This window comes from Hypanus sabinus, chromosome 5, assembly GCF_030144855.1.
Source record: "Hypanus sabinus isolate sHypSab1 chromosome 5, sHypSab1.hap1, whole genome shotgun sequence".
Taxonomy (NCBI): Eukaryota; Metazoa; Chordata; class Chondrichthyes; order Myliobatiformes; family Dasyatidae; genus Hypanus; species Hypanus sabinus.
In genome coordinates this window covers 102,077,664-102,323,609 of record NC_082710.1, presented here as the reverse complement: position 1 = coordinate 102,323,609, position 245,946 = coordinate 102,077,664, and the positions used below count along the sequence as shown (strand labels likewise).

Here is a 245,946-nt window from a genome sequence, read left to right as displayed (position 1 = left end):
AGTTGTGGGGAGCAGAGGTGGTGGTTCTACCTCCCTGAAATGAGTTTTGCAGGGTGGGATGACTGATACAGACTTCATTGTTGGAGGAGAAGCTCCATTCAGTGCAGGTTGGCACTTCCATTGTATCCTAGATAATGGACTACCTGGCTGGTGGAAAACAGTTTGTGCGGCTTCCGAGCTGTGTGTCAGACATGGCTATAAGCAGCACTGGGGTCCCACAGGGATCTGTATTGGCTCCCGTCCTCTTTACCCTGTATACCTCAGACTTTAGATACAACACTGAGTAATGCATCTGCCAAAATTCCCTGATGACTCAGCCATAGTTGGGAGTATAAAGGGAGGACGCGAGGATGAATACAGGGCCCTGGTGGAGGACTTTGTCAAATGGTGTGAGCTGAATCACCTGCAGCTCAACATCGGTAAGACAAAGGAGATGGTGATGGACTTTAGGAACACTAAGCCTACACTGCTCCCTGTTACTATTGATGGTGAGGACGTGGACATGATGAGGACCTACAAGTACCTGGGGGTACACCTGGATGACTGATTTGAGTGGAGCACCAATAGAAAGGCTATACACAAGAAGGCAGAATCGCTTCTACTTCCTGAGGAGACTGGGGTCCTTTGGAGTATTCGGGCTTCTCCTTCACATGTTCTACCAGTCTGTTGTTGCCAGTGCAATCTTCTATGTGGTGGTGTACTGGGGCAATGGCATCAACATGGGTGATGCCAACAGCACCAATAAACTGATTAGAAATGCTGGCTCTGTTATAGGAACCAAATTGGAGACACTGGAGGCTGTGGTAGAACAAAGGACCCTATGGAAAACCCTGGCAATTCTGGACAATGTTTCTCACCCTCTGCATGCCAGCTTGGCTGAATGTTGGAGCACTTTCAGTAATAGACGAAGACAACTGCATTGATCCAAAGAGCGCTATATGAGGTAATTCTTACCCTCAGTCATTAGGCTCTATAATGAGTCAACTTATAGCCAGGGAAGTGATAACACCCTCCTATTAGACAGGTAAAGCCTCTGTTTACCAGAGCTCTCTTTAAGCTCTGTTTACTACATCCTGTTTTCACGGATACCCTGTGCAATGTGTACATCTTACTGTATAATATTACGGTAATTCTCATACTACTATCTTATCAGTGTGAACTTGGAAATCTTGGAAATCTTGCAATCTTTGACTTATAAATCTTGTACGACTTATTTCTAAGGAAACATTTTTTAATTCTTTCTTTCTTCTCTTCCAATATTTGTATAATTGTGCACTTGTAACACTACTGTGATACTGTAATTTCTTTGTGATCAATAAAGAATCTATCTATCCATCTATCTATTTACTACCATACTATTGCTCTCAACTATTCAACAGTTATATCATTATGAAATTAAAAGAAGGAAAAGTAACATCAACCATTATGAAATACTTTGAGAGGTTGGTCATGGAGCACATTAAAGCCTTACTCCTGGCCACATTGGACCTTTTCCAGTTGGTTTATCTCCACTGTCTTGACCCATCTGGAAAATTTGGCCTCATATGCCAGGCTGCTGTTTATGGACTTCAGTTAGGCATTTAACACCATTATATCCCAGAAGCTGGTGGGAACTGTCCTCGCTGGGCCTCAGCACCTCCCTCTGCAACTGGATACTATACCTACTGACAGAAAGGCCACAGTCAATCCATGTGGGCAGCAATGTCTCTGGTCCCATTATATTGAGCACTGGTGCTCCCCAGGGCTGTGTACTCAGCCTGCTGCTGTTCACAATACTGATGCATGAACGTTTCGAATCGTGACATCAAGTTTGCAGATGACGCAACAGTGCTTGGCCTCATCAACAACGATGATGAGTCAGAGTACAGTGAGGAAGTGGTGCGACTGAGGGACAGGTGTGAAAAGAACAATCTAAGTCTGAATGTGGAGAAGACCAAAGACATCATTGTGGATCAGGAAGGTTCAGATGTACCATCTCCCTCTGCAAATACAAGGCTCCTCTGTAGCGAGAGATTAAGTGCCCCAAGTTCCTGGAAGTTCACATTATGGACAACTTAATATCACCTCCCTGAACAAGAAAGAAAATCAGCAATCATTTTAAATTGTGTTTATGTACCTGACTCAATCATTTTCTTATTCCATATACTGACCACCATCCGGGTGCAAAAGTTGCCCCTCGGGTTCCTGTAAAATATGTTCTCTCTCACCTTAAACTTATGCCCTCTATTTCTTGATTCACTAAACAGGGAAATAGATTGTGTGCATTCACGCTATCAGTGCTCCTCATGATGTTATACACTTATATGTGATCACCCGTGCTCCAATGAAAAGCATGCCATCCTCTCTAAATAACTCTGTCCTTCAAGACCTGCATATACCTTCATTACATCTACAACATAACATTCCAACTTCTATAATTTGTTGCTGGCCAGTAGTGTAGTGGCATCAGCACCGGTCTTTGAGGCAAGTGGTCCTGGGTTCGAATCCCGCCAGCTCCTAGCATGCTTTCCATCCGTGCTGGGTTAAGTGTTGAGCTAGCAAGTCGGTCACTTAATAAGCAGACAAAATGCTAAATAAATGGCAAAGTTGCCACCCGATGCATCTTTGGCATTGAGAACAAGGCACTGAGAAAATAACATTCTATACTTATTCCTGACAAACGAACACCATGATACCAAAAGTATTCTTCACTACAATGCCTATCTGCCGTGGACTTGTACTCCAAGGTTTGTCTGTTCTACAAATGGGCCATACAATCATCTACATTGATTGTAAATGTCCTATCCAAAATCCAATGCCTTGCATTTTTCCACATTAACCCCCCACTTGCTCAGCGGCTGAGGATCAAAACCGGGTTGAATATCACCGGCATATGTTGTGAAATTTGTTGTCTTGCTATGCAATACATTGAAATAGAGGAAAAAACACGAATTACAGTAAGTATTTATATGCTAAATATATGAACAAATAAGTAGTGCAAAACAGAAAAGTAGTGAGGCGTTCATGGGTTCAATGCCCATTCAGAAATCGAATGGCAGAGGATTTCTGTAAAATCTGATAACCATCTTTACTGTCAATGACTGTTACTGAGCTGGATAGCTTTTACTCATTTGTCAACTGTCTAATGATTTTCAACATTTTTGTATAGCTTTATTAGTGAGGGATATTTAAAATCATTTAAATTAGATTCAAGTAAAAATATTAACACTAATGAAAGAAACTAGATTTAATTAGAAACTCATTAAATCGTGAACAATTAATTAAAAAAAATATAAAACTTAGAGAAGACCAAGGTAGGACCTGATAATGGTACACTAAATAATGAGATGCATATACAGTATAAAGCAGACTGTAAAAAGAATATCCAATTAGCTAGACAAATCACTCCACCAACTAATGGCCATGCACCATGATCTACAGATTAGAGCAAGAGCTATCAGTCTGTCAATCCTTTTTGCATCTGACCTGGGTGAGGTGATGGGACACAATGGTAGCTTAGCAGTTAGTGTGACATTATTACAACATGGCACATCAGAATTTGGAGTTCATTTCTGGTGCCCTCTGTAAGAAAGTTTGTAGGTTCTTCTCCTAAGCACATGGGTTTCATTCCACAGTCCAAAGATGTACCCATTAGTAGGTTAATTGGTCATTGCAAATTGCCCTGTTATTAGGCTAGGGTGGGATGCTGGGCAGTGAAGCTTGTTGAGCTGAAAGGCCCTGTTCCCCATTATATCTCTGAAAGCAAAATTGGTAATGATATTGAAGTTCAGAGGGCATAACCTTAAGGTGTGGAGTAAGAGATTTAGAGGTGATCAGAAGAAGAATTTTTCATCTAAAGAGTGTTTGAAGTCTGGAATGCACACCCCAAGAACATGAATGTTCATTGTGAATATTGATCAGTGGCTAATCTGTCAAAGGACATCCAGAAATCGATAAATGGGTGCAGTTAATATTTCAAAGGAAGATTGTGGAAGAATCAAGTGAACAATGAATAGGTACTGCTATTTTATGTTCATGCTCAAGTTCATGTTTATTGTTATTCAGCCATATACATGTGCACTGCCAGAAGAAGCAATGTTCCTCCGGACCAAGGTGCACAACAGAGCACATGTAACTCACACACGAGCACATAATCAGAATAAGAATTAGAATCGGATTTAATATCAGCAGAATATGTAATGAAATTTGATAACTTTGTGCATAAGCAGTACAATGAAATACATGATAAGTAAGTATAGAGAAAAAATGAATTATATTAAATATATATACAACTATAAATAGTAAAGTTAAAATAAGTAGTGCAAGAAAAAGGAATTAAAAAGTAGCGCTGTAGTGTTCGTCGGTTCAATGTCCATCTAGAAATCAGATGTCAGAGGGGAAGAAGCTGTTCCTGAATTGCTGAGTGTGTGCCTTCAGGCTTCTGTACCTCTTTCCCAATGGTAACAATGAGAAGAGGGCATGTGGGAGTCCTTAATGATGGATGCTGCCTTCCTAAGGTGCTGATCATTGAAGATGTAAGGTAATATAACCACAAATAAATAAAAAAAAAGTATACTTCAGAAGTTACTAAGGTGCATTTGCAACATAAGGTAAAAAGTAAACAGTATAATGCTACTAGCACATCATATGTGATGAGACCTGGGTGATGGCAAGGAGATCAGTAGTCTAACGGTCTGGAGAAAAGTGCTGTTTTTCCATCCTGACAGCCTTTGTCCTACGGCTACAGTACCTCCTGCCTGATGGTAGATGGTCAAAGAGGGGCCCTTGGCAATGCTGAACAGTTTTGCACAGGCAACACAGCTGATAAAAATATTGGATGACCGGAAGAGAGGCCCTGATGAACATCTCAGCAGACCCCATAATCCATAGGATCTTGTGGTCAGATGTCTTGAAATTCCCAGTGATGCATCTGTTCAAGGTATTTTCAATAGTTCTCCTGTAAAAATTGCTTAAAATGAGAGGTGGGTGGGAGTCTTGCTCACCTCAAGTGGAGGCACTGTTGTGCTTTCTTGAATAAAGGGGCAGTGTTGAGGTACCAGGTGATGTGTACCCTCATCGCTGAAGCTTGGCGTTCCCAGCTCTCTCCATGGAGAAGCTGTTTCTGTGCAAATGGAGTGGTCAGCCTGCAACGTCCCAAAGTCCACAATCATCTCTTCTGTCTTGCATGTATTAGGACCCAAGCTGCTGTGCTCACGTCATTCTACAGACACTTTAAATCCTCTCGGTATGCTGTTTTTGATGAGGCCAATCACTGTGGTGTCATCAATGAATTTGTGACCCAGTTGAACAGGATCTGCAGTACAGCAGTACAATAGAAAAATAAATGCAGTGAATATTCAAAATCTGAACTAAAAACAGTGAATACTATATCAGATTATAGACCTGAACTGTTAACTATATTTTTTTGTTCACAGATCATGCCTGCTCAGGATTTCCACTATTTGTTTTTACATCATATTGGCATATTAATGACCGAGAAATCAGAAATAAAATAAATTCAGCATTTTTGTCTGAAGTATGAAGCTATCTTACATTTACCTGGTTTAAGTTTAATTTCATGAGGTTTGTTTAAGGTTTGATTCCTTAAGGTTGTCAAAGTTGGTGCAGGTAGGGTGGATAGGCTCCCACTACCTTTTAAATGCTCCCAATGGTATGCATCTGAAATAGCCTTTGACAGCCAAGTTCAGCTCCTGGCCTTCACACGTGGCTTAGTTACTAAGCCCCTCGGAACTGTTTCTGCTGACAGGAGAAGAGGCAAAGGTGGGTTACTGGCTCTTTACAACCAGTCACTTCGAGCAGATGGAGCTCAACAGCCATGGTTGGCAGCTCATCTAGGAGAAGGAAAGTACTGATCTCAAACCTCCGCTGACTTGCGGCTGTATGCACTCATGGGGAAAGCTTAGAGAGTAAACCCAGAGGAGAAATCCAGAGCTGGACTCCCTAAAGCAGTCCTATGTTGAGTTCAACACTGATTGGCAACTCCTGTGACATTGCTGGTGCCAAACTCTATCAGTCTCTGCCAGTCCTACATGAAAAGGGTGCTCCCCATCTCATTCTGCCCCATCTTGCATACTCACCTGTGCATCACGTAGACAACCACAACACAACATGCGTGGTCAACACCAACCAGTGGAGAGCCTTGCGTGTTTAACATTAACTTGGGGAACATTTGACAGCTTGAAGCAGAGCTATCATTGTCACGTCTTTAAACAGCGACATGGTAACGACAACAGCTTGTGCACATGCATGATTTACATATTTTTGATATATGTAGCTCAGGTAAAAACAAATATCGGGAAAAATGAGCAAAATACTGATCAAAATAGTTGGGTTGAACAAGTAAGGTGTAACAAAGTATTAATATCAATCAAAGTCAAGTCCCAGACCAGTTACAATAGGCTACAAAACAAAATCAGGCAGCATCACTGATGACAGTGCATCCGTTCCTGGGGAGCTGACTGCATTCAGAGTCAGAATCAGGTTTAATATGACTAGCATATGTCATGAAATTTGTTGTTTTCTGGCAACAGTACATTGCAAAACATAATAATAAGAACCATAAATTAATATGAGATGTACAGTACTGTGCAAAAGTATTAGGCACATATATATATATGTATAGCTTGGGTCCCACCACAATCTCTGTTTAAACCTTTCACTAGCTCAGTGAAGCAGCCAACATACTCAAAGACACCGACCAGTCTACACGTTCTCTCTCCTCCTCCCTTTCCTTGGGCAGAAGATACTAAAGCCTGAAGGCACATCCTATCAGGTTCAAGGACAGTTTCTGTTCTGCTGTTATAAGATTATTGAACAGTCCTCTGTTAAACTGGTCTCCTGACCTCAAACTTGACACGAGGAAATGTCCTTGCAATTTATTGTATGCCTGCACTGCATTTTCTCTTTAGCTTTGACTTGTATGCTGTTACTCTTCTCCCTGTTACAACATAAATGCACTATTGTAATTAAATGATCTGTATGGATAGCATGCAAAAACAAGTTTTTCAATATACCTTAGTATGTGTGACAATAATGTCAACTCTAATTCCAATTTTAAATCTGGAGGGTAAATGGTGGAGACACTAAAAATACTTTAGTGCTAATAAAACTAAAAATGCCTTAATACTTTAGTACTATAGTTTTCACTGTAGCGTAGGTATGCAAGGATATGCCACTAGTATTTTGAAAAAAAATTTAGATTTTTATTTTTCTTTGGTAACTGTGTTTCTGATTTCTGGTTAGTGTCTTTTCACTGATTTTGTGCAACTTGATCAGGGAGCTTTGGCACAGACTGGCTCTACAGTCTGTAGTCAATGAACGACACAGTGCTAAACTGAACTGAACTGTACTGACTTGAACAATCCTTGACTACTTCTGGGACTCTGTGGTTTAATTTTTAATATCCTGTGTGTAGTGTTCTCGCACAGGTGTAAAAGAACTCTGAACTAAACACCAAGCATAAACTAGTCAATGGGGCGGTCCCAGTAAGATTAACCATTTACTGTTCACTCTTCCACATTAACGTATGGTGAAAACTGTTGATAAAACAATACAAAATATATACAGTATTTGTTTCCTTCTTGACATCACATTTACATCATAAATACTTGCAAAAGTAAAACTGCAACAACTATATTACATTAAAATACAACGTACAATCAGGATCTACCTACGCCATCAACTGGCTTTAAATACACTTCAACACAAACTATCCACAATTCTTTAATTAACAAAAAACATAAACTTTATCAATCATCATTACTTTTAACAGAATCAGCGTTAACATTTTAAATTCAACATATTGATTATCTCATGAACTTACGGCGTTGCTTCACTGATGTTTCTAGTGCGTAGAAAGAAAACTTTTCTCGCGCTGATCCTGCACACACACAAGCCCCCTCCTTCACGTTTCTCCAAACCAGTATTTTCCCACAAGACGCGGCATAACCGGGTGTGAAGTCATCGCATGCCGCGATATATCACAGACAACAAATCTACTTTAAACAACCTTAACTTTAACTAGAAGATGATAACAAACAAATTACTAAAGCGAAAATATAATAAACTAAACAAATTCCTTAAAGGCAACACACTCCCCGCCTGACCTTTGTAAGGTCACAATGAACATAATACAAAACTTCAGTCTCTAAATCAGTCCTTAGAGAGAAGTAGAATGACTTCTGCAACTGGCCTTTGGTAAATTTTCACATCACCTTGGTCAGAAGTTTTCAAATCAAGCTTCCTGACATGTCCATCCCTACTAGGCAACATGGCAGTGATTCTGGCCATTGGCCAGCAGTTGCAGGCGATTTGCTTGTCCCTGAGCAGGACTAAATCTCCAACTTGAAGATTCCTTCGGGGTTCTGTCCACTTTTGTCTGTGTTGCAACAAAGGTAGATATTCATGTCTCCAACGAGACCAGAACCGATTTGCCAGAGCCTGAATCTGTCTCGATTGCTTGGTGTACAAATCCTTATCAGAGAAGTCCCCAGGTGGAGGGGGAGCTCCTGCCTTCTGCATAATGAGCATTGATGGCGAGAGTATGAAGGGGTTTTCCGGGTCAGAAGACACAGGTAGGAGTGGTTATAATGGCTGTGACCTCTGCCATTAGTGTGCACAGTACCTCGTGGGTCATTTGGGTGCGTTGCTGCAGAAACATTGAATCAAGAATTCTTCTGGCGATACCAATCATCTGCTCCCATGAGCCTCCCATGTGAGAGGCATGGGGTTTGTTGAACTCCCAGTTGCATCCCTGCTCACTGAGGTACCTTTGCACCGTTTTGTCCATCCCCAGCTCCTTGGACGCTCCAACAAAGTTCGCGCTGCAATCAGACCTTAACTGTTTTGCAGGGCCTCTTATCGCAAAGAAGCGCCTGAGAGAGTTAATGCAGCTGGATGTATCCAAAGATTCGATGACCTCAATGTGTACCGCTCTTGAACTCATGCAGCTAAACGTGATGGCCCACCGCTTGCTCTCTGCTTGTCCTCCTCTGGTGCGTCTCGTAGTGATAGTTCAGGGACCAAATACATCGAGCTCCACATATGTAAAAGGAGGGCAGGCTTTGAGGCGTTCTGGTGGGAGGTCCGCCATACGTTGAGCTTCCAGCTTCCCTCGCAGTTTCCTGCAGGTTGCACATTTATGGAGTACTGAATTGATCAGTGTTTTACCTCCCAAGATCCAGAGTCCCACTGCCCTTATTGCTCCTTCCGTCAGGTGACGGCCCTGATGCCTTACCTGTTCATGGTGATGGCGAGTGAGCAGTAAGGACACATGGCTGTCTTTGGGCAGGATTACTGGACTCTTTTCTGCAGCTGGAAGTTGGGAGTGTATTAACTGGCCTCCAATGCAAATGATATCGTTCTTCAGGATCGGGTTGAATTTCCTCAAAAGGCTGTCCTTTGGTATTGGATTATTAGCTTGGAGAGCTGAAAACTCCCCTGCAAAAGCTGCTCTTTGAGTTGCTTTGAAGGTGACGTCCTTTGCCTGGGCCAATTTGTCCGCAGTGCGAGTTAAGTTACATTTGTGCCATCCCCTACATTTACTATTTCGGGATGAGTGTTTGTGTGACCTGGTCATGTGAATGAGGAACGCAAGTCCTCTCAGTAAAGAATTCAAAGTGGAGAACCGCCGAAAGCGTTCATTAGTACGTATCGATTCTTCGAGGTAGGTGATCCCTGTTTGTATTTGCGGCCGAATTTCCGAGTCTCTTTCGTGTTCGATCAGCTCAAATGTCTTGCTCGTTTGAGCTTTTTCTGTTGGTGGCTGATAGAGAAAGGGGGGTCCAGTGAACCAGGATGTCTGAGCCAGGCGGGATGCAGGTAAGGATCTCGATGCGTGGTCTGCAGGGTTATCCTCCATACGTACATAACGCCATTGTTCAGGCTTTGATGACAGGCGGATGCGTTGAACTCTATTTTGAACGTACAAGTAGAAGCGTTTTGATTCGTTATAAATATAACCAAGCACTACTTTGCTATCTGTGTGGAACTTGATATCATCCAACTCTAGGTCTAGCTCGTCCTGGACAAGGTCTGCCATTTCCACGGCCAGGACGGCTGTGCACAGTTCAAGCCTTGGAATCGTCAGCTCGGACTGAGGAGTGAGCTTCACCTTACCAGTTACAAATCCCACTTCGACTTGGCCGTCCTTTCCGACTACTTTCAAGTAAGCCACAGCACCGATGGCCTTGGTTGACGCATCCGAAAACACACACAATTCTGTGTGCACTGCCTCAGTGGGTGAGGTCGCAGTACCTACGTCGGATATGAAGCTGATCTTGAAGTGAATCTCTCCAAGCCTCCCACTTGTTTCGCTTGTCTTCTGGTAGGGTGGTATCCTAGTCAGAGAGCTTAGAGGTAAGTTCTCTGAGAAGGACTCTTCCCTGGATCGTAACTGGCGCCAGTAGACCCAAGGGATCGAAAACACTGTTGACAGTGGAGAGAACTCCACGGCGGGTGAATGGCTTGATCACGGTCGGCACGGAGAATGTGAATGTGTCAGTCGTAATCTCCCAAAGGAGACCCAAACTCCTTTGTGTGAGTATGGTTTCTCCATCTAGATCTAGGTCTTTGATTGCTGGAGCAGTCATCGCGTGGAAAGGCCTCCATTACTGCCTGACAGTTTGATGCAAAGTTATGCAAGCGGAGGTTTGACTCAACAAGTGAGGCTTGTGTACGTTGGAGCAGATCGATTGCTTCGTCTTCTTTGTGTAGCGATATCAAGCCATCGTCGACATAGAAGTGTCTTTCTACAAATTTAACGGTGTCATCGTCGTGCTCCTGTGCACCCTCTCTGATGGCTCTTCACAGCCCATAGATTGCCACGGCAGGTGATGGACTGTTACTGAAAACATGGACTTTCATCAATGACTCAGTGACTTCCTTGTTAATGTCATTGTCCTCGTGCCATAAGAAACGGAGGAAATTGCGATGGTCCTCCTGTAATAAGAAGCAATGGAACATCTGCTGGATGTCCGCTAAGATTGCGACCTTCTCTTTCCAGAAGTGCAGCAGGACCCCGTGAAGGGTATTGTTAAGGTCGGGGCCTGTCATTAAGGGAGATACCAGCACACTGAGCACTGGAGTCAAAGACCACCCTGATCTGATTGGGTTTTTGTGGGTGGTAAACCCCAAACGTTGGGAGGTACCAGCACTCCTCGCCTTCTGTCAGTGGTGGTGCCACTTCAGCATGTCCATTAGCAAAGATCTTCTCCATAAATGCTATGTATTGTTGCTGCATCTCAGGTTTCCTTTTCAGGGTTTTTTGCAAGGATGTGAACCGCTTGACTGCCTGCTCTTTGTTGTTTGGCAAGCACTGGCGTGGTTCTCTGAAAGGTAGTGGGGCGACCCAATTTTTGGCTTTGTCTCTGAAGACCTAGGTGTCCATTATTTTTAAGAAAATGGAGTCTTGTGCTGATGGAGCAAGTTTATTATCATGCTCAGTTTGAGCGAAGACTGACTTACCCAGTGTCTTGTCGGTTACTTTACATTTGTTAAAGCCATGTCGTGCTTCCTTGATACACATGGAACTTGTGCAGGGTTGAAAAATTGAATGGCGGCCACTCTCTAGCACATTGGTCTTGAGTGTGTTAACTGTCGGTTTGTGTACATTGCCAAGGCACACCTCCCCATCACCACCTAGCCCAGTTCCAGGTGTTGTGCAAAGGGGATATCGTGTGGTCCATTGACCTGCTGCCTAACCTTGTGTGCCTGGAGAACATCTCTTCCTAATAGCAGGAGTATTTCTGTTTTTGGATCCAGTTCTGGGATGTGCTTGGCAATGTGGTGGAGATGTGGTTGGTGTAGCACCGCACTTAGCTTCGGGATCTTAGTGCGGTTATTCAAAATTTCATTGCACTCTAAGAGTGGAGGGAGACAGATGACGACTTTACCATCCAGGGACTCGAGCTGGAAGCCTTCTGCCTTCCTTCCATAAGTTTCCACGCTGCCTGAGCAAGTTCTAAGGTAGTATGGGAACTGATTACTCTCAATGTTGAACAAGTCAAAGAACTCTGGTCTGACGAGTGAGTAATTTCTCTGGTCGTCCAGAATTACATGGGCTTTGATGGCCTTGTCTTTGGCTCCCTTAGGGTATACCTTAGTGAGGCAGATCTTTGAACAAGAATGGCTCGACTGAGCTTGACTGCAAACTTCTGTGCAGCTCGACTTGACAACAGTTATCCTGGAATGATCCTCTCCCTCCCCACCGTCCTGTTGTGAGGGTGAAGGAGCTTTGTCGGTTTGCGGTAATGGGCCGGGATGCATGGCCCCATCATGATTAGTGCTATTACATTCCGGGCACTTCACGGAGGTAGTACACTCTCTAGCAAGGTGAGAGGTAGAGGAACAGCATTTAAAACATATTTTTTTTCTCCTTGAGAAGGGCCATTCTCTCTTCAAGGGATTTTTTCCTAAACGTTCTACATTTTTTGAGGGGGTGGGGTTTGTTGTGCAATGGACAATTCTTGCTAGGGTCATTGTTAGTTGTAAAGGCTTCAGTTTTACACACTGAGACAGGTTTATTAATGTTGAAATTATTTGAAGTGGATTTGACTGGCTTGGTGTGAATTGTACTGCTACCTGGATTCATGAAGCTAGGGTCGTTTTGCTTCTTTGCCTCCTTGCACACAAACCTAGTGAAATACTTAAAGGGAGGAAATCAACCATCGTTCTCTTCCTTGTACTCTGAGCCAACAGACTCCCACCTTTCCTGCAGCCCAAATGGAAGTTTGTCCACGATTGGTCTAATCCCGTATGAAGTATCTAGGTATGATAGACCAGTTAAATAGCCATCTTCTTTGGCGCCTTGAATCTCCATGAGTAAATCTCCGAGCTCTCTTAACTTAGTGTGGTCCTTGGCTGACACCTTAGGAAAATTTTCCTGACGATAAAATAGCGCCGTTTCAATAATTTCAGGGGCTGCATAGCACTCCCAAAATCTCTCCCATGCTTTGCGTAAGGCTAGCTTGGGGTTGTTAATGTACACTGAACGTATGCGTCTCACCTGTTCGCATGATTCTTTTCCCAGCCATTTTGTCGTAAGATCCAACTCTTGGGTTGCTCCGAGCTGGACTCCACGGATAGCGTTGGTGAATGAGGAGTACCATGCACGGTAATTTTCAGGTTTATCGTCGAACTGGTATAGTCCTGAAGTGACGAGATCTCGTCGTGCTAAATACTGTGCCATGGGTTCAACTGCAAGTGGCATGCTGGCTGGGGGAATATGTCGGCGGGTATATGACTGAGGGTGTACATTTGTTATGGAATTTGCTGTTCTGAATTCAGCCTTTACCTCTCCTCTCGCCAAATCTGGTAAGTTTGGTGTCGAGAAGTATTTCTCATCGGCCCTTTCATTCTTGAATTCAGCGTGGAGTTGCAAGGGTAAATTGTCTTCCTCGGATGGATGTGATGCAATTGGGCCTCCCTGAGACTACTCATGAGGTGGGATTTTATCATATAAGTATGGAGAGGAAGAACGAATCTTCAAGTCCATTTGAGATTGGACATAGTTGCTTGTACGTTCCAATCTGGTCCTTACTGAAGTAGATTTTACGTCATCCAGAACATGCATTTCTTCAGCACTTCCTATTATCTCTGCTTCCACCCTGGCAGCTTCTGCTTCTCAGTGTAGCGTCAGCACTTCTAACGCTGGCTCTATCCTTACCTTTTCCAACTGGTTTTTGGCTTCTCTGTCAGCCACTTCTTTTTCTCTGGTAGCCTTTTCCATTTGGTTTGCAGCTTCTCTGGCAGCCGCTTCCTTTTTCAATTTTGCTTCTTGTTCGGCGTACAACGCTCGCACCTTGGTGGCTCCTGCCTTAGCTCTTGCATGGGCAGCCTTACTTGTTGATGCCCTACTGCCCTTGTTGCTGGATGGAAACGACTTGATGCTGGATCGTGATGCCATTGTAGCATTTGAAACACCTGGTAATGCGGCCTTTTCACTTTTCACAGGTGTAAAGGAACTCTGAACTAAACACCAAGCACAAACTAGTCAATGGGGCGGTCCCAGTAAGATTAACCATTTACTGTTCACTCTTCCACATTAACGTATGGTGAAAACTGTTGATAAAACAATACAAAATATATACAGTATTTGTTTCCTTCTTGACATCACATTTACATCATAAATACTTGCAAAAGTAAAACTACAACAACTATATTACATTAAAGTGCAACATACAGTCAGAATCTACCTGCGCCATCCACTGGCTTTAAATACACTTCAACACAAACTATCCGCAACTCTTTAAATAACAAAAAACATAAACTTTATTAATCATCATTACTTTTAACAGAATCAGCATTAACATTTTAAATTCAACATATCGATTATCTCACAAATCTACTTTAAACAACCTTAACTTTAACTAGAAAATGATAACAAACAAATTACTAAAGCGAAAATATAATAAACTAAACAAATGCCCTGAAGGCAATGTTGAATGTTTGGTGCTTTCTAGGAACAGGTTCCATGGTGTTTCTTTTTTCCGTGTCTGTCTGTGGGAAGATAAATCTCAGGATTGTATGCTGCATACATACTTAGATAACTCCTTGAATCTCTGCTATTGCTGCATCAAAAATATTGCCTGAAAATAGCAGTCAGTTCATTAATTATGAATTAAATCATGTAAAATTTACAAAGCTTTTTATAAAATAGCTGCTGGAAATGTTATGGCAGTCTATTCCAGGAAAATGGAAATACTGGGTTAATATCAAAATGATTTGGTGTTGGATGTTTAAAAAGTTGGAAAATAATTGAAGCAATATTCGCTTTAGTAGCAATTAAATGTTTTAGTGGTCAAATTGCAATAAAGCCTTGTCATGTACTTTATATAAGAACTCTGACATCGGTCCTTGATCACCTCTAATCTCAGATCACAACCATTATTGTTAAATCTGCTAAGGAGTTGTATGCCCCTGAGTATAAGAATCTGGGTTCATTATTTGCCTCAAACAAGAATATAAATATTAGGCAGCTACCTTTCCTTTATTATAATAAGTTCTTAAACCTCGATGGTGTGTAATTCTTCAAGAATGACTCGTTTCCTCTGAGACAGCTTCAAATACAGTGCTCTCTACCAGGCATGGTGTAGCAGAGTGTTCAAGCAGGAGTCGGTGCTGCCCCCACCCACTCAGTTTTCACTCAGCAGAAATCAAGCTGTATTGTGGTAGACTGAAGATTTCTGCAGCATTCAGTAGCTCAGGTTCTGGAATTTATTTTTGCATGCCCGTATTTTACTGATACCTTATGTCTGCTTGCCGTCTTCTCTGTGAATGTGTGTTTTGTGCTGTGTGTGACTGTTGATACTATGCTGCGTATTTTAGCTCTGAAGTAACGGTGTCTTGTTTGGCTGTATTGATGGGTATTCATGTATGGTTGAATGACAATCTGGAATTGAATTCAATTGACCATTCTCCAGTTATTGACATATGTTACAGTATTACCACACCCTGTACCTAACAGAAATTAAAGATCTGTCACAGACAGCATGATAGGCAGCTTTGCTCCTGTTTTTCTGATTGCTCCAACATTGTGGATAGATTACACCAAGAAATAACATCCACTGCTTCTTTCTCCATAGCATTATTTCTATTATGGTAGAAACCTTGCAGGATGTCACAGTTACAACACTGGGACAATTCATGGTACCCAATCTCTGACCAGAGACCATCCTGAATACCACTCTGTCACTCTAGTTTTTGTGGTCATTTTCAGCCCTTTAGGGAGATCTGACTTCAGAGACCATTCATCAGCCCTCTCTCTACTGCAGGGATTCACAACTTTTTTTATGCCATGAATTCCTACCATTAACCAGAGGGTCTGTAGACCCCAGATTGGGAATGCCTGATTTACAGCATTATCAGTGTTGTGGAAAATGAGATCTTGAGCACTTACATTTTAGCAATAACCCATAATGATAGGAAAACAAAAGCAAGTATAAGTTCTGAAGATAGGCTGTTTACCTGAAGTGCTGACTTTAATTTTCGCTCCACAGATGGTGACTGAGTTTTTAAATGATTTTAGTACTCTAGCATTGTGCTTAGAACAAGAAAGCACAGAGTATGCCTTTGGCTCATGATATTGTGTCAAATTCATGAACTCAATGACTCCTGATGTTACGTACCCGTGACACGTGACAGTGGTGTACTTGTCACGTGACTGGTGTGAAGCTATACTGGACTTGAGTAATGGTCTTGTGATGGTGGAGTGATGTCATTTTCCCACCAGTAGAGGTCATGTGACAGGTTTTTTTTTACAGGGTATAAAAGGAGGACCCCTCCCTGTGAGGAGGGACAGTTCATGGCTGGATTTGCCATGTTGACTTCATGCCACTGCGTGATTTAATGTTATGATGCAGTTTAGTTGAAAGATGAAGTTTTATCTAATGCCTAAAGTTTAAAAGGTCATTGTCAGCAGTTTCTTTATAATACTGCTAGTTGAGAATCAGCGGAGAGTGAAGATTGGAGTTCGGGAGTTAAAGGATCGAGGAGAGTCGATTTCGATGGTGAAACGGGTTCGACCTTGTTTGATCCTCATTCGGAAGGAATTTGTCGACTGTTCTTGTGTTAATCCCTGTGAATAGCAGAAACGATTGGGAACAGTTTTGTAAAGTAAAGGTCAGTGACTTTAAGCTGTTTCATTTGTCCATCTCTGTAAATTCTTCATGGGAAAAGTTCGATTTGGAATCGAAACAAAATGACGTGAAAGAGAATTTAAATCGACTTAAAAAGTCTCTCCCTTAAATGGACTGTAAGCATTTTGAACTCTTGCAATACTACTTTGAAGAACTGTTTAAGCTGCCTTGCTTTAAGAACAGTTTAAGCTGCCGCACAACAGCTGATTTCCGGTTATGTTAGTGATTTGTTTATTTTTGGGGGGTTTGTTTTCAGTGTTTAATAAACGTGTTATTTGTTATAAAAACCCCTGCCTCACTCATATATTTATTGTTGCTTGAATCCGTAACACTAATTAATGATCATTAGGACATTGAGGAGTGTGGTAGAACAAAGGGATCTGAGAATTCAGGTCTATAATTCTTTGAGAGTGTTAGCACAGGTAGATAGGGTCATAAAGAAATCTTTTGGCACTTTGGCCTTCATTAATCAAAATTTTGAGTACACGAGATGGGATGTTATGATGAAGTAGTTGAAGATGTTGTTGAGGCCTAATCTGGATATTGTGTGCAGTTTTAGTCACCTGCAGGAAAGATGTGAATAAAGTTGAAAGACTACAGAGAACATTTACAAGGTTGTGCCAGACTTGAGTTACAGGGAAAGATTGAATAGGTCAGGACTTTGGCATGCAGAGTATTGAGGGGAGTTTTGATGGAGATATACAAAAATATAAGAGATATAAATAGGGAAAATGCGAGCAGCCTTTTTCCACTGAAGTTGGATGGAACTACAACTAGACGTCAAAGGTTAGTGGTGAAAGATGAAAAATCTAAGGATAAGGGGAAACTTATTCACTCAGAGGGTCGTGCGAGTACTGAGTGAGCTGCATGCACGAGTGGTGCATGCTATTAGAGCGTATTCTGGAGTTAGGGTATATAGCAAACATTAACTTCAACAGCAACCAGTCTTCATACCTGAATATGGATTGTAGATTGAATTTAAAGTAGTTTGGACTGGTACATGGATTGTAGGGATATGGAGTGCTATCGTTCAGGTGCAGATCGATGGGACTAGGCAGCTTAAATGTTCATCATGGACTAGATGGGCCAAAAGGCCAGCTTCTGTGCTGTACTCTATGACTCCTGGTCACTATCTAATCCCCCTTTCCTACACGTTGACAGTATTGCTCCATTTTCTGCATATCACGTGCTTATCTAAGTGCTTTCTTAAAGCTCCTATGCTGAAGGCCTTTGCCACCACCTCTGGCAATACATTCCAAGCTCCCACCGCACAGTATAACAATAACAGTTTCATGCATTTTCTTTGTAATCTTATATACCTTCCCTCTAGTACCGAGCATTTTAATCCTGGGGGAAAAGAGATACTGGTAATTTTATAAACTTCTATCAAATCTTCCATCAGCTCCAGCTTGTCTAACCTTATCCGTAATGCCACTGGCAGCAATGAAGATCCACCATCACTGTCTATCCTTGGCCTTCTTCTCTATTGTACCTCAGGTGTGGTTCAGGGCTCTCAGTTGCACACAGATGTAGAAGGATTCTTCAATGCTCTTTCTGTAGCAATTTTTATTTGACCAGTCAGGGCTGTTAGCAGTGTGCTGAAACCCCGCACCTGGATGACTGGTGGGCCTCTCCTAGTCTGGCCTTTATCCTTTGATCGATTTGGAATGGGTGACACTACCAAGAGCCAAAGCATAATGCCTTGACTCCAGCCAGCATGGCTCTCTGGGCCATTGAAGTACACAAGCCTCCAAGCTTGTGGTCCTTTTGGAGGTGTGGGACAGAGAAGGAATCCCAGGGCAGGTGTTGTTACAGGTGCAGACATATCCAGCACTGAGACACCGGGCAAGGTCATTTGATTTTAAACAATTGGTTTATTGATCATTACTGAATGTTTCTATGGTGCTTCCCACTCCATCCCCTCTCCACTCCCCTTTTCCCAACCATGATCCCTCTCTCCCTGCTCCCTTCCCACTCTCAGTCCACGATAGAGACCCATATCAGAACTAGGTTTATCATCACTCACATATATCATAAAATTTGTGGGTTTTTTGCAGCAGCAGTGCAGTGCAATACTTAAAATTACTGCAGTAATATGTAACATCTTAGGCATTGCAGGGAGTTTGTACATTCTCCACATGACCACATGGGTTTCCTCTGGGTGCTCTGGTTGTCTCTCACAGTCCAAAAACATACAAGTTGGTAGGTTAATTGATCATTGTGAATTGCCCCGTGGTTAGGCTAAGGTTAAACTGGTAGGTCACTGGGCAGCGTGGCTCGAAGGGTCAGAAGGACCTACTCTGTGCTGTATCTCAATAAAATAAAATTTTACTGGGAAGTTTCAGGCTTGTAACATCACTCACTGCTGACAATTTTGAAAGATCTTTCACAGTGTACTTTGCCTTCCTGTTAACACTCAGAATTTTTCATCTATTACTCTGTTAAAGCCTTGCTTATCCATTCAGTAGTAGCATCGAATAGCTAGCCTGAAATGGAGAAACCTCAATGGTTTGAACTTCCAAATTTTCCTGGAGGGTATTAAAATCAATGTCTATTCTCTGGGGTATGGAAGCAGTCTTGTTGCTAGTGAAGAGGCCATTAACTCTTACATTTCTGGCTTTGATTCAAATTCTAGCATCTGCCATTTTATTTGTTCTTTCATTTGGTGAAAATTCATCAGTTGAATGGACAGTGAAGGTTTATCAGAAGAGTCACAGCAATGTAAAACAAACAGAGAGTTCTCCTTATGGTATGTGACTTGTAGAACAAGTTTTACTTGATGATACCACCAGAAAACAAATTAGACTAAAATCAGGATGGGATTAACCTAGCGACTGGACCAAGCAGAAAATTTGCAAGAAGAGATTAACGAATAGCAGGTATCTTTAAATAAAGAGAACACTTTATTAAAGAGTTACAACACCGTGGTAAAGTCAGTATCTTCCCTATTCAGAAATAGAAATGCTGACTGTCAACAACTTGTTTGAACCCTAATACATATCATCATCATCAGCAGCATGTGCCATGTTGCATGACGTGGGTAATCATGATCTACCCATGACCATGCGTGTTCTTGGAAAAATTGTCTACAGCAGTGTTTTGCCATTGCCTTCTTCTAGGCAGTGCTGTTACAAGATGGGTGACACCAGTCATTATAAACACTCCTCAGAGAACATGTCTGCCTGGCACCAGTGATCTCATTGCCAGGGCTTGTGATATGCACCAGCTGCTCATATGACCATCCAGCACCTGCTCCCATGGCTTCACGTGACCCTGATCAGGGGGCTGAGCAGATGCCACACCTTGCCCAAGGGTGTCCTGCAGGCTAGTGGTGGGAAGAAGTGCCCTAAATTTCCTCTGGTAGAGGCGTATCTCCACCCCACCACCCAACTGAACAAAAATAAATGAAAATTTAAATAGGATGAACAGTCTTATCTCATTTCCTTTTTTAATGAAGCAGATATATAGCAAGCCTCCTACTTGCGCTAGCATAGTTATAGATACATAAATTAGATAAGATCTAATGTTGTTAGCAAATCCTTAAAGGCTTTAATATAAACTTCAGACAAGGAGGTAGATTGAAAGCCACAAAAAATCTAAAGAAAACCAAATGGCTTTTATCTCGAAGCCCTATACTCATAAATAAAATCTGAACTAAATAGTCCATGCAAGAGAAGCATTTTAGTTGCCCATTAAATTAATTCTATGTCTAAAATGTATGACCTGGGAATTCAAAGAACACCCTTTGTCATATATTTAAATTCAAGTAAAGAAGAGTTAACCTCAGCAAGTCAAAAGTGCAAGGTTATTGGGTTGATAATCTGTTCTTGGTCCTGAGTTCTGAAGGGTACAATGTTTGCAGTTTTTTTTTGCAATCTTCAACAACATTCTGCTTCTGCAGCTCTTCTCCTTTGTTTAATGCAGATATTTATGACACTGGGGTGCATTTTCAGTACATTTTCCAAACACCAATAATTACAACTTTTAAAATAATTATTTTTTTCTCTGGCGGCACACCAAGAGTGACTTCAAGTCACCATGGAAACAGCTTTAAAAGGAACTTGAATTATTAGTCAAAATACCACAAACTATTTTAAAGAGCGAACTTGCAGCATTATTTGTTGTGCTTTGAAATATAGCTTAGTCCCTTAATAAAACTAACCTATCAAGCAAAAGCTGGAAAATTATTTTTCAAGGCAAACTGCGTATGAGTCAGAGGAAAAGTAGGGCCTGTGAGGGACAGGTGAATGCTAGCTGAGGAATGGTATAAAAGAAGCTGGCAAGAGGTTTAAAATTCCTAGGTGATATGATGAAGCACAGACACAAAAATATATATTAAAAGGATAAGGGTGTAATGCAACTTTTGCAGCTGTAAGTATTTATTTCAAGGTTAATTAATATTTATGCAAAAAGGACTAATTCAGTCTTGTAGAAGAATCCCACTGTATATACAGCCTCCAGGGAAAATGAAAGAACTATACAATAGTACCAAGAAACTAGTTGGGAAATCCAACCAGGTCAACACCCAAGTGAAAGATAAAGATGGAAATGTCCTAACTAAAGGAGGTGAACAGCTCCAATGTTGGACACAGTACTTCACTGAGCTTCTGAACAAACCACCTCCTCTGGAATCTCCTTTAATTCCAGAAGCACCATCAGAATTGGATGTCAACTGTGCCATGCCATCAAAGAAGGACATTATATGGGCTTTGTCAAGGGCAGGTCATGCCTTACGAGCCTGATTGAATTTTTTGAGGATGTGACTAAACACATTGATGAAGGAAGGGCTGTAGATGTAGTGTATCTGGATTTCAACAAGGCATTTGATAAGGTACCCAATGCAAGGCTTATTGAGAAAGTAAGGATGCATGATATCCAAGGGGACAATGCTTTGTGGATCCAGAAATGGCATGCCCACAGAAGGCAAAGAGTGGTTGTAGACGGTTAATATTCTGCATGGTCACCAGTGGAATGCCTCAGGGATCTGTTCTGGGACCCTTACTCTTCATGATTTTTATAAATGACCTGGATAAGGAAGTGGAGGGATGGGTTGGTAAGTTTGCTGATGACACAAAGGTTGAAAGTGTTGTGGATAGTGTGAAGGGCTGTCAAAGGTTACAACAGGACATTGATAGGATGCAAAACTAGGCTGAGAAGTGGCAGATGGACTTCAACCCAGATGTGTGAAATGGTTCATTTTGGTAGGTCAAATATGATGGCAAAATATAGTATTAATGGTAAGACTCTTGGCAGTGTGGAGGATCACAGGGATCTTGGGGAGTCCATAGGATGCTCAAAGCAGCTGCACAGGTTGACTCTGTGGTTAAGAAGGCGTACGGTGCATTGGCCTTCATCAATCACGGAATTGAATTTAGGAGCCAAGAGGTAATGTTGCAGCTGTATAGAACCCTGGTCAGACCCCACTTGGAGTATTGTGCTCAGTTCTGGCTGCCTCACTACTGGAAGGATGTGGATGTCATAGAAAGGGTGCAGAGGAGATTTACAAGGATGTTGCCTGGATTTGGGAGCATGCCTTATGAGAACAGGTTGAGTTGAGCGACGGAGGATGAGAGGTGACCTGATAGATGTTTATAAGATGATGAGAGGTATTGATCGTGTGGATAGTCAGAGGCTTTTTCCCAGGGCTAAACCATTGCCACAAGAGGACACAGGTTTAAGGTGCCGGGTAGTAGGTACAGAGGAGATGTCAGAGGTAAGTTTTTTACTCAGAGAGTGGTGAGTGTGTGGAATGTGCCAGCAACAGTGGTGGAGGCGGATATGATTGGGTCTTTTAAGGGACTTTTAGATAGGTACATGGAGCTTAGAAAAATAGAAGGCTATGGGTAATCCTAGTAATTTCTAAGGTAGGGACATGTTTGGCACAACTTTGTGGGCCAAAGGGCCTGTATTGTGCTGTAGGTTTTCTATGTTTCTCAGGGGCTAAACTCAGGAAATGCAGCTGGTCCAGTTAGCGTACCACGAGAGCTATTGATGGCAGACCCTAAACTTTTGGTTGATAGACTATATACTTTGTTCTGCAACATATGAAACGAAGAAGATATGCAATATATGACACAAGAGTGGAAGGAAAGTCACATAATTAAACTTCCAAAGAAAGGTGACCTATGTCTGTGGTTGGAAAGGTGCTAAACAGAATTATTCAGCAACCCCTTCAATAAGCTGTTGACACAACATTAAGGGACCAGCAAGCTGGCTTTAAGAAAGATCAGGAAAGATCACTCCTGAACAGACTTTTTAGCTACCTTAAGGGTAATTATAGAACAGTCAATTGAATGGAATATTTCTCTTCACGTCAACTTGATTGACTATGAGAAAGCCTTCAATAGCTTAGAGAGAAACACCCTATGGAAACTTATTGAAATACTATGGAATACCAGCGAAGTTTATCAATATCATCCAGAACTCCTACAAAGACATGTCATGCAAAGTCATACATGCGGGAAAACAGTCAGAAAACATGAATGTCAACACAGGGATGAAGCAAAGATGTTTGATTTCACCTTTTCTGTTCCTGTTGGCAATAGACTGGATTATGAAAAATGCAATGGAATTCAGTGGACCATGTGACAGAAACTTGATGTCCTAGAGTTTGTAGATGACATCACCTTGCTGTCTAGCTCTAAGCAACAGATGCAAAAGAAATCAGCACTCCTGATCTCCAACTCCACCATGTTGGCTCTAAGACCAAATGTAGATAAAACAAAAGCGATGAAAATACACTTCACTAGCAATAGACCCAGTGGACCCATAGTGATAAGAGATACAACTCTGGAAGAAGTGACTTCATCTTGGAAGCATTGTGAGTATATATGGTAGAATGGATGAGGATGTTAAAGCCAGGATTAAAAAGGCATAGTAGCATTAAATGTCTTGAAGAAAGTGTGGACATCCAGAGTCATATCAAGGAAAATTAAAATCAGAACCTTCAACTCAAATGTTAAAACAATGCTCTTATCTGGCTCTGAAACCTAGAGAACAACAAATAAGACACTACAGGCTTCCGTTAACCAGTGCCTAAGAAGGATCCTAAAACATCAGATGGACTGATAAAGTAACCAACCAGATACTGTGGGGAAACAGCTACCAGGAATCTGTAGAGATACAAATGTACAAATGGAAATGGAGGTGGATTGGCCAAACCTTGAGGAAGCCAACCAACAACATCACCAGGCAGCTGTTAAAATGCAATCTGCAAGGAAAGAGATCAAAGGGATGTGCAAAGAGCACAGATTAGATGATAAGGACACTCCTGGTCTTCCCTTGAGAAACTGGCTCAGAACACAGGTCAATGGAGATGGGTGGTCATCAATGGCCTATGGTCCACTGGGAACTAAGGTCCTAAGAAGCAGAAGAGAAGAGTTATGTCCAGCAAACCAAAAGTGAAAGGTTATTGTGCCTATAATCTGTTCTTGTTCCCAAGTTCTGAAGGCCACGATGGTCACAGTTTACTTTGCAACCCTCAATAATCTGACTTCTGCAACCCTTCTCCCTTGTTTAATGTGGATATTTATGACACAGGGATGTACTTTCAATACATTTTCCAAACACCAATAATTACAACTTTTAAAATAATTATTTTTTTCCTTGGCAACGCACCAAGAATGACTTCAAGTCACCATGGAAACAGCTTTGAATTATTAGTCAAATCTCCCATAAACTGTTTTAAAGAGCTAACTTGTGGCTTTATCTGTTGTGTTTTGAAATATAGATTCATCCCTTAATGAAAATAGCCCATGAAGCAAAAGCTGAAAAATAATTTTCAAGACAAACCAGCTGTTGGTCAAAGGAAAAGCAGGGACTGTGAGGGACAGGCGAATACTAGCTGAAGTGTAAAAGAAGCTGACAAGAGGTCTAAAATTCCTAGGTGATATGAAGGAGCACAGACACAAGAATATATAGTACAGGCATTAAGAGAGAATTCAACTTGTGCAGTAGTGAGCATTTATTTCAATGTTGATTAAAATTTATGTAGGAATGACTAATTCAGTCTCACTAAAGAATTCCGCTATATATGCAGGCTCCATGGAATTATAGAATTTAAAGTTGAATTATCGTCACGACTTGACACACAAGTGTCATTCTGAAGAAAGCATGGCAGTGCCTCTACTTCCTTAGAAGTTTGTGAAGATTTAGAACTTTTACAAATTCTATAGATGTGTGGTGGAGATTATATTGATTGGTTTCACCAGAGCCTGATAAGGAAACAACAATGACCTTGCATGGAAAATGTTGCAAAATGTAACAGATACTGCCTAGACCAGGGGTCAGCAACCTTTACCACTGAAAGAGCCACTTGGACCCGTTTCCCACAGAAAAGAAAACACTGGGAGCCGCAAAACCCGTTTGACATTTAAAATGAAATAACACTGCATACAACGTTTTTTTTGCCTTTATGCTATGTATAAACAAACTATAATGTGTTGCATTTATGAAATTGATGAACTCCTGCAGAGAAAACGAAATTACATTTCTGCATGCAACAAAAACATTTTGAACTCCGAAAAAAAGACGTTGGGTTGAAAGTTACTTTTAAGTAAAATATTCAATGTCTATTTGAGTCCTTCTTGTATTTATGAAAAACGCCGAACTTAAATTTTCCGCCAGCAGCAAACCAAAAATAACGTCAGCCAGCTGTCATCCTGAAAAATGAAAGGACTATTTCACTGAACAATGAAAAAATATGAATATAAGTAAAATAATAGGCAATTAAAATATTTATCATACTTGGTTAATGGGATTTCTGCTCCTGGTCCTCAGCGCACAGCGTCTGCACATCAGGGCTGTATGATGTCACCTTCATCTTTACACAGGATCGCAAGCTGTCATCTGTGTGGTTTTCAATATCACTCCATTTGTGTTTCTGAGCAAGAACGGCCTTCTGACGGGCAACATCATCAAGGTCTGCTGTCAAGCGTCTAAACTTGGACACCCATATGTCTTTGTCGGCTATGTCGGCCAGTTCCATCTCAAGATCAGGTTGACTCACACCTGCCAATGCAGTCGTATTCAGTAGGGAAGGATCGATGCTTAAGGGAGTGACCGGGAAGGATAATGTGTTTTTTTCCTCTCTGAACTCACAGAAGCGTTTCCCAAACGATGTTTGCATTGCGATGATTGCAGAATGTAAATACTCCGAATTTATCATGTTGTGACCTTGTTTGAACTCTCTCAAATTGGGGAAGTGAGACAAAGTGCCTTTCTGTAAATCTCTGGCAAGCACTGTCAACTTGCGCTCGAATGCCAAGACATCCTCCAACATGTGCAGGGCTGTACGTCCTTTCCCCTGAAGAGCTGTGTTCAGCGTGTTCAGGTGCGCTGTCATGTCTACCATGAAGTGTAGCTTTTCCAGCCACTCTGGCTGTTCCAGCTCAGGAAAGGTGAGCCCTTTGCTGCCCAGGAAAGTTTTCACTTCTTCCAGACACGCGACAAAGCGTTTCAGCACCTTCCGTCTGGACAGCCAGCGATAAAAACACGTTGTAGCGGTGTCAGTAAACTGCAGTCAAAGATAGCTTTATTCGAACTAAACAGCCTTGCTTTTAAGCCTCCCTCAACCCAGCCCCCATGGACGCAGATGCTGCAAAAGACGCGTACTCACAAACCCCCGTAGGCTATCTCCCTTAGCCGGAATGCTGGCTGATTGTGAGCCATTTCGGATGTGGCAGGAAATGTGTCGCTACACTTAGGTTGTACAAGATCACCATAATTACATTTCAAAAGCTAACAAACTAACATAAAATACATTTTAATTAAATACTGACCAATTATTTCCCAAAGCCACAGGGAGCCGCAGCACAGAGGTGAAAGAGCCACAAATGGCTCGGGAGCCGCAGGTTGCCGACCCCCGGCCTAGACCACTACAGGTAAAGCCCTCCCTACTACTACACACATCTACATGGAGCTCTTTTGCTGTAATTCAGCATCCACCATCAAGGTCCCCACTACCCAGCCCATGTTCTCTTCTCGCTGTTGCCATCAGGAAGAGGTGAAGAGATACAGGAGCCTCAGGACTCACCCCACAAAGTTCAGGAACAGTTATTACCCCTCAATCATTGGCCTCTTCAACCAGAGGAGATAACTTCACTCGTTCCATCACTGAGTTGATCTCACAACCTATGCACTCACTTCCAAAGTCTCTTCATGTTCTTGATATTTATTGCTTATTTATTATTATTATTAATTAGTAATATTGTACTAATTAGTAGTACAATACTAAATTAGTAGTATTTGAACAGTTTGTTGACATTTGGACATTGGTTGCTCATCCTGTTGGGTGCAGTCTTTCATTGATTCTATTGTGTCTCGTGGATTTACTGTGTATGCCTGCAAGAAAATGAACCTCATGTGACATTGAAACCATTTGTCAATGGCCTATAGGTCTGCTTGTGTGGCAGCCCTCCTGATTGTCTGCAGCATTTAACCATATGCTTTCTTCAAGCATTGCTCTGAGCTTGCTGCTCACAGCAGATTGATTGGCATATGACAGCATTTTTTGATGACAAAATTACCTCAAAAGGCAAAACTTTATGAAGGCAGGAAAGTTACATCAAGTGGAAATGAGAGATACGAAGCAGGTTTGAATTTCATGGGGATGGGGGCAGGACTGCTCCTCTTAGACCTACTTTTCTTAACCCAACAATATTATAAACAACCTTTCCAAGAGCAGGAAGAGAAGGTTAATAGAAACATAATGAAAACATATAGATGATAGGATATTTGCTTGGATAAACTTAAGCAAATTAAACCCTTTTATTATAAGGTAGGTTGTTCCATTGGTATGTATTGAAAATAACTGAGATGAAAAGCAGAGCTCTATACAAAGTCTCAGTAATAACACAATAATAGCAGATCTTAGAATAACTTTAACTCATAATCCGCACCCTCTGCAACATCCACCATCATCAAAGAGATCCTACCTCTAAACACATCTTCACCACCCCCGCCCCATTCACTTTCCTCCAGAGTCGCTCCCTCTGTGATTTCCTTGTCCATTTGTCCTTCCCCACTAATCTCCCTGCCGGCATTTGTCCCTGCACGTGGCCTAACACCTGTCCATTTACCTCCTCCCTCACCTCCATTCAGAGTCCCAAACAGTCCTAACAGGTGAGGCAATACTTCACCTGCACATCTGCCAGGCTTATCTATTATATCCAGTGCTCCCAGTGCTGCCTGCTCTTCACTGGTGGAACCCATCGTAAATTGAGGGGCCGCCTCATCGAGTACCTTTGCTCCATTCAACAAAATCAGAACTTCCTGGTGGTCAGACATTTTTATTCTGTTTCCCATGCTCATTGCTGTTCCAACAGGTCAGTCCATGGCCTCCACTTGTGCCAAGATGAGGCCACCCTCAGGATGGAGGAGCAACACCCAATATTCCGTCTGGTTAGCCTCCAAACTGCTGCTACAAATATTGACTTCTCCTTCTGGTAAAATAAATTCACTCCCCTTTCCCTCTTCCTCTTTTCCTCACTGGCCTTTTACCACTTCTCACCTACCTTCTTCCTTCCCTTTCTGCTATTGTCCACTCTCAGAACCTACCAGATTCCTTCTTCTCCAACCCCATACCTTTTCTATTCACCTGGCTTCACCTATCACCTTCCAGCTAGTCATCAAGCCCATTGAATGTGTTGCTTTCTGATAAAGAAATGCCATCATTTCTATCTCTCAATTCTCCCATATGTCTGAAAATTATTTTCCTTCAAGCTTGAGCACCACAACTGGATCACTTATCAAAACAACTACAGTAAAATGTCTCGATACAGTTTTTCTTCATCAGTGTCAGTCTCTACTTGCTCTTTACTAATTGCACAGAATTGATTTAACATTTATACAGGTAAAAAAGTAATTTGTATTATTCAGTACAGTTCAAAGGCACTTTATAGAGGTAGATTGGAAGCAGGGCAGTAAAGATCTGTAGTTTGAAACAAAGCTTGTATTTTTAATATACTGAGTTGAGAAAATCTGCAGATGCTGGAAATCCAAATAACACACACAAAATGCTGGAGGAACTCAGCAGGCCAGGCAGCAAATCTATGGAAAAGAGTAAACAGCCAATGTTTCAGGCTGAGACCCTTCATCAGGACTCGGAAAAAAAGATGAGGAGTTAGAGCAAGAAGGTGAGGGGAGAGGAGGAAGAAGTACAAGGTGGTAGGCGGTAGGTGAAACTGGGAGAGGCGGAGGGATGAAGTAAAGAGATGGGAAGCTGATAGGTGAAAGAGGTAAAGGGCTAGAGAATGGGGTATCTGATAGGAGAGGATAGAGACCATAGAAGAGAGTGAAAAAGTACCAGAAATAGGTGAGAGAGTGAAACTGGAATAGGAATGGTGAAAGGGAGGCCATTGCTGGAAGTTTGAGAAATCAATGTTCATGCCATCAAGATGGGGAGGCTACCCAGAGGGAATATAAGGTGTTGCTCCTTCAACCTGAAAGAGGATGCCATGAACCGACATGTCGGAATGGGGATATGAAGTAGAACTGAAGTGGGTGGCCGCTAGGAGATCCCGCCTTTTCTGGCAGATGGAGCATAGGTGCTTGGCGAAGCTGCCTCCCAATCTATGTTGGGTCTCACTGATGTACAGGAGGCCACACCAGGAGTGCCGGACACAGTATATGACCCCAACAGACTCACAGGTGAAGTGTTGATACACTTGGAAGGACTGTTTGGGGCCCTGAATGGTAGTGAAGGAGTACATTTTTCTGGTGAATGAAGAATAGGTGCTCAGCAGAGCAGTCTCATCTATGTCAGGATGGAAAGACAGTAGTATAACACATATCAAATTTACCACTTGCTGGAGCCATGTGTCCTGTGCTGTGCCTTTATGATGATAACGAGTCACATTAGTGGGAGTGTGGTAAAAGCAAAGGGAATACATTACATATTCATGCTTATTTTGTGGCAGTTTGTAGCTTGGGACCAGCAGAACTCATATCTTTGCTGACCATGCTTAATTAAATGCTAATGTTTAATAAGGGATCGGAATAGGGAACTCTAACTCTTCAGAGCTGTGGACATACCAAGCAAGTATAACATCTCTGTGAGGGTTGCAGGCTGGTGGCAATTGTTTGGTTTTGACGTCGGAGCAAAGTTTTGCTGCTGCACCAGTGATCAGTGTCATCGCTTATTTATATAACCACCATGAGTATAAGTGACGTACGGCTGTGATAGAAAAAAATGCCACGATATTGTGCACTGACTTGAGAAACAAACATGTAGACTAACCTTGCCTCTTAGACATAAGCAGACTCTCTCTAAAGATTTCAAAGTGAAGGAAACATCGAGATGTTCTCTGTGGTCGTGCTGATAAATAAACGCTTGTGAATACAAAGTGAAACGTAATAGAAGTACAGACCATGAACTATCAAATCCTTTTTGGGCTAGAGTTACATAAAATAGAAATTGAAAGGAAGTTGGATTAGTGTATAGCTCTATTTTGTACAGAATTAACAAGTGAAACATTTAAGAGTACATTCTCCAGCTGTGATGTTATTGCTCATGATGGGTTTGTCATACTTTACACTGTATCCATATTTTCAATGGTCAGATCCACAGATTAGTGGCAAAATGGATAAATTTAAGGGGAATGCAGCCATTCAAATTTCACTCATCTTGTGTGGATCAAAATTTAATGTGTTTGTACATGAAGATTCATTTAAATATGGAAATATATTTCAAAATACATGAATAGCACCGTCTGATTTCCTGTCTGTTGTATTGATTCTGAATCTTCCTGCCCATCTGGAGGTGACAGATGCTCTTCTTGGCCTGCTAAACAGAAAAGGTAGAAGTGTTGAATATGAATTTTGTACTTGTGAAACAAAACAGTGGTGGATAGCCAATGGTTTTGTTTTATAGACAAAAAGAACACATGTAAGGTGTTTTTGCTTGCCAGAAAAATGTAACAGTACCAAAAGATATCATGAAATATGGCTTTGAATATTAATAATTATTCCAACAATAACTTCCCAGATAAATGCTTCATAATGCAGATTCAAACTATTTTTTCTCCAACAATAGTTACAAATTGATGTAGCATACAGGGGCTCCCTGAATTACGAATGACTAGACTTATGAAAATGTGACCATATGTAAAATGCTCCCTTACATTTGTAAAGTAATTTTCAAGCTAGTAATATCACTAATATTATTATTAGTAATAATAATACTTATTAATTATACCATCATACAACATATTATAATTGGGTACATCACATTAGTTTAATTAGGAGTACTGTTTAGTTGATTATTCAATGAAGTATAAGAATTATTGAAACTATGTGCAGTGCAATACCCTATGGGTTACTACAGAAAATGCATTTCCGACATACTGAGAAATTGGCTATTAGGAATGCAGCACTTATGTAACCCAGGGGCTGCATACATAAGCCCTAAATTTATTTCTAGTCAATCCACACAGTGATGCTAAAGACTAAAACACGTTATTGTTTTTCTTGTTTCTTTTGAGGAGTGGTGCCTTGGTTTATATTTCACCTCACCAGATAGTTTTTACTGTGTCTGCAATGTCAGCACATGAGAGATGTCAATCCGAGCAGAACACTGCTATAGAATTGTAAAATGTGGAAGGAGACTTACTTGCCTATGCTCTATTTTTATATTAATTTAATACTATTCTTTACACTTAATCTCTCTACAGAGCCGGTTTTCTTTACATCTTTAAGAGCACTATTCTATTAGGCCGTTACAAGAATGCCATGACTATTTTTCATCAGGCTGTTAGGCAATGAATGAATAACGATCCACACTCACCAGCACAGTAAACATGATAATGTTATTCCTATTGTCAACAGGCACACACTTTTCACATCAATGCAAATTAGAAAAAAACTGGCTTAGAAATCAGCAGCACACACAAAATGCTGGAGGGACACAGCAGGTCAGGCACTATCTATGGGCATGAATAAACAGTTGACCATTTAAGACCGAGACACTTCTTCAGTACTGGAAAGGAAGGGGGAAGATGCCAGAATAAAAAGGTGGGGTGAGGAGAAGGAGGAGAGCTAGAAGGTGATAGGAGAAGCTAGGCACGTAGGAAAGATAAAGGGCTAGAGAGGAATGAATCTGATAGAAGAAAGTGGACTACAGAAGAAAGAGAAGGAGGAGGGTCACATTTACTGGCAGATTATTAATGACTGATTAATAAATATCTGGAGATTGATCCTGGTGACTTACATCTATGCCCCCTCATGCCTTAAGTTTATATCCATATTAATTGCTTGACATTGGTAGCAACAATCAAGGAAATTTCAGAAATATGCAAATCTAGGAATGAAATATTGAAAAAATTAGAACTATTATATAGTTATACTGAAACCTTCCAGCATACTGCATCTGTAATAGAACACAATTAGACCAGAAAAATAAAACAGCAAGTAATTTTCAGTGCAAAGTGATTATGGCGCTTACAGATTTGGTAGATGATGGTGATTAGGACTGTGTCAGTTTGTACAAGGATCAAACAGACGGAGGGAAGCAGCTGTTCTTGAACATGGTGATGCGGGACTTCAAGCTTCTGTACTTCCTGTCTGATGGTAGCTGTGAGAAGATGATATGGCCTGGAAGGTGTGGACCTTTGATGATGGAAGTTGCCTTCTTGAAGCTTAGCTTCTTGTAGCTGTTACCAATGGTAGTGTTGTCACGTGGCCAAGTGGTTAAGGCATTTGTCTAGTTATCTGAAGGTTGCTAGTTCAAGCCTTGGCTGAGACTGTGTGTGTATCCTTGAGCAAGACACTTAACTATACATTGCTCTGCAACAACACTGGTGCCAACACCTAATGCCCTTCCCTTGGACAACATTGGTGGCATGGAGAGGGGAGACTTGCAGCTGGGCAAAAAAAAGGTTTTTTTTATTGTCAACAGGCATACACTTTTCCCATCAATGCAAATTAGAAAAGACTGGCTTAGAAATCAGCAGCACACACAAAATGCTGGAGGGACACAGCAGGTCAGGCACTATCTATGGGCCTGAATAAACAGTTGACCATTTAAGACCATAAAAAAAAACCTTGCCCAGACTTGCACCCTGGAAACCTTCCAAGGTGCAAACCCATGGTCTATCCTAATGGAGGCCTACACACACACCAATGGGATGTGCCCATGATGCATCAGTCTAAGTCCACTTCTCCCTGCAATTTCTTACATTCCTGTACACTTGAATTATTAGTGATCATTCTACAGTATGACAAAACCACTCAGAATACTTTTAACAGTTGAAGATATTTTTAACTTTTAAACATTTGAAGATGTTTATTAGAGTATTCAGTGACAAGCCAGACCTCCTTAACCCCCTAAGAAAATTTAGACACTGGTGTGCCTTCCTTGTGATTGTTTCTAACTGCAGGAATCTAATGTTGACTCCTCAGCACTGATCCCCTCATGTAACTAGTTCCCCTTCCGAAAATCAGAAAATCATCTCTTTAGTTTTACTGACACGTGCAGAGGGTTGTCGTTGTGACACCATTCAACCAGGTGTCCTTTCTTGCTCCTATGTGCTGTCTTAGCATCTCCTGTGTTTCATCATACAACAGTGGTGTCATCAGCAAGATTTTATTTGGCATTGGAGCTGTGCTTAGGCACACAGTCATGTGAGCAAGGTCTAAGCATGCAGCCTTGAAATCTAACATGTTGATGGTCAGCAAGGAGGAGATGTTGTTACTCGCCCTCACTGACTGAGATCTGCTGATGAGGGGTTCAAGTATCCAGATGCAGTCGGAGCAATGGAGACTCAGGTCTTGACGTTGTTGATGAGTTTGGATGAGATAATTGTGTTGAATGCTGAGCGGTAGTCAAAGAACATAGAACAGTACAACACAGTACAGGCCCTTCAGCCCATGATGTTGTATTGGGCCTGTAATCTACTTTAATATCAGCCCCTCCCCTCCCACATAGATCTTCATCCTTCTTTCTTCATTGCCCAATGTATAACAATAAGCCAGATGAATTCTTATCATCCAGACAGTTCAAGGAAGTGTGGAGAGCTGGAGAAGTCACATCTGCTGTTAACTGGTTATGTCAGAATGCACACTGAAATGGATCCAGCTCATCTCTAAGGCAGAAGTTGATTGGTGCCATAAACCCACCATTATATTCGGTGTAAGTGTAACTGGATGGTAATCATTGAGGTAGGTCACCATGCTCTTCTTGGGCACAGGTACAGTAGATGTCCTTTTGAAGCTGGGGTACAGAGCCGAGAGGTTGAATGCGTCCATAAAGTCCATCTGTTTGGTCTATAGGGATGATTAGTATCTAGCCAGGTATGCTGTCTGGTCCAGATGTTTTTCTTGGAGGATGCCTGGATGTGGGCCTGAGGCCCTCCATTGGTCATCACAGATGTTGTGTCCAGCTGTCTACGTGATACACAACCTTAGGGACTTCAGCTCTGGATTTTTTCTCAGGGTTTACTCCCGAAGCCTTCCCCATGAGTGCGTACAGCTGCAAGGCAGTGGAGGTTTGAGATCAGAGTTTTCCTTCTCCTAGATAAGCTGGCAATCCCATGTTGAGCCCCACCTGCCCGAAGTGACTGGTTTTAAGGCACCAGTAATCCAGCTTTTCCCTTTCTTCTATCAGTAGTAATGGTTCAGCTGGACTTAGTAGCTAAGTCACACGTGAAGCCCAGGAGCTGGATTTGGTTTTCAGAGGCTATTTGAGCATTTAATAGGTAGTGGGAGCTTATCCCCATTACCACACTTCGCTTTAACAACCTTAAGTAAGAATGTCTACTTAAGAGACTGAAATTAAAGTCAGTCTGGATGTTGCCTGGATTGGGGAGCACGCCTTATGAGAATAGGTTGAATTAATTTGGCCTTTTCTCCTTGGAGCAATGGAGGATGAGAGGTGACCTGACAAAGGTGTATAAGATGATGAGAAGCATTGATTGTGTGGATAGTCAGAGGCTTTTTCCCAAGGCTGAAATAGCTAACAAGAGAGGGCACAGTTTTAAGATGCTTGGAAGCAGGCACAGAGGAGATGTCAGGGGTAAGTTTTTTTACATGGAGAGTGGTGAGGGAATGGGCTGTCGGCAACAGTGGTGGAGGCGGATGCAATAGGGTCTTTTAAGAGACTTCTGGATAGGTACATGGAGCTTAGAAAAATAGAGGCCTATGGATAACACTAGGTAATTTATAAAGTAAGTACATGTTTGGCACAACATTGTGGGCCGAAGGGCCTGTATTGTGCTGTAGGGTTTCTATATTTAAAGTATCATCCAGAGATTAGTGGGTTTGTTTGGGTGTGTCAAACTCTCCCTTTCAAATTGTGTGTAAAATACATTGAGTTCATTCAGGAGTGATGGGTCTTTAACTCCTGTGCTACTTGATCTCACATTGCAGGAAATTATATTGTTTAAACCCTGTGACATAATCTGAAAATAAGCACAGACCATATAGTATTTGCCAGTTATTTCACTCAGACACTAACAGGAGCATGTCTGTCACCTAGGGAGCAAATACTTGAATATGACTGCAGAACACAGTGTTCAATTCCAGTAATCACCCAGGGAAGTTATTATCGGGATAAACAAGATTATTGCCATAATTTGGGTGAAGTAATGGCAATAGTCTAGGAAATTTCCTAGCTCTCAGTGACATGAAAAGGAAATTGTAATTTTATAGCATAGCATTAATTTTCAGCTGAACCAGACAGCTGATTCTGTGCATGCAGTTTGATCCATGCACTTCACGATGAATTGCTTAGAATAGTTTCAGCCACCATTTTGTAAACTGGAAGAAATATTATGAATATGAAATATGAAATATAAATATTTCATATTTCATAGAGTTTATGCTTTGTATTCATCCAGTAATTTGCACATATTCTTAAATTAATATTTTACCTGTTAATATTACTTACTAATATTTTAGCAGTTTCTGGATTTCCAGTTAAAGTTCATTTGCAAACTCACAAATTCAATATTTTTCATAAGTTAGTACAAACATTGCTTTGGATTGGAAATATTTTTTCTCTGGCAGTAAAAAATAAGCTTTCCATATATTTGAACATGGTGCATGTTTTTTCAATGCAGCATGTATGTGAAACCTTGGACACTATTTAGTGAAGCTACTGTAATGGAAATAGAATACATGATAAATTTGCATATACCTCAAATTCCGAAGTTAGAAAGTTTCCTCTATCACACTGTGTCTTTTGGAATATAGAACATAGAACATAGAAATCTAAAGCACATTACAGGTCCTTTGGCCCACAATGTTGTGCTGACCATGTAACTTAGCTTAGAAATTGCCTAGAATTTCCCTATTGCATAGCATAGCCCTCTATTTTTCTAAGCTCCATGTACCTATCTAAGAGTCTCTTAAAAGACCCTATTGCATTCGACTCTACCACTGTCATCGGCAGTGCGTTCCATGCACTCACTACTCTCTGTGTGGAAAAACTTACCTCTGACATCCACCTTGTACCGACTTCAAGCACCTTAAAACTATGCCTCCTCGGGTTAGCCATTTCAGCCCTGGGAAAATGCCTCTGGTTGTCCACACAATCACAAATGTGTAAAACACTAATGTTCTACATATTAGTTAAAGTTAAAGTCTGTCCCCCAGCCGGATAGGACTCCAGTCTATCATGAGGTTCCACATATTAGAATTAGTGTTTATGTCCGCATTTATTTATTATTCATCTGTCTAGCTATCTATTTATTTACTCATTCACTATTTAGTTATTTGCTCACTCGGAGTTTATTTATTTGTTTGTTTATCTGTCTGTTTATTTATTTACATATAGAGATACAGTGCTGAACAGGCCCTTCCAGCCCTTTGAGCCATGCCACCCAGCAACCCCTCAATTATCCCAGGCCCAATCACGGGACGACCTAGAATGACCAATTAACCCTCCAACTGGTACCTTTGGGACTCTGGGAGGAATCTGGAGGAGAGGCACATGGTCAGCGGGAGAACAACTCCTTACAGAGAGCGGCAGGAATTGTTTGGCTCTGAAAGCTAAGCACCAAAGGTATTTAAACTCCAAACTGCTTAGTGCAAAACTGACAGGATTGAATCTGCTGCCTGTTTATTGTATTTACCAGTGCTGGGTAGCCACATTACCATATGTGCTTTCAGCATCTGTAACTTCTGAAGGTACTCCTGGAAGAAGTAATTTATTATTCATTTATCTATCTTTTCTAAGCTTCAGACTGAAAGATATACGCAGAAGATCAGTATTTCATAGTAAAAATATATCACAAAATATGAACAATTTTCCCAAAACTTTCTTCATATAGGAACCCGCAGAGACAGGCAGTGAGCCCATTGTAAAGACCACTGCACAGATTGTTGGATCTGGCAAATAAGACCTAATATTTAAGAACTGTCAGTTCCGCTGTCCCCACTGTTTCTGTTCTCAGGATGAAACACACCGTACGACTATAACACATAGCAGCAGAATTAGGCAATTTGGCCAGCCAAGTCTGGTCTGCCATTCCATCATGGGTGATTTATTATTCCTCTCAACCCCATTCCCCTGCATGTAACCTTTGATGCCCTTACTAATCAAGAACTGATCAACCTCCACTTTAAATACACCCAATGATTTGGCCTCCACAGCTGTCTAAGACAGTGAATTCCCCAGATTCACCATCCTCTGGCTAAAAAAAAATCTTCTTATTTCTGTTTCAAATGGACGTTGTTCTGTTCTGAAGCTGTACCTAGACTCCCTCCCCAGTATAGGAAACAGCCTCTGCACATCCACTCTGTCTAGGTTTTTCAATATTCAATAGGTTTCACTGAGATTACCCCTCCAATCAGTACATGTCTAGATCATCAACCGCTCCTCATACATTAGCCCTTTCATTCCTGGGATCATTCTTCTGAACATCCTCTGGACTCTCTCCAGTGCTGGCACATCCCTTCTCAGATAAGGGGCCCAAGACTGTTCATAGCACACTAAGTATGATATGACCAATACCTTATTAAGCTTTAGCATTACATCCTTGCTTTTATATTCTAGTCCTCTCATTTGTCTTTCCATTCTTGCCATTTGAGACTATCTGAGATATCCTCCTTCTTCAAAGTTCTCAGTTTCTCTGTCTCTGTTGCATCTGTTCTGAGGATAAAGCTTTCCGTTCTAGAAACTCTGATCTGCCCTTTTACAAAGAACAGGGTTCTCCTTCCACCATCATTGATGCTGCCCTCACCTGCATCTCCTCCATTTCCTGCACATCACTCTCCTGCCCTCCTTTCCGCCGTCATAGCAGGGATAAGGTTTCTCTGGTCCTTAGTTACCAGCTCACGAACCTCTGCATCCAACACATCACTCTCTGCAACTTGCACATCTAAAACAGGATTCCACCACTTAGCTCCTCTTTCCCTCCCCCAGCTCTCTGGTTTCCATAGGGATCACTCTCTTCTTGATTCCCTTGTCCAGTAGTTCCTCCACAATGGTCTCCCTCATGGCACTTAACCCTTTTAGCAGTACAGCCACTACTCCTGCCCCTACACCTCTTCCGTCACCTCCATTCAGGGCACCAAACTTTCCAGGTGAGATGACAGACCTGCAAGTCGGTGGGAGTTGTCTACTGTATCTGGGGGTCCTGGTGTGGCCTGTTCTGCAATGGTGAGACCTGACATAGATCAGGCTGAGCACCTTTGCTCCATCCTCTGCAAAAGGCAGGATTTCCCAGTGGCCATTCATTTCAATTCTACTTCCCATTCCCATTCTGACATGTTGGTCCAAAGTCCCACCCCTACTGCTAAGATGAGGTCTCACTCAACTGGGAGGAGCAACACCTTATATTACGTCTGTGCAGCCTCCAACTGAATGGCATAAACATTGATTTCTCTAATTTCTGGTAATTCCTCTCCTTTTTCCTCCACTGTTTTACTATTCTCTATTTTGGTTCTCCTCTTACCCCTTCTCTTCTGCTCACCTGCCTATCACCTCTCTCAGTAAGTAAGTATGCCCCTCTTACTTCCTGTATTCCTATACAATTCTTCCCTAACCTTCCCTATTCGATTCCTTCCTCTCCAGCCCTTTACCTCTTCCACCTATCACTTCCCAGCAACTTACGTCATCCTCTTTCCCCCACCCACCCACCTTCCCGTTCACCTGGTTTCACCTATCACTTGCAGCATGTACTCCTTCTTCTTCTTAGTCTGGCTTCAGCTCCCTTCGGTGCCAGTCCTGCTGAAGGGTCTTGGCCCAAAACATTGACTTTATTGATGCTGCTTGACTTGCTGAGTTCCTCCAGCATTTCAAAGTTCTCAGGGTTCACTATTACCTATCAAAGTACAAAGTTTCAAAGTAAATTTATTATCAGAGTACATACATATCAGCATAAACAACCCCTGAGGTTGATTTTCTTCCAGGCATACTCAGTAAATCCATGATAGGATAGTAACCATAATACCTTCATAGAAGCACTAACTTGGGCATTCAACCAGTGTGCAAAAGACAATAAGCTGTACAAATACAAAAAGAAATAAATAATAATAAATAAATACATAAGCAATAAATATCAAGAACATGAGATGAAGAATCCAGAACATGAAATTAATTTTGCGTGTGTTACTCAAGAGTTCCAGCACCTGCAGAATCTCTCGTGTTTACCAAAGAATATCGAGTCCTTTTGGTGCAGGGACTAATACCATGCAAGTCAGGGGCAAGTCTAGTTGCCAATCTTCACAGCATCCAGTGGCACTAAGGTCAGGTCTGATTTTCCACTTTTGTGAAACTTTGCGTTCTAAAGCTTACATATATCTCCCGGTTTTATTTCATTTCTACTGGTTAAAATTTACTTTGCATAACTCTCGTTTTATTCCTGCTGCCACGTTTAATGTTATGTACTATATGTCATGTCTGAAGCAAGCTAATTATAATGGGCTAGAGGTAACTGAAAGTGATAGTAAGCAATGAATGAGGAATATTTACCTGACATATAGTATTTCTTCACTTCTATTTCAATTGAGGCATACAGTAAATGCTTATTGCAACAATATTCTCCAGCTTTACATACATATCAGCATTATTTTTCTGCTCGGTTTATACAGTGCCATAAAAGCTGAATTTGATGGAGAAAATTTAACCCAAAGTTGCATCAGAAACCAGTCAGGAGTTCAGAATCTAGATTTCTTTGTAAATGCGTAAATGTGTAATAGGAATTTATTTTCCTACTGGGCCAGCTTTCTGTTTGTATTATTTGTAGTTCCACTGGCATTGTCACAACCAAATTTTAGTCAAGTACTTCACTTCCGAAACACAAGAAACTATGCAGATGCTGGAAATCCAGAACAACACATGCATAATGCTGAAGGTAGGCTGCAGGTCAGGCAGCATCTATGGAAATAAATTAACAGTCAATGTTTCAGGCTGAGACCCTTCTTCAGGACTGGAAAGGGGAAAGGTGCCAGAATAGAAAGGTAGGGCAGGGGAAGGAGGATTAGCTAAAAAAATGGTAGGTGAAGCCAGGTGGGTGGGAAAGGTAAAAAGCTGGAAAAGAAGCATTCTGATAGGAGTGGTGTGGACCATGGGAGGAAGGGAAAAGAAGAGGCATCAGGGAAAAGTGATAGGCAAGTGAGGAAAAGACATGAGAGGCCAAAGTGGTGAATAGAAGAAGAGGGAAGGGGGAGGCAAAGAGGAGGCCATGGACTGACATGTCAGTGTGTGTGACATTAGGAATTAAAATGGTTGGCCACCAGGACATTCTGTTCTTGACAGACGGAGTGTAAGTGCTTGACAAAGCATTCCTCCAATTTACGTCAGCTTCACTAAAGTAGAGAAAGCGGCATTGGCAGCATAGGATACAGCTGAAGATCTCAACAGATTTGCAGGTGAAATGTTGTCTCACTTGGAAGGACTGTTTGGGGCCCTGAATGGAGGTGAGTGAGGCAGCAAATGGGCAGTTGTAGCATTTCAGTCACTCACAGGATATATGCCAGGAGGGAGATTAACGGGGTGAGGCAAATGGACAAGGGGATCACAGAGGGACTGATCCCTGCAGAAAGCAGAGAGCAGAGAGGAGGTAAAGATCTGTTTGGTGGTAGGATCCTGTTGAAGATGGCAGAAGTTGCAAAGAGTGATGTGTTGAATGTGGGGACTCATGGAGGCAACGGAAAGATGGCGTGAGTGCAGGTGTCTGGCAAACAGAGAAGAAGTAATGATCAATTGTGGAGGAAGGAACACACTGATTTTTGAAGAAAGAGGACATCTCTATTGTCCGGGAAAGGAAATCCTCATCCTGGGAATATAAGGAGTGGAGATGAAGGAACTGAGAAAAGGGAACAGCATTTTTATAGGAGACAGGGTGGAAAGAGGTTTGGGGGTTGGTACAGAGAGAGAGGGGGGAAGTGCGTTCAGAAAGGGTAAAGTTCGAGGAGGATTTAGGAGAGCTGAAGTAAAGTTGGTTGATGTCTCCTCGGCAATTAGAGATGTAAAGATCCAGGGCAGAGCATCTAAGAAGAGGAGGGGTGCTGAAGACTGGAAAAGGGCATGTTGGTGCGTGTTGGGGAATTCTTGCCAAAGAAGTGGGCTCAGAGTGAAGGCAAAGAAAGAAGAGCTTGCCATCATGGGGGGCTCAGATCGACCAAGGTGCGGGCGAAGGGGGACAAAGGTAAGGCCCTTGCTAAGGACACTCCACCTTAGAGAGGAGGTGGTCACAAAGAATGATGAAGGCATGGCATGGATTAGAGCTGGGTTCAGAGGTGGGAGGAGAGTTGGTCACATCAGAGGAAGGGGGAGGGATGGGATGTTCAGGAAAGGTAGAGGTGGAGGAAGATGGAGGCTCAGAGGACCCAAGTGGGGACAGTGAGTCTGAGAGACCTGGGGTTGGAGTGTGGTGGTGGGTGCTTGGGGACCCAATGGTAGCGAGGAAGGCTTTGCCTTGAAGGTGCTGCAGTCACGGTCCAGGCTGGAGCCATGGCCAGAGGCTGTGTATTTCACATTCTGGAAGCACCTGGGATTGTCGGAACCATAGCTGGATGAGGTGCAATCCGTCAGCTGGAGCTACCTGGATTTGTTGGAGTTGGAGTTGGTGATAATTGTATGCAAGGTCTGAGAGCATCCAGGGCCATCCAAACTGGAATTGGAGTTGGAAGGATCTGCAGCTTGGAGATGGGCAATCTTCTGATCCTTCCTGGATGCAAAGAAGGTGAAGAACTGGAGGTTGATCTGGCAGAGGATTGAATGTCAGAGAGGTCCATGGCAGATGAAGGAGAGAAAGGCCAAGCTGTGGCAGAGACTGAGACAGGGCCTGCAGGTATTTCTGCATAGCAGAAAAGGGAGTGTGTAGAATTTGGAGGGAGAAGTGGTGGGAGATGCAATCGATTTTACGTAGGTTTGGATTCTTTGTGGGTCCAAACTGGGAGGCCCAAAAACAGAGCTGGAATCCATGTGGAACAAAACAACAAGTTCCCAGGAAGGCCACGTGACTGTGGTTGTGAGTCTGGTTGAACACATGGTTGGAGAGTCAGAGGGCAGCTGAGATCACAGTGGGGAAGCAGTGAGAGAGGGTCTCACTGAATTCCTGTCGAGGAGAAGATTTAAACTTCTTCATTGGCATCTTCAGAAGAGACTTTGCAACGGAGAAACAAATCATAAACACAAGATATCCTGCAGATGCTGGAAATCTGGAGCAACACACACAAAATGCTGGAGCAACTCAGCAGTTCAGGCAGCATCTTTGGAAATGAATAAACAGTCGATGTTTCGGGTCGAGACCCTACTTCATTTCCCATTTGCCTGACTCTCAGCTGGAGCTGAAATAACTACAGGCCATTGGAACCTTTGCAGTTCATGTAATGGGCAACTTTGCCAAAGTTTGTTTTTGTTTAATGCACAGTCACGTAATCTGAAGGGAAACCCAGATTGTCTACTGCTTGACAGCTATTCCACTCAGACATGGTGAGGATCATGTCTGTCCGCTTGAGATCAAATACTTGAATAACTGCAGAACACAGCATTCAATACCAGTATTCACCCAGGGAAATTATTATGAAGTTCTACCATCTCATTACATCTAAACTTGAAAGCAATCTACTGTGAACACAAAACTGCCGTGGCAGCTAGCATGACAACTGTCTTGAATTCTCAAGCTTCAGGGTTTTTGGCAGCCACAGGAGGCTTGCCAGGAGTGAGTTATTCCTCTTGCACCAGTGCAATCACAGGGACAGAAAGGAATGTGTAATTAATACTGAGCCCCTATTGTGGTGTACAAGGTGTGTGTGACCTACAGGTAATCGATTCTCTTGGTAAGATGTCCATTCAGTTTTGAGGTGTTCTGGGTGATCTTTACTCTTTGTAAACCACTTGTGGCAAACAGCAGAGAGGATTAGCAATTTAAGCCCAGAAAAACAAACACCTTTCAGTGAAGAAGCTACAGTATTTGGTAATCATAATTTCTAATCAAATTGTGCATGCTTGAATTTCTAAGTTTAGAAGACAGTTCATATAATGGCAAATTTCCTGATGCATAAAGTGATTGAATGTAAGTTAAATTATCTCTTAGTATAAGATAGTAAGAATATAAGGGAATGGAATAGTCCTAGGCATGTGGCCCAGCATGTCTACTCATCCCATTCAAAAGATCATGGTTGATTTGATCTTGGCATCAAATTCACATTCCTTCCAAATTTGTCACGGCCTGCGACTTCCCTATATATGTAAAACAAAATCAATGCCGCAGCTCTCTGGGGTAGGGAAGTTCAAAAATTTATAACCCTCTGAAAGACAAGAAGGCCTTTATCCATCTTTTATTATTTTATTTATTTAAAGATGCAGTGGGGAACAGGCCCTTAGGGCTCAATGAGCCGTGCCACCTCTTTAACCCTAGCCTAATCATAAGACAACTTACAATAACCAATTAATATATGAACCAATACTTATCTGGACAGCAGGAGGAAACTGCAGCACCCAGAGAAAACTCACATGGTCACAGGGAAGAACATACAAATACCTTTCAGACAGCGTAAGGAATTGATCTCTGAACTTCAATGTTGTATTAGTGTTGTGCTCCCATGGCTCCCTAAATCTTAAATGGGCATCATCTTCCTTTAAAAATTTACCCACTAATTTACGACTCCTTTAAGAGCAGCAGCATCCTCACATCTACAATATCACACTCCGTAGCATCTTACACATTTCAATAAGTTTTCCGACAGTCCAATCAGCGGCAGGAGCGGGCCACAGTGATGAGCTTTCATGCAGGTTGGCGATGCTTGTTTGAAAGGAGAGCTTCACAGGTATTCAAACTTACTCTGACGGTCTATCAATGGCAGGAGCAGGGCAGAGCGATGAGGTTTCTAGCAGGAAGGCAATGCGTGTTCAAAAATACAGAAAGGACAGGTGGGACAGCCATTGTTGGGAGTAGGCCAGTGGTGAGAGTAGGATTGTCAGGCTTTGGCTGTAAGGAGGCTTTGGATCAAAAGAGGCGGTGGCACTGGGGAAACTTTTGTTAAGGTTCTCTTTTATTTCCCCTCTGTAGTAAATGGCTGTTATGCATTCTTCATGCCTGTTGCTGGAACCTTGGGAGACCCAGAGTCTCTCAGGGAACAACAGCTGCATGAAGTGCATCCGGCTGCAGCTCCTTGAAGACTGTATTAGCGATCTGGAGCAGCAACTGGATGACCTTCGGCTTGAACGGGAGAGTGAGGAGATTGTTGAACAGAGTTACAGGGAAGTAGTCATCCCTAAGTTGCAGAGGAGATTTACAAGGATGTTGCCTGGATTAGGGAGCATGCCTTATGAGAATAGGTTGAATGAACTCAGCCTTTTCTCCTTGGAGTGATGGAGGATGAGAAGTGACCTGATAGAGGTGTATAAGATGATGAGAAGCATTGATCGTGTGGATAGTCAGAGGCTTTTTCCCAGGGCTGAAATGGTTGCCACAAGAGGGCACAGGTTTAAGGTGCTGGGGAGTAGGTACAGTGAAGATATCAGGGGTAAGTTTTTTACTCAGAGTGGTGAGTGCATGGAATGGGCTGCTGGCAACAGTGGTAGAGGTAGATACGATAGGGCTTTTAGAGAGACTTTTGGATAGGTACATGGAGCTTAGAAAAATAGAGGGCTATGGGTAAGCCTAGTAATTTCCAAGGTAGAGACCTGTTCGGCACAACTTTGTGGGCCGAAGGGCCTGTATTGTGCTGTATGTTTTCTATGAGACGAGTAGCTGGGTGACTGTCAGGAGAAATGGAAAGGTGAATAGGCAGTTAGTACAGAGAACCCCTATGGCCATTCCCAGCAAAAATAAGTATACTGGTTTGGATACTGTTGTGGAGGATGACCTCCCCGGGGAATGCCAAGGAGACAGGGCAATGGCACTGAGCATAGGTCTGTGGTGCAGATGAGAAAGGAGAAGAGGGGAGTGGTAATGATAGGGGACTCAATAGTTAGGGGAACAGACAGGAGATTCTGTGAATCTGAATTGGACACCTGGATGTTCCCTTCCAGATGCCAGGGTCAGGGATGCCTCAGATCATGTCCACAGCATTTTGGAGAGGGAGTGAGAGCAGACAGATGTTTTGATACATATTAGTAACAATGACATAGGAAAGAAAAGCAAAGAGGTCCTGAAGAGAAGCAGGACCTCCCAGGTAGTAATTTCTGGATTGCTGCCTGTGCCACACAATGTCACAAGATGAGTTGGTAGGTAAATACGTGGCTGAGAGCTGGTGCAGGGGGGCAGGGCTTCAGGTTCTTGGATCATTGGGATCTCTTCTGGGGGATGTATGACCTGTACAAAAGTGATGGGTTTCATCTTAACCCAAGGGGAACCAATATTCTCATGGGCAAGCTTGATACATCTGTTGGGGAGGGTTTTAAACTAATTTGGCAGGGGAGTGAAAACTGGAGTAAAGGGACTCAGGATAGGACAGTGTAGAAACATAGAAACATAGAAAGTAGGTGCAGGAGTAGGCCATTCGGCCTTTCGAGCCTGCACCGCCATTCAGTATGATCATGGCTGATCATCCAACTCAGAACCCTGTACCTGCTTTCTCTCCATACCCCCTGATCCCTTTAGCCACAAGGGCCATATCTAACTTCCTCTTAAATATAACCAATGAACCGGCCTCAACTGTTTCCTGTGGCAGAGAATTCCACAGATTCACCACTCTCTGTGTGAAGTACAGTCAGAGTGACAGAAAGTGTGGGCAGATGATGACATAATTACAGCCAGCAGGGTTAGCAGCAGTGCATTAGGGATGCAGAATCAAAAAAAAGTAGCAAATAGAGTACCCAAAGTGTTATATCTCAAAGCATGGAGTGAAAAAAATAAGGTGGGTGATCTTGCTGTACTTTTATAGATTGTCAGGTATGATGTTGTGGCCACCACTGAATCATGGCTGAAGGATGGTTATAGTTGGGAGCTGATTGTCCAAGGCTACAAGTTGTATCAGAGGGATAGGATGGTTGGCAGTGGGCGATGTTGTGGTTGGTAAAGAATGGCATCAAATCAGTAGAAGAATGTGCCATAGGATAGGAAGATGTTAAATCCCTTTGGGTTGAGTTAAGAAACCGCAAAGTTAAAAGGACCCTGATGGCAGTTATGCACAGACCTCCCAACAGTCGCTGGGTAGTGGACCACAGCTTACAATGGGAAACAGAAAAGGCGAGTCAAAAGGGCAATGTTCTTATAGTCATGGGAGATTTCAACATATACATTGATTAGGAAAATCAGTTTGGAAATGGATCCCAAAAGAGTGAGTCTGTTGAATGCCTATGAGATGGCTTTTTGGAGCAGTTTGTGGTTGAGCCTGCTAGGGTTCAGCTGCACTGGATTGGGTGTTATACAATGGACCAGAGATGATTAGGGAGCTTAAGGTAAAAAGACCCTTTGGAGACAGTGATCACAATATGACTGAGTTCAATTTGAAATTTGATAGGGAGAAGGTAAAGCGTGATGTAGCAGTATTTCAGTGAAGTAAGGAAATTACAGTGGTTTGAGAGAGGAATTGGCCAAAGTAAATTGACAGGAGATGCTAGCAGGGATTTGGGGTGAGAGCACCATTTTAATCTCACGGATCTGGCAGGAGCAGAGTGTGATTGCCCTGAGCATTGATCTAGTGGGTTGCGTGTTTAAGCCTGTGTTAAACCATTATTCAGTAAAGTGATTACATTGTTATGGTTGCTGCAGGAATTGAACGGTGATGCGAATCCATGTGATTAATGGTAACGAATGCGTGTGTATTGAGTGGGGTAGACAGTCATAGCTCCAATGAATTGTTAATTAGGACTCTGAGTACCATTAAATCACTAAGAACAATTATGATCATGGAACGGAGGTTTGACAAGATGGCGGGTACAGACTTTGTTTTAGTTCAGACTACTGTTGATGTATTGGCAGTGGAACTGTCTGGAACTATTGGGGCCCCAGGAGAGGGGGGCTGTCCATACTTCCTGGGAGGAAGAAGTGTAGGCAAGGGTGCCAAATCAGAATTTGAGCTTCCCAAACCTGGGGATGAAGAGTTTGAAGACAAGTGTTCTGCTCAGCGAAGGAAAGGAGTGACCTGATTTGGAAATCTTAATGAGTCCTCTAGCGAGGGGTGAGCATTCTGAGTTGGTGTCGGCCCTTACCTCCTTGTCGAATGAATGGCAAAGTACACAGGTACAAAGTCCCAGTTATCATAGGCTCATCATGTTTTCAGCAATAACACACCCCACGATGGGGAAGAGGAGTATGAGACTTGGGCAGAGCAGACCCCTCAGATGCTGGATGAATGGCAATACTTTGATGACAGGAAAAGGCAGCGACTGGTACAGAGTCCAGCTGCTGACATAGTGGGATCCTTAAAAACACTTTGGCTACTTTGACTACTTCTGTGGGCTACATTCAAGGGCTGGAAAATATGTTTGGTGTGGCGGGAAGCCCAATGGAGCTTATGACAGGGCTTTGGAACATGTTTCAGGAGAAGGGGGAGAAACTTTCTGCCTACATTTTTTGGCTAGAGGGGCGTCTGAGTTGCTTACAGCATAGGGAAGCCATTCCAATGGCTGAGGTGAATCAGTTAAGGATGGACTGAGTGGTGAAAGGCGCACAGTCACTGGACCTGATTGCTCGGGGTCTCTGAATGTCTTGTAAGACGCCCCCTCCTCCCTTGTTTATTGAGCTGATTGGAGATGTAAGAGAGGGAGAGAATGTGACAGAGGCATGGGAGGCCTCCATCACCAGGGTACTGTAGTAGCCTCTGGTGCTAAAGTGATCCCTGACAGCCCACCCCCAGCAGTGGTAAAGGAGTTGATGGCCAAGTTTAGAACTGAGATGTCCTGGTTGTTATTGGCAGGTGTGGCAACCCTGCACAATAAAGCTGACATGGAGTGAGACCCACTGAGGGGACAGACTAAGCAGAGGGCTGCAAGAGAATGGGGTCCCACGAGAAGGGGAGTGACTGGTATTGTCTGATATAACCATGGTGAAGAGGGACGCTGCAGGTGGGGTGCAAAGGATGGGAGAACCCTCGGACAGTGACCTCCTGGGTACCCAAGTGGAGAAAGATGTCGGGAAACTTAACAAAAAAGTCATTGAAGCTGGAGTTTTGGAGGCAGATGTGGGAGTAGCTGAGGTCCTTGATACATTAGTGTTGGTTTGTCCGGACCCGGTCAAGAAGGGCAAAGCTACAATTCTTGTGGGGTCAAGTACTCCTATTGTGAAGAGGCTAGTGGGAGCCTGCAAGGAGAAAGTTGGAGAGAGCTTTCCGAAAATGTTGTCCATTCACCCTGTGTTCCGAGCTGCTTTTGAGGGAGTACACGGCCACACTGGGCTGGATGATGAGCATAAATGAGGGACTGTGTGGTACACCCAATCCAAACCAGTCATGTTATGTCCTGGGGAAGTAGTGAGAGTGACGGGAAACGCCAAATTTCCTGGAATGCCTGACGCCGAGGCCCTCCTGGTGGATGATCCGGAAGACCACGAAGATGAGTCATGCTTACCTGCTGGTATACTGGTGAGGCCCGAACTGCAGAAGCCTCATTTGTACAGGGGAACCGGATGACAGTGAGTGTCAGTAATAGTCCGGAGTGGAAGGTCACCCTCAGGCGGGGTGCGCCACTGGCACACCTCCTTCCAGTGATGGAAATGTGTAGTGTCCCTGTGAGACAACCCTGGGAGAAACTCTCTCAGAAAAAGTGAAAGTTGACTGCCAAGTTATTTGGCTTTGGGGGATCCCCGGTACCTGGTGTTTGGAAGAGGAACTTGATAAAGAAGGTGTTGAAGCTGGAAGATGGCTTTTTCACCAACAAGTCTGATGTGGGTTGTTCCAAGAGCACATGCCACATCTTCCAGGTGACAGAGAACACCCTGTTCAGAGAAAGGTCACAGCAACTGGTGCCTGCAGAGGTAGAGGACGTTCGGCAGCATCTGTGGAAACTGAAGGAAACTGCGATCATCACTGAATACAGAAGCCGCTATGCGTCTCCAATAATGGTGGCCAGGGAGAAGAATGGGAAGGTACGGATGTGTGTGTGGGCTATCAGACTCTGAACAGGTGTACAGTCCCCGACCAGTACACGGTCATGAGAATCGAAGCCTTGTTGGCCTGTCTGAGTGGTGCAAAATGGTTCAGCGTGCTGGACTTGAGGAATGGGTATCATCAGATGCCCATGAGTGAGGCTGACAAACAGAAGGCAGCATCCATATGTCCACTGGGGTTCTTCCAGTTCGAATGAATGCCCCTGGGCATATTGGTAGCCCCTGTGACTTTCCAGCGAATCATGGAGAAAACTGTGGCGGATATGAACTTGCTTGAGGTGCTGGTGTACCTGGATGATCTCATAGTGTTCATGTTCCACCTTGGAGGAACATGAACTGAGGCTACTGAAGGTGCCAGGCCACTTGAAAGCTGAAGGGTTAAAATTTCCCCTGGACAAGTGCCAATTCAGCAAGACGTCTGTCAACTATGTTGGGCACATCGTTTCACTGGATCTGTCTAAGAAAGAAGCAGTGGCCACATGGTCAAGGCCCCAGACTGTGAGCACCTTGCGTTGGTCCCTTGGATTCTACAGGTACTATCGCAGGTTCATGGAAGACTACTCTAAAGAGAGTCACCCTTTAAATCAATTTCTGTGTGGTTACCCTCCCTTGGGGAATAAAAGGAGGAGAATGAAAGGAGAGGATGGTTAAGATCATCTTAGCCCTTCAGAGCCTTTTGGAGTGAGATAGGATGCGAAATGTGAAGAGGCCTTTCAGTGTTGAAGGAGCTGCTGATGAAAGTGCTGGTGATGGCTTTTGCAGATCCCTGAATGCTACATGTATTGCATACAGATGCCAGCCGAGAAGGCTTAGGGGGTGTCCTGTATCAGGATCTGAGAAAAGCTAGCCCATGTACAAGTTGAATTCCCAGGCATTGAAATGGGAAATGGGCTGTGATGGACAAGCTAAGTGACTATCTATATGGGGCCAAATGCGAGGTGAGGCTGGACAATAACCTGTTAACTTATATCCTGACCTTGGTGAAATTAGTTACCACAGGTCATTGGTGGTTGGCAGTGTTGTCTGCCTATGATTTCAGGCTGAAGTACCGGCCGGCAATTGGAACATTGATGCTGATACTTTGTCCCGACAAGGGCTGGACAGGGATCGAGAGTGGGAGAGTGTTCCTGCCCCTGATGTCAAAGTAATGTGCCAGATTTCAATCATGGGGAAGGCACAGGAAAGGCAAGGGCAGAATCGAGCAGTAGATCATTTGAGAACTTCTGATGGTACCACTCCACAAGCCTACTGCAACCCGACAAAGCAGTTGTTGGAATTGAGTCCTGGGGAAGTGGCAGCCACTCAGTAAGATGAGCTGTGCATTGGTACTATTTGGCAAAAGGGAACATGGGCTAAACAGACAAGATGAAACACTCTGCAGTGTCTTTATGACTGGAGAAATGGCTCAGATTGGGGTTGAGGAACCGGATTCCATTCCGGATCAACTCGTCTTCAGACAGCCCTCGGCATTCCCAGCTGAGTCTGCCTGAGAAGTATCAGAGGATTGTGTTGAAGTCACTTCATGATGATTCCAGTCACTTGAAGGATGAGAAGTCTTATGGATTGGCCACAGATTGGTTCTACTGGCTCTGAATGAAACCGGAGATCAAAGAGTACTGCAAGTCCTGTATTCGATATGTATGTAGGAAGACACTGTCTGTGAAGGCTGCTCCATTATGCCATTTGAAGAGTGCAGGGCCACTGGATCTGGTGTGTATAGATTTCCTGTCAATCAAGCCTGATGCCAACAACATGGCAAATGACTTGGTTATTATGGATCACTACACCAGATATGCACGGACCTTCCCCACCGAGGGTCAGAGGGCACCCATTGTGGCCAAAGTGTTATGGGAGAAATATTTTGTTTATCATGGCCTCCCTGGGCGGATACGTAACAATTAGAGATGGGATTGTGAGAGTAAGTTCATGCATGAGTTACTGAGCTTGCTTGGCGTGAAGAAGTCGAGGAACTATGCCCCAGCCCAAGAGGTTCAATTGGACCTTGCTAGACATGCTCAGAACCTAGGAGATCAATAAAACGAACAAGTGGAGTTAACATATTAGACATCTGGTCCACTGCTACAACTTTACACAGAATAAGGCTACGAGATACTTGCTGTATTATCTGATGTTTGGGTGTGAAGCGAGATTGCCCCTTGACCTCTGTTTTGGGGCTGGTGAGGAAGATCTACCATAGGAGGCTTATCTGAAGTATGTGTTGATACGAGAAGGGAGCTGAAAAAGACATGAACTAGCTGAGATTCAGCTACCAAGCAAAGTATGATCCAAAGGTTAGTTTCTCCAAACTAATGCCTGGAGACTGAGTTCTCATAAAGAATTTGAGGCTTTCGGGGAAGCATAAGTTGGCTGACCACTGGGGAGCTACCTCCTATGTGGTGGGGGTCAGACGCCAAAGGTACCAGTATTCCGGGTGAAACCAGAGGATTGGAATGGGCCCATCAAGATTCTCTGTCAGAACCAACTGCTCCCTCTGGGGCAAGAGGGATGCATGTTGACCCAGAGCCTGGCCTGGACCCTACAGCTAGTCTGAGGACTTCTGTGGCGACATGGTGAAACTGAAGAACAAGCAGCAGAAAGGACTAGACCAGACATCACCACTGAATGTGATACGGACTGAGAGGATGAAGAAATGTGGGGTGGTATATGCTGCCCTTCATGAACTCCCCAATAATTGACGAAAAGAATCTCAATGCTTCTCATGCTGAGATGGTGAAATGGGGGGAACTAGCAATGAACAGGCAGGTTTGTGATTAGAAAATGAAGGTGTTTGGATTCTAAAGTAACTGGGCTTGAAGGTGAGCTTAGCAAAGTGACGAGGGAACCTGAGTTGTCAGGAGGCACGAGTAATGGACAGGGAGGGGCCTCTCCAGGTAAACAGGAAAGAGCCCAGAGAGTGTCTGAAGCTGAAGAAGTAGATGATAGGGTAAGGAAGTCTCAAAGAGTCAGGAAACGTCCAGACAGACTAGCATATGTTGCACCTGGGGAACAGAGTGTGGCACCTATCCCATTAGTGAGATATGTCACTGCCATTTACACCTGGGTTGGAGGTCCCAATATCGTGAAATTTCTGTGAAGGGGTGATAAATTATCTCAAAGCCATGAGGACATGACTAATTTTGGTAAGGGGGAAGAGAGTGTAATGCCTTGGTAAAGATTTCACTGCTAATGTAATGGTCTTTCTGTAGAAGCAGTGCTTGGGATATGGTTAGGGATAACGGGTGCTTTGGAATGTGAGCCGTCCAATCTGGGGAGCGGGTTTCTGTGTTGTGCGCCTGCCACCAGTGTGAGCTGGGGTCTTTGTTTGGCGGGAGACAAAGAGAGAAGACATTGGAGGGAACTGGTCACAGGATTCGACCCGATGGGAGATCGTGATTCAATGGAGCAAGGTGCAGTGGTCTACTGAGGATCAGTGAATATGACTTCTGGGAGTTCTGGGCTCCAACTTGCGCCTGTTTGACTGTTTAATTATAATGGGCTCTTCTTGTTTTTTTTTCTTTCTTTTCCTTACTAACTCTTAAGATTCATAAATATAATTCCTTTAATCATATACCATGTGCTGTCTGTTGATTCTTGGCACCACAGCATTCAGGCAAAGCAGGGTTTGGGGTGGGGCAGCTATCCCAACCTCATGTATTCCTTAGACTTATGCAGCCCAAGGAAACTGGCCTTTCAATTTTGAATGTTGAAAGGCCTAGACAGAGTAGACATGGAAAGGATGTTTCTCATAGTGGGGGAGTCAAGGACAAGAGGACACAGCCTCAGGATAGAGGGGCATCCATTTAAAAGAGAGATGCAAAGAAATTCCTTTAGCCAGATGGTGGTGAATTTGTGAAATTTATTACCACAGGCAGCTGTGGAGGCAAGGTCATTGGGTATATTTAAGGCAGAGCCTGTCTGGTTCTTGATTGGACATGACATCAAAGATCACAGGGAGAAGGCTTGGGAGTGGGGCTAAGGAGGGGATAAAAGGATTAGTCATGTTGAATGGTGGAGCAGACATGATGGGCCAAATGGCCTAATTTCTGCTCCTATGTCTTATGGTCTAAAGTTATTACTTGTTCGTCTCAACTCAGTAATCATCCCTTACAGCTTCATTTTCCTTCATAAATCAACCCTTCAAAGCCTCTTTATTTTGTTTCCAATTCAAATGTACTTAACTGAGACCTGTACAGAACTGTACAGAACTTGGATGTATACTTGAAAGAATGCTCCTGTGGTATTTTCCATCTGAAAAGAGCTGAAACTTGCCTAATATTATGAACAGCCATTGTGGCAAGAAGAATGGAATAAGAATGCATTACTGCAAGTCTAATTGGTTTAGGATGGTCAGACACACAAGATACTGGAGGAACTCAGCAAGTCAGGCAGCATCAATGGAAATGAATAAACAGTCAATGATTTAGACCAAGAGCCTCCTTCAGGACTGGAAAGGAAGGGAGAAGATGCCAGAATAAAAAGGTGGGGAAGTGGAAGTAGTATAGCTAGAAGGTGATAGGTGGGTAGGAAACAATAGGCTGGAGGAGAATGAATGTGATAGAGGGGAAAGTAGGACATAGGAGAAAAGGAAGGAGGAGGGGACCCAGGGTTGTTGTTTCACATTTACTGGTTGATTAATAAATATCTGGGGATTGATCCTGGTTACTTACATCCATGCCCACCCCAAATCTTAAGTTTATATCCATATTAATAGTTTGACATTAGCAGCAACAATCAAGGAAATTTCAGAAACATGCAAATCTGGGAAGGATGTACTGAAACATTAGAACTATTATATAGTGATGCTAAAGCCTTCTAGAATAATGCATCTGTATTAGAACACAATTAGACCAGAAAAGAACAGAAAGCCAATGTCACTGTAAAGTGATTAAGATACTCACAGAGTTGGTAAACTGTGGTGATCAGGACTGCAGAAGCATAGCTCGGCACAAAATGTTGACTGTTCATGCATTTCCACAGATGTTGACTGGCCTGCTGAGTTCCTCCAGCATTTTGTGTTCTGGTGTGACTCTAGATTTCCAGCACCTACAGAATTTCCTGTATCTATGGTTTACAATAGTAATAAGCTAAGAATAGTCCAGGTGATAAATTTGCCATGTGGCCACTGGGGGAAAAAAATTGATGAGTGGAAGCTAAAAGTATTTGTAGTAATTATTATGCGATCATTATGCCAAACAAAAGAGCTCGAGGTAATACAGATTCCTCTCTATGAGTGGATATTTGAGAAAAAAAGGACAAAACACTTGCAGAGATTAATCCAAACATACTGGTGTGACATTCAGTTGTTATTCATTTTGCTGGTCGGTAAAACAAAATTGTTATGGAAACAGCAAAGAAGAATCTTTCTACATCTGAGTGCGATAGAATTCCTGAGTCTCCATCCGAGACTTGTATGACTGATGGTAGTGAAAACCAAGCTACCGTCATGATGAAGGAAGCCCTGAATCTCACCAGAGATGGAGAACCTTTTTTGCTGCCCTAAACGCCAACAGTGTAATGGACAATAGAGGAGAGCAATACTGATATTTTAGGCCATATTGATATCTAGAAGGAGGATCTTTAATGTGGATAAGTCCCCTAGACCTGATGAATTCTGTCCTGGATTATGGATAAAGCGGAGAAGGAGATTGCTGGGGTCTTCACAGAGATCTTAGATATAGCTGAGGTCCCAGAGTACTCAAGAATAGCCAATATTGTATTTCTGCTTAAGAGGGGTAACAGAGACAAATCAGGAAATTTATGTCAGTGGTCAGAAGATTATTGAAACGATAGGAACTAATTACACTCTAGAAAAGTATAAACCTGCTGAAGACAGTCATCATGGCTTTGAGTAGGTGAGATTATGTCTCACAAAACTAATTGAGTTTTTTGAGTAGGGGACAAAGATTATTAATGAAGTTAGGGCAGTGAATGTTGTCTTCATGGACTTTAGTATAAAGCTTACAAGTCCTTTGAGGTACAGCTCAGTACATCATGGAAACCAACCTCCCCTCCATGGCTTCTGTCTACACTTCTTGCTGCCCTGGTAAATGAGACAATATTATCAAAGACACTATCCAGCCCAGACCTTCTCTTTTTCCCACCCTCCAAATGGGCAGAAGATACAAAGCCTGAAAGCACAAGGCGAATACCAGTAGACATTGATTTAAGGTGAGTAGAGAAAAGATTAGGGAGATGTCAGAGGCAGGTTTCTTTTACATGGAGTTCAGTAAATGCCTGGAACACACTGCTAGGGGTGGTGTTGGAGGTTGATTCAAGAGGGACAGTTAATGGGGATACAAGATGAATGGTGGGATGTGTAAGAAACATTGGTGTAAGAAAAATTGAGAGTTATCAACTGTGTAAAAGAGAAGGGTTAGATTGATCATGGAGTACATTTATATAAGTTGGCATAACATTGTGGTCCAAGAGCCCATATTGTGCTGTACCATTCTATGGTCTGACAGAGTGCATTGGGAAATTATACCCACGGCAGTCTAAGAATTATTTTCATGATCCCCATTTCCAATTTGATTATACCAATAAATGAACATTGAAGTTATCAATGATTAATGCCAATGATTAATTTACCCACCATTGAATTTGGTTTATACTTTTTCCTACAGTGTGCTGCTGTTTTGGGGTTTATACACTACTTCTATCATTTTCTTTATTCTTTTGCTGTTTGTTAGTATCACAGAATCATAGAATCATACAGCACACAACAAGGCTCTTTGATTCATTGTGTTCTCAACAACTATCACTCACACCTCTAGACTCATCCCATCATTCATCTTCTATCCCCATTAACTGTCCAGTACTCCAATTATTCTCCTATCATCCACCTACATCAGGGCCAATTAGTCTATAACTTCCATCCAATTTTACTCCTTTAAATCATGTGAGTCTAGATTGAAAGGGTTAGGGTGTCAGGGCCTGACGCAAGGGACAGGTTAAATGAACTCGCTGCTCCGTGACATTTGCTTGGCTCGGTGCTGAACCGAGGGTTTGTTCTTTCATGGCTGAGGATGGATTTTCTGTTGTGGACGCCTCTGAATACTACTTGCTTGCTTTTGTGATCTTCAGCTCTGAATACTATTTGTTTGCTGTTATTGTTTGCACAATCTCATTTTTCTCTCTGGTGTCTGATGAACTTTTTTAATGGATTCTTTGTGTTTCTCTGTTCTGTGGCTGCCTGTAAGGAGACAAATCTCAAGGTTGTATAATGTAAGCATACTTTGATAATAAATGTACTTTGAACTTTGATCACTCCAAATTATATTTTCATTATTAGTACAGCATTCCTCAACATTTCCCTTCCTGGCTGTCCTTCCTAAAAATTAAGTAATGATGAGCATGGAGTTCCTAGCTTCAATCTCATTGAACAGTATCTTCACAATCATTATCGTTTTACATCCATTTATTTGCATGCTGTTAGCTTACTAATTTTGATTATGTGCGCATTTAGGTGCTAAGAATTTTCATGTTTTATCACTTATCCTTACATTATCTATAGACCAAAAGATTATATGATATAGGTGCAGAATTAGGCCATTCCAGTGGTATGGAATGCTCTGCCACAGATTGTGGCAAGCCAAGTCCATGTGTATATTTAAGGCAGAAGTTATCGTTTCCTGACTGGTCAGGGCATCAAAGGATATGGTGAGAAGGCAGGTGTATGAGGTTGAATGGAATCCGGGATCAGCTGGTGATGGAATGGCAGAGCAGACTCAATGGGGTAAGTGACCTAACTCTGCTCCTATGTCTTATGGTCTTATCACAGGGTGGAGATATAACTCTACCAAAGAAGGCGTAAGGCACTCCTTTCCTCCACTAGCCTGCAGGTCAGCCTTGGGCAAGGTGCAACACCTGCTTTGCCCTCCCAATTAGGGACACGTGAAGCCGTGGGAGCAAGTGGTGGATGGTCGTATGAGCAGCAAGTGCATATCACAAGTCTTGGTTTTGTGACCACTGATTCTGGGCAGACAATTTCTGAAGAATATTGATAATGGCTGGGGTCACCTGTCTTGTAAAGACACTGCCCAGAAGAAGGGAATGGCAAACTGCTTCTGTAGAAAACTTTGCCAAGAGCAATCATGGTGCTAGAAAGGCAATGATCACCCACATCATACAACATGGCACATAATATTGATGATGATGAGAGGATGACTCTAAACACTAGTGCTGAGTGTAATGTTAATATAAGCAAAGGCTTGAAATCAATCTTTACTGTGCAATGGGAGATGGGGAATTTCAATCCAGGTTAATGAAATAAAGCGAGAGTTAAAAAGCATATCTCTATATTAGTAATCATGAAATTACTGGATAGCTATGAAAAGCAATTTGCTTCATTACTATCCTCAGGAAAGGAAATCAGCCATAGCTGTCCAGGCTGACTCTACAGCCACTGATGTAAATGAGTCACAACAGCATCTTCAGATTTAGGGCCATTAGCAATGGGGAATGAATTTTGCATTTCTAGTGATATCCATAAAAATTGTCCACCATTTGATGCATTACCAGATATCATGAACTTAATCACAATTTCTACTTTGATTATTTTTACAGCTCTCAGTTTGAGTGTTTTCTTTCAAACCAACTTAATTCCAATGTCCACTCTCTAACTTCTGCAGATATCTCACCTGATGTGCCACTGTGCATGTGGTTTAGGACATTCAATAATTCTATAGACAGCTGACTCCAGGATTGCTTAATTGGCCAAAGCTGTGACCCTCTCAAAGACGCACTCCTTCTGTTTGAGTGAGCCAATCTAATCCAATTTGTGTCAATTATTGATGATACAACTCCTCAAACAGAAGTAGAATTGGGATCTGGGATCACCTGTCTGCCCTGATAACACAGTTCACTCCTATAAGTGTTCCTTTCTGCATTGAAGCCCAGCCCCAATTTGCTGAGAGTTACTTTAATGAGGGTTATTTCAATTATTTCCCATTCATGTTCAAGCCTGCAGCAGACAAACTTGTCACACTATCAAAATGAATGCTTTTAACTGTGTTCTCAATCAATACAGAGGCCTTAAATGTACAGACCTTGTCATCCACCTGATGTTTGATTTACATCACGTGTCATTTTCCTGCTTGCACTTTAGTTATTTATTTATCTATCTATCTATTTATTTATTTATTATTATTATTTTCTTTTTCTATATTGCATTGAACTGCTGCCGCTAAGTTATCAAATTTCAGGACATATGCTGGTGATAATAAACCTGATTCTGATTTTCCTATCATCTCTTACAACATATGGCACCACGTGGACCATGGCAAATCCTTGTCCCATTGAACTTTATTTAATTTTTAGAGGTATAATTTTTATTCCTTAATTTAAGTCATAAACATTGAGTTGTATAGCATAGAAACAGGCCATTCTGCACACCCTCTCCATGCTGACCATCAAGTATATATTTATGACAATCCCATTTACCAGTATTTAGTTTGTGACCCACTTCTGGTTGTAACACAGGGGAAAAGCTATTGGGAAAAGTTCACTGTTACCTACCCTATCTATAACTTACATAATTTTTTACTGGGTGACTCTCAGCCTTCTCCAGTCCAAGAAAAGAAGCACAACTTATTCAGGTGCTTCTCATAATACACAATTGGCAAGGAAGCACTTTAGGTCAGATATTCAAAAGACAAGTTTTAAATATTTTCTTTGCACCTCCATAGTGTACGATTTTATCTTGGCCTAAATATTGCTGACTTAGGGAAAGGATCTGAGTCAGGATTTGCAGGCTCTTTTGATTGATTTGCTTTCTTGGTAACATTGCAAAAAATACTGGAAGTATTGCCAGACAAAAGAATACATCCAATGTCGGGAGAAGGCCTCAGTGGATTAAAAAATATGTTTATTTATTTACTGAGATACATCGCAGAATAGGCCCTTCTGGACCTTCCAGCCACGCTGCTCTGCAATCCCCTGATTTAATCCTAGACTAATCATGTGACAATTTACCTACCAATCTCTACATCCTTTGACTGTGGGAGGAAACCGGACCACCCAGAGGAAAACCACATGGTCACGGGGAGAATGTAGAATCTCCTTACAGGCTGCAGCAGGAAATGAACTTGAGTCACATGTACTATAAATTGCTGTGCTAACCACCATGCTACTGTGCTGCCTATAGGCTGCATTAACTTTCTAGCTAAGGAACAGACAATCACATCAGTGTGTTCTGTAAACGATTAGCATATAAATATGGCCAAAGTTGTTAGATCCAAGTCACTATCCATAAGACCTAAGAACAGTATTCAGACATTCAGGCCATTGATTCTGGCCCATCATTCTGTCATGGTGATGATATATTATCCTTCTCAATGTCATTCTCCCCATAATCAAGAAATTACCCCTCTCAATCACTAGACAATTTTCTTTCGAATAACAGAGCAAAAGGACTCTGCTTCTCACTGCTTTCTACTCTGTATTGTTATGACCAGCTCTTGGGATTCTCCCATGATGTCAAATTTTCCCACATAGTTCTCCAGTCTAAAATTCAGGTTATTACCACTGGTTATTCATTTCTTTACCATCTTCTAGGGCAAGTTGATGTCTGAATTGTAAGGAAAAGAATAGTTACTTTCCATCACAATCTATTTTATTAGCTGCAAAGTGCTCAGGGCTTCCTGAAGATGTGATAACAAAAATGGCAGAAATGAAGATTTCACAAATATGAGAAAACCTAGAAATGTTGGAAATCCAAGCAACACACGCATACAAAACGTTGGAGGAACACTCAACGTTTCAAGCCAAGACCCTTCATCAGGACTGGAAAGGAAGGGGAGAAATAGAAGTAAGAAGGGGGGAGGAGGGGAGGAAGAAGCACATTGTGGCAGGTGACGGATGAAACTGGAAGAGGGTGACGTAAGGAGCTTCGAAGCTGATAGGTGAAAGAGATAAAGGGCTGGAGGAGGGGGAATCTGATAGGAGAGGATAGAAGACCATGGATGAAAGTGAAGGGGGAAGAGCATCAGAGGGAGGTGATGGGCAGGTAATGAGATAAGTTGAGAGAGGGAAACAGGAATGGAGAATGGTAAACACGGGGGGGGGGTGTTGCTTTACCAAATGTTCAAGGAATTGATGTTCATGCCATCAAGTTGGAGGCTACTCAGACAGAATATAAGGTGTTGCTCCTCCAACCTGAGTGTGGCCTCATCACGGCAGTAGACAAGGCAATGGACTGACTGTCTGATTGGGAATGGGAATTGGAATTGAATGGGTGGCTACAGGGAAATCCCACTTTCTCTGGTAGGTGCTCAGTGAAGCATTCTCCCAATCTATATTGTGTCCCATTGATATACAGGAGGCCACACCAGGAGTACTGGATATAGTAGATGACCCCAACAGACTCACAGGTGAAGTGTCATCTCACCTGGAAGGATTGCTCAGGGCCCTGAATGGTAGTAAGGGAGGAGATGTAGGGAAATGTGAGGCAATTGCTCTGCTTAAGTACCAGGAGGGAGATCAGTGAGGGGGGACAAGTGGACAAGGGAGTGACGTAGGGAGTGTTCCCTGCTGAAAGTGAAAAGTGGGGGAGAGAGGGAAAGATGTGCTTGGTGATGGGATCCCATTGGAGATGGCAGAAGTTGTGGAGAATTATGTGCTGAATGCAGAGGCTAGTGGAGTGGTAGGTGAGGACAAAAGGAACCCTGCCCTTGGTTTTACAGCGGGAGGATGAGATGAGGACGGACAAGCACAAAATGGAAGAGATTCTGATGAGGGTGGTGTTGATGGTGGAGGAAGGAAAGGCCTTTTCTCTGAAAAAGGAGGACTCTTCATTCGTTCTGGTATGAAAAGTCTCATCCTGAGAGCAAATACAGTGGAGACAGAGGAATTGAGAGAAAAGGATGATATTTTTGCAACTGACCTGGTGGGAAGTGATACAGTCAGATAGCTGTAAGTATCAGTAGGTTAGTAAAAATTATCAGTAGATAGACTGCCTCCAGAGATGGAGACAGAGAGATTGATAAAAGTAGGGGACATGTTGCAAATGGAACAGGTAAATTTAAGGACAGGGTGGAAGTTGGGGCAAAACTGATGAAGTTGGCAAGCTCAGTATGGATGCTGGAAGCATCACCAATGCAGTCGTCAGTATAGTGTAGGAAGACTTAGTAAACAATATCGGAGTAGGCTGAGGCTTTATAAGGTACTGGTGAAACCTCAGTTGTAGGATTGTGAGCAGTTTTGGGCTTCATATCTAAGAAAGGATGTGCCGATATTGGGAGGGTTCAGAGTAGGTTCATGAGAATGATTCCAGGAATGAAATTGTTATTTTATGAGAAGTGTTTGACAGCTGTGTGCCTGTATTTGCTGGAACTTAGAAGAATGAGGGGGAGTGATCTCATTGAAACTTATGGAATGCTGAAACGCCAAGGTAGAGTTGATGTGGAAAGGATGTTTTCTATCACGGGGGAGTTCAGCGGGCACAGCCTCAGGACAGAGGGTCATCTACTTAGAATGGAGGTGAAGAGAAATTTATTTAACCAGTGGGTGGTAAATCTGTGGAATTTGTTCCCACAGGCAGCTGTGGAGGCCAGGTTATTGGAGGTAGTTAATAGGTTCTTGATTAGTCAGTGCATGAAGCGTTATGGAGAGAAGACAGGAGAATGGGCTTGAGAGAGAAAATGGATCAGCCATGGCGATATAGCAGAGCAGACTTGATGGGCCAAACTTCCTAATTCTACTCCAATCTCTTATGGTCACTAATTAAGTTATGATTGGAGTAGTGTTAACTTCTAGCCTGAAATTTTTAGGAAGATCATATAGAAGATTAATGAGGATGGCTTCAAGTTTGAAGGATAAACAGTAACAGTAAGAATGGACTGGAGAACCTGAAGGTTGTTCCTGGAACAAAAACATTTTAAGGACATTTGTTAGATGTTTAAAATCTTGAGTTTGAAAAGTGGTGGAAAGAGATGAACAGGGATTGGACAGCTTCTTGAGGGAAAAATAATTTACTTGAATATTTGGGCAGTGGGGTGGAGATGTGTCTCTACCAAAGGAAATGTAAGGCAGTTCTTCCCTCTGCCAGCCTGCAGGTCACCCTTGGGGAAGGTGTAACACCTGATTAGCCCCCATCCTCACCCCCCGATCAGGGTCACATGAAGCCATGGGAGCAGGAGGTGGATGGTCGTATGAGTAGCTGATGCTTATCACAAGTCCTGCTTAAGCAACCATTGACACCAGGGAGACAATTTCTGAAGAGTATTGATAATGGCTGGGGCCACCAGTCCTGTAAAGACACTGCCCAGAAGGTAATGGCAAACCACTTCTGTAGAAAAATTTGCCAAGAACAATCATGGTCATGGAAAGACCATGATGATGTATGTTTTACGACATGGCACAAAATGATGCTGAAGAATATTTGAATAATATTGTAAATATATCATTTGATTAAGCATTCTTGTTTATTTAAATAGTTCATCATGGGTTACATGCAAAAATATGTAAATAGCATATGTCATCATACCATCATGTCATAAGTGTGTGCCCAACTTAAAGTAAAAACAAAGTTAGGCTTACATTCCTGGCTCCCACTCACTCATCACTTTCTGTGTGAAAACCTTACCTCTGACATCCCCCTATTCAGTCCTCCAAACACCTTAAAGTCACGCCTCCTGGCATTGCCATTTCTGCCATTGGAAAAGGTCTCTGATGTCCATTTGATCTATGCCTCATCATTTGTACACCTTTGCTCCAGAGAGAAAAGCCCTAGCTTGCTCAGCCTATCCTTATAAGACATGCTCTCTAATCCAAGCAACAGCCTTGTAAATCTTCTCTGTACCCTCCCTAAAACTTCCACATCCTTTCATATGCTTCCTTTCACAAGGTAACCAGAACTGAGCATAATATACCAAATATGGTCTAACCAGTTTCATAGATCTGCATCATTAGCTCGCAAGCTCTTGAACTCGATCCCCTGACTAATGAAGGCCAACAGACTACCACTTGTAGCAACTCTTAAAGGACAACTCATTGAGTATATTTAAAGCAGAGGTTGACAGGTTCTTGATTAGTCGGGGTGTCAAAGGTCATAGGGAGAAGGCAGGAGAATGGGTTTGAGAGGGATAATAAATCAGTTATGATGGAATGGCAGAACAGACCTGATCGACTGAGTGGCCTAATTCTGATTTTATGTTTTTTGGTCTTTTAGATTTATAACCTTCCATCATCCCATGTGTTTCGTAAGCTTCAATTTTGATGTCAATCGTCTTTTAATACTTGACCAAAATGCCACATAAAACTCCTTAATTGCAACCTATGGCACTCTGTCAATGAACGAACATTTTTCTCTCCTTCTGGATCACCTATTCTTTTTCAGAGTACATTTAAACCTTCAGGTACTATGATTCTTGATCACTAGACAATTCCTTATTGACCCACACACCTAGGATCTTTAGAGTGCTCTTTCTAAATGACCTAGAGAAAACTGACAAAGTTCTCTGGCAAATACTTCAAATTTTTTTTTGCATTTTGCCTTTATAGCATTATTGTTACCATAACTTATTGTCTAGGACAAAGTTCGTGATAAACAGCAGCAAGTCTGAGGTGCGGACACTATCATGAAGATAGAAAAAAACATACAAAATTGAGTGTAAATAAGAAGTCAAGGCTAGAAACTGCTGAAGTTATCACCAATGACAAACCATGTCTGGGTTACATTGAAAACCTCATTTGTAACAAAGGCCAGGAAGCCTTCACTGTGAATACCAACAAGTTGAAAGTGTTTTTTCCAGACAAATAACATCATTGAAAATTGAGCACAAGGTCAATGATACTCAGAATGAAACTGCATGAATGGCTCATGCAACATTGATAAGCTTATTCCTTGATATCCCATCTGTGGTAAACCATGTATATCTGTCTGGACATGCCTGGACACGTCCCTCTGCTGACTGCTCCTGTGGCTCCTCCCACAGACCCCCGAATAAAGGCGATGGTGTCACTGCTCCTCCCACTGTCCAGGAGAGACATTCAGCATGGATGTGGATCCATTTTTTTTTGTTAATAAAAGCCTTTCAGTATTTTGGAGTAATTGATAGTGCATCACCATCAAAGCAAGTTACACAGGAGTCACAAAATCATTTCAACTCAGCACCATCAGTAATTATGGACTACTAATAAGTTTGGAATACCTTAACCAAAAATCATGAGATTTGGTGACTCCAGTATATAATTACAATGAAAGATCGGTCGCAACACTTTGTTTCTGGATCATAGTTATGGAGTTGTAAGGCACAGAACCAAGCCCTTTGGTCCCATGTCCACACTACTCTTGTACTATCTCATTTTCATTTTTCAATCTTTTTTATTGATTTTCAATTAAAGAAAATAAAAATTGGAAGAGGAGTTTAGCAAGTAGATAATATAAAAGACACATAAACAGCAATAGTAAAAACAGAAAGTATATTATGTCAAAATCAAATAGGTAAAATATTATGCTGTTATATATACAATGGTAAAAAAAAACTACAACTCCTCATAACAATCATAAAAAAATGGAAAATTTATTGATAAAGAAAAAAAAACCCACTAACTAAACAGAAACAAGAAAAAAAGAGAAAGAAAAAAAGGAAAGAAAAAGAAAGATTGGGCAGTCCAATTGAGGATAAAATTAGAAAAAAAAAGAGAGGAAAAAACATCTACTCCAACCTTATTTACGCTGATTGATTCTGCTTCTATTTGCTCGGACCACACCCACTTTATATTTCGCCATTCACTTCCAGTCACTCTGCTCTCCCTGTATCACCCTATAGCTGCGTACTGCTACACTGCTATAAGGTTCTGTTGCAGCTCTATGAACCCCTGGTTAGACCACACTTAAAATATTCTGCTCCATTCTAGTTGCTTGATTATAGGAAGGATGTGGAAGCTTTAGTGAGAGTACAGAGGAGGTTTACCAGGATGCTGGCTGGACTGGAGAGCATTTCTTATAGTTTGTGTGAGCTAGAGCTTTTCTCTTCAGAGTGAAGGATGACAATAGGGGATTTGATAGAGCTGTGCAAATGATGAGAAGCATAGATCAAATGAAAAGCCAAAGAATTTTCCCAGGGTGGAAATGGTTAATATGAGGTTCTAAGGTGATTGGAGGAAAGTATAGGAGGGATGTCAGAGGTAAGTTCCTTACACAGAGGGTGTTGGGTAAGTGGAATGCACTGCCAGAGATGATGGGAGAGGCAGACATATTAGAGGGATTTAAGAAACTCTTTAATAGGTACAGAGATTATAGAAAAGTGGAATGCTATAGGAGGGAAGGGTTAGATTGACCTCAGAGTATGTTAAAAGGTTGGCACAACAGTGTGGGCCCAAGAGCTGGTTCTACACTGTGAGATATTCTATGTTCTATTTCTTGGTTAGTCCTTCCCTCATTTTATTCATTCCTGCTCCTGCTTCAGTCTGAAAGCTGGACCATCATTCTTTCAGGTCTGCTTGAGATCTACCATGCTGACACCCTTTCAGGATTGTGAGCTGGCAGCAAAGATTATGTTTCAACTAATGAATGAGCATATCCAATCACGTTTTAATGTTCAATCTTGCATACAAAACAACTAAATCCATGAAAGTGGCCTTTGAAAATGAAAACCTGTTTCAGCTAGTTCTGAACACTAAGGTAAGTGTGAAATACGGGGCAAAAGCAGGAACAATGGCAGAGTGCCATGACTGAGTCCAAATCACCTGTAGTGCAGATAACAGGTCTGCAGGAATGCTGGCTGCTTTCACACGTGGCACAAGTAAGTCTGTTCAGAACTGACATCCCTTGATAGTCTGAAGCAAGGACATATTAAAAATATATTTAAAGCTTTGGAATTTCGAACATAAACAGTGGTGGTTCAGCAGTTTTTATTTTCCTGAGCAAAATGAAAACAAATGCAGCAAGACAGTTCTAACAAAGTGCTAAAGTAAATAAAAAGAAATGAAAAACACATTCTACGTAACATACACACTACCTTTATCATGACAACAATCAACATGTCCTGTCCATATCTTAATTATCAGCTTTACTTTTATTTTGAAGACGCTAATTTTAAAAAAAATGGATGGACATTTAAATATTATGTTTTGTTACTTTAAAGCATTAAATTAGTTTTGTAGACTGGGAGAAAAATGCACACAAAGGACATCAAATACTTTTTCTGATCTTTAATTCCTTTAACCGCTTTAGATGTTTTAATGCAGAAAGAGGGTATCAGAATAAAAATGATAAAACAAATTAAAAAAAACACATTTCCAGCTGTTACAATCTCAGCTTAATTTCAGTCCACACTCTTGTTATGTGTGCAGTATGAAAATAAATAAAACAACATATAGAAAACCAATACAGTAGAGGCAATTCTAAAAAATACAATTCAAACAACATTGGAGTCCCACCAACCTTGTACCTTATACACATTAAAATATGAATAAATATATCTCATCTGCATTAAGATGTATACTCATTTCAGCACACACTTGTTTTATTTCCAAACACATGTAGGCTAGACCCTGAAGCAAGTTCTCCTTGCTTACGCTATGTGAACAGAGATTAACACATTGACATTACTGTGTCACATTCACATATGGTCATTGTGCTGTCTTTACGACAGTTATTTAGTTTATAATATTTTCGCTTAGTAATTCATTCAATAGTATTTTCTAGTTAGAATTAGAAGTGTTTAAAGTATATTCATTGCATGTAAACTATATCAGCATGCGATGACGTCACATCCGGTTTCGCCGCGTCTTGTGGGAAAATACCGGTTTGAAATTAGCACGAGGGTGGGGGCTTACCACGAGGCTCACCTGAGCAGAAGTTGTTTTGCAGGCATGAGAAATCACAGTGAGAGCAACGCTGTAAGTTAATAGATAATCGATATATTGAACTAAGATGTTAATGCCGATCCTGTTAGAAGTAACGACGGTAGATAATGTTTATGCTTTCGTTAGTTAAAGAGTCGCGGATAGTTTGCATGGAAGTGTATTTAAAGTAGTCAATGGAGCAGGTAAACTCTCCCTGTATACTGCACCTTAGTGTAATGTAGTTATAGTCACCTTTGCAAGTATTTACACTTGAAATGTGATATTAAGGAAGGAACAAATACTGTATCAATCTTGTATTGTTTTATCAACAGTTTTCACCATATGTTAATGTGAAGAGTGAACAGTAAATGGTTAATCTTACTACGATCTGGTTCTCATTGGCTGTGGTTTATCTCGACGTTGAATTCAACGTTATCAGTTACACGCGAAGGAGAACGTTACAGTGAAAAAGCGGCATTATCAGGTGCTGCAATGTCAGCTCAATCCAGCATCAAGTCGACGCCGCCCAGCGACAAGGGCAGTAAACCGACATCAAGTTAGCCCACCCACGCGTTATCAGGTGTTCCAAGTGCTGCAATGTCAGCTCGATCCGGGATCAAGTCGATGGCACCCAGCGACAAGGGCAGTAGAATGACATCAAGTAAGTCCACACAGGCAAGAGCCAAGGCAGAAGCCGCCAAGGTGCGACTGCGTTATTCCAAACAAGAAGCAGTTTTAAAAATGAAACAGGCCACCAGAGAAACCGAAATCCAGAAAGAAAGGGCCGCCAGACAAAGAGAAGAGGCCACCAGACAAAGAGAAGAGGCTGCCAGAGAAGCCGAAGTCCAGAAAGAAAGGGCCGCCAGACAAAGAGAAGAGGCCGACAGACAAAGAGAAGAGGCTGCCAGAGAAGCCGAAATCCAGAAAGAAAAGGCCGCCAGAGAAGCCGAAACCCAGTTGGAAATGGCAAAAATATCGACAGAGTTGCAAGTGCTGCAGCTAGAAAGAGAAGGAGAAGCTGCCATGGCGGAAGCAGAGTACATAGAAGAAGCTGAAGGGTCGCGTGATCTGACCGAAGCAAGATCTACTTTAGAAAGGACCAGACTGGAACGCACAAGCGACTATGTACAATATCAAACAGACTGGCAGGCTCGTCTCCCCTCTCCATACCTATTCGATAACTTCCCCAGCTACGAGGAAGAAAATTTACCCTCGCGGCTCCGTGATGAAGTCAAGAATGAAAGAGCTGACAACCGATATTCTTTGACACCAAAGTTACTAAGTTCGATGCGAAGAGACGCGGAGGTCGAATCCAGGATGGCAAATTCCATGAGAAACTTGCGTTCTCAGTCATATAGACGCCAACGTACTTCTCCAGCCCGCATGCCGCTTACAGCCGATCCCACGCTGCAGTATTTAGCACGACGGGATCTCGTCACTTCGGGACTGTACCAGTTTGACGATAAACCCGAAAATTACCGTGCATGGCACTCCACATTCACCAACGTGATCGACGGGGTCCAGCTCAGTGCAACCCAAAGGTTGGACCTTATGGCGAAATGGCTGGGGAAAGAATCACACGACCAGGTGAGACGCATGCGTTCAGTGTACATCAACAAACCCGAGCTAGCCTTAAGCTAAGCGTGGGAGAGACTTTGGGAGAGATATGGGGCCCCCGACATTATTGAAGCGGCGCTATATCGACGTCTGGAAAACTTTCCTAAGGTGTCAGCCAAAGATCACTTTAAGTTAAGAGAATTCGGAGATTTACTCATGGAGATCCAAGGCGCCAAAGAAGATGGCTATTCAGCTGGTCTAGTATACCTAGATACTCCATCCGGGATTAGACCAATTGTGGACAAACTTCCATTTGGGTTGCAGGACAAGTGGCTGACTGTTGCCTCAGAGTACAAGGAAGACCACGGTGGTCGATTTCCTCCCTTTAAGCACCTCACTGAGTTTGTGCGCAAGGAGGTGAAGAGGCGAAATGACCCTAGCCTCGTGGGTCCAGGAAGCAGTTCGATTTACACCAAGCCAGGTAGATCCTCTTCGAATGTTTTCAACATTGATAAACCCGTGTCAGTGCTCAAGACCGAAGCCCTTACAACTAACAATGACCCTGGCAAGTATTGTCCATTGCATAACAAACCTCACCCCCTGAAAGCATGCAGAATGTTTAGGGAAAAACCCCTTGAAGAGAGGACGGCTCTTCTCAAGGAGAAAAGAATATGTTTTAGATGCTGTTCCTCAACCTCTCACCTCGCCAGAGAGTGTACGATCGCCGTGAAGTGTCCGGAATGTGATAGCCCAGATCACGTCGGGGCCATGCATCCCGACCTGTCACCGCGAACCGAGAGCGCTCCTTCACCCCCACAACAGGACGGCGGGGAGGGAGAGGCTCACTCTAGGTCAACAGCTGTCAGCACGAACTGTACAGAAGTTTGCGGTCAAGCTCAGTCAAGTCGTTCTTGTTCCAAGATCTGCCTCACTAAGGTGTACCCTAAAGGAGCCAAAGACAAGGCCATCAAAGCCTATGTGATTCTGGACGATCAGAGCAATCGTTCACTAGTCAGTCCAGAGTTCTTTAAATTGTTCAACATTGAGAGTGAGCGGTTCCCATACTACCTCAAAACTTGCTCAGGCAACATGGAAACCCAAGGAAGGAAGGCAGAAGGCATCCAGATCGAGTCCCTGGATGGTAAAGTTGTCATCTGTCTCCCTCCGCTCTTAGAGTGCAATGAAATCATGAATAACCGCGCTGAGATCCCGACACCAGGTGCGGTGCTACACCAGCCGCATCTCCACCACATCGCCAAACACATCCCAGAACTGGATCCGAAAGCGGAAATACTCCTGCTATTAGGAAGAGATGTTATCCAGGTACACAAGGTTAGGCAGCAGGTCAATGGACCACTCGACGCCCCCTTCGCGCAACGTCTGGATCTGGGCTGGGTGGTGATAGGAGAGGTGTGTCTTGGTGACGTACACAAACCGACGGTCGACACACTCAAGACCAATGTGCTAGAGAGTGGCCGCCATTCGATTTTTCAACCCTGCACAAGTTCCATGTATATCAAGGAAGCACAACAAGGCGTTAACAAGCGCGAGGCAAGCGACGAGTCGCTGGGCCAGTCAGTCTTCGCTCAAACGAAGTATGACAATAAACTTGCACAATCAGCTCAAGATACCATTTCTTTAAAAACCAAAGACACCAAGGTCTTCAGAGATGAAGCAAATAATGGGGTTGCCCCATTGCCTTTCAGAGAACCACGCCAGCGCTCACCAGATAACAAAGAGCAGGCAGTCAAACGGTTCACGTCCTTACGGAAAACCCAGAAAAGGAAACCTGAGATGCAGCAACACACCCGATTGGCCCACGAGGTACAGTGCACCCTAATGGCAGAGGTCACAGCCATTATAAACGCACAATCATTCCTACCTGTGTCTTCTGACCCAGAAAACCCCTTTATACTTTCGCCATCAATGCTCCTTACGCAGAAGGCAGGAGCACCTCCTCCACCAGGAGACTTCTCAGACAAGGATTTGTACACAAAGCAATGGAGACAAGTCCAGGCTCTGGCAAATCAGTTCTGGTCCCGCTGGAGACAGGAATATCTACCTTTGTTGCAACAGAGACGAAAGTGGACAGAACCCCGCAGGAATCTTCAAGTTGGAGACTTAGTCCTGCTCAGGGACAAGCAGATCACCCGCAACAGCTGGCCAACGGCCAGAATCACTGCTACATTCCCTAGCGAGGATGGACATGTCAGGAAGATCGAATTGAAGACTACCGACCAAGGCGATGTGAAAATTTACCAAAGGCCAGTTACAGAAGTTATTCTGCTTCTACCCAATGACTGATTAAGAGACTAAGTTTGTACTCTGCTCATTGTGACCTTACGAAGGTCAAGCGGGGAGTGTGCTGTCTTTACGACAGTTATTTAGTTTATAATATTTTCGCTTAGTAATTCATTCAATAGTATTTTCTAGTTAGAATTAGAAGTGTTTAAAGTATATTCATTGCATGTAAACTATATCGGCATGTGATGACGTCACATCCGGTTTCGCCGCGTCTTGTGGGAAAACACCGGTTTGAAATTAGTGCGAGGGTGGGGGCTTACCACGAGGCTCACCTGAGCAGAAGTTGTTTTGCAGGCATGAGAAATCACAGTGAGAGCAACGCTGTAAGTTAATAGATAATCGATATATTGAACTAAGATGTTAATGCCGATCCTGTTAGAAGTAACGACGGTAGATAATGTTTATGCTTTCGTTAGTTAAAGAGTCGCGGATAGTTTGCATGGAAGTGTATTTAAAGTAGTCAATGGAGCAGGTAAACTCTCCCTGTATACTGCACCTTAGTGTAATGTAGTTATAGTCACCTTTGCAAGTATTTACACTTGAAATGTGATATTAAGGAAGGAACAAATACTGTATCAATCTTGTATTGTTTTATCAACAGTTTTCACCATATGTTAATGTGAAGAGTGAACAGTAAATGGTTAATCTTACTGCGATCTGGTTCTCATTGGCTGTGGTTTATCTCGACGTTGAATTCGACGTTATCAGTTACACGCGAAGGAGAACGTTACAGTCATGAAACAACAAAGTAAGACAAAAATAAACTTTTACAAATTTTTTTACAATATATTGCCTTGTAGTTAAATTACTAGAAAGGTTAACCTACTAGGCCAACAAGAAACTTTGCACAACTACGCTATCCAGTGCCGACAAATTGCTCGCAAAAAATCTAAAGCATCCACTTGTAAAACATGTCAAATTACCGATATTCTAGATTTGCAAACAAGTACAAACAAATCTACATGGATATTATCAGATATTATCCACCTTTGTTCACCATACGATCAGCATTTGATGTCCATTCTAGAACCTTGCAACTGTTCCTTCTACTCCACACATGCATAATAATGTCACTGTTTTCTCATAAAGACACAGGCAGTTATTTTAGCATTACCAGGGTGAATAAATATGTGCACTTTAAAAATAAAAATGATATTCAGTGATCACCTGGTTGCATTAATTCAAAGAAGCTCTCGAGAATCCAAAAGTATGGATGTAGTTTTAGTATTCTTTAAGTGAGGCATGTGTATAATGTGGTAACATGATGATGTATGCAATTAATGTATTTTTACACAATGAATAATAACCATACCATAATGAATTATTTAAATGAACACCAATGCTTAATTAACCACATATACTATGCATATATATAGAAGATCATTCAAATATTATTGAAATAATAAATACTCAACCCCATACCTGAAATTGAATGCAATTAACCATAAATACATTAAATTAACAATGTGCTCTGTATCAATTAGAATGTATAAGGCTCAAGAGTGGGCAAAATGAAAAGCTTTTGATTACAGTTATGCCCTTGTGCTTTCTTTTTAATCTTGTCAAGGTTATTTTGACAGGCATGGATTTTCTATGTACTGTGATTATTTAAAGTGGACTCCTGATTAGTGCATACCATGGGGTTATTATTTTGAGTATGATTTGCCTTGCCGTGTTGCTTGGTTGAGCCACTGATGTTCTATTGGATTCTTTATGAACAAACTCTTGTTTCTGTCTTTGTACGGGAATCTGCCATTCCTCCACAACTTGGTTCAGTCATTGCCAGCGCTCGCCGTGACAGTGGTATTGTTAAAAACAGTACAGAGTGATCAGGTGATATACATGGTACGCATAATCATTCTGTTTTATGGATAATAAAACATGGTCCTTCAGAGAGCAGTAAATAAAATGCACCCCCCCCCCATTTTCACCTCAAGACTTAGAAACTGAATTGACGAGATGACAGTCACAAGGAGTTATTGTCAGATACAGAGCTGATATTGTCAAATAAAAACTATAATTGATATGATGAGCAAGGGATTCAGCATTCCTGGTGCAATAAATGGTAGATACGCTTCACTCCCGAGTGAACTCAATGCCTTTTATGCATGCTTTGAAAGGGGGACTAACACTACACCCACGTGAATCTCAGCAGCACCTATGACCCTGTGATCTCTTGTCTTCGAGGCTGATGTCCTAACTTCCAAGAAGGTGAATATACAAAATGTGACAGATAGGGCAGGAAGTTATTTTCACTAGTTGTGAGTTCTGGTGTCATGAACCTTGCAGGCCTCTGCAACTTGCCATCGAGTGGGGGACTTCTAGGCTTCTCAAGCACCTGTATTTACTCATTGTTGTATTAATTAGTCATTAAGCCCTTTTGCTTTCTGTTTAATCTTATCAAGTTAATTGTGACTGGCATGGGTTTTTTTACATTCTATGGTTATATAAAGGGGACTCTCAGTTAGCACTTGGAGCAAAGTCCTTGTGGAGAATGATTTGTGTCTTGGTGTTGCTCAGTCTTGCTTCTGATGCTCTGTTGGTATTCTTAAGTATAACCTCTTGTTTCCTTCTCTGCATGGGAGTCTGCCGTTCCTCCTCTCCTGGGATGAGTCATTGGCAGTACTCACTGTGACAGAGCCTGTCATTCCTTGGCAACTGGGTCCAGTCCTGTCAGTGAGCACCATGACATTTAGAGCAACAGGGTCATAGTCCCAGGAGAGAGCTTAGATATTTAGGGCAAGGATGAGCAGAAATTCCTTCACCCAGAGGATGGTACATCACAGAAGACAGTGAATACCTAATTGCTGCAGATATTAAAAAAGGGGTAGATAGAATTCCTGACACCCAAGGTATCAAGGAGGTGCAGAGAGATAGTATTGGAGCAGAGAATCAGCCAGGAATATATTAAAAGGAAGATCAGACTGAAAAGAGCTGAAGGATCTTACTCCTCTTATTTTCATATTCAAAGGATGAAAGTAAAAGATGCTGAAAATGCCCCGCTGATTGGGCAACATCTGTGGGGAAGGGTAATGAAGTTTAATGTTTCAGGATGACTCTCATCAGAACTGAGAAATATTAGAAAAAAGATATGCTGTGAATGACAGAGATGTGGAGGGACTGCTCTCTGCATATTGATACAGGATGATAGGTTTAGTGTCTTCAATGCTTGGAGTGTCAGTCACCTAATCGTGGAATAGACCCAGAAGCAAAGAGCTACTTCTGTCCCAGCATTATTACACACATGAATGGCCTCATATTATATAAAGATGAACTCTTAATATCTTAGTCTACCTCTTCATGACCCCTGAACTTTCTTCGTACTACCTTGATGACCATATATATGGAAACAGAAACTCTTCACAGTATTTCAAAACTTGTAACAATAATACAAGTAATAACAAAATAATCAAAACATCTTTCCAGAGAAACTGAATGAAACATGAGGTGGTGGTCCCAGCTAAAGGAAGTCTTATTGACCATGTATGATTGCTCTGGTGGTGATTTAAAATGAACGAATGAATAAAAATAAAGAGAGAAGACAAAAGGCAATGCAGAAAATCTTGAAAAAAATAGAGAATTCTTGAAAAGATCAGTGGCATTCACGAAGAGTAAAGAACAGAATAGCCTACAGTATAATAAGGAACTATTTTATGCTTTAGTAACACGTTGTTGAATGCACTATTAGGTGCATATTGAGCATGCTCTATTAGGCGTGTATTGATCTGTACATGAGAGTATTAAAGTTCAGATTCTGCCAGTAAAGAACCATGTAACTTAGCTCCTGTCTCCAGCATTTTTATTAATAGCATTATTATTTAGCCAGGCCACACACACAACAAATTGGCGACGAGGTTAATGAACCTACAGCATATTGGAATGCTGTGGTTTAATTGATAACGAGGAAGACCGCAAGGAATGAGCCAAGGAGCAGGAGGAGGCAGAGCGAGGCCACGAGTCTGAAAGGAAGCGGGAGCGCAGCCATGTTCAGGAACATCGGGAGACCAAGAGACACAGTCAGAGCCACAGCACGTTCAGGCGAGACCACAGCCAGTGCTGACTCCAGGGTCTGAGGGTCTGCCTGCCCCAGAAGGGGGATAAGAAGGAGCGACACACACATCTAGATGGAGTGCACTCATGACACTAGCAAAAAGGACATGTGAGTCAAAAAGAAAACAAGAGGAAAACGGGGCTAAATTAACATAACAAAGATAATGATGATTGGAACTATTACAGCATTGAAGACTGGGCAACTTACATTGAGAGAGTGGAGTTATATTGCGAGGCTAAAGGTGTTTATGATGAAAAGAAAGCCGGCATCTTACTCAGTATTATGGGAACAAAAACATACGGGTGGCTACGGAGCTTGTTAACCCCTGAAAAGTCAGCTGACAAACATTCAGGCAAATAGTAGACACTCCCCAACAGCATTTAAACCCCAAGCCTCTGGTCAATGCTGAAAGATTTCAATTTCACAAATGGAATCAGAGCAAAATGAAGGCATTTCTGAATATTGTGCTGAATTGCACAAATTATCAGAGTATTGTCAATTTGGAGCTGGCCTATCAAACGCATTGAGAGATAGGTTAGTGTGTGGCATGCACTGTGAAACCACACTGAAGAAGCTCCTGGGTGAAAAAGACCTTACATTAGAGAAGGTGCTGAACATTGTAATATCAATGGAAACAGCAGCACCGGATGGTTCAGAGATACAACAAAAATCTCTGGAATATGCTACAAATAAAATGTCACTGAGCAGAACTGAAGGAAAGAAATGTTACCATTGTGGGAACATGTCACATGACCCTGATGACTGTTGGTTTAAAGACAAAGTATGCAGAAAATGTGGCAAACAGAACCACAATGGCAGAGAGTGCAAAGCTAGTAAACAGCAGAAAAAGGACAAAATACGGAGAAACAAGAAATCCCAGAAAGGAAAACAAAACAATGTACACAAAATGGAGGAAAGCAGTTCTGATGAAAAATACTCAGACAAAAGTGAACTGTCTTGTCTGCAACTTCACAGCGTGCAAGAGACAGATGATCGAAAAGTAATAAGGCACTTGTGGTGAACTACATATACCTGTCTGGACACGCCCCCCCCCCTGCTGACTGCTCCTGTGGCTCCTCTCACAGACCCCGGTATAAAGGCAATTGAGGCCTGAGCCCGGCCTCTCAGTCTCCAGGATGTATTATGGTGGTCAATCACTGCTTGTTCTTTCTTCCAGTCAATAAAAGCCGACATCTCACCTTCACGTCTCAGAGAGTTATTGATGGTGCATCAATTTTATTGACTGGAAGTTTTAAAACATGGAAAGCATTTTACGTCCGGAAAGATTGGATTTGGACCCTCAAGACCCTGAAGCAGCTCTTGCCTTTGAACTCTGGCTTGCATGCTTCCAATCATACTTGGAGGAGGTTCGTGCTACTGAACCCGCTGTTATGCACCGAATTCTCCTCTCGAGGGTCACCCCGAAAGTTTACTCACTTATCAGAGGCCAGAGAACCACCCCTACACCGCCTTCGAGATGGGCGGCAGGCTCTATCACTTCCTGCGCGTCCCATTTGGTGTCACAAATAGTGTCTCTGTCTTCCAGAGGGAAATGGACCGGATGGTGGACCAGTACCAACTGAAGGCCACATTTCCCTATCTGGATAACATCACCATCTGTGGTCACGACTGGCCGGATCACAACGCCAACCTCCAACTATTTTTCCAAGTGGCCAAAGCACTGAACCTTACTTATAAAAGGGACAAATCTGTGTTCAGAACCACCTGACTCGTTATCCTTGGGTATGTCGTGGAAATCGGGGTCATTGGCCCTGATCCCAACCTTATGCGCCCCCTGCTAGAACTCCCTCTTCCCACTACTCTCAAAGCCCTCAGACGGTGCCTGGGTTTCTTTTCCTATTACGCCCAATGGATCCCCCATTACGCAGACAAGGCCCGCCCCCTGGTTAAGTCTACCACGTTTCCCCTCTCTGCCGAGGCCCGCGTGGCCTTCAGCTGCATTAAAGGGGACATTGCCAAAGCAACAATGCATGCGGTGGGCAAGACCATTCCCTTCCAAGTAGAGAGTGACGCCTCCGATTTTGCTCTTGCAGCTACCCTCAATCAGGAAGGCAGGCCAGTAGCATTCTTTTCTCGTACCCTTCAAGTCTCTGAAATTTGGCACTCCACGGTGGAGAAAGAAGCCCAGGCCATAGTGGAAGCTATTAGGCACTGGAGGCACTATCTCACTGGCAAAAGGTTCACCTTGCTGCCTGACCAGCGCTCAGTTGCGTTCATGTTCAGCAACCAACAGCGGGGCAAGATCAAAAATGATAAAATTTTGCGGTGGAGAATAGAACTCTCCAACTACAACTATGATATCCTGTACCAGCCTGGAAGGCTCAATGAGCCCCCTGATGCCCTATCCCGGGGAGCGTGAGCTAGCACACAGCTCGCCCTTTATGCACATCTTTGCCATCCAGGGGTCACCTGATTTTACCATTTCGTGAAAGCCCAGAACTTGCTGTACTCCCTTGAGGACATCAGGACGATGACCAGGGACTCTCAAGTCTGCGCTGAGTGCAAACTGCACTTCTACCGTCCTGAACAGGCGCAACTTATCAAGGCCACCCACCCCTTTGAGCGACCGAGTGTTGACTTTAAGGGCTCCCTTCCCTCCACCGACTGCAATGTCTACTTTCTCAATATTATCGACGAGTACTTGCGGTTCCCCTTTGCCATCCCCTGCCCCGACACCACTACCACGTCCGTCATAAAAGCCCTGCGCCAGCTCTTCACTCTGTTCGGATATCCCAGCTATATCCACAGTGATAGAGGGTCCTCCTTTATGAGTGACGAGCTGCGCCGGTACCTGCTGGCTAGGGGCATTGCTACTAGTCGGACCACGAGCTATAATCCCCGGGGAAATGGACAGGTGGAGAGGGAGAATGCCACAGTGTGGAAGGCCACACTTTTAGCCCTTAATTCAAAAGGGTTGCCGGTCTCTCGATGGCAGGAGGTCCTCCCTGAGGCACTCCACTCTATCCGCTCCCTGTTATGTACGTCCACCAATGCCACCCTTCACAAGCACCTACTCTCTTTTCCCAGGAAGTCTGCCACTGGGACCACCCTACCAGCTTGGCTGACGTCCCCAGGGCCAGTGCTGCTCCGGAAACATGTGAGGAGCAATAAATACTCCCTGCTGGTCGAGAGGGTTCACCTTCTACATGCGAACCCCCAGTATGCTTATGTGGTCTTACCTGAGGGGCGGGAGGACACGGTCTCCGTCCGCGACCTGGCGCCTGCAGGAGCAGCAGACCACTACCCCGAACACTCCACGGTAACTATGAACCCTGTACCCTGTACCCAACGTGACACCGCGCACACCGAACCCTACACAGACTCCTCACGACACTCCTATACCAGGCGTCTCATACGCGCATATACCAGGCGCTTTGCACACGCGTGAGGGATCACTGACACCTAGTGGGCTGACACCTCCAGTTAGGCCGAAACCAGCACAACCACCGTCTCCGGTGCAATCACCACCGGCACCTGTGCAATCACAGCCGGTGCTACGTAGATTGCAGCGACAGATTCGACCACCTGATAGACTTAACCTGTAAATATACTTGTAAGAAACTTCGCCCCAAGGGGACTCTCTTTTAAAACAAAGGGGGGGTGAATGTGGTGAACTACAAATACCTGTCTAGACACGCCCCCTGCTGACTGCTCCTGTGGCTCCTCCCACAGACCCCGGTATAAAGGTGATTGAGGCCTGAGCCCGGCCTCTCTGTCTCCAGGATGTAGTATGGTGGTCAACCACTGCTTGTTCTTTCTTCCAGTCAATAAAAGCCGATATCTCGCCTTCACGCCTCAGAGAGTTATTGATGGTGCATCAGCACAAATGGCAGGCGTGAGACTGAAAATGGAGTTGGACACAGGCTCAGCTTTAACAGTGATCTCTGTACACATCTACGAATGACTGTTTTCTCACATACCTCTGAAACAAACTAAATTACTGCTGAAGACTAACAGAGGACAGAAATTGTGTCCAAAGGTAAAATTAAAATGACAGTGACCTACAGAGACAAAACTCAGCAGCTGAACCTCTTTGTACTGAAAAAAGGAGGACCACCGTTGTTGGGACGTGAATGGCTCAGGAAAATCCACTGGATTGGCACACCATCAAGGCAGTAGATGTGTCAACAAAGGAGGGCAGTTCGGCAGGGAAGATGTCCACAGCTGTCCTCTCACACATTGTCGACTATTGCAACGATGAGAAGGAGCTAGATAGCGTCGACGATGAGTATGAATGCATGAAAATACAGAAGATGCAAGTGAGGCAGATATTGCCAATAAGCAGGATGATGAAGATACCTGGAAGTAAAAGAGCAGATGTACCAGGAAGAATTGACATCTTTCAAAAAACAGCTACAGCTGTTATAGGAAGGCATTTTGCAGGAGTATCAGAAAAGGATGAAGAAACTGTATCAACAATACAAGGAAGGAATACAAAATGCTGAGCTTTTTCTGTAACTGGAGACAGAACAAGTGGAAAGAAATTATATTAACGAGAAGAAAGCAGCAGTGAAGGAATTTGAAGATAAAAAGATTGAGTTAGAAGAAAAGAAAAAGATGATTGAAAATCAGAGACTAACAATGGAACTCACAGGAGATTCAATGAAGGTAAAGCCAATAATGACTAGGAAACTAAGGAGGAGACCTAATGGCCCTGTTCCAATAACAGACAAAAGACGAAAACCTGCACCTGTGCAGTTAAAATACTTGTTAACAGATGAACAGATAAGGGAAGATCTGTAAACTCTCAATAAGCTCAAACCTCTGAAAAGACCAGCATCTCCATCTTCTCCTGAGCATCTTCCCAGCACTCCTGCTGAATCACAGCACAAAGACATGAAGCACAAATAGAAGATGGAAAGTTATATTACGATAAGAGATGGTATGATAAAGGTCAGGCTCTCTATTTGGCATCTAAGGAGAATACAAGGATTGGTTGTGTAATTAGCTCAGTTGGATTGAATGAGATATGGGTAAGGAAGACAAGTGATAGCACAAAGATGTGTATATATCTAGGACAGCTGTACAGAGGAGTCTTCATTATACAAAGGCAATCTACTGCCTAGGACTCTTAGCAAGTTGGAGGTGCACATCTTCTTAATTCCTAGTGCTCGGAGGTCAACTTTTCATGACTTTTATATGGAAATCTGTATTAAAACAAACAAGTTTATTGACAGACGTTACCCAGAGAGGCAGAGAAGACACCTCCAGAGACTTGAGTTATAAATGGGTTTTAGACCAAAAGTAAAATAAAGGCTTGCTATAATTTGATATTATTATGTTACTTTGTTATAATTTGATATTATTAAGTTACTAATTAAACAAATGGTAGGTGTTTTTATGTTCAGGGTAAACATATGTTTGGCATAGTGCCCCAGTTGAAAAAAAACAATTGATACACTATTAAAATAAAAGTGGAGGAGTTTACCTTATAGCCTACAGTATAATAAGGGACTACTCTATGTTTTAGTAACACGTCGTTGAATTCTCTAGTAGGTGTATATTGAGCATGTGCTGTTAGGCGCGTATTGATCTGTACGTGTTTGTGTTAAAGTTCAGATTCTGCCAGTAAAGGACCATGAAACTTAGCTCCCATCTCCAGCATTTTTATTAATAGCATTGTTGTGTAGCCAGGCCACATACACAACATAACCTTTCACTAGGACTGTCCAATTCTGTTACATCAAGGTTACTGAGCATCCAATTGAAAATGACACTGGTGACTCTCAGTGACTTCTAGCTAGTGGTCAATGAAACAAGGAAAATAACTAAATACTTTGTTAGTCTCTTTTTTTTCTGATAAACAATAATCTCAAGCAGTAGCCTGGAACCCCTTTGGACTTGGAGGCAATTTGATGTGGTAGAACTGAGGGGGACAATGATTTATGCGCTGGGCTAAAATGAATAGGTTAGGGTGTTGGTACCCGAGGCGAGGGATGGACCAGTTCAGCTTGTTGCTCCACAAGGCTTACTCGGTGCTGCACTGAATGAAGGGTCTGTAGATAAGAGTTCAGAACACTATTTGCTTGTGTTTATTGTTTGCCAGATTAATTTGTTTTTCTCTGCACATTGGGTGTTTGAGGGTCTTTGTTTTTTATGGGTTCTTTTGGGTTTCTTTGTTTTGCGCTCCCCTATTAAGAGACGAATCTCAAGGTTATATAATGTATACATCTTTTGATACTAAATGTACTTTGAACTTTGAGGTTAGGCTGCATATTTGTTAAATTCATTGATGAATCTTGAGGACGATAAAGCTGAAATGCTGCTCCTCAAGTTTACATTAGGATGCAGTGGACTATGTAAGAAGCCAATGATAGTCCCACACTTTGAAGCCCATGTCGTGATGAAATCACTGAGGCTGGAGGTTAGAACATTGGAAGCCAAGATGCACAGAGCACTGAAAATACATTTCCCCCCCCCCAGTGATGCTTCTGTTCGAAAGGCCAAAGGATGAAAATCAGTAACAGTGACTCAGTTCAAAAGATAAAAAGATCATAAGATCAAAATCTCAAAGGAATCCTCTAAATCACAGTGGCTCCTCAGTTGATATGTAACAGGTTTCAAACATTTCATGGAAAATATACTTTGATGTAGATAGAATTAATCTGTAGATGTTTTAACATTGATCTAGCTTTTTTAAAAAAACTCTTTTCAGTTATGTATGTTCTTTGTCATTCCAAGGCTTTCCAGCATGCTTGAATGTTTTTGTATATCTGACTTGGCTGGCTGGCAGTTCTTTTCCTCTCTTGTGGGTGGGAATTGTTTTGGTCACTCCAGGTGATCCCATTCCAACTCACCTGCTGAGAGGACTGTAAAGGGAAAGTCCTTATTTCTTTTGGATGTCAACAGTAAGCCATAACCCTTGCTCTTCACCACAAGATCTGCTTCAATATCAGCAAGCTTTTAATCTTGAATTGCCATGATGTGATTGAACATCTTATTTACTTCACCAATTAATCCCATCTATTATGTTTTTCTATAATTAATTTTTAAATTTAATTATGCTCACAGTAATTCTATTGCCTGACTTTTTGATAACCAACAAGAAAGATTTAATTAATTCACTCAGTAACTTATTTTAATAGGTAATTATTACTGAAGGTGCTAATATAATTTGATATATGAGTCAATTCTGCAATCAACTCTAATTTTTATTCACTCCTGGGCCTGGTCTTAAACTGGTGGCAAACTCAATAAGGCAACAAAAGCCTATGTTGCTACGTTGGAAATGAAATGATATAAAAAGCAAATAAACAATTGCGAATCTGAAATAAAAAAAACAATGTTTTTTTTTAATTAAAGAAGACATTCTTTTGATGCAGATACGTTTCAGTTGTTATAGATGTTGGCCCTAGAGTTGTTTCACAGACAGCAGTCCATCCTGCAATGCTTGGAGAGAGAGGCCAAAGGCCATCAAGAAGATATTTTATGGTAAGAGTTATCTCTCCAAGATGATTAATCACATTATCAGTGCAGACAACAACAAACCCTTTTATTGAATTCAAAATAAAGTTAAAAATATTGTAATTACAATATTAAAACCAGTAAGTGAAGGATACACACAGCATCAGGCAACATCTATGGAAAATCAACAGTGCTAATATTTCAAGTTCACTTTCCACAGATGCTGCTTGACCCCTTGAATATTTCCAGCATTTTCTGTTTTTATTACAGATGCAGCTTTTCCTTTTTGACTTTCCTGTTGTATCTTGGAGGCACTTTAGACCATAAGACATAGGAGAATGATTATGCTATCTAGCCTATCGAATCTGCTCTGCCATTCTATCCTTAGGGCATCACTCATCCTTAGGGTATCAAAAAGCAGCCAGTCACGAAACTCAGAAAGCGGGTCCCACCACCACAAAGAACCAAAGTTTGAGTGTAACTCTAAGGCAGGGTCTTCAACAGAATCCCATCCACCCTGAAAGGGAAAAGGTGAGACAACAAAGGTAGAAATTGTTGCTTGCGTAGATGAACACAAAGGAGTCGCAGTTTAGCACCATCATGACATAGCCCCAGCTTATGGATTTCCAGATATACAGTAAATCTATGGATATTCTATGGGTCTTTCTACAGAATGAAATCACTCACTGAGCCTCCATAAAGCTTCTGGCATCCAGGGCCTAAAGGTTCATTTTTCCCCCAAGTTCATCCTAAATGCATTGCCATTGGTTTTTAGAATGTCACCAATAATTAGACTCTTTAGTCAGAATATAGCATTTTGTACATTTCATTAGGTCATCTATCATTCTCCTAAATAACAGAACAATGAAATGAAGATTTTTGGTTCAATGTAATACAGGGGAAATACTGAAAGTCTTATGAAGGGAGAGACTGAAGTTGTGAAGTTCAATGCAGAAACAAAATACATTGAAAAGAAGTGCTTGGATCCTCAAGCTCAAGTTTATTGTCATTTCAATCATATCCTGTACATATCAACTGCCAAGTGACACAGAGTTCTGGCTGTCAGGACACTGGAGCGGGGATCCAATCTCAGACCCAGTACTGTGCACAGTAACAAATCCTGAGGTACAAACAAAGTCAGCGTCAAAGTTCAGGCAGAGATCAAAACATCCAAAGAAATCTCAAAACCAGAATCGGGAAACAGGCAGAGTCAGTATTCAGACGAACAGAGTTCAGGTACAAATGCTGAAAAGGCTCAGGAAAATTCACTGGCATAATCCAGCAACAAAGAGGTGAAAACACAGGACTGAGATACACTGAGCAATAAACAGAGTGGCAGATGAAAGGTGGAGCACAATGAAACAGAAGTGGTAGCAAAACAGGTAATAATGAGAAACAGGTGAGAGGCGGAGTACTCAATAATACAGGGGCTGGAGTAGAACAGGAGTGGGGTCAGGACCATATGGGGCATGAAAACAGACAAGAGCACATGGCAATACAAAACTCCAAACTGACGGCTGGGGGAAAACATACAAAAAGACAAAGTTCAACTGGAGATATTGACACCTGCAGACTAAATTGCTCAACACAGTGCAAATAACTCAAACACAACACAGTAATATTACCACAAATAAATTAGCAATTAAAATGCATTTAAGACACAAGTTAAAAAGCAAACATTGTAACGCTACTGGCACTTCATGTGGTGAGTCCTGGGTGATGGTAGGGTGTTCAGCAGGCTCACAGTCCGGTGAATGAACCAATGTCACATCCTAACATTCTTACACTCTGTTGAGGATCCCATAATCATCTAAATTATTGTTCTTAAGACTTGTTAATGTGGTGAAGTGGCAGAATATTCCAAGAGTACAAGTATTAAGATCCTTAAAGGAAGAGTGCAAATAAAAGAAAATGTTAATACAATTCAAACGGTATCCTGTGTTTTATTTGTAGGGGCAGTGGATATAACGTGGAAGTACTGTCAAACTTGACCATGACGTTGTATGATATGTAATCATGGAAAAAGAAATCACCAGTTTGATAGAAAGAATTTTTTTTACATATTTGAGGTAGGTAAAGCAAAAACATAAAACACAAGTTACTCGAGAAAACCCAGCGAATGTTATAATATTTTGAGAGTTCATCTGATCTTGTTCAATTACAGGCTTGTTCCTAGCCTTCGCTAATTTTTGGTCTCGTATTCTTTGTAACTACTGATTTATCTAATATGAATCCAATTCAGCATCTGCAACGCATAGGAATTCCTTTCTGGCTTGAATTTGTTTAATCAGTGATGCCATCCAAAAAACTGGGATTTCCTGAGCTTGGACTTTGTCCCTATTGCTCTGAAAAGAAATGTTTCCCATGTATTGCCAATAAAAATGCAAACCCTATTAGTGATCCACAATCTTTCTTTGCGAAGAGAGATTATACATTTTCATGAATAAAAGTAGAATGTGTTGAAAACACTCAGTGGGCCATCAATATCCATGGAAAGAAAAACAAGGTTAATATATTATGCTGAAACCCCTTTAACAGAACCTCATTACAAACAATTTCAAACAATTCTCTACTTTTTAATGTTTGTCTTGTTTTTATTGCGTACTGAACAGGAACTATGTTATTAATACATTTTTGTTTCTGTTCTATTACAAACATATGATTGAAAAAATGTAACTAATTATCAATGTCTAAGTAAACCCAGTTTCATCTGTGGAGACCTCAGAAGTGATTTGGAATCCCAGCCTCACCACCCCAGCTGAAAGGCTGTTCATTATCATTCCTTATCTCTGGCTTTGTAATGCAGCATCATCATTTACCTGACTCATTTCCTTACAATTTTAAAAATGATGTAAACTGTAATGCCTATTTAAAATACATGGTTAGGGTGGAGTAAGACTTTGAAGGACCTTATAGGGAAACTGATTTTGAAAAGGATTTGGTGGGATGTGAGAAACCAGCTAATTTCTGATACCATGATATCAGCATGGGGCAAAAGGATTTATGTAAGCTAAAATTCACAAGGCTAATGACAGCATTTTTGCAAAGCTCAACAAAGGCCAAGATAGCACAGGACCATGGCAAAAGGAGAAAGTCATCTAAACTCTCAAGACTGTTTCATCAATCAGGTTAGTTCACAGTTCTTCTGTACCACATTCACTACCTTTGCCCCATAACCTTCAGTACAGTTAGATCACAAAAGACCGCTGCTTTTAGAACTGATATTTGCAAAGGACCTTCCAGCTTTCTGGGTCAAAGTTCCCAATTTTTACAACCACAAAATTAATGATGGATCATTATTTTTGAATAGCTTTGCTTTAATATTAGTATCATGCTCTCATAACACTAATTATGGAGTTGGGGTGCAGATTGGGTATCAGGCTTGGAGATATGTCTCTACCCAAGGAGATGCAAGGCACTGCTTCTCTCCGCTGGCCTGCAGGTCAACTTTGGAAAAGGTGTAGCACCTGTTTAGCCTTCCCCCACCTCTCCCTGATTAGGGTCACCAAGGGAGTAGGTGGTGGATGGTCGTATGAGCAGCCGGTGCATGTCACAATAATTCCTGGATATGTGACCACTGATGTCAAGCAGACAATCCCTGAAGAGTGGTGATAATGGCTGGGGGTGACCCATCTTTGTAAAGACACTGCCCAGAAGAAGGAAATGGCAATCACTTCTGCAGCAAAAATTGGCATAAACAATTGTGGTCATGGGACCATGATCGCCCACGTCATATGACATGGCATTTAATGATGATGACCATAGTCTCAGTTTCTGAGTTAATGCAGGAGTCAAGGTGAAATATGTTCTCCTTCTTTACCTAATTGAATCCATCTTATTGTCTTGATTGCTATCTCCATTCAATTGTGCATACTTAATACAAGCTATGGCTTATGCAATGTGTCTCATTGTAAGCCTCTCAGCTGCCCACAATTGCAAGCCACCTTTACTATCCCCCAGCTATTCTTTCTGTGGAACATTGTACAAAAATCAGTGCAATTTTCTGGATCAAACTCAAAAAAGTCTTTACATAAAAGAATCAATTTTCTTGCCTTTGTATATTCCAGTTCAGGGAAGCTAACTTTCTGTTACTTTATGGATTACATTTTCTAACCACACACTTGTTTTTAATCCTTTGTGTATTCAAACAGTCAAATCTCTGTTTCTCCTTTATTCCCAGATTCCCACCTGATTTGTCCCTTCTCTGAACAACAGAGTTACGCGATGGTACCAGTGTCCTCCCGTAACTTCTGAAACACCTTTGTACTATTTCTCATACTTCTAGGTTTGGTGCCACAGAATTGAGATGGATGATTTGTCAGCTTTGCTTCACTTACAGTGATGCATTGTGGTTGGCAGCCAAGTTAAGTACTGATAAAATTTAGAAGATAGATAGTTGGCAAATTCAACAGCCAATCCTAGCTGCTACCTAAACTCTCCTGAGCTTCTGTAAGTATTTTATCTTTTGTACTGCCAGGGCATTAAGAAATAGTGTTCTCTATCTTTTTGCCAAATTCCATTTTTTTCATCCGAAGCCTGACCTAATAAGATTAGAGCTTACAGAAGCATAGCTCAAAATGCATGCTGCACTGTACCTAGGATAAAGTAATGTTTGTTTTCCTCAAAATTGATTGTACAGTGGTGGAATTAAAGTACTGAATGTCTGAAACCTATAAATGGTCAAAAGAGGTGAAGTAAGTAAGAAACTTTTCTCTACTCCAGTAGTGTCTAGAAATATAGGTCATGGGTTTAAGTCAGTTGTGGGGATTTTTGAGGAACTGATTGTTGTGTAACTAATACTTCAGCAATATTTGAGTAATCTCGTATATAATTTGCTTGATTAAGCAGTCTTGTCTGTTTAAATAATTCCTTACGGGTTATATGTATAAATAAAACATGAATTGCATATGTCATTATGTTAACACATGACATGTGCACACCTTGCTTAAAGTTAGACCCGTATGTTCAGGCTCCTGTGCCTTCCTTTGAATGAGTTTAATTTTTTGAAGTTACAAATCATAACACTGATGAAGGGATGTTTTTCATGCAGAGGTTGAAATCCAGATTGCTTTGCCAGAGGGGGGAGTGAAGACAGAGATTCTTGGGAAATTTATGAAGTATCTTGATGTGCACTTCAACCACCACAGGTCAGAAAGTAGGAGGTCAGGTACCGGAATATGGAATTATTATAGATGAGTTACTGATGTTTGACTCTGATGAATACCTTGCTTCAGTGCTAAATGGTGCAATGATTCTCCAATTCAGCAAGTTAGGCAATATTTGCATTCAGATCAGTGACTGGCATAAACAGGTGTATAAAATGCACAGATCTCTCAATGAAGAGATGGAGAGGTGGGAAAGAGAAAAGAAGGCAGAAGATCTCATGCTGCAAAAAGCAGGAAAGATTCACCAACAAAAGGTGATAGTGCACCTAAAGGCTTGGACAGGGTACATTGTTACAACTTTGGAAGGGATGGCCTGAACCTGTAGGAGAAACCTGAGGACATGGTGAGAAACCAAATTATCCAAAAGAGAATATATAAACACTACACAAAGGACTTGAGACTAGAACCGAACCCACATTATTGTAGACTTGAGTCAGCAGCTTTGCCATGCAATTTACTTTATTGTTTAATAATGGTTACATCTGTCTGCAATTGCCCGATCACTATCAAAGCAGTGCTTGTTAATCATTGAAAACCACATGCTTTGTCTTGCCTTCATTGTTAATGGCCTTCCATTACCATACAGCTTGGTTCTCCTCTCATCATCATGATCCAATCTTTATGAACCCATCCCTAAATGACCTTTTAATTTCTTCTATTAATAGATTATTTCATTTTAATTAAAAAGGCTTGCTACAAACACAAAGTAGGGCAGGTGATAGCTGAAGAGCCAAAGTCTCTTAGAGTTATAGAATGCAAGAGCAAAGAAACTGGCCCATCTAGCCTGAGCTGAACCATTAATCTGCCTAGTCCCATTGACCTGCACCTGGACCAGAGCCCACCATACCCCTACCATCCATGTATCTATCCAAATTTCTCTTGAAATCAACCCCACATCCACCACTTGTGCTGGCAGCCTCTTCCACACTCCCACTACACTATGAGTGAAGATGTTGTCCCTCATATTTCCCTTAAATCCTTCACCTTTCAACCTTAACCTGTGACCTCTAGTTATAGTCCCACCCAACCTCAGTGGAAAAAGATGGCTTGCATTTACCACAAGAGTGGATAGCCAGTGCCTCTCCCCCAGGGCACCACGGCTCAGTACAAGAGGACATGGCTTTAAGGTAAGGGGAGGGAAGTTCAAGGGGGATATTAGAGGAAGGTTTTTCACTCAGAGAGTGGTTGGTGAATGCACTGCCTGAGTCAGTGGTGGAGGCAGATACACTAGTGAAGTTTAAGAGACTACTAGACAGGTATATGGAGGAATTTAAGGTGGGGGGTTATATGGGAGGCAGGGTTTGAGGGTCGGCACAACATTTTGGGCCAAAGGGCCTGTAATGTGCTGTACTGTTCTATGTTCTATATCTATACTATTCATAATTTTGTATACTCCTATCAAATCTCCTTTCAAACTTCCTCATTCTCAAAATAAAGTCCTAACCTATTCAACACACACAAAATGCTGGAGGAAATCAACAAGCCAGGCTGCATATATGGAACAGAATAGAGTTGATGATTTGGGACGAGACCCTTCAGCAGGACTGACCTCTTCAACCTTTCCCCATGACTCAGATCCTCAAGTCCCAACAATGTCCTTGTAAGTTTTCTCTGCACTCTTTCAATCTTATTTACATCTTTCCTGTAGGCAGATGACCAAAAATGCACAGAAAACTCCAGATTAGGCCTCACCAAAGTCTTCAACATAACGTCACAACTCCTGTACTCAACACTCTGATTTATAAAATCCAATGAGTGAAAAGCTTTCTTTATTACCCTATCTACTTGTTGTACAACTTTCTAGGAATTAAGCATCTGTATTTGCAGATCCCTCTGTTCTACCACACTCCTCAGTTCAACACCTCATACTTGTCTGCTTTATTTTCCAACTGCCATTTTTCGGCCTATTTTACCAGCTGGTACAGATCTGTGAGTCTTCTTCACTGTCCGCTATACAGCCAATGTTATTTGCAAGTTTGCTGATCTGGTTTACACATTATGGTACAGATCGTTGATATAGTTGAAAGGTACCAATGGACCAGCACCGATCCCTGTAGCACACCACTAGTCACCAGCCTCCAGTCAGGGAGGCGACCATCAACAACCATCAACAACACTCTAGCTTCTTCCACAAAGCTAATATCTCATCAAATTTACTACCTCATGTTGAATGCCAAGCGACTGAACCTTCTTGATCAACCTCCCACACGGAATCTTATCAAATGCCTTGTTAAAGTCCATGTAGACTGTCTTGCCTTCAATTTTCCTGGTAACTTCCTCAAAAAACATTATAAAATTAATTAGACACAACCTACCACTCACAAAACCATGTTGATTATCCCTAATCAGTCTCTGTTTATACAAATATTTATGTATCTAGTCCCTTAGAATACCTTTCAATAACTTTCCCATTACTGATGTCAGGCTTGTTGACCTATAACTTAGTCTTTCTTTAACAATGGAATGATATTAGCTATCATCCAATCCTCTGGCAACTCACCCATGGCTATGGATGTTTTAAATATCAGCCTTAAATGTTGATTGTTTGTTAATTTCTGTAGTTGCTGCCTGATCTGCTGAGTTCAAGCACTTTGCATGTGTTGCTTTGCACTCCCAGCATATGTAGAATTTCTTGGGTTTTAAATGTCTCTGCTCAAGGCACTGCAATTTTTGCACTAGCCTCCCACAGGTCAAAAGGAACATATTGTCAGGTCCTAGGGATTTATCCACCCTAACTTGCCTCAAGATAGCAAGCATTTCCTCCTCTGTAATCTGTACAGGGTTGATGACCATTGTAGCATTGTCTCACATAGTGTCTGTGTCCATCTCCTGAGCAAACACAGATAATCAAAACCCATTTAAGACTTTCCCCATCTCTTTCAGATCCGTGCATAGATTACCACACTGATCTTCCTGGAGACCAATTCTTTCCCTTGCTTTTCTTTTGCTCATAATATATCTGTAGAAACCCAGCAGCTTCTTTGTCACCCAGCAGCAACTTGCATGTTGCCTCTGCTACTGAAATAAAACACTGAGCTGTTTTCAGCACACCATGAATTCACCTTGAACAACATTTGTATTTCAGGACTGCCAATGTCTATAAAGTGAGTTCCTCTGGCATACAATCTGTGGCAAATTGCCTGATCAAAAAAGAGCACAGAAAATTGGTTGAATTGACCAAAGCTTTCTGAAGCTCTCTCCCATTTTTGTTAATCCAACATAAAGTGTGATTCTCATTAGGAAACCTGTGGTGGAGGCTGAAGATTATTTTGATACGGGTATTTGAGATGACAATATTGGCATTAGTAGCCAAAGTATGACTAAACATTTCCCAAGGTAAAATGCACATTAGCAACAACTGGTATTAGGGGACATCTGGTATTAGAACCGATGGCTGTCACTTGAAGTGAAGGTGCTCTTTCAGAGTAACGTGAAGCTGGACAGAATTATTATCAGGTTGCTTCTCCAGTACTTCTTAGGTTCTAACAAGTCTCACCAGAAATTACTGTCTAAGAAGGTGACAGTTCTATAATTCTCCATTTCCAGGGATGGGCTATTAGCATAAGGTGTACCTCTGTTAGCCATTTGGTAAGTCATTTTTGCAATCTGCTATTTCTTCCAATGTGAGTACTGTGTGTAATAACTTTGGAGTATATTCAAGGCTTTTTAACTGTCCTATGTGGACAGGTATCTCTCAAAGTCCAGCCCTATGTCCCCACTGTGAACTGTGGGTCCAACCAATTGATAATATCATGAAGAAGGCACACCAGTGTTTCTACTTCATTAGGAGTTTAAGAACATTTGCTAATATCTGCAAAGACATGCAAGTTTCTGTAGGTGTATAATGGAGAGCATTCTGACAGCTAAGGAGCTCCAATGCACAGGGTCACAAGAGACTGTGAAGGTATGCAGACTCATTCAGCTCCATCACAGGCTCAACCCATCACATCACTGAGGAAATCTTCAAAATACAGTGCCTGAAGATAATTGGATCCATCATTAAAGATCTCAACATCCAGAATATGCCCTCTTCTCATCTCCACTGCTGACTCTTCAGTAAGCACAGTGAATGTTCTCCCGACTTCTACTTCCTGAAGTTCGAAATCAGGTTTTTAGCCGTGCTGACATTGAGAGTGAGGTTGTTGTGATGGCAACAACCAAATGATTTATCTCACTCCTGTACCCGTCCTTGCTGTCACCTGAAATTTTACCAACATTGGGTTATCAGAACAATTATTGCAACTTTCATCAGTTCTGACAAAAGGTCATCAATGTGAAGTATTAACTCTGTTTCTCTCTAGAAATTATGCTTCTGTATTTGATTCTTTTGGGGTGGTTTCTCACCTTTTTACATTTTACATATTTAGTTGTTTCACTGCTACATGAAGACATACGATCAGTTATCTTTGTTTTGAATAGTTTTTTATAACTGCTGATGCTTTATTTAATGACCTTATATTTGTGGACTGGTGATCAAATTAATATTGTTCAAATCCCACTGCAGAAAAGACAAATTGCCCATATTATGCTTATTTCCTCCTTTCATATCTCAGATACATTAATCAACATTATAATACTGCACTCCTGAGTTGCATTATGGTGTAAATTAGAAATTGTTTTTTTTTGGAATTAATGATTGAATGATTTTCCTTTCTAATTAAATTTTACAAATGTGTCCAGTGGAAGTTGTGTCATTGAAGTAATAAAAGAAACCATTAAATATAGACATTGATTAATATTGGTATTTACAAGCTGGTCTTATAGCTAATTGATTTGATCCTCTAGAAAGCTAGTCTTACAATTTTTCTATTGGTTCATCTAACTACCTTCAATGACTTCTACATTCTGATTACAAACGCCTTTCGGATGTAATCTTGTCAGCTGTTGAGTACAAATAATCTTTGCAATTATTCCGAGCTTATCATCCACCATCTTGAACATAAACCTACTGTACCATCTTGCCATATCTGGAAGTACTGACTAGGACTAATTTTTCTATTCCATTAAGTACTTTACATAATGATCTCTCTGAATCCATTAATTTGAAATCAGATGAATAATATTTTGTCTTAGCTCCCAGAACTCTCGTGCATACTAAGTGGAAGCTGTCTGGGATACAATATTTTTACGTACCTCTCTGTTGTAAATCTTTTCATTGGATGGACCTCCACTAAAGAAGTTTTAAGTCTGAATGTGCACCGCAGAAAATACTATTGCAAATGGATATAACTATTTGGCCACATATCAATTAAATTTATTACGAGAGCACCATAGATGGAGGTGGTGGAGAGCATTAATACTTAATGTTTAGATTCAAACTGGTAGCAGAGGAGGATGCTGGTTGAAGCATGCATTTGTCAATGATCCATGAACACTAATTCACCTTTGCTCTTTTGCACTATTTGCTTATTAATTATTGTAATATACTTACTGCTTGTTATGCGGCTGGCGCTTTAGGCAGCAATGAAGGTCCTCCACTTCTGGCAGTATTCAGGGCTTCCTTCATTGTGTCAGTAGCATCCTCTTGGTTTTCACGACTGTCAGTCATACCATTGCACTCAGGTGTAGAAGGAATCTTCATTGCTGTTTCCGTAACAATTTTGCTTTACCAATCAGGGTTATTAGCCCTGAACTGAACCCCCAAGCCTGGAGGAAAGATTGTTCACTCTTATTCTGTTCTCTACCCTTTGGCCTGCTTGGCATGCGTGACCCTGCCAAGAGACAAAGCAGAAAGCCCTGACTTCAGCCAACATAGCTCTCTGGCATGCAAGCCAACAAAAAAAGAAAAGGTTGTGGTCCTATTGGAGGTATTGAAGCATAATACTTTTTAACTGTACTGCTGCCACAAAACAACACATTTCATTACATTATGTCAATTATAGGAGTATTTGATAGCTCTAGGTCTGTACACTAGAGTATAGAAGAATGAGGGGGGGATCTCATTGAACCTATTGAATGTTGAAAGGCCTAGATAAAGTGGAAGTACAGAGGATGTTTCCAAGAGTGTGAGAGTCAAGGGCCAGAGGGCACAGATTCAGAATAGAAGGATGTCCTGTTAAAATGGAGATGAGGAGGAATATCTTTAGCTAGAGGGTTGTGAATCTGTGGAGGCCAAATCTTTGGGTATATTTAAAGCAGAGTTTGATAGGTTCTTGATTATTAAGGGCATCAAAGGTTATGGGGGGAAGGACATGGGAATAGAGTTGAGAGGGATAATAAATCAAACACATTCAATAGCCCAAGTGGCCTAGTTCTGCTCCTACATATCATGGTTTTATGGTTTCATGAAATTAAACTTGATTCTGATTCTAATTCTAATTTGAATTCACCAGTAAAATCTATATCTAACACAGTGTCATCACATCCATCAACTGAAGCATGCAGTAGCTCGATGACATATCCTCTGAGACAAAGATTTAATATGAAGGAAAATGCAAGCTGTGTCACATGCTTATAGAAACTGTAGGATGTTTAATATTGGAGTGGTACCACCAGTGAAAAGTAGAACCATAGAACCATAGTACATTACAGCACAGAAACAGGCCTTTTGGCCCTTCTTGGCTTTGCCAAACCTAGTCCCACTGACCTGCACCTGGCCCATATTCCTCCATACACCTCTCATCCATGTACCTGTCCAAGTTTTTCTTAAATGTTAAAAGTGAGCCTGCATTTACAACTTCATCTGCAGCTCATTCCACACTCACACCACTCTGTGTGAAGAAGCCCCCCCCCCCCATGTTCCCTTTAAACTTTTCCCCCCTTCACCCTTAACCCATGTCCTCTGGTTTTTTTCTTCCCTAGCCTCAGTGGAAAAAGCCTGCTTGCATTCACTCTATCTATACCCAACATAATTTTATATAGCTCTATCGTCTCCCCTATTCTTCTACTTTCAAAAGTAGTTCAAATAGGCATTGCTAGGCAGAAATCTCCAATAGCATCAGCAAGCTTCCTGCTCTAAATCCTTTAGTTCAGCAGTCTAACATCTTCAGTTTGTTTTTGACTGACTGGCAAATGCCCTACTGTACCAGACTATGTTTCTTGCTAGGAAACAAGGCTCCACTTTCTTAGAAGTTTGTAAGTATCCAACATGTCACTAAAAATTCTGACAAACTTTTATAGGTGCACAGTGGAGTCTATCATAACTGCTGGCATCACAGCCTGGTATGGAAACACCAAAGCCCAGAAATGGAAAATGCTACAGGAAGTGGTGGATACAGCCCAGTCCATCACAGGCAAAGCCCTCCCCACCACTGAGTACACTTACATGGAGCATTGCCACAGGAAAGCAGCATCCATCAACAAAGACCCCCACCACCATCATCTCTTCTCATTACTACCATCAGGTAAGAAGTACAGAAGCCTTGGGTCGCACACACCCAGGTTCACGAACAGTTATTACCTTAGAACCAACAAGCCCCTGACCAGTGTGGATGACTTCATTCACCACTACTCTGAGCTGATTCTAAGATCTCCAGGCTCACTTTCAAGGATTCCTTACAACTTGTGTTCTTGGTATTATTTTACTTTACAGAGTTTGTCTTCTTTTTTCAATTTGGTGTTTGTCAATCTTTATCTCCTTATGTATTGTTTCTCGTAAAATGTTATTGTGTTTCTTTTTTTGGCTATAAGTGGCCACAACAGAATGAATCTGAAGTTAGCATATGGTAACTTCTACATAGATTGGTAATAAATTTGCTTTGAACTTTGAACTCCAGCTCAGCAAAAAAAAAACTGATGGCATTGAACCATGAATTATTTTATTACCCACAGTGTGTCTGCAAAAGCATTGAATGCCAGGGAAGAGCAGAATTGAATGGGAATATAAATTCATTCCAAACAATAAAGTATTCAAACCTCACAGTTGCATTTCTTTATCCCTTCTGAGTATTGAATTTGGAGCAAATAGATGAGCAACAATTTAACATGCAAAGGGGCATTGGGCAGTACAACCATTCAAGAATCATAATAATTTGGAGGGGAACTTTTTTCATTAAAAGCTAGTGGGTGGAAGTCAAATTAAATGCATACGGGAATGAACAATGCTTGTTCTTTAGACTCATCTGGATAAAGGGTTAGAAGACATAAGTAGTATTCTCTTTTGAGTTCCTTTGTGTTCATCCTGAAACTGTCATGGGCTAAAACTAGTCAAGGTCTCATAGCACACAACCCAGACTCTTTTCAAAAGGTTATTAAATTTAGCAAGTGACAGAATTGAAATAACGTGAATAAAAACACTACAAATAACATGACTTTAGACTTTACATGAAATGAAGTAAAATTAATTGCTGAATTTTCTCAGTGGATTCAAGATATCACTGGACAAGAACATTTTTCAAAAGTGTTGCTTCCTCAAAATTTGTTTTTCCTTATGAAGGACCATTTCAAGCAGAGTGCAAATATAATTTCAGACTACTTATATCATGTAGGAATTTGGAGAAGCAAGAAATGAGTTTTTATTGAATGTAATGCATTTAATTTCATAATGGTCTGATGCTTTGCAATAGCTGAATTAAGTGAAAAATGTTTTGTTGATGATTTTTATTTGTTCTCCATGTCAGAGACTTCTCACTGAAGTGTTCAACAATAATCAGCCAGCATGGAGAGATTCCAATTGCCCTGATACCATTTCTTCATGACTGCAATGTCCTGGTGTAACTTTTCAAAACTCATCACAACAGTGCCAAGCTTTGCAGGGAAGAAGTCGAAATTCTTTTACGTTGTATATCAACGATTTGGATTATGGAATAAATGGCTTTGTGGCTGAGTTTGATGATGATACAAAGATAGATGGAGGGGCTGGTAGTGCTGAGAGTCTGCAGAGAGACTTGAATAGATTGGGGGAATGGGCAAAGAAGTGGCAAATGAATTACAATGTCGGAAAGTGTACGGTCATGCACTTTGGTAGAATAAATAAATGGGCAGACTATTATTTAAATGGGAGAGAATTCAAAATTCTGAGATGCAATGGGACTTGGAAGTCCTCGTGCAGGATACCCTTAAGGTTAACCTCCAGGTTGAGTCGGTGGTGAAGAAGGCGAATGCAATGTTGGCATACATTTCTAGAGGAATAGAGTATAGGAGCAGAGATGTGATGTTGAGACTCTATAAGGCACTGGTAAGACCTGACTTGGGATACTGCGTGCAGTTTTGGGCTCCTTATTTAAGGATGTGCTGACATAGGAGAGGGTTCAGAGAAGATTCAGTAGAATGATTCAGAGAATGAGAGGGTTAATGTATGGGGAACGTTTGACTGCTCTCGGACTGTACTCCTTGGAGTTTAGAAGAATGAGGGAGGACCTCATCGAAACATATTGAATGTTGAATGGCATGGACAGAGTGGATGTGGCAAAATTGTTTCCCATGGTGGAGGAGTCTAGCATGAGAGGACATGACTTGAGGATTGCAGGGCGCCCATTCAGAACAGAGATACAGAAAAAAAATTTTAGCCAGAGGGTGGTGAGTCTGTGGAATTTGTTGCCACGGGTGGCAGTGGAGGCCAAGTCATTGGGTGTATTTAAGGCAGAGACTGATGAGTATCTGAGTAGTCAGGGCATCAAAGGTTATGGTGAGAAGGCGGGGGAATGGGACTAAAGGGGAGATTGGATCAGCTCATGAAACGGCCGAGCAGTCTTGATGGGCTGAATGGCCGACTTCTACTCCTTTGTCTTATGGTCTTATAGTCTAAATGGGAATGAAGAAAAGGATTCTTTAGTGATGTAACACTCTGGAAAAGGTTTCACTGCTAATATAATATTCTTTCTGTAGAAGCTGTGTTTGGGTTATGGTTTAGAGATAATGGCTGCTTTGGAATGGGAGCCATCCAATCAGGGGAGCGGGTTTTTATGTTGTATGCCTGACAGCAGTGTGAGCTGGGATCTTTGTTCGGTGGGAGATAACGGAAAAAGATGCTGGAGAGAACCGATCACAGGATTCAACTGGATGGCGGACCGTGATTCGATGGAGCAAGGTGCAGTGGTCTACTGAACAGTGGTGAATATGACCTCTGGAAGAGTTGAACTCCAACTTGTGCACATTTGACTGTTCAATTATTATCCTTTTTGGTTTTTTCCCTTTCTAATATTTACTAACCTTTTAGTTAAATTGACAATTGACAATATAACTCCTTTAATTGTATGCAGTGTGCTGTCTGTTATTTTGTGGCACTGAGTTGTAACAGGGTACCAAACAGCATCCACACAAATTCGGGTTTGGGATGGGAGAGCCATCCCAGTCTCACAGATTTGACGGGACCAGAGTGTGGATTCCCTAGAACTACACAGCCTAAGGAAAATGGGATTTCAGTGACATGTTGCACTTCATGTTTGTATGTTTGAAGTATGTTATCAACCAGCTGCATGTAATTTGGTGCCCTGTAGTTGCCAAGAAACTTTTCAACAACATCCTTGAATGCCTTCCATGTGATTTCCCTCAGTCGCACTGGAGGTTCTTATGGTTGCCTGTCATCGATGACCTACTTGGCTTGTGAAACAACAAAGTGCCTTCCTTAAAAGGTTATTCTTTGGTCCGGTTATTCTGACTTGAATTGTGAATTGAAACAACAGATAAAAGTAATTTTAAAAAAATGTGTGATTGAGAAATTTCACGGTAATTTTCGTGATCAGCAGCCAAAATCCATAAGATGCACCCAAAAGTATCCAGGAAGAAAAATTTTTGTTGCCCAGCATATTTAGATATTCAGAGACAAGAGGACAGAAGAGATATATGCTCAGTGGCCACCTTATTAGTACATCAATACGGCTGCTTATTAATGCAAATATCTAAGCAGACAATTATGTTGCAGCAACTCAATGCATAAATGCATGCAGACAGGGTGAAGAGCTTCAAGTTGTTTTTCTGAACAAACATCAGAATGGAGAATAAGTGTGATCTAAGTGACTTTGACAAAGGAAGATAGGGTGATTTGGGTATCTCAGAAACTGCTGGTCTCCTGGGATTTTCACACACAACAGTGTCTAGAGTTTACACAGAATGGTACAAAAAAATGCCTTGTTAATTGAAGAGGTCAGGGGAAAACAGCCAGACATATTCAAGCTGAGAGGAAGGCGACAGTAACTCAAAAAAACACACGTTAAAACAGTACTGAGCAGAAGAATATCTCTGAATGCACAGCATGTCAAATCCTACAGCAGCAGAAGTTCATGAACATACACTCAATGGCCACTTTATTAGGTACAGGAGATACTTAATAAAGTGGCCACTGAGTGTATGGTTAGTGCAGGAATGCTGCATTGAAGCAAAAAAAAATCAGTCACGATCTGATTGAGTTGGCAGTGCATGTGTGAGTGAATGAATGGATTTCTCCTGATTGTATTGCTTACGTGATCAGAAAATATTAGAACTATGCTTGGCAGTAGTATGGTCCAGCAGATGGGTTTGACAAATGCAGACCAGGATTACAAAAGTTGCTTCAATGCAAGTAATCAGCTTAGCCTTACAGCTGGTGGCTGCACAAGGAGATGTTTATTCATGGAACAGGGAAAATAAAAGGCAAACAGCATCCACTCCCCAGAGGAAACAGCCAATTGAGCATGCAAGGAGACAGTGCGCAAATCAAGCTGCAGGATGAACTCAAGGTGTCTGGCAGCGTCCATAGAATGAAATGAACAGTTGACGTGCCAAGTTGAGATCTGTTATTTAGAATGACCACATGAAATGTCTTTACCTAAAATATTGACTGCCTATTTCCCTCCACAGATGCTGCCTGACCTGTTGGGTTTTGTTAGTAGTTCGTCTTTTTCTCCCAACTCTAGTCTCCAGTTTGTTATGTCTCCAAGATATATTTATTACTACTCTTGAAGATGGGTATCACTGTCCTTTTATTACCCATCCCTAATTGAAAAGGAGGTGATGAAGTACTTTCAGAAACAGCATATGGTCCTTCCAATATAGGGAGTCTCCCTCAGAGAGTAAATTAAAGCCAAGTTTTACAATGGTGTCCAAGCAAGACTACACAAAACATTATTTATAAAATAAAATTTTGGATTAAATTGGCTCAAACTACAGTAGTCAAAATCTAATTCCTTCCACGCTTAACCAATTGGAATGTTCAAGAAGTTAAGTAATGATTAAATGTTGATCAAACTACCAAAATTTTGGAACATTGAACCTGTCTTCAAATCCTACTGCAATGGCTGGTGAATTTAATTTTAGGTAATGGAATAAATCTTAAATAATTAAATCAAGTCAATTTTAATAATGGTAACTGAATGAAATCACAGAATTGTTGTTAACAAATGCATATGATTCACTAACATCCAATAAGGTCTCAGGATAAGAACTCTGTTGTTTTTCTATGATTCTGGATTCATTCATCTAGTTTATTCTCAACCATTTCCTCGGTTCAGCGATGGAACAAAAATATCTCTAAAAAATATAATATATTAAAAAATTTTATATATATATATATAGATACATAATATATTTTTCATCTGTAAAAACAGTACAGTACCCACAAAGTGGATTTGGCTTCAAATCAAACAGCCAAATCATAGCCTTCGCTAACTTCCCATTATCTGGTATAAAAGTAAAAAGATCCAGTTTTTAATCCCCCATTAAACTTGAAATGTCACATCAGTCAGAGATAAATATGGACAGTCTGAAGTACCTCACAATCAAAACACATAATCTGTTGTATTCCTACACAATGGTCTCTTAAGGAATCAAAGCTCCCACCAAAAATATACTTCAGTCCATGAGAAACAACATTCTGCAGGACATTGGTAACTATTGCCTGTATTTAAGATGACCAGCTATACACCATATCAAATATTGATGATAATAGGTGCCAGAGGTGGTATGTCCCATCTGTAGATAGAGATTAACGGGCCGGAACTTTTCAAAGACAAAGTTGATGCTCTCAGAAGATCCAAACATGCAGGAAATGTTGCAAAGCTTCAGTCCTAGTCGGGAAAAATTTAATAACATTCCATTTTTTTTGCCCGATGAAGCAAAGGTGCGAACACTGCTGCACCAACCCTCTAAGAGAAGCTAGAAATGGAATTGGGATGGCACACAAGAAAAATAATTGATTCATTCTGGTTCAGTTTGATCAATGAGTCTCTATTAGTTTAATAAACTATTAAAGCAAAGTTTTAGTTGTGGCTCTTGTTCGTCAGCGGCCACGTTATGGATGATAGGTTCATAGAGTCACAGAGAAGTACAGCACAGAAACAGGCCCTTTGGCTCACTTAGACCACGCTGAAATTTTGTTCTGCTTTGTCCCATTGACCTTCACCTGGACCACAGCCCTCCATCCTCCTCCAATCCAAGTGCTTATTTAATCTTCATCTAAAAGCTGAAGTTAAACCCACATCCATCATTTCTGCTGGGCGCTCATTTCACGCTCTCACCATTCTCTGAGTGAAGAAAATCTTCCTTAAACATTTTGCCTTTCACCTTAAGCCCATTACCTCTAGCTTTAGTCTTACGACTTCAGAGAAGAAAGCCTGCTTGTGTTTACCCTATATTTACCCCTCGTAGGGGTATGTATGGTATCCAGGGAGGGGTACCTCTTCTGGTGAAAGGGTTTGTGGTGCCCCCTCAGGACAGCTCACTCACCTTTGGTCTGCACTGGACACTCAGCTCTCACCTGTGGCTCCAAACAGCTGTTTGCATGTGACAGCTGTCACACCCCCGGTACACAACTTCGCCAGGCAGCATAAGCCAAGTGAGGGAAGCAGGATGGCCTAAACGCTGGAGAGGTAGGGATATGCCTACCCTAGCATGAGAAATCAGTTCTGGTGAATGGGACAGTTGAGATACACTGGGCAGGAAGCTGGTTCAGCAGCCCTCTGTGGAGAGCAAAGGGCATGGTGAGGTATATCATACCATCCAAGGGGGTCTCCAGCTACAACGATCACCTGTACTGCTGGAATAGGGCTTCTGAGGTCGAGAGAGTGGAACTACCCCAGTGCAACGGTTTTTCCACTTCAAAAGCTTTCCCACACAGGTTCTTTTGTGCAGTTCATCATTACTCAAACTTATTAAGTACTGTGGCGGGGGTGGGGTGGGGGGAGAGGGAAGAGTCAAAGCGACCTGTGGAGGCAATCACTGGCAGTTGTAGTTCAAAACCTGTACGTAGGTGACCTGTGGGCTCAAATCACTCAACTCTGACCCCTGGACAGCACGGGAACTTACCACATCCCAGGTGACTGAGCAGCCCTATTCAGGATCAGCATTGCTCACCCTCAATTGAGGGAGTGGATTAGAAAAGGTGTCCCAAACATTGCTCGTCTCAAAATAATTGGTCAATGTGGTGTGGCTGGCAGTTATACCCCTACATCGGTCAAAAGCTCATGAGAACAAAAATTGTTTTTGGAACTTGGAATATCCAAACTCTGTTGGACAATGATGATAGTGTTAGGCCTGAATGAAGCACATTACAACATTGTCTTTGCCATGTTAAGCGAGACCAAACTCACAGATGAAGATTCTGTTTTTGAGCCTAAGGGTGGTTACACCTTCTTCAGGAAAGGCTAACTAGAAAACGAGGATGGAATACATGGAGTAGGATTAGCCATCGAGACTTCACTCCTGCCTCAGCTACCATAACTGCTGACCTTCGTCGATGAGCAACTAATCACACTTCACTTCCTGCTCAAACATTTGGCCAAATTGTGAAAGCAACTTCTCCAAGGGATAAGCTTATCCCGATAGATGTCTTCAATGCCAAGGTAGGCAATGACCCCCAACAACTGGAAAGGGGTACTAGGACACCACAGTGTTAGTAAACTCAACACCAATGGCTTACTGCTGTTTAATTACAGTGCCAAAAATGATTTGACTATCACTAACAGTCTCTTTAGACAAATAGAAAATGACATAGATGCACCCCAGACCCAAGTAACATAGCTTGATCGATTACATCATTTGTCGTAGATAGAACACTTGTGTTTCAAAATCACTAGAGCCATGCACAGAGCAGATTCAAAATCAAATCAAATTGACTTTATTTATTACATCCTCTATATACATAAAGAGTAAAAATCTTTATGTTATGTCTCTGTCTAAATGTGCAGTGTGTAATTTATAGTAATTTATAATAAATAGTATGTACAACAGGACAGTCAATACAAAACATTGAAAGGCCTAGACAGAGTAGATGTGGAAAGGATGTTTCCCATGGTGGGAGAGCTTAGAACAAGAGGGCACAGCCTCAGGATAGAAGGATACCCTTTCAAAAAAGAGATGAGGAGAAATTTCTTTAGCCAAAGGGTAGTGAATTTGTGGAATTTGTTGCCACATGCAGCTGTGGATTCCAGGTCGTTGGGTGTATTTCAGGTTGATATTGATAGGTTCTTGATTGGACATGGCATTAAAGGTTACGGGGAGAAGGCTGGGAAATGGGGTTGAGGAGGAAAAATAAAAGGATTAGCCGTGATTGAACAGCAGAGCAGACTCAATGGGCCAGATGGCCTAATTCTGCTCCTATGTCTTATGATCTTATGGAATACATATGTGATAAAGAGGTTGAACAGCATGGGGCCATGACACACTCTTGCTTCACTCCACCTGGGATATTAAACAGCTCTGAGGCTTCTCCATATGATAGGACAAGGCCATTCATATCATCATGAAAGAGGTGAGTAGGATTGACGAACTTACATGAATATCCCGACTCTGACAAGATTGTCCAAAGCACTTATCTGTTAGTCATGTCAAAGGCCTCGATTAAATCTATGAAGACAATGTACCTATCCAGGTTCTGCTTGAAACATTATTCTTGAACCTGATGAACACCAAACATCATATCGATGGTGCTTCTTCCAGAGCAGAACCCACAATGTGTCTCGGGCAGGTTGTTCTCTGATATGGCGGTGTTTAGGCAGCTGAGAATGACATGGATTAGGGTCTCTTCTCAATTGACAGTAGTGAGATGCCATGGTAGCTGCTGCAGTCAGGTTTGTTTCCTTTGCTTTTGAAAAAGAGAATCAATCAAAGCATTTTTGAATTCATTGTGCGCACCTTCATCTTCCCAGAATGTCATGGTAGGCCCTCAGTACAACTGGACCCACGAACTTGAAGATCTTGGTAGGGCTTCCAGAGGCTTTTCCAGAATTTAAACACACAATGGATTGTTTGATCTCAACCATTGTAGGAGGGAGTTTGAGGCATTCAGCAGCGGGTTTCAGATTGAGTGTTGCCTGGTCCACAGTAGAGGCCTGTTGAACAAATTGCCTAAGAGCTCTCTCCACCTGATGTTCATGTTCTTTCTCTCTCTGAGCAGGACGTGCCATCCGCTGCCAGAAGTGGTGTGGAGTGTGGCTTGTGTGGGTCCGTAGATTGCTTTGATGAGCAGCTTAAAGTTTTTGCTGTCAGCATAGCCCTGGAATTCCTCCTCCTTTCCACCCCACCATTCACTTTGCTTTCTGCATAGTGCAGTCTGTGCTCTGAAGATGACTGAAGCGATCGCTTTCCTTGATTGAAAATATCTTATTTTTGCTGTGCGAGAAATGCCTTCTGCTTCTCTTACCATATCCAAGTTATATTTTCATCAAACCAATCCTGATCAGCTCTCTTTTTTTGACTGACTTGGCTGATTTCATCCCTAGCGTCTTTTGTTGATCCCAATTCTGTGCTGTGCTTCCCTTCGTGGGACACCAGTCCTTCCTCATCAGGTGCGTTACCTGATGGAATTTCCAGTAAGATGGCGAGCCGCTCAGGAGCAGTGGCATCCGAGGGACCGACTGGAGGTGTTATTGACTTTTGTAAACACCTCCAGTTTACAAAAGACCCTGTTGGAAATTGTTGAGGTGGAATGCTGCACGCCCAGTTCATGGATTAATTGGCAGGTGGCAGGAGTATGCAGCAGGGAGAACTGTATGGCCTCGGTCATGGAGAGGACTGGACCTTAGGCCACAGAGTTTCCTGTCTGCGGTCGACCACGTGAGAGGCATTGGAGTCGGGTGCTCCACCCTGGGGAGTGCTGGAGGCAGTGTGGTACAGCATGCAAGCTGGGGTCCGTGCTACTCCCCAGTGTTCACCTGGCTGAGGGTAAGTCATATTTGTATTTCTATGTTATATTGACTGTCCTGCTGTACATAATACATAATATTTATTATAAATTACTAGAATTGCACTTTGCACACTTAGACAGAGATGTAACATGAAGATTTTTACTCCTCATGTATATAAAGGATGTAAGTAATAAAGTCAATTCAATTCACCAGTGCCTTATAAAGCCTTAGCATCACATCCTTGCTCCTGTATTCTAGACCTCTTGAAATGAATGCTGACATGGCATTTGTCTTCCTCACCACTGACTCCCCCTGCAAGTTAACCTTCAGGGTGTTTCTGCACAAGGACTCCCAAGTCCCTTTGCATCTCACATTTTTGGATCTTCTTCCTGTTTAAAAAAAGTAGCCCAAACATTTATTTCTACTACCAAAGGGCAAGACCATGTATTTTCCAACATTGTATTTCATTTGACATTTTCTTGCCGGTTCTCCTAAGTCCTTCTGCATCCTACCTGTTTCCTCAACACTACCTGCCCCTGCACTAATCTTTGTATCATCTGCAAACTTGGCAACAAAGCCATCTATTCCATCATCTAAATCATTTATATAGAGCATAAAAAGAAGTGGTCCCAACACCGATCCCTGCGGAATACCACTCGTCACTGGCAGCCAACCAGAAAAGGATCATTTTATTCCCACTTGAGGACACTCAACAACTTGATGGCTCATTGCTTGATCTGTGTTGCCTAAAGTCAGTTAAAGCTTAAGACAGTTGAAAGAGTCATCCTCAAAGCGTTCTATGGGGATAACAGCACTCTAATGACCCACAGAGAATCTGATTTGCATCTGGTCATTCACAGGTTTGCAGAAGCCTCATGTCCGTTTGTCCTCACCATCAGACTGGACAAAATAGAGGCCTTATTTCAGCTTGCTCCTGGATCCACTGCTGTGCTTGTCAGGGTCCGATCCGGAACTGCGTTCTGGGTTTTGATCCGGTCCGAGGGCCCCGGACTCCGGGTCCTGCAGTTGTCCCTCCCGTCACCCGTGATCTAGTTAGGACCCTCCTGGTTCAAGGAGACGTACCTGTAACTCATTGAGCTGCAGGTGTTTATAAGGGGTCTTGGGTCTGGGACCAGAGCGGTGGTTGTTTTGTTCTGCTTCCTGTTTCTCCGCCGGCTCTGAACTCGTCTCTGCATTCTGTGATCCTGCCCAGGCTCAGACCTATTCTTCATCATGCTTCTCTGCCCCGTTCCAGTACTGCCAGGTTGGCCCGCTCTCCCACCTTTCTCCCCATGCGCTGGTCCCGCTTCTCCGCTCGGTTTAGTTTTTTGCGCGGTTGCACTGTCTGCTGGCCGTTTCCGAATTTCCCGTTGTCATGGCTGTTGTGTTGGTCACCCTGGACCTATGCCCGTTCCTACCCCTTGCCCCTGTCGGGCACGTCTGGCTGACCTGCCTCCGCCCGGCGGAGGTTCTGCCCGTTCCTATCCCTAGCCTCTGTCGGGCGGATCCGGCCGACCCGCCGTGGCCCGGTGGGGGTTCTGCCTGTTCCTATCCCTTGCCTCTGTCGGGCAAATCCAGCCGATGGGCCGTGGTCTGGCAGGGGTTCTGCCTGCTTCTATCCCTTGCCTCCGTTGGGCAGATCCGGCCAACCTGCCGTGGTCCGGCGGGGGTTCTGCCCCCTCCTTCTCTTCCGCCCGAACTCTGGGATAGTGCCCACACCCGCCTAGGGGTCCGAGTCATGCCCAGGCCTCTGGTGTTTCTGCCTGGGAGGCGCCTCTACCCTGGATACATGTGGCCCGCTCAGGGAGGGCTCTCTGCTAGCCTATCGCCACCTAGACCTGTCTGTCTGTCTGCCTGCCTGAACCCAGGGACCTGTCTACCTGCCTGCCTGAACCCTGAACTCCGGGGACCTGTCTGCCTGCCTGAACCCCGGGGACTTGTCTGCCTGCCTGCCTGAACCCTGAGAGCCTGTCTACCTGAACCTGGACTTCGGGAGCCGCTTTGCTCCACCTGCCTGAACTCTATCTGCCTGAACCCCAGCTACACTTAAGTGCCATCGCATCCCCATCCTGTCCTCCCTCTAGTACTTCAGTGCCTGTGTCCTGCGTTTGGGTTCATCCAGCCCCTCTTGACAGTGCTGCCTTCCATCACCATCAAAGGCATATAATTGAGGGTAGTAAAGAAACTCAAATACCTCCGTAGAGTCATCTCCAGTGATGGTTCTCTGGGTAAAGAAATCAATGCCAAGATCTGACAGACTAGTCAGAGTCTGGGCCACATACGATCACCTGCGCTAAACCAGCACAATGTCCAGATGCCCACTAGGATCAACTTTTAGAAGTCTGTGTCCTCACTAGCTTCCTGTATGGTTATGAAACATGGACCATGTACAAAATGCAACTCAAACAATTGGAGTGCTTGTACCTGCTCATCCTGAGAGCCAGTGTGGGTATCCGCAGGCTCGATAGTGTTATAAACCTGGAAGTTCTCAGCAGGGCAAAGACTGCTAGCATTGAAGCCATGATCCTGAAAGCACTACTTTGTTGCACTGGACATGTTATATGTATGGAGGATTCCAGACTCCCTAAGCAGCTGCTCTGTGGCCAGTTATCCCGGGGAAGCAGAAACAGTGGTAGACCTTGTCAAAAATAAAAAGACTTTGTGAAAGCCGGCAATGCTTATAGTGGGCTTGTTCCATGGTATCTGGAATATGGGGCACAAGATAGAACTGGTTGGCATGCCTTGGTTAAACTTGCTCACAGCAGCTTAGGCATCAAATGATGAGGATGGAGACTATGATGACGTGGGAATCCCTTTGCCCTATCCCAAGCTTTACTATCCATCCTTCTTACATGGATGTGAAAATTAAGATGTACAACAACCCCAACATTGATAATCCCAGTTGTCATGGAATTATATGCAGAATTAAAAAGGCTGGAACCTAACTGACTTATTGGCAGCTTGACAAGTCGTGCTGTGAGAATAATGTGTGAACAAAGAAGTCTTTTTGCCATGGGAAAGCTTCTCAGTCTACTCTTATCTGTATGTGATAACAATGTATAATGTGGCTCCATGCAGTATTCAGGCTCACTTAACTGCAGATTTTCTCAAGCTCGGTGGACAGAGACTCTGTGTTGCCAACTGAGAATGTAAGCTTGCTAATAAATGGTATGTACTTTGAAATAAACTCTGTTTGACAGTTTTTCCCTGGGTCTGAACCTAAAGTCCTTTGGTAGAGAGGTAGATGGACAACGGGACTGGAAGATCAGGACTTGGGTATCAGGAGGCTGCAGAACTGATTGACGTTAGTTAGGGAGGAGTTATAGACAATAGACAATAGGTGCAGAAGTAGACCATTCGGCCCTTTGAGCCTGCACCGCCATTTTGAGATCGTGGCTGATCATCTACTATCCTGCCTTGTCCCCATATCCCTTGATTCCCCTACCCATAATATACCAATCTAGCTCCTTCTTGAAAGCATCCAGAGAATTGGCCTCCACTACCTTCCGAGGCAGTACATTCCAGACCCCCATAACTCTCTGGGAGAAGAAGTTTTTCCTTAACTCTGTCCTAAATGACCTACCCCTTATTCTCAAACCATGCCCTCTGGTACTGGACTCTCCCAGCATCTGGAACATACTTCTTGCCTCTATCTTGTCCAATCCCTTAATAATCTTATATGTTGCAATCAGATCCCCTCTCAATCTCCTTAATTCCAGTGTGTACAAGCTCAGTCTCTCTAACCTTTCTGCGTAAGACAGTCCAGACATCTCAGGAATTAACCTCGTGAATCTACGCTGCACTTCCTCTACAGCCAGGATGTCCTTCCTTAACCCTGGAGACCAAAACTGTACACAATACTCCAGGTGTGGTCTCACCAGGGCTCTGTACAAATGCAAGAGGATTTCCTTGCTCTTGTACTCAATTCCCTTTGTAATAAAGGCCAACATTCCATTAGCCTTCTTCACTGCCTGCTGCACTTGCTCATTCACCTTCAGTGACTGATGAACAAGGACTCCGAGATCTCTTTGTATTTCTCCCTTACCTAACTCTACACCGTTCAGATAATAATCTGCCTTCCTGTTCTTACTCGCAAAGTGAATAACCTCACACTTATTCACATTAAACGCCATCTGCCAAGTATCTGCCCACTCACCCAGCCTATCCATGTCACCCTGAATTCTCCTAACATCCTCATCACATGTCACACTGCCACCCAGCTTAGTATCATCAGCAAATTTGCTGATGTTATTTTCAATGCCTTCATCCAAATCGTTAACGTAAATGGTAAACAGCTGTGGTCCCAATACCAAGCCCTGTGGCACCCCACTAGTCACCACCTGCCATTCCGAGAAACACCCATTCACCACTACCCTTTGCTTTCTACCTGCCAAGCAGTTTTCTATCCTTGTCAATGCCTTCCCCCTGATGCCCTGAGCTTTGATTTTACCCACCAATCTTCTATGTGGGACCTTATCAAATGCCTTCTGAAAATCGAGGTACACTACATCCACTGGATCTCCCCCGTCTAACTTCACGATTACGTCCTCAAAAAACTCCAACAGATTAGTCAAGCATGATTTACCCTTGGTAAATCCATGCTGGCTTGGCCCAATCCTATCACTGCTATCTAGATATGCCACTATTTCATCCTTAATAGTGGACTCTAGCATCTTTCCCACCACAGATGTCAGGCTGACAGGTCAATAGTTCTCTGTTTTCTCCCTCCCTCCTTTCTTAAAAAGTGGGATAACATTAGCCATTCTCCAATCCTCAGGAACTGATCCTGAATCTAAGGAACATTGGAAAATGATTACCAATGCATCCGCAATTTCCAGGGCCACCTCCTTTAGCACTCTAAGGTGCAGACCATCTGGACCTGGGGATTTGTCAGCCTTCAGTCCCATCAGTCTTCTCATCACCGTTTCCTTCCGAATGTTAATCTGTTTCATTTCCTCTGTTACCCTATGTCCTTGGCCCATCCATACATCTGGGATATTGCTTGTGTCTTCCTTAGTGAAAACAGATCTAAAGTACTCATTAAATTCTTCTGCCATTCCTCTGTTTCCCATAATAATTTCACCCAATTCATTCTTCAAGGGCCCAACATTGTTCTTAACTATCCTCTTTCTCTTCACATACCTAAAAAAGCTTTTGCTATCTTCCTTTATATCCCTGGCTAGCTTGCGTTCGTACCTCATTTCTTCTCCCCGTATTGTCTTTTTAGTTAAGTTCTGTTGTTCCTTAAAAGCTTCCCAATCATCTGTCCTCCCACTCACCTTAGCTCTGTCATATTTCCTTTTTTTTAATGCTATGCAATCTCTGACTTCCTTTGTCAACCACTGTGGCCCCTTTCCCCCCTTTAAATCCTTCCTTCTCTGGGGGATGAACTGATTTTGCACCTTGTGCATTAATCCCAAGAATACCTGCCATTGCTGTTCCACTGTTTTTTCTGCTAGGCTATCCGTCCAGTCAACTTTGGCCAGCTCCTCCCTCATGGCTCCATAGTTTCCCCTGTTCATCTGCAACACTAACACCTCTGAGCTGCCCTTATCCTTCTCAAATGGCAGATAAAAGCTTATCATATTATGATCACTACCTCCTAATGGCTCCTTTACTGCGAAATCGCTTATCAAATCCCCTTCTTACATAACACTAAATCCAGAATAGTCTTGTCCCTGGTTGGCTTTCGTACAAGCTGTTCCAAGAATGCATCCTGTAGGCACTCTACAAACTCCCTATCCTGTGGTCCAGCACCAACCTGATTCTCCCAGTTCACCTGCATGTTGAAATCCCCCATAACTACTGCGACATTACCTTTGCCACATGCCAATGTTAACTCCCTATTCAACTTGCACCCAATATCCATGCTACTGTTTGGTGGCCCTATTGCCCTTACTGTTCCTCAGTTCTTTCCACACAGACTCTACTTCCCCTGACCCTATGTCCCCCCTTGCAAAGGACTGAATCTCATTCCTCACTAACAGGGCCACCCCACCTCCTCTGCCCACATTTCTGTCCCTACGATAGCACATATACCCTTGTACATTAATTTCCCAGGTCTGATCTCCCTGCAGCCATGTCTCCGTTATCCCAACAACATCATAGTTACCCATTCGCACCTGGGCTTCAAGCTCATCCGCCTTATTTCTGACACTTCGTGCATTCAGATATAGAATTTTTAACCCATTTCTCCTCTCTCTGTTTGAATCGCTGCCTATTGTGCTTAACCCAGCTCCCCGAACTCCCATCGGGCTATACGCCCCTTGAATTTTGTTGTCCTTCCTAAATTTACTTATTCTTTCAACACATTTAACTCCATGTTCCGTCAGACCATCCCTCTGTACATGTGTCCTCCTTATCACTTGTTCCACCCTACCTTCCTCAACTACACACTTAATATTCCGGAACCGTGTAGTCCCCACCTGTCCTTTATTCTTCCTCTCACTATCCCATTCTGGATCCCCGTCCCCTGCAAGTTTTGTTTAAACCCCCCCAAGAAGCACTAGCAAACTTCCCTGCAAGAATGTTAGTACCGCTCCAGTTCAGGTGTAAACCGTCCCTTCGGAACAGATCCCACCTTCCCTGAAACAAAGCCCAATTATCTACAAACCTGAAGCCCTCCCTCCTGCACCATCCTCTCAGCCACATATTAAACTTTATAATCCTTCTGTTCCTTGCCTCACTCGCACGTGGCACAGGTAGCAATCCTGAGATTGTTACCCTGGAGGTCCTGCTCTTCAGCTTCGTACCTAACTCCCTGAACTCCCTATGCAGGACCCCCTCACTCATCCTACCCACGTCATTGGTATCTACATGGACCACAACATCTGGATTCTTGCCCTCCCTCTCAAGAATAAACTACAACCGATCTGAGATGTCTTGGACCCCGGCACCAGGGAAGCATCATACCATCCGAGACACCCTATCTTCCCCACAAAATCTCCTATCCGCCCCCTTGACTATAGAATCCCATATCAATACCGCTCTCTTCTCTTCCCTCCTCCCCTTCCTAGTCAAGGGTCCAACCTCAGGGCCAGAGACAGGACCACTGCAGCTTGTTCCTGGTAGGTCATCCCCACCAACAGTATCCAAAACGGTATACTTATTTTTGATGGGAATGGCCACAGGGGTGCTCTTCTCTCTCTGTCTGCTCCCCCTGCCTCTCTTGAATGTCACCCATTTGCCTACCTCCTGTCTTTTTGATGTGACAGCCTCCCGATAACTCTTATCTATCTCTGCCTCTGCCTCCCGAATGATCCATAGTTCATCCAGCTCCCGCTCCAACTCCCTAACTCGGTCTGATAGGAGCTGCAGCTGGATGCACCTTTTGCAGGTGTGGTCATCAGGGACAACTGTGTTGACCCTGACCTCCCACATACTGCATACGGAGCACACCACTGCTCTAACTGTCTCCCCCATTACCTGATCCCAGATTAGTCAGAATAAATGAAAAGCAGGCTTCTTGCTGAAGTCATCTTGCGCCGAAGCCCGCTGAGCTAAAGCCCAGCTCTCTGCTCCTGCGCACTCCGCTGCCCGCACCAACGCTGCCCGCTGCTGAAAGTGGGTCGCTGTTTAAAGCCCACGCTCACTGCTGACATCACCTGCACTTGCGCAGCTTTACCTTCCTCCTCAGGTACTCTCCAGGTAGGTCCGAGGGTCTCGGCCTTCCTACAACGGCTGATCCTCCGATCTCCAGTCGTATGTCGATCACGAGCGCTCCTTACTTATTCTGCTTACTTACTCTGCTGCCCGCACCGCAATCTTTAATTGGTGAAATTAAAGATAAATATAAACTTACCTTATGGGGGTCCCATTTAGAAGCTGTATTGTGCGCATTATCTTGTATTTCTGCAAAAAGGAACTGTGCACAGAGAATGATTATATCACATTCATCCTAATGTCGAGATTGTGGGGCACATTTGGGGCTCTCTCCTAGCGGTGCCTGGTCAAGTTTCTGGAATGACATGAAACAACCCAGAAACAGTTATCATGTTGGACTCCAAAACAAAAATCTGCATTAAACCTTATGGAACCAGTTGAGTTTCTGGGAGCTACAAACAAAAAGGAGCAGGTAGCATCAATGGAGGGAATTATTATTTTGGAGAATTTCTAGGAGTGAGGTCTGAGTCCATTTTATAGCACTGCCAAATTTCTCTCTCTAATTGTTTTTGATTTCAACTGCTAGAATTCAAATGAAACAAATATTAGTAAATTTGTTTGAAAAAAATACTATAGGGTCTTTTAAGAGGCTCCTGGACAGGTACATGGAACAGAAAAATAGAGGGCTATGGGTAACCCTAGGTAATTTCTAAAGTAAGTACATGTTTGGCACAACATTGTGGACCAAATGGCCTATATCGTGCTGCAGGTGTTCTATGTTTCTATCACATAGACCTGGAGACTGCCCAACAGAAAAGGAAAGCAGCAGGAACAGCCATGCCTATGGAATCAGGACATCTCCCTTGTCCCCACTGTAAACTTCTACACCATTGAAGAATTGACCTCTACAGTCACAGTCACCTCCAAACACACCAGATGAGCTGCACAAGCACAATCGTCATTGTCAAAATTGATGGACAACCAATACATTCCTCATAATTTTGTTTACCGCTATCAAATTTCCCCTTATTCTCCTGCCCTCAAGGGAATAAAGTCCTAACCTATTAAACCTTTCCCTATAACTCAGGTCCTCAAGACCTGGCAACATCCTTGTAAACTTTCTGCATGATCTTTCAATCTTATTGATATTTTTCCTGTAGGTGGATGAGGTTCGTTAAGGTTGTCATAGCTGTGGAAGGTAGTGGGGATAAGCTCCCATGGGTGTGGGTCTCAAATAGCAGCTGACCACCAAGTCCAGCTCCTGGCATTCAGATGTAGCTTGATTTTAAAACCCAGAAGAACCATATCTACTGACAGGAGAAAGGACAAAGGTGAATTCTTGACACCTTAAAACCAGTCACTTCGGGCAGATGGGTCTCATGAACTATGGTTGGCAGCTCATCTAGGAGAAGGAAAACTCTCATCTCAAATCTCCACTGCCTTGTGGCTATACTGACACATGGGAAAGGCTTTGGGAGTAAACTCTGGGGAAAAAGCTGGAGCTGGAGTCCCTAAACCAGTCCTACGTTGAGTTTAACATTGTCAGCTCCGGTGACAAGCTGAGTGCCAAACTGTATCGGTCTCTAAATCAGGTTTAATATCACCGGCATATGTTGTGAAATTCGTTGTTATGCAGCAGCAGTACATTGTAATACATAATAATAAAAAAGCTGTAAATTATGGTAAATATATACTGTAAATGTGTATATATTATATATAAAATCTATATCATATATGTGTGTGTGTATACACACATATATATATATATATATAATATGTTTATTTTAAAGGTTAATTTAAATAAATAGTACAAAAAGAGAAAAAAAGTAGTGAGGTAGTGTTCATGGGTTCAATGCCCATTCAGAAATCTGATGGCAGAGGGGAAGAGGTTGTTCCTGAATCATTGAGCATGTGCCTTTAGGCTCCTGGACCTCCTCCCTGATGGTAGAAATGAGAAGAGGGCATGTCCTGGGTGATGGGGGTCTTTGATAATGGATGCCACCTTTGTGAGACATCACTCCTTGAAAATGACTTCCTGGCTGCCAGGGTGGCTGGTGCCCATGATGGAGATGACTGAGTTCACAACTCTCTGCAGATTCTTTGGATCCTGCATTCCGGTTGGTGATGTAACAATCTCCCTGGTACATCTGTTGAGATTTGTGAGTATCTTTGGTGACACACCAAATGTCAATCTCATAATGAAACATAGTGGCTGTCATGCCTTCTTCGTACTTGTATCAATATGCCGGGCCTAAGATAGATCCTCAAAGATGTTAACAATCAGGAACTTGAAATTGCTCTCCCTTTTCACTGCTCTACTGATCCCTAAATGAGGACTGGTGTGTGTTCCCTTGTCTTACCCTTTCTGATATCCACAACCGATTCCTTGGTCTTACTGACGGTGTTGTTTCTACTGCAATGTTGTTTCTATGGCACCACTCAACCAGCTGATCTATCTCACTCCTGTACACCTCCCTATCACCATCTGAGATTCTGCCAACAACTGTGTCATCAGTAAACTTATCGATGGCGTTTGAGCTCTGCCTAGCCTCAAGGTCATGGGTGTAAAGAGAATAGTGCAGTGGGCTGAGTAAGCACACATCCTTAATGTGCTCCAGTGCTGGTTATCAGCAAGGTGGAGATGTTACTTCTGATCCACAAACTGATATAGGTAGACAGAGCACAATTTTCTTTTAGACATAGATAGCCTGGTTACTGCTGTAGTAACTGTGGAGCAAATACAGATGTATTCCAGATGCAAGCCGATAAACATAGTCCAAATGAAGATTAATGCCAAATACCAATTGTGAATTAAATGGAAATTAAGATATTATTATTCAGCAACCCCTCCCAAACACGGCAATTCACTTTCCTGGAGAGACAAAGCCAAAAAGAGTTTGTGAATAAGAAAATCTACAATTACAAACAGGAGAAAATCTGCAGATGCTGGAAATCCAAGTGTAACCCAGCTTAATAAAACCCAAAAGATGTAATTTTAGAAAGGTCAGCCTATGGAAGGATGAAAACGAGGTTTAGTGAATTGTTAAAAAAGGGAACTTGGGGAGGAGGAATAAAGCTACGTGAGAACGAGGCGTGGCTGACACCAGTGTGGGAAAATGAGAGAAACTCAGCAACCTATTAGATACTAAAGATATAAACTGTTAGAAGTTGAATTATAGTGAGTATCTCTACCCTATTTACTTGAAAACCTTGGGGTGAAACTCCTGGAGGAGAGATGATGGCAATGAAAGATTTATTGAAGGTACGGCTGTAACAAGCAGCAGCTGTAACGAAAGAACATCGGCAGAGACAAGTGTCCAAGATCTCTACAGTGTAACCAGAAATTAGTTCTGTTAAATCATACCAAGGGAATTGGTGAGTTCAAACACCTTTACTGTTCCGAGTGTATAATTTGTGTGTGAAATATATTTCAGTAGTGTCGTAACAGAGAAATGTTTGGAAACGACAATGTGATATTGAGTTATTTTGAAATAGAAAATAGAATGTGTATAAAAACTTATGGATTGTAACCTTGTTGTAGACAGGTCAGGTATTTTTTGTGTAAGTATTGTGAATCGATTTTCCATGCATGATAAACTATTTCATCCAACAAACCAAGAAACAAGATGGTGAGCCAGCCAAGGTCGAAGAACCAGCGTGGGAATGAAATGTTTAATGACGAAGAAGATTTAATACATTTGGATGCATAAGTTTATTTTTCATTTGAAGGATAAGAATTTGATTTTCTGCAAGAACTGTTTATTTTTGCAAAGACTTTGATAAGTTGCTGAATGAGATTTACTTTGTTGAGAAGTTGTGATGTTGGAGAATTGTAATGAAAGGAGTTAAGCTGGATATATATAATATTTGAATTTGAATTTGAATTTGTATACATACTGACTGGAAATGAAACTGAAGTTTACCATAATACTTAAGAATAGGAATTCAATTAGTTTATTAACTAACTAGAGATAAATAAAAATGAAAGGTTAGTCTGTAAACATAGGTAACAACACTAGATCGTTTTAGTTAGAGAAATTAGAGTAATAAAGGTTATTCAAATGAATCTCACTGACTCTAACAAAGAATGTGGCTTTCGTTGACATCTGAGATTTGGAACCTAAGACAGAATGTTGGAAATCTGAACTGTTCTTACTCGTGTTGCTAGCGGAACTTAGCAGGCCAGCCAGCTATGGAAAAGAGTGAACATTTGACATTTTGGACTGAGACCCTTCATCAGTGCTGGAAAAAAAAAGATGAGAAGTCAGAGTAAGAAGGTGAGGAGAGGAGAGGCGGAAGTATAAGGTGGCAGGTGACAAGTGAAACCAGGAGAGAAGGAGTGGTGAAGTTGAGAGCTGGGAAGATGATTGGTGAAAGAGATGAAGGGCTGAAGAAGGGGGAATCTTGATAGGAGAGGACAGAGGCCATGGAAGAAAGGGAAGGGGGAGGAGAATCAGGGGAGTTGATGGTCATGTAAGGAGATAAGGCAGCAGAGGGAAATTGGAATGGGGAATAGTGAAGGAGAGTGAGTGGGGGTAATTACCAGAAGTTTGAGGAATCAATGTTCATGCCATTGAGGTGGAGGTTACCGAGAAGGCACATAAGGTGTTGCTCCTCCAAACTGAGTGTGGCCTCATCACGGCAGTAGATGACTGCCATGTTGGAATAAGAATGGGAAGAATTGAAATGGTGGCCACTGGGAGATCCAGCTTTTTCTGCTAGACAGAGTGTCTCAGTGAAGCAGTTTCCCAATCTATGTCGTGTCTCACCAATATAGAGGAGACCACACCAAGAGCACCGGATACAACAGATAACCCTAAAATAAGAGTTGGCTCACATGGATTGACTGTTCGGAGTCATGAATGGTAGTGAAGGAGGAAAGGTAGGTGTAGCACTAGTTCAGCTTGCAAGAATAAGTACAAGAGGGAGATCAGCTTGGTGCTGGGATCCCGTTTAAAATGGCAGAAGCTGATGAAATTATGTGCTGGATGTGGAATCTGGTGGGGTGGTAGGTGAGGGCAAGAGGAAACCTATCCCTGGAGGGGTGGTGGGACGATGGGGTGAGGGCAGAGATGCGGGTGAGGGCAGTGTTGATTGTGGAGAAAGGAAAGCCCCTTTCGTTCAAAAAGGAGGATATCTCATCAGTTCTGGAATGAAGAGCCTCATCCTGAGAGCAGATGTGGTGGAGACAGAGGAACTGAGAGAAAGGGATGGAATTTTTACAAGTGACATGCTGGGAAGAAGTATAGTCCAGCAATTGCAACTGCTCTTTATGTCACATGCCATCCTAATACATTACTATTCCTTTGACATCACTATTAAAGTCCTTCAGCTCCCCAGCCAGGTTAAAATAAAACATCAAATACTTAAGTCTAGACAGCATCTGAAAAGAGGGAAAGTGAGTTTTTCTGTTTTTTTCCCAATTTAGAGATGGTAACAGTCCCTTCCAGACAATGAGCTTGTGCTGCCCAATTACACCCTTGTGACCAATTACCCTACTAACTGGTACACCTTTGAAATGTAGGAGGAAACCAGAGCACCCAGAGGAAGCCCACATAGTCACGGGGAGAATGTACAAACTCCTTACCAACAGTGGTGGGAATTGAATCCAGGTCTTTGGTTCTGGTATCATGTTCTGCTGACTACTAGGCCCACATGTCACCTGAATGAATGATTCAAGTCAGCAGCTGTCCCATCAGATTGGTCTGATGAAAGGTTATCAATCCAAAGCACTAATTGTTTTTCTGCTTGCAAAGGTGCTAACCGATCTGCCAGGTATTTCTTGTATTTGTTTCTGCTTCTACTTCCAGTATCTGCAATCCCTTACTTACAGAAGACATCAAGGACTCTTGGTAATCTTTGTAATCTTTGTAGTCTTGAAAGGCTAGAGCAATTCAAGATGACAGAATAACCAAATATTTCACAGGGGTTAAACCCTGCACTTGCCAGTAAAGCCGACATTTTGGAATGAAAGAATTGCATTACTTCTTTGAAAGTATAACATTTCTGCAGATGATGGAAATCTGAGATAAAAACAGTGAATGCTGGAAATGCTTGGCAGATCAAACATCATTTCTGAAGATGGAAACAAGTTTAATGTTTCAAGTCAATGCTCCTTCATCAGAACTGAGAAAGAAACAAAATAAGTTGTTGAGGAGTCAAAGGGGGATGGAAATAACAAAGTGAACATCTGCGTCAAGAGATGGTCTATGGAAAGGATTCCAGCCTTTTTTCCCCATGGACCAATACCATTAAGCAAGGCGTCTACTACCGCAGCTTGGGAAACCCTGTTCTGGGAATATTTTGAGAGATCCTCTTGTCAAATAGGTTAACACGGCCAGTGATACTAATGTGATGGTACAGACTGAGATGTAAAGTTATGACTAATAGTAAGGCTGCACTTGTTAATTTCTAACTTACCTTGTTTTGGTTGTTAATTTTTAATTATGTACAAACATATCAAATTAATATCTTTACTTACTAGATATTTTCACTGCTATAGAAATGTGGCAGACCATTTGACTATTTCAGTCTCCAACAAATGCAATGTGATAATGACTGTTTTTTAGTAATGACGAGTTAAAGATAAACCACTGAACCAGACTATAACTCCCCTAGGTTGCTTTGAAATTACAACAAAGGATCATGGACTGTTTGTCTCCCTCCCATCACGTCAGGACCACCGGACTCAAAAACAGTTATTTTCCCCAAGCAGTAAAACTAATGAACACCTCCACCCACTAACTCCACCACTGCTTTATTATTTTCCATCAGTCATCTTATGTACAATCTAGAATCTCTTTATGGATATACAATCAATCTACGTATATAAGCTACCTTACATAGAAATACTTATATTTAAGTATTTATATTTATGCTTCTATTTAAATGTAAGTATATTTAAGTATTAAGTATAAGTATAAATATTTATATTTATAAACACGAGAAACTCCGCAAATGCTGAAAATTCAAAGCAACACACACAAGGAACTCAGCAGGTCTGGCAACATCTATGGAAATGAATAAATAGTTGAGGTTTCAGGCCGAGACCCTTCTTCAGGACTGACAATATAACAATTGTGTGTTTTTATTAATATTATTATTGTTGCTGCTGCTGATGACCCCACTGCCGGGCATCAACCCTTTAAGAAGAGCAAGAAATGGAGCTGGGCTGATACACAACAAAACATAATTGATTCATTCTGGTGCAGTTTGATCAATGAATCTCTATTAGTTTAATAAAGTCATAATTCAAAGTTTTAATTGTGGCTTATGTTCATTAGCAGCCATGCTATAGATGATAGATTCAGATAGTCATAGAACACTACAGCACAAGAACAGGCCCTTTGGCCCACCTAGACTCTGCTAAAATATGATTCTGCCTACTCCCATTGACCTTCACCTGGAAGAGTCTTTCACATTTCATCTCTCACTTTTAACCCATGACCTCTAATCCTAGTCTTACAACCTCAGTAGAAAAAAGCCTGCTCGCTTTGAGCATATCTATACTCCTTAGAGAGGTGTATGGGGTACACGGGGCACGGGGGGTGGGGGGGGGGTAACACCTCTGGTGAAAGGGCTTGTTGCGCTCCCGCTCGAGAAAGCTCATCCTCACCAGCCGCTCACACTGGCAGCAGAGGAGTTTGGCATATTGCAGGTGACTGAGCAGCCCTAATTAGGATCAGTACTGGTCACCCTCAGACAACATCAGAAGAGGGAAACCTGAGGTCCATGAGCCAGGAGTCATCAAAGAATCAGAGGTGGAGTGGTTCAGTAACTTTAAATTTCCTGGGTGTCACTACCTCAGTGGACCTGTCCTGGACCTCTCATATAAGTATCATTGCAAAGAAAACACAACAGCGCCTCTACTTCCTCAGGTCTGCAGAGGTTTGATGTGACATCAAAAACCTTGGCAAGCTTCTATAGATGAGTAGTGGAAAGTGTGCTGACTGGCTGTATTATGGCCTGGTATGGGAGCACCAATGCATTTGAGTGGAAAATCCTACAAAATATAGTTAATTCGGCCCAGTACATCATGGGGGGAGAAGGTAAATCTCTCCCAACCATTGGGCACAGTTACATGAAACACTGCTATGGATACGTAGCACCCATATCAAAGATCCTCACCACCCAGGACATGGTCTTTTTTTGCTGCTGCCATCAGGTATAAGATACAGGAGCTTCATGACTCACTCCACCAGGTTCAAGAACAGGTACTACCCCTCAACCATCAGGCTCTTGAACAAAAGGGGATGACTACACTCATTCTCTTTTTGGTTCCCACAACCAATCGTCTCACTTTAAGGACTCTTTATCTTGCTTTTTCATGCTCTCATTACTTATTGCTATATATTTATATTTGCATTTGCATTTACACAGATTGTTGTTCATTGATTCTGTTTACAGTTACTATTCTATAGATATGGTAAGTAACCCAACAGACAAAATAATCTCGGGGGTTCTATGTGGTACCATGTATATACTCTGACAATAACTTTTACTTTGAACTTTTGAAATTTGAATTGTATTATTTATCTTTTACATTACAGCATAAATAATAACAATGTTATTTAGGGTCCTCTTATAAAGGAGCTGATATTAAACAACCTTGTTGTTTTTAAATCCACTCAAGTAAACAGATAGCTTCTTACTTTAACATCCCACCAAAGATTAAAACCTCAGTCTATGCAACATTTCTTCAGTTGCCAGTATTTAAGAGACAATGCAGATTTTTTGATAATACTTCTGGTATGAATCTTCATCTCAGACTCTTCAGCTTTGGATGTAAAAGTTCCAACCAAGTGTAGCCCATATTCCTAGTGACCCTAGAAAAGTTTGAGGAGCTAGCAGAGATTTGACATGACATCTAAAACTTTGACAAACTTCTATAGATGTCCTGTGGAGAGTATATTGATTGGCTGCATCACAACCTGGTAAGGAAACACCAATTCACTTGAATGGAAAGTCCTACATAAAGTGGTGGATATGGCCCAGTGCATCACGGTAAAGCACTCACAAACATTGATCACGTCTAAATGAAACGTTGTTGTAGGAAAGTAGCATCCATCATCAGAGATCCCCGCCACTCAGGCATGCTCTCTTCTCACTGTTCACCAGGAAGAAGGTACAGGAGCCTCATGACTCACACCACCAAGTTCAGGAACAGTTACTACCCCTCAACCAGCAGGGTGTCGAATCAAAGGGGATAACTTCACTCAGCTTCACTTACCCATCACTGAAATATCCTCATGACCAATGAACTCACTTTCAAGGATTTGTCATCTCATGTTGTTGGGTTTTATTGCTTATTCTGTGCTCTGGTCAAACACCCAAATTGGATGGTCTTTTATTGACTCTTTTATGGTTGTTATTCTATAGATTTATTGAATATACCCACAAGAAATTGAATTTCAGATTTTGACATTGTGACACATATGTACTTTGATAATAAAATTTTCTTTGAACTTTGAAAAGTTCAGCAGTGGTACAACTATGATCACAGCAGAAAATCTCAAACTTGAACTAATCAAAATAAAATGCTTTGTAAACACTGCAATAAATTTGAAACAAGGGTGCACATTTCTAATTTAAATAGCAATAAATGCTTCTGATGTTTTTCAATTAAAAGAAAGTTCTGTGATGAAATTAAACTATAAACTAGAGACCTGACTTCCAACTGAAAAATATTTTTTACAGCGACACAGGTAGTTTCAGCTGAGATAAATTAATCCTTTTTTTCCCACTAACTCAAAAGAATTCAGTTCAAGCTCTACTGGAGAGACAGTAGGCTTGGACATCCACATCATCACAACATTGTGTGTGGCATCCGTTAGTCTCGTGAGAGCATGGATCTGCACCTGGATCTCCAGGGCGCAGGCCTGGGAAAGGTTGTATGGAAGACAGGCAGTTGCCCATGCAGCAAGTCTCCCCTCTCCATGCCACTGATACTGTCCAAAGGAAGGGCAAGGGCTGATACACTTTGGCACCAGTGTCGTTGCAGGAGTTGCCAGATCGAGGTTGAAGGCAATGTCGGATTGCCATAGGGACTCCAGCTCCGGATTTGTCCTCAGGGTTTACTCCCGAAGCCTTTCCCATGAGTGGGTATGGCCGCAAGGCAGCGGAGGATTGAAATCAGAGTTTTCCCTCTTTTAGAAAGACAGCCTTCCCAGGCTGACGAGCTCCATCTACCTGAATCACAGCATTACAGTAATGACAACCTATCTACAATGTTAGAGGGGTTATCTTTTGAAAATGGTTAACAATGTACATGTGTCCCCTCTGGCAATATAAAGAGATACAATAAAGGGAATATGTCCTCTTTAGTCTAATTTGGTAAGATCATGATTGACTCTCCACCAAATGTTCACTTTCAAGTTCCATTCACAAATCCCTCAATTTCTCTGGTATCAAAAAATCCATTGATCTCATCTCCCATCACACTTAGTATAGTGTCTAGCATCATACAACGCAGAGACACGTCCTTCGGCCTAATATGTATATCCTGTCCTTGTAGTTCTCTATACTAATCTTATTTATCTGCATCAATTTGTACTCCAGCCCATTCAGTCCGCACTCTTTTCATGTTGCCCAGTCCACTTTCAATCACCCCGCGGCTGATCGCTGTGCTCACCTTTGATTAGTTGCCTACCCACCCTGGTCACCCAAAGTGGTCTGCTAAGCCAACATCGTGTCAGGGTGTGGCTTAGGTGGATCTGAAAGGAAGGCAGTTGGTGAGAGCTCAAGCCAACATGGAAGGCAGAAGGTAGGTGGAGCTCAAGCAGATTTAAAATGGAGAAGTCAGGTTGTGGCTTAGGCAGAGTTGAATGGAAGATGGTGACCTAGAGCTCAAGCAGATTGTGTTGGGCGAATGTGGGTGCTGGACCAGAGTGAAGCAGGAATGAAAGGGTGGTGGTCTGGTGTACTATACAGGGCAAACCAGGAGCAGAGATAGGTTCAATGAGAGAGTAATTCAGCAACAAAATGTACATCAGTAAATAGCTGCGGGGTGAAGCGACGCAGAGTAAAGTGCCATTGTACCAAGAGGAAAGTGGAAATGGCAAACTAGGTGTGAACCTGGTTGGCTAGGACTCAAGCAAACCTGAAAGGGGCAAGATGTGGTGGAGCCCATGTGGACTGTGTGAGGTGAACTGGAAGCAGAGAACGTTCAGAGCGAAGAGACAACCAGACAAATGATGCACAACAGTTGGCTGGTGAAGTCACTGTTAAAGATATGTTCTTTCATAATAAAATTTACTTTGAACTTTGAAGCGTAGCTGGAAGTCAACAGTGGAAAGTGAAACGGTGCAAGGGGAAGAGAGTGTGCCACGTACAGGGAAGGGTTGGAGAAGACAGTGAAGTGAGGGTGAGCATGCTGGGTGACAGGGCCAAGTGCAAAATCAGCAGGATCATCTGGAGTGATAATGATGAACTGACTGCAAACCCAGTAAGATGGAGATCAGGTGGGTCTGAAAGGAAGATGGCTGTATCTTTCTTTCAGATCCACCGATGCCACCAGCCTGACCTTGGCCGAACCTACGCACACTTGGACATTTCTACTTCAGGTCATTCCATTGTCTCCGTACTCCTCCCTACCACTCACTACCTCTGCACTCTCATAGTCCACCCTTGCTTCGCGCTGCCTTCTCACAATGGTTGAGAACTGACCACATGCCAATATCATTTGATTCACTATCATGATTGACCTTTGAGGAAGAGCAAGATAGCCTGGCCAATTTTATACCTCATTTAACAATAAATAAAGAGATTATTTGGTAACTGTTACACTGCTGTGTGTTTTGCACAGTTAGCTTTTATATTTTCCGTTAGAATAGGGATTATGTTTCAAAAGAATTCATTGGCTACAAAATAACAGAGTAGTCAGCAGTCACAAAAAAATCATTATTTTAAAATTAAATGCCAAGCATTCTGTAAATTTCAGGGTATGGTCCTTAATCATAATTGGCGTACTTTAGAATCTTATTCAAATTTCATAGCTCTTTAAAATTTTGATATCTGGAACTGATTATAACTCAAATGGCAAAGCTTATGTTACTTTCCCAGGGCATGTGCAGAAGAATTATCCACACAATTTACATACATTTTTAAAAATATATATGATAAAAATTAGGACACAGATTCAGAATTGTGGAATCTCAGAACAATGCAACACAGATATCTGTGTACGTAGACTTTAGACTCGAAGGAATGGACCCCAGGGTTTCCCAAATTTGGACCCCTTGGTTAATGGTAGGGGTCCATGGTATGAAAAAGGTTGGGAATCCCTGCTTTCGATGGATGTAGTCCATTCCTGTTTCCCACTTCTTCTTCACGATTTTAAACTTTTAGTCTTTCAGAGTGCTTGTCAAAAAGACTAGTTAGAACATTTAAAACATTCCCACCATCAAAGACAAGACCAAGAAGAATTTGTTTATTCAAGTGTCTGTCACAACATTGTTTATGAAATCTTTTGCAGTATTATAGCTCTGAAAGCCATTGATATTTAACCTTTCTCTCCCATATGTAACCTTCCAATGTTTTAATTGCAAACTGTATTTTTCCCTCAGTCTCACAAAAAGTCAGGATTTGCTTAATTTATAAATATTGAATTGTGAGCTTAGGCCGAGGTATTTCTCATCGTCAAAAACCCAACTTTCCCCTAATTCAGTTTGAAATAGATGTGTTTAGTTGAAACAATGTTATGTAGACACAAGATATACTGCAAATACTGGAATCTTGGGCAAAACACAAAAAACGGCAAATAAATTCAACAGGTCAGGCAAGATCTATGGAGAGAAATAAGCTGTCAATATTTTACCTTCAGTACTTAGCATGGGGTCTGGAAAGGAAGGGGGCAAAGGGTAGAATGAGTAGGTGGGGGGAAGAGGAAGAAACCTGAGGCTGCCGGGTGATAGAATGTTAAGTGTTCATATCCAATTTCTGTAGCCCAATATATGTTATTCAATCCACATTGCTAAAATTGATTATGAGGTTGCTGACTTGTGCCATTGCACAATGTAAATCACAGGATATTGGTTAGATTTTGCTTTGTGTCTGTTTTAGTTTTCCAGGTTTAATTACCATTTGCTAATACCTTTTTTGATTTGAATCTACTACAGAAAAACATGCTTCACCCCATGATGATCATGTTGCTTGTCTTGGAATTACTCATTGTATTTACTCATCTATTTTTCTGCATCTACATAGGTTATTTTTTTGCAAACTATCTTTCCAGCATTTTGTATTTTGTTTCCAAGCTTGTTCTCTTCCACTTTTGTTCCATCTCATTATGTTTTGGAAGGCAATAATTAGATGATTGCTTCACTTGTAAGTTACTGCTGTGTTGCTTATGTTTGTGAGAGAATAATTAGAAATAGCCGACAGCTCAGAAGGAAGTAGTGAAAACAAAAAGTACTGGAGACTGTAGGACAAGGTATTGATTCCGAGATCCATGGAATCATAGACAGTATGTTAATAGGCATCTGACCGCAAGACCTTACAAAAGATTGCTTCGACAGCTGTGAGGCTCATTAGGTCTCTCTTCCACTCATTTGAGATCTTTGTCAGGAGCACTGCGTACACAGGGTCCATAGCATTGCCAAGCGTCCCTCCCATTTGTCCAACCACCTCTTTGCCCCCCTACCCTCAGGCAGGAGGTACCATAGCATTAGAACAAGAATTGTTAGAATGGGACACAGGTTCTTCCCCAAGGCCATGGGACTACTGAACTCCCTGTAACACTGAGGTCTCACCACGTATGTAGCACCAGTAGTATTATACAGTTTAATTTTCAACTTGTGTTGTAAATGCCCCTTATTATTTATTAGTTTATTTGTGCTAATATTGTCTTATGTGTTGTGCAAGAGTTATATGCACTGTGTTATGCTCCTTGGTCTGGACAACCATTGTTTCATTTGATGATATACATTTGTATGGTTAAATAACAATAAACTTGAACTTGAAATCAGATTACCATTCAGCCAGTCTGTCACCTCCCAGCATTAGGTCTGTAATTTTGCAGGTCACATCCATGTGCTGTGTAAATGTGATGAGGGTTTCTGCATTTTTCAGTCTTGCAGGCAGTGAGTCTATGCCTTCACATGCTCTGGCTGTGAATTTATTCCTCAGGATACCTCTACTATTCTTCCAATCATGTTAAATTCATGTTTCTGGATGTTGTCTCTTCTGATAGGTAAAATTAATCCTTCCTACCTGGAGGCCCTTTGTAATATACTACAACCCATTCAGTCTCTCCCTCACCTTCCCCTGTTGCAAATAAAGCACCCCAAATCTATCTAGTCTTTCCTCATTGCTACAATTTTCCAGTCATGGCATCTTCTTCGTAAATCTACTCTGCTCACTCACCAGTGCAATCACATTCTTCTTGCAATGTGATAATGGGAACTGTATTTGGTACGCCAAGTGTTGTACAGAGTTTTTACATAACCTCCCAGTTTTCTATGTTTTGGCTTATAAAATATAGCATCCCATCTGCCTTCTTAACCACCTTAACTATCGGTCAGATGATCTTTGTGGATCTGAGAACATTTCAATCCAAGCCCCTTCTTTTCTTCCTCTCTTCCTAATGTCCTCTCCTCCCTCATTAATTATATATTCATATGCCTGAAACATACTTCTCTGGTTTAAATTAAATTTGCCACATTCGGACCAATTGACCAAACGATTCATGGTCTCCTGAAGCTGAAAGCTCTATTGTCCCTTTTGGAATCAATAGTATTTGAGTCTTGTGTCAGGTCTGCTTTGAATGCTGGAGAGTCCTAGCAAGACCACGTTCCTTCACTCTTCTCCATGTAAAGTCCAAGTATGGACCTACTATAATTAGCAAGTTTGTCATTTGGAGCCTGTGTATAATTATGTATCTTTTGCATTTGACAGTACGTCTGTGGATATCTTTAACTTTTTGCTATTTAAATGAATAAATGCTGACTGTTTTATTTGGAACAGTCAGTAGTATTAATAAAATCTATCCAGTTATGTTTTAAAAATGCCAAAAAAACACAAAAAAATTGAATTGTTCAGCCCATGAAATTGTCAGTGAAGGTCAGTGACAAAATACAATTTCATTAGACTGATAGATAATCTTTTGCTGGGATGTGGCTATAACTAAGAAGGCTAACATTTCTCATCTGCCCTTAAATACCCCTACAGCTGAAGGTGAAAGGAACTTACAGGGTGCTGTTGATTAGAGAATGCCGCAATGTTTCCACAGAGAATGATGAAAAAAATGGGAATATAGTTGTAAGACAATATAGTGTTAACTTGGAGAGGACATTAGTATTTTAATACATTACTGTGCTTGTTTACAGTTGTAAAAGTCTTTGGTTTCAAAGGTATGTGGTTTCTAAGGACCTTTGGAGAGTCTCTCTAATATAATTTTATTCATATTAATATAATTTTATTCATAACTGGCCAAAATCAACATTTATTGCATTTTTCCAACAACCCTGAAGATGAGTGACTTGTTTCAGAGAACAGTTACAGGTCAACATACATTTTGAACCTGAAGTTACGTGTAAACAAAACTGGCAAGAATAGCAGGTTTCCTTCCAGAAAAGGCATATAAAGCAGACATGCTTTCACTTTTAGCAGATTCCTCTTCTTCAGCCCTTCACGTTTTCCACATATCACTTTCTAGCTTGGCCTTTTTCCCCTCCCCCTATTTTCCTATTTTGGCATCTTACCCCTTCCTTTCCAGTGCTGAAGAAGGATCTCGGCCCAAAACATCAGCTGTCCATTCATAGATGCTGCCTGATCTGCTGAGTTCTTCCAGTATTCTGTATGTTGCTGTGGATTTCCAGCATCTGCAGAACCTGTTGTGTTTATGGTGCAACTAGTCTTGAATCCCAGCTTGACACAAGTTAACCTCCCAGGCTTCCATTTTATGATTTCAGTTCACGTACCCAGATCTTGAGTTCAGACCATTGAACCCTTTGCTACTAACTTAACCACTATGTGATTGTATCTAATGTCAGAAGAGATTGATAAGAAGCAGACTTAATTTATACAGACCTGTTTCTTTTAGCTGCAAATTATATTTAGAGTGATGGAAATCCAATATGTAGCCTCACCCAATCATTTGGCATTTAAAAAATATCTATACCAGGAAGTAAAAAGGCATCTTATGGCCAGCTCCTGAGGAGACTGAGATGAGCAAGTCTTCCCCACACCCTACCCCCTCCATTCTAACCAATTTTTACCAGGGCACCATTGAAAGTGCCCTGCCCAACTAGATCACCGTCTGCTCTGAGAATTGCAAGACATCTAGCCATAGGACCCTAGAGAGGATTGCAAGGACTGCTAATGATCATCAGAGTCTTTCTTCCACTCATCCGAGAGTGCTGCATACGCAAGCCATTTAGCATTGTCAAAGGTCCCACAATCTCTTCAATCCCTTACCATCAGACAGGCGGTACTGTACCATTAGGACAAGGTGTTAGGATGGGAAGCAGCTTTCTCCCCCAATCCGTGAGACTACTAAACTCACTGCCACCACCCAGGACTCATCACGTATAAAACATCAGTAGCATTATACTGGTTGCTTTTTGATGTGTTGTAAATTCACCTTGTGCAAAATGTCAATCTCCTGGAATGTATTTTATTATTTGTTAATTTATTTATGGCAATATTACTTTATGTCTTTTGTGTGAGTTATATTCCTGTTTTGTGCTCCTTGGTCCAGAGGAACATTGTTTCATTTGGTCGTATACATGTATGGCTGAATGATAATAAACTTGAACTTGGACTTGGAGTGTTAAAAAATTAACATAGGGACGGTAAAAGCACGATTAGATTTCTCTAAAATGATGTACATATTTGCTGTCTTAGAACACCATATTCTCAATCTGGGTGGTCTACCCCAATTTGCATTTACATAGGTATCTGGATCTTAACATGATGGTGACCGTCCTTGCTTAATGATCTCCTGAGCTGCAGCAAGTTTTATCTCTGGGGCTCTGAAATATGGATGTCACTTTGATATTTGCTGAGTCCTCATGACCCAATAGTACATTAGGTCTGTGGAAGGGGTGGGTTATCTAAAGCACTCTGACTGCTGGTGAGCCAATACTTGCCTCTCATTTGTTTCTTTTTCTAATGGAGCACTCATCTGCTTTGTCCAATTATTTACTACTTACCTGAGCCCTTAGCTCTTGGTGAAGCATAGACCGTTGATGACCTCCTGTGTCCATTGTCCTCTACTGTTGATGGTTGGAGTTCATCAATGTTTCTGTAATCTATTGTACCCACTATACAGGGGATTTGCCTCTACAGCTTTACTTGAGCCCTGTTGGTTCAGGGCTTATCCATCCCCACCCTCCCCCTCCCAACAATGGAGAAGTAGGGTTGGATTTTGAGAGCCATTTTGTCCAGTGCAAAACATTTATTTTCTTATGAGTTATGAAAAATTTAGTCAGACTTTTAATATCAGTGGTACGTGCCTTGCTGTCTGTTGCATTTCTAGCCTTTTAGAAACTGATAGCTTTTTTTTTGGCCATAATTGATTGCCTGAGCCTTCAACACTCTGTTGTAGACAGAGTTGTTTTGCTGCCAAGAAACCGTGTTTAAATTTAATGCATTGATCCAACTAAGTAAGCAGCTTCATCTCTGCAATTATTCTCCTTTGTGCATTGACTTAAGCTGTAATTTTGAACATTACCTGCATTTTGTTTTAGATTGGGTATATTCAATAAAGTTATCACATCCACACGGATATTTAAAAAACTAATTTGAAATGATTTTAAGCACCTTCCTAGATTTTCTTGTAACACGCTGTAAGGTTTCACTGCTAATGTATTGGCTTCTATGTAGCAGAAATGTTTGGGTTATGACTAGATGTAACGGGGCATGTTAGCCAGTGGGTTGGATGTTGTTCTTTCTTGTGTGTCCGGGAGCTGGGAAGTCAGTGCCTTTTGCGGGGGAGAGATGAGGAGAGAGACGCAAAGGGAGAGAGTTGGTAGACCACTAGACAGAGTGGACTTGGAGCAAGGGTTCGAAGGTCAGCGACAATCGAAGGACAATAATGGTGGATGAATGGTCTTAGACTGTTTCATAAGAATGTGCCCTTTTTCTATTTTTGTTTTCTTTACTGACCATATAGTCAAATTAAGAATTATAGAGCTCAATCGTTTAATTGCATATTGTGTACTGTTTTTCATTTCGTGGTACTGATTTGTTACAGGGGACACATTGCACAGCATCCACCCAAACGAGATTTCTTAAGTTTGGCTGAGCCAGGGGGCTATCATCCCCCATATTAAGGCGCTAGCAGAACTGAGAGTTACATTCTACTTAAGGGTGAATGGTTTAGAAAGCTGTAAGGAACTGGAACTCTAAGGTTGAAGCTGAAGGAAGGAAATCTGCAGTGAAGATAAAGCCCTGATATTCAGTAGAGGAGTGAGAGAGAGTGATATCCAGAGAGAGCTATGATGATATGTTTGATTGAAGATATTTGGCATCTCACTCAGTACCTCCTGCATGCTCATGATCTGCTGCTCTAGCCCATCTACCTCAAGGTTCAACATGTTATGCATTCAAAGATCCTGTTCTGCATACAACTGATATAATGTCTAGTTATTTAAGTTAAGTGGTTTAATTTAATATCAGAGAACGTATACAGTATGCAATGTGAGATCCTTACTCTTCGCAGACATCCACAAAACAGAAAAGCAGCTACTGTCAGTTTGAACCAGTCTGGTCAATCTCCTCTGATCTCTCTCATTAACAAGGCACTTTCGCCCACAGAACTGCCACTCACCGGATGTTTTTTTCTATTCTTCACACCATTCTCTGCAAACTCTAGAGACTGTGGTACACGAAAACCCCAGGAGATCAGCAGTTACTGAAATACTTAATCCTCTCTGTCCAATATCCACAATCACTCCGTGATCAAAGTCACTAAGATCAAAATTTTCCCCAAGCTGGTGTTTGGACTGATCAATAACTGAACCTCTTGACCATGTCTGTATGCTTTTATGAAGTGAGCTGCTGCCACATGATGAGATATTTGCACTAAGGAACAGGTGTACCTGATCCAGTGACCACTGTGTGTTTGAGACAGAGATAGAGGTCAGTTCTTACCAGAAAACAACTCTAATCATGCCTGTTGGTTGATTCTTATTAAGCAGGGTGCTTATTTTAAGTACAGAAAATAGGTTAGAGTGGGGAAATCAAGGTGGTAGTTAGCAATGAATAATGAATATTACATTGAAAATAAAAGACTAGAGTGAAGGGCTTAGATAGATTGGATAGTGGGGAAAGTGTCTACCATCTGAGAAGGAGGGCCCTAACCAAAGGAATGGGCACAGAGCTAGAGATGGTGAAAGAAGAGTTCAACACCATTCCATTGGTATTACCTTTCATTTCTGACTGTCGTCAGGCACTGGTCTACATCTTGGCATTTGTTGGCCATAATAATGGTGACGGTAATGTAAAGAACCTGATCTCTGGAGAAGGTTGTTCCTGTCTGATATAGAAAGTTACTGCTTTAGTGCTTAGAATGTTGAGATGGAGTGTGTGGATGGTTGTGGGAAGATAGGTATAAGGTAAGTCATAATTACCATAAACATGGTCTGCTGTGTTCAAAATTCAAATTACATTTATTATCAAAGTACATATATGTCACAATATACAACCCTGAGCTTCATTGTTTTGCAGGCATACTCAATAAATCCATGGAATAATAACTATAAGAGAATCAATGAAAGTCCACACCAACTTGGGTGTTCAACCAGTGGGCAGAAGACAACAAACTGTGTAAGTATAAAAATAAAGAAATAATAATAATAAATAATTAAGCAATAAACATCAAAAATGTGAGATGAAGAGTCCTTGAAAGTGAATTCTTGAAAATGGGAACATTTCAATGATGGAACAAGTGAAATTGAGTGAAGATATCCCTTTAGTTCAAGGAGCCTAATGGTTGAGGGGTAATAGCTGTTCCTGAACATGATGGTGTGAGTACTGAGGCTCCTGTACCTTCTTCCTCGGTAATTTTTCTGCTCTCTTTTTGCACTGCATATTTAATTAATTTTTCCATTTTTATATATGCAGTTCTTCTTATTGTAATTTATAGTTTGTAATTCTTAGGTAGTACAATGTACTGCTGCCACAAAACTACCAATTTCCTGGCACGTGCTAGTATTATTAAATCTGATACTGATAATAAATTTACTTTGAAATTTGAACTTAACTTTGATAGTGACCTGTTTCCATGTCAGTGCTGATCCACAACTCATTTTAGGAAGAGATACAAGTTTCAAGACAGTTCCCTTTTCTTTGCCACCATCCTATTCCTCAATGTGTTTATGGAGTTGGCTCATAATAAAAGGGATTCCAATCATGATTGACATATTACAGCCCCTTGTTCCAGTATGTTAGAGACCAATGCGGTTCCCACCAATACTTTAGTTTGTAGAAGCACAGAGTAGAGAATGATAACAACAGGCTAGTTGGTCTATTAATAGACAACTAACCATAGAAACCATGGTTGGTGTTTTCATTAGGTAAGTAAACAATACATCCTTGAGATTTCTGCTTGGCTGATGCAGCCAAAGTGTTTCCAACTGACAACAAAGTGTTTCTGACAGTCAAAGAACTATTACCTAAAGAGGAGGAACTTAATAAAAATTCTACTTGTTTAATTCAGCCAGATCCAGATGAATGTACGCTGGCAATATTGGAACCAAAGTGTGGAGAAAAGACAGACTCCGGTGTAGAGATGGTGTCAAGAGTATATTCATAATAATTCCGAAAGAGCATCGGTGGCTTCAAAGGTTCAATGGTTTATTTTAATATTATAGTACCCCCCCCCCCCCAAGGCTGCCACCTGATGACCCAGGGAGACCTGAAAACTTGAGATCCAAGGAAGACTCAAGAGACCTGGGAAATCTAAGAGGGGGTCATTGGAAACCTCACGAGGGACTTTGAGAGACTGAATGACTTTGCAATGTCAAGAGACAGAGAAACCAGTGAACCCTGATGGGATCTTCAAGCAAGGTCCCTTGGAGACCTGAGAATGCTCCAGACAGACTTGTGAGTCCTTGAGATGGGAAGAACTTTGAAAGTACCTTGGAAACCATTAAAGAAACCTTGGAATCCTTGAAATCCTTGGAAACGTTGAAGCCCTTGGAAACCCAGAGGTCATAAGAGATCTGGAGAGCCATAGGAGACCTGGAGTCCCTTGATAACCTGGACAAGCTTGAGAACCTTGAACAATTAGGCCTTGATGCTTAGACCAGGACCCTTAGGCCTGGATAGTAATGCCAGGATGTTTCGGCTCAAATGTTTAGACCAGGATGCTTAGACCGAAGCGCTTAGACCTGGAAAATGCTTTCAGATCCATAGAAAATCCTGAGACCCAGAAACTTCAATCCTGAGGACATGAAACTTAAAACCTCAGGAATGATCTTACTCACAGTTATTTTCACAGTGAACATGACAATTCAATCATCGCAGTCAGGATCGTGACTTTCATCAAAAGATTAAATAGAAGGTAGCTTACTCCTTATAGGATTATTTTACTGTTTTTTTTGCAACTCCAGCCAGAGATCAGACTCTTGGAGCAAGGTTCTTGATAGCTGCAAACTCAAAGTACAAGAGATACTTGTACATTGCAATATTTGCGTCGTTTATCAGAACAGATAGACGGGAGTGATATATTGTAGAAAATTAGCCCATCCCACTGTAGTTGTTGGCATGCAAGTTTATTTCAATTATTCTCAGTAGTTTCCTTCTGAACATTGATTTGACATTAACAAAGGTGTAACATTGTATGCAAGTAACAATATCAGGAAGGGGCAAGTTCTCCCAAAATTTACACTATTGACTTGAATGCTGATTTGTTGAATCAAATAAACTTCATTGATAAGGTTGCTAGAACACTCATTTGTATGCCAGGCTGAATCATAGAGCCTAGAAGCAGGAAACCTGGGTACTTACAACTTGAAAAGCTTGGAATGGCGATTGGAGAAACTCAGAATGTGGACTAGAGAAGCTGCAAACATGGACTCAGAACATGGACTTAACAAGGGCAGCACATAGCGCCACCCAGAAAGTAAACTTGAGGAACTCAAAATGTTAACTTGAGAATAGATGGCATTCTCACCTAAAGCCGACCGATGTGCAATAGTTTGATCTAAAACCACTATATTATGTCTAAACAAAGGAGACTACAATGAGATGGGGGATGAGTTGGATAGAGTATAATGAGGACACAGGCTGTATGGTGGGACAGTTGAGGAACAGTGGAGACTTTCAATGAGATAGTTCATGGTGCTCAACAAAAGAATCAGAAACAGCATTGGGTTTATTATCTCCAGCATGTGATTTGAAATTTGTTAACTTAGCAGCAGCAGTTCAATGCGATACATAATCTAGCAGGGAGAGAAAAAGTAATAATAAATAAAATAAAACGTAATAATAAATTAACAAGTAAATCAATTATGTATATTGAAAAGATTTTTTTAAAAATGTGCAAAAACAGAAATACTGTATATTAAAAGAAGTGAGGTAGTGTCCAAAGCTTCTATGTCCATATAGAAATCGGATGGCAGAGGGGAAGAAGCTGTTCCTGAATCACTGAGTGTGTGCCTTCAGGCTTCTGTATCTCCTATCTGATGCTAACAGTGAGAAAAGGGCATGCTCTGGGTGCTGAAGGTCCTTAATAATAGACCAGTTAAAAGCAAACACAGTAAGAGTGGGGAGAGCCGGGCATGGATAACTAAGGAGATAAAAGAAGGCATCAAACTAAAAGCTCGTGCGTACAAAGTCGCCAAGAATAGTGAGGAACTAGAAAATTGGGAAAACTTTAAAAACAACTAAGTACCACTAAGTAAGCAATAAAGAAAAGGAAGATAGATTATGAAAATAAATTTGCAGAAAATATGAAAATGGAAAATAAAATTTCTTATAATTATGCAAAGTGAAAAAGGATGGCCAAAGTGGACGTAGGCCCATTGGAGGACAAGAGGAGGGAATTGATATTGGATAATGAGGAAATGGCCAAGGCTTTGAATGACTGTTTTGTATCATTGTCCACAATGGAGGATACATCTAACATGCTGAAGAGAGATGATATGGATCCGATGGGAGATGAGGATCTCGATACAATAGCTATCGCTGAAGAGGTAGTGCTGAGCAAACTTGTGGGCCTGAAGTTAGACAAGTTCCCTGGTCTTAATGGAATGCATCTCAGGGCACTGAAAGAAATGACAGAGGTTATAGTTGAGGCTTTGGTGATAATTTACCAAAATTCTTTGGACTCTGGGACCTGGTGGATTAGAAAAAGGCAAACGTCATGCCACTGTTCAAAAAATGATGTAGGCAAAAGGCAGGTAGCTATAGGCCAGTTATGTATCTGACATAGATGTATATCTGACAAAGATGTAGATGACATCTGTAGTTGGGAAAATACGTGAAGCTATCATTAAAGAAGAAATAGTGAGGCATCTGGAAAGAAATGGATCTGTCAGGCAGGCGCAGCATGGGTTCACCAAAGGCAGGTCTGGTTTGACAAACTTACTGGAGTTCTTTGAGGAGATAACAAGTGCAGTAGATAGAGAGGAACAGATGGACTTTATTTACTTAGATTTCCAGAAGACATTACATAAGGTGCCACATAAAAGACTCATCATAAGGATCATAAAGTTGAAGGTGATGTTTTAACATGGATTGAGAATTGGTTAACCAACAGGGAGCAGAGAGTTGGGATACATGGGTATTTCTCTGGTTGCCACAGGGGTTGGTACTGGACCCTCAACTATTCACGACATACATTAATGATCTGGAAGAGGGGGTCGAGTGTAGTGTATTTAAGTTTGATGATGACACTAAATTGAGTGGAAAAGCAAATTGTACAGAGGATATGGAGAGTCTGCAAGTTAAGTGAGTGAGCTAGGTCTGGCAGATCAAGCACAGTTGGTAAATGCGATGTCATCCACTTTGGAAATGAAATTAGAAGATCAGATGATTTAAATGGTAAAAGACTGCAGCATGCTGCTGTGCAGAAGGATTAGGGAGTGCTTGTGCATGAGTCACAAAAGATTGGTTTGCAGATGTAACAGGCTATCAAAAAGGCAAATGGAATGTTGGCCATTGCTAGAGGGATTGAATTTAAGAGCAGGGAGGTGAAACTGAAACTGTACAGGGTACTGGTGAGGCTGCACCTGGAGTACTGTGTGCAGTTCTGGTCTCCATACTTGAGGAAAGGTATACTGACTTTGGAGGTGGTACGGAGGAGGTTCACCAGGTTAATTCCAGAGATGAGGGAGCTAGACTATGAGGAGAGATTGTCGCCTGGGACTGTACTCGCTGGAATTTAGAAGCATGAGAGGAGATCTTATAGAAACATATAAAATTATGAAAAGGATAGATCAGAGAGAGGCAGGAAAGTTTTTCCAGTGGTAGGTGAGACTGGATCTAGGGAACTAAGATTCGGGGGAATAAATTTAGGACAGAGATTAAGAGGAACTGCTTTTCCCAAAGAGTGATGAACCTGTGGAATTCTCAGCCCAATGAAGCAGTGGAGGCTGCCTCCAAAAAATATATCTAAGACAAGACTGGATAGATTTTTACATAGTAGGGGAACTAAGGGTTATGGAAAAAAGGCAGGTAGGTGAAGAGGAGTCCATGGTCAGATCAGCCATAATCTTATTGAATGTCGGGGCAGGCTCGACGGGTCAGTTGGCTTACTCCTGCTCCTGGTTCTTATGTTCTTATGATGCCAAAATGTCGCTGTTCAAACTTCACTGGGTTCATTACTTCTGTCATGATGTGTGCTGGCAATACTGGAAACCAAGTGAGTAGGGAAGATGAACTCCAACGTAGAGATAGTGATGAGAGTTTATTCAAAATAATTCCAAATGAACATCAGTGGCTCAGCCGAGCAATACCACAAGAAGTAACATTGTTAAAATTAGGACACTGCCAGTCACGCAAATTGGACATCCACTTAAATAATATAACTAACCGTGTCTAATAAAATAAACTTAAAAAGCTTAAGCAGAACACAAGAAATGTAAGGAACTCTAAATGATTAATAGCCCTTGCTGAACAACAATTCGCCATTTTAGATGCTCTAAAAAATCTCTGAACCCAGTGATCTCTGGCTTTCCACACAGGCCCAATGAGCTCATTACAGAATAATTTCTCTGTCAGACTTGAATTTTTTTATTAACTGTGACTGGAAAACAATATTGGTTGAACTGTAGTGAATACCGACTTTCATTATTCTGTTGTGAGCACACAGAATTTATAGAGGGAAAAGGAAAACTTTGACATATATTTCCATTCCATTAAAGAAGCAGCACTTTGTTCTTTAAATAAGTTTTCTACACACTTGACCAAAGGTTTTGTCCAAAATCTTTCAGGCTAGAATGAAAGCATTTAAAGCAATTTACAATAGAAACTTTATGAAAGGTGCAGTAATAATTTTCAATATTGGACAGGGGACATCTGATATAAATTGAGAAGACAGCCATCTGTGTACTAGGCTGATCTCAGCAATTCATCTCCAGAAAGCCAAAGATTGTTGAATAGAATCAGCAATTTTTTTTCACTGGCTCAAGTACTCTTTTCACTGGTGAATTTGTAATATAGAAATGCAGGCATGGAAGAGCAGTCGACTTGAACTTACAGTCTCTAAGCACTGGGAAGCAAGAAGGCAACATTGTGCTGCAGTTGTAAGTACCAGCTATGATCTTATTGAAAGGTAGAGGAAATGTGAGTGTCCTGCTCCAGATTGTGTTTCTTAGGTTCTTCTATTCTTCAGGAATAAATTACATCTGGTTTCAATTTAAAAGTTAGCAGAAGATTCTGCTGCCTACCCCCTTCAAACATTTTTAGATCTATCACTATGAAATAATAACACTCATGGAATTTTCCTTATGAATCAAGTGATCATATGATTACTCCACACTTAGCTGCAACAAGCCTATTGCCCCCATTACCTTCAGCATAACCAGTAACTTGCATATCAAACTCAAGCCCTGTAAGTCTTCTCCCCTCACAAAACCAGTTCCAAATGTGAAATATAACTTAAAAACAATGGAAATATTGAAAAATCAGCAAACGAACTTTACTGCAAATTTTGGCCATGAAACTTTTAGTGTGCTTCTGAGTTTTACAGTTCCAATTGTCAGCTTATTTTTAAAGAACTGTGCCAGGTGGCTTCCAGCAATGCTTAAAGCTTTAGACCGACTTCAAAGGAAGTAAAACACACACAGCACTGGGAGATGTTTCTACTGGGTGGTCTTTCTGCCAGAATGGATTAAAGGTTTCAGCCTGGCTTGAACGAGTTATGTTTGGAAGCAGGTCTGTGAGGTGCCAGTGAGAGTGAAAAGTACGCGTAAGAGGGAATGGGTATCCTGACAATGTGTGCGTCCTTGCAAATGGATGGAAAAGAATGGGTAGAAGAGAACTTCTTTGAGGATCCTAGTAGATTAGAACTGTGAGTAACTATCTGTGAAATTCTGTGAAAGGCTAATTCACTGCAGTTATATAAAGCCACCCATTTCAGATCCATTTATTTATCACATGTACTTACATTGAAACATAAAGTGAAAAGTGTCATTTGCTTTAACAATTAACACAAATTGAGAATGTGCTGAGGACAGCTGGCAAATGTTATCAGACGCTCCAGCGCCAACACAGCATGCTGACGATGCTCGGCAGAACACAACAAGCAACTAAAGAACTTTCCCTCCCACACACAGAAAAATTTCAGTCTTCCAGCCTCCAGTGGACTATGGAGAAGTCTTTGACTTCTCCAGTGGACTGTCAGACTTGTAGACCCAGATCTGTGGCCATCGGGCTTCAGCTTCCGGGCTTCCGATCAACCTTTGTGCTTCAGTCTCTAGTTTCATCCCCAGGAGCAGGTGATGACGGGATCCCAAACTCACGGCCTTGAACACTGGACTCACTGATGACATGACTCGAATAATAGGTCTTGAAGTCTGGACATGTCAACCCATGTTCCTATCGGCTAGCCAGTCTTCATTCCTTCTGCTCACACGGACATCCAATCCTAGGACCCACCAACCTCTGGGGACTTGTTGAGTTGCTAGGCCACTCACTCTCATCCTCATTGATCCTTTCCTAACAGTGCTTGCCAGCCCAATATTCTATGTCACTTGCCCACAGAGCTGGCCTCCTTCAAGAGTGGAACTCAGGACTCTGGAAGTCCTTTGTCACCTTTCCACCTCCTTGTCCTTTGAATGTAGAGTCCAGCGTGGAGGCCTAGACTCCTTGTCCCCAAACCCTCAGCTGACCCCTAACTCCCTCCTCTGTCTCTAAAACCATCCAAGTGAACTTAAAAACACAATGAAGTCTGAGCCATGATCTCAGTGGAATATTATTATAGATACAGGCAACTGGGAAGTAAAAGCTAAGATGTGTTATTTAGTCTATAGAAAGGAATAATGATAAAAACAAATGCACTGTCTATAACTGAAGAAGACAGCTGGGATGGATAAAAACCTACTGATCCAACCATTAATGGGATAAATAAAATTTGCTTGGACAATTTCATTTTAAATAATTGCATTGGAATTTTGTGTTAGTTTTTATGCTTCTAAATAGTACAAACTTATTGCCTTCTTTCTTGCTATATATCTTCAGGATATTATTACAGAGCTTAATCTGCATAATTTTTCCCCATGGATTTCTTTTGCAGATGTTGCTTGGTAAAATATGAATTTAAGCAGGGATAATGACCATGCTTACATAAATGTTATGAAGTTCCATTTAATATATTTTACAACATAGCAAATGATTTCTCTAATTTTGCAATGAAGTAAAAGCCACTATGCTGACCAAATAAATTCGGTATTTAATCTCAATGCTTTCTCAGTTTTAATCTCAATGCTTTCTCAGTTTTTCCCCCATCTCTCCGTTTATTTCTTTCCACCTTAATTCTTTTGGTTTATTCCTTATCTTTAATTCTTCTTATCTCATTACTTTCTTTTTGTTTAGCTTTTTACTTCCCCCTCAGTCCTTTTGCTTTCTGTTCATTACTTCATTTTTCTTTTTGCTTCATCCCTTTCTCTTTGTCTTTTCTAACACTCGCATTCCTTAACTGTTAAATTAATCCTTTCACTCTTTCCTCTCTGCATTGCTTCCAGGGTTTTCATAACTCCTTGATTTCTCCACCAAATGGTGACTGAGACAGCCTACAAGTGTATATATATAAAACATCAAACCTCCCTCCTGCCACGTGCAAAAAAAATGTTCAAATGGCAACAAATGAAAGCAATAACACAGAATATAAAATGCAAAATCAAAAGGCGTATTTCAGTACAGTTCAGCTCAGTGTTCATTATCTCCAGGGCTCCCTGATTCAATAAATATTCAAAAGCTGCAACAAAGAAAAGAATGACCAGAAACTGGAAGACATCATTACCCTGAATCAGAGTCCAAAACTACAATCTGCATTGAATAAGCCTTGCTCTGCACCATCCCCCTGACAGCATCGAGGAAGGGAGAGGTCATTCAAACACCAGAACCTTCCTCGGGCTTAGTGAGCGACAGGCTGCCACACACAGACACCTTCTCCGGCAGCAGTAAGCGAGAGGCTAGTAGACGGTGCAGAACACTCAATGATTTCAATCTTCCACGGTGTTTCAGTTGGCAAGATCAACGAGAGCTGGAGCCGATAATAGGCTCGCACCCCATCTCCTGGCTTACTGGCCTCCATGCTGCACGCTTTGTTCTCAACCTTTTGGAACACTCTTGGAGACAGCATTGCCCGATCAGCCTGAAATCACACTGTCAGAACACAGATTACAGCCTCTAGCAGTAGCAGAACCATATAAGAAATAAAAAGAAGATGTAAGGGAAGTGAAAAGAATTGCTTCATTACCCATCCTGAGGATGTTTCCTTTGGTAACGTTGTTCGTTGGTGCCATCTTCTTCTCTTTGCCTAAGGTTTATGTTCCCAGGATACTAATGATCCAGACACGATCTCTCACAAGTTTTCTCTTTATAACCCTCGATCCAGAGTTGAATAAAAATCAATTAATATAGATGATTAGACTACCAATTTCCTGAAATGCATAATTCAAAATGATAACATAAAGTACAATGAACAATTGAGGAAAGATTAACTGCCCATAATGTTTAGTTTCATTATTCAGTAATAGAGCTAATTCATTGCTAACATAAAGCAGAAATTATCTGGATAAAAATGGTGTCAAATGATATCCTTAACAATCTTCCTAAATCTTTGCTTTTTGTGAAATGGATAATGTTAATCTAAACAGGTATTTAATAGTATTTATTCAAAATGCAGCATACGAATATTACCTTTATGAACTTGAAGTAAAGCTTCGGATATTAAACATTTCTTTTCTCTTAGCAGTATGTGGAGAGTGTTGCAGTCTTTGCTTTCTGCTATGACTGAGTTATGTCAGACTAAAAGTATTAAAAGTGGATTATGTTGGTAATATAAACCCTTTCTACTGGAGTAATGTACTCTGAATCAGTAGGGCGAAAACTTAGAAAAGAGTGGTAATGATGTTAAGCTTTGTAACTTCAAAACATTAAACTAATTCAAAGGAAGACAAGGGAACCCAAAATGTGAGTCTAACTTCATGTTTACTTTTAACCGAGGCTGGCACGCACCTCATGATAGCATGATAATGTAGGCAATTCATGTATTTAAACATATAACCTGCAATGAATCGTTTAAATAAACAAGAATATTTAATCAAAATATATATGCAAGATTCCTCAGATATTACAGAAATATAAAATACAAAACACTTCTCCATGCTTAGCTATAAACTCCAGCTCAATCGAGAATGCATTTCAACTATGTACACAGCATGTTATATAAGACCATGAGATATAGGAGCAGAATTAGGCCATTTAGCTCATCGAGTCTGCTCTGCCATTTCATCATGGCTGATTCATTTTTCCTCTCAGGCCCAATCCCCTGCCTTCCCTCAGTATCTCATCATGCCCTGACCAATCAAGAATCTATCAACCTCTGCCTTGAATATACATACAGACTTGGCTTCCACAGCTGCCAATGGCAAAGAATTCCACAGATTCACCACTTTCTGGCTGAAGACATCCATCTATTCTGAGGCTGTATCCTCTGGTCTTAGACGCTCCCACCATAGGAAACATCCTCTCCATATGTACTGTATCAAGGCCTTTAACCATTTGATATGTTTCAATGAGATCACCCCTCATTCTTCTGAATTTCAACAAATCCAGGCCCAGAATCATCAAATACTTCTCATATGATGAGCTATTCAATCTTGGAATCATTTTTGTGACCACCTATGAACCATCTCCACCTTTCAGCACATTCTTTCTAAGATAAAGGGCCCAAAACTGCTCATGATACTCTGTGATGCCCCTCAGCACTTTATAAAGATTCAACATTACATTCTTGCTTTTACATTCCAGTCCTCTGGAAATGAATGCTAACATTGCATTTGCCTTCCTCATCACAGACTCAACTTACAAATTAGCCTTTAGGGAATACTGCACAAGGACTCCCAAGTCCCTTTGTGCTTCAGACTTTTGTAACATCTTGAAGGAGATGTTACTTCTGATCCACACTGACTATTGACTCCCAATGAGGAAGTCAAGGATCCAGCTGCAAAGGGAGGTACAGATGCCTAGGGTTTGGAGCTTGTTGATTGGAACTGAGGGTATGGTTGTATTGAATGCTGAACTGTAATCAATAAACAGAAGTTTGACATGGGTATTACCATTGTCCAGGTGATCCAAGGCCAAGTGAGATTCCATCTGTTGTTGACCTACTGTGGTGATAAGCAAATTGCATTGGGTTTAGGCCCTTGCTTAGACAAGGGTTGATTCTAGCCATGACCAATTTCTCAAAACAATACAGCAGTGAGAGATTAAAGATGTCTTTGAACACTCCTGCCAGTCATTTGGCACTGGTTTTCAGAACCCTATCAGGTACACCAGCAGGGCCTGGTAACTTGCATGGGTTCACCCTCTTGAAAGATGTTCTAACGTCAGCCCCTCAGAGGTCACAAGGCCTCCAGACGCTGCCAGGATTCTCATATATGTAGTTTGATTCTCCCTTTGTAAACGTGCATAAAAGGCATTACGCTCATCTGGGAGTGGCACATCTCAGTTATTCATCATGTTAGGTTTCAATTTGTAGAAAGTAATGGGCTGCAAACCCTGCCAGAGCTGATGTGCATCCAATTCTGTCCCTACCTTAAATCTGAATTGTTCTTTCACTCATAAAGTATCGTCCTGTAGGTCATTCCTGGACTTCCTGTATAGTTCTGGATCTAGCCCTCAGCCTACTATGAATCTCCTGGTTCATCAATGGCTTCTGGTTTGGGTATGTCCAATATGTTCTCAAAGGCACACACTCATCCATATAAGTCTTGATGAAGTCATTGACAACTGTGACACATTCATTCAGATTCGAAGATGAATCCCTAAATATTATCTAGTCCACTGAATCAAACAGTTCTGTAAGAGCTCCACCACCTTCCTTGACCTCTTCCTCACTTTCTTCCTTCTTGGTCCTCACCACTGGTGCTGCAGACTTTAATCTCTGCCTTTATCCCAGGTGTAGAAGTCTGGCCAGAATTTACGGAATGGGATGATACAGTAAACGTTCTTGATGGTGGTATAACTGTCGTCAAGTGTGTTGGCTCCTCTGATTCAGAATCAGAATCAGGTTTATTATCACCAGCATGTGTCATGAAATTTGTTTACTTAGCAGCAGCAGTTCAATGCAATACATAATATAGAAGAAGCAGAAAAAAATAATGATAATAATAAACAAATAAATAAATCAATTACAGTATACAATAGATAAAAAATTGTGCAAAAAAACAGAAAAAATATAACTTTAAAAAGATGAAGTAGTGTCCAAAGGTTCAATGTCCGTTTAGGAATCAGATTTCAGAGGGGAAGAAGCTGTTTCTGAACCGCTGAGTGTGTGCCTTCAGGCTTCTGTACCTCCTGCCTGATGGTATCAGTGAGAAAAGAGAATGCCCTGGGTGCTGGAAGTCCTTAATAATGGAAGCTGCCTGTCTGAGACACCAGACCTTGAAGATGTCCTGAGTACTTTGTAGGCTAGTAGCCAAGATAGAGCCAACTAATTTTACAATCTTCTACAGCTTCTATTGGTCCTATGCAGTAACCCCCTCCATGCCAGACTGTTTTGCAGCCTGTCAGAATGCTCTCCGTGGTACAACTATAGAAGTTTTTGAGTGTATTTGTTGACATACCAAATCTCTTCTAACTCCAAATGAAGTTCCTTCATCTTACCCTTCCTGAGGTCCACAATCAGCTCTTTTGTCTAACTGACATTGAGTGCCAGGTTGTTGCTGCGACACCGCTCTGCTACTTGGCATATCTCGCTCCTGTAGGCCTCTGGTCTCCATATGAGATTCTACCAACAATGGTTGCATCGTCAGCAAATTTATAAATGGTATTTGAGCTATGCCTAGCCACACAGTCATGGGTATAGAGAAGGTAGAGCAGTGGGCTAAGCTCACACCCCTGTGGTGCGCCAGTGTTGAACATCAGCGAGGAGGAGATGTTATCACCAATCTGCACAGGCTACAGTCTTCCAGTTAGGAAGTCAAGGATCCAATTGCAGAGGGAGCTACAGAGGCCCAGGTTCTGCAGCTTCTCAATCAGGATTGTGGGAATGATGGTATTAAATGCTGAGCTATAGTTGAAGAACAGCATCCTGACATAGGAGTTTGCATTGTCCAGGTGGTCTAAGGCCATGTGAAGAGCCACTGAGATTGCATCTGCTGTTGACCTATTGTGGCAATAGGCGAAATACAATGGGTCCAGGTTCTTGCTGAGGCAGGAATTCAGTCAATTCAGACGAACCTCTCAAAGCATTTCATCACTGTAGATGTGAGTGCTACACACAGGTGATACGTTGGTGTTATAACTTCCAGTTAAGGGCAAGACAAGCAGCAGCTTGCTGATAGTTCGAAAGGCAAGAAGCATAACACCTTCTGTGAAGGAAACAATGAAGAGTGCCAATTTGGAGAGGCCGAGAATGGCTTCAGGCTGGGCAGCGAGATCTAAGCCCAGAGTGAATCGCTGGGTGGTGTGGTCCAGGCCCAGAGCACTTCACTGTGGCAAGGCCTGGGTCCTAATACGAGGCACAATCTGCTGTTTGGATGGTTTAAACACTGGCCCAGATAGACAGGACAGGCAGGGTGTCGGGAGAGGCAGCAAGAGTCATGCTGATATTGCTCACTCTCCCGCAATGTTCACTCATCTCTCCATGACAAGAAGGTTGTGAAATTGCCCCTTGTTGCTGTACTCCATGTCTGCGAGCTTTGTGGTAACTTGCTCTAGTAATATGATGAACTGAGACTGAGGCTTTGGGCCTACTCCGTGCTGCTCCAGGGATTCGGACCAGAGGACTCAGTTCGGTTCGGAATGCTGTTGCTTGTTTCTATTGTTTGCATCGTTTGTATTTTTCTCTTTCTCTGCACATTGGGGGTTGGTCTTTATTTTTTTTAATGGGGTTCTTTTAGGTTTTTGCTTCATGGCTGCCTGTAGGCGGACAAATCTCAAGGTTGTATAGTTTATACATTCTTTGATAGTAAATGTGCTTTGAAACCTTGAGATCTGATACCAACATATGATGTAATATATTGGTATCATATGCTCTCTACTATTTGATATTTCTACCCTGGGAAAAAGATTCTGACTATTTATCGGATATCATGATATTATATACTTATATCAGTTCGCACTCAGCCTCTGAAGCTCTGGTGAAAACACTCCAGATTTGTCCAGCAACCCCTAATACCTAATGATACAGCCAACATCCAGTGATCCTCCTCTATATCCACATCCTTCCTGCAATGTGGTGACAGAACAACACAGAATATCCGGTTGTGGCCAAAGAAAAGTTTTATACAATTGCAACGTAATCTTCCATTGCTTATGCTCAATATCCCAACCGATGAAACATACTGTACACCTTCTTTTGCATCCTATCTCCCTGTGTTGCCACTTTCAGGATATCATCTGAACAGTCTGTATTGAGGAATCTGATAAGGTCCCTCATCACAGGCTGATCCAGAAGGTTAAAAGACAGGATAGATCGAATTCATATGTTGCTTGGTCCATTGAGGGAGTGGTGTTTATCTGACTGGAGGTCTGTGACCAGTGATGTTCTGCAGAGATGAGTGCCGGGATCTTTGTTTTCTCGTGAGATGCTCTAGAAGGTTATCAATAAATTCAAAATGTCAAAGAATATTCATTATCAAAGTATGTATGCAGTATACAACTCTGAGATTTGTCTCCTTCCAAAGACAGCCACGAAACAAAGAATAGCCATTGAGCCTGTTCAAAGAGAAAAAAAATCAAACACCCCCTCCCTTCCTTCTACACGTAAAAAAAAAGCAAATTAAAAATTAGTTGGCAAAATGGCAAACGGGCTTAAGCTGCAGAAATATGAGGTGGACAAAGTAAAGGTTACTAAAGAAGATCAAATGCAAGGTGGAATTATACAGTAAATGCAAGTACCTTTTAGAGTACTGATGTACCACAGCATCTTGGGTTGCAAGACTGCAGGTCCTCGAAAGTGGCAAAGTAAGCAGAAAGGTTGTAAAGAAGGTATGTGGCATCCTTGCCTTCAGTTAGGATCTTGTGTACAAAAAGTTCAAAAGTCATTTTGCAGCTCTATAAAATATTTGTTAGGCTTCAGTTGAAATATTTTGTACTGTTTTACTTACCAGATCAGATGAAGGAAATGGAAGCTTTGAAAAGTGTGCAAACAAGGTTCACCAAGGTGCTGTCTTCATTATTATTCAGTATTATTCAGTATTAGCTATAAGGAAAGGTTGAATAAATTTTAATTTTACTCTCTGGTGTACTGGAGGCTAATGGAAGTTTACAAAACTCTGAGAAGCATAGTTCAAATGTTGGAGTCTTTTTCCGAAGGTGGAAGTATCAAATATTAGAGGGCATGATGTTAAGGTGAGAGGGCAAATTCTTGTTTGTGTGTTAAAAATAAAAAGAGCTGTAGCTCCCTGGAATAGATACTAGGGCAAATGGTGGAAGTAGATGTCATGGTGGGATTTTGTCCAGGCAGATGAAGATGCAAGGAAAGGAATTAGTTTGGTTTGGCATCATGGTTGGACCAAGGGATATTTTCATAAGCTCCACTGTTCTAAATTATATGCTGTTATTTGACAACTACACATGATTTATAATTTGCAGTAGACAGTTGTATTAACAATCCTAATAATAGTCATGCATGCTCTTAACTCGGTACAGGGAGTTGCCCTCTGGAACAGGAAGGTGAAGAGATACATTTAAATTGTTTAAAAACATATTTATCTTGAGAAACAGTATTACACAACTTTCCAAATTACACAAAAGCAAGCAAAGAAGAGAATTAACAATGTTTTTATGTGCAAATGCTTATCTACTGGTCCTTAGATGTCACGTTACCTCAAGTATCTAGTCACATACTGAAAAGTCAGGCAAGTTGAAGTGGTCAGATTTGTTGTGTATTTAATATTTCAGTAAATGAGTAATCTTGCCTGTGTATACTAGACAGCATAGCTTTAAGGTGTGAGGGAAGAGTTTAAAGGGGATTTAGAAGGCAATTTTTTTACAGATAGAATACTAAATGCCAGAAACATGCTGCCAGGGGAAATGGTGTGCAGAGAAAACTTGATGGGCCAAATGGTTTAATTCTGTTCCTATGTCTTATGATGTTATGGTGGAACAGATATGATGCCTACATTTCAGAGGCATTTAGACAGGTATATTAACAGGTACAAATAGAGGGCGCTAGACCACATGTGGGCAGATACAATTAGAGAAAAATACAGCAGAGAAATAGGCCTTTTGGCTCATCTAGTCTGTGTCAGACCATTTAAACTGCCCACTCCCATCAACCTGCACCCAGACCATTGCCCCCATCCATGTACCTATCCAAACTTCTCTCAAAGGTTAAAATTGCGCTTGATGCAACACTTATACTGGCAGCATGTTCCATATTCTCACCACCCTCTAAGATTAGTTTGATTTGGTATCATTCTCAATATTGTGGTCAAATGGACTGTTCCTGTGTTGTACTCTTCCGTGATTTGTATTCCAGATGTAGTTATGATGTAACCTGATATTTTAAAAAGTGACATTTGGCTTATAATCTTTGCTAATGCATATTTAAATATTTTGAGCACATTTTTCATCATTTTAAAATAATTAAAAACAAAATAGCACACACTTAGCAATGCGATGGTTAGACCAATTATCCATTTAACTTATCAAAGTTGGCACTTAGGTAGCAAAGTGCTTTTGCTTGCAGTGTCTTTGTTCTTAAATAAGTATGTCAGCTGTGTTTTGTTCTCTTAACAACTGCAGACACATTCAGTGCACAATACATTGTGGTTCAGTGATATCTGTAGGGCTGCTGTAACAACATGCTCACTCATTTAGATTCCTTGTGTATTCCAACCTCTGTCATTAAGCTCCGAGACCTTCCACAGTAGGCAATTGCGACTGAGATCTAAAGAGCAGAAGGCAAGTATTTGGACATCTGACTACTTCCAATATCTGGTAATTGTCTGAAAACTCTTAGCCATCCTTGCTTTATTTCCTGGTCTTTTGAAATAAACACTTTTATTTATTGTAATACTCATTTTAAGGTAGAGCAGACAAAATCATCTACCATATCAGATAGCTAACGTCACTGTCTAGCAAGAGATTTGACATGTTTTGTGGGGACAGATATCTTGAAATCATAATCATTCTCAAGGTAAATAATGGTTTGGGCTTGTTTGTTTTCTACTCATGTATTTACATTAGGTAGAAAGACTTTGGGGTGCAGCCCCGTGGATGGCCTGATTCCTCGCCGGTGCTTCCGACTGAAGGGTCGAGGGAGATTGAAACATTGAGACAGCACTCTATGTTGCTGTCAAAGTAAACAACACTGGAGGCTGTAACATGGAAACAGTGAGCTGTTGGCCTCCCGTCTCGCTGTGGCAGGAGCAATAACCTTTTCTGCCTTGTTAGTGAGAGGGAATGAGAGAGAGAGAGACAGACAGAGCCTGTGGGATAGAATGGGCAGTGCTTTTTTGATAAACTTTATTTCATGGTCTTTAAAGGCTATCCAATTGCATGGTGGGTGGTGGGGAGGCTCTGATTCTTTACTGAAGCAAGTGGGGGAGAGGGGAAAGGTGGAGGGTTGATGCTTTTGCAGCTGATTGTGAATGGGAGGGGAGGGATGCTTTGGGGTTCTAGCAATTTCTTGTCATTCACTCTTAGGGGTTTTCTGTTTCATGAACGTCTGCAAAGAGTAAGAATTTCAGGTTGTACACTGTAAACATTCTCTGATATTAAGTTGAACCATTGACACTGCATAGAGTTGCTGATCTTTTGTAGATTGGTCCTTCAATTTATTTTAGTACAGTTTCCTTCAGGGACCATTTTTAATTCTAAAGAACTGGTATTATTTTTTTCTTGAGTACTTCATAATGTCAGATTTTTTAGGGAGTAAACATAACAATTCCATTCATTTTCCAAATAACCTTGACACATTCTTCTTCCCACACAGTAATGCTTTTAATGCAGATACTTGTTGGAGCAGGAGACAGAGAGACTAGTGACTTGTATCATGACCAAAGCCTTTCCCTCAATTTCAGCAAAACAAAGGAGATAGTCATTGACGTCAGGACGGAGACCAGTGCAAATAATGCTGTCTACATCAACAGTGCTGAAGTTGAAAGGGTTGGGAGTTTGATGTTCTTAAGAGTGAACATCACCAATAGTCCAACCATATAACCACATAACAATTACAGCATGGAAACAGGCCATCTTGGCCCTTCTAGTACTTGCTGAACACTTACTCTTACCTAACCCCACTGAGCTGCACTCAGCCTATAACCCTCCATTCCTTTCCTGTCCATATACCTATCCAATTTTGCTTTAAATGACAATACCGAACCTGGTTCTACCACTTCTGTTGGAGGTTATCCACCACTACTCTCTGGCATCTCCCATCCAGCCACTGTTGAATCCATTTTACTACTTCAATATTAATACTTAATGATTGAACCTTCCTAACTAACCTTCCATGCAGAACCTTGTCAGAGGCCTTATTGAAGTCCATAAAGACAACATCCACTGCTTTACCCTTGTCAACTTTCCTTGTAACCTCTTCAAAAAATTCAATAAGATTTTCTGTGGAAGAGATCAAGAATCCCAGATCTCTGTTGCCTTCCCTGGTGCCAGGGTCCGCAATGTCTCGGATCGAGTTCTCAGTATTCTCAAGGGGGAGAGTGAGCAGCCGGATGTTGTGGTCTATGTAGGGACCAATGACGTGGGTAGGAAGAGTGAGGAGGTCTTGAAAGGTGAGTATAGGGAGCTAGGTGCCAAGTTAGGACCTCCAGGATAGCAATCTCAGGATTGCTACCAGTGCCATGTGCAGGTGGGTTTAGAAATAGTAAGATAGTGCAGATCAACATGTGGCTGAAGACATGGTGCAGGAGGGAGGGCTTCAGACTTATAGATAATTGGGCAGTTTCCCAGGAAAGGTGGGACCTGTTCTGGTAGGACTGTTTACATATGAACTGGAGGGGGACAAATATTCTTGCAGGTAGGTTTGCTTGAGAGGCTGCAGTGGATTTAAACTAGATATGGGAGGGGAGGGGAACCAGAGTGTAGGAACAGATGTGTGGGAGAAGGAAGAAAAAGAAGACAGTAAAGTTCTTTGTACTGTTAGAGGTAAACAGAGAGGAAGAGGTGGAGAATTTCTTAAATACATTTATTTTAATGCTAGGAGCATTGTAAGAAAGGTGGATGAGTTTAGAGCATGGATTGATACCTGGAAATATGATGTTGTAGCTATTAGTGAAACATGGTTGCAGGAGGAGTGTGATTGGCAACTAAATATTCCTGGATTTTGTTGCTTCAGGTATGATAGAATCAGAGGGACAAGAGGGGGAGGTGTTTCGTTGCTTGTCAGAGAAAGTATTACAGCGGTGCTCTGGCAGGACAGATTAGAGGGCTCGTCTAGGGAGGTTATTTGGATGGAATTAAGGAATGGGAAAGGTGTAGTAACACTTATAGGGGAGTATTATAGATCACCCAATGGGGAGTGAGAATTGGAGCAACAAATTTACAAGGGGATAGCAGATATTTGTAGTAAGCACACAGTTGTGATTGTAGCAGATTTTAATTTTCCACACATAGACTGGGAAGCCCATACTGTAAAAGGGATGGATGGTTTGAAGTTTGTAAAATATGTGCAGGATAGCTTTTTGCAGCAATACATAGAGGTACCGACTAGAGAAGGGGCAGTGTTGGATCTCCTGTTAGGGAATGAAATAGGTCAGGTGACGAAGGTATGTGTTGGAGAGCACTTTGGGTGCAGTGATCACAATGCTATTAGGTTCAATATAATTATGGATAGGATAGGACTAGACCCAGGGTTGAGAATTTTGATTGGAGAAAGGCTAATTTTGAGGAGATGCAAAAGGATTTAGAAGGAGTGGATTGTGACAATTTGTTTTATGGGAAAGATGTAATAGAAAAATGGCGGTCAGTTAAAGGTGTAATCTTTCTGTGTTCCTGTTAGATTGAAAGGAAAGGTTAAAAGTTTGAGAGAGCCATAGTTTTCAAGGGATATTGGAAACTTGGTTAGGAAAAAGAGAGATATCTACAATAAATATAGGCAGCATGGAGTAAATGAGGTGCTCGAGGAATATAAAGAATTTAAGAAGAATCTTAAGAAAGAAATTAGAAAAGCTAAAAGAAGATATGAGGTTGCTTTGGCAAGTAAGGTGAAAATAAATCCGAAGGGTTTCTACAGTTATATTAATAGCAAAAGGATAGTGAGGGATAAAACTGGTCTCTTATAGAATCAGAGTGGACAGCTATGTGTGGAGCCAAAAGAGATGGGGGATATTGAGCAATTTCTTTTCTTTGGTATTCACTAAGAAGAAGGAAGTTGAATTGTGTAATGTAAGGGAAATGAGTAGGGAAGTTATGGAAACTGTAACGATTAAAGAGTACTCACGCTTTTAAAGAATATAAAAGTGGATAAATCTCCGGGTCCTGACAGGATATTCCCTAGGACCTTGAGGGAGGTTAGTGTAGAAATAGCAGGGGCTCTGACAGAAATATTTCATATGTCATTAGAAACGGGGATGGTGCCAGAGGGTTGGCATATTGCTCTTGTGGTTCAATTGTTTAAAAAGGGTTCTAAGAGTAAACCTAGCAATTATAGGCCTGTCAGTTTGATGTTGGAAAGTATTCTTAGAGATAGTATATATAATTATCTGGATAGACAGGGTCTGATTAGGAACAGTCAACATGGATTTGTGCGTGGAACATCATTTAGACACCTTAGCCAAGAAAGCTCAGGAATGCCTCTACTTCCTCAGGAGGCTAAAGCAATTTGGCATGTCCCCCACTGACCCTTCTCATTTTAATCAATGTACCATAGAAAGCATCCTAACTAGACGCATCACAGCTTGTTGTGACAACTGCTCTGCATGTGACAAGAAATGCGAGAGTTGTGTTGGCAGTTCAGAATATTATAGATACCAAACTTCCCTCTACGGTCTTTGTTTCTATTTATCACGGTCTTGGTAAAGCAACCAACATACTCAAAGACCCAGGTCACCTTGGACATTTTCTCCGCTCCTCCATCTGGAAGAAGACACAGAAGTCTGAAAACGTGTATCACCAGGCTCAAGGACAGCATCTATGTAAGCAATTACAGGACTATTTCCTGGTTCCCTAGAGTGATAATTTGGGCACTTGAGCTCATGATCTACTTTGTCATTGGCTGCATTGTACTTTCTCTGTACCTGTTCGGTGTAATTCTGCATTCAGCCATTGCTTTCTCTTGCACTACCTCAATGCACTGTATAATGAATAGATCTGTATGGAAAGCATGCACGACAAGCTTTTCACTATACCTCAGTACATGTGACAATAATTAACCAATTCAATCCAATCACGTCAGTTCACTGTCTGACTCCTTTGACTGCAGGCAGAGGAGATGGCCACCTTGTTGGAAATTATCCTTAATATCTACAGGAGAGGATGAGAACTCACTTGATACTGTTTTTGAGATGGTGCTAGTCATACAGATTTGAATTAGAATACATTTCCATACAACTTGCATCACTCTGTCAATCGGTTGTATAAATTGTCAATAAATTAATCTGTGTTCCCCAAGTTCATCCATTCTGTAAGATGACGTGGAATTTCAAAAATGTCTGAAAGGCAGACTGTACCTCTCTCATTATCAGTGCAAAAAATTAAATGAGGCATGTTTAATGTCTTCTGCAATTAAACACAATAGGAAAATACTTCTTATTTCTTTCGATCTTAGGCTTCTAAATGAAAGAAACCCTGCCGAGATTCTTGTTGCTTTGGTGGCAAAAACATCTCCACAGGTGCCAGTTGCCCATAAAGCAAGACACATTTTAAAATCCTGTTGAAACATTGAACATATTTTGAAACCAGGGCAGCACAGTAGCATAGCAGGTGGCATAACCCGATTACAGCACCAGGAACCTGGGTTCAATGTCTGTTGCTGTCTGTAAAAAATTTCTACATTCTTCCTGTGACTGCATGGGTTTCCTCCAGGTGCTCCGGATCTCTCTCACAGTCCAAAGATGCGCTAGTTGCTAGGTTAATTGTTCGCACTTGTGCAACTGGCCAGCACAAGTTTGTTGGGCCAAAGGGATCTTTATTGTGTTGTATCTCTAAATAAGTACAAACATGACTAGCATAAAGGTGAACCATGACTCGCTAAGTTTATTAAATTTCTGGAGCAGTTATTTGATGAATGAGAGTATCCATTTTTATAAAAAAATGTGTAATTTGATGCATTGTATATTTAATATTTCAATACAAGTAATCTCATATATATTGGTTGATTAAGCATTCTTGTTTATTTAAATAATATGGGTTATATGTAAAATACATTTATTGCCTATGTCATCTTGCTACTATGTGATACGTGCATGCCTCACTTAAAATAAAGTCAAAGTTAGACCTGCATCCCCATTCCTGGACTCCCATATCTTCCACTGAAGTAATTTAATGTTTTGAAGTTACATAACATAACATGAGCTGTTTCTCATTTTTTGCAGATTGTTTGTGCTTTGTTTGTGTATGCGTAGATATTGACAGGCTCCTCCTTTATTGTACTTGACCAAGAGAAATGCTTTTTGTTATAAAGTCATTAAAATTGCAAAGCCAGTTCTAGAAGTGGAATTGTTGCAACAATATTGCACCTTTTTTCACTGTTGCTCTTCCGGCTTCAGAGCTTGAGAAACCACCAACAAATTCCGAAGCAGTGAGGTGACACAAAGCTATAGCAAATTTATGTCTTAATGTCACAGTAATTCAGAATGCAAATGCTTTTCAGACAAATGCAAATTTCCTTAAAAAATTTAAACACCAGCTGTTCCACTCGGATTCAACCTTCAATAAACATTTTCAGAAGGCCCAATTAATTTTCTGGGCTATTCCCAATAGGCTCTTGGAGATCTATATTTAATTTCAGTATACTCCTGGACAATTTAAGAAAACTATATTGTAACATTGTAACTGAAGTTGGCTTGACCAAATGCACAGTCTATCCATGTTTATTGAGTGTTTCTGCCGATAAAGTTAACTTCCTACGTGTAACAAATCATGTTAAGATGCATCACTCTGTCTGACAGCTAAGCACTATTATGTTAGTTTATCTGTTTTTGAAAGAATTTTATTTATACTCAGTGGCCAGTTTATTAGGTAAATCCACCTGCTCATTAATGCAAACATCTAATCAGCTAATCATGTCGCAGCAACTTAGTGCATAAAATCATGCAGGCATGGTCCAGAGCTTCACTTGTTGTTCAGACTGAACACCAAAATGGGGAAGAAATGTGATCAAAGTGACTTTGACCACGGAATGATTGTTGTTGCCAGACGGGGTGGATTGAGTAGCTCAGAAACAGATGATCTCCTATAGAGTCTAGTGTTTACAGAGAATGAATTGAATTGATTTGACTTTATTTCTTACTCCTTCACAAACATGAGGAGTAAAAATGTTTATGTTATATCTCCATCTGAATATGCAATATACAATTTACAGGAATTTGTAATAAATAGTATGTACAGTAGGACCGTCATTATAGCATAGAAATACAATTATATCAGCATGAGTTAAGCAGTCTGATGGCCTGGAGGAAGAAGCTGTCCCGGAGCCTGTTGGTCCTGGCTTTAATGCTGTGGTACAGTTTCCCGGATGGTAGCCGCTGGAACAGTTTGTAGCTGGAGTGACTCGGGTCCCCAATGATCCTTCGGGCCCTTTTTATGCACCCGTTGAGGTAAATACTCTGAATAGTGTGAAGTTCACATCCACAGATGTGCTGGGCTGTCTGCACCACTCTCTGCAAAGTACTATGATTTAGGGAAGTACAATTTCCATACCAGGCAGTGATACAGCCAGTCAGGATGCTCTCAATTGTGCCCCTGCAGAAAGTCCTAAGGATTTAGAGACTCATAACTAACTTCTTCATTTGTCTAAGGTGAAAGGGGTGCTGTTATGCTTTTTTCACCACATGACCGCTATGTACAGACCTAGTGAGATTCTCAATGATGTGTATACCAAGGAACTTAAAGTTATTCACCCTCTCAACTCCGGATCCATTAATGCCAACAGGGGTGAGTCTGTCTCCATTCATCATGTAGTCCACAACCAGCTCCTTTGATTTTGCGACATTGAGGGAGAGGTTGCTTTCTTGACACCACTGTGTCAGGGAGATGACTTCTTTTCTGTAGACTGCCTTGTTATTATTTGAGATAAGGCCAATCAGTGTCATATCATCTGCAAACTTAATTAGCAGATTGGAGTTGTGGGTGGTGACACAGTCTTGGGTATACAGAGAGTAAAAAAGGACCTTAGGACAAAGCCCTGAGGGCTTCCTGTGTTGAGGGTCAGAGGGGCAGAAGTGAGGGAGCCCACTCTTACCACTTGCTGGCAGTCTGACAGGAAGTCCAGGATCCAGCTGCACAAGGCAGGGTGAAGGCCGAGGTCTCTGAGCTTTTTGTCGAGCCTGGATGGAATTACAGTGTTAAATGCTGAACTGTAGTCCAAGAACAGCATTCTCACATAAACTTTCTTCTTCTCCAGATGTGTAAGGACGTTGTGTCCAGCTGTGGCTATTGTGTCATCTGTCGATTAGTTGTGTCAGTAGGCGAATTGTAGGGGATCCAGTGTGGGTGGTAGCAAGCTGCAGACGTAGTCCTTGACCAACCTATCAAAGCATTTGTTTATTATTGAGGTGAGTGCGACAGGACGCCAGTCGTTCAGACATGCTATCTTGGTCTTCAGGTACAGGGACAATGGTGGATGTTTTGAAGCAGGAGGGCACTCTACACTGGGAGAGGGAGATTTTAAAAAATATCTGCCAACAGATCTGCCAGTTGTGCTGCACATCCTGAGTGTTCGCCCTGGGGTGCCGTCCAGTCCCGCAGCCTTGCGACTGTCCACTTGTTGGAAACACCTGTGAAATTCACCTTCAGAGATGACTGAGGTGCAGGAGGCTTATCAGCTCTCCTTGGGGGCACAGTGTTGGCGACATCGAACTGAGCAGAAAGAAGATTTAGCTCGACTGGGAGAAAGGCCGCGATGTTGGCAGCACCACTGCATTTAGCTTTGAAGTCTGCGGTGGCGTGTAGACCTTGCCATAAGCTGTGTGTTGTTAGTGAAGATAAACAAAATGGTGTGATAAACAAAAAACAAAACGTTCAATGCGCGGCAGTGCTAAGGGCGAAAATGCCTTGTTAATGAGAGAGGCCAGAGGAGAATGGCCAAACTGGGTCAAGCTGACAGAAAGGTGAGAGTAACTCAAATCATCATTCAGTACAACAGTGGTGTGCAGAAGACCATCTCTTAATGCAGATCACCTTGAACCGTGAAGTGGATGGGCTACAGCAGCAGAAGCTCAGAAAGCATATACTCAGAGGCCACTTTATTAGATACAGAAGATTCTTAATAAAGTACCCAGTGAATTTATGTCATATGCTTCACATGTTCTTAACAAATATTAATAGCTTGGTATAATTCAAATAAACTATCAAATTTAAGTTGTGTTTTTTTATCTTAGTGTCTCAAGATGAATTCTTGAAAACTGTGCCTCCACACATCATTAATGAGAGACTAAAAGTGAAAAGGTGAGAAATGTGCAGGGCCAAGTTCGATATACCTGAATAAAAATCTCAAACTGCTGACCGGATAAAAAGGATTTACAGTTTTGAAATTATTGCAAAAGTAATTCCATTTGAAGATGTAGTCCAGTTTATCCTGAGGTCACAGAGTATGGCAAATTAAATGTGTAAGGGTAATATATAACTGCAATTGTTTTTCTCTCACCCAGGACAGAGAGGTCTTTTGGCAACAAATTTGAAAACATAGTATATGTGTACTGGAGAATAGTGAATAAGAATGTGCCCACTTAAAATTTCAAAGTGACCTCCTTTATTCTTTACGTGTTTTGAACTGTGACCTGGGTTACTTTGTGGCTGCATTCGTGTGCTGTAAATCAAGAACAGTTATCTCATTTTGGTACCACAGGCTGTATATATGAATCAAGCCCTGCCTCTAATCAGCCTTTTGTCAAGACTTGTTCTTCTGAAGGGATTTTCTACTAAATGATGATGGAAATCCTTGGAATTCATCAAACAGATCATAACCCTTTAGCTGAATTAAATGTGTTGTTGTTATAATAGCAATGATACGCAGTGACTACCATCGACCTATTCATTAAATGGATGGTCACATAGCTTCTTCATTTCACAGATTTACAATATATCATTCTTGACTTCCAAAAGTAGTCTGTTTTGTGACTCTAAGGATAAGGAAAAATGTATACCTCTTTGCTGCACTTCCGTGTGATTCACATCAGAATATGAAATGGGAGAAAAATTACAGCTTAATATAAAGGCAGTAATAATTGATAATAGAACTTACATTAAGCACAGAATTACAATCAATTTGAAATATGTATTCAGCAAGTGAATTTCAATTTTTTTAGCGATACATTGAGAAATAGGCATTTCCGGCCCTTTGAGCCAAGCTGCCCAGCATTCCCGCAACCCTGATTAACCCTAACCTAGTCATGTCTTTGGACTGTGGGAGGAAACTGGAGCACCCAGGGCAAACCCACACTTTTGAGGGGAGGATGAACTGTTACGTACTCGTGACACATGACAGTGGTACCCTTGTCACGTGACTGGGGTTGAAGCTATACTGGACTTGAGGTAATGGTCTTGTGATGGTGGAGTGATGTCATTTTCCCACCAGTAGAGATCATGTGACAGGTTTTTTTTTACAGGGTATAAAAGGAAGACCCCACCCTGTGAGGAGGGGCAGTTTGTGGCTGGATTTGCCATGTTGACTTCATGCCACTGCGTGATTTAATGTGATGACACAGTTTAGTTGAAAGATGAAGTTTTATCTAATGCCTAAAGTTTAAAAGGTCATTGCCAGCAGTTTCTTTACAATACTGCTAGTTGAGAATCAGTGGAGAGTGAAGATCGGAGTTCGGGAGTTAAAGATCGAGGATAATCGATTTTCGATGGTGAAACGGGTTCGACCTTGTTTAATCCTTATTCGGAAGGAATTCGTTGACTGTTCTTGTGTTAATCTCTGTGGGATAGCAGAAGAGGACAGTGTGATAAAGGAAAGGTCAGTGCCTTTAAGCCGTTTCGTTTCGTTTCGTAGTTCTTTGTGGGAAAAGTTTGACGTGGGGATCGAAGCAAAACGACGTGAAAGAGAATTTAAATTGTCTTATAAAGTCTCTCCTTTTAACTGGACTGTGAGCATTTCTGAACTTTTGGCAATACTACTTTTAAGAACTGTTTGAGCTGCCTCACAGCAGCTGATTTCCAGTTATGTTAGTGTTTGTTTACTTTTGGGGGGCTTGTTTTCAGTGTTTAATAAACATGTTATTTGTTATATGAACCCTTGCCTAACTCATATATTTATTGTTGCCTGAATACGTAACAGTACAGAGACTCCTTACAGACTTGCGCCAGGATTGAACGCCACATTCCGGAATGCCCTGAGTTGCTAACCAGCATGCTACTGTGGCACCCAAATTAAGATAATCATCTCTTTCTTGGAGAATCTCCTAATAGAAGATTCAGGGAGTGAGTTGTGCAAAAACTGGCAACATCTGGAAAAATCTATCTAAAGTTAAGTCTTTAACCAAGTAATGGAGATGGGGGGAGAATTCAAACAGAGGGCATTACAGATTACTCTGTGGCTTCTTTGACTTGATACATATTGTTTCAGCTCCTGCCATCGCATTTGATGGTCCAAATGGCCTAATGTCAACATCCTTGTATGTGTCATTATAATGTTCAAATTTTTGACAGCAATTTGTCGGACAGAGTTTAGAACGTAGTCTTTGTTTTTTGGAGACATGCTCATTCATTATTCTGTCTTAAAAAGGTCAGAATTATAGTAAATCACTGCACAAGAAGTGTTATTATCTGCAGATTGCTAAACAGGATTCAAACCCCAGCCTCTGGGGTTTAGATGCTCTGATGCTCCAGAGTATGGATAGCTGGTGCGGTCCCTTTAAAGACTCCGACCAGTTCCGCTAATTGGGGGTCATGTTTTAGCGCCTAGATCTGGATATTTAAAGAGTAGCTGAACTCAGGTTTGGGGCCTAATCGTCAGCTCAACTTCTGCTCTGTCTGCGATTGTGTTTAGGATTTATTTATCATTTGGATTCTTGCCTAGTCTCATCAGGTTCTCATCAAACATCCAGTCAAGAACCCAGTTATCACCTCAGTCTTGAAATCGTGTCTTGATTCTAATCTCGGATACTCCAGCACTTGGGTCTTTGCAATCTTCACTTCAGCCTCTCGTCATAAATACTGCATCAAGTAATCAAAGAGAAGTTGCTAGTACTCTCAGTGGCCACTTTATTAGGTACACCTGTATGCCAGCTCAATAATGTATGTATATATAATCAGCCAATCATGTGGCAGCAGCTCAATGCACAAAAGCATGCGGACATCGTCAAGAGGTTCAGTTGTTGTTTAGACCAAACATCAGAATGGGGAAGAAATGTGATCTCAGTGTCATTGATCATGGAAAGATTGTTAGTGACAGACAGGATGGTAGCCAATCGGTGAGCTAGTAAAGTAGCCAATGAAATTATGTCAAATAAAGTTGAACCCTCTTGAATCTCATTCTTCCTGTTTTTCATCACTCACTACTTCAACTACTTTATTCAACTATTAAGTTTGACATGAGTTAAACGTAATCGCTTTGCAGGTTATTTCGTGCTTTTCAATCAATATGCTGATGACACCAAGTCTTATCTCCATAGCAACAGACACAAAATGCTGGAGGAACTCAGCAGGTCAGGCAGCATCTATGGTAATGAATAATCAATCGAGGATTCAGACCAAAACCCTTCATCAGGACTGGAAAGGAAGCAGGAAGAGTGTTATCTTCAAACACACTCTGCATCCTTCAAGTAAAAGGGGATGAGTTTCATCTGCTAGCGAGGCCTCCGTCTGTCAGGGTTGACCATGAATATTACATCCTAGCTGTCTAGATACACAAGCCTATTCAGAGCAATATGTTGCCCATATAGCAAGCTCCCACACTCCACACATCTGACAAACCCAAAGCAACAGCAGAGTCCGATACAGTTTGGCAGGATTGCAGAAATTGCCAGTCACTATTGAACTAAATGTTTGACGGCCTGCTCCATATTTTTCCTTCAGTGTGTCCTCCTGGATCTTTCCCCATGAGTGAGTATAGCCACGAGGCAGTGGAGGTTTGAGATCAGAGTTTCCCTTCTCCTAGGTGAGCTGTCAACCACAGCTGGCCAGCCTGACCAGCTGGAATAGCACAGGAACCTAGCCTTTCCACAGATCAGGATAGGTTTTATTTCAGGTTTCTAGTGGCTGTAGTGTGGTTTAAATTAGTCTATAATTTGTCCCTGATTGTCTAAACTGCTGTTATTGCTAATTCCGTTGTTGCTGTTCCACCGGTGAGCTGTTAGCATCTTTTAGAGGTGACGCCGACAGCAAAAGATGTTACCTTTCAAAGAAGCGTTTGCATTTGCATATACTGTACCAAGCGAGGCTGCAATAGATTTAGTATGGTAATGAGTAAAAACTTTTATTTTCCTTGGGAGTAGTGAATCTGTGTAATTCTGAGCCCAGTGGAGGATACCTCACTGAATATATTTAAGACGCAGTTTGATAGATTATCACATAACTGTGAATTAAGATATGAATATATATGTATGTGTGTGTGTGTGTGTGTGTGTGTGTGTGTGTGTGCGTGTGTGTGTGTGTGTGTGAAAGTGTGTGTGTGTATATATATATATATATGATTTGCATATTAAATAGTTAAATTAAATGTGTTGGAAAAAAAATAGAAATGAAAAAATAGTGAGGTAGTGTTCATGGGTTCAATGTTCTTTCAGAAATCTGATGGTAGAGGAGAAGAATGTGTCCCGGAATCATTGAGTGTGTGTCTTCAGGCTTCTGTACCTCTTTCCTGATGGTAGCAGTGAGAAGAAGGCATGACCTGGATGCCGCCTTTTTGAGGGAACCGCGCCTTGACTATGTCCCAGATACTACGAAGGCAGGTGCCTATGACTGAGCTGACTCAGTTTGCAACTTTCTGCAGCTTATTTCAATCCTGTGCAGTAACTCCCACAACCCCGCCCCCCCAATACTAGTCTGCGTTGTATCCAGTTAGAATGCTCTCCATGGTATATCTGTAGAAATCAGAGGTGACCCATACTGACGCATAACTAGCTACTGAAATTTGAGTTTCATCCAATGATCATTTGTATTTTTGAAACACTTATGAAGAATTCTATGTCTATCTATTTTTATAAATGAACTAATATGCCACCAGTAATTAACCATCATTTATATTAAGAAATTCTGCACTATTGCTGCTTGAGACACCTGTCTCCTCTATGTCACTTTGTGAACTAGAAGTATTGCAAAGAGATTCTAATTAATATCAGCATGTTAGAACTCAGAATAATAATAGCAAAATAATTTGAATTCATTTTAATTAGATTTTACTTCTAGAGGAAGAAATTTTTCTATATCAAGCAGTAATAAAATGTTATCTGTCCGTAAAATGGTAAATTATTTTTGAATTCTACAATTACCATCCAACCCCCAGCACTACAGTGGATCTGTACTCTTAAATATGAACATGAGATTTAGAAAATAAATATAGTTATGCTCAATTGTGTAGGGTCAGTAGACAATCATTGCTTAATGGAGCTCTGGATGAATGATATTAGTATGAACACTTATTGTTGGATTTAATCTTAAACCTTATCACTGTTTCTATGGAGCCTATTTCTTTCTTATGTGATTCTGTGACTCTAAATAGGGAGATACTGTGTACCAGTGCATTGCAAAAGGGATATATTTAAAGTTTTTGGGACACTGGTAGTGATGGGAGTTGAGAATGTTGCATCTCAACAGGTTTAGGATCAATATTATCATTGGAAGTCTGCTTAAGTGTAACAAATACTTCAGGTCTGTGTAGGAGCTAGAGAGCATTAGGCTCTGAACACCTGCACTGGTTAATTGTTCCTTAATGAGTTGATAATCATTTAGATTTCATTGCGTTTTTCTTGATCAATTTGCACTTTGTAATGCAGTCTTCCGGTGTATTATGTATAAACTTGTTAAGTTCATTTTGATAGGCTCAGTGATTCCACATTACTTGTATTATTTAAGCAGGTGCACGATTAGCACTATTCTCAAGTACACATTCTGATATTCTCTAGTCCCTGTTCAAGGCTTTTTCTGGGTCTAAGCATCCCCATTTCTCCAAGTTTACCAAGGGTTTCCAGGTTGCCCATGGACCTGCAAGTTTCCCAGGACTTCAACATTTTCAAACCTTATTCAATGTTTTCCCTGTCTCAAGGTTTCCAAATATCTCTTGAGGTTCCCTAGGTCTTTCTCAAGGTTCCCCAGGTCTCTCTCAATTTCTTCAGGTCTCTCTTGGCCTTCAGATGCCGTCCATTGGGAGGGAGGACACTACAATGAACTCTACTGGGTAGTGCAGTGAATTGGAGAGCGTTGGGCTCCGAGGTTTTCAGAGCACCTGAAATGGTTAGCTGTCTTTTAATGAGACTCATGAACTATTTAGAGTTCCTTGTGTTTTTTTTTGAGCGACTTGCTTTCTGTAATGCGGTCTACTGGTGGTTTCTGTAAATAAAACTTCCTAATTTATTTTGATTGGCTCGGACATTCCACGTTACTTGGACTATTTAAGTGGCCACATGATTAGCACTAATCACGGGATCCTAGTTTTAAGATTGATATTTCGCACAGTGTCACTCAGCCAAGCCACCAATGTTCTGTTGAAATTCTTATGAATAAACTTTGGTTGCTGTGTTTACACTGGAGTCTGTCTTGGGTTTCGACATTGCCAGCCCACATAGTGGCATTGTGTTATCAGGGTATATTTAAACTAGCTTAGAAAAGAAGGAGGGAGCCTAAGCGTAGTTTCAGAAATGTGAGAGAGAAATTTGAAATAGAAGCCAGCAGGTGGATAAGAGAATGTGGAAGCCAAAGAAAACAAAGAAAGTAATCATGGGAAAGCCAAATGATAAGCTTTTCTTCTGAATGCATTCCAGAGAGTCAGGGCACTTAAACGCAAGGAATACTGATACTGTGTCTTTTATCAAAGCCTGGCTTAATGACAGGCAGATAGTAAAAGGTCAACATTGTGAAATTGAGGATTGTTTAGTGAGAGTGATGAGAGGGCAAGGGTCAAAGATGGGGAAGAGCAATGCACGAAATGCTGGAGGGACTCAGCAAGGCAGGCAGCATCAAGGGGGAAATGAGCAGTCAGCATTTTAGGTCAAAACCTTTCATCTGGACTCAATCCGTATGAAGAGTCTCAACCAGAAACATCGACTGTCCACTTCCCTCAATGAAGCTCTTCTTAGTGATCATTCTCAGAGTAGAGCCTGGCATTTGGTGATGGTGACTGTGTGGTGTTGGAGAATAACAGTCATGGAGAAGATTGATGGGTGAGGATTAAACACCAGCACTTGTGGGAAGGATCAGTTAGGGTCAGTGACGGAGGATGAAAGCGCTTTGCTTTGGGAACCCAAGAAACTGAAACCCTGTCCCCTGCACCATCTCCACAGTCACTCATTCATCGTGCTATCAGCCCACCAGCCCATGGCACAGGGAGTAGTCTGGAGATTACAACCTTAGAGGTCCTTCCATTCAGCCTCTATACAGTCACTGCGTAGGACTGCCTATGTAACTGGTGCCAATATGCACCATGACTTTCGGCTGCTCACCTTCACTCTTGAGAATATCCTGCAGCCATGGAACCTGACACCTGGGAATCAGCAGATCATCCTGCTGTCCTTTTGTGGCCACAGGATCTCCTTTTTGTTCCCCTTACTCATGAGTCCCCTATAACTACTGCACTTAACCCTTCCTTATTGATGCTTAGAGCCAGCCACAGTCCCCCCCAGCCTAGCAGCTGTTGTCCTGATTGACAGTCCATCCCCTCAGCAGTGTTTAAAGGGGTGTACTTGTTGCTAAGGGGAATGTCCACAGGTGAACCCTGCATCAACTTCCTAATCCCCTTACCTCTGCTGGTAATCAGCCATCTAATAATGTCTGAGGCCTGTACTCCGGGGGTGACCACCTCGTCAAAGATCTTATCTACAATAACTTCGGCCTCCCAAATTATCCTGAGTACAGCTAACACTTTGACCCGGTCAGTCAGGCACTGAAGTTGGGTGCATTTCTTGTAGATGTAGTTATCAAGAAAACTGTCTGGCATTCTGTATTCCCACGTGAGAGGAGGAGCATTCCACCTTGACTACTCTATAGCAAAGAGAAGAAAAAGGCTTGCCTCGTCTTAACTGTGACTACACCTGTTCGTGCCAAAGCCTGTTCAGACAAAGCCTCCACACTCACTGACGTTCTCAAGCAATGGCTGCTCCACTTGAGCTTATCCTCCTTCTATTTGCAGCTGAGGTTAGGTCTCTGACACTGACATCTTCTGTGCCAGTGCAGAACATAGAGCCCGGCCTTGGCCGAATCTGCTCATTTTACCATTTCTCCTGACTTCCATAGGGCTCGGACCTGATACACACTCATCTCGCCTGCGCCACCGAAGAAAGATAAAAGGCGTTGAATGAATTTTCATTATTTATTATCATGCTTAACTTTGAAAGGAGAGTGATTTCCAATTGTTTATCTATGAAAAATAAGATATTCCATTGATTTCCCAGGCAATAACATTGCATATTTCATTAATAAAGGCATTTAGTTATTCTGCAGACTTTAGTAAAAAGATTTATTGTTAAGTATGATTGGCGATGTTAGATGATAGTTGCGTTCTTCCCCTCAATCCATAGAACACATTCAATATGGCAAAAAAAAATCAAGGCTGAGTATTTGTTTGGTGTCAGAATATCTGTGTAGCTCATTGTTTTCATGATATACTGCATTGCATTCTCTGGTTGGGATTTGCCTTTGGAAATATAGCTGAAGATTTGTGACGGGAGATGGTGATGGGGGAAATCGGCAACTTGGTCACAATGAAAACATATCACAATTATTTATTATGTCAGGTATCCTTCTCTTCATTAGTTGTAGTGCTGAGTATAGGCATGGGAAATCGTGCTGCCACCGTACAAAACATTGGTTAGATCACTTTTCAAGTTCTGAGCATATTACAGGCTTTGAAAACGAATTTCATCAGGATGTTGTTTAGATTAGTGAGTTCTTATGAAGAAGTTGGGTAAATTAGATTGTTTATTGTGGTGTCTTGGAGGCTAAGGAAATACAAGGAATATAAAATTATGAAAGGCATAGATAGGGTAGAGGGTTGTAGTCTTTACCCAGGGTGGAAATGTAATGCTGAGGCTTTATACAGTAATGCATTGGTCAGACCACACTTGGAGTTTTGGGCCCCTTGAAAAAGATGTACTGGCATTTAATAGGGTCCAGAGGAGATTCATAACAATAACTGGAAATGAAAAGGTTGACATATGAGGAGTGTTTTATAGCTCTGGGCCTGTACTCCCTGGAGTTTAGAAGAATGAAGAGGGATCTCATTGAAACCTCCCAAATATTGAAAGGCCAAGATGGAGTGGACATGGAGAGGATGCTTCCTGTAGTAGGGCAGTCCAGGATAATGGAGAACAGCCTCAGAATAGTAGGATGTCCTGTTAAAATAGGTATGAGGAGGAATTTCTTCAGGCAGAGGGTGGTGAATCTGTGGAATTAATAGACACATCAGCCGTGGAGGCCAAGTCTTTGGGTATATTTGAGGAGGAGGTTGATAGGTTCTTGATTAGGTAACGGGCATGACAGGTTATGGGAAAAAGGCAGGAGAGTGGGGTTGGGAACAATTATAAATCAGCCATGTTGGAATGGCAGATCAGACTCAATGGGCCGAATGGTCTTATTCTGCTTCAATATCTTAAAGCCTTATGACCTTCTGGAAATGTCTAACACCAGAGGACATAGCTTTTAAGATGAGGGGGAAAGTTTAAAAGACACTAATGGGTTAAGTTTTTTGTGGAGAATAGAAGGTAGTAGTGGAAACAGATTCAAAAGCAATTTTTAAGAGGCATTTAGACAAGCAAGTGAACATGCAGGGAATGGAAAGAAGTAACCATGTGCAGGCAGGTAGGATTTGTTTGAACTGGTATTTGTTTAACTGATGTCATGTGCTGAAGGGTATGCATAGAAATTAACACTGAAAGAACCCTGCATTCCAATCTGTTAAACAGACATAACTATGAAAAAATGTAATAATATTTTCTTATTCAGTCACTTAATGATCTTCACTGGTACATGTTCAAGGGTGTTCTTCCCATATTGCACTGTGACTTCTATGGGTTCTCAGCAAATAGCGCAGAGAGAAGGAAAATGGACATTTTTTTTTGAAGTACCCTGCACAAAGCTAATGGAGTTTTGAGAACTGAAGGGACCTTTTTTCATATCACTTTACATCATTACCACTCCATGTGAACTATGTTTATTTTATATATTAACTTTGTATATTTTCCACTGCTTTTTTCTCAAAAGACACATGGAGGGCAAATTGGTTTGACAAATACTAAACAGTGTAAAATTGTGGCACAATCTTCTGATTCCATTAAGCTAATTAGAGCATACAGAGCTCTTCTTTTCAACACTTAGGGAAGTGTCTCTCTCTTCCATTCTGCATTTAGCTTGTTTTTTTTTTGCAGGCACTTACTTGGAGCTGAATCTTAATCTTATTTTGACAGCTTTATTTCCACAAAGGAGACATAGAGGCCTATTTTGAATTGGCAGCTGTTAAGACCATAAGACATAGGACCAGAGTTAGGCCGCTCAGCCCATCAAATCAGCTTGGGTATTTCATTTTGGAGGATCCATTTCCCTCTCCCCTCCATTCTTCTGCCTTCTCCCTGTAACTTTCTACACTATGACAAAACAAAAGCCTATCAATGTCTACCTTAAATATACCCGATGACCTGGTTTCCATACCAGCTTGTGCTGAAAAATTCACCACCTTCAACCAAAAGTGTTGAGCGCCTTTTGGAGTCAAATAAGCTCGTTCACCAGCATGCTGATGAGAATGCCATTTTGTTTGGATAAACTAGCTGTTAAAGACTTCTCTTTATAAGACTATTTGGCCTTACATAAGATCAATTCTTGGCAGTGTGCATTTATTGCAGGTTGCATGGTTGTAAAAAGGTTACTGCCATTCAATTCGCAAAAGATGAAATAGGAATGTTGTTGGTTTTGACCTGGCTACTCATTATTAATAACTGTGGGGAAGAAGGGGAAGTGTTGACTTACTTCCTAAAATAGCCACAAACCTAGTTGGAAAGGATTCCTTCTCACTGTCAAAGCCAGTGCTGAAAGTCTAATCTGTAAATCTGATTGTTGTTGAAACACGTACAACAAGCTGGAAGAACTCAGCAGGTCGGGCAGCATCCGTGGAAATGAGCAGTCAACGTTTTGGGCTGAGACGCTTCGTCAAGACTGAAGAGGGAGGGGACAGGGGCCCTATAAAGAAGGTGGGGGGAGGGTGGGAAGGAGAAGACTGGTAGGTGCCAGGTGAAAAACCAGTAAGGGGAAAGATCAAGACGTGGGGGAGGGGAAGCAGGGAGGGGATAGGCAAGAAAGGTGAAGAAGGAACGTAAGGGGAAAGCACTATGGATAGTAGAAAAAGGCAGAATCATGAGAGAGGTGAAAGGCGGCTGGAAGAGGAGGCAGAGTGAAACTGGGATGGGGGAAGGGAGGTGGAGGGAATTACCAGAAGTTGGAAGTTGGATGTTTATGCCAAGGGGCTTGAGACTACCCGGACAGTATATGAGGTGTTGCTCCTCCAACTGAAGTTTGGCCTCATCATGGCGGAAGAGGCGGCCATGTATGGACGTATACGAATGGGAATGTGAAGCAGAGTTGAAGTGGGTGGCAACCAGGAGGTTCTGGACCAGGGAGTCGCGGAGGGAACGATCCCTGCGGAAAGCAGAGAGGGGTAGAGAGGGAAAGATGTGCTTAGTGGTGGGGTCCTGTTGAAGGTGGCGGATGTTGCAGAGGAGAATATGCTGGACCCAGAGGCTGGTGGGGTGGTAGGTGAGGACAAGGGGAATGCGGTCCCTGTTGTGGTGATGGGAGGATGGGGTGAGGGCCGAAGTGAGGGAAATGGAGGAGATGCAGGTGAAGGCATCATTGATGCAGCAGAAGGGAAACCACGACCCTTAAAGAAAGAGGACATTTGAGATGTCCTGGAACAGAAAGCCTCATCCTGGAAGCAGATGCGATGGAGACAGAGGAACTGGGAATAGGAAATAGCGTTTTTGCATTTGGCAGAGTTGGAAGAGGTATATCAAGGTAGTTATGAGAGTCAGTGGGTTTATAGAAGATATTAGTGGACAGTCTGCCTCCAGAGATGGAGACTGAGAGATCGAGAAAGGGCAGAGAAGTGTCTGAGATGGACCAAGTGAATTTGAGGGCTGGGTGGAACTTAGAGACAAAGTCGATGAAATTGATGAGCTCAGCATGGGTGCAGGAAGCAGCACCAATGTAGTCGTCAATGTAGCGAAGGAAAAGTTGGGGAGCAGTACCAGTTTCTGAAAAATTATCAGCAAAAACTATTCCTGACTGTGTTGTATTGATGAGTCTCATTGATTAAATGCACCTCATTCTGGATAGGTGCATCAAGTGCCATAGTGAGTTCCTGGGTGCCAGTATCTCTGAGGATCTATCCTGGATCACAATATATTGATGCAGCTACAAAGAAAGCACAACAGAGACGATATTTCATTAAGAGTTTGAGAAGGTTTGGTATGTCATTCGGACTGACTACATCACCGTCAGGTATGGGGGAGTTGGTACTGCACAGGATCAAAATAAGCTGCAGAAAGCTGTAAGCATTGAGTGCCATTATGAGCACTAACCTCTGTAGTATCCAGGACATCTTCAAGGAGTGATGCTTCAAAAAGGTGGCATTCATCATTAAGGACTTTCATTACCCAACTCATGCTTTCTTCTCATTGTTACCATCCGGAAGAAGGTACAGAAGTCTGAAAGCACGCACTCAACGATTCAGGAACAGCTTTTTCCCCTTTGCCATCGGATTTCTGAATGGACGTTGAACCCATGAACACTACATCACTACTTTAATTTAATTATTTTATATATATATATATACCCATAATGTAATACACATTTTTGTCTCTATTATTATGCATTGCATTGTACGCTTGCTCAAAGTTAACAAATCTCAAGATATATGCCGATGATATTAAACCTGAAGCTGATTCTGTATCTGTATACCAAAGTTGCAAATGATGCCTTAGCTTCAATATGGAGCAGGGTTTCCTAAACTGGGATCCATGAAGCCCTTGGGGGTCAATGGATAGATTCCAGGGGATGCGTGAACTTGGATGGAAAATAATTTACATCTTTATTTTCATTAAACTCTAACGGAAATTTAGCTTTTACCTTGAATTGTTTTTTTAATATTTTGTTTACTGTATTTCAATATAATTAGTTTCTCTTGCAAACCTATCTATTTTATTTTATATATTTAAATACATCATTCTGGGAAGGGGTCCATAGGCTTCACCAGACTGCCAAAGTTGTCCATGGTACCAAAAAAGGTTAAGAACCCCTGGCATAGAGCTACAATTTCCATTTAAGCTATTTCAAAAAATAAAATTGTCCCTTTTTAGGCCTGCCAGGAAGACTCAAGATGGTTAATGAAATGGCTAAAATCACTATTTCCAAGGCTAGAAGAAGACAGGTGGAAATGAAAAATCGTTCCTGGTGTCCCTAAGGGTACATTACATGATAATTACTGTAGTTGCAGGCAGAGGTCTGGGTCATGAAAGCAATTGTCAAAAGAACAAAATGTGACTTGAGGATAAATTGAATGGTTAGAAAGAATGCTGAACTCCAACCACAATGAATGGTTGGAAACTAGAATGCATGACCCAGGACTTGATTAGGGCAGATTCAATAGCAGAGTTGAAAAGTTACCTGGTGCATTTTTAAAAGTGACTGGATAAATAAGTTTGAATTCCACCACAGCAACTGAGGATATATTCAGACAAGCCATAAAGGAAGACGCTGTCTGGTGGAGCGGTCATCAAAAGAGTGGTCTGAGTCAGAGTGGTAGGGGGTTGGCTCGCTGGGGCTTCGACGAGGTAAGCGGGTAAGTAGACTTCATTTTTTTCCCTTGCATTTTTTTCTGAGCACATCTGTAGGGTTAGTACGTTGCACTGGGTGTCAGATGAGGCAATCCTGGGAATCTTTCAGTATCCCAGATGGTCACATCTGCACCAGGTGCACCGAGATGCAGCTCCTGAGAGACCGTGTTCGGGATCTGGAGCTGCGGTTTGATGACCCACAGCTTATCAGGGAGAGTGAGCAGGAGATAGATAGGAGCTACAAAGAGTTAGTCACCCCTAGGCTGCAGGAGTTAGATAAGTGGGTGACTGACAGGCAAGGGAAAAGAAGAGCTCAGATAGTTGAGAACACCCTGTGGCTGTCCCCCTCAGTAATTGTTATCTTGTTTTGGATACTGCTGGGGGTGGGGGGTGACCTGACAGAGGACAACCATGGTGATCGAGTCTCTGGCACTGAGCCTGGTTCCGTGGTGCAGAAAGGACAGAAGATGAGGAATGTGGTAGTCATAGGGGATTCCATAGTGAGGAGAACAGACAGGAGGTTCTGTCAACATGATAGTGTGGTGTGTTTCCTCCCAGGTGCCAGGCTACAGGATGTCTCAGGTCAGGTGTAGAGTATTGTGAAGGGAGAGGGTGAACAGCCAGAAGTCTTCGTACATGTTGGTACCAATGATGTAGGTAGGAAAAAGAAGGACGTCCTGAAGAGAGAATTCAGGGAGTTGTGTAGGAAGCTGAAAAGCAAGACCTCCAGGGTAGTAATCTCGGGATTGCTGCTTGTGCCACGTGCTAACGAGTGCAAGAATAGCATGATCAGGCATATTAATGCGTGTCTGAGAGACCAATGTAGGGGGCAGGGCTTCGGGTTCCTGGATCACTACGGCCTCTTCTGGGGGAGGTACGACCTATACAAAAAGGATGGGTTACACCTGAACCCAAAGGGGTCTAATATCCTAGCAGGCAGGGTTAATAGAGCTGTTAGGGAGGGTTTAAACTAATTTGGCAGGGTGATGGGAACCGGAGTGATAGGGCTGAGGAAGGGGAAAACAGAAATAAATCAAAGATAGTGTGCAACAGAGATGATAGACAGGATAGGCAGGAGATGAGGCATAAGCACAGCCAGTGAGATGAGTTACAGGACAATAGAGGCATGGTGCAGTTAAAACAGAAAGCCACAAATACTGGACTGGAAGTGTTATATTTGAATGCATGCAGCATAAGAAATAAAATGGACGATGTTGAAATTTAGCTACAGATTGGCAAGTATGATGCTGTGGCCATCTCTGAAACTTGGCCAAAGGATGGTTGCCATTGGGAGCTGAATGTCCAAAGATATATGGTGTATCAGAAAGATAGGTTAGTAGACAGAGGGGGTGGTGTATAAGGCCCTGTGTATAAGAAATAATATTAAATCAATAGAAAAGGATGACATAGGATCAGAAGGTGTAGAGCAGGGATGGCCAACCTATGGCACATGCGCCAAAAATGGCGCATTGGATGATTAGAAGTGGCACATTGCACCCCAGGGATAATAATAAAAAAGTAAGCCTACTCATGCAAAAATTATTAACCAAAAACTGATTTGTAGAACAAAAATCTATAACAGGAATTCAAGTAGCTTAGAGCTAGAAATGCCTTTACTGAGAATAAATCTACAACTTAGCAATTATTTTTAGCGATTTTATTAATTTGTGCATGTCTTTTGGCAAATGTTATCTTCTTCCAGATTAATCTGTTTTAAATTTTTAAAAAAATGTTCAGTGAGTCAAACTAGTTCTGCAGTTGTTTCATAACTGTTCAATACACATTTGAAGGCAACACAAGTGAATCTGCAGATGCTGGAAATAAATAAAAGCACAAAATGCCTCTGCTTTCTCCTGCCCCACTGAACTCATTTCTGCCTATCTCAACTCTGTTTTATCTCCTCTTGTTCGATCCCTTCCCACCGATGTCTGTGATACTTCCCATGCTTTACATCTCTTCAACGATTTCAAGTTCCCTGGCCCCTACTGCCTTATTTTCACCATGGATGTCCAGTCCCTATATACCTCTATCCCCCACCAGGAAGGTCTCCAAGCTCTCCGTTTCTTCCTGGATTCCAGACCCAGCCAGTCACCCTCTACCACCACTCTTCTCCGCCTTGTGGAATTAGTCCTCACACTTAACAATTTCTCCTTTGGCTCCCCTCACTTCCTCCAAACTAAAGGTGTAGCCATGGGCACCCGCATGGGTCCTCGCTATGCCTGCCTTTTTGTCGGCCATGTGGAGCAATCTATGTTCCAAGCCTACACCAGTATCTGTCCTCCTCTTTTCTTACATTATATCAATGACTGCATCGGTGCTGCTTCCTGCACACACGCTGAGCTCATCGACTTCATTAACTTTGCCTCCAACTTTTACCCTGCCCTCAAATTCACCTGGTCTATTTCCGACACCTCCTTCCCCTTTCTAGATCTTTCTGTTTCTATCTCTGGAGACCGCCTATCCACCGATGTCTACTACAAACCTAAAAACTCTCACAGCTACCTAGACGATTCCTCCTCCCACCCTGTCTCCTAAAAAAAATGCTATCCCTTTCTCTCAATTCCTCTGCCTCCAGCACATCTGCTCTCAGGATGAGGCCTTTCATTCTAGGACAAAGGAGATGCCTTCCTTTTTTAAAGAAAGGGACTTCCCTTCATCCACTATCAACTCTGCCCTCCATCACGTCTCCCGTAATTCACGCACCTCTGCCCTCACCCCATCCCCCCACCAGCCCACCAGGGATAGAGTCCCCCTGGTCCTCACCTATCACCCTACCAGCCTACAGATCCAGTGTATAATCCTCCATAATTTCTGCCACCTCCTACAGGGTGTCTAGGACAAGCGGACACAACTTCAGGATTGAAGGACATTCTTTTAGAACTGAGATGCAGGGAAATTACTTTAGTCAGATGGTGGTAAAGCTGTGGAATTTGTTGCCACGAGCGGCAGTGGATGCCAAGTCATTGAGTATATTTAAGGCAGAGATAGTTAGGTTCTTGATTAGCCAGGGCATCAAAGGGTATGGGGTGAAAGCAGGGGAGTGGGATGACTGGAAGGATTGGATCAGCCCATGATTGAATGGCGGAGCAGACTCGTTGTGCCAAATGGCCTACTTCTGCTCCTGTATTTTATGGTCTTATGGTCTTATATAAATTTGCATTCAAAAGTTAACATCTGTAAGGGAAACCCTGAAATTAATGCTTGTTTTTAAAACACATCTCCTTCACTGATGTCCTTCAGAGAAGGAAAACTGCTGTCCTGCCCTTCTTGCATTTCCTGCCCCACCAATATGGTTAATATTTAACTACCTTCTGAAATGACATCTTTATTTCGGAGGGAAACAAGTTCAATAAGTGAGAACTAACTTTTCTTCAGCCACGTTTTGTGGAATACGCTGCACACTATCCACATTCTAGACCAATCTTTCTCAACATTTCTGCCCTGGAGGAACCCTTGGAATAATTTCAGGTCTCAGGGAACCTCTGCACAAAAATGATTATGTCTAGAGCTCATAGTACAGTAGCACGATCAGTTAGTTGTAGATACAATAATCAAAAAATAAATTTCAACGCTCTTTTGAGCAGAGAATGAATTTTTAGCCAAACTTACTTGAAAAGAAACGGATAGTTGAGCTCAGCTTACCTTTCTTGAAGTTACTCTTTCTTTCTCTTTTAAAATCATAATTCATGAGACAAACATAATAACTTTCTCAATTCTGTGTTGTACTTGAGGTAACCACACACAGATTTCACCTTCAACTGAAATGAGAAGCCCAGTGCTCTAGAGCAAGCCACAGGAGCCTGCAGGGCTGATGACAGTACAATAACAATTCACCTAGTCTGTTTCTCATGTCCCAGCAATTGTTAATCTCTTTTGAATTTTGTTTTCAACACTTTGGTTGAAAATGTTCAAAACTGTAATTGCAAAGAAGATTTAAACCAATCACTTAATGTAGTCATGTTGGGACTTTGCACTTGTGTGGAACTACAAAAATAATGAAAATAATAAAAAGTCATGGAGTCATAAAGCACAGTAATGGGTCCTCATGCCCATGTCTTCCGTTGTACCTTTCTACACTAATTCGCTTTACCTGCATTAGGACCATCATCTTCCATGTGATTAAGGTATTTGTCTTGATGACTCATTAGGCAGCACAGTTCAATCTCTATATATCCTCTGTGGGGGGGGGGGGGGAAGGCTCAATTTACAATCCTCTCTAAACTTCCTCTCACAAGATGTTAAAATATCTAAGGTCCCAGATATTTTGTCCTTTACTTCCAAGATCACGTAATGGGTGGTTTTGGCTGATTTCAAAGGTTGCATCAATTTCTAAGGAAACACTGCAACGATCATGGCAGTTCAGCAAGGATGAAAGTTTTTTTTTGTCATCTACTTGGAACTGAGTGAATAAAGAAGGAAATAATTTCATGTGCAGTATTTGGCAGCGAGCAATGATTTATTTGTTTTTCAATAATTGAACTGAATTCTTTGCTACTTCTGTGATAATTATTTTCTATGTTATCTTTCTGGTACTTTATTCAGAAGAACCTACATAATGTCAATCATAATGTTTATGAGAATCATAAGCTGCTCTTAATAAATAGATATGGACCTGAGGCTCCTCGAGATAAAATGAAATCATTTTCTTACGGATTAATTTGGTTAGGGAGGTGAATATTTGAACATTTTCAATTATGTTCTCATAGTTTGAAGTTGCTATCATTGATGTAAGTATAGGACAAGATTTAACATAATACTGACTAGATAAAGTCATGTATAAAACTTTCATGTAATGGGCATTTTCTGATTTCTGGATCCTGGACTTCCTGGCAGATTGCCAGCAGGTGGTAAGAGTGGAGTCTCTCAGCTCCACCCCTCTGACACTTAACCCAGGAGCCCCTCAGGGCTGTGTACTAAGTTCCCTCCTTTATTCCTTGGCAACCCATAACTGTGTCGCCACCTGCAGCTCCAATCTAATTAAATTTGCCGATGACGTCACAGTGATTGGCCTATTCTCTAACAATAATGTGGCCGAAAGGGAAGAAATCATCTTTCTGACACATTGGCGTCAAGAAAGCAATCCCTCCCTCAATGTCGCAAAAAACAAAGGAGCTGGATGTGGATTACTGGAGGAATGGAGATGGGCTAACTCCTATTGACATCACTGGATCTGGGGTTGAGAGGGTAAACAGCTTTAAGTTCCTTGGCATCCATATCACTGAGGATCTCACATGGTCTGTACACACCAGCTGTGTGGTGAAAAAGGCACAACAATGTCTCTTTCACCTCAGACGGTTGAGTAAGTTTGGTATGGGCCCCTAAATCCTAAGAACTTTCTACAGGGGCACAATTGAAAGCATATTGACTGGCTGCATCACTGCCTGGTCTGGGAACTGTACCTTCCTTAATCGCAGGACTTTGCATTTGGATCCTTGATTCCTAACTGGAAGACCACAATCTGTGCAGATTGGTGATAACATCTCCTCCTCGCTGACAATTAACACTGGTGCACCTCAAGGGTGTGTGCTTAGCCCACTCTCTATATACCCATGACTGTGTGGCTAGGCATAGCTCAAATATCATCTATAAATTTGCTGATGATACAACCATTGTTGGTAGAATCTCAGGTGGTGACGAGAGGGCGTACAGGAGTGAGATATGACAACTAGTGGAGTGGTGTCATAGCAACAACCTGGCACTTAACGTCAGTAAGACAAAAGAGCTGATTGTGGACTTCTGGAAGGGCAAGACGAAGGAACACACACCAATCCTCATAGGGATCAGAAGTGGAGAGAGTGAGCAGTTTCAAGTTCCAGGGTGTCAAGATCTCTAAGGATTTAACCTGGTCCCAACTTATCGATGCAGTTATAAAGAAGGCAAGATAGTGGCTATACTTCATTAGGATTTTGAAGAGATTTGGTATGTCAACAAATACACTCATAAACTTCTATAGTTGTACCGTGGAGAGCATTCTGACAGGCTGCATCACTGTCTGGTATGGAGAGGCTACTGCACAGGAGCAAAAAAGCTGCAGAGGGTTGTAAATTTAGTCAGCTCCATCTTGGGTACTAGCCTACAAATTACCGAGGACACCTTCAAGGAGCGGTGTCTATGAAAGGCTGCTTCCATTATTAAGGACATCCAGCCTCCAGGGCATGCCCTTTTCTCACTGTTACCATCAGGTAGGAGGTACAGAAGCTTAAAGGCACACACTCAGCAATTCAGGAACAGCTCTGCCATCCAATTCCTAAATGGGCATTGAACACTTGGACACTACCGCACTTTTTAATATACTGTACATTATTTCTGTTTTTTGCACGATTTTTAATCTATTCAATATATGTATACTGTAATTGATTTATTTATTATTATTATTTGTTTCTTATATATTACATATTGCATTGAACTGCTGCTGCTAAGTTAACAGATTTCACGTCGCATGCCGGTGATAATAAACCTGATTCTTGTTCTGATTCTGAGGGTGCAGACAGCCCTGTGCATTTCCCATGATTCAGGACATTTACAGACAGGTGTGAAAAAGGGCCTCAAAAGATCATTGGGGACCTGAGTCACCCAACCATATCTATTCCAGATGCTACCATTTGGGAAATGGCTCCGGGACAGCTTCTTCCACCAGGCCATCAGACTGATTAACTCACACTGATTTGAGTGTATTTCTGTGTTACATTGACTGTTCTATTTATTATAAATCATAATGAATTACCATTATTGCACATTTAGGTGGAGACGTTACGTAAAGAGTTTTACTCCTCATGCTTGTGAAGAATGTAAGAAATAAAGTCAAATGATGGTACGAAGACATATTTGCATAAAAAAATCGAAATATACAACAAAACAAAGGCTTTTCACCCATATAACACCTATAGTGTAGCATGTTAAGGACAACAACTGTGGATGTGAACGGATATTGTGAACTAGATGAAGGAATCTTATAACAAGTCTAGAGAAGTGAAATGAAAATGGGGTATGTTAAAAAGGGAAGTAGGAGGGCAAAAGGAGGCATGGAATATCACTGCTGAAATCCAGCAAATCCCAACTCCTTTTATGAGTACATTAAGGGCAAAATGGTAACCCGGGAAAGAGTAAGGACTGTTAGGGATGACTATAGATTCAAAATTTAGTGAAGGGGCAATGACGTTTTTAAAGGATTATTCCTAAAGGGGATAAGGTATAAGACATTTTAGTGGGCAGCAAGATGGAGAGATGCCAAGATATCTCTGAACACAATATTTTAATGCGTTCTGCTGGTTGAATAACAACCTGTTTTTCTATTCATTCCATGAAAGTGGATGGCCTCTCATTTCCCCACATTTCTGTACATCTTTATCTGCTATTTTTTGACCACCTTTTTACATTTGCAGTCTTTTTGTGTGCATCTCTTAACTTGCCTCTCCCCCAATTGCTGGCAGACTTGGACCTAATGTATTTAGTTCCTTCTGCTATGTTGCCAATATACACTCTAAAGTACTAAGTTTCTCATATTGATCCCTGAGACACCTCGAAAGTTATGACTTGTCAATCTACAAATGAGTCATTTATCCTTTTTCTTTGATTTGTATTCAATAACCAATCCTTAAACCAAGCAAACAGAACCTCAATCCAATGCAAACGGAAGAAGTGCTACACCTGCCCCCACACTTCTTCCCTCACCACCATCCCAGGCCCTAGACAGTCCTTTCAGGTGAGGCACCACTTCACCTGCGAGTCAACTGGGATGATATACTGTATCCGGTGCTCCTGATGTGGCCACTTATACATTGGGGAGAACCACCGCAGACTGGGAGACCGTTTCACCGAACACCAGCAGTGGCGGAATCTCCCTGTGGCCACACCTTCAATTCCACAGACTACTCCCACTCCGATATGTCTGACCATGGCCTCCTCTACCGTCAAGATGAGGCCACACGCAGGTCGATGGAGCAATACCTTATCTCCCGCCTAGGTAGCCTCCTACCTACCGGCATGAACATTCAACTCACAGACCTCCGTTGATACCCCTGCCCACCCCCACCCCATCCCTATCTATAATTTTAGTCCGGTTCTCTTTCTCTCTGTTTGTCCCCCCTCACTATAATCTCCCCCTGTACCTACCTTTCTTTCTCTTTTATTTCCCATAATTCTCCACGTTCCCCCAGCCCATTTCCCTCCAGCCTATCACTTCCCAGCTCTCTACTTCATCCCTCCCCCTACTTCTTATCTCCCCTCAACCATCCCATGTTACTTCACTCCCGATGAAGGGTTTCAGCCTGATACATCGTCACTACCTCCTCCCATAGATGCTGTCTGGCCTGCTGAGTTCTGCCAGGATTTTATGTTTTTATTAATTCTTGAATTAATATTTAACATGGCATTTTACCTTAAATAATCTGGAATTGAAAGCTAGCATTAAAAATAATAATCCTACTTGTAATAAAGAGCTAGAAGTTCTATTAGTTGTAAGAAAATTTATTGGAAAATTAATACTGTCTAGGGTTGGAAATGCTGTCCTATAAGTTACTCCAGATCTGCAGCATTTTAGTTAATACTTAAACAAAAACAGGAAATGTTGAAAACTCTCAGCAGGTAAGGTAGTATCAGTGAAAAGTGAACTTATCAAACTTCCAGGTCTGCAACCATTTGTCGGAATTGGGAAAGAAATTGAGGCAAGCGAGTTTTCAGTAAAGCAAAAGGTTGTGGATGGCTGTTTGGAACAAGGGGAGTTTCTGTAATAGGATGTCTAAATGGCTTAATGGAGACAATTGTCAGCACATTACACTGTACAACCAGTTGTTACTTATTATATTTTGTAGTTTCAAAACATTTTTACTTTAAATGAAGGTGCGTACTTACCACGTGGTAGTGTGATGACATATGCAATTCACGTATTTTTGCATATACCCCATAAGAAATTATTTAGAAGAACAAGAATGCTTAATCAAACATAATATGATAGGATTACTCAGATATTACTAAAATATTAAATGCACAACATTACCGGTAAAGTGGCAGTTTTCGTGTGGCACCCTACACTTACGAGTGTAAGGTAAACCAGTGGTGGATAAACCAGGCTGGTTACTCAGCTTTTTTGGAAAGAGTAACAGGCAACATGTCAATCTCACCTATGCACTAAAATGGCCCTGCAGGACATTCAGTTTCATCAAAACTGTTATATTTTTAAAACTGCATAAGGTGGAATAGTCCAGCTGACATTGAGGTAGGCAGTGGAGTTAAGCATGGCAGAGACATTCCAGCCCAGCTGATCCTGCGAGGATCTCTTCCAAACCTTTTATGAACCGGTGTCTGAACTGGAAGAGTTTAGCCTACCCTTAGCCTGCCTCTAAAGACAAATGGGCTGATTGAAGAATAGATCTTAGGAAACAGAGACGGACCCAGATAAAGTAGTAATGTTTTGGATGGAACAATCTCATTACTAGTCACTGTAGAAATATAAAAATGGTTTGATTTGAGCTATAAAATTGAAGCAACACATGGAGGTAGACTTACCTTGCAAGTAATAAATAGCCTATATTTTGATCGACATTGAATTTGTTGTATACTGTATATTAGAAGACCTAGTTGAATGATGCAAGACACATGGGATCAGATGAAATAAAGCAAAGGATGCCTGCCACTGATTGCCATCTTCCATTCTTCCTCAGCTGGTGAATTACTACACCTACACGTCCGATAACAGCCTGTAAAAATGCAGCAAGTAGCAATGGCACAGAGTGTACATTAGGTGAGGGGTTTCAAGATTGGCTTCATAGCACCACAGTTGCCTAAAGCACTGTGAAATGAATGGTAAAGCTGTCAGACCGTCGGAGACAAATGTCAAGAAATGTTACTTGACCGCATTCTTGCCTGGACTGCTGTTGGTAGTTAATCTGTACATGGCTGTATTTGTAGGGTAGATACAGTACCATACAATCTTTGTGTAGACAAAGTTCTAGTTTCAAAATGAAAGTACTCTCTATCATGTTGAATGATATTATGATTATGTTAAAGCGTCAGATCATGTTTGGAATCCATAGGGTGCTCCAGTACGATTCTCAAGTATACCCTGAATGCTTCTAGATTGCTGCTGCTTACCACCTAGCAAGCAGCTGCATAGGGGCATGACTGTAAATATTCATTTACAAACTGCCTTTCATTCTGATTCAAAAAGATAGTTTGATTCCTTCACTCTCTCTGGCTATGAATCGAGAAGTGAGGAACTTCACTTGGGTGTTTCTTCACTGGATGGGCTTCAGCAAATTGAGGATCAAGGATCACCATATTTGCAATATACATTTACAGGTATTAGGAATTTACTGTGGTGTGTTGGTCAGGAAGAAACATGCAAATAAAACAGCACCATTCAACAATTATAATGAATAAAGGATTATATAAAAATAAAGTTAGAAGACAAAGGACAGATATGAAATAAATGTGCTTAAATACATAAATACTTGCATGTATTTACGTTCAGAATTGGGATCAGGTTTACTATCCAGCATATTTCATGAAATTTCTTGTTATGTGGTAGATTTAATTTGTTTTTTTTTACACTAATCAACAGAAAAAGACTCTTGTGTGTCAAAGTGAAAGCATATCTCTGCAAAATAATCTAAATTAATTATAAATATAAAGCACAAAATAGTTGATTGCATAAATAATCACCCCCTTCAAGTCCGTATTTGGTAGCTACACCTTTGGCAGCAATTACAGCCTTGCGTTTGTGTAGATATGTCTCTACCAGTTTTGCACATCTGGACTGTAATTATTTTTCCCGTTCTTTAAAAAACTGCTCAAGCTCTGTCAGACTGCATAGGGATTATGAGTGAACAGCCATAAATTCCCAATTGGGTTGAGGACTGGACTCTTGACTTGGCCACTCCAGGACATTAGCTTTGTTGTTTTTAAGCCATATTCCTGTGTAACTTTTGCTTTATGCTTGGGGCCATTGTCTTTCTGGAAAACTAAACTTCTCCCAAGTCGCAGTGCTCTTGGAGACTGCATCAGATTTTTCTCCAGGATTTTCCTGTATTTTGCTGCATTAATTTTACCCTCTATCTTCACAAGCCTTCCAGGGCCTGCTGCAGTGAAGCATCCCCACAGCATGATGCAGCCACCACCATGATTCATGGTATGGATGGTGTGTTTTTAATGATGTGCGGTGTTTGGCTTATGCCAAACATAACGTTTAGTCTAGTGGCCAAAAAGCTCAATTTTGGTTTCATCAAACCACAGAACCTTCTTCCAGCTGATTTCAGACTCTCCAATTGGCCTTCTGGCAAACTGTAGCCAAGATTTCATGTGATTTTTTTTTTCCCACAGTGGCTTACTCTTTGTCACTCTCCCATAAACCTGTGACTGGTTAAGCACCCAGGCAACTGGTGTTGTATGCTCATTCTCTCCCATCTCAGCTATTGAAGTTTTTAATTTCTCCATAGTGGCCTTCATCACTAGTCCTTTTCTTGCACAGTCACTCAGTTTTTGAGGCCGGCCTGCTCTAGATAGATTTACAGCTGTGCTATACTCTTTCCATTTCTTGATGATTCAGTGACTTGGAAATATTCAGGGGAGGGGGTGAATACTTTTTATAGTGTGTGTGTGTGTGTGTGTGTGTGTGTGTGTGTGTGTGTATGTATGTATGTATGTATTGGATGGCATCCGTTAGTCTCGCGCGACCGCGGATCTGTGCCTGGAAAGTTTTGTGAGTGCCCTCTCCAGGGCGCAGGCCTGGGCAAGATTGTATGGAAGACTGGCAGTTGCCCAAGCAGCAAGTCTCCCCTTTTCACGCCACCAATGTTGCCCAAGGGAAGGGCAATGGCCGATACATCTTGGCACCAGTGACGTTGCAGGAGTTGCCAGAACGAGGTTGAAGGCAATGTCGGACTGCCTCCTCAGGGACTCCAGCTCCGGATATGTCCTCAGGGATTACTCCCGATGCCTTTCTCATGAGTGGGTATGTCCGAAAGGCAGTGGAGGATTGAAATCAGAGTTTCAGAAATCAGGACTGACGAGCTCCATCTACCCGAAGCACTGGTTTTAAGGCACCAGGATCCGCCTTCGCCCCTTCTCCTGTCAGTAGAAACAGTTCTGCTATACAGTTTATATACACACATAAATATAAAATAATTAAATTAAATTAGTTCAAAAATGTAATGAGATCGTGTTCATGGGTTTAATGTCCTTTCAGAAAGCTGATGGCAGAGGATAAAAAAGCTGTTCCTGAAATGTTGAGTATGTACCTTCAGACTCCTGTGTCTCTTCCCTGATGGTAGAAATGTGAAGAAGTCATGTCCTTAGTGATGGGAGTCCTTAATGATGGATGTGGGCTTTGTGAATGATTTCTCCTTGAAGATGTCTTGGATGTTGGGGAACCTAGTGTCTATGATGGAGCTGACTGAATTTACAACTTTCTGCAGTTTATTTTGATCCTGTGTCGTGCACCTCCAAATCAGACAGTGTTGCAGCTATCATAATACTCTCCACGGTACATCTACAGAAATTTGCAGGTCTCTCTGGTGACGTGCCAACTCTCCTAAACTGTTAATGAAATATAGCCACTGCCCTGCTTTCTTTGTAGTTGTATCGATATGTTGGGCCCAGGATAGATCCTCAGCGGTGTTGACACCCAAGAACTTGAAGATGCTACTCCTTCCACTTCTGATCCCTCTATGAGGACTGGTGAGTATTCCCTCATCTCCCCCTTTATGAAGTTGTATATTACATAAACAACATTATAATAAGGTTTTTTGAAGTGTCTCCTGCGTTGTGCAGTGATAAGGGTAATAGATGGGGATGGGGGATGTATGTGGGATCTCAAGAATGGTTGTTTAGATTATTTGCCTGGGGGAAGAAATTTTAAGATTGCATGAAGTTTTTGATTTAATTGCCCTATAGCACTTTCCGGAAGAAAGTACTTACCCTGACTAGCCTAATCAATACCTATATATACACACATAGCTGGGCAGATTAGTAAATTTGCAGATTACTCAGAAAGTCAATTTGTGGGCAGTGTAAAAGCTTCTGACAGGATTCAATCATTAACAGAAAAAGCACATTAAAAAAATTTACTCTTAAAAATCATTTTTTTGTGATCATGGTCTTTCAACCACACAATTCGCTGATTGTTTATACTATGTCTGTTAATAAACCTGCTAACAAAATGACACTTAGAATGATGAAAGCTTGAATTTACAAAGTAAAAGCTCTGCACCATGCTGATTTGTAATGCAAGTGGCCATCAGACGGATTTGCTGGCAGTTGCAAAATCATTAACAGAAGTAGCAAATCTATTTTGTTGAGCCTTGTGGTGAACTAGGATCATCTGTCATCCATGACTTGCAACCCATTTATCACCCACGACTGCAGACCAGTATCAAACTTAAATGCAATTATGGTATCAAACAAAATGGACTTTAACTGAGGCAAAATTAGTATGTTAATGACACCTGTGTGTCATCCCCTTTAGAGTATACAAATATAAGCCTCAGGGGAGTATTCTGTCGTATATTCAGCATAATCTAGACCACCACTTGTCATGGTGGCCACATTATGTTGCATATCCTCCCAGCTTTAAACAAAATCAGAAAATGCTTCACTGAATGGATAAGAGGGGTTTATTTTTCCTTTAACTACAACTTCCCTCTAGCATAGTTTGCAGAATCCTTGCCAGTGCCACATCCATTACTCACAGCGTCTCCCAGTTACACCAAGGAGAGAGATCTCCAGTGTTCATCTTCCACCTCACTGGCCTCCACGTTCTGAAGGAGATGATTTCCTCCATCTTCAGAGCAGTTCTGCCCGCTGACACATCTCCCCATTCCTACCCTTTCGTCACTCTGTGAGGACCACTTTTTCATGATTCCTTGATCTGCTCATCCTTCTCCACTACTCCCTGCTCTTCTCATGCAGCTTCAGGAGATCTGACACTTGTCCTTTCACCTTGTCCCTTCCCATCATCTAGGAACCCAGATATTTCACATTTTAAATTTTAAAGTAAATTTATTATCAAATATATCACCATATACAGCACTGAGATTAATTTTCTTGTGGGCATAATCAATAAATCCAAAATAAAATAATAACCATAATAGAATCAATGAAAGACCACACCCTTGGAAATTCAACCAGTGTTAAAACCACAAACTGTGCAAATACAAAAAAAAAGCAATAACTATCAAGAATGTGAGAATAACAGCCCTTGAAAGTGAATCTATAAGATGTGGAAACATTTCAATGAGAGGACAAGTGATGAATGAAGTTATCACCTTTGGTTCTAAATACTAAGTAATGATAGAGCTCTAGAAAAGCATAAGGCTAGCAGGAAGGAGATTAAGAATGAAATTAGGAGAGCCAGAAGGGGCCATGAGAAAGCCTTGGTGAACAGAATTATGGAAAACCCAAGTCATTCTACAAGTATGTGAAGAGCAAGAGTTTAAGATGTTAGAGAATAGGACCAATCAACTGTGACAGTGGAAAAGTGTGTATGGAAGCAGAGGAGATAGCGGAAGTACTTAATGAATACTTTGCTTCAGTATTCACTATGGTAAAGGACCTTGACAATTGTAGGGATTATTTACAGTGGACTGAAAAGCTTGAGCATGTAGATATTAATAAAGAGGATGTGCTGGAGCTTTTGGAAAGCATTAACTTGGATAAGTCACCGGGACTGGATGAGATGTACCCCTGGCTACAATGGAAGGTGAGGGGGGAGATTGCTGAGCCTCTGTGTGGTGAACTACATATACCTGTTTGGACACGCCCCCCCCCGCCCCCCCCGCTGACTGCTCCTGTGGTTCCTCCCACAGTACAAAGGCGATTGGGGACTCAGCCTTGGCCTCAGTCTCCAGGATACAATGTGGTGGTCAATTGCTGCTTGTTCTTTCTTCCAGCCAATAAAAACCTATATATCACCTCACATCTCCAAGAGTAATTGATGGTGCATCAATTTTATTGGCTGGAAGTTTTAAAACATGGAAAGCATTTTACATCCAGAAAACTTAGACCTTGATCCTCAAAACTCAGAAGCAGCTCTTGCCTTTGAACTCTGGCTTGCATGCTTCCAATCATACTTGGAGGAGGGTCATGTGACTGAGCCCGCTATTATGCACAGAATCCTCCTTTCGAGGGTCACCCCAAAAGTTTACTCCCTTATCAGGGACCTGCCGACCTACCAAGGGGCACTGGACGCCCTCAAAAGACAGTACCTGCGGCCGGTGAACACCGTCTATGCAAGACATCGCTTAACAACGTGGTGACAGCGACCCGACGAGTCGAACGCTGAGTTTCTCTGAGCCCTACAGACACTCGTGCGAACTTGCGACTGAAAAGTTCTGACAGCGGAACAACATGTGGAGCTGCTAGTACAAGATGCCTTCGTTACGGGGATCAAGTCAGTGTACATGCGCCAGCGGCTGCTGGAAAATGCCGATCTTACCTTACGCTCGGCGATCGAGACAGCCGACATGCTGGAGGCTGCTCTGCACAATGCTGACGCTGTCCAGCCACGCAATCCCCCGCCGGTTCCATGGAAACTGCAGACCCCGCCACCCACCACTGCCAGTCGTGAGTCCACGAACTCCCTAAACCCGACCACAGCTACTGCCAGTCGCAAGTCCTCGCAATGTTACTTCTGCGGACTTGAAAAGCACCCCCGAAAACGCTGCCCGGCCCGAGAAGTGACCTGCTCCCGCTGCGGGAAGAAGGGCCATTTCGTCAAGGTCTGTAAGTCTGAACTACAAGCGGGGTTGGGCAGCGCCTCGTGCGAGACATGGGGCGTCCATCTTTGTCGGTGCCACCTTGTCCCGCCCCCGACCCACCAGTGCTTACCGGGCATCAAGACGGCGGTTCAACTCTGGCCTCTGTAACCCTCGACCAAAGCGCCCACACCAGCTTGCAAGGTCAATGATGGACATCCTGGTGGAGTGGCACATGACTAGCTGCCTGTTTGACACGGGCAGCACTGAGAGTTTTATTGACCCGGACATGGTGCAACGCTGCGGACTCGTGACACGGCCTGTAAGCTATAGGGTCACCATGGCTTCTGGGTCGCATTCCACAGACATCCGGGTGGGTTGTGTAGTGTCATTGGTAGTGCAGGGCACAGAATATCGGAACTTTGCGCTACTGGTCATGCCTCAACTGTGCACGCCTGTGCTATTGGGGCTGGACTTCCAGAACCACCTCGAAAGTGTGACTATGGCATATGACGGGCCCCTCCCACCACTCACTGTCAGGAATCCTCAGTTTTGTGGGACTTCGTCATATACCCCGCTACTGACCACACACACACACCGACTCACACATCCCACCCAACACCATGCCGACAGCTGCGCTACTGACACCACTTGTAGCCTCTCCACCCTCAAGATCCCTCCCCCACCACTGTTCACCAACCTGACCCCCGACTGTAAACCTGTGGCAACTAAAAGCAGGAGGTTTGGCGTGGGGGATAGGGCCTTCATTCAGTCAGAGGTGCAGTGGCTGCTCAGGGAGGGGATCACTGAGCCAAGCACAAGTCCTTGGAAGGCCCAGGTGGTTGTTGTTCAAACCGGACAGAAAAATAGGATGGTCGTGGACTATAGACAGACCATCAATAGATTTATGCAGCTTGACGCATACCCCCTATCCCGCATCGCGGATATGGTCAACCAGATCATTCAGTACAAGGTGTACTCGACAATAGATCTGAAATCTGCTTATCACCAGCTCCCCATCTGCCCGGAGGACCGCCCCTACACCGCCTTCGAGGCGGGCGGCAGGCTCTATCACTTCCTGCGCGTCCCTTTCGGTGTCACAAATGGTGTCTTTGTCTTCCAGAGGGAAATGGACCGGATGGTGGACCAGTGCCAAATGAAGGCCAATTTCCCTATCTGGATAACATCACCATCTGTGATCACGACTGGTCGGATCACAACGCCAGCCTCCAATGATTTTTCCAAGTGGCCAAAGCCCTGAACCTTACTTATAACAGGGACAAGTGCGTGTTCAGAACCACCCGACTCGCTATCCTTGGGTATGTCGTGGAAAACGGGGTCATTGGCCCTGATCCCAACCATATGCGCCCCCTGTTAGAACTCCCTCTTCCCACCACCCTCAAAGCCCTCAGACGGTGCCTGGGCTTCTTTTCCTATTACGCCCAATGGGTCCCCCATTACGCAGACAAGGCCTGCCCCCTGGTCAAGTCTACCACATTTCCCCTCTCTGCCGAGGCCCGCGCGGCCTTCAGCAGCATTAAAGGGGACATTGCCAAAGCAACAATGCATGCGGTGGACGAGACCATTCCCTTCCAAGTAGAGAGTGACACCTCCGATTTCGCGCTGGCTGCTACCCTCAATCAGGCAGGCAGGCCAGTAGCATTCTTTTCTCGTACCCTTCAGTGCCCTGAAATTCAGCACTCCGCGGTGGAGAAAGAAGCCCAGGCCATAATGGAAGCTATTAGGCACTGGAGGCACTATCTCGTCGGCAAAAGTTTCATCTTGCTGACCGACCAGCGCTCAGTTGCGTTCATGTTCAGCAACCAACAGCGGGGCAAAATCAAAACTGATAAAATTTTGCGGTGGAGAATAGAACTCTCCACCTACAACTATGATATCCTGTACAGGCCTGGAAGGCTTAATGAGCCCCCTGATGCCCTATCCCGGGGAGCATATGCCAGCACACGGCTCGACCATCTATACGCCCTTCATGCACATCTTTGCCACCCGGGGGTCATCCGATTTTACCATTTCATGAAAGCCCAGAACTTGCTGTACTCCCTTGAGGACATCAGGACGATGACCAGGGACTGCCAAGTCTGCGCTGAGTGCAAGCCGCACTTCTACCGTCCTGAAAAGGTGCAACTTATCAAGGCCACCTGCCCCTTTGAGCGGCCGAGTGTTGACTTTAAGGGCCCCCTTCCCTCCACCGACTGCAATGTCTACTTTCTCAATATTATCGACGAGTACTCGCGGTTCCCTTTTGCCATCCCCTGCCCCGACACCACTGCCACGTTCGTCATAAAAGCCCTGCGCCAGCTCTTCACTCTGTTCGGATATCCCTGCTATATGCACAGTGATAGAGGGTCCTCCTTTATGAGTGACGAGCTGCGCCAGTACCTGTTGGCTAGGGGCATTGCTACTAGTAGGACCACGAGCTATAATCCCCAGGGAAATGGACAGGTGGAGAGGGAGAATGCCACGATGTGGAAAGCCACACTTTTAGCCCTTAAGTCAAAAGGGTTGCCGGTCTCTCAATGGCAGGAGGTCCTCCCCGAGGCACTCCACTCTATCCGCTCCCTGTTATGCACGTCCACCAATGCCACCCCTCACGAGCACATATTCTCTTTTCCCAGGAAGTCTGCCACTGGGACCACCCTACCAGCTTGGCTGACGTCCCCAGGGCCAGTGCTGCTCCAGAAACATGTGAGAAGCAATAAATACTCCCCGCTGGTCGAGAGGGTTCACCTTCTACATGCGAACCCCCAGTATGCCTAAGTGGTCTTACCTGATGGGCGGGAGGACGCGGTTTCCGTCCGCGACCTGGCGCCTGCAGGAGCAGCAGACCACTACCCCGAACACTCCACGGTAACTATGAACCCTGTACCTGAGGTGACACCGTGCACACCGAGCCCTACACAGACTCCTCACGACGCTCCTATACCGGGCGTCTCGTACAGGCGTGAGGGATCACTGATGCCTAGTGGGCTGACACCTCCAGTTAGGCTGGAACCAGCACAACCACCGTCTCTGGTGCAATCACCACCGGCACCTGTGCAATCACAGCCGGTGCTACGTAGATTGCAGCAACAGATTCGACCACCTGATAGACTTAACCTGTAAATATACTTGTAAGAAACTTCGCCCCATGGGGACTCTCTTTTAAAACAAAGGTGGGGGGGTGCATGTGGTGAACTACATATACCTGTCTGGACACGACCCCCTGCTGACTGTTCCTGTGGCTCCTCCCACTGACCGTGGCTCCTCCTACGGACCCGGTATAAAGACAATTGGTGTCTCTGCCCCGGCCTCAGTCTCCAGAATGCAGTGTGGTGGTCAATTGCTGCTTGTTCTTTCTTCCAGCCAATAAAAGCCTATATCTCGCCTCACGTCTCCAAGAGTTATTGATGGTGCATCACTCTGGCAATGATCTTTGCATCATCAATGTGGACAGGAGAGGTTCCGGAGGATTGGAAGGTTGCAGATGTTGTTCCTGTATTCAAGAAAGGGAGTAGAGATATCCCAGGAATTATAGACTAGTGAGTCTTCCTTCAGTGGTTGGTAACTTGATGGAGAAGATCCTGAGTGGCAGGATTTATGAACATCTGGAGAGGTATAATATGATTAGGAATAGTCAACATGGCTTTGAGGATGTGACTAAACACATTGATGAAGGTAGAGCAGTAGATGTAATGTATATGGATTTCAGAAAAGCATCTGATAAGGTACCCCATGCAAGGTTTATTGAGAAAGTAAGGAGGCATGGGATCCAAGGGCTGCTTGCATTGTGGATCCAGAATTGGCTTGCCCACAGAAGGCAAAGAGTGGTTGTAGATGGTTTGTATTCTGCTTGGAGGATGTTGACCAGTGATGTTCAGCAAAGATCTGTTCTGGGACCCCTACTCTTTGTGATTTTTATAAATGACCTGGGTGAGGAAGTGGAAAGATGGGTTAGTAAATTTTTTGATGACTCAAAGGTTAGGGGTGTTGTGGATAGTTTGGAGGGGTGTCAGAGTTTACCACAAGGTATTGATAGGATGCAAAACTTGGCTGAGAAGCAACAGATGGAGTTCAATCCAGATAAGTGTGAGGTGGGTCAAATATGATGGCAGAATATAGTATTAATGGTAAGGCTCCTGCCAGTATGAAGGATTAGAAGGATCTTGGTGTCTGAGTCCATATGACACTAAAAGCTGCTGCGCAGATTGACTGTGTGGTTAAGAAGGCATATAGTGTATTGGCCTTCATCAAAGATGGGATTAAGTTCAAGAGCCGAGAGATAATGTTACAGCTATATAGGACCCTGGTCAGAACCCCACTTGGAGTACTGTGCTCAGTTCTGGTCACCTCACTACTGGAATGATGTGGAAACTACAGTAAGGGTGCAGAGGAGATTGACAAGGATGTTGCCTGGATTGGGGAGCGTGCCCTATGAGAACAGGTTGAGTGAACTCAGCCTTTTTTCCTTGGAGTGACGGAGGATGAGAGGTGATCTGATAGAGGCATATAAGATGATGAGAGGCATTGAACGTGTGGATAGTCAGAGGCTTTTTCCCAGGGCTGAAATGGTTAACACAAGAGGGCACAGTTTTAAGGTACTTGGAAGTTGGTACAGAGGAGATATCAGGGGTAAGTTTTTTACACAGAGAGTGGTGAGTGCATGGAATGGGCTGTCAGTGATGGTGGTGGAGGTGGATACAATAGGGTTTTTTAAGAGACTCTTGGATAGGTACACGGAGCTTAGAAAAATAGGGGGCTGTGGATAACCCTAGGTAATTTCTAAAGTAAGTACTTGTTCGGCACAGCATTGTTGGCTGAAGGGCCTGTACTGTGCTGTTCATTTGAATTTCTTCCATTCCGTGCATTGCATTCTGTGCTCAGAATAGTTCTCCTCTGCAAAGGAGAAACCAGATTCAGATTAGGTGCCAACACGAGGAAATCTGCAGTTGCTGGAAATTCAAACAACACACACAAAATGCTAGTGGAACACAGCAGGCCAGGCAGCATGAAGGATTTCGACCCAAAACGTTGACTGCTTCTTTCAACAGATGCTGCCCGACCTGCTGAGTTCATCCAGCTTTTTTGTACGTCTTGATTTGACCACAGCATCTGCAGTGTACTTTGTGTTTAGAATAACATTGATGTTTGTATACTGAAGAGCATACAGATGCTAGTTCATGCAGCCTTCCAGTGGATTTCATGATGTCTCCAATGGAAATTCCTTTAACATCATTGCATGATGGATATATGTCAAATTTCTTTGTTTTTCTATCAATGCAGAAATTATGATCTTCATTTTAATGATACATTTGCACATTTAACTGCAGAGGAATTTAATATCCACTGCAATATGCTTTTTTTGATGACAGTGTTCCAAATAATTTCCAGGTTAATGTAATAAGCATATAAAACATTAATATTAATCGGTTATTTTATAAATTTGATTTCATTTGTACGGCTGGATTCACTTTATTGCAATTTTATTTTTGCTTTGACATAAGCTAGGATTAGCAAATTGTTTTTAATTATATTTTCCTTTTTTTTCCTGCTCACAAGATTTGGACATAAGTAGCAAATTCTGCAGTTCATTTCACGTTGAGAAGATGTTGGTGGTTTGGTTTCTGGAAATACTGTTGTTATTGCTGTGAAGGTACTCACGTCAGTTTGGGTGGCACAGTATTGTAATGATGAGTACAACGTCTTACAGTACCAGTGACCTGGGTTCATTTTTTGCCGCTGTCTGTAAAGAGTTTGTACGTTCTCTCCGCGACCCACAGCTACCATCAGAAGGAAGGAAGAGGAGCTTCAGGACCCACACCACCAGCTTCATGAATAGTTATTATTCTTCAACCATCAGGCTCTTGAACCAGAGAGGATAACTTTACTCAGGTTTACTTGCCCCATCACTGAAATGTTTCCACAACCAATGGACTCACTTTCAAGGACTGCACATCTCACTTTTTCAATACTTATTGCTTAGTTATTAATTATTATAATTTTTTTCTTTTTGTATTTGAACAGTTTGTTGCCTTTTGCACAAATGTTGAATACCCAAGTTGGTGTGGTCTTTCATTGATTCTATTATGGTTATTATTTTATTATGGATTTATTGAGTAGAAAAGAAGATGAATCTCATGGTTATATATGGTAATGTATATGTAGCTTGATGATAAATTTACTTTGAACTTATATGTAAAGATGGTGCTTCAGGGATCAAAGTGAGTTCAAGACTACTTACTTTTCCAGTTGACACATTAATAAAGTGATTAATGCATAGAGTTGTACAGCACAGAAATATGGCCAATTTATCCATGCTGACCTAGTTGCCTATCTGAGCTGCATTTAGTCAGTAATTTGAGGTTCAGATGTTTGGATTTCAATTCTGGTGCTGTTCTGTAAGAAGACTGTACATTTTCTCTATAGAATGCATAGGTTTTCTCTGGGTTCTCAGTTTCCTTCAACAGTCCAAAGACATACTGGGTAGGTGAATTGGTCATTGTAAATTGTCCTGTGATTAGACTAGGATTAATCAGGTTTGGTGGGGGTTGCTGGGTGGAGTGTCTCGAAGGACTGGAAGGGCCTACTCCATGTTGCATCTCTAAAGTAAGTAAGTAATTATTCCTTGAAACATCTCCTGTCTATGTATCTCCCTAAATATCTTTTAAACATTGTTACTGTACCTGCCTCTACCATGAACTCCAGCAGGTCTTTCCATACACGTATCACCCTGTGTGTGTATAAGGATATACCAAAACTCCCCCTTAAATCTTTCCCTTCTCGCATTAAGTCTAAGCTCTGGGGAAAAAATAAGATTGTGACTGTTCATCTTTTCTCTGCCCCTTGTGTTTTTATATACGTCTATGAAGTCTCTCCTCAGCCTTCTGTGCTCCGGGGATAGAAGCACCAACCTACCCAGTCTCTCATTAGAACCAAGCTCTCTTGCCCTGATTATACCCTTGAGTATCTTTTCTGCACACTTTCCATCTTAATGACATAATTTCTATAGCTAGCTGACTGGAACTGCACACAATATTCCAAATGCTGTCTCTTCAATATTCTGTATAGTTGTAACCTGACATCCCAATTCTTGTACTGAAAGGACAGTCTGATTAAACATGGCTAGTGCCCTATTTGTTTTGGGTTTAGTCTTCAAAAATGTTTAGACCACCCATGTGAATCAGTATGTCCTGTAAAAAGCACTTGAATATTCATATTTGATTTTATCATTTCAGATGTGCTCTGATTATAAATGTCTAATACTATGCATCTAAAAATCTGAAGTAAACTAAGCAATTGTAACTTTTGAAATTGTATATAATCATCTTCCAGTATTCTTAAATATAACCAGTTCTTTGGGAGTCTCTAAGAATATACGGTTAATACTAGAATTCCTTACACCACAATAGTGTAGTAGTTCGCACGCTATTACTGTTTGGGGCTTTGGATTCTGGAGTTCAATTCCGGTGTCGTCTGTAAGGTGTCCCTGAAGAATGCGTGGGTTTTCCCGGGAACTCTGGTTTCCTCACACAGTCCAAAGATGTAGCGGCTAGGTTAATTGGTCATCGTAAATTATCCCGTGATTAGATTCGGGTTTAATTGGGGTTGTTGGGGTTGCTGTTGTGGTGTAGTTTGAAGAGCTGGAAGAGTCTATCCCATGCTGTATCACTAATAAATTAATTGATTAATTAACAGTTTGGAGGAACAGAGGGATCTTGGGGCTCATGTCCCTCAAAGTTGCAGCACAAGTTGTTAGGGTAGCCAAGAAGGTATATGGTGTGTTGGCCTTCATTAGTCAAGGGAGTTGAATTCAAGAGCCATGAATTCAAAAGCTCTATAAACCTGGGTTAGACCACTCTTGAAGTAATGTGTGCAGTTCTGATTGCCTCATTATGGGAAGGCTGTGAAAGCTTTAGAGAGAGTGCAAAGGAGATTTAACAGGACTCTGCATGGATTTGAAGTATGTCTTACGAGGATAGGTTCAGCAAGCTAGGGATTTTCTCTTTGGACAGAAGGAGGATGGGAGATGACTTAATAGAGGTATTCAAGATGATAAGAGACAAAAATAAAATGGACAGCTAGAAACATTTTCCCAGGGAGGTAATGACTAATACAAAGGGGGCATAATTTTAAGGTGATTGGAGAGAAGTATAGGGGGATGTCAGCGGTAAGAGAGTAGTATGTAGGTATGTTGATCACCCTGCTAGGGGTGGTGGTAGAGGCAGATACATCAGGTATATTTAAGAGACCCTTAGAAAGGCACATCATCCATGAGGACCACAACCTTGTTGAGGTTTAGAGGCTTGCTTGCCTCAGTGAACCAGAGAACTCTGTTGGCTGGAGTCACAGCTTTATGCTTTGGCTCTTCGTTGGATCACCCATGCCAAGCAGGTCAAAGGGTAGAGACCAGACTAAGATCGGTCCACTGGTCCTCTAGGTTTGGCGGCTCAGCTCAGGGCTAACAACCCTGAATGGTAAAACAAAACTGTTATGGAAATGTAGAATCCTTCTACATTTGAGTGCAATGGTATTCCTGAGTCTCCACCCAGGACTTGCATGACTGACAGTTGTGAAAACCGAGAGGAAGCTACTGGCATGATGAATGAAGCCATTAATTCCACCCAGGATGTAGGACCTTCATTGCTGCCCTAAACAACAACAGTGTAACAGGCAGTAAGTAAGTAAGATAGGCATACAGATGAAAGAGAAAATGGAGGGTTGTGTAGGAGGGAAAGGTTAACTTAATCGTGGAGTAGGTTAAAGATTTGGCACAATATCATGGGCCAAAGGGCTGATTCTGTGGTGTACTGTTGAAAGTTATAAGAGATCTTCTGACCAGGTCTTCCGCCTCATGTATGCTTCTGCTGAATAAAGGCCTGTTATATCTAAAGCTATGGACTTCACATGGTGTATTCAAAGTCACTAATACTATTTCAAAAAGGAAAATCATTTAGCTGTAATTTTGAAAGAGATTGGACTTAAAAACAAAAAGCTTATATTGATTGAAGAAAACATAGAGCTCATATTCTCAACATAAAATGAGTAAAATAATCCTCAAAAGGTATAAAGCAAATCCTTTAGTATGATGATGGATATGAATTACAAGTAAAATCTATATCAACCTAAGTAGTATTTTTTTAATTTTGATAATTGAGAAATTTAATGGAAATGGAATTCAGAGCAAAGTCTCCAGAAATATTATGAATAGTTAATTAGAAAATTAATAAAATCTCTTCAGACAAAACAGGGATGACTTGTTACTGGAAAGCTTAAAATGATTACAACATTTACAAGTGCCATTTGGCTAAAGAATAATATGAAAAGAAGACAATGAAATAAGAGAAAAATTATTTTGTGTTTATATAAGTAGTTCTGAGATATCATTACTATCTAAAGGCAGAAAAGTAGTCTGCTCCTGTGCTAAGATGTCAATGTTTCTGTTGAACAAATCATGTTATTTTCATATGTTAGTTGCATTCTATGTTGCAAGTATAGGACAATTAATTGTCATCAGTGTTTAATTATAATCATACCAATGCTTGAGTTACACGGCAAAGCATGTTTTCTGTTTAACCAAAATCAAATGCATAATATGAGTTGTATTTGCACATATGATGTTATGTTATCATGCCAGCACCAATCAGACTCATTCATGGCTGCAACCACTAAGGAATGGTTGGACAGCAATCGCATGTTATAATCAATTGTTGATTTCTCTCCAAGTTTTCCAATGTCCTGTTTTGAAAATACATCCCTGTTAAATCATTAGCATCGAGTCTACTCCCTTCCAAAGAGTACCTAGGCATAACCTTTACCACAAGGACTACTGTGGATCAAAAAGATGGCTCTCCAGCACCTCAGGGGCATTTAAGGATGGACAATAAATGTTGACTTTCCAATGATGCTCACATCCAGATATATAAGAGAATTTAAAAAAAAATGATTAAAGCTTTGTAGAGCTCAGAAATATAGAGTCATAGAACACAACAGCACAGAAGCAGGCTACTTGGCCATTCTAATCTGTTCCAAACCATTAATCTGTCTAGTCCCATTGACATGCACCCAGACCATAGCCATTTATACCCCTTCCATCCAAGTACCCACCCAAATTTTTCTTAAAAGTTGAAATTGAACCTGCATCCATCACTGCAGCAGTCAGTTCAGACCACATTCTCATCATACTCTGAGTAAAGAAGATTCCCCCTCATGTTCCCCTTAAACATTTCACTTTTCACTCTTCACCCATGACATCTAGTTGCAGCTTCACCCAACCCTAGTGGAAAAATCTGGTTGCATTTACCTTATCTATACTCCTCATAATTTTGTATATCTCTAACAAATATCTCCTCAGTCCACTTTGTTCTAGGGGATAAAGTCCTAAACTCTTCAACCTTTCCCTATAACTCAGGTCAAGTCCAAACAACATCCTTATAAATTTTCTCTGCACTCTTTCAATTCATTTGCATCATTCCCATATGTAGGTGACTAAATCTGCACAAATACTCCAAGTGAGGCCACATCAACAACTTACACAATTTCAACATAACGTCCTAACTACTGTACTCAATATATTGATTTATGAAGGCCAATGTGCCAGGATATTTTTTAATGATCCTATCTATCTGTGACACCACTTTCAAGGAATTTTAGTTCGGTATTCCCAGATCCTTCTGTTCTACCAGACTTCTCAGTGCCCTACCACTCACTGAGTAAGACCTATCTTGGTTGGTCCTTCCAAAGTGCAACACCTCACAATTGTCTGTATTACATTCTATCTGCCATTTTTCAGCCCATTTTCAGCTGTTCCAGATCCCACTGCAAGTTTTGATAGTGTTCCTCACTGTCCATTACACCCCAATCTTGGTGACATCGGCAAATTTGCTGATCTAGTTCACAACAGTACTGTTGGTATAGGTGACAAACAACAGCTGACCCAACACTGATTCCTGCAGCTGACAGGCCTCCAATCAGAGAGGCAACTACCTTCACCACCTTCTGGCTTCTTCTGTGAAGCCAATGACTAAGCTAATTTTCTACCTTATCTTCAATGCCAGGCGTCTGAACATTCTTGACCAACCTCCCATACAGGACGTTGTCAAAGGTCATGCTAAGGTCCATGTAGGCAATGCTTACTGCCTTGCCTTCATCAACTTTCCAGGTAACTTCCTCAAACAATTCTATAAGTTTGAACAGACATGACTTACCATATACAAACCCACGCTGACTATCCTTAATATGCCCCTGCCTATCCGAATACTTATATATCCAGTCTGTTAGAATACTCTATTCTTAGAGCTTTTCTTAAACAACAAAACAACATTAGGTATCCTCCCATTCTCTGGCACCTCACCCGTGGTTAAGGATGTTTTAATTATCTCTGTTACAGCCCCTGTAATTCCTACACTATCCTCCCACAGGGTCCAAGGGAACACCATGTTGGGCCGTGGACATTTAATCACCCTAACTTGCATGAAGGCAGCAAACGCTTTTTCATCTGTAATCTACATAGGGTCCATGACTTCGCTACTGCATTGCCTCACATCTATAGACTGCATCCATCCTCCAAATAAATGCAGATGCAAAAAATCCATCTAAGATCACCCCATCTCTTACAACTTGACACAAAAATTACCACTCTGATCTTCCAAAGGGCCAATTTTGTCCCTTCCTATCCTTTTAATAATGCTCTTAATATATCTGTAGAAGTCCTTAGGATTTTCATTCACCTTGTCTGCTAGAGCAATCTCATGTCTTCTTCTGGTCCTCCTGATTTCCTTCTTAAGTATTCTCTTGCATTTCTTATACTCCTTGAGTACTTCATTTGTTCTTTCCTGCCTATATCTGCTATGCACCTCCTTTTTCTTAACCAGGACCTGAATATCTCTCAGAAACCAAGGTTCTCTAAACTTGTTATCCTTGGCATTTATTCTGACAGGAATGACTCTGTACTCTCAACATTTCACTTTCAAAGGCCTCCCAGTTACCAAGTACACCTTTGCCAGAAAAAAAAAGCCTATCCTAGTCTATACTTGCCAGATCTTTTCTGATACCATTAAAATTGACCTTCTTCCAATATAGAATCTCAAACCAAGGACCAGCCCTATCCTTTCCCACAATTACCTTGAAACTAAGGGTACTATGGTCAGTAAGTGCAAAGTATTCCCCTATACAAACTCCTGTCACCTGCCATGTCTCATTCCCTATAGTTGCACACTTATCAAACAGCTCCCTTCTGAAATCAAATTGCTTTTGTACTTTACTGAGACACAACTGTTATAGGTACACCTCTGTTGCACTTATTGGTGGCTATGTGACTTTCCTGGGTGTGCTCATTCTCAACTCCATTGCTATGGTTAATGCTATGTATTAGTATTAGGATTAGAATTTATTAGAATCTTTGCCCTATGACTCAATCGGAATGTACAGACATATGAATTTAGAAGTCTAAAGACTTGTAGAAAGAAGCTGTCCTGTAGCCTGTTAGTCCTGGCCTTAATGCTGTGGTACCATTTGCCAGAAGGAAGCATCTGAAACAGTTTATGGTTGAGGTGACTGGTGTCCTCAATGATCTTCCATTGTGAAGAACTAGTTGATCTGTGTAAAAATCATATACACAGCCTTGAAAAAGACAGTCAGTCTTGTAGTGCTCAATAGTAGAGCAGACAACAACTTGGGCAGGAAGTGCTTAGTTCTTTAAGACCAGGAGACCATAAGACCAGAAGACAATAAGATTAAGGAGCAGAATTATGCCACTTGGCCCATCGAGCCTTCTCCGCCACTTCATCATGGCTCATTCAATTCCATTTCAGCTCCAACTTCCTGCTTCTCCCTGTATCTCTCCATGCTCTGACTAATCAAGAATCTATCAGCCCCTGTCTTAGATACAGATACATAGAAACATAGACAGCCTACAGCACAATACAGGCCCTTTGACCCACAAAGCTGTGCCGAACATGTCCTTACCTTAGAAATTACCTAGGGTTACCCATAGCCCTCTATTTTTCTAAGCTGTATGTACATATCCAGGAGACTCTTAAAAGACCCTATCATATCCGCCTCCACCACCATTGCTGGCAGCCCATTCCACGCACTGACAACTCTCTGCGTAAAAAAACTTACGGCTGACATCTCCTCTGCACCTACTCCCAGACACCTTAAACCTGTGCCTCTTGTGGCAGCCATTTCAACTCTGGAAAAAAATCCTCTGACTATCCACACGATCAATGCCTCTCATCATCTTCTTCATCTCTATCAAGTCACCTCTCATCATCTGTCACTTCAAGGAGAAAACGCTGAGTTCACTCAACCTGCTTTTATAAGGCATGCTGTCCAATCCAGGCAACAACTTTGTAAATCTCCTCTGCACCCTTTCTATGGTTTCCACATCCTTCCTGTAGTGAGGACTTTCAGTGGACTGAAAAACTTGAGCATGTAGATATTAAAGAAGAGGATACGCTGGAGATTTTGGAAAGCATCAAGTTGGATAAGTCCCTGGGACTGGGCGAGATATACCCCAGGCTACTGTGGGAGGTGAGGCAGCAGATTGCTGAGCCTCAGGCAATGATCTTTGTATCATCAATGGGCCAGGAGAGGTTCTGGAGAATTGAAGGGTTGCAGATGTTGTTCCCTTTTCAAGAAAAGGAGTAGAGATAGCCCAGGAAATTATAGAACAATGAGTCTTACTTCAGTGGTTGGAAAGTTGATGGAAAAGATCCCGAGAGGCAGGATTAATGAACATTTGGAGAGGAATAATATGATTAGGAATAGACAGCATGGCTTTGTCAAAGGCAGGTCATACCTTACAAACCTGAATAAATTTTTTTGAGGATGCGACTAAACACATTGATCAAGGAAGAGCCATAGATGTAGCATATATGAATTTCAGCAAGACTTTTGATAAGGTACCACATGGAAGGCTTATTGAGAAAGTAAGGAGGCATGGGATCCAAGTGGACATTGCTTTGTGGATCCAGCACTGGCTTGCAAAAGTGTGGTTGTAGATGGGTCATATTCTGCATAGAGGTCGGTGACCAGTGGTGTGCCTCAGGGCCTCTGTTCTGAGACCCCTACTCTTTGTGATATTCTTAAATGACGTAGATGAGCAAGTGGAGGGATGGGTCAATAAATTTGCTGATGACACGGAGGTTGGGTGTTGTGGATAGTGTGGAGAGCTGTCAGAGGTTACAGTGGGACATTGATAGGATGCAAAACTGGGCTGAGAAGAGGCAATCCAGATAAGTGTGAGGTGGTTCATTTTGGTAGGTCAAATATGATGACAGAATATAGTAGTAATGGTAAGACTCTTGGCAATGTGAAGTATCAAAGGGATCTTGGGGTCCAAATCCACAGAACACTCAAAGCTGCTATGCAGGTTGATTCTTGGTTAAGAAGGCATACGGTGTATATTGGCCTTCAGCAATCATTGGATTGAGTTTAAGAGCTGAAACATAATGTTGCATCTGTATAGGACACTGGTCAGATCCCACTTGGAGTACTGTGCTCAATTCTGGTCGACTCACTACAGGAAACCATAGAAAGGGTGCAGAGGAGATTTACAAGGATGTTGCCTGGATTGGGGTGCATGTCTTATGAGAATAGGTTGAATGAACTTGGCCTTTTCTCCTTGGAGTGACAGAAGATGAGAGGTGACCTGATAGAGGTGCATAAGATGATGAGAGGCATTGATCGTGTGGATAGTCAGAGGCTTTTTCCCAGGGCTGAAATGGTTAACACAAGAGGGCACAGTTTTAAGGTGCTTGGAAGTAGGTACAGAGGAGATATCAAGGGTAAGTTTTTTTATGCAGAGAGTGGTGAGTGCGTAGAATGGGCTGCTGGTGACCATGGTGGAGGTGGATACGATAGTGTCTTTTAAGAGACTCCTCACTCCAATTAAACTCTTTCCTAATTTGTCTGTTCCTATTCCTCTCCATTACTATGGTAAAGGAGATAGAATTGTGATCACTATCTCTAAAATGCTCTCCCTCTGAGAGATCTGACACCTGACCAGGTTTATTTCCCAATACCACATCAAGTACAGCCTCTCCTCTTGTAGGCTTATCTACATACTGTGTCAAAAAATATTCCTAAACACCCCTAACAAACCCCACCCCATCTAAACTGCTCGCTCTAGGGAGGTGCCAATGAGTGTGGCAACCAACTCCACAGATTTAACAAATTTAATATTGCTTTGCTCCCAAATGCCCTCATGTCATAACTTGTAAATAATTGTAATATTTTATAGATTATTTATTATTGCACATAAATGGTGCTTACCATCCTGAGGAATAACACCCAATATTAGAGAGCAAGATATCTAAGTTTTGAAGGCAAAAATCTCAGATTTTTGGGTGCAGTTGCCTCTAAGTCTGTTAGAAATGATTTTCTTCTTGCCTGGAAGGAAGCAGCTTAGGACATAAGCAGCAATTTTCTCACCTTCAAAACTGCCTGGCTAATATTGGGTGCTATTTTCTGCAATGGCAATACTTGGCAAGTTTGTGTAGCTGTGGTAAACTATGTATACCTGTCTGGACAAGTTCCTCTGCTGACTGCTCCTGTGGCTCCTCCCACAGACCCCTGTATAATGGTGATTGCGGCACTGCTCCTCCCTCAGTCTCCGAGATGTCGTGCTCCCTTTTTGCTGCTAATTAGAGCCTATTGTTCACTTCCAGTCTCCGAGAGTTATTGATGGTGCATCAGTAGCCAAATTACCATCTTCATCAAACATTGATCAAAGAAGAATATTATGGATATCTGGATTTTCTTTTGTCTGCAGAGGCTTTTAGATCATTGCGATGAACCACAATACCTTCTCTCCGAAAATGAATTTGAAAATTCAAACTTGGTGTTTCACTTAAAATGTGGTCCTATTTATAGAAATACAATTCTAAGGAACCATTAATTCATACCCAAAATATTGATACAAATTGGGCATTTCAGCTACTGAATTGTTCTTAATCACCTATTATTATCAAAATGCATATTCATTGGACATCACTGGTTAAATTCCTTGCATTTGGCAGGCTACCTTTATCTCATTAATCTTAGTCTGAATCCTTTAGTGGTGAACAACCACAAAAATCACTGCTGTTATATTTCTCCCTGACATATGCAAACAAGGCCAATGGGAACCCAATATATAGATGGTAGGATACTATGCCTAAGAAATATAAGAAGACTCATATCTGGGGAAGATTTTTAAGATGGGCAGTATTTTTTGGAAGGTTGCAGGGTGGAAACATGCCTGGGACTATGATTTGACCTATAGAATCATAGAGATACTAAGACAAAACCAGGTCCTTCCCTTACTGAGCTTGTGCTGAGCATCAAGTACCAAATTACATTCATCAAATTCTAAACACATTTTATTCTCCCCATATTCCATCAATTGCCCCCACATTCTAACACTCAGTTACACAATCAAGGCAATTTCCAGCAATTAAATAACTTACTTGGCTCTGTAAATTGTACATTGGCAAAAAAAAAGTCTGCTAACTAGCTAAAAGATGAGAAAAAGCACCAGTTTATCTCTGTATCTTTCATAATTAAGCTCATAATAAAAACACTATTTTTTACATTATAACTGTGGCCTTTCTTAATTTTTTGATGGAAAGGGTGCCGGAGTGGTGACTGTTATGAATTTAGAGAGCTATGTTGGAGGGAAGGGTTCAGTTGATCTTAGAGTAGGTTAAAATATCTGCACAATATCGTGAGCTGAAGGGCCTGTATTCTGCAGTATGTTCGACGTTCTGTGTTGCATTTTTGAAAGCTGAATTTTCAACAACTAGCTTGACTGACAATAGCCAGTTAAGATGGATCACATTGTCAACATGGGCAATCTTAAGCACAGCAGAATGATCAGCACGTAATCCATGTCTCATTATCAAAGCATTTACAAATAGCTGTGTAAAGATTTACTGGAGATGATTTATATTGAGAGGTCGAGTTGAAATTAGATCATCAAGGAATACCTAAGGAATTTGAAGGGATCATTGGTCATATTAACCTACATCTATTAATTTGAATGCAGGCACCATGGAAATTGTATCTCACTACAACTCTTTGTCCTTTTTAACATTAGTAAAATACGTCAAAACTGAAAGTTGCTTTCTTATATGGCATTAACTTAAAATAGTAATCAGAATTGTCTCTTTTCAGAACTTTGTTGTCCCTGCTGTGCACTTCCTATAATTTCCTCATTTCCATTGAATCTATAAGGAAATTAGTTGAGTAATTGTATCATTTTCTCCAATAATATGACTTGGTGTTGTTTGTGACTTAATTTACATGCAACACTGGCACCACAGCAAGCAGCTTAAGACAATAGGCAGACTGACATGATGACCTACTGTTTTTATTGGGCATGCATTGAATATCTAGATTCCTGACACAAAATATTGAAGAGAATTGGCATATTTTAGATAGCATGTCTGTGATTTCCAAGTGTGTTGCTTAATGTTTGCATTATCTCAATAGGAATTTTCACCAGTGATGTTGGCTGTTATGATATGCACCCTTGCTTGCCAGCTTTTGAGGTTCAGATACTCCAACTCCCAGGAGAATGGATAGCTGGCATGGCCTCCTGAACTATTCAGGACAGTCCTGCTAATGGACTCAGGATCTGCCTCTGTAAGTGGAGTCCATGAAATTGGTGCCCAAGTTCATTGGACCTTTCGGAATTCTCTGGAAAGTAAAGGCAGTGGCCTGCACCTTGCAGTTCTCCCAGACCCTCAAGATCACTCACACTTTCCACGTTTCCATGTGAACACCAGCTCGTTAGCCCCACCAACATCAGCCCCACCACCACCCAGGTTTGCTGATGGGGAGCAGGCTTTTGCCATGTGAAAAACTTTGGACTTGTGCACTGTTCAAGTTGTTTGGCAATATTTCATGGACTGGGAAGGATTGGGACCGGAGGAGAGGTGCTGGGCCTGAAAGAGATGTCCTGAATCTGGCTCTCATCCAGGACTACAATAATCATATCTCTGAGCAGCCAGAACTGTCAGGAGATGGCCATGGAGGAGAGGGTCCTGTTCCAACAGGCACCCATCTGCATCAGCTTCCTGGGTTCAGATGCTCTAACTCCCTGGATTATGGATAGCTGGTGCAGCCCATTTAAAGATTCAGGGCATTCTCACTAATTAGCAACCATATTTTGGGCACCAAGGATTAAGTATTTAAAGAACACCTGAACTGGGGTTGTGTGCTCAATTGTAAGCCTACTCATGAATTTGTCTAGTGTTTGTTTTTTTCTCAGATTCTCAATCCAGTTTGAAACTGTGTCTTGATACTAGCCTCGGATACTCCAGTGTTTGTGTCCAAGTCATTCTTGTCAAGGACACTCATCACAAAACCTTATGACACACTCCAAAGCACTGACTGTTCTGGAAAAAGTGGGTCACGTGCAATGAGTAAAATAGGTAATAATTCCGCAACCAGACCAATATTCCGGTGAATGTGAATTTCCAGATTTGAGAATTTGACCTCAGTTTATAAAATGTTTCTTTTTATGAAATGGTTACAATGAAACTGTCATTGAACCTGTCAGTTTGCTTTGGAATATTGGAATAGGTTAGATAGGCAGAGGAATGTGAGAAAAAAGGAAGGAAATGAATGAATTGACTTTATTACTTACATCCTTCACATCCATGAGGAGTAAAAATCTTTACGTTATGTTTCTGTCTAAATGTGCAATTTTCCATTTATAGCAATTTGTAATAAATAGTATGTAGAACAGGACAGTCAATATAACAGAAATACAGTTGTGTCAGCGTGAATTAATCAGTCTGATGGCCTGGTGGAAGAAGCTGTCCCGGAGCCTGTTGGTCCTGGCTTTTATGCTGTGGTACCGTTTCCCAGATGGTAACAGCTGGAATAGTTTGTGGTTGGGGTGACTCAGGTTCCCAATGATCCTTTAGGCCTCTTTTTTGCATCTGTCATTGTAAATGTCCTGAATAGTGGGAAGTTCAAATCTACAGATGCACAAAGCTGCCTGCACCACTCTCTGCAGAGTCCTGCGACTGAGGGAAGTACAGTTCCCATACCAGGCAGTGATACAGCCAGTCAGGATGCGCTCAATTGTGCCCCTGCAGAAAGTTCTTAGGATCTGTGGACTCATGCCAATCTTCTTCAACTGTCAAGGTGTCGAGGTGAAAGAGGTGCTGTTGTGCTGTTTTTCACCACACAGCCGGTATGTACAGACCATGTGAGATCCTCGGTGATGTTTATGCTGAGGAACTTAAAGCTGTTCACCCTCTCAATCCCAGATCCATTGATGTCAATAGGGGCGAGCCTGTCTCCATTTCTCCTGTAACCATAACCAGCTCCTTTGTTTTTATGACATTGAGGGAGAGATTATTTTCTTGTCAGGGTGATGACTTCTTCTCTGCAGGCTTCTTTGTTATTATTTGAGATTAGGCCAATCAATGTAGTGTCATCAGCAATTTTAATTAGCAGATTAGAGCTGTGGGTGGTGACACAGTCATGGGTATACAGAGACTAAGGGAGGGGGCTTAGGACACAGCCCTGAGGAGCTCCTGTGTTGAGCATCAGAGAGGCAAAGTTGAGGGAGCCCTCTCTTGTCACCTGCCGACGATCTGGCAGGAGGTGCAGGATCCAGCTGCACTAGGCAGGGTGAAGGCTGAGGTCTTGAGCTTCTTTCGAGCCTAGAGGGAATTATAATGTTGAATCCTGAGCTGTAGTCCAAGAACAGCATTCTCATATAAGTGTCCCTCTTCTCCAGATGTGTAAGGACGGTGTGTACAGCTGTGGCTATTGAGTCATCTGTCGATTGGTTGTATCGTTAGGGAAATTGTAGGGGATCCAGCGTGGGTGGCAGTATGCTGCATATGTAGTCCTTGACCAGCCTCTCAAAGTATTTGCTTATCATTGAGGTGAGTGTGACAGGACACCAGTCGTTCAGACATGTTACCTTGGTCTTTTTAGGTACAGAAACAATGGTGGATGTTTTGAAGCAGGAGGGCATTCAACACTGAACATTGTGTATGCAGAAAGGATTAATTTATTTGACCATTTGATTGTTTAGTTGGATTGACACAACATTGTACTTACTGTAGCAAGTGTAGTAAATGGCTGTTGTATGTTCTTCGTGCAAGATGGTTGGTGTCCTGGGAGACCGTAAGTCTCTCAGGGCACCACATCTGCATGAAGTGCATCCGGCTGCAACTCCTTGAAGACCATGTTAGGGATCTGGAGCAACAGTTGCTTGAACTTCAGCTTATACGGGAGAGTGAAGAGATCATCAGTTGGAGTTACCTGAAGCAGTCACCCCAAGGTTGCAGGAGGCAGGTAGCTGGGTGACTGTCAGGAGAACTGGAAATGCGAATAGGTAGTTAGCGCAGAGCAGCCCTGAGGCCATTCCCCTCAAAAATAAGTATACCAGTTAGGATACTTTTGTGGGGGATGACCTTCCAAGGTAATGCCACGGAGCATAGGTCAGTGGTGCAGAAGGGAAAGAGGGTAAAGAGGAAAGTGGTAATGATAGGGGACTCAATAGTCAGAGGAACAGACAGGAGATACTATGGATACTTTATAAGGCATTGGTGAGGCCTCACCTTGAGTATTATGTACAGTTTTGGCTCTTCATCTAAGTAAAAGCGTGCTGGCATTGGAGAAGATTCAGAGGAGGTTTACAAGGGTGATTCTGGGAATGAAAGGTTTATCATATAAGGAACTTTTGATGGCCCTGGGTCTGTACTCATTGGAATTTAGAAGGATGATGGAGGATCTCATTGAAACCTTTCAAATGTTGAAAGGCCTAGTCAGCTGGCTGGCAGAGAGGAAAATAAAGAGGAGAAATAAATAGATCTTTCAAAATGGCAGGCAATGATTCATCCAGAATTGTAAGTTTTAGTACTTGGAGTTCAGCTTTTCACAATATAGTTTAATGATCTGGAACATAGAAGTAAATGTAATATCTCCAGGTTTGCAGGCAGCACCAAACTGGTTGGGACAATGAGCTGTGTGACGATTCAGAGGGGCTCGGTGTTTGATTTATATAGAGTATGTGAGTAATGATAATGTTGATAATGTAACAATAATGTTGATAAACAAATTGTATTCGGGGCTTCATGGTGTGACAGCCAGAGACAAGGTGCCACACACAAGGCTGCATAACAACTTAAGTACCCTTGGTGTCACAGGAAAGATATTAGCATGGATTGAAAATGTCTGACTGGCAGGAGTCAAAGAGTTGGGATAAAGGTGTCCTGCAATGGTTGGTGTTGGAACTGCTTGTTTTTACGTTATATGTCAATGATTTGAATGATGAAATTGATAGCTTTATGGCCATGTTTGTGGATGATACAAAGATAGGTGGACAGGCAGGTAATGATGAGGAAGTAGGAGTCTGTAGAAGGACTTAAACAGATCTGGAGAACGGGTAAAGAGTGACAGATGGAATATAGTGCAGGCAAATGTATGGTCATCCACTCCAGCAGAAGGAATAAAGATGTGGACTAGATTTTAAAGGGGAGAAAATTCAAACATCAGTGGTGCAAAGAGATTTGGGAATGCATGCATAGGATTCTGTAAAGGTTAACCTCCAGGTTGAGTTAGTGGTAACGAAGGCAAATGCAATTTAGAATGGTCAGAATTCATAAGGCATTGGTCAGATGGCATTTGGAGTACTGTGAGTAGTTTTCAAGTTCAAGTTTAATTCTCATTCAACCATACGTGAATACCCATGAATACAGCGAAACAAAACAACATTACTTTGGGGACAAGGCGGCAACGTTACTTTGGGGGCAAAACATAGTACCAACAGTCGTTCACAACACAAGGCACACATAACACATAAATGAGAAGATAACAGTACAATGTAGTTTCGCACAAAAAAATATAGTCCAAGTTCCTGAGTCCATGAATGTTGCAGCAGGCTGCAGTGGAACACAACACACATTGTCTTCTGCCGAGGAATATTGGAGGGCAGTACCAACTCCAGCATGGATGCCGCATCAAACTGCCTTTGCTGGAGTGCACTGACTCCAATGGGTGTTTGTCAACAGGCGACACTGTGGTTTGAGGCATAGTCTTCGCTAGAATGCAGCTGCCCCACAATCTGCTCTGCTTGTCGCCAACAAAACAATGAATTGGATCACAAGAAAAGTGAGTAAGACAGTCACTCCATTAAACTGCATACCACCTTCACGCACTGATGCCTCTCTCACCATCATGGTCCACACCAAGTCCAGCTCCTTCAGTTTCTCTGGCAGTTAGCAACTGGTTGATGGTGTAGACCTGCAGTGCTTTAACCTTTTAAAATCCAGCAGAGTCTTGGAACATTAACATCTTAGGTTAGCCCTGTAGAAGCCATTGCAGCTGAGTGGGCTACCATCTTACCGGAACAGTTTCTTATCTAAGAAAAGATGTGCTGGCATTGGAGAGAGTCCGGAAGAGTTACACGAGACTGATTCTGGGAATGAAAGGGGTAACGTGTGAGGAGCATTTACAGCCTCTGGGCCTGCATTTGCTGGAGTTTAGAAGAATGAGGAGTGAATATTGAATGACCTAGCTCAGGGGTCAGCAACCTTTACCACTGAAAGAGCCACTTGGACCCGTTTCCCACAGAAAAGAAAACACTGGGAGCCGCAAAACCCGTTTGACATTTAAAATGAAATAACACTGCATACAACGTTTTTTTTTGCCTTTATGCTATGTATAAACAAACTATAATGTGTTGCATTTATGAAATTGATGAACTCCTGCAGAGAAAACGAAATTACATTTCTGCATGCAACAAAAACATTTTGAACTCCGAAAAAAAGACGTTGGGTTGAAAGTTACTTTTAAGTAAAATACTCAATGTCTATTTGAGTCCTTCTTGTATTTATGAAAAACGCCGAACTTAAATTTTCCGCCAGCAGCAAACCAAAAATAACATCAGCCAGCTGTCAGCCTGAAAAATAAAAGGACTATTTCACTGAACAATGAAAAAATATGAATATACATAAAATAATAGGCAATTAAAATATTTATCATACTTGGTTAATGGGATTTCTGCTCCTGGACCTCAGCGCACAGCGTCTGCACATCAGGGCTGTATGACGTCACCTTCATCTTTACACAGGATCGCAAGCTGTCATCTGTGAGGCGTGCGCGATGTTTGTTTTTAATAAAGTTCATGTTGGAGAACACCTGCTCACTTACATATGTGGATCCAAAGATCGACAGGACTCAAAGCGCATACTTTTTAATGTTTACATAAATGTCGGGCATAGCATTCCATGTTTCGAACACAAGTTTGTCCGGTTATGGAAGGTTTTCAATATCACTCCATTTGTGTTTCTGAGCAAGAACGGCCTTCTGACGGGCAACATCTTCAAGGTCTGCTGTCAAGCGTCTAAACTTGGACACCCATATGTCTTTGTCGGCTATGTCGGCCAGTTCCATCTCAAGATCAGGTTGACTCACACCTGCCAATGCAGTCGTATTCAGTAGGGAAGGATCGATGCTTAAGGGAGTGACCGGGAAGGATAATGTGTTTTTTTCCTCTCTGAACTCACAGAAGCGTTTCCCAAACGATGTTTGCATTGCGATGATTGCAGAATGTAAATACTCCGAAATTATCATGTCGTGACCTTGTTTGAACTCTCTCAAATTGGGGAAGTGAGACAAAGTGCCTTTCTGTAAATCTCTGGCAAGCACTGTCAACTTGCGCTCGAATGCCAAAACATCCTCCAACATGTGCAGGGCTGTGCGTCCTTTCCCCTGAAGAGCTGTGTTCAGCGTGTTCAGGTGCGCTGTCATGTCTACCATGAAGTGTAGCTTTTCCAGCCACTCTGGCTGTTCCAGCTCAGGAAAGGTGAGCCCTTTGCTGCCCAGGAAAGTTTTCACTTCTTCCAGACACGCGACAAAGCGTTTCAGCACCTTCCATCTGGACAGCCAGCGATAAAAACACGTTGTAGCGGTGTCAGTAAACTGCAGTCAAAGATAGCTTTATTCGAACTAAACAGCCTTGCTTTTAAGCCTCCCTCAACCCAGCCCCCATGGACGCAGATGCTGCAAAAGACGCGTACTCACAAACCCCCGTAGGCTATCTCCCTTAGCCGGAATGCTGGCTAATTGTGAGCCGTTTCGGATGTGCCAGCCACACTTAGATTGTACAAGATCACCATAATCTTCAAATTTAGAATTACATTTCAAAAGCTAACAAACTAACATAAAATACATTTTAATTAAATACTGACCAATTATTTCCCAAAGCCACAGGGAGCCGCAGCACAGAGGTGAAAGAGCCACAAATGGCTCGGGAGCCGCAGGTTGCCGACCCCCGACCTAGCTACAGTGGATATGGAAAGGACATTTTCTTTAATGGAGTGTCTAGGACCAGAGGGCACAGCCTCAGAATAGAGAGATATCCATTAAGAACAGAAATGAGGAGGGAATTGTTTAGCCAGTGGGTGGTGAAACTGTGGAATTCATTGTCACAGATAGAGTGGAGGCCAAGTCTCTGGGTATATTTAAAGTGGAGTTTGATAGGTTCTTCATTAGTCGGAGCATCACTGGTTATGAGGAGAAGGTAGAGAAATGAGGTTGAGAGGAATAATAAATCAGCCATGTTGGAATGGTGGAGCTAGTGAGGTATTTGGGGTATTTAATATCCAGTAGGACCTTCCAATCATAAGAAAGATGTAAAGGATGAACAATTACATCATGAATTGGAACCAGAATAGCTGCTGCAACAGGGCATGCAACCATTTTGAGTATTATTTTAAATTTATTCTCTAAGCTGGGAATTTTTGAAGAATGTTTCTGTTATAAACAGAATTCTCATCTGTTGACTTAGTAATATATTTAAAAAAAAAGAAAAAGCTGGAAATATACAGTAGGTTTTTCATAATCTGAAAATGAAGAGATGAATTAGTGATTGGGTTGCTGACCTCGCACCATAAAAGCTATGCGTCACCAACATTCTCTGTGCGTTTTACAGAATTATTTATATTACTAGTAAACCACTGGGTAAACTACTAAAAGGAAATGACTAATCTGTTTTTCATTATCAATCTTTTTTTCTGCTCTTCCCCTTCTGAAAGCTTTGTTCTTTCTTCCTTGTGCTTTAAATGTGTCAATAGCTCCAGGCACCTCAGCTAAACATGTGAGTTTTGAGAATGAATGTTGACAAGCATGTAAACTTCAGGGGCTTGTAGCACCTAGAGTACGATGTTCACACATGCTCGGTACTAATGGTGGGCAATGTAGGAGTGCTAATCGTTGCCAATTTTCCTTTTGTTGTTTCAAGAAGTAAAGAGCTTTGGAAAGATACCATCCTAGCTAACATCAATATTTGGGATTGAACTGTACATTTATGTTAACCTGCTGAGGTATTAATATACTTCAAGCTTATTTTTGAATTAGCAGTATTTACATTCAGTGAGATGATCATACTGCCTAAATAACATATGAAAGATTTATTTTTGCCTTTCCATTTACTCTTGATAATTTCAAATTATTGACTCTTGTCAATCAACTTCATACCAAAGAAAAATATTCTTTCATTCAACCTCTCAGAATCCTTCATCAAGAAAATTCACCTTCTGCTTCATCTCATTCAATGAAAATAGCATATTTGGTTTTGCTGTGTTAGTATTTGAATATTCTTGCCTCTATCATTAACCTGATTGACTACAGTTTTAAAGCTAATGATGGATGTTTGGATTTTTGTAAAGCACCACCACATGTTATATTGCAGTTAATTGGATTTAAAATTTCCAGAGAACAATTGGAAAAGGAAGGCCTGTTTGTGATGGTGACCAAGATATTGGTTATTCCACACTAATTAAACCTAAATTAATTAACAGAAATGGGAACCTTCTGAAGTATTTTTGTCATTAATAAAAGTCAAGAACTTTAGTCACTGAGTTTGGAATTCTCTTAATTTATGTATTTCTGAGGCCTAATAATTCATATGTGTACCATTTATCTAGCCCTCTGAAGTGCTGAAACTAGCTGCCAGCACTGGAAGATGGCATAAACATCAAACTCTCTCTGCACAAGAATATAAAGCTGTCGCTCAATACACATTAGGTACACTGAGTTGCAGCTCAAATCTCTCCCTATCAAAATTTACCTCTCTTTAATTCTCCAACACATTGCTCTTCTCTCTCAAACTGTCAAAGTTTGCAGCTGATAGGTGTCATAAATTACATTTCTTCCTGGATAGAGCAATTATTCTTCCTCTTCAACAGCTTTGCTTGGATGATTGACATGTGTTGCTAACTCTGCTGAAGAAATCATCGTCACCTTCCCTGAAAACTAACCAACCATGTCACAGGCAGTGGTACACTCTCTTCACCTCCACCAGAGATATATCTGCCAAAAGGTTCAGTGCTGTTAACATTATCTCTTTCACTTTTGCATAAAATAGCACACAACCTCTATCTACATAAACGCAAGTGAGCAGCTGTATTATTTTACAATCATGTTAAAATATGCTGTACGTTTAGCCCAGGAATGCACTCCTGCATGGGCTTTTGTTTCAAAAATCTTTCTGCCTAAATGTTGATTTTCTGTTGACCATGTCTTCTCTCAATCAAACTCTTATCTCCAGGTCTGACCACTTTCCTTTATTATTCCATCACACTTAAGACATGCAGCCAGAAGTGACACTCATCTCTGCTCCCTTTAACATATAGCTTATACTAGGCTGGGATGTAGAGGAATTGTTTTGTCACTGTCATGCCAGATGTGAGAAGTGGCTATAAAAACAAGTGGGCTTGATATGTTTTGAGTAGCATACCATGCCCTGTAACATCTCTCCTGCACTGGTACTGTACAATACAGGATAAACTAGGAATGTGGACAATCCTGGCTTTTTATTCTCTGTGCCTGTCTCTGCGTCTTCCCCCGACTCTGTCTCCCCCTCTCTCTTTGTGTCTGATCTCCTCCATAGTATGCTTTCTCAACCCCATTTCTATCAAACTGTGGCTGTTTATTCTTTCTCCACCTGACAACTGATCTTGTCAGTAATTTCCATTCTTGATCTAATTTCTGTCTTTTTAGCTCACCTATTCAAAAAAAACCTTTTCTGAACTTTATTTTTAGAAGCTATCCTTCCACTTTCAACTCTCTTTGACTTCCCCAATTCTTTTAACATGCTGGTACCTACAAATCCATGCCCATATTTCAGGTCTGTGCAACTGCTTATTACAGTTCTCATTAATGTCACTAATGATGTCTCTGTCACCATGACAACGTTAACCCTGTCCCAACTCCCCTTTGTTGCTCATACTGTTTTGCTTGCTTCCTTTCTTCTGTATTCCACTATTGCAAAAAAAACAATCACCTGAAAGTTCTCTTTCCTGTACTTTGTATTGATGTGTCACCCATCATCTGAAAGCATGGCAGACTTGACATGTACATGACATCATTAAAGGCTGATTTGTTATATTTCTCAATCAAGATATTGTCGGTATCGAGTCAAGCATTCCATTTACAATTGTTCACATACTAAGGCTTCATAAGAAGATGTAATGAAATGAGATTTCTTTATCCATTCCTCCAGATTATCAATTACTGGCTGTCTCTGTAATACAAAGGAACAGGAGACTACCTGTCTGCTTATCCATTAAATCTCGTGTCTCCCATTGTTACATACAAACTGTAATATTCACATCAATTTATAAATTAACTTATAAATAGTGGAGAAATCTCATTTTATTATTTCCTTTTGAGTATTATACACCATGACATAAGAAAGTTTTAAGTTTTAGTGGTAAAGATATGTAGTAATTCATTCTAATAGCCAGCAGCCTTGAATTTTGAGGGAGGGAGAGAAGCTGACAGAACAGATGGACTGTCAAGTTTGGTTACCTAGTATAACTTTATTGCCCGACTATCAAAATTGCTGCATTTTTATGAGAAAGGCAACTTGGCTTTGTACAGAAATCCTTCAATTGGGTTAAAGGAGAATTCCATAAACATCCTTCACGATTTTATTCACTCACTGCCTTTGGAACTGTTTCAATCATGTGGTCAGACAATGCATATACTCTGCTGACCATAAAGTCTTTCACACCTACCTTCCTTAAGGATAGAGGGTTATTCATTTTCCTGGATCAGAACAGCTCCAACAATCCTCCACAGGCTCAAAATGATCGAGTATGAAGCTGGGATTCCCAACTTTTTTATGCCATGGATCAATACCATTCATTAAGATGAATGGTATTTCCCATGGTATTGGTACTTGGTATTGGTATTGGTATTTCCCATTCCATGGGAACAGTATTTCCCAACCCAGGCTGGGAAATCCCTGGTATAGAATAACCTGCATTCGTCATCCTTGCTCAATTACAAATGGTGAATCATGATTGCAATATGCACCATAAACAATGCATGAAAATCTCTTTCGTGATTTTTACAAATTACTTGGATGAGGAAGTTGAAGATTGGGTTTGTAATTTTGTAGATGACATGAAGTTCGGAGGAGTTATGAACAGTGGAGCAGATTGTCATAGGTTACAATGTGTCAAAATTTACTTTGAATTTTGAAGTTTGAATGCTAAGGACAACATATTCATGGTACTATCGTCAACAGGAGTTTCCTGTCCAAGTTTAAATCATCATTGTGATTTAAACATATAATGTGTTTCTTCATTTTCATTGCATCAACATGCTGAAAAAAATGTATTTATAACTTTTCTCACATTCTTTTCTAACTCTCAGAATGAATCAGACTTCAGGAAGGGTAAGACAAAGGAGCGCGTACCAATCCTCATAGACAGATCAGAAGTGGGGAGAGCAAGCAGCATCAAATTCCTTGGCGTCATTATCTCTGAGGATCTAACCTGGTCCCGACATATCGATGTAGTTATAAAGAAGGCAAGACAGCAGTTATACTTTATTAGGAGTTTGAAGAGATTTGGCATGTCAACAAATGCACTCAAAATCTTCTATAGTTGTACCGTGGAGAGCATTCTGACAGGCCGCATCACTGTCTGGTACGGAGGGGCTACTGCACAGGACCGGAAGAAGCTGCGGAAGGTTGTAAATCCAGTCAGCTCCATCTTGGGCACTAGTCTACAAAGTACCCAGGACATCTTCAGGGAGTGGTGTCTCAGAAAGGCAGCGTCCATTATTAAGGATGGCCAACACCACCCAGGGTATGCCCTTTTCTCACTGTTACCATCAGGTAGGAGGTACAGAAGCCTGAAGTCACACACTCAGCCATTCAGAAACAGCTTCTTCCCCTCTGCCATCTGATTCCTAAGTGGACATTGAAGCTTTGGACACTATCTCACTTTCTTAACATACAGTATTTCTGCTTTTGCATATTTTTAAAATCTATTATATACATAATTGATTTACTTGCTCATTTATAATTGTTTTATTTTATTTATTATTTTTTCTCTCTCTGCTAGATTATGTTAAGCATTGAACTGCTGCTGCAAAGTTAACAAATTTCACATCACATGCCGGTGATAATAAACCCGATTCTGATTCACAGTAAAGAAGTACTTTTGTAGTATAGTTACAGCTTAATGAACTGAATGGGATTAAATATGATGAGTTGTAAACTGCTCTGCCAACTTGTTATCACTTAATTTAGATCATCACACATCTTTAAATACTATCCACCTCAGGTAAATCATTTCATTGCCTTTAAGAAAATCAGTCTCTTCTGCTGTAAAGTCATCCAAATATGTAATTGGCTCAGTTTCATGCCCTACCTTAATAGAGGTTGCCTAGCAAGATACGGCCTCAACTTCTGATATTAGCAATTCACAACACATTCAAAGTAAGCATAATTAATCATCTAACTGTTCCCGTTTACTTTTGCTTCATTGGTTTCAAGCAATGCAATGTCAAATATTCTTTTTTGCCAATCCATTCCTCCTGCCAACTTCTCTGTAACTCAAAGCTACATTTTTTATCTCCATTTCTTACTTCTGATGAAAGAGATTTCATCAAAATGCTCGTTATTCTGTTTTCCATTGCAGCTGCTGTTTGACTTGTTGAGTATTTCTAGCATTTTCTGAACCTGTAATTTCTGTAATATTTGTTCAATTAGCAAAAATTCGTAATTCTTTTTGTAAGAGACGTCAGTATTTTTTAGGGTTTCAGATCATTTGAAGAGATTTTGAAAATGAGTAACTAAATCAAAATGTAAAAAAAATACTATTTAAGGTGAAGTTATTCATCAAAATAATCTTTAGTTTGTTAAATTTATTTTTCCCTCAAGGTTAAAATAAAATATTGAAAAATATTAAATTGTATCTACTTTAGGTAAAATAATCTGAGTTTTGTTAAGATTTAAATGAAGTATCTTTCTTTCCAGTTCAAAATGAAACAATTATAATAAAATATTAAACTACTATCATTGCAAGTTGAGTTGTTCTGCAATAACTTTATTTAGTTAGATTAAAATGAAATAACTTGTTTCCTCTTTCAAAATTCTGAAGCCTCACATTCTTGGTGCCAACAGAGTAAGGAGGAGCTCTGAACTGCCTGTCTATTAGGATGTCAGTCCAACTGGGTTGGAGCCATTGCTGTGAATATACCCTCTCTAATGTGGAAGAGAGATGTGAAATAGACAACACTCCTCCACCGCAAACAATAAATTTAAGAGATATTGCTAGATGACATTTTATGAAAGTGAGGAATGGAAATTTAAAAGAAAGTTATACATCAAGAGAGCGGTAGGTGTCTGCAATTCACTGCCAGGAGATAAGTGCAAGACTTTTAAGATACATTTAGGCAAACACAAGAACAGGCAGGGAACTGAGGGATATAGACCACATGCAGGTAGAAGTGCTGTTCAAAATTGCCATCATAGTTTGCAAGTTCATTGTGTGCCAAAGGACCCTTTCCTGTCCTATCCTTTTCTACTGTATGTGCTATGTTACAACAGAGAAAATTCCAAGTAGTCCACATTCCACACCAAATTGTGAGTCTCATTTTATAGAAATTTTCTCTAACCTTTTCTCGATTCATTTTCACCCACACAAAATATGAGGCGTGGCACATCTGAAATCTTACCATTGAGCAGCACTTGCTTGTTACGGATGATACTACCAGAAGAATTTAAAGCACTATCCTAGCATCAGATAATAAGATAAACAGAAGTGTCTTTTTTCCCCTGAAATGCCCGCTGTGTACCTCTTTGAATTTTTTTGTCTCAAATCCCAGCAAAAATGGTTAATTGGTTATCATTGTCACATATCCTGAGGTACTGTGACAAACTTTGTCTCATGTGCCATCCATAAATTAGTGCATAGAAAAATATGGGACAGAAACAAGAACAACACATCTATCTGCATGAGGTCTAAAACTCTCAATTCTCTGCCTGTCCTTGTGTCTTTAAAATTGCTGTCATAACAGCTTCCAACAATTCCCATGTCAACACGTTTCAGGCACTTAACACAAATAAAGTGTTCAAGTTGCAGAGGAAGTATAGTTTTGGCAGTTAACAAGGTGCAAGGCTATAATGGGGCAGATTAGGAGGTCAAGAGTCCAGGAAGCGGGGACATATCCTTCCTATACTAACTACTCTGAATTGGCTTCCTGTATCTTTTAGAATTGATTTTAAAGTTGTCTTACTTGTTTTTAAAGCTCTTAATAGTCTGGGACTGGAGTACATCACAGATTTGTTTATGTTTTATAATCCAGCTCAACCTCTTAGGTCTTCTTCTACCGGTCCCTTAAGCTTAAACAATCTCCCTCAAATGATAATTGGCAGGTCAGCTATTTTGAACTACACTCCTAAACTGTGGAACTCAATATCTAAAACTATATGGGATGCAGACTCAGCTAACACTTTTATAGGCCAGTTCAAAGCCAATTTACTTAACCTTGCTTTTAACTAACATCTTTTTGTCTTTCGATTCCATGGTTATTTTATTGTTTTATATTTTTAACCTATCATAGAGCACTTTGAACTACATCTGTATGAAAAGTACTCTATAAATAAAATTATTCTTACTATTATTTTTATTTTTTCTCAGCTCAAGTGGTAAAATCTGTGTAATGGGCATAGTCAAGTACACTCATTTCTCAAATGCTAGGACTTTTAGACTATTCCAGTGGTGTTTAGATTTGTGGCTTTCTGAAGATTTACGTAGACATTGATGTGTAGCCCTAATTGTTTAATGCCATTGTGTAGTGTCTTTGGGATGTCAATATTGCTATAGGTACAATGTATACCCTGTTCATATTCCATAGTCTTTCAATTTCTTCTTTTAACCATATAACCATATAACAATTACAGCATAGAAACAGGCCATCTCAGCCCTTCTAGTCCGTGCCAAACACTTACTCTCATCTAGTCCCACCTACCTGCACTCAGCCCATAACCCTCCATTCCTTTCCTGTCCATATACCTATCAATTTTTTTAAATGACAAAATCGAACCTGCCTCTGCCACTTCTACTGGAAGCTCGTTTCACGCAGCTACCACCCTCTGAGTAAAGAAGTTCCCCCTCGTGTTACCCCTAAACTTTTTCCCCTTAACTCTCAACTCATGTCCTTTTGTTTGAATCTCCCCCTACTCTCAATGGAAAAAACCTATCCACATCAACTCTATCTATACCCCTCATAATTTTACATACCTCTATCAAGTCCCCCCTCAACCTTCTACGCTCCAAAGAATAAAGACCTAACTTGTTCAACCTTTCTCTGTAATTTAGGTGCTGAAACCCAGGTAACATTCTAGTAAATCTCCTCTGTACTCTCTCTATTTTGTTGACATCTTTCCTATAATTCGCTGATCAGAACTGTACACAATACTCCAAATTTGGCCTCACCAATGCCTTGTACAATTTTAACATTACATCCCAACTCCTATACTCAATGCTCTGATTTACAAAGGTCAGCATACCAAAAGCTTTCTTCATCACCCTATCCACATGAGATTCCATGTTCAGGGAACCATGCACTATTATTCCTAGATCACTCTGTTCTACTGCATTCCTCAAAGCCCTACCATTTTCCATGTATGTCCTATTTTAATTAGTCAAATGTAGCACCTCACACTTATCAGCATTAAACTCCATCTGCCATCTTTCAGCCCACTCTTCTAACTGGCCTAAATCTCTCTGCAAACTTTGAAAACCTACTTCATTATCCATAACTCCATCTATCTTAGTATCATCTGCATATTTACTAATCCAATTTATCATCCCATCATCCAGATTAATTCAGAATATTTTTAGTGTTTTCACTTATTAATGTCTATATATTATGTGTGTTTGGAATGGCTGTATCTATTATGCAGAGTAAGTTGTTCTTGCTTGTTTGTCCTGTATTATTATATCTGGATAGTTATTAAGTTTCCATAATAACTATCCATAATAACATTACACATAATGACCTATGTGTAATAATGGATCAGTTGTAATATAATTTGTAGGACTCTGACTCTGAAACTAGATCAGTCTAGTATTTATAGTAAGGTATGGTTTCTTTTATGAGTTTGGATGTGAAGGCAAGGTTTTGGTGAATGATGTTTGCCATTTGTTTGTGCCTGTGTAAGTAATCAGATTGTGCTAAGCTGCTACTGTGTCCTGTAATGCGTTGCATTGCTTCTGGTTTTCTCAACGTTTTATACATTCATCATCTTGAATTTGTTGGTCTTTTGTTATGGATTTTTGATAACTTTTTGTGTTAACCACCTTGTCTCCAACTTTGAGCCAGGCATTTGATACTTCCTTATTGACATCTAGTCTGCTCAGATTGTGGGGATGCCTTCCATGGAGGGTCATGCTCTTCCACTGGTTTACTTTTACTTCAATAATGATAATAACTTCCTTTTTCTGGGTTGTACTCGCATTTAAGTTTAGTGGTATAAACTTCTTATTAGTCTAGCATATGCTTACATGGAGTGTTGATTTCTGGTTTTGTTGATGAAAGTACATCCTTATAAGTTTTATCTGACTGTTGTGTATATTTTAGCGTCTGTTATTCCTTTTCCTCCTTCTGTCCCAGGTCGTGTTAATCTAAGTGCATTCAAACATACATTATGTTTTCTGAAATTTGTACTTGAGTTCTTACATTTCATTGTAAGTTTTGCAGATTGGTTTGGAACCAAGATATAATGCCAGAAGAATATGTTAATATAGATATAGCGAAGGTGTTTATTGGCTTTGTTATATTTTTTACTATTGAGCTCTTTTGGCAGATTTTTATAAGCCTTGAAGAAAATTGTGTCAAAAGTTTTTCCTTTATTGCACTGAGATCTATTTTCTTTCCTTGTTGATATCCCAGACAATTAATATGTTTCATATTCATCCATCAGTTGTGTTGTATCCTGCTGCTCTGCTTTGTATTCCATGAGCTCTATCGCACCTTTCTTCATGTTTAATGTTCTGCATTTATCCAGACCAAAATTCACGTTTGCTTCTTTCAAAAAGTAGTTCTACTATTTGGATTAATTGTTTTAACCTAAGTGATGAATGAGCATATAATTTCAAATCATCAATGTATAGAAGGTGTGTTGAAGTATAGTTCATTTTGTTGTTTCTGATTTGACACCTGTTACATACCCCGTAACTGGGTGTCTGACCAGCAGAGAAAGAAGAATCCATTGGAGTCTGGTGGTACCAGACTAAAGGTGTTTATTAGTAAACTACACAATACAATATCAAAAATGCAAATATACATATAAAACAAGTTAGCAGTAATAAACCTAAAAGTGTAGAAATAATAATAAGCAATAATAAACACGCTCTATCGATGTCTAGGGGTAAATGAATTGTCATAGAAAAGTATAAATTTCAGTTCAGTTCATGACTGCTGAGGTAGTTATGGTTGTTGTGTTGTAATCGTTGGAGAGAGAGAGAGAGAGAGAGAGCGAGATGTAACAGCAAAAGCTGCGGCAGACAAACCTTTTACTCCTTTCTTAATCTGTCATGTCGTTGTGGCCGCTCAGTTATGACCCCTCTGTCATCCAGCTAGACTGTTCTTCTGTGGTGCACTCGTCACTCTGGCAAGAGTGGACACACACACAAGTCCCCACCGGCCCTGCTGTAACACTGTGAGTTTAACTGACCGATTGCCTGGTTCGGTCTCCGATGCCCCCACCTTTCCTGTGGGATCTAACACTCAATCAGTGTCTCCTGGTGTGTCTGAAGGGTGTCTCTTGAGACCTGTCTTTTATCCCTACTCAAGGGGTCTCAGCTATCTATCAACTCTGAATGACTGTGTCCATCAAATCTGGCCACTCCTGCTGTCTCCTGAGGAACGTTAACGAGCAAAATAGTAAAAGGTAAATAATCCTTGTAGAAGTCATAATACAGTAAATCAACAGTCACTCTCCCCTCTCTTATCTGTAGCAGATGCTGTTGCGTGTTTCTCTGTTGCGTGTTTGCATCACTCTCTCTCATGAACAGCGTAACAACAGTAATGGTTCGTGATTCTCGGGGGTGGGGGCGGAATGGGTAACTGCACCCCATTGTTCATCAGATCTGTTCCTCACTCATAACACCCCCATCCTTCTGGGAATTTTCACCAAGGTGAAAATTAACTAATACAGCATATTACAGAATTACAGAGTTTAACAAAATATGTAAGTGGTCTTAACTACAAAAACAATACAGATACACATTCAAATTAACATCTAGATAAACAATCAGCAATTACATTGTCACTCCCCTTTACATGGTGTATTTTAATATTGAATTCCTGTAACAACAGACTCCAACTTAGTAACGTCCTATTTTTATTTTTCATGTTAGCCAAGAATACCAAGGGGTTGTGATCGGTATAAACAATTAATAGTCTCTGTGCTGAACAAATGTAGACCTCAAAATGCTGTATCACCAAGATAAGTGCCAACAATTCTTTTTCCACAGTGGAGTAATTTCTCTGAAGCACATTGAACTTTCGAGAGAAATACGCCACTGAGTGTTCCACTCCATCCCCTGCTTTCTGCAATAGGACAGCCCCTGCAGCCTCATCACTTGCATCAGTCACCAGGGAGAAAGGTTTCAAAAAGTCAGGTGCTTTTAACACAGGGTGATGGCATAGTATGGTTTTCAACTTCTCAAAAGCTTCCTGACAAAGACTGCTCCACTCAAATTTTTCCTCCTTCCATAGGAGATTTGTACGTGAGAGGGCAATATCCGCAAAGTTCTTACAAAATTTTCGATAGTACCCTACCATGCCAAAAACCTTCTCAGAGCCCTCTTATTTGATAGGACCAGGAACCTCCGAAATAGCCTGTACTTTAGCCTGCACAGGAGCCAACTGTCCCTGTCCTACCACATACCCCAGGTGCATGATTGTGGCATGGCCAAACTCACTCTTTGAGAGGTTCACTGTGAGATGGGCTGCAGACATTCTTTTAAACAGTTTATCTACAGCCTCAGTGTGCTCATCCCAAGTGTCACTCCAAGCTACTACATCGTCAATATAAGCCTTTGTGTTTGTTAACCCTTTAATCACGGCGTCAATCTTCCTCTGAAATATCCCTGGAGCATTTTTCATTCCAAACAGCAAGACACTGTATTCGTAGAACCCGGATGGTGTGACAAAGGCTGAAATTTCTCGAGCCCTGTCAGTTTAAGGAACACACCAGTATCCCTTTAGCAGGTCAATCTTAGTGATGTATCTCGCTTTACCCACTTTATCAATACAATCATCCACCCTGGAGATAGGATAAGCATCTGTTTGTGTGATGGCATTCACCTTTCTGTAATCTGTACAGAATCTTATATTACCGTCCGGCTTTGGTACGACCACGCACGGAGATGCCCATGCAGAGGAAGATTCACGAATAATACCAGCAGCTAGCATATGCTCAATTTCTTTTTCCACTAGCTTGCTCTTTTCCAAATTCATCTGATAAGGGGATTGTTTAATTGGTTGGGCCGAGGTAACAATAACGTCATGCTCTGTTCTTTTGCACCTCCTAGGAATATCTGGGCATAAATCTGCATGCCGTTTAATTAGCTGTGTCAGCTGCTCTTTTTGTTCAGGCTCTAAATGACGGACTTTATCGGCAAAGTTGGCTAAAATAACAGAGTTCTCTAGTCTGGTGGGTACTATGCTTATCTTTTCAAAATGCTCAGGCCCCTCCTTATCAATCCTTTCTGCCTCATCGGTCTTCGCGACAACATCGACCACTGTAGGGGTCCTGTCATGATAACCTTTGAGCATGTTAACATGAACCAACTGGTTGGGCTTTCACCTATGGGGTGTTTCGATCACATAATTCAGCGAATCTATTTTCTTAATCACTTTGTACGGCCCCTGAAATCTCGCCTGCAGGGGGTTGGTAACTACAGGGAACAGAATCAAAACCTTATTGCCCACTTGAAATTCTTGTTCTTGGGCTCGTTTATCACACCATTGTTTCATTTTTAGTCTGGGAATCTTTAAGATTTTGCTTTGCCAACTCGCAAACTTTATGGAGCCTTTCACGGAACCTCAAAAATAGTCAATCACATTGACTTGCACATTCAGACTAGACCATTTTTCTTTGAGTAAGGTTAAATGTCCTCTGGGCCTGTGACCAAAAATGAGCTCAAATGGACTGAACCCCAGAGATTCTTGAACCGTGTCCCTCACTGCAAATGCATCATCCCAGTCTCGAGTGTTTTCCTGACAGTAAGTTTTAATCATGGTCTTTAAAGTCGCGTGGAATCTTTCCAAATCTCCTCCTTGAAATTCTGGGTGGTATGCAGAGGCTAGAATTTGTTTAACTCCCATCTGTGCCAACATTTGCCGAGATGCACGGGACGTGAAGGTACTCCCCAGATCTGACTGTATTTCTCTAGGTAATCCTATCATGGTGAAAAATTTAATGAGTGCCTTTACTACCGCAGGAGTCCTAATGGCACAGCCAGTCCAGTCCAGCATGACAGTCCAGGGGCACAGCCTCTGGGAATCAAGTAGCAGCACACATCAGGGTCATGATGTACTGCCGCCCACTCGTAGTTCTGGGGAAAGGACCCACAAAATCCACGATGATTCGGGAAAAAGGCTCCTCAAAGCCAGGTATCAGTCAGAGAGGTGCCTTAGGGATAATGTGATTTGGCTTTCCTACCAGCTGACAAGTATGGCACCTTTTACAATAGTCAATAATATCCTTCCTCATATTTGGCCGATAAAAATCTTTCATAACCCTATCTACTGTCTTCCTTACTCCCAAATGTCCACCTAGAGGTCCCTTGTGAGCCAAGTTCAAAATTTCATCCCGATAAACCTTCGGAACCACCACCTGGTGTACCACCACCCAGTCCTCATTGACTGGCACTGTGGTCAGCCTCCACTTCCTCATTAACACTCCCCCTTCAGATAGTATCCCTCTGGTTCTTTATCAAACTCTACTTCAGAAAGAGCTGATTCTTTCAACACCACAAGCTCCTCATCATGAATCTGTTCCTTTATAAAGTCCCTCCTCGTTAATGATAGATCTACCTCCTCTCCTTTACTCTCCTTAGATCCACTATCCTTTTCCTTTCCATCCGGTAATCCCTTTTCATAAAAGGTCGGCAAAAATGTCTCCGCTAAATCTACACTGGACTCATTTAAACTGGCTCCTTTAAACTGGCTCCTTTCACAGCCGCCTTTCTAAACTTGCTGCGAATAATTCCGCATACGGGATAAATCTTGGAATCTAGGGGCGGGTCCACAGCACTTACAGGCTTACTTGTCAGCTTCACTGCTGAATACACATCACCACCTGCCAAATAGTTACCAAATAGGATGTCCACGTCATCCATTGGTAGTTTCGACCGCACCCCTATTTCGGCTGGTCCAGATACCAGGTCACATTTCAGAAACATCCTGTGCAAAGGTACGGCCTTGGTCCCTTTCCCAATACCTCTTAATACAGTCTCAGTCTCAGGACCAAAATCCAATACCTTCTTTAGAATCAATGACTGATCAGCCCCAATATCCCTCCAGATCAGCACTGGAACTGTGGTTTCACCTTCCTTCACAGACACTGTCCCTTCCGAGATAAACTTCTCATGCCCCTCTTGTGCTCTATCTACCTTTGCCTTCTCCATCGATCTGCTGACCGACTCAATGCAACCAGTAGGAATTGCGGTTTTCCCTTTTCCCATCTCCTTCTTCGGAGCAAAGCACTTAGATGTTATATGACCAGCTTTCCCACAATTATAACATGTAAAGCTAGGAACCCTCCTGCCAGCCTGTTTTTCCTCTTCCTTACCTCTTCCACTAGCTCCCGGCTTATTCTCTGCCTTAGACAGTGGACTTTCTCTACTGTCCCTACTGCCTCTCTGGTAGCTCTTGTTTGAGGTAAACTTTGTCTTGTGAGTTAAGGCATACTCGTCTGCTAACTTGGCAGTCACAGACAGAGTCTCCATCTCCTCATCCAAGTACGCCTTCATACTCTCAGGGATACAACCTTTGAACTGCTCTATCAGTATTAACTGTAACAGTTTATCATAATCTCCAACAACCCCTTTTGAGGTGCACCAACGCTCACAATACACTTGCATCTCATGGGCAAACTCTAAATTAGTGTGGTTCCATGGCTTTCTCCAGTTCCGGAACTTCAGCAGGTATGCCTCTGGCACCAACTGGTAACTCCTCAATACAGCCTTTTTTACTTCGTCATTATCCCTAGACTCATTCATAGACAATGACGAATACACTTGCTGAGCCTTCCCCCTCAGTACGCTCTGTAACAGAACAGCCCATTTCCCCTTAGGCCAGTTCTGATTCACAGCCACTTTCTCAAAATGGAGGAAGAACTTATCAACATCCATCTCTTCAAATGGAGGTACCAACTGGATCTCCCAACCAATCTTGAACCCCTCATTTGGGTCTGCTGCCCAGTCTCTTCCCTGCTGTACCTTTAACATCTCTATTTCCAGCGTGTGCTGCCTCACTTTCTCCCTTTTCTCCCTCTGCCTATCAGCTTCTTCCTTCTCCCTTTCAGCCTCCTCTCTCCTCCATTCAGTCTCCATCTCCTTTATCTGGAGCTCATGCTCCCTTTTCTCCTTCTCCTCAGCCAACCTTAATTTTTCTATCTGTATCTGGACCTCACCCGCGACAGGTTTCCTCTCAGGAAACAGGTCCAATACATCCAATTTGAACACACCCTCGGATACATAATGCATAGCTATTGCTCTCTGTATATCCACCTTGCTCATCAACAATTTCACCGCCGACAGATTTAATTGTTTTGCAACGCTCATCAATTCCACCTTCTTGGCATCCACTAATGCCCCCAAAGTCGGGTCTTTTAAAAATTTGTCAATTTCCATCTATTCTGGTTTCCCTTCTGGTTATCCATGCAACCAGATCAGATAAGAGACTTTTATCCCGATTCACTGGCCCCCCAAATTGTAATCAAATCCCGGACGAGCCCCCAATTAGTTACATACCCCATAACCGGGTGTCTGATCAGCAGAGAAAGAAGAATCTGTTGGAGTCTGGTGGTACCAAACTAAAGGTGTTTATTAGTAAACTACAAAATACAATATCAAAAATGCAAATATACATATAAAACAAGTTAGCAGTAATAAACCTAAATGTGTAGGAATAATAATAAGCAATAATAAACAAGTTCCATCGATGTCTAGGGGTAAATGAATTGTCATAGAAGAGTATAAAGTTCAGTTCAGTTCATGAATGCTGTGGTAGTTATGGTTGTTGTGTTGTAATCGTTAGAGAGAGAGAGAGAGAGAGAGAGAGAGAGAGAGAGAGATGTAACAGCAAAAGCTGCGGCAGGCAAACCTTTTACTCCTTTCTTAATCCATCATGTCATCATGGCCATTCAGTTATGACCCCTCTGTCATTCAGCTAGACTGTTTTTCTGTGGTGGACTTGTCACTCTGGCATGAGTGGACACATGCACAAGTCCCCACTGGCCCTGCTGTAACACTGTGAGTTTAACTGACTGATTGCCTGGTTTTGTCTCTGATGCCCCCCTTTCCTGTGGGTTCCAATCAGTGTCCACTGGTGTGTCTCCTGGTGTGTCTGAAGGGTGTCTCTCCAGACCTGTCTTTTATCCCTACTCAAGGGGTCTCAGATATCCATCAATTCTGAATGACCGTGTCCATCAAATCAGGCCACTCCTGCTGTCTCCTGAGGAATGTTAATGAGCAAAATAGTAAAAGGTAAGTAATCCTTGTAGAAGTCATAATACAGTAAATCAACAGTCTCTCTCCCCTCTCTTATCTGTAGCAGATGCTCTTGCGTGTTTTCCAACTCTCTCTCTCTCTCATGAGCAGCATAACAACAGTAATGGTTCATGATTCTTGGGGGGGGGATGGGTAACTGCACCCCATTGTTCATCAGTTCTGTTCCTCACTCATAACATACTCAATATTATTATTACTGTTATTTATTTTCTTCTCAGCTCAAGCTCGTAAAACCTAAGTTATGGGCACAGCCAAGCATACTCATTTGTCAATTGCTAGGAACTTTTGGACTGTTCTCATAGTGTTTAGTATTGTAGCTTCTGAAGATTTACATTGATATTAATGTGTAGTGCTAATTGTTTAAGGCTATTGTGTTGTACCTTTGGGATGATATATCTGAAACCCTGGTTTCCTTGGGCTGCATAAGTTTAAGGAATACACACTCTGGTCCTGCTAAATCCATGAGATTGGGGCAGTTCTCCCACCCCAAACCTTTGATTGTGTGAACGCTGTGTAATTTACTACCCTGTTGCAACTCAGGGCCAAGGAATAACAGACAGCACATGGCATACGATTAAAGGAATTATGTTTGTCGATCTTCAAAGGTTAGTAATGAAAAGAAAGAAAAAAACAAAAAAGAGCTTATAATAATTAAACAGTCAAATGTGCACAAGTTGGAGCTCAACTCTTCCAAAAGTCACTGAGCCATAGTTCACCTCCGTGCCTTGTTCCTTTGAATCACTGTCCACCGTCTGTCCTAACCAGTGTCTGCTCTCTTCATCTCCCACTGGACAAAGACCCCAGCATACACGGGTGTCAGACACACAAAAAAACCCCAGTTCCCTGATTGGATGGCTCACATTCCAAAGCACCCACTATATCTAACCATATCCCAAACAATGCTTCCACAGAAAGACCATTACGTTAGCAGTGACACCTCTACCAGGATGTTACACCCTCCTCCTCCCCATCAATTTTATTCATGTCCTGATGACTTTGAGATTCACCCCTTCTAAATACCATAAAGTCTCACAGACATTTGGTGATATCAGGACCTCCAACCCAACTGTAATTGGCAGTGATTTATCTCACCAATGGGATAGGTGCCACACTCTGTTTCCCAGGTGCAACATATGCCAATCTGTCTGGGCGTTTCCTGACTCCTTGAGACTTCCTTACCCTATCATCTACTTCTTCAGCTGCAGACACTCCCTGGGCTCTTTCCTGTTTACCTGGAGAGGCCCCTCCCTGTCCATTACTCGTGCCTCCTGACAAGTCAAGTCCCCTTATCACTTGGTTGAGCTCAGCTTCAATCCCAGTTACTTTAGAGTCCAGCCTCCTGTTATTTTCTAACCACAAACCTGCTTGCTCACCACTAGTTCCCCCCATTTCACCCACCTCAGCGTGAGAAGGGTTGTGAATCTCTTCATCAATTATTGGGGTGTTTGCGAAGAGAAGGATATAGCACAACCCCATTTCCTCATCCTCTGAGTCTGTATCACATTCAGTGGTGAAATCCAGTCTAGTCTTTTCTGCTGTTTGTCCTTCAGTTCCTCTCTGTCACACTCCAGAGTCCTCTTCCTAGGTGTAGGGTCCAGGTCAGGGTCAACATGTACCTCTTGCCCCAGAGGTAGAGGTGGTTCTAATGGAGCAACTTGACCAGTCCATTGTCATCCTTTGTTTCCACCTGGAAAGCTAGTATGGTTGGCATCAAACTTTCTATTACATAGGGCATAGCTGCCCAGTGGTCAGCCAATTTATGCTTCCCAGGTAGCCCCAAATTCTTTATAAGATTTGATCTCCAGGCATTACTTGGAGAATCTAACCTTTTGATCTTACCTCCTCTTATTTCATTGATTCTGCTTGGTAGCGGAGACCTCAGCTAGTTTGTAATCTTCTTTCAGCTTTCCTCTCATATCAGACACATACTTCAGATAAGTCTTCAGTGGCAGATCTTCCCTGCCAGGCCCAAAACAGAGGTAAACGGGTAACCTCAGTTCATACCCAAACATCAAATAATACAGTGAATACCCAGTAGATTCATTCTGGGTACAGTTGTAGCAGTGGACCAGATTCACAATAAGTTAACTCCACTTGTTCTTTTTACTGATCTCCAAGATTCCAAGCATGCCTAGCAAGGTCTGATTGAACCTCTTGGGCTGGGGATCACCATATGGGTGATAATGCATAGTCCTCAACTTCCTGACTCCAAGCATGCTCATTAACTCATGGATGAGCCTAATCTGAAAATCCCATCCCTGATCACAATGTATCCACTTGGGGAAGCCATAATAAATAAACTACTTCTCCCATAACACTCGGATCCTTGGTAGGGAAAGCTTGCACATATCTGGTGTAGTGATCCGTAATAACCAAGACTCTTGCTGTGTTGTTGGCATCAGGCTCTATTAATAGCAAATCTGCACACTCCATGTCAAGTGGCCTCCCACTCTGCAAATGGGATAATGGAGCAATGCTCGTAGGCAACATCTTCCTCTGTATATATATTTAATGCACGACTTGCTGTACCTTTTGACCTCTGGTTTCATTCAGAGCCAATAGAACTTATCTCTGACCAATCCATTGGTCTTGTCAGCCCCCAGATGACCAGAATCATCATGAAGTGACATCAACACAATCCTCCAATGCTTCTCTCATCAGCTCGGCAAACAAGGGAGCGAGTATGTCTTATGAGACATTCAGAGATTCCAAGCGATCATGTCCTGTGACTGTGCACCTTTCTCATTCACCTCTGCTGTTTGAATAGCTCCCCCCACAGCTGCTTCTCAATCCTTGAGAACATACTGCGCCTACAATAACTGGGACTTTTCACCTGGGCACCTGGCAAATAAATGCCAGGGAGGCAAGGGTCAATACCAACTCAGAATGCTCACCTCTCGAGGGAGGGCTCATTAAACCTTCCAAGTCAGCCACTCCTTCCAGTTGCTCCACAGAAATGGGATCAAGCTGTCTTTAAAGTCTCTGCCTGAGCTACGGGAAACTCAGCTTCCTATTCGGCACCCTTGTCTACACTTCCCTCCTCTCAGAAAGTATGGATAGCCCATGGCCCCATCTCCTGGGTCCCAATAGTACCAGCCAGTTTTACTGCTAAGTTAAAGTCTGCCCCAAGCCATATAGGCTCATCAGGCTGGTGCTTATGCTTGTTTCTGTGGCGTGAAGCGACTAAGAGTGTGAGCCTGCCCCCACCCCACCCCCCCCGGATAGGTCTATCGCTAGGTTGACCCCAGCATTTTGCCGGTACCCATTTTCAGCTGGGTGCACTGGAGCAGTGTGTGGTTAAGTGCCTTGCCCAAGAACACAACACACCACCTCGGCTGGGACTCGAACTCACGACATTCAGATCACTAGTCCAACGCCTTAACCATTTGGCCTTGTGCCACACATGTCAGTGCTAGTCCAAACTAAAACAAAGTCTTTGCCTGCCATTTTGTCAAATCTGGGCTCCATGATTATAACTATTCTTAATGCTTTAATGGTACTCAGAGTCCTAATCAACAATTCATTGGGGCTACAAATGTCTATCCCACTTAATACACATGCATTCATTACCGATAATCCAATGGATTCGCACCATCGTCCAACCCCTGCAGTGTCCATAACCACGTATCTTAATCACTTTGCCAGACAATAGGTTAACACAGGTTTAATCACACAACCCACTGGATCAATGCTCAGGGCAATCATACAGTATCAAACGAACTCAATCCCAGGCAAGCCCCCCACAATGAAACTCCAGTTCTCTCGGTCTGCATAAATCTAGTGAATACACACCCTGGTCCTGCGAAATACGAGAGATTGGGACAGTTCTCCTTCCTCCAACCCCGGTTTGTGTGGATGCTGTGTAATTTGGTACCCTGTTACAACTCAGTGCCAAGAAATAACAGACAGAACACTGCATACGATTAAAGGAGTTATATTTATGAATCTTAACTAAAGGGTTAGTAAAGAAAGAAAAAAAAAACCAAAAGGTCCCATTATAATTAAACAGTCAAATGGGCACAAGCTGAAGCTCAGCTCTTCCAAAAGTCATATTCACTGATCCTCAGTAGACCCCCCTCACCTTGCTCCATCGAATCACTGTCCCCACCAGGTTGAATCCTATGACAGGTTCTCCCAAGTGCCTTCTCTCTTCACTTCCAATCAAAGACCTCAGCTCACACTGGTGTCAGGCACACAGACAAAAAAAAACGCAGCCCGATTGGATGGCTCACATTCCAAAGCATCCATTATCTCCAACACTGCTTCTACAGAAAGACCATTATGTTAGCAGTGAAACCTTTACCAGGGCATTACATAGTATTGTTATTATTTATTTTCTTGACTCAAGCTGGTAAAAGCTGAGGTACAGGCATTGCCAAGCATGCTCATTTGTCAAATGCTGGGAACTTTCAGACTATTCTAGTGGTGTTTAGTATTGTGGCTTTCTGAAGACTTACACAGATATTGCTGTGTAGCCCTAATTGTTTAATGCTATTGTGTAGGGACTTTGCAATGACACCAGTTGTATATATTACTATTGGGATAATGTATACCTTGTTCACATTCCAAAGGCTTTCAATTACCTCTTTTAATTCAGCAGAATTCTGGTGTTTTTCACTTCTTAATGTCTATATGTTTAGTGTATTTGGAATGGCTATATCTATTATATACAGTTAGTTGTTCTTGTATTATATATCTGGATGGTGATTATGGATTGTCCTATGAATAATAATGGACCAGTTGTAAAATAATTTGTAGGACTTTGACTGTGAAATCAGATCAGGCTTGTATTAATAGTCAGGTGTGATTTCACTTATGAGTTTGTATTTTAAAGCAAGATTTTGATGAATGGTGTTTACCACTTGATTGTGCTTGTGTAAGTAATCAGATTGAGTTAAACTGCTACAGGATCTGTATTGTGTTGGATTGTTTCTGTCGGCATTTTCTACATTCATCGTCTTGAATTTGTTGGTCTTTTATTACGTAGTATTGATTTTTTTTGTGTTAATCACCTGGTCCCATATAGCCACATGGAAACCTTCTGTTTCAGGGAAGAGGTCTCCCACTCTGAGCCAGGCACTCAACGAATCCTTGTCAACATATAGTCTGCTCATATTGTGGGGATGTCTTCCTCGAAGGGTCATGCTCTTCCATTGGTTAACTTTTTCTTCAATAGTGATAATGACTTCATTTTCCTGAGTTGTGCTCTCACTTAAGTTTAGTGGTGTATACTTCTTATCAGAATGGCAAACGCTTGCATGGAGGTCCGATTCCTGTCTTCTTTGATGAAAGTATATCCATAGAAGTTTTATCTGTTGTGTAGATTTTTAATGTCTGTTATTCCTCTTCCCCCTTCTGTTCTAGGTAGTGTTCATTTATGTGCATTCAAGTGTACATTATGTGTTCTGATATTTGTGAATTGAGTTTTTATTTTTCTTTGTAAATTTTCAGATTGGTTTCAAACCAAGGTATGATGTCAAAAGAATATGTTTTATATAGGTATGTTGAATGTGTTTATTGCTTTTGTTAGATTTTTACTGTTAAGATCTGTTTGGCAGATTTTCCTAAACCTTGATGTAAATTTTGTCAAACGTGTTTTCATTTGTTGTGCTATAATCTAATTTCTTTCCTTGTTGATATCCCAAATACTTACGTTCATCTTTATCCATCCATTGTATTGTATCCTGCTGCTCGGTTTTGTATTCTGTTAGCTCTATTGTACCTTTCTTTTTATTTAATGTTCTGCATTTATTCAGTCCCAAGTTCACGTTTATATCTTTCAAAAATAATTCTACAATTTGAATTAATTGCTTAAGGTTAACTGATGAAGGAGCATATAATTTCAAATCATCCTTGTATAAAAGATGTTTTAAGATAAGCAAGGTGTAGCTCATTTCTTTTTTTCTGATTTGATACTCAATTTTTGCCCAATTCAGTAGATTGGAGATCTGGTTTAAAGTTAGGCAGAATCATAGTGGACTTAAAGAGTTGCCTTGAAAAATACCTCCGTTTATTTTGATAAAAGTGGTTGCTCAATATTGATTGTTAATAGATGGGGTGATTATAGTACACCAATGTTTCATCGGATGTTGCAGGAATTCCACAATTATTGGGTGTAGTTTACATATATTAAGAACTTCTATTAACCATGAGTGTGGGACTGAGTCAACTGCCTTTTGATAGGTAGTCAACAGAACAACATGAAAGATTTCTGCTCTTTAAAGTATATTGCAATTATCTAAGTCAGTGGTGATAAGTTGCGACATATGTGATGTTACAAATTTTTATATCGTTTATTACTATTATTATAACATTTAACAGTAGAAAACTTTTGACAAGAACAGGCTGTTTGGTCCAACAAAACTTGCTAAATTTCTACTCACATAATGTGTTCAAATAACTATCAAGTTTAGATTTGAAAGTCTCTGAGGTACTGCTCTCAACTACACATCTAGGTAGTTTGTTCTACAACTCACTGTGTAATGAAATGCCTCCTGATGTTCATCTAAAATTTCCCTTCAACCAGTCTCCACCAATGGCCCCGTGTCCTTGACGATGGATTAATTTTGAAGTAGCAGCTGGCCCATCCACCTTGCATATACCCTTAATGATTTTGAACACTTCTATCATGTCTCCTTTCATTCTACATCTACCTAGGCTAAAAAAATAATTTCTTTCAATCTTTCTTCATAGATCATACCCCGCTGAGCTGGAATGACTCTCATTACCCTTCTCTGAGTGCTCTCCAGTGCCTTCACACCCCTCACACAATATGGAGACCAAAATTATACACCAGAATTATTATTATTATTATTATTATTATTATTATTATTATTATCATCATCATCATACTAAGGAACTGTTCAGTGGTCTAAAAACAATAACAGTAGGGTAAAAGCTGCTCTTTAACCAGGTCTTCATGCTTTTAGGATTTTGTTTCTTCTGCCTGATGCGAGGTGGGAGAAGTGAGAATGTCCAGGTTGGGTGGGGTCTTTGATTATGTTGTAAGACTGGAACAAATGTGACCATAGTCCATGGATGGGAGATGAGTTTCTATGATGTGCTCAGTTACGTCCACAACTCTCTGCAGTTTATTTGGGTAAGGGACAGAGCATTTCCCATAATGCATCTGGATCACATTCTTTCCTTGATGCATCTATAAAAATTGGTGAGGGTCAAAGGGGATATGCTAAACTTCTATAGGCTTCAAAGGAAGTAAATACACAGGTGCGCACCTTCTTGTGGCCATGGCATCTACATGGTTGGACCAGAGCAGGTGATTTGTAAGATTCATTGCTAGTACCCTGAGGCTCTCAACCATTATAATCAACACCATCGATGTCAACAGGAAAGTGTGCACATCCACTCCCCTACCTCCTAAAGCCAATGACCAACTCTTTTGTGTTTTACTGATATTGACGAAAGGATGGTGTCATGACGCCATGCCTTTGGGCTCTCTATTTGCCTCCTGTATTCTCCACTCATTGTTATTTGAGATTTGCCCCACACACTGGTGTCATCTGCAAACCTGTAGATGGTTTTAGAGGAGTATCTAGCTACACAAGGCAGTGGAGTCCATGCATTTCTTTCTTTCTTTCTTCTTCAGTATTTGTATTGATTTCTTACATAAAAGAATACAGAGTACAATATGATATATAATATATGTTGATTACAATGTATTAGAATCACAAATACAGTCTCATTACCCCATATCCATATAAATTAAATTTAAACATAATATTGAAAAGAGATAATTTTATTATGCAAAAAAATCTAAACCCATTACCAGAAAAAAACATCTGTTTGGTTAAAAAAAGGAAAAACTCCTCATCATATAGTAAAACATATTATTAGCCAACATCTGTGCTTAATAGCAAATCAAGGATTTTGAAAATAATTCAAAAAAGGTCCCCACAATGTTCAAAAATCTTGTCTAGGTTCAGAAATTGAACAATGAATCTTCTTTAAATTAAGCATGACATAACATTATTTAACCAATGAGCATAAGTAGGCGGAGTGGCATCCACTTAAGCAACAATGCCCTCCTGGCTATAAGAGAAATAAAAGCCAAAATGTGCAAATCATGTGTCTCCAAAATAATATTATTTCCTCCAACAATAGCAAATAAGGCAAGCAAATGATTAGGTTTAAACTTTACTTTAAAAAGCACTGAAAAAGTTTGAAATACTTCCTTCCAATATTTTTCAAGACTTGGACAAGTCCAAAACATATGAATTAGTGAAGCTTCTCCATTGTTACATCTATCACAATAGGGAGATATATCAGAATAAAAATGAGAAAGCTTATCTTTTATCATGTGGGCTCTATGAACCACTTTAAATTGTAGAAGGGAATGACGGGCACATAACAATGAGGTATTAACCAATTTAAAAATTTCATTCCAAATATCCTCAGAAATTGAAATCTGTAAATCTTGTTCCCAGAGACTTTTTAATTTTGTCTAAAGGAGTATTTCTCATTCCCAACAACATACCATAAATATTAGATATAGATCCATTATGGGAGGATTTCAAATTTAAAATTGTATCAAGTAAATTGTTATCTGGACTTTTAGGAAATGTATGTACATGAGAATGCAGAAAGTCTCTAATTTGTAAATATCAAAAAAGTTGGGTTTTGCTAGGCTATACTGTTGTTTGACAGTTGTTCAAATGAAGAGAGACTACCTCCAACAAACAAATCCTGAACACATTTAATACCCAATCTATTCCACTCTTTAATAACTACATCAATCATGGAAGGTTTAAAAAAAGATAGGAAAAAATGGGATTTGAAAGTGAAAAATTCAATAAACCAAAATATTTTCTACATTGTACCCATATCCTCAAAGTGTGTTTAACTACAGAATTATCAGTTAAATTACTTAAAGATAAAGGAATTGAGGATCCGAAAAGAGAAATGATAATAAATTTATTAACAGAATTCGCTTCTAAAGAAACCCAGACTGGACAGTCCTCTTGATTAACATAATATAACCAAAATGTAAGATTCTGTATATTGACTGCCCAGTAATAAAACCTAAAATTGGGTAAGGCTAAACCTCCATGCCAAGGACCTAATTGCAACAGGAGGTGTTGACACATAGGTATAGGAGTTTGGAGAGGAGTTTGCTTGGAACTGTAGTATTAAATGTGGAGCACTATTCAATATATAATTGTCTAACATTGGTGTCTTTACAATCCAGATGGGTAGGGGCAGCATATTAATGTATAGTCAGCGTGTCACTTTATAAACCCGTGATGGCTGCTTGGAATCCAAATCCCACCATAGTCTGTAAGGCGTTTGCATGATGTCTCTGTGACTGCATTGGCTTTCACTGGATGCTCTGGTTTCCTCACACATTCCAAAGACATATGATTAGAGTTATGGACATGCTATGTTGGCTCCGGAGTGACTGCAACACTTACAGACTGCCCTCAGCATTACTCCAAGACTACTTTGGTCACTGACACAAAACAACACATTTCACTGCATATCACAATGAAATGTACATATGACAAATCAAGTTAATCTATAATCTCAGATGCTCCAGAGATGCGTGTAGGGCCAGGGAGGTGCTATCTGCCATGGACCTATTTCAGCAGTACAAGTGCAATGGGTCGAAGTTGTCTGGGAGTCTGGAGTTTATCTGTGCCCTCAGCAGCTTCTAGAAACACACAATGATCATGAATGTCAGTGGCTGTGTGCGGTACTCATTAAGGCATGTTACCCTATTTTTCTTAGGTACCAGGATAACTGCGGGTCTATGAAAATCAGGTGGAAACATTAGACTGAACTAAAGTTACAAATGTCTGCACATATCCCCATCAAGTCGAATATTTCCCCTGCAGATCTTCTCAAGCTGGAGCAGGGTTGTTTCCCATGTTAAACTCCAACTATTGTCCATCAACCTTACTCTCCTGTCTTTCCCACTCCAACTTCCTCATAATTCTTCCCACCATTCATGCAGCAAATAAACATCTCTGTAGCCTGCAGCTGTCAAATTTATCCAAAAATTGGAATCCCCTTTTGGTGGATATTTGCCACAAATAAGCAAGGAATTATCATTTATGATTGTCTTGTTGTGCTGCTACATCTTTGCAAGATTTCTTTTTTGAAATTCACTCTGAAGGAATTTCTAGCTTGCAGTTGCTCAAATTCAAATAAGTTCTTCATCATTTTTTTCTGAGCAGATATTTGAAGATAAATTGGTGAAAACGTTTTTGCAATTCCACCTTTTCATCTGACAGTTTATACTCACATCAGTCAATGTCAATGCCTCTGGATAATTTATTGTAGCCATTTACAAAAGATGAAGCTAAGTCATGATGTGAAAGCAAAAGAAATATAACAAGGTAAAAAAAAAAGAAAAATTACAATATTGATTCCCTATCACTAACTGCAGACTTTGATTCTTTAAAGGCTCCAATTGCTGCACCTACTAATTAGTATGCAAACACTCGTCAAACCATTCTGAGTAGGACTTTTATGCTTCAGTGTGGATTTTTATTATTTATTACTTATTATGAACTCTCGGACTACAAACAGCTATTTCAATACAAAAACATGAAAAAATGACCTATGAATTATTAACTTTGGTTTGCATTCCCCTGGAATGATAAAATGTATGAAGAATGACTTGCTGAAATGAAAAGCATTAATCTCAGCATTTTGCAGATGCAACACTAATCGATTCAGTACTGTACAAATGTTTTATTATGGATAAAAGGACTTTTTCCTTTTCTATTCAGTACAGGATATTTACTGGCAGTGTGATTAAAAGTCCCATTACTAACACAAGTCAAGCTGGTAATTTATCATTTAAGCAGAGCATTGCACCAACTTCCGGCCTCTGTATCTGAAAAGACCAGTGATATTGTTATATTTTTATTTTACTGTTCATCTCTTAGATGGTTTATTTTCAAAACTGGATTTTAATGAACCTTAATTGTTGTAAAAAAAATGTGGTAGGACTAGAGTAGCTTTTATCAATTTCTGTTATAATTTACACCATTATTTTTAGCTTTATAAAAGGCTGAATAAAATATAGCTCATTGTACAGGAACTTGTAAGCTGTAATCAATAATTTGATAATCTCCATTTTACAATTTAATCCTTAGAAGAAGGTGACACCTTAACCTTCAAATTAAAAAATTGCAATGAATTAAATTTGGGGTGAACATCTGATAACATTTCAATTAACAATTCTAGTCAAAGCTATTTGAACATATTGCAAGAAAGCATCTCCTTCAAAGGATACTTAACTATAAAAGTACAATTCTTACTTTAAAATACAGTGGACTCCAGTCATTTGAGCCATCTGTTAATCAGGACAACCGCCTATTTGGGACAACTCTTAAAGAATTAAAAACTAATCAACACAATAGCTGGGAATCCTTTTGTTTATTTGGGACACTAGGCCACTTAATTGGGATAAGAGACTTGCTGAACAATTTCTCACTAGCGGAAGGCACATGCAATTGTGTGGCTATTAGACTCCACACTGCCTAGAGCAAAAAAATTTAAAAAGCATCAGTTGTATGCAATTATGATCAAAACACGGTGTTTTTTTTTCTGCTAGTGGGCAAGAAATAAGCAGTAAGATGATTCAGAACTGTTTTTCTCACTGCAGTTTCAAACATTCAGGCTTACAGATGTTAGAAATGGCTGGGGGTGAAATTGAAATTGTTGTACTACTTCAACACGTGAGAACTGTGAAGAATTTGGAGATATTGGCAATCATCTTGAATGTTACAATGAAAACAAAGATTTGGAGGATGCAATCATCAATGATATTATTTGAATCAACACGAGAAATTATGATATTTTAGCCATTAGTGAGACTTGGTTGCAGGAGAAGCAGGGCTGGCAGCTCAATGTTCCTGGGTTCTCTTTGCTTCAGACACAACAGAGTGAGAGAGACTAAAGGAGGAGGGGTGGTATTACTTGTTAAGGAAAATGTCCGGGCACTGCTGAGTTATAACAGACTGGAGAACTTGTCTAGTGAGGTGTTATAGGTGAAACAGAGTAAAAAGAAAGGTATGACTATGTTAAGGGGGCTATATTACAAACCACCCAACAATCCAAGGAGTTCAGAGGAACAAATCTGTAGAGGGTTTGCAGACTGTTGCAAGAAAGTTAAAGATGTTATAGCATCCAATTTTAACTTCCCACATATTGACTGCGACTCTCAAAATGTAAAAGGACTAGATGGAATAGAGTTTATCAACTGTGTTCAGTAAAGTTTTCTTAGTGAGTATATAGGAGTCCCAATGGGAGAGAATGCGATACTGGATCTGCTATTAAGGAAAGAGACAGGGCAGGTGACAGAAGTTTGTGTAGGTGAGCTCTTTATATCCGGTGACCACAATGCCATTAGTTTCAAAATGATTATGTAAGAAGATAGGGCTGGTCCATGGGTTGAGATTCTAAATTGGAGAAAACCTAATTGTGATGGTACCAGAAAGGAAAAGGCAAGTGTGGGTTGGGACAGGCTGCTGTCTGGTGAAAGTACACTTAGTAAGTGAGAGGACTTCAGAAATGATATTTTGAGAGAACAAGGCTTGTATGAGCCTGTTGGAATAAAAAGTATAGATAAATGTTAGAGGGAACTTTGATTTTCAAGACATATTGAGGCCCTGGTTAAGGAAAAAAAAGGAGGTACATTGCAGTTATAGGAAGGTAGGAGTAAAGGAGGTGCTTATAGAGTATAAGAAATGCAAGAGAAAACTTAAGAAAGATATCAGGATGGCTAAAAGAAGGCATGAGGTTGGATTAGCAGACAATCTGATGGAGAATCATAAAGGATTCTACTGATATATTGATAGCAAAAGGACTGCAAAGGTCAAAACTGGTCTCTGGAAGATCAGAATGGTAATCCATATGTGGAGCTAGAAGTGATGGAGGAGATCTAAAATCATTTTAATTTTGGCAACTGTATTTACCCAGGAGATGGACAGAGTTTATAGAAGTCAGGCAAAATGGCATCAACTTCATCGACTCTGTACGGATTACACAGAAGGCATTTGCCGTCTTAAGGAAAACAAGGGTGGATTACTCCCCAGGTCCTGACAAGATGTTCCCTTGGACCCTGCGGGATGCAAGTGCAGAAATTGCTGGGGCCTTAGCAGAGATATTTAAGTCATCCTTAGCAGCAGGTGAGGTTCTGGAGTGTTGGAGGATAGCCAATGTTGTTCTGCTGTTTAAGAAAGGCTCTTAAAATAAACCAGGAAGTTATAGTTATAAGCTGGTGAGCCTGACATCAGTACTATGAAAATTATTGGTGGCTGTTCAAAGGCATCAAATATATGTACATTTAGATAGACATAGACCATTTAACAATAGTCAGCATGGCTTAGTGCATTGTATCTAACCAAATTTTTTCAAGAAAGTTACCAGAAAAATTGATGAAGGGAAAGCGGTGGATGTTCTCTACCTGGACTTTAGCAAGGCATTTGACAAGGTCCTGCATGGGAGGCTGGTCAAGAAGGTTCAGTCACTTGACATTTGAAAAGAGGTAGTAAATTGGATTAGACCTTGGCTTTGTGGGAGAGACCAGACAGTGGTAGTAGATGGTTGCCTTTCTGACTGAAGGCCAATGCCCATATGTGTGCCGCAGGGATCGGTGCTGAATCCATTGTGTTTGTCATCAATGGATTCAATGGATCAATGGAATTGATGTGGATGATAAGGTGGTTAACTGGATCTGCAAATTTGTGATACCACCAAGATTGGGTGTGTGGTAGACTGCGAGGAAGACTGTCACGCTTGTAGGGGGATCTGGACCAGCTGGAAAAATAGACTGAAAAGTGTTAGATGGAAATTAATGCAGACAAATGCAAGGTGTTACACTTCAGTAGGGTCAACCATGGTAGGCACTGAGGAGAGTGGTAGAACAAAGGGATCTCGGAATCACAGGTTGAGAGGGTTATGAATAAAGCTTTTGGCACAGTAGCCTTTATAAATCAAAGTATTGAGTACAGGAGTTGGAATGTTATATTGAAGTTGTATAAGATGTTGGTGAGGCCTAATTTGGAATATTGTGTGCAGTTTTGGTCACCTACCTACAGGAAAGGTGTAAGCAAGAGTACAGAGAAGATGTACAAGGATGTTGCCAGGTCTGGAGGACCTGAGTTATATGGGACAATTGAATAGGCTAGGACATTCCTTAGAACATAGAAGATTGAGAAGAGATTAGATAGAGGTATACAAAATTATGAGGGGTATAGATAGCGTAAATGCAAGCAGGTTTTTCTATTGACTTTGGGTGGGACTACAGCTAGAAGTCATTGGTTAAGTGTAAAAGGTGGAATATTTAAGGGGAACATAGCAGATTTCCTGGTGATGGCTGATGGAGTATCAGCAATTTGCCTTTGCTCCAACTCTAATTAACTTACTATTTCCAACCTGTCTTGAGACTTCTTTTTTAAGTGTGATATTTTTTCATTATGGCTACATTAGGGGGTGATAGAGGTATGAAAAAGGATGATCCCCTGCTATTATGGATTTGCTGCAAAGTTATACATGAGAAGCCTCTCAGAAGTTTTAACAATTCAGCCCTGAATTTAACCAAATAGATGGTAAATTGGATTCTATTCAGCAAATTCTTAAAGAACACGATAAATATATAAAAAATAATGAAGCAATTTTGTCATCTCTGGAAACGGAAGTGGATGAATTGCAAAAGCTTTGTGAAAAGTAATCGAAGTCCAACAAAAAAGTTAAGACAGAAGATTACCAACATAGAAAATAAAAGTAGAAGGAAGAACCTACAAGTTCTAGGTCTCGAAGAATTAACTGAAGGTAATCATCCTATGGAATTCTTTGCAAACTTTCTGCAATGATTATTTCCAGAAATTTTGGCGTCTTTGTCTATGAGTAATCAAGTTCACAGGTTTCCTTTGTTTAAACCTCCTAACAGAGATAGACCAAGATCAGTAATAATTTGTTTTCATGAATTTAAAACAAAGGAACTGTTAATACGCAAATCTCATTGAAAAGGCATGATTGTCTATCGTGGTTGCAAGATTAGGATTGTTGAAGATTACTCACCTGAGGTTATGCAGGAATGTGCTAAATTCAAAGAAGTTATGTCCGAGTTTTTTAACAAGGGTTTGAAGCCCTCCCTTCACTACCCAGCTTGACTCACTTAAAATTGAATCTTTCAAATGGTTTGATCAACTGCTGAAGCACAAGTGTTTTTAAAATCTGAAGGCTGGCTGTTTAGTTTGTCCTTACATGAAGACATGAGATTAAATGAGAAACTTTTAATTTGCAAATCCCGTCGAAGGGGCATGATTCGTAATAGGGTGGAATATTAAGATTCTCGAAGACTATTCACTTGAGGTTATGCAGGAATGTGCTAAGTTTAAACAAGCTTTGTTGGAATTTTTTTAACAATGGTTTTAACCCATTCCTTGGCTACCCAGTTTGACTGAGAATCTCATTAAAGATGGATCCTTTGAATGGTTTCGTTTGAATGCTGAAACATAAAGATTTTTTAAATTTGAAAGCAAATTGCTTAGCCTGTTTTTTCATGAAGAGATAAGATTAAATGTTTAATGATTTTCTCGATGAATAGTTGAACCTTTTACTTTTGGTAAACCTTTGTAGCTAATTTCCTTTTGTATTTTTAATACTGTATTTTTGATATACGGAAATTGAATTTCTTGTCTGGATATTGTTTAATCTAGGTTGGAATATAAATAACCTTGAAACTAATTGACATGATCACCTGGTTTTTTTGGTGGGGTTGTAGATGCCAGCTTTCTATTGGTTGATCTTTTTTGGGAGGTGGGTGGAGGTATGTTTTTTTTTCTCAGAAGCTGTTTACGAATTTTTTTTAGCCAACTTTTTGCATGGTTACCATTTATCAAGGTCAATGGATTGGTTTTAACTTACATTTTAACCCTTCCTTCAAATAATATTAAAAATGGACCAAAGTATTAATTTACTCAGTTTTAACATGAAACGCTTAAATCACCATTAAACTTAATAAGACTTTTTCTTATATAAGGAAATATAAATTCTTTTTTTACAAGAAACTAACATACACAAATGTGATAATCTATGTTTTTTTTTAGCCATTGGAACGGATTTTATTTTAATTCATCATTTCAGGCCAAATCTAGAAGAATTTCTAGAGGAATATTATTTTGTTTTTTGAAGAGAATAAAAAGGAAGAGACTTCTACTCTTATTGTATGAGATACTTTCAAGGCCGATATTAGAGGACAAATTATTTCTTATACTGTGCGTGTTAAGAATAAAGCTAATAAAGAAGGAATTGAATTAGCCAATCAATTGAAACAATTAGATCAAAAATATACTATAGCTCCAGATCCTGTTTTATATAAAAGAGATGTTGATGTTAAAACTAAATATGATCTTCTTTTAACATATCCAATTGAAACTCAAATTCTTAATGATAAAACTCAATTTTACATTCACGGAGATACATCAGGCAAAGTATTGGCCAACCAATTAAAAACTTCTGTAACTAAACAACAAAATAAAGAAATTTGCAAATCTAATGGTGATAGGACAACTGATCACTCTGAAATAATTAATACCTTTAGAGAATTCTATTCTAAATGTTATAGTTCTGATTCACCTAAAGACAATACTGTATTGAATAATTTTCTAAATCAATTAAATATCCCTGCACTTTCTGCAGATAATTGTAAACAGATGGATCAGCCCATTTCTTATGAGGAAATTGCAGAGGCTATATGTTCATTGCACTCGGGGATGGCTCCAGGTCCAGATGGATTTTCTGGAGAATTTTATAAGAATTTTTCTTCATTAAGTATACCACAGTTACACTTAGTCCTTTTGGATTCTTTCAAAACTGGGTAGCTTGCCTCAATCTGCTACAAAGCCTCTATTTTGCTCATCGTAAAGAAGAACAAGGACCCAACTGAATGCTCTTCCTATAGGCCAATTTCATTACTCAATGTTAATTCTAAAATCCTTTCTAAAGTTTGGGCTCATAGGATTGAAAATATTCTAACTTCTATTATTTTTGATGATCAGACTAGCTTTATTAAAAACCAACATTCCCATTTTACTATACGCTGTGTATTAAATGTTATTTACCCTCCCTCCCAGGAGATATCGGAATGTGTGATATCCTTAGATGCTGAGAAGTCCTTTGATCGGGTTGAATAGAATTATTTATTTAAAACCTTAGAAAAATTTAATTTTGGACCAGATTTTATTCAATGGATTAAATTACTTTATCTATCTCCTTCTGCTCGGGTTCTTACTAATTTTCAAAGTTCCAAACCATTTAAATTTCATTGAGGAACTAGACAAGGCTGTCCATTGAGCCCTGTGCTCTTTGATTTAGCTTTAGAACCCCTTGCTATTGCTTTTTGAGAATCTAATGGTATCTGTGGTATTTTACTGAAAGGTATTACTCACAAAATTTCACTTTATGCTGATGATGTATTGCTGTTTATTTCTAATATTGAGACCTTGTTACCTTGTGTACTTTCTTTACTCTCTGTTTTAGCCAGTTTTCAGGATATAAATTGAACCTACATAAGAGTGAATTACTTTCTTTAAATAACTTGTTATCAATTAATACTAATCTCCCTTTTAAAGTTGTAAGGAATCAAATTATTTATTTGGGTGTAACAGTCACTAAGAATTACAAGCACCTGTTTAAAGAAAACTTTCTTACTTTGTTGAATCATCTAAAAAGGATATCATTAAATTGGTCACTTTTTTCAATATCATTGATTGGACGAATTAATTCTATTAAAATGAATATTCTACCTAAATTTATATATCTTTTTCAGGCATTACCCATTTTTATTCCTAAAATTTTTTTGACGCTCTTGATTCTATTTTATCCTCTTATATATGGAAAAATAAATATCCTCATTTAAATGAAGATTTGCTTCAAAAATCTAAAAAGTCTGGAGGTTTAGCCTTACCTAATTTTAGGTTTTATTACTGGGCAGTAATAATAATAATAATAATAATAATAATAATAATAATAATAATAATAATAATAATAATAATAATAATAATAATAATAATAATAATAATACGATATGTTACATTTTGGCTATACTATATTAATCGTGTAGACTGTCCGGTATTGGTCTCTTTAAAAGCTAACTCTGTTAATAAATTTTCTGTTATTTTGCTTTTTGGATACTCATTTCCTTTATTTGTAAGTAAACTAACTGATAATTTAATAGTTAAACATACTCTGAGGTTCTGGATACAGTTTAGAAAGCTCTTTGGTTTATTGAGATTTTCCCTTTCAAGTCCCATCTATTCTAAGTTTTTTTAAACCCTCTATGACTGATATAGTTTTTAAAAAATGGGTATAAATTTTTTTGGGGATTTGTTTGTTGGAGGAAACCTTTTTTCATTTGAGCAATTGTCAGTTAAATATAGCTTACCCATAGCTCACTTTTTAGATAATTACAAATCAGAGACTTTTTAGATCTTAATTATGCACATTTCCTATCAGCTCAGATAAGAACTTACTAGACATAATTTTTAGTTTGACACCTTTTCA

At 41.4% G+C, this 245,946-nt stretch overlaps 1 protein-coding gene and 1 long non-coding RNA gene across 2 annotated transcripts; one reads left to right on the top strand and one right to left on the bottom strand.

The window, feature by feature from the left end:
- Positions 1-25,020: 25,020 nt before the first annotated feature.
- LOC132393736 (general transcription factor II-I repeat domain-containing protein 2-like) lies at positions 25,021-196,662 on the bottom strand. Its single transcript, XM_059969135.1, has 2 exons — positions 196,644-196,662; positions 25,021-26,148 (listed from the first exon to the last, which is right to left on the bottom strand). Exons 1-2 carry the CDS (start codon positions 196,659-196,661, stop codon positions 25,384-25,386), a joined length of 783 nt encoding a protein of 260 aa, XP_059825118.1. The 5' UTR covers position 196,662; the 3' UTR covers positions 25,021-25,383.
- Positions 84,205-96,049, top strand: LOC132393737 (uncharacterized). Its single transcript, XR_009512063.1, has 3 exons — positions 84,205-84,268; positions 94,484-94,707; positions 95,923-96,049. It is a non-coding gene; the product is annotated as an uncharacterized LOC132393737 (long non-coding RNA).
- Positions 196,663-245,946: the final 49,284 nt, after the last annotated feature.